The sequence below is a fragment of the Poeciliopsis prolifica genome, unplaced genomic scaffold (assembly GCF_027474105.1).
Source record: "Poeciliopsis prolifica strain line A6 unplaced genomic scaffold, Auburn_PproV2 SCAFFOLD010, whole genome shotgun sequence".
In the NCBI taxonomy this organism is placed as follows: Eukaryota; Metazoa; Chordata; class Actinopteri; order Cyprinodontiformes; family Poeciliidae; genus Poeciliopsis; species Poeciliopsis prolifica.
Window position 1 is genome coordinate 1,059,017 of NW_026562385.1, and position 282,423 is coordinate 1,341,439.

Here is a 282,423-nt window from a genome sequence, read left to right on the forward strand (position 1 = left end):
GACATTTTATGTTGCCACATTGAGCTAAACTTTAGAAGAAAAGCCCTAAAAGCCTCAGAAGACTTAATCACTCTTCAGGTGATCACATAATTACGATGACGCCTCGGGGTGAAATTCCCCCATCCAAAGCATGAATAATACTCCAGGTCAACTGTCTGTGAAGATCTAACGAATGTGTTTGAGGGGGAATTTTTTTTTTTGTCAGAGATAAGCAGGCTGTGAAATGAAGAGTCCGATTCATTTCCAATAAGAGGGGCCCTTCATTTCCAAATGCCAACAGATGAGTCAAAGTTCAGCAACTGCTGTCAGCAAACAGGACAAAGACAGGGATGAATCAAACAGATGGCAGACTGTAGAGCTAATCATATTAATTATTACCAATTGTATGTTATGGTATGGTGATTTGAAGGCTGTCACTTCAGCATGCAAAGAATTTGCAACTTCACGAGAAGAGATCGCACTGTGCATCCAAAGCTGCTAAGCTTCACAACTCTCAAACAAGTCAAGAAAAACACACTTTAATGCACTTTACTAGATCCAATAGAGATCTAGTAAAGTAAACTTTAACTGGAGTTCACTGATGCTCACTCAAAGAGTTTTTTCCTACTGCAAAGATCCTAAATATATCCAGTCACATTCATGAAATGGGAATACTCATCAAACAGGCTTGATTTTCAGATTAAAAATCTGAAAATCAAACTTTGTGCTTTGAAAAGCACAAAGTTTAAGCAGATACTCTAATTATATTAGTTAATCTCACATTTGCATATTAAAAATATTGTTTCATAGGTCTGATATAATATTCTAATTCTAAATGCCATGTTTTCATTAGCTGTAAGTGGAAAATATTTATAATTGATATAAATAAAGGCCTGAAAACATCACTCAGACTGCAACTGTTCTGCATAATGTGTGAATAGGATTACTAGAATAAATAAACTTTCGAGTGATATACGGGCCTATATTTCAAAATCAAATCAGATCAAAAGTTTGGAAGTATGGCCAGTACTAACCAAGAAAAACCAAAATATCCGGAAAAATTGGTTTTCTGATAGGTCATTCTATAAATAGTAATTTTATTTTTAGTGCCACATATGATATGATTAATTACAGTCAACACAGTGATGTCAGTGTGTTTAATATCACAATTGCAAATGACTGATTCGACGCATTATTTGCGGGGCTGTAGAAGTCCACCTGCCATAATTACCATCCACTCTGGCTACAAATAATAGACGTGTCTTAGAGATCGCAACCTGAAGCTTCAGGAGGAGAGATGGGGACATCGTGGTGATGGAAAACAAAGACAGAACAGAGAAAAATATGGGGTAATCATAAATACATAAATACAACATTCACCAATTATGTCGCAAAGCTATGTTTTCCTACATTTGATTTTGCTTCCAAACAATTGAATCAAATCTGGTGAAATTGTTTCTCTTTTTCAGTAATAAAGGTAAAATAATAAATCTAAATGTGTTGTTCAAACTGTTTCTATCACGTTTACATGCAAGTTATTTTAACTAATACAAATAGAGAAGATTTGTTCACTTCACGTTTATTTTTATATGGACACAAAATCCTTCATGTCTACATACTAGTGAATCTGTCAAACTATGGTTTGTGATTACACATTCCTGTGCTCTACATTTAGATTAAGGTACATGTGTTGTTAAATTTTGTTGTTGCAAAGTTTACTACTCTGGTCTCTCTCCAAACAAATGACAGATTTTACACTCTAAAACTAATCCTAGCCCATGAAGAAAATGTATTCCTCCCAAAGGAAGGCTACAGCAAAGCAGTAGGTTTGAAGTCTGTGCAGCATTTCATTTTTCCAGCAAGTCCAAGTATGGATCTGGGACTTATGCTGCATACAATTTATGCTGCAATTTTTCTGCAGCAAGTTGCTGTCTACCAGACATCAATATGAGGCTCTGATGCATGCATCTCAATCCAAATTTTTTAAGGATAAAAGAGTTCAAGGAAAGAATCTCTGTGAGAATGAAAGACGCATGGTCAATTGGAGTTTTAGTAGGACTGACCTTTTCTCTACTCAGTGACAATGACAGGTGTCCAACCGCTTTTGGAACCAACAACCATAGCTGTTAAGATGTGTGCTAAGTGAAAAGCTAATTGCATACCTTTAGGGTTAAGAATTGTGTGTCACTGAATCTAAGAGCCTCACAAAGCAGTTTTGTTTGTCTCTTTATTTCTTACACTTCAACTGCCAACGAGCAGACCCGTTCGTCTGCCTTGACGGGTTCTACCTCTCCCGTGTTTGCTGGTTAAACGAATCAGCACTTACTCACACATCAGTTCTCTGTTCCCTGTGTTTGTCACAAAGAAATGCATAAATCAATCTCCCCTTTCAATCTTTAGAATTACCAAATAGCACTGACTACCAACCAGTCCAAGGTTAAGTTTCAACACAGAGCCAATACCTTTTGAACCAATAGACACAAAGTTTTAAACCAGCTTGAAATGCATCCTCAAAACTTTTACTCATGTTCTTGTAACCGTATTTCTTAGTAATACGAATAGTAACTGAATGAAATATTTCATCAAGATTTATCAAAGGAATGAAATTTGTTTAACAAACTTACTCTAAGTTTGATGCTGCATTCTCACATTACTATTTGCTTAATGTCCTTTCAGCAAATGTTTGAAAAGTTTGGTTCAGTCTAAGTACAGCAATAATAGTTCTGATTATGTGGCTTTTAAGACTGTTACAACAGCCTCATCACCTGTGCTCTTCCAGCCAAACAAAACAGCACTGAATCTTGATCCTATCAAAAGAAAAATCCTAAATAAACACATCTGTTTGTACACGTAGATCGGTATTACAACTATGACTGCTTACATTTGTTATTTTGTCAGAACACGAAGTAGGCAATGGTTTCTGTTTGGAGACAAGACAGGTATGTGCGAACATTAGTAAGGAAAATCATTGTTTGTTGTTATTTGCTTCATAGGTAAGGCTATTATTGTTTGACATCCACATTTCATAATAGCTCATTTCTACTGTTCCAGTATCATAATTAAGCCCTGGCAGAGGCTCCCCAATTATTACATTGGTATTAAGAATTCTTTTTGTGCTTTTGCCAGCTAATTTATCACATAATAAGCCTACAAAATTTTTCAGCTGTGCATGGTAAATTACTTGGGGATAACGTTCAGTAATCCTGCAGTGAGACAGGCTAAAGAGCTCTGCGAGGAGGGGTAATTTTCAGCACGAGAACAGAAGCACGAGGCATGTTTTCATCCCAGTTCCCACGTTCTTGTCCCGGGAACTTTGTGGGGTTGCCATGGGAACAGATGAATTCTCGGGACAGCTCTGCTGCTGCCAAAAGCCCCCCCCCCCCCCCCCCTCCCGCCCCTTACCCCTGCCTGCGCCCTACCGCCCTCCCTCTTTCTCCCCCACGTGAGTTTTCTTCCTCTTGGAACATTTTCCACGTCTGGAACTTCTGGAAAACACTTTTGCAGCTGTGTTAACTTTACCAAATTTCCATTTGATGTTGCTTTTCTTCCTCCCTGAAAAGCAACAGTATTCCTGACATGCATGTGAGAATGTTGAAAAGAGAGAAAGTTGATCATCAGTTTTATGTCTTAGAACGAAAGCAGTGACTTCTTTAGGCTTGTGAGTTAAGACTTGAATAAACTGCTTACCAACACACAGACATATAACATCCAAACCGACAAGCATCTTCCGCTTGGTACAAAACGAGCCCTGGTCTTCGGGCTGGGTGAGGAAATGTATCCCTGCGCCGTTCTCCCTCCCTTCCCCGGAGCCTCCGCTGTCAGCCAACCGCAGCTGCAGTTCCGCGTCCCGGGGCAGCGTGCTGCAGTGCGTCCCGCTTGAGTTGAACTTCTGCATGTCTGGTAAAGTTTTTTTTTTCTTTATACACGTAGGTGTAACTTTTAAAAAAAGTTGAAGACAAAAGTGATTGCAGTCAGTTCGTCCTGTCCCAACTAGTCGGCGAGTGAAGTAAATTTCCCAAACTGTTCAGTGCGTCCGTCGGTGCAACAGATCCATGTCAGCTGAAGTTTGACAGCAGCAGACCTCGGTCACCAACTGATCGACCGCTCCCCTCGAGGCAGAGTTTGTCATCAATAAGACGTACAGGATGTGGGTAAAAGAAGCTGAGGAGTCAAGCAGAGACCTGGAGGGAACAGTGCTCTCTAGATTAAGTTCACAACACATTTCTGAGTGGAAGCATGTTGTTCTGCTCTGTCCCTTGAATCTTAACGAGTTGAAGTTCTCACAGTGCTCCTCCCCTTTTATTTTGTTGGGCTCAAAACCCAATTACTGCTCATACCTGTTTTCTGTGAATTGTTGCAGCTCTGGGTCTGAAATCGAAAGGGGCTCTGTCTGCAGACCCTGAAAATCGATGTGTATTGATCAGACTGCAACCCACATGTTACCCCCGCCCCTGACCTCCCTGTTGTTTGTCTGCTTCCATCCACTCAGATATTTCCTGAGGCGTTAAACTGTCCCACCCAGGTCAGGACGTGCCCCACTTACAGCTCCTGTTCTGTTCCACTAACAAACTCATAAAAGGACACTTTGTTTACAGCACATCGTTCAACTATGCTGTTCCTAATATCATAGTGACTGCTGAGCTATGCTGTTCTGGACCGCAGTTAAGGAAAGAAACCACGTTTTACTGTAAAAAATTTATGTCTTTTCACAGATGTCTCCAATAAATAGAGTAAATACAAAAAGCTATTCTGAAATAGTGGTTCCATTTATTGAGGGGAAAATAAACAAGCCAACTTGGTCCTATGTGGAATTTTTTTTTCCCCACTTTGTTGAATCATTAATTAATTATAATTTGCATTTTTGTTTTGTTTCACTTTGCCCAGCCACACCCAGGCCCGATCACTGCCTGACTTGTGTAATCGTGAAACCCCCCTTAGCAGAAACAACAAGATTAACCCACATCAGTCTGGAAGGAGCACAACTCTATTTCAGAGACTTTTGAGAGTTTAGGGAAGCAAAGTGAGAGTGCTTATTGTCAAATAAGTATTGAGCTACCCAAAATTACTCCATGGCGCATTGACAACCCGTTCCAGGAGTTCCGTTCCTTTCAATGAAACAACATTGAAAGGATTGCAGCTCAAAATTAAAACTCACACTTGGCATAATTGGCATCCAGGGAACAGTTACTTGGAAAATCTACCACTGACTAAAAAAGCAACAGCGATCGGTCTTAACATTTATTTTGCATATGAATATATCTTTATGATGCCTAGGAACTTTGACATCATCAACACTCAGCAGGTCATAATTTTTGAAGTTTTGTCCCTAATATACATATGTCATCAAACTAACATGACATTTTCTTTTTTTAAAAAAAAAGTACATAGCAGAAAAAGCTAAACATGTCTTTTGCAACATAATGGCCTGGGCTTTGCTGCTTCAGGAATTGATGGGAACCAAAAGTAGGATTTTTTTTTTAGATTGACATAGTCCAAGTCTGATGTGAAATCTGATTAAGATGTTGTGGCATGACCTTAATTAAGTCATCCATTCTCTAAAACCCTACAAAGAGACTGAATGAAAACAATTCTACAAGAAGAGTGGGCCAAAAATCCTCCCTGAAACTTGACTTCTCAAGACCAGTATCCTAAAACTTTTAATGTCTCTGATTCAGCATAAGAAATCAAATAAGAAAACCATTATGAAGACTCTGTAGAACCTCATTGCATATTCTGGAGTAAGGTTAATGGCTGATGTTTCTACCAAGAGGAGTACAACCAGGTACGCATAGGACCACATTAGTTCAAATGTAAATTTTCGACTTTCTTAACTCGCTTGTTCCTTGAAGAATTGAGAGAGTCATGAGCTCATCTAGTGGTCAGTAGCTGAGAGGCAGAGTACACCTTGAACAGATTGACAGGTCATCACAGGAAAACAGGGACAAGCATTCACGCTCATACATCTTGACAATTAAGAGGTGACAGCAAGCCTTACTTTCATATTTTCAGAATGTGAGAGGAAGCCAGCATACTCAGAAAGAAGAAAGTTGCCTGGTTAGGATGTGAGCCTAAGACCTTCCTGCCAAATAACCGTTCAGCAAGAACTAAAAAGATCTGAAACTTAACTGTGTCCGCATACAGGAAAATACACGATTTCATTTGATTTCTATAATTATTTATCAATGACAAATTTATTTTCACTTTTTGGGTTATCCTGCCACCTGCTGAAAGCTCTCTGAAGGAGCAGGGAAAGAAAGTCAAGAAGACGTGATGATTGCTGTTACGGTTTGTGACAAAGGAATGCAAACAGCCTAAGGTTGTGAAACATGATGATAAATTTCATGCTGTGACTTTCTTTTTCCACCTTTCCTTTTTTCATTGACACATCATTGTAACGTAGAAAAATTACAAATAAAATGAATAAAATGGCTCACAAAAACTATGCTTCCTCTAACAGAAACAAATAAAGCTTCATTTTCAATTAGATTGTTTTCAAATTATGTAATTTTTCATGCAATTAGATCAATCTGTGATGTCTTTGCAGAAGACTGCTATTAAAATTTTACGAACAATTTAATTTGTAGAACCACTTCTGCCTGCAGTTGCATCCTTTGTGATTTTTCTCACAACTAAATAATGACATTATTCTTTGCAAATTGGCTCAAACGGAAACAGATTGAACATTGAGCATCAATCGATATCTGTTTTGAAAATGTTGATTATTTATTGGATTGAGGTCTGTGCTTTGACTAGGCCGTTGAAACTGGAGTGAATCCCCAGTGCAGAAATGCAGAAGAAGAGACCGCTTTCCTCCTGGAGGTCACAGTGCTGAGACCCAGTATTCACAAGAAACAGAGAAAAGAGAGAATCCACAGGGTCAGAGGTCATCCTGCCCGCTGCTTTGTGGAGACATTACGGTGTAATTTCTGGAGACTTCGTCCATGCTATGATGATTCAGATGTTTCAGTCCCGCCTGGCACAAGAAGCAGACGCCAAAGGGAGTTGAAAGAGACCATCTGTTTGGGGGAGTATAATCGCAAAAAGAGTGGAAGTGAGAGCAAAAAGGAAGTCCATGCAGACTCTTTCCCTTTTATATTTTATTTTCTCCCTGCAATGTTACTCATGTTCATCTGCTCCTGCATATAAACTTCGAGAATCACCTTGAGACGAGTTACTTGGGGCATTTTGAAGCAGACAAACTTGTCACTGTCTTTTGTTTTTTCATTAAAAATAAAATAATTCTTTAATTTTTATCAAAAAAGACCTCACTTCTGGGAGTTTTGGTTTGTTTAGTGTTTGTCACTTTTGAATATAAGATTCAGGTCATGGGTGCCCAGCTTCAGTCCTCGTTTGAATCAAGTCCTCTGACTCAAATGGCCCAACTACCTTCTCAACATGACAATGTTCTGCTGAACCTTGCTAATGAATCCTCATTTGATTCAGACGCATCGGAGCAGGGAACAAACTAAAAGACTCACTTTGGACTCCACTGTGTTAGTGATTTTAGGTGAATACATTTGCTGCTTCCCATGGATTTATCAGTGAAATGGAAGATCTCTTGTAATAATCCAAGCCTGCTGTCTGTGACCTGTTTCATATGTTCCATGGTCTTATTGTATTCTGTTGTTCTCCAACAAACATCAGAAATGTTTATTGAACAGCTGGTTTTATATCACAATGAAATTACATACAGGATTCTTTTGAAAAGCAATCCATTGCACAATTTTTATTTAAAAGCAACAAAGTAAAGGAAATGTAAAAACAATGTGTCACAAGCTTTTTAGATTTTTATTTGTAAAAGATTTTGAAATCTGTTTATTCTTTTCTTCCACTATGTGCTACTTTGTCTCAGTAAATCACAACGAAATACGTTGAAATATCTTGTTTGACAAGTTTGGACTTTTTCAAGTAGGGGTACATTTATTTTATTGTTTTGTATAATTGAATTTCTTTAAACATGAAATAGTTGCTTTAAAACCTGCAGTAAATATTTCAGCAGGGAAAAAAGTAGTTTTGAAATAATAATAAACTGAAAAAAAGTATAAAATTTTCTAGTAGAAATATTGTATGTAGTAAAATCATATATTTAACAACTAACAAGTTTATTGCTCTTTTTTATGGGATTTCCACTTGTAACTAATGTTTGAAGAAAATCTACAACTAATGAATTATCAGTCATTCTGAAAGAATAATTTTATTTTATTTCATTTTATTTTCTACATTGAAAAAGACATCTTAAGCAAAGAAACAGAAGCATTGCCTATTACTGACTACTAATTTTACTATTTGTCATAAACCTTTGTGCATTTCTGACTGTCATCCTCTAGATGGCTGTAATTCATCATACTCTAGAGAAAAGCGTAGAGGAAGTAGCTCACCAGTGTCGCTCACATAAATAAAAGTTGATCAAATATGGATTGAGTCTTGTTTTACTGGTGAGATTATTTCCCATGCAGTGTCTATTTCATGACATCAGTGCTACCATATGTAGGTCGGCGTCAACATTTTCAATTTTCTGTGTTTGTTCACTAGATTTTCCAGAAACTGACAGCATCACCCTGATGTTGTTTCCCACGAAATACAACATGACTCCTTGTTTCCAACATGAATTTATCACGTCTCAGGTGTCCATCCTCACCCACTCTGACTTTGGCTCACAAGTTATTGTAAAACATCTGCAGTATGGTGCTTCCTCTGTTTTTCTCTAGTGAAACTATGATTCATTCAGCTTAATGGCATTTGATTTTGACTTTTGTTTGGAAAGAATTACATCATCTGAAAATGCAGAAGTAAGCAAAGCCAATCTACTCACACTTTGCTGAGATAGGTCTATTTCCTTCCTCATTTGCATTTGGTTTTTCATAAACACAAGCGAGGCCTTTTGACACGACGCGACTTTGACGTGCACAGCTGCAGCTGACGTCAAGCAGATTGATTGTTTATTTATTTATTTGTTCTAATTAAACAAAAATCTTTAATCAGGGTTTCAGGTACTGCAAAGGATAGTTGGTACCTATTCCATGTTATACTGCTTCTGGATTCCTAGTTAAAAATGATAAAAGCACCTCACCTCAATCATCCCGTTGTATTTTGGTCCTTCTTAAGGTTTGATGACACATACCTGAACCAGAGCCCATCCTGTTTTTCTGCCATAAAACTTTCCACGAGCACAGAACAAACGGAGAAAGTGAAACCACAAGCACTGACCTCAACTAGAAATTTTTTTGCAGGTGGGAAATTTTGCAAGGTGCAAATAGTAAACAGAGTGTTGTGACATTTTGTTAGCTGCTCACTTTATTTCTGTGACATTTAGATTGCTATCCTACACCACACCATGTAGATTAAGAGATAAGGTAGAGATTGCACCATTTTTTGACTTTGGGATCATATGTAAATAGGAGATAAGAAAACCAGAACTGATAGAATAGAATATTGTGTTTTTATTATAGTGGTGATTTTTACATAATCTTCTATCGGGTACTTTATTCACTTCTGGTGTGTGTCCTTTCAGTTTTAAAAAAAAATGACAAAATAATTTATTTATAATGATAATAATTCTTAACATTATTATTATTATTATTATTATTAGTATTAGTATTATTGTTGTTGTTGTTGTTGTTGTTGTTATCTGATGTTGCCTCCTTTATTGTCATTCAGATTTGCTTCATTTGGTTAAACCTGGACATACATTTGGGGAAAATACTTCATAAATGACATTAAAGGTCACAGTGTTGGATTGTATACATAAAGAAGGAAGTTAAATAATTCACATATGTTAATGTCAGTAGTTCTCTCCTCTTCTTGTTCTCCCTGGTAAACTTGTTCCTTATTTCGGCTTGACTTGTGGTGAGTAGGAAGGAAAGGGCCAGCCCCCAGATGCAGACACTATCTGGGCCTACTGTGTCTGCCTTCACTAGCACAAAAGGGAAAGTACCACTTGGATCTCTTTTTGTTCTGCAGATAGATAGAGCCGACCATAAAACATCCTCAACATATTACGCTCTGAGCTCAGGAAGCAACCTCACTCTGCTTGGGTGCACACCAGAGGAAACTCAGGACTTGTACAGCCGTCACTTCTCAACATCTGTCTTCCTGTGTTCCCCGGGCTCAGACAACTCTGAACACAGCCATCGGACAGATCATGCCACAGAGGAGCCAGCATCCCCTGATCTACATCCTCCTGATTTGGATCAGTATTCTCACCGTAGCCCAGCTTATCTTCATCCCGTTTTTCTTCACACGGGGACAGGTGAGCTTTTATATACAAGTTCCTTATTTAAGCGTAGAGAGTAAAAATGTAGGATCAACAATAATGATACTAAATCTACAAGCAGTTATGTCAAATTTGAATGAATTAAAATGACAATGTTCTTACTGGCGTACATGAATACCTCAGCAGCGCTTCTATTCTTTTATGTGGTTTAGACAGAAGCTCAGCTGGTGAGAAACACACCTGTGCCTGTGGCAGTCAGCTGCGTACAATCCCCCACTAGTCCCAAGTAGTCACAGCTTCTTCTCAGAGTTCAGGCAGAAAATGTCTGACAAAAAAAAAATAAAAATCATGCTCTTTGCTGAGACAATACAAAACTACTTTCTCTATAAATCTTTAGCGGTCTGAGATCAGTCACGTCATACACAACCATCGTTCTGAAAGCACGTTGATGCCAGATTCACTGTGCCATTCAGGGAACCTGAAGGAAGTTTTTGCTGGTGTAGAAAGGAACTATCCATTTCCAGACACTATTTTGTAACTTCCTCTGGTGCCATGTATCATGGGTGTGTTTTGTGCTTTTGTTTCCTTTTCCAGCCTGCGAACATTAGCAATCCAATCTCATCCCCATTACCGGTACAAAGTATATCGGTAAGATGACTACATTTTCCATCTCTTGCTCCCATTGAACTCACCATATTCAATTGTTTAGTCTCATTATGTCAAAAAACAATCTCATGGTGATCAAACTTCCATAATTTGTATTTGTTGAGTATTACATTTGCTTCTAACATTTGCAGTCTAGGTATTTAAGAAACCCAAATCCTGGAGAGCAAGCAGATTAATCTCGAATGACTTCCACTTCTTTCTGAGTTACTTGTTGCAGTAACTTGTTTGTCGAACCGCTCTCCTCATGTCTTGGAGGAAGCTCTGTGACGTCACTGACACATTCGGGGAAATGCCACTAAACTAAACAGATGTCTCTTCATTTTCCTCTTTAAGATCTATTCTGTTCTCTCTCTCAGGCGTAGGTGGTGGCCTAATCACCACATGAAATAAATCTTAAGTTTTATGTTTGTGACATGGAGAAATGCAGCTTTCGAGACTAACTCCTGTTGTATTCTTTTTGACAGAATCCCATTGAAATAGTCAACTTCCAAGCACAAGGTAAACATTTTTGTTTGCATGAAAAAATATGTGACTGCAGTTATCACTACTGTTATAGTGAAGGTGCAGTTTCAGTCATTTTATACACAACTCAAAAAACTTCCAGCTAACAGGAGTGTTTGTTTCATTCACAGGCACAGGCTCCCGCGAGAAAACCATTAGATGGGTCCCACAAACACCTTCAGACTTGATTGGAAATGAATCAAATACGCCTATCCAGTTAATGAAGGAGGGACACTATATCCTGAATCTTCAGGTAACGCTGTCGTCTGACAAACCCAGAACAAAAGAGCACTCTGTCACCCTCAAGGTGAACAAGAAATCCAGGTTGATCGGATTGATCAATGAAAAATCAAACAGCACAGGCTTGCTCAGCAAGGTTTTATTTCTGCCAGCGGGGGCTGAGGTTAACATAACTATTGAACCTGAGGCCTATATTGAATACGATATTACAATGACTCATCTGGACATCCTTTGGCTGAAGAAACTACAGTGCTAGCTCCAATGAAACTTTACAAATGGACCCTTCCTCCGTAAAAATCTAGCTCTCAATAGAAGATTGTTTCTATTGAGAGCTAGAATGTAGAGTTTGTTTGAAACCGATCTAAAAAGAAAGGGCATGCATTTCATAGAGTGTGGATTAAACAGATAAATTTAACTTTGAGGATTTCTTTAAGAAAATGGGGTAAAAACTTTTCTTCACAATTTCCAGCTTGACCATTTATCCTCAAGCAAAACCTGTCAGAAAAAGTTTTTGTATTGTTATGAGTCTCAGGGGTTGAAATCATCACTACAAATTGATTTTTTTCTTTTTTATGCCTCACAGCTATTTTTTAAATTACTATCTATACATACATATCCAGTAGAATTACCAGAAAGTATGCTGTAACTCTAAGAAGGGAGGACAAATAAGTTTTTACTCATCTCTAATCTTAGCTCTCTGATATGGCCTTACTAAATTGTTTAGATGTTATTTCTTGGTTGTAGTTATTTTACATAACAATGTGATTATCAATCTTCAAGAATGTTTTATAGAGAAGTGCCAAAAATATTGGCAAATAAACATTTTCTTTTCTTGAAACTGTATTTTATTTTCACCAGTTCTTTCTAAATCCTTATATATTGACTTTATTTGCCATGCGCTATAAATTTATATATTTATGTTGAAGCTATTTATTATTCTGTCTGGACTTATTTACATCATGGGTATTGTAAATATTACATTTCCACCGATGTTCAATGAATGTATAATCTTATGTGTTACTGTGTTTTTCTGTGCCACACATATTTGTTTGTTTTTTCTGTCGGGATTCACTGGAATACACTTATTTTCAATATGCCTGTCCACTTGACAGTTTTCAAACTGGAAAATGTGGTTTCCTTTAGTTGCTTTGAGGTGTTTTTTTGGTATACTAGATTATTTTTATACTCAATCATATTTTATTTTTAAATTACACCACCTACACAACTGAGTTGATGTTTTATAGAATTATTTTTAAAGTGAAGTTTCTCTTACAAGCTAAAATAAGTCATTGCTCATTTTACTCATTCTGGTACAAAGAAATCTGTTTTTAGTTTTTTTTTTCTATTGTTAATGCAGGTTTTGTTCTGATGTTAATATGTACTAAATAAAATATTGGTTTTAGTACTTTATTTTCAGTTTGTTTTAATTTGGAAGTGTTGGAAGAAGTTTCTTGGGCTTTTATAATCTGGTGTTAAAATTTAGTCATTCAAGATAGCTTTGAAAATTGTGCCGGACTCCGTTTAATTGGATGTATTAGCTGCAGTGTTGCGCTAAATCAAGTCACAACAATGACTTGACTTAGTAATTTTTGAGACCCCAAATGAAGTGAAAGTGAGAGGTTAAAAGTTAATCATCCTGCATAGTCACTAAAAGAAAGTTATGCTGGGACCCTCCCTGTTGCTTTCGAAGAACGTGCCCTCCAGACAAAACATTGTACAGATCCGCTGTTTGAAAAGTGTACATCATGACATCTATTGACCTAAATTTAAATGATTACCATCTGCTACAGAAAAGGTCACCGGAACTTGTCATTAGTCATCACAGCCAGGAAAGATATTTTCCAAGTTGGTGAAAGTTTTTCTTTTCCAAACCTCAGCAACAGTCATACTTCTCAGGCTGCTCTTAACTGCTGCCTCCAAAGGTTTCGATTAAACCAAAACGATATCCAGGGAGCTACAATAAAATACAGATAGCAGAAATACTCAGCTACGCCCTCCCACTCTGTCTCATTTATTACAGTCATTTGCACAATTTGATTTGCCCCTACATACTTTCCACACCGCCGAGGCAGTGGCTGGTGAAATATTTCTTGACTTTCTTTACATTTTTTACATTATTTCCTCCAAAATATCACAGGGGAAGCTCAGATGCAGCCATCATAAGAGTTCTTAAAAATGTCCAAACGTCAACGGTTTTGTGGGACACAGAAAAAATTATAATAATACTATAATTCATTATTATTACCATTCTAAATTTAATATATATACATACACCATGTAAATATATAAATATATATACCATAAACATATAATTCAATATAAATAATACAGATCATTTTCATTAGAAACATTTTTAATGTGGGCCAATAAAGACTTTTTTTAATACCTGCTCAACATTATTTTCAAAAAGGGAGTTTTAATCAGAGTGCAAACTCAACATGGCAGCATACCTGAGTCTGGTACTTTGTTGAGGATAGATTATGGCTCATCCTTCTTTGAAGAATTGTTTCAATTCTTCAAAGAAGGAGAATTGAAACATGAAATTGAAACTTTCATGCCTCTTTGGAAGGCATGACAATTCTATTGACCAAATCTTAATTAACAGAACTTGTCATCACAGAAGTAGAGATTTGGACCAGACTGCTCCAAAACCTGCTAGTGTTCTCCGAATTATTGTCCTGCTCCACAATCCAAGTGAACATGATTTTCATGTTCATTTGAAAATCATCTTCACTTTGTGACTTTGCCATCAGTTTTGCCAAAGTCACAAACTGATAGTAAGACATTAGGAACCTGAATTAATGGTCTCAATTATTACAAGTTGCCCAATTCCTAATGAAGTAAAGCAGATGATCATCTACATGCTCCATGTGGTAGAATGCATTCCCAAAATATTCCTCCTTTTTTTTCAAATTTAGAAAATATTCACAAAGGTTCTAAGAAAACCTTGTAATAATCTTGTAATCCTTCTCAGGCAGATAGATGTCAGAGATTTCACTTTCATTGTGCATTACTTTTCCCAATTTTTGGTCTTGGTTTGTTGTAGGACTGGTTCAAATTGAGTCATTTCTTGATTTCACAAGTGCGGCAGCAATCAGATGCGGTTGAGGCCAAAAAACTGAATTTAAAAAAAAATCATAATCACGGTTCAGATTTAACAAGGTCAGCTATTGGGATGTGATCTGACTTAACATTTGGTTAAAATAACTTAGTTACCCTTTAAAAGCACTTAAGTTAACAGTTTAAAAATTTTTGATAACTTGAAACATCTAAGTGTAATGAAAAGGGGAAAAAAAATGGAATACATGTATTCAGGGAAAATACAGTACAGCAGCCAATTTAGAAGAAAATTACTGTCAGCTTAAATATTGTATACAGTGATTCCAGTGAATACAAACCATGCAGTGGCAAAAATGAAATTTATTTATCATAAAAAAGTAGACATAGCAAACACTAGCTCACAGATTTTTGCATTACTTCAGATTTCTTTAATTTCTGCCCAGATTCATTTTGCATGTTCTCTCTCAGGAATACGTGTCTCACATGGAACATCCCTGAAGCGAACTGCAGATCAGCAGAGTTTTATGTAAATCACTGTTTGACACAAAATGGAAGAGCAGAGTAAAGATTCCACCCTATTTTAGTTCATCCCAGCTGTGGTATGTAAACATTACTACAAACTGAATGGAAGATGTTGATAACAACTCATAACAACTATATAAATATCCACTTAAAAAAATATAAAAATCCCAGCTATAGTGGATTTTTTGAATGGATGACGTTTGGATGAAAGTGGAAGCGTTCAGCTCCGATCAAACACCTGTTATATGTTTCCCCTTCAAGAGCTCGACACAAGGGGACAGCATTTAGCCGTAGACCATGAGAGGTGCGACACAGCCAACACTTTCACTTGTGCTTTCAATGAGAAAAACACTTTACAACGCCACATGTTTGACCTTGCGTCAATGTAGTGTGTAGAAATAAGCATTTCATCAGAGTATTTGTGTCTGATTTCACAATTTGGCTTCATTGATGGAAAAACAAGATGGTTTCATCGATTCAGAAAATAACTGCAGACAGAGAAAGCTCATCCCACACAAATTCTCTGTAAAAGTCAGATCTGGTTTAGAGTTTAATGATGATATGGCATGAATCCAAACCGCACAGCACTTCACCGCCTCCTTTGAGACAACAGAGCTGCACACCTCACAGGACAGTCAGCGCTGGAACATGATGACTCATTCTTGAACATTCAAGACGACAGTGCAGAAGCATCATAAGGGCCAACACACACACGTACACGCACACATGAGTTGTTAACTGATCGGATTGGGTTTGGCACCTTTTCTCCAGTCAGGGTCTGGAAGGGAAGTGATGGGAAGTCATTTCATGATTTCAATGAAAATAAATCCACACAAAGCGGCTGAGGGGAAATTAATTTGAGGCATACGCCCACCATCCTTCTCTCATGTAGACATACACACACACAGAGTCTGTGACGGTGCGTCTTTATCAGCCACTGTGCTCCAGGTCTGGGGTTGGAAAGTGAGTCAGGCATTCTGCTACTGACAACCCCCCTCCGCGCTGCTCCCCTCCCCAGCGGCCCCCACCACCACTTCCTCCTCAGTTTACAAATACACAAGTCAGTGGGTGCTTTCATAAGGCTTCTGCGAACCGTCACAAATGAAGGGAAAGAGTAAGAGTGACTGTGACAGAAATGAAAAGCGAAAAAATGCACTTCAAAGAGTGATGGGGCTTTTTTTGTACAATCAAGTAAGCGAATTTGTCATCAAGTCATGAATTGAAATTGATCATTTGGAAGTTTACAGTCAACAAGAAAACATCCAGTTTTTGAGCAAAGAACATAAACGGGACGCAGTCTCTCTCCCCAAAAACTTGGATCAAAGCTAATTTGTTTTTCAAATTTTACTTCTGCACTTTTCACGTTTCAACCAGAAGATGTTCAGCTGCTGATGGCATTTCAGGTTAACGTGTTGGAGCGGTAATAAATGTACATTTTGTGGTTGGAGAGAGTGGGTGACACATTTTCTTTTGCTGAGACCATTCTGCCTTTAGCTCAGCCTCGCCTGATATGACAGGAAATGAAGTCAACTGGCTCACAAGACTGCAACTGCAGAAAGAAAAACTTTTATTTGTTCAAAACAGACTTTATTGCATATTTTTTTGCATAAACACAGCACTGATAATACATGAAAGGAATAAATAAATAACAGTTATAATTTTTTGAAGCAGTAAAATTGAAAAAAAGTGCACCATCCTTTTTTATGTTAGTAAATAATATTTTGCAACACAAAAGTTAAATGTTTAATCAGCTCTTGAAGTTTTGATTTGAAGTAGAAACACATCTTCAACACTTTTCCTTTTACGATGCCTTTTGATCGGGTATAAAAAGGCAACTAAAAATGTCCCTGAGAAGAGTTGTAAACTTATTTTAAATCTCCTGTCGGTATGATATCTATATCATATAGGCACCAAACACATTCTCATAAGATTTGTGTCGGATAATCTGTTTTGTGTTGCTAACGTTTACATAGATAGCATCATTTTGGGACAGGTAAAACACCCCAGCTAGGAAACTGTTGGAAAAACTCATGGCTTCTTTGTCTTTCTTTGACGAATACTCTCTGGCCTCCAGTAGGGAGATGCCTTTTCCGGCATACATTTTAGTTTGCATCATCACAGAATGGTAAAAAGCACCACCTTTTGAGAAATAGACCTTGGAATAGATGTAGTAGTATCCCTCTTTCTGGATGATGAGGTGGCTGTCTTTGTATGTCATTTCATAGAGGAGAGGCTCAGCGATCTCGCTCCATGCCAGGACGTGTGTGTCGTGTGTGTCGTGTTTGACGTCTTGGCCATCTAATCAACAAAACACAAGCAACGGTGTCAGTGATGTTTCGAAAAATGTTTTTATCTTGGTTAGAAAAATTTTACATTTTATTAGAAGAAGTTGCAAAATTTCACCTGTGAGATGTGCAACCGGTTTGGATGGAAGAAGACGACCATCTGTGTCTGTATCTGGAGGAGGGCTTCCTGTGTGACGGTAAGACACATTGTTTCCCGGTCAGAAGAATAGGCCTCAAGACCTTTTATTATGCAAAATAGAAAATGCTGAGACATACCGCTGATTTGCTTTGAGATAAAACCTGAGGGGGCCTGCAACGGTAAATGAAAAAGGACATTCAGGTGGTTTAGCTTTGATCTGCGTGCATGCATGCTTTCTTGGCAAGCATTCAAACACAGTTGCATGACCGCTGGTGCACATGAGGCTGCATTAGGATGTGGAAGGTCTTAAATCTAAGGCAGTAAAATGAATCATGCCCTGATTGATTTTTTAGCATATGCGAAAAAATACCCTGATTTTTTAGCATATGCTAGCATTTGTTTTGTGTTAACCAATCATTGTAAGGGTTTTGGGTAAGGTTTGTTATGCAATGCTTCTAAGGTAGATCATAATCATAACACAGGAAATGGACCATTTCCTTATCTATGCTGGCTCTAATTTTTGCAGAATGCATGATCTGCAGACCCACAGAAAGTGAATCAATATTTTTCCAAAATCTGTGACTGCTGCCCTCAGACAGCAGAGGGATGTCATAGGAAGCCAAACACAGAAGCTTCACTGTCTGCAATATCAGGGCAAAGAGTGTCTGTGTGTCCAACTCCAAAAGACGTCAGAAGAGTTCAGTATAAACCACCGGATTTCTCCATCTGTGGTCCACGTTGTTCCTCTTTACCATGAAATAAATGCCAGCTCAGCACTTATTGGAGTGGGATGAGGGGGGGACTTTCGTGCACATGATCTGAGCAAATGTGAGTGTGGTTTCTGTCACAACAGACCTTTTTTACTCACGCCTCTGTCTCAAGAGCCCCATATATGAAGGGAGACGTTAAGAAAAGGAAAATCTCATGGAAAGCAGAAGACTGAAGTTTCCACGTTGGAAATCCAATTAGACGGAAAAGCAGATGAATTTTCTCTCAGTTAACAATTGGCTCTTATTAACATGTGCATTAAAAAACTTTTAATTATAACCACATTTTTTGATTATGCTTTGAATTTTAACCCACATTTACACCAAGTCTGTTATGTAGATTTATCAGTCCACCTCACTGAGTCCTTTTCTTCACAGAATCAATATATTCAGTTTATTTCCAGTATTTATAGTAAGTATAATTTAACAAGTTTAAATATAGAATTGTGATGTACTCATGATTCATGGAAAGCTGAATATATCCATTTAAAAAAAAAGTAAAGTAGCTGAGACAATGAAAAAAGTGGGAGAAAACACTTCGAACATAAAAATAATACTGAAAGCGAGAATTGATAGTAGAGATAATTAAATTCCTATCATGAAAGTGAGATTCTGAGGTGAAAAGGTAAAGGTAATGGAACAGAAAATGTACAATGAAACACACACACACACACAAATCACAGACTGATATTACACAACTCTTTACATGATACTCACATATTCAGATTGGTAGAGGCGATAGATGAGGACAGCTTCAAAGAACACGCCGAACAGAGCCAGGGTCACCAGGATGAACAGCAGAGTCTGCGCGACCCCACTTTGCTTCTTCTGTTTGCCCAGTCGAGGTGGTACAGCTGGTCGGGTGGCATGGGTGTCCACCACAAACACCGAGGGCACAGAGGGAGCCCTGTGCCCCACGCCACTTTTGAAATTGAAAAACATTTCAGATGGAAATGATCCTCCAGCGGTCAAAGCTGCTTTTGCCGAGGGGCTGAAGAGACCAACTACAGTGGAGAGGCAGCGGGGTGCAATAAGATTGCAAAAATGGGTGGGCTCACTTCTGGTTGGTTCAAGTGGAGATGTCTCATGAGAAGTCAGAAACAGCCGGCGATGTGAATCTTGAGATTTATCACCACAGCACCTGTGAAGGCTGGCAAAATATCCAATTTTCCTGTACTCATCAAATTGAAACTATATATAAAGATTGCTTCTAAGTTTAGAATGTAAAGGCTGCTGAAGAAGAGACCATAGAAGTGAAGGGGAGATCAAACAATGTGCATTTTAACCTTATTTCACACCCTCCCACTTCACTGCAAGAGCTATGTCGTTCACACTTCCTCTCATCTGAACTCTCTCTTTGCGGCTTGTCTACACGTTTAAGCAACATTTGTACCCAGAGTCAAACTTACAATCCCAATCTTTTAATCTTCTCATTCTCATCATTGTTTAGAGTAAATAAAGTCTGGTCACATAGTTTTGGTATAACCACTAAAACATTTCTGTCTGTTTTGAAAGCCACAATATTCTATTCACGGGGAAACTGTCTTGTTTATACTTCCTAAAGCCTTTATCTTTTAGAAGGCTTTAAAAGCCTTTTAAAAGTGTTTCTTTGGCAGGTTTTGTTCCACTGTTCATAGGGAATGACTAAGTCCAGTTTAACAATTTGTCAAAACAAAAAGCAAGATCAAAATGTTTTGTTTTAAAGGTAAAACAATCAGTGACTAAGCCTATGTGAAAGGTTTGATATAATATAGTTAATAATTGTCAAACTAAACTTACAACTGAACATTTTCTCTTGTTTAGTGGATTTTGTGACCTTCCAGTCCAGTTGAATAGCTTTTACTGATCATGTTGAACAACTCGCTGCATAATGGTTGTTTTTTCTGACCTCAAATTGTTCCTGAATGGTCTGCAGCGTAGAACGTGTCTTTTTAACTTCTGCTTGAGTTTCCTGTCTTCTGTGTGGGCTTCCTTGTTCTCCTCATCAAGTTTATGTGAGGTAGGGTTAAAAGTTTATTGGCACTTTTCATTTTTATTATATTATTTCTGCAATATAGACCCTCATTTCTCATGGTTAGAAATTTTCATCTTGACTCCTTCAAATAGACTTCTTTTCAGTGTGGCCAAAATACTGCATTAAAGTATTAGATGAGTTATCTTTATGAGGTTGAAGTCTTTAGAGAAGTCAGATCCAGGGGCGTGCTTATGGAAATATTTGTACATTTCACCAACAGGACATTTATGAGGTCAAACACTGATGTTGGACTAGAGGGCTAAATCTATCCCAAAGGTTTTATAGCACCATGCAGACCAGTGACATTCATATTTTCAATTGGTTATCTCTTTTACATCACAGACACGTCCACATTTTCTTTGAGCTTCTCTTTAGTTGCTGACCACTTCCTCATAAAATAATGACACGTTAAAATGCTTTGCGCAGATTTCCTTATCTTTGCAAAGGTTTTTCTTTTTAGAGATTTGTTTTCTTTTTTTGAGGGGGGAGACACATCCTTTTCTGTAAAAATGAATAAATAAATATCATTTAAAATTTATTTGTTTGCTAAAAGAAATCCCCCCAAAATACACGGATGTTTATTTGGCATGGTAAAATGTGTCTTTGATGTAGAACCTTTTTCAAGGGCATAGACCAGCAGACTGATCACCAGTTTTGACTCCTTTGTGGCGATGCACCCTGCATATTTAAGAGAGAGCACTTCTCAACTAACTTAGACACAGTAAAGTCTGCTCACCACATGTGGCTTTAGGAAAAGGTCTGCAGGTGCAATCTGATATTCACTTCCTCCAAAACAAGCTGATTCATAACAGCTCGTGAATACTGCTGAAACTAAATACTTACATCAAGTAAAAAGACTCATACATATTTTCTTTCCCAAATTATTCCTATTTCTAAATGTCACAAATCTTTTGAGATTTTTTTTAAAATAACATTTTGTAAATTCAGAAATGTACATACATTTTCTTAGTAAAACCTTTTAGGTTTCCTTTCACGAACTTCTCACTGGAATAGATTTCCAGTAAACTACTGGAATACAGTAAACAGTGTGTAGTATTTCTATTTTTATTGTGGCGCCTCAGCTGAGACACCAGGAGAACTGTGGATGTTTGCAAGTCTGATTCATCTTTGGGATACAATTTCCACAAGGCTGAAGGAGACCCATTCATGTGTTATATATATAACAGTCTCCTTCCTTACCACTTAGGAAGGAGAGCGGTTTTCAGAGTTTAACCTGTTTTGGTGAGAAATCCGACAAACAAAACAAAAAGCTAAAAGCTTAAGGAGATTTTTGGCTGAGGCTAGTAAAAACTGTTATCCAAAGTGAAACAAGTCTGAGGCTGAAAGGCCACCCAGGGAGGAAGAAGTCAAAACTTCAAAAGCAACATAAAAAGCCAGATTTCAGTTTCCAAAAGCACTCAGTGGCAAAGACTTTGTATTGACATCACATTTAATGAAGCTTATCAGACCTAAACATGCCTCGGTTAAACCAGTTGTACTGAAAAACTATTTCCCAAAATAACTAACTACCCAAAACAGAAATTGCAGGTACATAGGTTAGCACTAATGAAATGTATGGCAAGTTTAGAATTTTATGAAAACTTCTGTTTTTCTTTCTCATTTACTAAACACAAATTATTTTAAAAATCCAGAATTAAAATCAGACATCAAGAAAATAGATGTCCTTTTACACAGTATCGATAAATACTTGGTTCCACTTTCACTTTTCTCATCAAAACTCGTGAAGAGTTTATTTAATTTATGAGTTTATGTTCATTTGTTTGGGTTGTGTGCTGAAAGAAACATGTGGGCCATTAAGATTCAGATGTTCAGAACGAACAGCGCCTCCTAGAGTCAGAGGACATGACTTGAGCTGCTCTTCAGTTAAAAATGAAGATAAAAGTTGTTTTAACAGTCATGGAAAATTGTGGGGCATAAAAAACATGTTTGACTTGCAATTTGTTTGAAATATATTTGAAATATGAACTTATAAATCGCTATGCTGTTAGGTTGCTTTTAAAAATCCCATAGAGAATTGGCCCAACCCCCTAATTAACATGAATAAAACTCATAAAGTTCTATTTTACTTATTTATTTATTTTGTGGTTTTTTTATTTGGTGCACAAACCCAGAGCTATGCATTACTCCCACATAACCCGTTATAAAACTTTCTGAAGTGGCCTCTGTTTTCTAAAACGCAAATGAGAACACTGAAAAAAAAATAAAATAATTAAATTACAGATTCCTTATATACCGTAAATATTGATTCATTAATAAATGTGTCATCACAGCTAAAAGCCTGGGTTTAACCCTGTCGACACACAGCAACCTCTCAGCATCTGTTTACCTCTGACCTTGTTCGGTCAGGTCATGTCATAATGATCCCCCCTGAAACTTGTGTACTATTCCACACAGTTTTCCATCTCTGCCGCAAAATGAAACTGAAATAAATAATAACCAAAGTCAACATGCTGTTTTCATGGCTGTTATTAGACTGCAGGTGCACAGGTCGTTTGAGTGTGAAGTCCAGACCGCAGAGCGCTTCAGATAGTGGCTCCACTGACTCAGCTTTGACTCAGGACGCAAGCTCTGTCTGACAGACTATTGTTCAACCACCGGAGTATGACAGGAAGTAATTACACGCATTCAGTGCGCTTGGCTTATTGTGCACAGGAGAAATTACCCAGGTTCTGGTGGAAGTGGAGCCACTTTCTTTATTGGACCCTTCAATGATGACTTCGCCTGCACAGCTCTATCTGATGGGATATCTGAGTCTGACTGTGGGGCTGGCTTTGGATATGGGGCCACATCAAAACACGGAGTTTACATTTATGCTACCCACAGGCGGCACAGAGTGTTTTTACCAAACTACCACAACAGGTGACACCATGGAGATAGAATACCAGGTAAAAACAATATGAAGAGGAACCTCGGTGCACCTTTTGCTGCTATTTAACTATTTTGTTTGGAATATCTTTTAGTTAGTTGTTTTAAAGGTTTGCAAGCAACCGAGTGAGCAGTTTGGACTTTGGGCTTGTTATCAGAGAGATAAGAAAACCGCTGAAAGTTTTAAAGGCACATGCACAATAATGGGGCAGGACAGAAACCTTTTTTTTAAGATTCCTAGCCTGCTACTAAACAGGAATCAGTAAAACATTAGGATCTCTGGCAATGTGGCTATTCAATCTAGTCTAATGTCTACCTAAGAATCCTTAATGTACAACCAAACTCAGAGAAGAAGCCCAACAGATCTATTTCTATTCACAAAATCAGGCCAACCTAAATTACGTATATCTATGGACGCTATTCTCTGATGAAGAGAGAAAGACAGAGTTTGACTGTTTAACCCTGAATAATTTCTTGATCAAAAACAGATAAAAAAATGACACCACTGTCAGCATATTGATGCTGCAGACTGTCTGGAACCTCCTAGTAATGCGTCATCATTGGAAACTAATGTGACCATTGGTTTTTGTCAGACTGAAACCTGACACTTTATAACCTGAGAAAGCTTTGGCTGCTTTGTGTTGTTTAGTTTGCTATCATGCCATTCATTTGAATTTCAGGTAGCAGTTCCAAAGATACCATGAGGCAAACTTGAGCAGCTGCATGTGTTAAAATGTGAGGATGACTCTGAATATGTGACTTGTTGTTTGAAGGTTATCGCAGGATCCGGTCTGGATGTTGGGTTTGCCTTGATTTCACCCAGTGGTCACCGGGTGGTCTCTGAGTTCAGGACATCTGACGGCATCCATATGTGGGTATTCCTAATGCTTTCCTGCTGATCTGAAACTAAAGCCATGGTTACTAATAATGTCTCGTTGTTACTACACATTGTGTTTTTTCTGTCAGGGTGGATCATACAGAATTTGGAGATTACCGGTTATGCTTTGACAACAGCTTCAGTAAGATGTTTGAGAAGATGGTGTTTTTCAAAGTCATAATTAGCAGTCAAAGCAACACATCTGGAGGCCAAGAGGAGTGGATCGACTTCACAGTGACTGAAAGCGTGGCGGACGACAGAATAGAAGAAATCAGGGTGAGAAGGGGAAACTTCCTGTATCTTGCAAGTTGCTGCCTCCCACTGATGCTGCCTGTCTCTTAATCTTTCTGTTTCAGAGAACAATGGATTCAGTGTACCGGCACCTGGAGAAGACCCGTCAGGTCCAGAGTGTGCTGCGGGCCTTTGAGGCCAGGGACCGCTACTTGTTAGAGGACAACCTGTGGCGAGTGTCCTTCTGGTCCTGTCTGAACCTGATGGTGATGCTTGGTGTGGCCGTCACTCAGATCTACACCCTGAGACGTCTCTTTGATAATAACAAGCGGGTCTGCACTTGACGACAGAACGGGCGCATTCATTTTATCCCTCACAGGACAACAAAGATAACTTTTTTTTACTTTATATTTTGTATTGATATTCCATTGCATCATATTTATCTACAGATCCATGATTCAGAGACGCTTTCGAGAAATTTGGTCACCAAAATGAAACTCATGTTTTAGGAAGGTCTGTGATGCATTTTGAGCAGGTAATATCTGCTCATTTGGTTACTGTGGCTCACAGGTAATGACCAATCACACAGGATTGATAAAATACAGAAAGAGCAAATCTGACCACTTCATAGAGCTCAGACTGAATGCTTCGTTGAGGTTCTTTTTCGTGAGTCACTGCCATGTTGCGTGGAAGTGATCAGCCTGTATCCTCCAAGGATTTTGTGGAGGTTTTTTCAGGCCAGTTTCCAATGGAGCTAAAATGGTGCCAGTTTTTTTTACTAACGTTTAATTTTTCAAGGTTTGATTTCACAGCGTTTTATTTTTTAATGCGAAATCTCTTACCTATCTTCATTTTAGTTGGCCCGTTTTAGCTTGCAGGCCAATAAAACATGATACTTAAACAGGTGTCGAGCCTTGCAAGAAAATCAAATAAGTATCTACCTGGAGGTAGAAGCCGGGGAAAGAATGAACTGTTGTAAAAAGAAGTGACAGATTGCTGTGTGGACTTTGGAACCTGAGAAAACTCAGTGGACCATCACTTGACATCACATGACTTCACTTTCTAAATCATCAACTTTGAAAACGTCTCAATGGACTCAGACAGCTTTGATTCTCTCAAATTTTTCTCCACTCTGGGACCTTAATTTCCAGATGAAATGTGAAATCAAATGTGTATCATAACAGTACAGTTGTTTTTCACCTTATGCCTCTGACATCATCACTGGTTCAGAAGCAGCTAATAATGAAAGCGGAAAAGGCTGAAACTCATGTCCTAAATAAATCAGGATGTTGATACTTGAAGTTTCGACCTGCTGACTCTCCAGGTCATACAAATTCATAAATGTTTCTTTCAACCACACTTCTTCCTCCCACTCATTTTTCCATTAATAGGCCTGGATATGGCAACAACCACATGTGGAGTCATCAACCTTTCAAATAAGTGTGTGCGTTACACAGTCGCATTTGTATTTACTTTAAGTCATATTAACCACAGTAAAGAAAAAGTAAAACTTATCACTTTATGAATTTGAAGTGCTGAGATTAACTGATGATCAAATATACTTAGACAATTCAAACATAAAAGCCCTAACATATTAATATTTGTGAATATTGTCAAGTGAATCTAGAAAGCCAAAATTTGCTCCATTGTTATTTTATTAAATACAATTAACAGTCTTATTGATATTTCAAACCTTCAGAGAAATAATTTCCAAATATTACCCTCATTGGATCATAGTTTGGTAAAAAAAAAAAAAAAAAAATCTGTTTAACATCAAAAGCAAACACTGGGATTCTACAGAGGAAGTTAAATGTTCACAAAGATGGATGGCTGCCTTGTGTATTTACATCACTGCATTTTGTTCCATGTCCTTGTATTAATAAACCAGTCCTTACATTCAGATAATTATTTTCAAATGCAACAGCCAGTTTCTTGGACAAGATTGCTTTGGCTTTAGAAAAACAAATGGTATAAAAAAATGGCCTTTTGTCCACCTCGTGGTTTTTCCATTGTCTGATAATAAAGGTTCAATAAACAGATCTCAATTTTTTTATAAACATGATTATTTAATAGACATGTTTATTATTATAAACATGTCCAAAGTTTATATAATATTCAGGGCTACTCCCGACATGAAGTAAATGGTAAAATATTGTTGTTACAGATTATTACCCCTGAAGTAGCTTCAGCAGCTGAAAATGTCAAAACAAGATGTCTTGTGAAGTGGCTTTATGTCCTTTAGAAAAGGTAAAGGACATAAACATGCAGCTCCTCTGTGCCTCCATTGCCAAACTTCTTCAAGTTCAATGCCTGCTGGTTTTGGGTCACCAGTGTTTTCCACGGGGAGCCGGTGGAGGGCGCCTGTTCAGGAACAATCAGCGTACGTTAGTGTGTTGATCTAGTGAGATGCAGTAAAGAAAAGGTTTTGCAAAGAAACAAAACACCAACCTGATATTTACACAATAACTCAACGAGAACAGAGGGGTTCAGTTGGAAATTTCAGGGAACGTGAATCAAATGTTAAAACTTGCCCTAAAATTGGCCATGGATCACATTGAAATAATTTTTTGTTCCTTACATTCTGCTAAGCTTTCAACCACATGACAAAAAACAGATGAATAAGTGAAACTACATTGCTATATTGCAACAAACTTACTAGGAGGTGGCAAGATCCACTAGTCAGAACATGACTGCTGCATTATGGGTAACTAAATTAGTGATTAAAGGAGCGTGTTAAAAAAGGCAAAGTGGAGTTTAAATATTGAGGTCATTCTTTCTGGAAAAAAACCCCACAGATGTTTCTAATTTAAGGACAAAGGCAACATGTGCATGAAGATTGTAGCATTCCTCCACTGAAATCTGAGCAAAGTCATAATTACAAGTTTGATTGGAGGAGAAGACATTGAGAAAAGTCCAAAAACCAAACAGTCTTATTGAAAAAAGCCTGAAATGTTTTAAAACAGGAAGAGATATAGAGACAGGTTTTAAAAAAAGCCATTTTGGCTGTTTGTTGGTTTATACAAGGTTGTGCCATTAAAACATACCTACGTGAAGCAAGGATATTTGCAAGAATATCTAGAATGTTTTCCAAATACTACTGTGGAATTCAATGGGATTAATAATTTTTCAGTTTCTATAGAAAATGTTTGAGTTTGCAGAGAAAAGCAGATCGTTTGCCACCTAATCTTCCTTTATTTTCTTTCCTACAGTGATGCAGTTTTGCAGAGCATCAGCATGTAAGGAAACAAACCCAAATAAACAGTTGTACATGACCTAAAGGAACATTTAATTACTTTTATTGTGTTTATGCAAATATTTATTTTATGACAGGTTAAGTATGGAGGTAAAGATCACTAACTAGAAGGTTAGGTAGGTTAGTGATCTTTACCTCCATACTTGTAGGAACATAAGAAGAAACTGAAATGCAAAGTGTATCTATTAAGTTTAGGAAGCGGAGCAGAAAACTAATAAAGGTTCTCTACCCGTGACAGAAACAGCAGATCACACAGGACACAAGAAGACACCAACCACCAAAACCAGTCCCTTTATTGAACACACCTCTTTATTTACTTTTCTTTCTAAATCAGGTCATGATACTTATTAAAAATCCATTAATTGCTACAGAGGCACTTCATAAGGGTTCATAAAACAAAAAGAAAGATGTTTGAGGGATGGTTTCCAACCCCTTCCTGCAGATTCAGAGAGGGGAGGGAATGAGGATGGATGATACACACAGACAGTATTCCTACATGTTCATGTAGATTTTACAGTCTTCACATGGACAAGCTGGAGTGACAGGCATGTGGGAACTTAGTTATTTTTTTTTTTTTTTTTTTTTTTTTTTTGTTTTTTTTTTATCTATTATGGTAATTACTTTTAGAATTCAATGCTGATTTTGTTTTAGGTTTTCAGGCTCTGTCACTGAAAGCAAGACTAGGAGAAAAGAAAACAGGCACAAAGTACATATCCTGTCTTAAGACAGTAATTTGGGATTTATATAAATCATTTTCTTCAATCTTTTAGTGGTTGTGCAGTATTTTTTTCTCCTTGTCCGAGGCAGCTCCTCTGATGGAACCTGAGCTTATTCACCAAAATCCCCACCACCAACTCACCACCACAAATGATCAAAAAGAGAAGGAAATCTAAGTGGGCCAAACTTAAACCATTCCCCCAACACCCGAAGGTTAAAAAAAAAGCTTTAAATTATGTATATATATATAGATATAGGACTATATATCTATATCTATATATAAAGAACAAACCCTTAAAAAGCAATCAGACATTTCTCAGCATATAATCACAGCTGTGTTTGTACAGACCCAGTAACACTCCCAACAAATCCTGAAACCTGAGGCTGCAGCAGAATTGAAAAAAATGGAGCAAAAGTTAAGGAATTGGGTAACATGGAAACTGAATCAAGTTACTAGAAGTGCGTCCAAAAAAGAAAAAATGCCCAGGTTATAAATAATAGGAGATGAAAATTATTTTTAGAATACTGAGGTTAAAAAAAAAGTAAATGAATTGAAACTTAGTCCTTTTTTTTACTGTAAAGACTGATGTGGCTGTTTTACATTTCCTGGGATGATTAAGCCTAATATTTATTTATTTATATAAACCCCATGAGAAAATGAGACAATTCTGTAAAGGCCAGCTATTTACAATATACCTGACGCCTGGAAGCAGAACCGATAACTATAATAATAATAATTATAATAATAATATATTTTCCAAAGGAGAAATTAGACATCTTCCTGCTCTGTGACCCAGATCTCATCTTAACACCCTGCAGCTCAGAATCCAATCCTCTTTCACAGAAATCTTCTCTGTTTGAATCAGCTAATCTAGGAATTAGACTCAACCTCACCAAAATCTCAATGGGATTAAGAGGAAAAAAAGGATTATTAATCAAACTTTAACATTTCTGAAAGAGCAGACAGGCTTTAGTCTGTCTCCCTCTCCTGGAGGTGTGGGGGTGCTTAGTGTCCAGACTACAGCATCTGTGCTACAAGTGGTTTCTTGCAAGTGGCTAGAAATGCTTGGACTAAAGCAAAAATAATCTTTTCCATTTGGAAGAGCAATTAAAATAATCTTTTCTATATGAAGAAACGGAGACGGGACGATTATGGATATCTTGCGTCTCGTCTTGGTTTTTTTATGAGTCGACTGAACTTAATTTTAAAGGTACAATTATAATGCTCATCAGGAAAGAGTCACTCAAATGAAAACAACACAAGAACAAATTATTCATAACTGACACCACCGTAGACACCACTGTCATGTCAAGTAACTGTTTTCAGTATGAAATGAGTTGGGATGTGAAAAACCAGTAAAACATCGACAATAATGTATTCTATACACAGAGTATCTGGGGCTAAAAATGGAGGGAGTGGAGGAAAAGAGGAGGGGAGACACCGTGAAAATGATATTCTATGTAGCGTGTGGCTGACAACCATTTGAATAATAAAAAAAACATGTAAAAGAAAATCTGAAATGATTTTGAAATGTTTGCTAAAGGCTTTGATGGGCTTTAGTTTGGAAAACATGGCAGGGAAATGGAAAATTTAAGTGATAAGTTCTTTTTTTTTTTTTTTTTTTTTTTGCTTCATGTGCATGTAAATAGAAAGTATTAGCAGCTTATTAACATTGCTTGTAATGTACACGTCACTAAGTCATCCCCTCCCATTCACCCCCTCCATTCCAGGCCAACAGTGTGTAGGAACAAAAAAGCATGCTAGGGTGGGCTTGGCCACAGGTCTAGTCTAGCAGGGAAGGCTCTGCAGGACGAATAATGGTGGGCCGGTGAGACGGGGCACCAGGGGGTCTTCGGCTGCAACAGGGAGAGAAGATACAGACAAGGTGTGAGACACGCTCACAAAGAGACAGTGATGAAGCCAAAAAACCCAAAGAGAGAAGAAACAAGAGGCAGAGAGGAAGAGGAAACCAACAATAAAAAGACAAGAATGAGTTCAAAGAAATGCGATAAAGGTGGAGGAAAAGGATGGGGCTGGGGGGAAACGATACTAAATGTTTCCAACTTTAGAAAGACATTATCATTAGATGTTGGTGATAAAATGTTGTACATGAAGTGCAACAAGATTAGTGATTAATCTTTGATCAAAGTCTCACCTGGGAACACCGGGTGGGACACGGGCCGGCCGGGAGGGGATCTGTGGTGGTGCGCTGAACGGATCCTGGCTGCTGTTGAAGGCACCGGCGGGTGGAACAGGGCGAGATGGGATCGGAGGGGCACCAAACGCTGGGGAGGGATTAAAGGCTGGGGTGGGGTTCATGGGGGGCCCTGGAGTCGAGCCCCGAACAGCGGGAGGGCGGTTGGGGGGCTGGGACGATGAAGGAGGTGGTCTTCGCTGAGGGGTTGGGCTGCAACAGATACATATATTTAAATGTAGCCAACGCTAAAATAGCAAATCATTTGATGCTAAAATAAAAACTGTTTGATTAAACAACAACCTGGAATCCTGGAGCCAGTTGTCGTTTACTGGTGGTGGAACTGGCGTGGAGATGGTGTTGGCGGTGATGTCGCCGATTATGTGCAGCGCTTCCTTGAGGGCGTGATACATGCGCAGCATTTCATCCCTGCGCTGGGCCTGGTCAGCCGACTCCTCCATCAGGCTGTTCTGGTCCCCCGATGAGTAAAGATAAGCTAGAAGCTCAGAGTGGATGAAATCCTTCGCCTGGAAGGATCGTCACAATGACAAGAATTTACTTTCACAAGAGCAACACAAGCCAAAAGAGAAAATATTTATTGAATTTTCTGGAGTAAGAAACTAGAACTTGAAACTAGAACTTGAAACTGAATATGTTTAAGGAAGCAGTAATAGTGAGAAAAGCACTTATATTGTAGATGTGTTATAATAGGGACGACTATGATGTGACCATCAGGAATGGACAGAGAGTTTCCTTTTACTGCTTTCCTTTGCACTCTGAATCACAAAAACTAAACTTCTATGCCAATTTCTCAGAGTTGCAGTACATATGATTTTCCTTTTAGTTTGTGTGAATATTTTTCAATTAAATGGATCAAGATAAGAGTTTGTCTTTTGTCAACTGGCTGAACCACATATGAGACATAACGCCCTTCGCCTGCAAGTTCTGCTGGCTCCGCTCACATTGTTGATCATGAGGTGCATGATGGTTTTGGGGACAAGGTCTCTGATGGATTTGTTGATGATGCCGATGTACGAGTCCACCAGGTTGCGGATGGTTTCCACCTGCCGCTCCAACTGAGGATCCATGGAGAACGTGTCTGTGGGTGCCGTCTCTTCGTTCTCCACCTTAGCCAAAAGAAGCCATTAGAAAAAGAGAGTAGGGCTGGAATACTATATTTTACAGAATTATAAAGGCATCATTTGAATAGAAATGTCCAGTCTTAAAAACAAATTATTAGTCTTTTATTACCTTGTTTACGTAATATCAAATAAAAGTACCGAGTTGGAGTCCAAGAGTTACCAATGTTGGTAAATCATTAGTCATACCTGGTCTTTTTCAGGATAAACCCCAGCCCTGAGGAAGGACGCCTTCCAGCTGTCAACATCTTCCTGAGAATCACAGGCCAGCTCTATTTGTCGATGATCCTTGTAGACGTTTCTGTTCAGACAAACAAAAACGATAAAGTTTTCCTTTAGGCTATATCTAACATTACGCCATGCAAGAGAACCAAAATCAATAGGATAATATTGATGTGCATCCGCTGGGGTAAACTAATGTGCCGACCTCTGTTCAGTGTTGAAGATTGCAAAGATGTGCTTTGTGGACATAAAGCCTTTCTCCACGTCTCTGAGCTTCAGGTTGTCCAGAGGCAACATGTACTTCTTCTCTTTTTCCTTAAATAAGACGAAGAACAAATGTAAGAAAATACAATGCAAACTATAAAAACAACTTTACAGACACAGGTGCTGACATTTTGAGTTCATACATTCAAATATCTATGACTGCATCCGTTTAATCTTAATCTATTAAACAAAGTGATAAAATTTCACTTGTTGCAAATAAGTTAAAAACAGCCTTGGTAAATGGGGCAACATTTTGTTAATTTTTATATATCTTTTTTACTTCAATTATAAGGAAAACTGTTTAGACAGCATCTTCTTAATCATTTTGATTTCTATGCTATTCCATGAGGTTACCATGCAGTTGAAATTGGGTTCTGAAGAAAGGACAAAGCATTATTTTTAAAATTATTTCACTACTAAGATGTTTGGTATCTAAACTTTTACTTTTTATGGGTTATAGAAGAAGAATCTTTTCTGCCATTCTTAATCCACAGGGTTTGATATGTTGACCTAACCTTAGCAGCTTCAAATCATCTGGGAAGAAGGTTTTCCAAACGTTTTAGGAGTGTGTTCACGTGGATTTCTTTTAATCATTCTTCCAGAACCACATCTGAGTCTGGCTCACAGTCAATGCTTTAATTTATCCTAAAGGTATTAAAGTGTGCTGAAGTTATGAATCTATGAATGCCAGGCCATTTCTTCCACAAAATCACTCATCAAGGTCTTTATAGACATTTGATAATAATTAGGTCTTCGCAGAATCCAGTTCATGCCTATCCTACTTTGAATTAAATTAGATCATGATGCCAAAGTAATGGTTAGCAGATAAAATACGAGATGTATTTTGAATAAAAAATTCTCAGGTAATAAACATATCGGTTTGGAATCAAAAGCAAATCAAAACCAGATGCATCTGATCTCTAAAGTCATGTTTTCTTCTAATCACGCAATCTGTAGGAAGAAAGCAATTGCTGTAAAAGGTATTCATGCACAAGTTTCCATCATGTAATTACAAACACATGAATGCATTATTTATTCATCACACTTCACCATTTCCCTCCATCCTCCACTGGTCTCCTCAATGATCCCATAACTGTAGAAAGATATGTATGCCGGTAAATATGTGCTGGGCAGATGCACATATTTCCACAGCCACCTCATTATTGGTAACATAATATATCTAAAAGTGGAAATTACCATTCGTCATGTTTTTGTGCAATCTTATCTAAAAATTGTGTCCAAGTAGATATGACCTTCATATGTACTTGGATATGAAGGTCATGTGGGAAAAAGCATAGTTAACTGTATATGTTTTTTTTTATTTTTAATAAATTTATTTTTTTTAACCATGTTTATTTAATATGGCTTAACTATAGATTAAAAAACAATATATATTAAGAATATGTACTTCGCTTTCTTTTGATTTATTCCATTCGTCTTCTTATGATTATATACAAAAATAAACATTTAAATAACAAGGATGCATTTAAACCTTAACATATTCAATGTAAAAATATCATTTAAAAAAAGTAAACCAGCTTTACTACAGAGTAACCAATGAGCAAACATGAAAGAATGCATTTCCTGAGTGTGGACCACCCCCAGAGCCTGCGAGATGGAGAAATGCATGATGAAAATGAGGAGGAAGAAAAGGAGGAGTTTCTAGGGGGATAGGGTGGGGGTGCCAGCTTTCACTGCTGAGCAGAGACATCTGGAAGCATTTACATCTGCACTAACACAGAGTGGCGCAGGCCCAAAAGTTACATCACTCAAAGATCTGCACAATCCCCCTCCCTCACCACACATCCACACACATTGGAGTAAATCCTTAGTTTTATGTGCAGAAGGAACGAAATGCACATGTGGTGGAAAGAGCCGGACAAAGGCATAAAGTGAACACAGAGTGTGATCATGAAGACACTTGTAGAGTTAAGTCCGGCTTCCCAAACACCCAGCGGGAGTTGAGGACAAGCGCCTACACACTTGTACACACAATCACCCCCTCCCCTCCGGCCCCCGTAACCCAGTACGATTTCCTGCAAATTCCAAAGTCAGATCCCGGCTGGAACATTTCAGCTTGGCTGCCACGTCAGTTTGCCTACACCATCCTAGCCCGCTTATTACCCAAGCTTTTCCGCAAGAAAGCCAGTGAAAGGAAGAGTAAACGAAGACAAAGAGGCAGCTTTTTCACTTTTTAATTTGAATCAATTCTTTAATATTTTTTTAGATTGTGTTTTTGATGGAAGAAGACAACGAAGGCTTGAGAGAGAGCGAGTGGTGAGTAAGCAATAACAATGACAACTTTGAATTGAAGGCAAAATAGTTTTAAAATCTTTCTGTAATATTTCTTTGGATTCTTTACCGATTAATGCTCAAAATTGCTGCTGACTTAAGATTTTAAAAAGCAGTTTTCACTGATTTATATTGAAGCAGTGTCTCAATGTGTGTGCTCTACACTTTATTCTGTACAATAAACAGTTGTCATTTAAGTCATTTTATTCTGTCTGACTAGTAGATAATATTTAAGCTAGTTGTCCTCTGTCCTCTGTCCTTCAGTCCTCGTGTAGCCACCTACGGACGCAATGACCTCTGGGTCCTTCCTCTCAGTCCTTTTCACCCCCCACCCAGCCTGCCCAGTGTTCAGACTACCTGTTCCTACAGCTACAGCTGAACAGTAGTCTGCACATTGGTTAGGCCAGGCTGGGATGCACACAGCTCCTCACTTCTGATGACAACAAACCTACATAAGGATATATACGGTCTGTAACATTGTCACCATTTCCTGCAATTTAACCGATATGTACCCCTTTCTGTCACATTAAAGAAGGCGTTGAAGCAGCAGTTCGTCTCACCTCCTCATCTTTGTACCAGGATAGAGATTCGGCCGTCAGCACGAACCAGTATTCCTTGGAGCCTCCTTTCATGATGCTGATGTTGAGGGTTAGCCAGCCTTTCCTGATTACCTGCACAATGAAGGGATCGTGTGGAGGAGACAAGGATTGCAGGGAGATGGGGAAACAATAGAAACAGTTAAGCTTTTCCGAAAGTAAGATTTAAAATTGATGAATTATTGATTCAAACACAGACTTACCTGTGTGGTTAAACACTAGTTTTGTTTACTTTTTTAAATTAAATGTTATTTAAATATGATTTCAGGATTAGTTAGGACTTCCTATGACAGAAGTGCAAAAAGGATGGAATAATCAGAGGATAGTAAAATGTGCATCTTAGAATGGGAAGTTAGATGTTAAAAATATCCAGACTGATACTACTGAACAGAAATGAAAGCCTTGTTATGTTTTACTCAACAGAAAATGAATCAAACCAAGAAAATGAGATGCTTTCCAGGGCATGCCCGCCCCAATTTAGGGGCAAATACAAAAGGTCGACGGCGGCGTAAGAAATTAATCAGAGAGGATCAGAGGTGCTCGATTACACAGAGAAAATGTTAAACAGCTTTCCTTCAGAAGCATTCAGAACGAATGTGTTAGTTGAGTCGACAAATGCTGCATTTTCAGACGAACACAAATCTAAACAGCGGCTGGTTACATGTTGAGCGAAGGAGGACGAGACAGAAGCAGTTAACTGTAACAGGTTATTTTAGAAAAAACAGTTATTTAGTTTTAAAAGCTCTTCTAATAATCACATCTTTCTACATCGACTCCCATGCACTCCTACTACAATATCAGGAAGTATATTGTGGAAAAAAAAGCTGGGGGGTCTGGGGTAATGTCAAATCCTTCTTCAGGCGTCAGTTGTACAACTTCTCTCCATTCAGAAGAGAACTTCAGTAGGAGATGGTGGAGGCAGAGAGGGAGCTTATTTACTTGGTGTAAAACTGCCAATATCAATATGGGAGAGGAGGTAACAGAGTTCCTGGAGAGAAATGACTCAAGCTTTACAGAAATGAAAGAAAAAAAGAAAAAATTCTTCAAATCCAGTCAGTTGGAAATATTGTTTCCTGTGTTTTACAGTCAGCCTGTGTACGATAAATAGGGGAGTCATAGATGCTCTTGTTTCCTTTTACAAATGTTCGTTCTTCAAAAATGTTGCTGATTTATTGGTTAGTTAAAGCTGGCAGACTTTGGAAGACATGTGAGATCAACAACAAAAATGCTTCATAAGACATGTGCGGGGGACATAAAAGCTCCAAGTTCTATATTAAAAGTTTCTGAGATATGGAAAGAAATGGGACCACAATAAATCGTTTGGTTTTTTAATCACTTTCATTGTGATTTAAAACCTGCAAAATTGAAAAATACATCTTTTGTGAAGTAGTAAAATATTGTGTTTGCATAAGTGTGTACACCCTCATAACTTGATATATAGTCCTATATTGATATATATTCACTATATATCAATATACCAGCCATCATTTCAACAGCCTCTACTTAACCTGACATAAAGTTGAGCTGTAATCCCCCCTCAGTCCCCTTTCTTTCCCTAAAATTTCATCAGCAAGCCAACAATAAAACCCAGGGTCTGTAAAAATAGTTATGAGGAATCAGGGCAGCAGGGCACAAACAGCTTTCAAAGGCACATCTTAGAACAGTAAGACAGTCATCAGGTAGCAAGGCGGAAATCTTTTCTAACTGAGAAAAAGAATCCAAACCTGGCAGCTAAAATCTGTGAAAACAAGCCTTTGGTTTTCCGAAATCAAGTAGGAAAATGTGTTACTGGTCAGTTAAAACCTGTGTTTTATGAAAAAGTAAAAGTATTTTGGAGCAAAAACTGCCAAAAATGTATTATACACATAGTTGTGCATAATGCTCTGAGCCAGCCTTTTCATTAGGGAAGTAAAGGTATCTAATAAAGTATTTAAGGGTACACACACTTATGACACCACAGTATTATTATTCCCCCTAAAAGATTTTTTGTTTTCCAATTGAGTTTATCTGTTGCATTAAAGGTGGAAAAAAGTTCTAAAGTGATTTGCTAGTCTCATTTCCTTGCATTACAAAAACTTTGCATTTTTTTAGGGGTATGTGGACTTTTTGTATGTATTGTGCATAAACATGAGGTTTGCCTTGATAAAACTTTCGAAAATAAAACGAAGAAATGTCAACGATGATTTATTTTGTATTATCCATTAGCATACAGCCCAAAGCCATGACAAGTCATCAGATTGATTAAAAAACAGATTTGATGAGATAAAAAATTATCATCAGAGATTTGATTTTGTTAGTAAAAATGTTAGAACTTTTGGATAAAATTAAAGAAAGAATTTTTTGTTTTTCAAATGAAAAAAATTAACTTTTTAGGTATGTTGTTGATTTGATTGGTCCCATTATTCCCCCACTGAGCTTCAGGACGGTTCTCACAAGGCAAACATTTGGATCACCATGCATGAGGCAGCAGCAGAGGTAATCGCCAAGTGACAGAGGAACTGACACCTCCACAAATACAGGCTGTAGGGTTCTCCATCCTCTCTCTTGTCCTCAGTAGAGAGAACGTAGGATTGTAGTATACTACAACAATAAATTAAGAGCCTTTTCAAAATTTACACTTGAACATCGTTAGTAGAATTACTGGCAATTACTGCTTTCTAAAAGAAAAACATTTTAAGTTTAAATAAATAAAGTGTTAGTCCAAATTACTGGTAGCTGTGCACCACAGTTGGAATTACAACTGGTGACACTTTTGTAAGTCTGGAGACTCTACCTTCTCTTCCTGGGCCTCGCCTAAACCGGCAAGCTGCAGAAGGGTAAAACATTTCATTAAAGTGACGGCGTCACCTTTTATTTACACAGAAGCCAACGTTCATTCAGGTATCTCTTAGGAGTTTGTGTTTGACGCTAACTGAACTGGCTGACCTTTACTGACACGGCCTCAGTTCTTCTGCATGGCCTACCCCTGCTGCCCCTGGCAGGGTGTGGTTTAATGCGGGGTACTTACCAGAATCTCACCCTGCAGTAATAGGAAGGGAAGTGGGGTTAAAGCAGAGGGGTAGTGTAAAAATCAAAGCCAAAAACAAATTGGAAATCAGTAGATAGGTAGAAGAAGTGAGGAATAAAGAGGTGAAAGTGAATGAAAAGTAAGAATAGTAGAAGAGAGGAAAAAGGAACAAGAAAACAGGAAATCCAAGAGGCAGCCAGAGAAAAGAATGAAAAAAGGACAGAGAAAGGGAGAGAAAGAGAGACAGAGCAAAAGAATTACATGCAATTAAAATTACTTCAAGATATATCACAATTTGGTTATGACATAATTGTTCAGATGATTGTTGTGATATCCATGCACATCTTGAATTTTAATGAGCACAAAGATGCTTGGAAGTTAATGGGAAGGCAAAACAAACACCATTCTGTTATTAATGATCATTGTGCTAATGTAACATGCCCGGATCACATGCAGAAAATCTATGTTGATCCTGAAGAGATAAGCTTGTGTCAGAAAGCAGGGTGTGGGGTCTTCCTCATACTAAATAACACTGCTCTCCCTTTAAACCATCATCATTAAAAAGGTGCCTTCAAAAAGATCAACAAGTTGATATAAAACCATTAAATAATAGACAAATATCGGCTTTAAAATGTTAAATAGATAAACATAAGGACTACAAAAGGCTGGGTGGTAATATTACCAGAGGAAGAAATTGATTATTGGCTGTGGGTTGTTGACAATTTGATTAATTAGGTTATGTAAAACAATGTATCTGTGAAAAGATGGGATTTGAGAAAAGGACAAATCAAAGTATCAAAACATACCTGGTTGGGTACTGCCCTCTTTTTGTTTGCAGCAATGTTCCTCTGCTGAGCGCTGTTGCACACAAAGAAAACACACAACAATGATGGAAACATTTGCACAGTTCCTATACAATGCATTTTTAAATAACACTACAGTTACTTTCTGTTTTTATTCTTCTGGCTTTCTATCATGAAAGAAAATCAACTGTCAGATTTTAAAGAAGTCTGAATTGTTTATTTCACAACAAAAACACAAAGTTAGACAGAATTTTAAAAAGCTTTAAATATTTGTGCACTCTGAGATGCACAGGTGCATTTTAATAAATTACAATATTAAGAAGTTCACCTATACCAATTATTCAAAAGTGAAACTCATGTATTTGCTAAACCCGGAGTAACATTTCTGAAATTTGTTTTCATTAATTATGATTATTGCTTTCACTTAAGGAAAACTTTTGATGTTATGAAACATTTTTCAATATATTTTGGTAGTCAAAATCAAGATAAAGACCACTGACAAGCAAACCAGCCTGACCAATGTCAACAAAGAGAACCTATGAAGTATTGTCAAGAGAAAGATAAAACACGCAAAACAATTCAATCAGAAGCAATCGGGGATTCCTGAGCATAACCACATTCTGATCGCCTCCACTCCACGTTGCATTTATCTAGTAATTATACTGTGCCATAAGAAGATGTAGACAATACCATAAAACATTTCTGTATAATATATATATATATATATATATATATATATATATATATATATATATATATATATAATATATATATCACACAATATCAAATATTGTTGCTCTTGAATGTTTTAACATTCTTTGTGAGATGTCTTTAATATTATGCAGTGAAATAAATTAATTTTTAATTTATATTTATTTCAATGCACTTGTGTTACAAACAAAACCTTGAATCTTTCCCGTATGCCCACCTGTTGTTGCTGTACCCTGGGGAGCTACCATCATCCAGCCTTCTGTAGTCAAGACTGAAAGTGATGTCATGAAAACCATTAAACTGCTCTTGCTGACCTTTGATGCAATGCGTCAATTCCCTTGCCATGCAGAGGCAAAACATAAACCCTGACACATGCTCCCAAAGGGACTTTTCTGTTACATTGTCAGAAAAAAAAATCCACACTGCAGAGGAGCTTCACTCAACTATAAATTACTGTTACTGCTGCACGAGGAAGCACATGAAACCACCCGCAAACTCTAGATTGCTTTGAGATACACCACAAAAAACATGAAAGCTATGCCGTGTGCAAATTAGTTTCCAGACAAAGCAGGAACAGATAAAAATTGCGAGCGCCGCTCTTTCGTTGAGTTCAACAAGCATGCTTTTTTAACAACAACATGATGCAAATAGGAACTTTTTTTTCCAAGAAAAGTTTGACTTTTGGGGAAGGATGGGATTGTTTCATGCAAAGGGGAAAGGAACTCACAAATAAAGGAACTTTGATCAGCGGGGCAATTTTTTGATTATTGTGGCATCCACCTCCCTCCTCAGGGAGACACAATGTGTGTATAACTACTGGTGACATTTAGATTCATTACTCATTCTGATGAGGAGAGGATAATCATAGAAGTACAGGGGCTGGGTTCAAGACACTAAGCAGTAAGATAAACTAAAAGGAAGGATGATTACATACTTGGCAAAGCCTATGAAGTCTTCATGGTTGGTGTTGATGTAAGACAGCTCAATGTCAATCAGCAGAAGAACCTTTAACAGAAAGAAATTAGATTAGGAGGGAGATGACTTTAACATACTACGGCAAGCCTCAAATTAGAAAGTGAAGAGTCTCACATCTGATGTTTCAAGCTTGCTCAAATAAGACAAACCAACTGAAATCCATCAGGTAAAAGTGATATCATGGCTGCGTACTCCAGCACTGAGGTTGAGTTGAGAAAACAGTATTACTCAAAGGTTTCAGTTTATAAATCTTCCAATTTGCCAAGATCCTGACCAGAAGTTTTGCTACTCACTTTTTGTAATCACTGTTTGAGACATTGTTACTGTCATGTTTACTGAAATCACTCATGTTTTATTTGTTTTTAGAATGAATTAAATAAGAACGAAATTGTCTCAAATTGTGTAAGAAAAGTTGCCTTCTCTCATTTTACATACTGAAAAGGCAACCAAATAAAAGACACGTTTTCTGTCTTTGCTGCACAGCTGATTACTCAAATATTTTGTTTTTAACGAATGAACAGATAAGAATCTCACAAAATTAATATTTTTAAACTCATGTTGGAACTTGCATAAAAACTGAAAGGAGGAATAACCCAAATATTGCCAAACATATTTAATTCCTGATTTTGAATTGGGCACAAACAGTGCTCTTGAGTACACGTCCTGTGATAAAATACATATAATATTCAATTTGCACTTAGTAGAACCCATTTCATCTTTCAAATGTTCCCTGCTGGGCTGTTGCAAACGGAATAGAAAGTGGAGTAATTATAATTATTATTTGTAGATAACTGCAGGCGGACACAACCTCATCTGTCTCTGGCCCTAAGAGGGAACAGCTACAGAGTTTTTAATGCCATCTACTGATGAATGCAAGATGGAACATAAGTGGAGTTAAAAAGGTTCACAGTAGAGTTTTTTCCATTCACACTGCCACTGGAAGATCAGCAAATTGAGAAACTGATGACTCATAGCAGCGAACAAGCAATGTGGATGTCAGTTACTGATTTTACCTTAAATTTCATTTTATCATCCTTCATATGCTGAACTACCACATTTAAAGTCAAAGTTAAAATCCATGTCAGCTGTTTCTACATACTTCTTTTTAAAGGAGATAAACATAAACCATTTATTTTAACCACAGGGAGCCTTTACCAGTAAACAAGGTTTTAATGTGGGGGCTCATTTGAGCACCACAGCTCTTAATGCACTGTTTCCACAACCAACATAAGTAAGATGAATCACTGAGTCTAAATTGTTGTATTAATTCATGCATTTACACCTAAAACCAGATTAAGCAGAAGATAAATGAGAAATATTTTTATTTACAATTGAAATAAAGTGTTTCCTATACAATTTTTCTTTTAAAATTTCAACATTTTTCCCGAGTCAAATTTTCAGATCTGTTATTTTACTGAACAAATATTTACTGTGTATTTATAATGTAAGCTTGAAAAGTGGTCTGAGTTTTATTTTCTGTATTTTCTGCAAAATTTTATTTATTTCACAAAGTTAAACTACACTGTCATTCAAATCGGAAATTTATCCTCTGTTGGAATATTAATTCCCATCATTTCACAGAGAAGGGTACGAGACCTTTTTCACAGTTTATCCAAGAATGGATCATTCTGTGTTTGTCTGTTTATTCAACAGCAGCTTAGTTGACTCTCTCGTGATTCTGTGACACAGTCTTTAGTGATCAGCCAGAATCATCTTACTACTATGAGTTCTGACTAATTTCAGACTGATGCAACAAACCAATGTTGCCATCTACAAGTTGCTAACATTCAAACGGAGTTTGTTTATTACTTCACTGCTGCCAATATAGACTTTATGAATCTTTTTAAATCCTTCTCAAAACATCAAAATGCGTCACTCATCCACTGGTGTTACGCAGCACAGTTAGTATCAGAGTTTCTCCAAGCAACTCCTTTGATTTCCAATTAAAGTTGCTCTTCTACAAACATTGTTTTCCTAGCTGTTAGTATATAAACTCTGCTGTAGTTTTTGCGCTCTTACTCTTAAAGATCCCCAATTTCCTCACAAAACCTTTTAAAACATGTTTTTAAAGCTTTGCTTCAGAAGCCCAATGGTAACAATGGAGAATAATGCCAGGACCTGTAACGTCTCAAGTTGCCCTTGGGCAACACAATGAACTGATCAAGATGATCAATGAGGCACTGGATCATTGGATTAAAAGCCTAGCAACACACCTGATCCTTGGTCTTCCCTTCTCTTTCTCTTACGTGGGTGGTGACAATCCGCTCCGTCTCCTCTCTCAGTCTGGGGTAGGAGTTGAGCTGCAAGGAAACGCATCATGTAACTGCAGCATTTAACACAAAAATACAGACATATACACACTCACGCACACACGCACACACTTACATTTAAGCTTTACCTTAGTAGGACTTACCAACAAGAATCAGAGAAAAACAGGAGTGAGAAGTGAAAATAAGTAGGAAACAAAGAAAAGAGTAAAAACATTGTCAAGTGACATTTCAGTGTCACACAAATGCAGGCAACCACAATCCAACACAAACACACCACATATTGTAAAGACCTGGTGGTTATTGGTGTTAGAGGCTATATACCATCAGTCAAAGATGACCTTAAACATGATTAGTTATGCTAATCAAGAAACATTTAGTCTAAACCATACATTGGTAGCAATTCACTGATAAGTATGAACTTTAGACATGCCAATAAATGTTTAAACTGTCATCTGTGACTGGTAGTACAAGTTTGAATAAACAAATGTTAGCAAAGACCAGATGATAGAGGACAGTCTGGGCTGAGGCAGAGGAAACCCAAAAGGCAGGGAAGAGGTAATTTTGGCTAACTATTCATCATATGGCATTTCTTACTGTGTCGGGCCCTCAACTGTCCACAAGATGGCAGTGATGCACTGTTACAAATGAAGTGCTTTTGTCCAAGAAGCCACAGAGGGTATGTTTTGGAAGTAATACTCCTTTTAACCCCTCTTATCAGTTCAATTTCTTTCCAGTTCAGGTGACAGCAGAATGGCAGTCATTTTGCTGTGTGGGTCAACAAGCGTGCAACACAGAACCGAGGCGGTCGGCTCTTAAACAGCAACGGCAAAAAGGAAGCAGAGTGGGAGTGGGGAAAAAAATACACCTGAAAAGCTGATGCAAAGGTACAGAAAAATGTACACAATGAGTCGGATGGGAGACAATTTGCACAAAAATATTTATATTCAACGGTACTGCAACATCAATAGAGAGGAAAAACGGGGCGATGCAGACTTTCAAAGCAATGATCAGCAGTGAATGAAAACTGGACTTCAATGGCAGTCATAGACAAAAAAAAATATTTCTTCTCCCATCATGGCATTATAATGTGATATTCATCCCTGGTTACCTTTTTGGCACACTTCATGATGAGAGCAGTGAGTTCAGTCACCACAAGATCCACACATTTGAGGCTTGGCTCTTTGAGTTTGCGGATCTGCTTTTTGACAATCGTCTCGAAAGCCAGGTCTGGGGTGAAGAGCCCCGTTCTGAAAGGTCACAGGGTTAGTTTGGCAATTTGTTGTGAAGGTGATGGGAGGGGGTGGAAATAAAAAGAAAGAGGAACATTTGGAAAGACAGAGAGGAAGAAGACAGGAAGCATTTGTTCAGTTAGCCATTTTCTAGTTGATTAGAAAGAACTCAAACAGTGAAGGAGAAGCTGCAGGTAATTCACATTTTGTTCCCTAATGATCCACTTTCTTCTAAACTTCGGTGGTAAAGATAGACATTGTATTCTGCTGGTTACATGCACTGAGCTGTGAGACCTGCAGCTTGTCCAACAGAGATAGCAGAATCTCGGTCCTGAAAACATCTCTAAACCATCACAACACACCACCCGTCACAACACTCCACAACACGACAGCGCTGCCTGAACTCAGCTTTCAGGGCCGGGCTGGCAGAGGGCAAACTGCATGGGACGTTCCTCAATTAAAGCATAGAAACTAAATCTAGATACTGATCAGGCGTGCCGGCTCTGTGGTCGGCATGAAGTTGGACTCTCTGGTGACGGTGGCAGAGGCGAGGACACTGAACAAACTGCTGGACATCATGGACGATAGCAGCCACCCTCTACATGCCGTCATCAGCAGCCAGAGGAGCCTGTTCAGTGATAGACTGCTGCTTCCCAAGTGCCGGACCAATAGATTCAAGAACTCCTTTGTCCCCCACGCCTTCAGACTGTACAACTCCTCACTGGGGGTCGGAGGTGACACAGGACAGAGGGAAGAAGGAGTAGTTTTTCTACAAATGTGAACTCCATATTTATCAGGCCAAACCATACAGTGCAATACCATATCACTGGTCAATCTATCCACCAAATTGCTATAATTTCCTTTTGTGTTGTATTTATATTCTTTGTTTTGTATTTAATTTGTATTTTTTTGTATTCTTTAGTGTATGCTTACTGTGTGCCACATTTTTGCCTGTGAGCTGCTGGTAACTATAATTTCCTGAGGGAGTCTTCCAAGGGATCAATAAAGTCAAGTCTAAGTCTAAGTCTAAGTCAGCTAATGTTCTGTGAGAGCATGCCCTCTGCTATGCCCGTGGTTGTCCCTGCTCTGAGTCTTGGCTGGGTTGGGAGATGCTGGACTCTTGCAGTACCTTGCTGGTGCACTGCCTGACTGTGTTGATGAGTTCTTGAATGACCAGATCGATACATTTGAGACAGGGTGTTTTCAGCTTAACAATCTGCTTTTTCACGATGGCCTCAAACGCCAGGTCTGGAGTGAACAGCCCCGTTCTGAGGATGCACAGAGACAGAGGCACAGAGGCCGACACACATAACAGTTAACAGATATGTGGGCAAAAAAAAAAAAAACAGAAATAAAATGTATAATGGAACAAAATGACAAAGCAGGTGTTGAGGAAACATCTAAATTGACAGACAAACAGGTTTGACGCAGTGACAACCTAAATGGAGTGAATATATGAAGTGCCAATGCAAGGTTAACAATGACTGCAGCACATAAGATGGCTCATAATACAAAACACAACAGAGACCAACATTATTGAACACCTGATGAACTGAACACTCGAGTAGAGACAAACCGAAAATGAGTGGGTGGCATTTCTGAGAGGCAGTCACCAAGAAACAGCAGAATGGAAAACATAATTCATAGAACAGCTGACAGTTTCTGAATACATCACATTCGGCTGGTACTGCTAGTTTGTTTGAATTAAAGCTCTGACAAAAGAAGGACAACAGTATTCAGAGCCAAATATGTTTCAGAAGTGTTGTCTTGGGAATTTTTGAAGTTGGACTGTACTTGCCTGACACCATGGACGTTTTTGATTGCATGACTGATTTCCCTCCTCAGTTCTTTCTCATCAAATACAATCTGGAGAGCAAGTTATATTATAAAGACTTTTAATAAACCTTACAATTAAAGTACATTTGACAAGACACAAACTACAAAAAAGTCTTAAGAAGGAAATCCACACTATCGATCTTAACCTTGACTAGCTCGAAGGGGAAACGTTCATGGAAGAGTCGGTTGATCCTGGCACCACCTGACAGCTCGTTAGTGTCCACCTGGTCCCCAGATCCCTCGATGCATTTTTCAAAGTCCACACCAAACTGCTGGACCATCCTTTATTTATAACACAAATGACAGGAGGTCTGAGAATTATCTATTTTTTTATGCATCTGAGACATCATTCATTTAGAAGAGTTTGGATCTCTTTAAAGTCTAGCTGTGATTTTAGATTGTGAAACTTTACAATACCTTAACATTTCTTTATGTTTGAATTAAGCATAAAGAAATGTCAAGGATGCCTCAATAAGCTGCCTTAATGTGTCTTAATGTGGTTACTAAATTTGTGTACTGGGATAGTATAACCCAAAATCTTACTTTGGCATGTACAACTAAACACTTACTGTGCCCTATCTCTAGGTACTAAATGTCAATCATTAATTATTTTCTCTCTACAGAGAAATCAAAAGCTACACTCACTGCAACAATGCCTTTGTCTTGCGAGTTGGATCATCAGGACGAAAATTCTTGTACTCTTCCACCTCCTTCTCCAGAGACAGGAGTTGACTCTGCAGCTTACTGCGCAGCCCAGGCAGAGTGTCCCTTATGTGGTTGGTCAATTGCTGCAAATCCGTAGTCATAGTATTTTAGAAGATGATAACATGGAACACCAAGGAGATAATTTCAAAACAGAAACAGAATGACACAGACCTGGTTGAGAGTTTTTTGTAGATGCGGGGTGCCCATACGGTCTGCCATGTGTCGATAGGCGGGGTGGGACAGGAAGAACTTTCTCTCTGCAGCTAAAGCAGCGCGGATGTCTTTTTTACCGTCAATGTCTTTTTGACTTCGGTTGACCACACCAATGTAACCTGTACACACATTTTGAACAATTATATAGTCAGTCTGTACATGTTTCATGTAAATATATCTCTGGGTGCCATACGATACTGACCTCTCCTTAATGGAAGCAGTTTATTTTCGAGAACATCCTTTGCGTCTGTGCCTTCATCCATAAGGTCCAATTTTGTTATGACACCAATGGTGCGAAGACCTGAACATATTTATAAAGAGCAGCATGTTTTAGTCAAATATTTTTACCTTTCATCAAGGAAAGTCTACTAGAGCAAACAACTAACAACTGGTGGTGTAAATGGGAAATACAAAGTACCGGACTGCTAAGTGAATGCTATGTTGCAAGTCTGATGTTTCAGTGTTGAACTTTGTAAAAACTACATGCTTCACCTTGTGGGTCCACCTCTTTGGCAATCTTCAAAGCGTCTGAGTTCGCCAGGTCCATGTTAGCAGGGGTGACTGCCAGGATCAGACAGCTTTCCTTGGTGATAAACTGCATCAGCATGTCTCTGATTTGATGCTCAATGTCTACAGGCTGATCTCCGACAGCAACCTTGGTCATTCCCGGGAGGTCAATAAGAGTCAGGTTCAAAACTGTCACATGAGGGGAGGGAGGTAGGGGGAGGTGAGAGAGGGGGAAGAAACAAGGATATAATGTAAATTTACCATAACCTGACATGAAGTAAACGTTCATGTTTAATAATAAAGACTTTGCATAATAATTATAACAATTTTATTACCATTCGGAGAGTAGACCCTCAAGTTAATAGGGATAGGAGAAATGCCTTTATTGGATCCTGTAATCCTATCTGTTTCCGCCTCAATTTCTGCCCGCACTTCGTCAAAATCCACAAACTTCTTTCCTTTGCAGTGTAGGAATTCAGCATGTTCTGCACAGAAGAGTGGGGATGAGTTTGCAAGAGGTAGGCAGAAAAATAAGAAGCAGGGAGTAAAACAGAAAAAGCAGTGAGGAGAATGAGAAAATTAAATTCAAGACATGAAAGTAGCAAATAGGGTGCCTGGCTTGAGGCACAGTGAGAGAGGCCATGCAGGGCAGTGATGAAAGAAAATTGGGATTTTGTGTTGCCTCGGAAAGGCGTACTCACCTGCTATGTTATTGACCAGCTGCAAAATCAGAGGTCTGCGAGTAACAATGCCTGATCCGCGAGGAAGAAAGTCCCTGAGCAAAAAAGAGGCAGAAAAAATAAACAGCTGAAAGGTGAAGAACAAAAGCTCTAAAAATAAATACAAAGAAAATTCAATGCAGCAAACACAAAAAACAGAACAAAGCAATAACATTTAGTCATTCATTACAGTAGAGTCCAATTTGTATAATAGCTTTTGATAATTTGACAAGAAAAAAATAAAAAAATTCTCTAACTTGCTAAATGAAATGTGACTTTCATAATTTTATTAATGCTTTAGTGATCAATGCATTTGCTGAATTCCCTACTAAAATAAGGACATTTTACTCAAACACAAATTCTGCAATATTTTACACAGCTCTCTAATTATGTTCTAATTTTGATTGCAATTCTTATTAAATAAGTAAACAGAGGCATTAGCTAGGCTAACTACAAAGTCAGCCTAGCTGATTCTAGTTGTAACATTTTACTCGAACTCAAAACTCAAAGTTTAAATCTTTAAATGATTCTCATAGGATATGCCATCTTTCTGCTACAGAACAAAAACACAAATGTGATATTAATCGGTTGTTTTAAATTCCCATCAGGAGTCAATTTGGTCACCCTGTGATGGACACATTCAGGGTGCATCCCACCTCTCACCCAATCACCGCTGGAAACAGGCACCGGTCCCCACAGATAAGCAGATGTACACAAAGGATGAATGTTGAAGCAAAAATGAGTGAGAGGGAATAAACTGCAGCTCACACAGTGCTGATCATAATAAAAGGTATTTTATTTTGTTTACCTAGGCCTCTAATGTGCTATGCAGAGATAACTGTAAAACTGCAGATTACAGTGCAATTTAATGGCCTTTGACAACAACATTAATGTTAACAGCTGAACAAAAAGCAAGCAATCATCATTGTGCTTCAATTATGTGGTTAGATATCCTTGCTTCAAAGAATGGATTCAAAGTTTTGTTGACAATGATTAAGGTGACTGTTTTAAAGCCTTAACTGAGACTTTATGCTGATCTAGTCAAAAGGTTTTCAGTTCTAAATTGCTGAGGATTTTATTGCAACGCCATAACTTTAAGAGGTTTGCCTTTAAAGTTACAGTTTCATGCTTGATCAGCGTTTACGCTGCCAGCAGAAAAATATACAAATGAATAAATGTGGAACAAACTGACAAAGAATTACTGTACACAGACTTTTACAAAGGAAATTTACATTGTTTTTAATTTTTCTGAATGTGATTACAATTGACTGATTATGCTGACACTGTTCTGGTTTCGTGTCACTAAAATGCTTCATGAATATGAGTGCATTACTGACATGCTTATTTAAAACTGCTTCTCAACAGCTTTTTTTCATATCAGTCAAATAGGCGACTGATGGTGGCTTAAACCTTCAAGTTTTATTTTAGGAGTATTTGAATTGATTTGAATTCTATTAAATCAACTCTAAATTTAAAAAAAAATCTAAATAATTAAGCTAGGGAGAAACTAAATGCTGACTGTCTCTTAGCAGCGGAACCACTTCTGTTTTTAGCTACAACTGCAAGAAGTGTGACAACAGAGCGCGGTGCCCTGATGAAGCATTTTAAATAGTAGCACAATAACAAGTAAGTTTAAAGTATAAATAACTGAATTATCAAAATGATTATCACATATCTCGCTTACAAGGTTTTGCCATATGACCTTATTCTTTTTTTTGTCACTTAAAATTATAAAGGTACATTGGTTTTACATCTGTCGCAGCTTACAGACTGCGACTGTGGTTTCTGACAGGGAGAGATGTGTCAATGAACCATACATGCACCACCCTCAGACTTGAGACATTGTGTTGGCATGTGATGATTACTGTTGGCTACTTTTTTGCAAAAGGCTAATTGCAAAATACAACCTGCAAAGCAGTGCGCAACACAATAGTTTAGTCACAAACTAACCACAACAAATACTACAGGTGAAAAAAATGAAACACTGAAACACAGGCAGGCAGGAAGAAAGAGTTCAGTCATTTGCACAAAACATGGCTGACATGAGAGGAACTATCAAGTTTAAGCACATTAGCACTTAGCATAACAATAAATATAAAATTTTAAAATGATCATAAACTGAAAGTGAAGCAAAATTATAAAAAAAAGTTGCAATTTTTTAACTGCTTATTTCCAGACGTTGCGAATTGTGAAATAAAGGTTTTTCCAATAGTTCAGAGAGAAGCAACTCTTCAGCTGCAGCTAAAACTTTGGTTCAGTTTTGCTCTTTCAGCTCAAAGTAAAAAAAGAAAAGCTGGAGATGCAATGATCTATTTCAAACCATGGAAAATGTATGTTTGTGCCTAGTTAGTCATTTACTGTCTTTAATACTCATCCAATAAGCTCAGAGGAAGATTCTACACACCACAGGTATGGTTATATTAGCTTCTTCTCTGCCAAAGTAACAACTTTTAAACTTAAGTGAACATTGAGGGTACATAACCATCTATAAATAACAAGATCAAAACAAGTCTGAGCTACATTACCAACCAAAAACCAAAGAACTGGTGAAGTAACTTAAACAACAATACAGCTGAAACTCCATGTTTTCTCAGCATCTTATATGGTAGCAAACTAAACCTTTCCTAGTTTGAGGTAGGAAATATTCAGTCAGCTACTCAAAATATTCAACCCAAGTAATACAGTTTAAACTACCAAGGAAAAATATGTGAACTCATACATTTAAGAAAAGTAAAACATTCTCTTAAAGTGACATTCTTCCTTATTTTGGTATTTTGTAAATATAAATATTTAAATCCTAGTCGATCTGAAAGAGGAAAGGTTTAGGCTAATTTAAAGCAGCAAAATAAATAAAGTCAAATTATCAAAACCTCACAGGGCTGCCTGCTTTGATGCAATATTACTGAGGTAGTAATATTTCAACAGTCAGGCATTTCTAGGATGAGTATCCCCCATATATTTTACTCTATCTGCCTATAATTTATATTTTTAGTGACTAAGCATTATGTAAGTGAAGAAAGAAGAGTCAGAAAAATTGAGGATTTATTGAAATCGATATTCTCTTTGCAATGTTCAGCTTTATGACCAGAATTATATACAGTACATAGGCTTCTAGTCTGATCTGAAATCAGATTATGTTTCTATTTATTCAGTTTATTTCAATTTCTGGTTCCAACTGCCAGCCAATGATGATACTTATTCCTCCTCTCTGCCTCACGGTTCCTTTTGCTGCGGTAAGAAACATCCATCTGGTGGAAATTACTCAATCTGAATGATTATAGCAGCGCTAGGCATGGCACCTACCCACATGATTCTTTCTTTATTTTCATAGTAGAGCCAGACCTACATAACTGAAGAGAATGAGGCAATGTTCATCCAGCCATCTGATTTCAGATTAGATACTATGTGTCTGCCACCAGGCAAGAGTTGCCACGGTATTCTCCCAGACTGTGGTCACACAGAGTAGAACCTTCTGGATGGTACCCAGAACAAAAACGCACTAGTCAGCAAAAAGCCACACATCTGTGGTTTAGCACTGGTGTTGTGTCATGGACAAAGTGTGAAGCACGTAGACTGTGTCCGTGTTTGGCAGTATAGGACGCTCAGTGTGAAGCTTGTAAGCAAGCAAGGGAGAAGGAGAGAAAGTATAAAATCAATTCCAGCCGAGGGAAAAAGACAAAGACGCACAACTGTCAGAATATTCCAACATTTCTGCTTTCTGAGCACAACAGTGATCTCTCTAAAAACATTGGCAGCTCAAAAGAGAAGATTATTCCTAATTTTCTAAATCCTTTGAGCGTATTGACAATCAAGGTTACTTCATTGTTTTGTTTTTTAACAGTTAAACCTTCCAGGCTAAACAGGAACTTTGGGTGAAACTTTTATAATGAAAAAGTAAAGCTCCATTACTTTTAAACTTGTAAACACAAAAAAGGAATTATTCTTTAAGTTGTTCTCTCATGTCTTCTCAGTGGAAATGACACACAAAGGCAGAAGTGAGCCATTCGGTTTTTGTAGAGAGAATTGGATAAATGGCAGTGGCATAATAAAAAGAAGCAAGCGGTCAGGATTCCATTATTGATGGCCTTTAAATGATAGAGGAGGCTCAGCAGATTGTGTATCATTTCATCAATCATTTATAGTCAAGCTAAGAGCATCAGTCTGTGTGCCTCCCTCTAAGAAAGCAGAAATCAGAGGAGAGGAGGGCAGCCTCCCTAATCAGCTACAGCTCAGAGCTGAAAGTTTCTTTATTTCAGCACACACTTGGCTCACAATGACACGCTTCCAAAAGACCAGTGTGAGAAACTTTGAGGTTAAACTAAACTCTCAAGAGAGCATGGTTGCACAGAAATTTGTTTGTGGTTTGATCGAGCTCTTTCAATGGGCCATCAGAGTGGCAAAGAACACATAATCATGGCTACCCGCATTCCCACATCCTTCAGTCACTGTGAGAACCAAAAGACAACCCCATGCACCCAAGGCTCCTCAGACACGACTAAAATCCAACTGCTTACTGGAAAATCCCTTCAATCACTATTTGTATGTCTTTGTTATCCCACAAGCTTCAGGGATGATAGATTTATGTTTTCAGCTGAGAAGGTTTGCTGTACCAAACACAGATGACATAATGCCCACTTTTGAAGACATTTATTTAAACTAGGTGCCTATTTACTTAATTTTTGAAAATTGAATGGTTCTTACGTATGAAACCGATCTTACTCCACGAAGGTCTGAAAATCTGCCTATGTCTGCTTTTGCTCCGCAGTGAGAGAGGATGACTGACAGACCCGCCCAGAAAGTCACTGCACAGTCCTGGGGTGACAATAGTCACATCATCATTGGTAAATTTGTTGCTAGATTTAACAAGTTCTTGGTGCCCTCTGGGAGCATCAGTTATAAAAGAAGAAAAAATAATTGATATCATCAAGTCAGGGTTTTTAAAGATCGGTGAGCGACCAGAAAACTGCAATTGGTGCACCTCCAATTTTCAAAGGCAGCGTTTTTAGTTAACAGGGCAAAGCACCAAAGTTCAACTGCTGGATGGCTCACCCACAAACAGCAGCCTACAGCTATACAAACAATTTGCCTAAACCTATGCAAATTGTTTCAGGGCTTGTTTGCCATGGTTTATGTCACAAATCTGATAACTTTTTACCCAGACCATTCCACAATGCCAGATATGATATCTAAACTACCAAGTATGATGACTTCGCAACACAAAAATGGATAATTTAAAATACAGCTAAGGGTGTGGGTTATTTGCATTGTGGCTGTGCCAGGAAGGTACCATTTCTAAGATGAACTGCTATGTTACTGCTATTGTTGTTTGTTTATAAGTCTGAAGAGGAAATAAACAACAGAAATACTTGTTACTGCAAACTCAAAACAGAGAATGAGTTTGTATTACATGCTTTACTTTATATTCTGGTTCACAACAAAACCAAACATGGCAGTGAATATGTCACGCAAAAAAAAAAAACAACTTCCCCTGTATGATGACACCTAACTCCAGGTCATTCTACACATCAGACAAATTCAACTTTTGAGAACGTTTAAAAACCTGAATAACTCAGCTCATCAGACAGTTAAACAGACAATTCTCTAAATAGAGCTAAAAGGATGAAGATAGTAGTTAAATTTTTGTGAGAAAATAAAATAAAAATCTAACTATTATGTGTGGACAGACTAATATATTCAATGATATATGTATGTGAACTAGTTGCGGCATCGTTAATTAGGGCTGTGAAGATGACTTGACTCTAAATAGCAACATTGGTGCAATGATGGGAAATAATTGCAAACAGCACAAAGATGTGACATCTGAAAATTAATGTTTCTTTTTTAACTGGAACAGCAGAAACATGGCAGTGAATGTGTTATGCAAAACACCACGTTTTGACAGGAAGTGGGTCCAAAACATTAACAAAAACTTGTTTAATTGTGAGGCTTCAACAAAACTGCAAATGTTGTGAACACAGAGGCCAGTGTTTGAAACCAATCTATGAAACCTGGAAAACATTGGTTATTAAACTGATTTTACAACCTACATTAGCTGTTTTCACTCCAAGCAAACCTCTGCACCTCTAAGCAACAACATGTTTGACTGATGAACCAAGAAATAATCAGACACCACTGATGTAGATCAGAAAAAGAGAATTACCAAAGCAGCAGCCAGATCAAAAACTAGAAATCTAGGAACTGGTTCCTTCCTTAAAATAGTGGCTGCAAAATGGCTAAAAGGCTCTTAATAAACAAATCAAACCTAAATTACTTCAAGAAGATGGATTACCAAGACTTTAGTCATGGCTACATCCATGGATGAAAAATGGGACTAATACTAGAAATGACAGCAAAGGAGTCTTCTGGTCAAACTGTCATTTTTCTAATGAAATCAAATAAATCTGAGCAGCACCAAAAATACTGGTGCAAGACATTTGTTCTTGAAATGAGTACATCTGTAGGTCAAGACAGCTTCTAAATATACCAACTCAAAGTCAGCAAAAGGTTCAAGCTGGCGAAACAAAAAGAGGAAGTAGTTTCTCTGTCAAGATCAGATTAGTTGTCTGAAATGCATGTCATGACATGCTATGTTTAAATTTCAATTGTAGAAAATAAATGGGGGCTTTTTTCTTGGACAAATATTTTTATCTTACTATACAAAACGATAAAAAAAATTGTCAAAGTGTGAACAATAGGTCAACAGTAACAAAGTTATGCACTTGAAGCATCCAATTAAACAATAGCTTTTGGCATAAGAAACACTACCTCAACACATGACAAAGCATTTATGTCATTGACTCCGCCTGGGCTCAAACACACCCTAACATCAACAGTGACTCATGAGCCTGCTTGTTGTTATAGTGATGTGGAGCACCACCCGAGTACTTCCATATTGTAGTAAGGCTCCACCTTAAACAGATGGCTTTGATTTGTACAACTCACCTTGCCTGCTCTCAAAGTCACATGCACACCACTTCCAGTACACCACGGGTTGAGTATTAACTGAGTACTTGTGTTATAATGTTTGGTGCTGTAAAGTGCTCTTTACTGCATAAAAGGAAAAATAACAAAGGGCATTTTAAACCCAGCTGAACTGAACAAAAACAACTCTAAACACTGCAGAGACAGTGGAAAGAAATCAAAAATGGAAATGACAGAAAAAAGATTTCAAAAGTAAGAGCCCTCTGAAATACAGTTATTATGTACTGAATGATATTACATCAAGTAATTTGAATTAATGTGCAACAAGTAGGAATACATTAGTCTGCAAAGTTACCCTTGCCTAAGAGAAACGTTCTGTTTCGAATAAGCTTTTATCCGACAGTGTGCATGTCATTTTATCACCCATGTATTTTCTCTCCAGTGCAGGATAGACCGTGCACCACTGTGAATGTAACACTGAATGGGTCGGAAACCTGCTAAACAAGTTCCTTTAAAAGTACTTGTTTGAATTTTTACCCTCATTGCCTGCTTATGGGGGAAGAGGACAAACGGCTGAACTTGTTGGAAGATGAGGAAGCCAAGCTGAAGGGAAGCAATGTCACTTAAAGCCTCCAAACAACAAAGACAGGTCTTTCCCATTTTCTTCATTACTAAACACTAACCATAAACAGAATCAAAAGAGGAAGACAGTGTAGGAAGTTGTGTCTGTTACAGTTGTGGGGCCATGGGGAAAAATGTTGACATTTGAAAAAGAGTGACTGTAGGCTTTAATTTTATGCTAAAAACAGTCAAGATAAAAATCAGCAGGCCAAAAAAAAAGTTGTGACATTATAGAGAAGTGTTCTCCATCTGCACTACCTGAAAGAAAGAAAAAACTACAGGAAAGAGCTTTTACAGTTGACAGATGTAACAACTACTGATTACTGTGAATCCTGTCAAAATTTCAGGGTGTGGCACTAAATATGCAAAGGGGGGAAAAGAATCACAGGAAAACGATTCTGACAACCTGATTAGTGAGAAAGGTTGGTGAAGCCACTTTACAAGAAAGGCTGGTTTACAGCATGCCCTAAGTCATTACATTGAACATGTACTAGGACGCGTAACTAGGTTAGTTTAACTTTTTGATAAATACCTTGCCGAAATACTCTTATTACAACCAAGCATGCATTTTTAGAATGCACCAACACAAACAAGAGGAAAGAGAAAGCTCTTTGCAACAGATCTCTAACCTAACCATTCTCGCTTACCTGCCAACAAAATTTTCCAGGACAGAGCTTTTCCCTGCGCTCTGTCCGCCTACCACAGCAATCTGAGGAAGGTCTAAATTGACACTCTGACCAATTGAACTGAAGGCGTCTTGCAGCTTGTTGATTAGGGGAATCAGGTCTTCCATGCCCCGGTTCCCCATGGCTTCGTTAGCTCAGAGAGCCCTTCAACACACCTCAGACCGGAGGCTAATGTTAGCTTAGCAGCGAGCTGCTCTCGGGTTACTCTGAAAGTGTTCAGCACCGTCGCTTCAAGCAGCTCGCTTCTTGTAATCTCACTCTGAAAACCGGTGCGTCTGTCTGATAAGAATAATTCAGATAAACATAACTTTGTATTCTTTAACGCGCATTAATTAGCACCTCGGCGAGTCGAAACGGACGGAAAACTCGCAAAACAAAAAACTTCCTCTACACAAACGCTATCCGGTTTGAGGAGATGACGTCAGATCGAAACCGGTGAGAATAGACCCACCTACTTTTTTTTTTTTTTTTTTTTTACAAAACCGAGACGTCTATTGGATAATCCAGAAGACTCGCCTCAGAACTATATTTTCATTGGGTGTTCTAAAGGTGTGCTCGTCAAACTTGGCAAGAAACGCGTTTCTAATTGGTCAAACCAACTGTCGGTCGTTTCCACTTCATGTCAACGCTCGGAGGAATATGGCTGCCACCATAACCTCTGAAGCAGATGGAAATATCAAAGAAAACAGCATGTTTTTGAAGAAAACTTTATCCGCCGTCCCGCCTCTTACTCTGAGGATTGTTGCAGAATGTCCTGTGACGAAAGCAAGAGCTTGTGATCTGATTCTGCCTCACTCCAGCGTCAGCACGCCGGTTTTTATGCCTGTTGGGACCCAGGGAACCCTGAAGGGGATCACCGCGGATCAGCTGGAGGGTCTCGGTTGTCAGATTTGCTTGGGAAACACCTACCACCTGGGCATGAGGCCGGTAGGTAGATTAAAGTATCGACGTTTGCATTTTATTTATACATTTGCTTAGAACTCAAAAGTGTTAATTTCACCTTGCCTTCTAGTGCTTTTAGAAGGGGTGTGTAAATTTGTATTTTCTTACTTCACTATCTCCAGGGACCTGAGTTGATAGAGAAAGCCAACGGTTTACATGGGTTCATGAACTGGAAGAGAAATCTTCTAACTGTAAGTGTACATTGAACTTTTTGAAAAAAATTTAGGGAGCTAAGTTTTGGCTTTAAGACAATATTCTCATGCAGTTTTGACAAATATGTTGGAAACATGTTGTCATCTCAAAATCAATATCGCGGTCTGTTTGGAATATAGTATTTTCCAGCCATTCAATCAAAATGTCAGGAAATGACAAATTTCCTGGCGTTAATGTTTCTAACTGAAGCCTTACTGCAGTAGTTACTCCAATGTAGAGGGTCGCAAAGAGAGTGGAAGTTATGACACGAAAAAATGATTGTCATTACAATACTTAAAAGTAATGTCCCAAATTGTAGAGTTTTCCAATACTGTACTGCCCTGTATTAAATATCGAGGGGATATGGAATAAGATTTATGTGAAAAACTTTATTTTTTCCTCTTTTTCTTTCAGGACAGTGGAGGATTTCAGATGGTGTCTCTTGTTGAACTCTCAGAGGTCACAGAGGAAGGGGTCAAATTCAAGTCCCCATATGATGGCAAAGAGATCTTGTTGAGTCCTGAGAAGTCCATTAGCATACAGAACAGTCTGGGTGAGCTGAATGTAAAGTATTATAAGTTAGTTTTAGAGCATTTTAATTGTTAATGCTTTTCAGTGCTTTTCATTATGTCTGACTCTTTTGCAGGGTCAGACATAATGATGCAGCTGGATGATGTGGTCAGCAGCACTGTGAAGGGACCGCGTGTGGAGGAAGCCATGCATAGATCCATTCGTTGGCTGGATCGCTGTATAGCAGCAAATAAGCATCCAGACAAGCAGAACCTTTTTGCCATTATCCAGGGAGGACTAGATGCAGAGCTGCGCAAGGCCTGTCTGGATGGTAAAAAAAAAGAAAATGTATAAAGTTAACCCCCCCATATTGAAAATTTTAAAAACTCATTGTTCTTGGAAGTTTACAATACTTAGATTCCTTCTCTCATTGTTTGTCTTCATGCAGAAATGACTAAACGTGATGTTCCGGGTTTTGCCATTGGTGGCCTGAGTGGAGGAGAGGAGAAGGATGATTTCTGGCGGATGGTCACACTGAGCACTGACCATCTGCCACAAGAAAAGCCTCGCTACCTGATGGGTGTTGGGTGTGTTCTTATGCACACGACTCAAGAACTGTGCTGTTTATTTGCTATTGAGCCATTAATCAAGAACCTGTGTATCCCTCATGTGGGGCAGGTATGCTGTGGACTTGGTGGTGTGTGTCGCTTTGGGATGCGATATGTTTGACTGCGTCTTCCCAACCCGTACTGCAGTAAGCGCCCTTCACCTCACCTGCTAAAGAAAATCTGGAATGTTTTATTTAAGGTGATTGATCCACATTGACAAGTGATTCTAAGTTTGTCTGTGACCATGATTGCTGTCTTTCCTCAGAGGTTTGGTTCTGCCTTGGTACCTTGGGGGTCTCTTCAGGTGAAGCAGAAGCAGTATGCCAAAGACTTTCAGCCTATAGACCCTGACTGCCAGTGTCCCACTTGCAAAAGGCAAGTGAATGAAAAGCCATTTACATTTCAAGCTGGAATAGCTAAAGTATAATTTTACTTTTTAATTTCTGATTATTTTACATTGAAACTTTAATAATGTATGTCTGTCAGTGGTGACATATTGTCAGCAGAAAATTTTTGAAATGTATTTAATTCACAAACGTCTTTTTTTTCCAACGTTATTATTTATTTCAGACATAGTCGGGCCTATCTGCATGCTTTGTTTAAGAGTGACACTGCCGCCATGCATCACATCACCATTCACAACATTGCCTACCAGGTCAGTATTAGAAAAACCCTACAAGCTGAATGTAACTTTAGAATTGTTAGTATCATCAGATAACTCGTTTTAAAGCACATTTCTTTGCTGAATGCATTATTTAAATGTTAGCATTTCTATTTTTTTAGATATGATCAATGTATTAAATTACATGAAAAAAGGGTCAGCTGGAGTCTAGATAGTTTCAAAAATATTTATACTTATCCTTCTCTTGAATTTCTGACCTTTTTGTGTTTTCAAGCAACACAAACTGTCCTGTTTTTTAACTGTAATCCACTCAATGGAAAGCCTCACAGTTACATAAACAACGAGGAGCTGTTGGAAAAATGTAATAGTGTTGTTATTATACTGTGTTTCAGACAAAATGCAGTTGCTTTGCCAAATGATAGTTTTGCCAAAGAATAAAGCTGCTCATTCTGGTTTCACAGTGGCTCCTTTTATCACCAGAATAGCTATAAAAGTCACTTTGTTATCTAAGTTCCATAAAAGCTTACTTTAAGAGTTCAGAAGAAGAATGGGAGGAATATTGGCAGCATCATTAGATTGCTTTATGAGAAATGGAGACTTTTTTAATCTAAGAATCTTGGCAGTCACAAGCTGTAATAGTTTTGGCTCATCACTGAAGCTCAATTTTGTTTTTACTTTGCTCATGTCTTCCAAATAAGCATTAAACATGTTTAAAATACAATATCAATGGGATGGATTTACTCTGTCCAATGCTGACCTTTTGTCACAGTGATGTATTGTGTACCTGCTTATTATTGTAACAGTTTCAAAGAGAAAATCAAATTCTATAAATAGATTTTTCTGTCAAACTCAAAGCATTAGTAAGGAATTAGAAATGACTGAATATCACATGGTAGATATTGATGAATTGCTCACATAGATGTTACTCTCACATGTGCTGCATACAGCAGGGAGATGGGGAAGATTTAAGACAAAAGTAGTAAGATTGAATTTTGTCATCAACAAATTCTTAGTTTAAGGGTGCGCTCATGTGTGCACCCAGGTTGTAACATATATTTGTCTTTTTTGACATTTCTGACACTAACAGATTGGTTTCATTTCAGCTGAAATTTACAGAATGTCCTATTTAAAAAAACACATACATTGGAAATTATTTACCATGATTTTTACTTTTTAAGTCCTAAAACACTTGAAACACTGTTAGGTTTCAAAACGTTATTTAGAAATCCCCTTCCCTGCAGGACAATGACATGTTTGTATCAAAGCCCCTCAGAGGTTTTTATTGTTTGTTTGGTTTTGTTTTTTTGTTTTTTACCAATGGCTTAAAGAACAAAACAAACAATCAGAAATGTTCAAACACGTTCTAAAAGCTTTAGATAATAATCTACTTGTGCCTGATGTTATCCGTGGGAGGCAATGGCAGTTTGCAGAATCCCTACCTTTCAGTCTGCAAAGCACAAAAGGCCTATTAAAAAAATCCAGAATATCCCCAGAGGATATTTATCCAAACCGAGTTATTCAGGATATGTTGGAGGCGAAAGTGAGACCTTCTTATTTGATATTATTGCTTTCTCACAGTGAAGCCCGAGATGTCACCAACTGTTATTTACTGCACCTTTTATTCAGTGTTGTGTCTTTAGCACTCCATTTTCCTTAATCTGTTTTAATGATTTATTAGAATTCAACAGACTTCAGTAATAGCGTAAATAAATATCCTGCTGCCGCTGTATAAAACTCAGACTACTCAGAATATCTTGACCTGAAGTTGACCTTTTTTTTTCTCAGAAGATCCAGAGTTATGGATTTCTAGAAGTTTACAGTAATCAAATGATCCTTTCCTCTGTTTATCAATGTTTTTTTTTTTTTTTCTATGCAGCTCACCCTGATGCGTTCTGTGAGGCAGAGCATCGTGGAAGGCCACTTTCCTGAGTTCATACGGACATTCATGAAGCGAATGTTCCCATCGCCGGATCAGTATCCCGGCTGGGCGGTGGAGGCTTTGGCTTCTGTCAATGTGACTTTGGAATAGAATTTTGAAGCTGGACTCTGAATGGAGGAAACCATCAAATAGACTGATTTTTAAAAAAATCTTAAATAACTTTTTTTTTTACATAAGATTGTTTTTTACTCTTTGCATTTTTAAGAAATTTACAAATACCTCATTTCACAATCAGCCACTGACGGAGGAAATTGGCTTTAAATTAGGTTTGAAACACATGACTGTTTCCTCAGAAATACGCTGTTTTGGTTACCATGGATACAAAAGAAATCCTTCTTGATTTCTTTTTTACTTTTCTGTCAATCCTTTTATAAACTTAATATAGTCAAAGAGTGATTTATTTTCACCACTGTACAGTGCTATTCTGAGCTTATCTCTATTAAGGTTTTTTTTAAAAAAAAACTCGCATCTCAACACATCCTGCGAGAGCTGATTAAATTTGGCTGCCTGCAGATTGTATGTTTGCTCCTCGATGACCACTAGAGGGAGAAATAGACGCATCTTCCTGATCTTCTGCTTCCAAAATGAGTATAAAACAAAAGTTAATAAATCAAATAAAGATAGATTAAAAATTTGGTGCGCACAAACACAGCAGTATCAAATTGCACATACCCCAAGCTCTTTATCTAATGAAATGCATGTTCCTTATTGGATAAACAGCTGAGCTCACGTAAGTGTTGATTTGCCAGGGCCAGGTTGAGGCAGATTAATATTAATTAATGGAGGTTAATTTGAATAACATCTGTTGTCAGCCCTCCTAAGTACCCCATTTGAATTTCATTACTTTTTCTCCTATGACCAGAAGATCGGTGCCGCTTCATCCTCCAAGTTGGAGATAAACTAAAATGTTGCACGAAGTCGGGTGTTGCATGAAAGAAAAAAAAGTTAACTTATTGCAAAATTACATATGTTGGCTGTTGAAATTATATTTGAAAAAAAAGTATAGAAATAACATGTTCTTCCTGATGAAAATGTTTATTTTCTTCATCTTCTGCTTCCACTGAGTATTCTAATTAAATTTAGTTTATGAATAAAAGAACAGCTCTCTGCTTACTTGGCAAGCCACCCAGAATCGCGTTAAATGTCGTCAAATAAATATGCACCATCTACAAATCAACTCATTTCCGTTGTATATTTCAGTTGTGCTGTTCCAAACTTAATTAGCTATAGCTTACTGCATCCACCTTGAAGTGACTATTCAGTCAGCAGTGGAATTGAGGTGAAAAAATAAAAGAGAAAGCGCGGATAATCCCACGCCTCCGAGCCTCTCCTGAGTGTGTTTGGCATTTCTGGGGGGGTCAAGGGTGAACGTGGGACAGATCGCAGAGCAGTAAATGCTGTCACGGTTCAGTGTGGATTCTGTGAAGATCGCTCTTTGCTAATTGCTATTTTTATGTTGTTCTGAGCCGTGATTTCATAATTGCATTCGCAAGCTGCCCCCTTTCTGTGCGCGCCTGCCCCTCAGTGCGTCCATGTGGAGCCCAGGCGGGGAGGAGAGGATGCTGCTGTCGGGAGAGACAACCAGTTGCGCTCAGCCTGAGAGTGGAGTCTCCCCTCCCTCCAAGCACCGAGGGATGAGCTTCCTCGACCTGTAGCCTCTTTTCGACTTGCAGTAAAGCTGCTCTTTTTTTGTTGTTGCGAAGACTGGAAAGGAAGAAGTGGATTTTTCTCTAAAGGGGGGAGGCTGAGGACAGTGCCATGAGACGGACCAATGTATTCGTCTTTCATTTACGTTCTGAATAGCAGAAGGAAGAGTAGCGGAGTTGTTGGTTCCGGGAGCCACCTTCTCGGTCCGGAGGTGCGGTTTGCGGTGCTATTTCTCTCCAGCTCCGTTTTTTGAGGGAGGTGAATCATGGTTGAACTGGAAAAGGAGGTGCTCCCGTTGCCCCCTCGGTACCGGTTCCGAGACCTGTTGCTCGGGGACTGGCAGACTGATGACAGGTAAGATAACAGCTTGTCTCTCCTTGTAGCGCTTTACGCACGGCGCGCTGCATCTGTTGCGCATCTCTGAAACGGAGAGAGCATCACTTCAGTTTGGGATGAGAAGAAGTGGCCCGCAAAGACATAATGTGCCCATTTTGTCAAAGCTCAGTGCTTCAGGTGTATGAAGCAGCCACGCTGTCGACCTGTTGGATGTTGCAACAAGTTCCTCTTTTCCTTGTGTGCGCAAAAGCGAGTGTTACAAATCGTAACTGGAAACTATACACACCCCAGTATTCAAATGAATACATTTAAAAGCCAAAAATGAGAGCAGGAGGCCAGCAGTCAAAACATACAATGCTTTATTACATACATCTTTGAAAAAATGTGCAAATGAGGGGATTTGGAACAAGTCATTCAGCAAAATCTACCAACAAGAAGAGGCTTATTAAAAACATTCTCCTATTTGTATTCATCCCTCAATGCCACATTTTCTGAGATTAACAGAACATCTGCCACCTTGACTGTCAACCTTGGATGCTCTAGATAACTGGCCATTAACCTTTGCCTACAGTCCACTCTGCAGGGCAGCGGATTTGAGGTGCTGTATGAAATTTGTTGCTTTAACAAGCTCATTTCAATATGCTGTTAAATGGAAAAATGTACCCCCTTTCCCAAACCCAATGTGTCTTGTTGCTAGGTGGAAACGAGGACCAGAGGACTTGTTTGTGGAGTTGAGTGGGTGTTTTTAAAATCTGATAATTGGGTGAACGCACCAGTCCAAGTTTAAACATTTCCAGCTTACCAAATAGGAGAACTATCGTTATGGCCATGTGATAATAGAGATTTGCTTCTTTCTTTTTTTTCTTTTTCTCTTAGTACAGTCTATTGTTTCTGTTTTTGCAGCTTAATGAAGGAAAATAATATCATGCAGTTCATCTCCTCCCTGACCCGTGGGTCACTAGTTGCTCAGCAGAAGCCTGAACCCGTTTGCTCTTTCTGACTGTGGCTCCTCTGGCCTTCTGTAATTTGTCGGCTATTGCCCAGGGACTGATGTTCTAGTGAAGAGTGACCTCAGAGACCCGATTACAGAGGTTTTGTTGGCTTTTATTTTTTCTAAGTCAGCGAGACAAGAAGGGATTCTCTCTGTCAGTGCAGTTACATCATCCTCCTGAAACAGAGCGAAAAGGAATACACACTGTTAAATTGGCCAAACCTTCAACTCGGCTAGTACTGTGGTCATGGTGTGAGTTGATGCTTCACTGCTTCCCCAGATGTTCATTCTTTTAAAACCAATAAGATTCCAGGCTAATTTCTCCTCAAAGTAAATCTATAAGGCGAATAGTATAGACCAAACAGAGGTCAAAGGTCACATCTTAAAAAATAAATTTTCTATTCCACCACCTAGTGTCAGGGTTGTGTAATATTACATCGTTGTCACTTTGGGATATGTCAGAAATATGTTTATGTAACAGTAACCTATGCCAATAAAAAGATTCTGATGTTTAGAAATTGCATATTTATTTTAAATATTAATGAAAGACTAATTGTACAGTCTCACTGTTTGGTGTCTTGCAGATTTTGCTGTTTTGGTCACATTTAAACGTATCAGATCAGTAAGCAAATGTCAGTATTGTACCAAAAACATAATTACTTGTGGCCCTTTGTGAAAATCATGTGTGAACTATGATTAACCATATTATATATACACACTCAGATTTTATATTATACACACACACACACACACACACACACACATATATATATATATATATATATATATATATATATATATATATATATATATATATATATATATATATATATATATATATATATATATATATATATATATACACTCCTCCATTATATATATAATGGAGGAGTGTGAAACTTTTCCACAAATGGTCAAAATTAAGAACTGATGACCTCAATCTTCTATGCTAGAGTTAGTGCTGATTTTATACAGGGTAAAATTGTATCCATGTGAGAGATTGATGGCAAAGAACCTGTACTGACCAAAAAATTTAATAACACAAAGGCCTATCTCACATTTGTAAACAAACATTCTGAAGATCTCTGAGAAGTTTGATGGGAAAAACTACAAAACTAACAGTGTTTCAGGTAAGACCATCACACTGACCATAAAATGGAGGTGTTGGGTGGATGCATGTCCCTTAAACTTAAAAGCTAAGTGGATAAGGGACTGTCTGTGCCTCTAAAGCTAACTTCATGTTGTTGATTCCAAACATCAACAACACACTTTGCTTTACTGTAACAAAGAGACAATTTGTGCTACCTGAAAACATGAGAAAAAATAAGTACAATCTTGTAGGAATGTTGACTCTTTTCCACTTAGATAAACGAGCATTCACTCTACATTCTTCAAAGCTGTGCTTGCAAGTAATGGAAGTTAATCCAAATACCTTGACAAAATATTTTTGTTCTCAATTTCACAAAACTGTAAACAGAAATAAGAAAATATTAAATAATATTTTCTCAGTTTTTATGAAGAGAACTTGACATTAGGGAGATATGTCAAAAATATCTAATTTAATTCCAGCAAGAGAATTTCAGCCCAAGAGCAAACCAGCCGATCCAGGAAATACAAAAACAAAACCAAACATAATACTAGCTCCAGTAATGCATATGCTGAGAACAGGAACTGATGGTGCAGATCTGACCTTCATTAGAGCAAAACTATAGTTTGCCAGAAGACAAGGGCCCTAGTTGTTGCTGTAAACAAGTGCAGTCCAGAACTGAAGACATATTTTCAGCAGAAGATTGTTGTACCAGCTGGGGTTGTTTTCTGCCTCGGGGACCTGGTGGCTTACTGTCTCCGATTTCAACTGTCAATTCTGCGTCATTGCAGCGATTTCTTTTACAAAATGAGAAGCCATCTGTCTGAAAAACTGAGGCAAACTGATCACAGTCGGTACACTAACAAATTTGCTAGACATACCGTGAAGGCAATTTTAAAGCCTATGGAATCCCACTTTAGTGAGGTTTAGCAGAACGTGTTGCACATGCAAAACATATCACTGACACTTCTCGCACTGGAGGACAAATTTTATAAGTTGACGGCTGATGTCTGAAGAAAGAAAATGATGATACAAAAACAAAACCAGCCAACATAATGTAACTTCTTTTATCCACAGTAAATTGTCTATTGTATTGTTTTTGCTGAAAAAAGGATTTAAAATCCCATAGCAGTGTACAAAGGAGAATGTTTTATGCTCAGATGTTGAAATAATCATTTCCACTTGATGCTTTTAATTTTCTGCATCCATTTTGCATTTTAATTTAAAGTCTTTGCAACAAGGATACCGTTATCTGAAAATCTACCTCTTTGAATTTCTCCACACCTGTCACTCTTTTCGGCTCCTTTAGACTTGTGCCATCAGCATGCATGGATGCTGCTTTAATCCACCAATATTTGTGCAGTTGTGGCAGTGCAGAGTGCTCAGGCAGAGGCACAGTGTGTTGATGTTAGCGCCTGGGGAGTAATCGCGGCTATGAAATGGACTGATTAGAGGGAAATTGAGAGCTGTGATTGATAGTGACAGAAACTTAATTACAGTTGAATCACAGAGAGTTTATCCGCCCTGGTCCATAAATCTAATATTTTTCATTTCTAGCATCCTTCATTTGCTGCCGGTGCTCAGATTGCTTTTATCCAGTAGGACCACATCCAACCTCAAACATCAGAATCTCAGTATGTTTACACAAAACTTATCTCCCTGACACACATGGCTGCACTGCTTAAAAAAAAAAAGGTCTTACATCATTGAACATAGTAATACCTTTTCTGTTACCCTCGGTGGGCCCAGTCTATTCCTCTCTCCTTTCTTTTTCATCCCTCTGCTTGTGTGTGTATGTGTGTGTCTCATGTGTCACCCTTATTTAATGTTCAGCCCCCCTCTGTCCCTCTTTTCTGTATCTTGCATCTGATTGAAGTGGCTCCAAATCTTCTTTTTTTCCTTTCTCTCTCTATTCAAAACTGTTCCTAAAGCCCAGTGGGATGTGATTTAGTTGTCGAACAAGATTGCAGTTGAGACTTTTGGAGAATAAATTTGATTTAATGATTAATTTCACACATGGGAATCTTCTGCTCTTTTCTCTGAAAAATGTCTCCATTCATTGCATAAACCAATATTTTTCACCTGTGCTGTTTCTTTAATTTCATTACACTTTAAGAGAGACAGAGAAAATACTACATTTCATGAATTTTATGTTCATACTTTTGACAAATGACAAAGACACAGTTACAGCTGGATCTCAGTAAATTACATGCAAGTTACTTGCATTTACCTAGGGAGTCACTTAAATTCAAAAAGTGAATTTGAAACCGAAATACATATTTCAAAGTTCAGGGCTCCTAGAATGTTAGATTGATTTGACTGTTCTTCATTATTCTGAGGAGTGAGTGTGTATGTGTATGTGTGCACATATGGTGGTTTGTACTCTGTGTCGATGTTTTGCCCTGTGACAGACTGTCGTCGTGTTCAGGGTGAATCCCACTTCTAACCCGATTACAGCTGGAGACAGGCACCAGCCCTACCATGACCTTATCAGAAAGCATGATAACAAACAACAAATGGGCATAACTAACTTGTCTGCAGTAAATTTAGTTTTTTAATTTGTAAAAATTCCAGAAATAAACCCTGGAATCTCAGTTTTATTGTTTGAATTGAATTCGTTCGATAACTTTTTTAAAATAGCAATAAGTAAGTAGCTATTGAGCTGCACCTGAAAAGTTGCCTCTGCAGACTGAAATAAAAGTTAAGTTTGGTTTCTGCAGCATTCCTACCGTTCTGTATTTCTGCACTGTAAGTGAGCAGCATGCAAATATTCGTCCTTTTGTTGGAGAAGTTTCTAGGAAAACTAAACTGGGAACATTCTGGTGCGTGTTCTGATCAAACCAACATTTATATTTTTTGCCAGTGAGTCAGAGGCTTCTGTTTGGAGGAAATGCCAGATGACTAAACAGTCAAGTACAAATCTTCTTCAGACTGTTGAGGACTTTGCCAGTCAAACAAACCTAAACCATGTCTGATTGTCCAGAAATGACAATGTTTTTCTTGTCTGGTTCTGAGCTTAATATTTGCCAACCTGGCACCAGAAGTTGTATTATTTTACCAAAATCCTATTGTGTCTTGATCTTGGGGGATATCAAAGAAGGTCAGTTTGCGCTTTAATGCAGAAATGTTACTCCTATCTGAGTTTAACTCATATAGCCAACAAAATCTCCTCAGCTGTAATCAAACCACTGTCATACAAATCACAGGCTTTTGATCTTAAAACAATTTCTTACTTGACTCAGCTTCACTCAGTATCCTTCTCAACTGGCGCTGCTCCAATCATTTTTTTGCTTCCCTCTTAATTTTTTAAATCAAACCCTAATCTAGTGACACCAGTGTAGAACATGATCTCTCAATAATGCCAATGTTCATGACTGTTAGCGTAACAGTGTGTGAGCGAGTTTTACACAAAGGATTTGTATTCTGCTCATGTAGGACCTCAAATTGCCGTGAGCTATCTCTGTCCAGAAATTTGGGAATAAAAATTGTTTTGTGCATAATTTTTTATATCCCAAAGCCTTGCCTTTGGCACATAAATCTAATTATTATGTAAGATACTTCTAAGCTTTAATTTGAATAGAAGCAAGTCTTTCATGTATTACCTCAGAAAAAGTTCATGCGTGTTTATAGCAAATACACCGTATATAGGAAAACAAGACACCAACATGGTTGATTAGAAGATTTTGGCTTCAATTGTCTGTGAAGACCAAAACGTTTTTTGAAAAATATTCTAATAAAGGACTTTTAATCAGCCCCCAAAAGTCACCAGTTAATCACGAGGCAACATTAAGACACAGGACAAACAACCATGTGCACATTCTCCTACCTGAGGCTAATTAGAGAGACTAATCAGAAGAAAGTACAGAAGAAAAGTAATGTATTTGTTCTGAAAATATGACATTTTGTGTACTCTTTAGCTTTTTCTTTTAACTGATTGTCAGATTGAAATCAGGATTCTAAGACATAGATTTTACTTCCAATCAGAATAAACATATTGATCAAATTAGATACACTCTGTGTTTGGCTTTAATTGGTTGCACCCTGTCTCTTTTAATTGCATGACAACAACAGCCAAAGGTAGTATTGACAACAGATAGTAAACAGATTGCCTGTCATGATCTTCAAGGCTCTAAGACTTTATTTTTAGGCTATCCTTGACTGGAAATATGCCTTAATGAGGTAGTTATCGAATTCCTCTGACAAACCTTGAAGTTTATCACGTCAGTGTTTTCATTGCCGTGGGGCAAGCCAGCAAATATCTGACTGTTTGGCGGGGCCTTGCTGTTGTAAATTTGATGTAACTATAAGACCCAAATCCACAGTGTGGCAAACTGTTGGGTGCTATAGCCTCAAACACAAAAAGAATTACATTTCAAATCCAAAGCAGCCCAATGACACAAAGGACAGAAAAACAGAAAGTTCTTCTTTCATGCTTCAGTCATTTTGCATCGGTCATTATTCTCAAAGAGATTTTTTGAAGCCTAGTGTGGAAAAAAGGCCCACATCTCCCATTAATCTAATCAAACATGCAATGCCTGTGCACAAGTGGAGCTAATGTAGTCTCCAGAGATAGAAAGATAGGATTTCATTGAAGCACTTTTAATAGAGTTGAGCACCAAGTCAAGCCATATATTATTTCATGATTAGAATAACTAATGCAGGGCTATTTGCTGTCTTTTTGTTCTGTCACTCATTGACTTTAAAATTGAACTGAAGCTGCATTTCTCAGCATCAGTTTTCATGCCTGTGGAAAACTAAGAAAGTGTATCCTAAAGACAGAAGCCAGAGAGCAGTGGATGCATTTTGAAATGAACGCTAAAGTTTTTATCTTTTATCAGATGTATGTTTGCGTTTATAAATGAACAGAATAACACTCTTTAAATGCTTGTCATAATTATGCTCTTATGAAAGTGCTTGCTGCACTGGAGTGTTAAAATCAATTCGGTAGCAACAGCAAAGGGTATTAAAAAAAATGCTCTTCATTTCGTTTGACTCCTCCGTTAACATGAATCCCTGAATTGTAAGTCATAAAATGCAGAAATGTGCCTAGGAAATTGATTTTCATCGTACAGTGATGTGTCCACACAGCCTCATTCTTTTCCACCTGCCGTCTTTGCTCTTTTATGTGGGTGATGGTTGTGTATCTGGGTCAGGGACAAGCTGTTCTCCTGCCCTTTGCTTGGTTGAAGTACAGTGCACCTTGTCTCTCTTTTAGATGTTAGAGCCAGGTCATGTCATTCATTCGCCTCATTTAGTGTAATTGAACTCATCTGCCCTTGTTAATTATCTGTTTTAATGTGATCGAGAAGGATTTCTTTCAGGAACTTCGTTTTTTAAGAAACCAAGAGAGCTTCTATGAACTCATCTAAAAACACAGGAAAACTCACCTTTACCTCATAGGCTAAATGAACTGCACATAAAACTGAAGACAAAAATCTCTACTAATGAGCAACTGATGTCAATTGTGATTAGTTTCCAGCAAAGCATTCCATAAAAGGAACTCCTTCCCTTTGTAGAGGTTCCAGTCTATGAGCTGTCATTGCCTTAAAAAGGATTTGAGACACAGAAATACTGGAAATGAATATTTTATATAGGGCTATGTAAATGTATCCAATTACTTTTGAACCTTTAGGAAAGAGAGAGCTAATTATGGAAGACTTTTTTTTATGTCTTAGCTTTTCCTTCCTCTAGGGTGCAAATAACACAAATTTAAAACTGATGATGTGCACTTCAGGGTTATAGTTGTAATTTATGAAGAAGAAATCAGATCATTCAACTATGTCAGATATAAAACACTACTACATCCTTTATTTAAACTGAAAGTTGTGTACCTCTTGAACCTATTAGTCTTCCAGCTCAAAACTTTAAAATTATATTGACTTGTTTGAAATTTCAGTCTGTAAAATTGTAAATCAAGTATATTCATTATTAAAGGTGAAATTTTACATCAGCCATCATAAAGATGTGGCTTTTGAACATTTCAAGTTAGTTACAATTACTGTAAGTAAATAAGTGTTTGTAACTTACATTTGGTGATGTAGTTCCAAGCTTCTGTGGTAAAAGAAAAGGAATAACAATTGAATTATTTGTTGTTTTAGTTGTGTCTAAACTTTCACAATTGTGCCATGGCCATGAAAACTTGTGTTGTATTTTTTTTTTTTTTTTATTGAAACTTAACATAAAATTACCAAAATATTCTAATTCCCCTAGAAATTTGGTGTGTAAGGCATACAATTTGCAAGGTTTTGGTTATCAATTTTCAATTTATACAAGTGTAGAATTTTTTTTTAGGTACGTAAAGATGTAGAAATTGAAGGTATCTGAATACATTTAGGTAAATGTAACTTCTGCATCTGCTAAGGGACATAATTAAACTATCCAAATAAAAGGTCTGCAAATTGTTTCATCCCTTTCATTGAGTAAATTCTACCAGTTAGTTTTATCAGTGTGCTGGGAATGAGAGACATGTTGATGAAGTCATCCAGATTAACAATGGCAGCCTCTTAAATGAGGGGAACATAATGTGCTAATGAGAAATGAGATACTGGAGGAAATATATTCATAGAGGAGAGTAGTTTCTGATTTAAACTGAATTATTGGAATGTAAATCTAACGAGAGAAATAGCAGAAGGATGTACAATACAAGAATACTTTAAAGTCTAACATTTGAACTAAGAAAGAAATGACTTGAAATCTGTGTTCCCTTGTGTGCTATTACCGCTGCACACTCACCACGTACTACCACGAACCTGTGGAAAGAGAGAGCGAGGAAAGGTCAAGGGCATTCATCATTACCCCTATCATCTGGGAATGCATTCCAGGCATCGGCGATTTTTAACACGAGAGCTGATGACCTGCAATAAAAAGCTGGAGCCACAGATGCTCCAGGCATCCAGGCTATTCCACAGACATAAGTTCTTATGTTTCGAAAGACAACAAAGTTTAGGTAGAGAGAAAGGTTTTAGGTGTAATCCCTTCTATGGCGTTGGTGAATGACATAAAAATGATTGGAAAAATGACTACGCGCTTCAGTCCACAGCATTCTGCACTAAAAGATGGATTTCACAGGGGCGACAAAGCAGAAACGACATGCTTCATGTTGGAAAACAAACACTGGTGATATTCACAGATCTCAGCTTCCTCATGTGCCATGCCAAGCTTAGGAGTGGAAATAAGTTTATATTTAAGATATTTTTTTATGTCTCCCACATCCAATCTGTTATGGAGACTTTTTTCACAGCCTGGTAGCTATCAGTTCGATTCCACTTGTGAATTGAGATCGCCTCATTCAGCCATTAAACTAAATAACTCCTAATAAGAAAGAAGGCTTCTTTAGTTATTTTTTATTCGCTCAATCACTGCTTTTAAATTTAAACCTGGAGCCAGCACACTGTTGTTGTGTCCATGCATACATTTAGGCTTCTGTAGTTTCTTTTACTGTGTCATTAGTTGGCCGACTGCTGTGTCATTACAGAGTGAAGGCATGGGTGGAAAAAGCAGAACAAGGCTCGGCAATCTTTCTCTCCCTCTCTAAGATCCGCCTCTGCATGTCTCCTTCTGTCTGTCTGTCCGTCTAACTGTGTCTGCTAATTTTGGCCCACACTTGTGCATGCCAAGAGAGATTTACTCCACATTACAAAATGACGCGCAGTCATCCTCTTCAAAGCATGCTTTCTTTGTTAAAACTGAGCAACAGCTTCAGATCTTTTATAAAAAAAATTAGATTTCAATTATGTTTTTGTTCAATTCATATTTTTAAGAAGTCAAAGGTCTTTCTTAAATTTGATACACTGAATTGTTATTCCTTAATCCACAGATTTATTTAATTTTTTGGAAAACAAACATTTTCTAAAGGAATTTAGTAAATATTAGCTTTTCTGTACATTCGTGTGTGTGTAGATAGTGGTCATTTCTATGTATTATTTTCTTAATTAAAGATCCCAACCCAACAACATGGAATATTACTGTGCTTCAAAGTGCCTTCCAAGAGTTTTACGATCCTTTGAACTTTTTCACACATTAATCAGAGAAGCAGCAGAGAGGCCCATGGCGACACTGGAGGAGTCCCAGAGTTCCACAGCTCAGGTGGAAGAAACTCTCAACAGGACAACTGTAGCGCGCTCCACAAATCTGAGCCTTAAGATAATTATTGTTTAGATTAAGATAATTATGGCAAAAAACCTGTTAGAGTATGTAGAAGACTTGAGACAGGGGAAGAAGTTCACCTTTCTTCAGGAAAACGACCCTAAACATACAACCACATACATAAGGAATGACTTAGATCAAGTTATATTAATTGGCTAGAAGGACCCAGTCAAAGTCCAGGCCTAAATCCAATGACGGAACTGAGGCAAGATTTGAAAACTGCTGTCAACATCCAATATGTCGGGGCACATGTGCAAAATTGGTAAAAGAAAATCCAAAAAGGTCTGCAGCTGTCATTCCATTAAAAGGTCATTACTATAAACCACTTCCATTTTGATAATTATGTATCACTATGTTGGTTTAGCTAGCACATAAAATCCCAATAAGTGCTTTGAAATGTCTTATAATGTCACAAAAGTAAAACATGAAAATAATACTTCCGCAAGATACTGTTGTCTTTACTTTCAGCCATCAACTCTGCTTCAAAAACATTCATATTAGATGCAACTGTAGCTTTAAGACATAAAGTTTGAATATGCTTCAAGAAAGAAATTTGATTTTCAAAGAAAATTGTGTTTATTTGAATTTAAGGACATAAGTCACCTAAAATGTCCTGGGGAAATAATGAAATCGGTGGGAAAAACAAACTGAAGACGTTGGATATGATAGAAAAACACTGTCAGCGTGAGATGAAAACGTGCTGTTTCTGATGGATGCTGCTGTAAAAGAACACATTACCTCGGAAGAAAGAAATCATAAAAGCATATGCAGAATTTTTATGAGAATAATAAACAAGAACCTGACACAGCAAAGCTTTTCAGAAGAAATGGAGGACGGTAACAGACTTGCAGCTGTGGGAGGCTACAGCATCATTCTGGAAGTACTTACAGCACACAGGCTGTCGATTGCTTGAGTGGTTGAGTTTGCATTTTAAAGAGTATCTAGGAATTAAAAACAAACACAAAGAAAGCCAGATTGGATTTAAAAAATTAAAAAAAAAGATTTGCTAAGTGTATACACTTAGTCCTTAATTATTATCTTAATATTGTCAAAATGCGTTGTCGTCCGCTTGCATGTCAAAACATTACCACAAGTACTAATGTTTTTTTGTCAACCATCTTGTTCTTATGGAAGGTGAAAGCTTAAGTAAAACCTTTTACTATGGAGCTATGCAGATCTGTGTTCTGTTTTGGGTTGGTTTCAATCCCCATTAAGTGTGCAAAGGCATCGCTGTCGCCAATCTGCTCGGAGAGAAGGGGGGGCCGTCGACAAGTTGCAGCGGGGCCTTCAACTCTGATGGCTGAACACGATCCACGGGAACATGTTTGCACACATCTGCTCCTGTGAGACTGAGGGAAGCGAACAAAAACGGCGTTCCCATAGAAACAAAAAGAAAGTTCCCCCCTCTCCCAAATCTTCCCTGAGAGGTGTGCTGCTCTGGTGTGTGTCAGACCAATGTGGACCGGGTGGTAAAGCGAGCCTTCCGGAACCCAGAGAGGACCCCCTACCGACGCTGCCACCTCTTCCTGCATTCAGGAGAACAGACACCGGTTGTTCTGCTCCTCTTTTATCCTCCCATGTTGTATAAGGAGACCACCAGAGTGCGGGGCCAGACTTATTTCACGTCCAGCCTGAGTCATCCACTGCTCTGTTCATGGAATCAAAGCAGAGCTGCAGAGCATTTCCCCCCCTGAGGTGGTCAGACAGGAAATGCAGTCACCTTACAGCATGTCTGATAACGTGACTCCACACATGGAGCCGTTTCTTTACCATTTCCGCCACATGAAAATCCACAGCAGCTGGGCAGAAAATTGGTCCGATATTACTAATACCCAGGTAGCAGGTGTGTGTTTTGTTGCGTTTGTATGTGCATATGTCTGTGTGTGTGTGTGAGTGTGTGTGTGTGTGTGTCCCTCTTAACAGGGGGGTGCCGGACTGGGGAGGCAGAAAAGCAGTAATTATGGCCTCCCATGTTCAGCAGAAACATCAGAGGGAAGTAATTTGTTGCTCTATATTTAATCAGTGGAGATAACGAGAGCGAGTGCGGCTGTCTGGGCCGATGGGCAGGCGCACAAGCAGGAACACCATTTCCTCCCAAAGCCATTAGTCTTTAATGTAGCCAGCCGCACTGTCATAGTTTCATACTTTCCTGCTCAAATAATCATTATCTCCTTTTCCATCTCCAATTGACTCAAGTGTACGCTTTCTTTTCCTCACCTTTGTTCATTTTTTGCTGTTTACCTCTCAGCTCTCGCTCCTCTCGGCTCCTGTTTCTTGACACAATGAAAGAAGCGTTTTCTCCCCTCAGCCACCCGAAGCACCTCCTTGTTTACCCGTTCCCTCATTACCCTCACCTCTCTCTTATGGGCTGCCCGTCTCTCCGTGCCTCCGTCTCTCACAGGGTGCAGGTGGAGTTCTATGTGAACGAGAACACTTTCAAGGAGCGTCTGAAGCTCTTCTTCATCAAAAACCAAAGATCCAGTAAGTCCTCGAATTTTGGAGCTCACTTCCAGCCATCTGGAAAGGAAATGTGAATATTGCTGTTTTTGCCGTCTTTGTTTCCACCCAGTTGTCTCCCACTTTTGGTGGAAAAGATGGGTTTCATCTTTGACCGTCGAGCTCTGTGGCTCTTGCTCTGTATTTCATCATGTTTCCTCAACTTGTCCTCTCTTTGAAACGGTCTCATCTGTATCTCTGGTTGTTAAGATTAAACATGCTTCATTCAGTCTTTTTTTCATTTTAATTTTTTTTAACTTTTTCCTGTTAGCCGTTTATACTCCACACTTATGGGCACTCAGAGTAGAAGGTAAACGCTTTAGCACAGATTCATCTTTTTATTCCCACACCAAGAACCTCATATTATGAATGTTTGACTGAAGATAATGACACATTTAGGCAAACAGTTATTTGCTTGTTGTGATTTTCTGATTGACAAACATCAACACACATTATGACTGAAATAAGTCATAAATAATGACTTATTTTTATAAATAAAAAAATAAGACATTTCCTATTTGTTTTTTTTAATTAGTAAATAAATGTAATCATTTTTAAAATGTTGTTTCTGCAATTTTCAGGGTGAAATTATGACTTAAAAGCATAACAAATTCACTTTAAGCCTTTTTATGCTTGTTTACTGGGAGTGCCAATATGTTTTGAAACGGTATGAACAGTAACTCATAGAATACGTTAATGTGTCTTTGTGTTTTTTGTGATTTAAAACATTCACTGTCTATTTCCTTTCGATTTGCATTACAGGTCTGCGAGTGCGAATGTTTAACTTTGCACTGAAGGTGCTGAGCTGCCTCCTCTACATTGTCAGAGTCCTGCTTGACAACCCACAAGAGGACAAGCAGGACTGGTGAGAGAACCGGCGATAACACGGGGGGATTAATGAGGCGAAACTCTGTGACTTTAAGGGCCTGATAACAGTCACAGGAACACCAGGTTTATATAAATGAGACGAGGGTGTGTGTCAAGCATCCTGCTAAAAGGATTCCATGTGAGACTTGCAGGAGAAAAAAAAAAGGGATTTTGAAGGTTTTGCTTAAACTTTGTAGATGTGGCAGAGAAAAATAATTATATTTGCATGATTTTTTTCCTTCTTCTTCATTGTTTTACCCCCTGCAGTGCCAACGGAGCCAACTGCACCAAGCAGAACACATCATCCCGTCCCTGGAGTGAGTTTGACTGGTAAGCATGCAAACCGCTGCGGCTATAATGAGGACCGATAGCCTCTACCTGCGGACACTGAGAACATAACCACACATCCCGGAGGACGAAAAACCCACGACCCCCGGCTCACCGGACGGAAACGCTGCATAACATAATCAATGCAGCTTCACAGAACCGGCGCAATCTGCAGTATTGATATTAAACAGGACCTCATTCATTTGTTACAATCCAGCTGTATTGAGTAGCTGTCGGCATAATATGTACGTAGTGGCTGCGCAGGCTAATCAACAACGATCTAGTGGAGATAAAGTATGTAATATACTAGAGCAGAGACAGAAGAGCTCTGGATGGTGTGCACAGACCTGAGGCTGTCTCATATTTCCTGTTCAGGGGACCTATTGATCTAATTGATGGCTAATGACACTGGCTTAGCTCTGGCTCCAAATGAATAAGGAGCCTGACATAGTGAGTTCAGGCCGCCTCCGTTTGCAGGCTGCATCGCATTCATGGCAAGCAGCCTACCCTACGCTCCAGCGCGCCTTGGAGGAAAAAGAAACACCCTTTCCATCACTGTAAGAATGTAAATGTGAATCTGCAAAAATGAATTTGCTTCTTCCATACCAGCCCTCTGTGTTTCAGCTGTAAACACCATAATTAACACAGCAACTTGAGTTGTGTTTGTAGACACAGTCGCAGTGTTTGGGGGAAAGAGAGTTGCCTGCTTTTGCATTTTAAAGCTATTTATAAAAACATTGTATTTACTCGACTAATCTCTGTCCTCCAATCCTCTTTTCTCTCCGTTGTCTCTATAGGAAACTAATCATCTGGGTTGACAGACCTCTACCGCTGTGGGCGCTGCAGGTCAGATATTTCTTATCACATGCCTTGTTAAACATTTTTCAACCTACAGTCATTCACAAATGCTCACAGAGTTCAGCTGCAATATTAAAATCAAGAATGTGATAATAATAAATGACGTGGAACTTAAGTAAGGTTTTGATATGTCACAATATAGCTTAGGCCTTTTGCTGATTGTTTATTCACTTCATTGAAGGCAGGGTGGATTTGTGTCCCTTCACTTCTGTGTTTTTCATTATAAAGAAGATGGACCTTATATTTTTATTTGTCTACTGTGCTATTGAAGTACCTAAACCTAATAGAACACAATTTATATGCATAGCAATGTCTCATTGCACCAAAATACATCAAGCTGCATTGGACCTGGGCACAGCAAATACATTTATATTGATTTTAGCTGTTTTGTCTTTAAGAACTGTAAATGACTGTTAACTTGGTAAATGATTAACTTGTTTACTTTCTCTATAAATGGAGCCTTGAGAAGCTTGTGAATGATCAATAATTATTTTTTAATGCAGTATATTTGTCAGTTTTATTTTAATTTCACCAAAATCTCAAAATAAAGTTACAGAAGTCACACTTCATGAAAGCTAGGATGGTTAGCATGGCTGGCATTAGAAAATAGATTAGTCGATATACTGGTATGTATTTCCTGCCATTAGTTTCCTGTTGGCTTTACTGTGACATTTCTAAGGGATTACTAAGATATTGCAGTCCATCATGATACACAACAGATAAAATTGGACTTCTTAAGTGGATAAAATGCAGCAAATCTGCTGCATTGTTCACTTTCCTTTTTTAGCCAAAGTGCCTCCGAAGAAAATGTCCTTTCAAAAAGTGACTTATGTCATTTTGCTTCCTGTGACTTTATCTCAGTGATGCTGAAAGAAACTTCAACAGAAGTCTATTTTTTTCCCCACAAGAACAACTTCCACACAACCTGACCTGTTAACACTTAGATATTGGAGGCTCACTGATCAGAAATAAATAATCTATCAATTCTAGTTGACAGTGATTACTTGGTGTGTCCTGTATATAATCCTTCCTAAACCTGTTGCAGAGCCTTTTAGTGATAAGAAATAAGAGTGTTTATCTAAACATGACCAGAGTCACCTATCATGTGTTTTCACTTTGTGCCATGCTCATGTATGCCTACTTGTCAACATTTGTTTTGTATTTTGTTTTGAATTTATGTCATGCTATTGCAGGGTTTTCACACATAGAGATGAAATTACTGTTGTTAAAAATGTGTTTACACGAGAAGAGTGATTACACACATACACATGTAAATATTTAAAAGAAAAAGATCAGACACATAAATGTCTGTTGGTTCATTTAAAGCTATTCCCTCTGAAGCAGAACCATCAGCCCTCCCAGTGATTCCTCCTACGCTCTTCATCTCTCTGCCTCCTAATTTCTCCCTGCTCTCGTCTCTCTCTCTCTTTCCCAGTCTGCTCTGCCTCTGTGTCTGTACAACCGTCTCTTACCTCCCGTCTCTCCCTCTCTTTTTGCAGGTGCTTGTGGCTTTCATCAGCTTTTCAGAAACTATGTTGCTCGTGTATCTCAGCTATAAGGTGAGCCACTCGTGGCCCTCGATGGCCACTCTGAAACCTTGTGTGAAGTCAGAGGCTCTGATGTCCACAGGCATCGTTGGAAACATTTGGATGGATTTGATATGCATGACTGTTTCTCCTTTTTTTTTTTTTTTGTCTTCATGTTTGCTCTTCCAGTTTGAGAGGCCTTCTAGCTTACTCGTATGATTCTGTAATATATCAGAGCAGCTTTAGGGGAACCCCCTGTGTCGAAGGAGCTGGGAGGGGGGAGAATCCATCCATGAGTTGCCCTGCTTTTGATGTATTTGACACTGCAAGCCTATGAAGAGCTCACTCCACAGATTCCTCTGGAGGACGGAGGTCTTAGCATTTAAAGCTGACTGATTCCTGTGGACTCAGCCTGTGACTGTCCACCTACACTAGTCGGATTCAGGTCAGCATGCAGGCAGCAGACACATAAAAACAGCCACGGCTGACATCTTAATTGAACAGCGTGGCTTAGAGCAAACTGAGTAATGCTGCTTCGCCTCGTAAACCTACACAGGGGAGTTTTATAACCTGTGTACATCCTGATGTGTTTTATGGTGGAGAAACTTCCCCCTCCAAGCGACATGAGTTAACTCCGAAAGTTGCAGCAACAGTGAAGATTCCTGACCTCTCTGTGTGTGGTTTCTGTTTCCAGGGAAACGTTTGGGAGCAAGTCCTACGTGTCCCTTTCATTCTGGAGATGATCAGCACCGTTCCCTTCATGATCACTGTGAGTGGGAAATATACGCTTTATGGGAATCTCTAAGTAGGGCGTTTCGTTTTGACCCCAGCTACAGTGATGTATTGAGGATGTAAAAAGAGGCTCTTCCTCACATAATCTCTTCTCTCACCAGAGACTTCAGGAGTGTGCAATGTGATGAAAAAGGTGATAACACAGAAACTCCACTGCTCTTTTTTTTCTCCTCACAGGTGATTTTGCCCTCTTTAAGAAATCTTTTCATCCCTGTATTTCTGAACTGCTGGTTGGCCAAACATGCGTTGGAGAACATGATAGTAAGTGAATCACTGAAGTTCTTAAGCTGCATTCACTCACCATAGGAGACAATCTCATGATTTTATGTTGAACTCCTATTAATTATCTATCTCAGCTGTTCTTTTCCAGCTGTGCCACAAAACACTTCATACTTTTAAATGCAAGAATTTGTTGCATAGGTTTGGATTTAATGTAGGTTTTTCTCTGAAATTGACATGGCCAGATTTGAACATAAAATAATATTTTCAGACTCCCATCTATGTTTGGGTAAATTTACGTTATGTTGTGCCTTCTGCAAACTACACTTTAAATTATTATTTTCTAAAGGGCTACAGCTATCCATATCAAACTGTCCTTTCTGGAATAAAACCACTCTTAATGTAATATCACAACTTAAATTAGCTCAGCTTTAATTTCATTTGACATAAACACATTTGATTACTAGATCTTCACAATCAAGAAATAATAGAAGAACCTGCTTATCTTCATTCTGACAGTAAACCATGCTTATGATACTGTGACGGCTTTGTTTGTTTTTTAGTTAAATTTAATTTCAAAGAATTTTATGCTGGACACAAAAACATAAAATACTCAAAGACTGTAAAGAAAACAAAATATAGCATATCTCCAGGCACAATGATAGAATAGAATGGAATTTAATTGAACCAGTTTTTTCCCCAATAAAATAATTGGAAACTGGTCTTTGTATTTAAAAAAAAAACAAAAACAAACAGACTTTGTAAGGGAGTGAAATCTTTATTTTACTCTTTCTGGATGAATTGTCAGCGTTTTTTTTGTTTGTTTTTTTTAACTGGTTGGTTTTCTGCTTTTGAACCAGGTTGTCATTGCTAAACTACTAGCAATGACAAGAATTCATTATTAAAATTCCCAATTTCATATGATATCCATATCCATGATGAGTGTACTGTATATACACATCTGCCATAACTACATATCTCAATTTAGTTTCTCATCTTTTTGTTTTATTGGTATGCACTTCTTCTTTCCATCAATAATCCATCCATGCTGCATCACATATTCCAAGGGTTACAGTTTCTCATCTCATTTTAATATTCCGTACATTTTTACACATTCTCTCCATCAGCTTGTGCCGTCTGTTTTCGAAATAAATATCCTTCTCTGCGTCCTCCTGCAGAATGATCTCCACAGGGCGATCCAGCGGACACACTCGGCCATGTTTAATCAGGTCGTGATTCTGATCAGCACACTCGTCTGTCTCATGTTTACATGGTGAGTACCACAACTTAACAAGGAGGGAGTGGCAACAGGTAAAGAAAAGCAAAGCTCGAAGTTGAGATGGAATGGAGAGGAGAGAAAAAAGATGAGACGAGGCAGCAATAGAAGGAAAAAAGGAAGACTTCTAGAGGGATTGGAAATTGCCGCTATCGGAGCTGAGAGAGAATGGCAGAAAGAAGAGAGGTAATTGGTTATTGCCCGAGTGAGAAGGTGCTCTTAAATGACAGCAGGTGATGGCTTCATTGAAGTGGAGGATGTGTCAGCTTGCCTCACACGTGGGCCAAAAGGCACAAGCAATTCAAGGAGATCCTATGCGCACAGCTTGAGTTAAGCTCTCTGACCACTTTGAGTTTGACATTTTCCCAGTTGACTCACATATCTGCTGAATATTACGATAACAGCCACAAAACATCTCCGTGCAGAAATTTCCAACAAAGGCGTTCAGGCATGCAGTCGCCCCCGTCTTTGCACATAAAAAGTCACAGATATTTGCACAGGTGTGAAAAACATTTCCGCCTGAATAATGGCTCCCATGAGCGCCTGTGCCTCTCGCAGCATGGGAAGTGTCTTTGATGCTCACTTTGCCGTTCTTTCCGTCTCTGTCTTTTCCCACCCTGCGAACCTGCATTAGCATCTGCGGCATCCAGCACCTGGAGCGAGCTGGAAACAACCTGACCCTCTTTGACTCGCTCTACTTCTGCGTGGTCACGTTCTCCACGGTGGGCTTTGGAGACGTCACGCCGCAGATATGGCCCTCGCAGCTTCTGGTGGTCATCATGATCTTCGTGGCACTCATCGTGCTTCCCATCCAGGTGACAAAACAGTGATCATATGTACAGTGTTTTGCATATGCATTTATACATTAGAACCACAGCATATGTTACAGGGTAGCGGTCATATCACTGATAGCAACACTTTTTATTTTAGTTTGATGTACCAGCACACTTCTGACCTTTTAGTGCTTTTGTGGTTTTTCCACTAAAATATTTGTGAAAACCTCAGGACAAAATTCCAACAGTGTTTCCAGGTGTCTGAAAATACATACAATACATGTGTGCATGTTTTCCTGCATAAACACTCTCTTTCTTTTTAGAGGGTTATGTGTGATGGTTACTGGGAATATCCAGGCAATTAAATTCAAGACAATCTCGGAAGAAAATCTGTTATGGTGCATTCACTTCAAATGCCTTCTGAGCATCTAGCGCAGCGCAATTTGAACTGTTAAGAGCATTTTGAGCGTTTGGACTCATCCAACGCTGCACAAAAACATAACACATGAACACATCCATCAAAGAACGCTAAATGGTGAAGCAAGGGGCATGTATGACCTATGGACGTATTTAAGTATTTTAAGTATTTCAATTGAGGATCTGTTGCATGACTTGCTATTATGTGGGAAAAATTGATTTCTTGTTGATTTATTGTACAGCATCCCAATATAAAGTTGTGATTTAACTGTGTAAATGTTGAAGATCAATTTTTTTTATGATGTTACATAAAAGAATATAGGCATTATTGAAGTCATGTTAACAAAAGCAATGTTTGCTTCCCTGAGGCAAGAATTCATTTTACTCTAATTTGTTTTATCAAACTGTGAAAGCTTAAGATAGAATTGTATTTCAGATATAATTCACACGTTTTTTCTGGCTAAACCAAGTACAGGCATATTTAATGCTCCTGGAGGAAAATATCACAAAGATTAATTTAGCAGTCACTTTGTCACTCTCAAAAGATTATTAGTTTTTTTAATATGCTCAAGAACATTAAAGTTCCTCCCCTTATCTCTAATAATCTTGTATCTCCCCTTCACACAATAATTGGATGACTCACAGCTTCCTACGTAGATTTACGACACTATTTTTATTCAGAGAGCAACAAGAGAGTCTTCCACACTCACTCGATTTCCTAAATACCATCCCTGTCTCTGAGCTGCTCCATAAAAGGAAAATTTATGAAGGAGACTCAGAAAAGCTGTTTACACACACACGGGGGCCGATAAAACACCTCGACAAATGCATTGGTTTGATGGTTTCCCAGCGGTTGTTCATCAGATTTGTGAAAACCAGAGATGGAAGCTGTGCCTGTATTTCTCCCAGTGCATGCAAAGGTGTTAATGGGATTCATTCCCACTGAGCAGATGTTTTCATATGTCTTATCTTCAGTCAGAGCAGCTCTCTCTGGATTGAGACCCTGTTTAGACACACGACTAATAAGTTATTGGATAATGATGAGCTTTGTTGGTACACTGGACTGTTTTGTTTTTTTCTGTCTTACTTTAATTTGCAATCACCTAAAACCAATTTTATCTCCTGACAGATTTAATAATCATTCAACTCAAAAAAAAATTTATTTTCAGCAAAAATGAGCAATTTTGTCTACCCACAGCAATACTTAAATCGACTTTCCCTGTTGAAATAACTCTCTTTACAAGTTGTGTGAGTTTGGATTTTAATTTCAAATATATACTGTCATATTAAAATCAGTCTTGCCTGTAAAACCATTCATATCAACTAATGCAACCCAAATGATGGTTCATTTTTGTGTTATTATTAATTTTATTTGAAGATTCAGGACTCCACAAAGATTGATTTTCCCTCACAAATTTCTTACACTTTTTCATTTTTTATTAAATCAAGCAAACCCATATAAAGTAAACTTTTTTCATTTTATTAAAGTAAAAACAAATCTAAATCCAGACACATTATGAAAATTTGTTTATACCACAAGCTTGTGAAACCCTGAATAAATTGACTAACCATATTTTTTTGGAAGGTTGGCATGTTTATAGCCAGACTCAAGAAATTACTTCAATAAAACTTACATAAAGTAGGCAAAAAATTATCTGAACAAAAAACAATTGTCTATTAACTGGCTGTTAATTATACGTCTGAGTTCGAACTATGTGAGGCTTTTACTTTTACATATCTGTGATAAATGTGGAAACAAGTAGCCAGGATGCAATAATACAATAAAAAAATAAAAAAAAACATTAAAAAATAAATCTAAACTTGCTAACTAAAATACAAAGGATTGTGACAATATTGAGACTAGAGCTGCTCAACATGTTGAACAGAAATCATACTGGCAGTATCAATATTTACTGCCAATATGACTGCTGTTGTTTGCAATATTACATTTAAAGTGTCAATAACTTTCTGCATACAGGTAATATATTTGGCCAGATGAATGTACTCCAACAGGTGTTTGACTTAAAAGCCTGAATTATTTGCCATTTATGATTCATATTTAAATGCTTCTAAATTACAGTACATTTATGAGCACAGTACTTCCCAATGCGTTAGAAGACTGTGTAATAATGTGACCTTGACTGTCAATTTTTCATTTCAAGTAATAAATTATCTAAAATGTAGTTAAATGTACTTGTGTTGATTTATTAAATCTTACAACTGCTTGCCATACATCTTTAACTGGGAGTGAATCCCACGCTAACGTGATCAAAAGCTCTCTGTATTCCAGCTGGACCAGGGTGATTGCACAAAGCCCTCATTACAACAAAAAAACTTCAGCTTCAGAACATGTTGCCAAACTTGGGTGAATAAATTTATGCAAAACGTTTCTTTAACTTTGATATCTCATGCTCTCCACTTCCCCTCCACATCTTTCATCCTCAAATACCCTGTGACATTTAGAAACTGGCCCCTGCTGGCCCCCATCCTGTGTGTGTGGTTGGGGGTGTTTGTGACTGGGTGTGCACCTCTGTCTGACCCTGACCATTGTCTGGGCTACAAACAGACACAGGTTTAGATTTACTGAGTTTTCTTTTTACTTCTGTTATCTTGGTTTTCTTGACAAATTGCCAGAGTTTTAAAGGTCAGGCCTCCAAGATTGTGATTCTGAGCAAAAATGAGCAGAAAGGTGAAATGTTCTTTATTACAACTCAGTTTCGTCACTTGAAACAAATCTTGATATTTTCCGTGTGAACCTGGTTACATCATTAATTTTAAAATGGCTGCATAAGTTGGGGCAAAATAAACTTATTTATTTATCCTAATGATGTACACTATACACACCCCTCATGAAACATCTGGTTTTTGTGATTTGAAAACTAAAACTGATAAATTATCTAAACTTTTTAAACGTAATCCACCTAAAGTATGACAATATACTGCAAAAGTCTACAACATAACAAATAGCTATGTCTGGAAAATAAAATAAACTAAAAGATACAATAATCTTGTTGCATTAAACTAATACTTTGTTGAAGCATCTTTTGGTTCAATTTCAGCATTCAGTCTTCTTCGGTTGGAGTTTATCAGCATCTCACAGTTTGACTGGACAATAAGTCAGCACTCTGCTTTGCGAAAGTTCACCACATCCCACCGCCATCTTCAGGTTACTTTACATATTTACTGTAAGATTCAAACTCCGGCTTTGGTGTCTAAAACTTTAATCATTCTGCTAAAATACAGCCATCATTCTGTTGTTTTTGAATGGATGCTTGGTCTCACTGTTGTGTTGAGAAGTAAAATCCATCATTATCTACAGTTTTTTCTTGGCAAACACCTGAAGGTTTTTCATCAAAATCGATTGGTGACTGAAAATGTGAACATATTTATTCACCTCAACAAAAACCCTGTAGTTTATCTGAGATGAAGCAAATCGTGACAATGCTATCACTCTGTTTTTGTGGGTAGGTGTTGTTTTGATAATTAATGTTGTTTGTCTGTATAACATACCTTTGTGAATTGTCAGTTTTATCGGACCGTGACTCATTCTCCCTCTAGTTAGATAAGAATAAACAAACAGAACTTGGCAGACATTTCTGCAGCTCTTTCATCATTGATGATGACCTTTAGGCAGCCTTCCTGAACTCTGTCCTTATTGACTTTTCATTCATTTTTTTCAATGCAGTGACTGTCAGTTTCTTAAATTATTGATAACTGCCTTTTCTCTGACATGAAACACATAAAACACACTGCAGAGTTATGAACTCAACACTGCTGAACGCTGAACATAAATCTGAACTTAAATGATAAAACGCTGTAAATTAAGGGTGTGGAAACCTTTCCGACCACTTGTTTACCCCACCACATTTTTCTCTTCTTTTCTGTTTTTTTTTTAACAAATTGTCCAACTGGTAAATATGTTTGTTTTTATTGACCCAAGTTGGTTTACATTTTCTATCCCCAAAATGTGGAGTTTTAAGTGGGGTGTGTACATTTGATAGAGCCATTGCATATATGGCTAACAATGTTTTATTTTATCTGAAGCACAATGAAAACTTGGAAGAAAAGAAACAGTTAATTACAAAGATATAAGATCCAATATTTTTATTATTTGTCATTCATTGCAACGATTGTTGCTCCAACAGAGGATTCACATCAGAGCAATCACCAGGGCTTCTGCCGACTCTGAGTCTGTGACCTTCACATTGAGTAGATTTGTGTGTGTCTGTGTGTGTGTGTGTGTGTCGGGTGTGTGTGTGTGTGTGTGTGTGTGTGTGTGTGTGTGTGTGTGTGTGTGTGTGTGTGTGTGTGTGTGTGTGTGTGTGTGTGTTTGTAAGACAACAAACTGCAGTGTGTAGAAAACTCATCATTCCTTCAGCACTTAATTTTCTCAGATTTAATACTTTCTACCATCAGTCGCTCCTCCTGTTGCACCAGATAACATCTGTGCTGTTTCGTCTCCGCCTCACTAATTTTTCCATTACGTGTTTCTCCTTGTTAATGTGCACTATCACATTCCACTCACCCACACTCCTGAAATCTCCACTTATCTTAATTTGCCCCTAAACACTTTCCCTGATCAAATGGAAACACCACACACTAGGCATCGTTTTTCTTTTCATATACCACCTGGGTCTTTGCTGTATTCCAGCTAACCTAATCCGCTTTCAATCTGTTGAATGTGATAAATGTCGTCCTCAATGCAGTTCGAGCAGCTGGCCTTTCTGTGGATGGAGCGGCAGAAATCCGGAGGCAACTACAGCCGCTACAGGGCGCAGACGGAGAAACACGTGGTGCTGTGTGTCAGCTGCCTCAAGATCGACCTCCTCATGGACTTCCTCAACGAGTTCTTCGCTCACCCTCGGCTTCAGGTCTGATTTGAAGGAGGACAAGAAGGTTTTCAGGGGTCCGTTGAATGTGTGAAAGTGTGTTTGTTGCCTATAATTAAACCTTTCCAGGAGCCAAAGCAGCAGAGGGCAAAGCAGGGGATTAATCCTGCAATAGCAAGGATCCAACTCTGACTTATTCATGCTGGAGCAGCAGTGAGTCTGTTTACTGGAAGGTGTGAATATTTACTTGTTTTTCTGGGGATCATCTTACTTTTTGTTGCTGAGAGCAGAATGTAGATGGAAGCTGAATATGACTTAGGCATTTTTTAAATTATTTGATATGTGAAATTTGGCAATAAATAACTAAGTTATTTTTACTTTTGGTGGCCTCTGCAAGCACCTTTGTGGTCAACATAAATGTCTAAAAGCCAAGCCTTTTGGGCTGTATTTTTCCTCCTGTGTGTGCAGGACTACTACGTGGTAATTCTTTGCCCCGCTGAGATGGACGTCCAGGTTAGGAGGGTCCTTCATGTTCCTCTTTGGGCTCTGAGAGTCATCTACCTGCAGGGATCTGCCCTCAAAGACCAAGACCTTATGAGGGCCAAGTGAGTAATCATGACTGGCTGTCTTTATTAAAAGCTTAATTACAAGAGTTTTATTTAACTGGGGAGATATGAAAAGCTCCGCAGTGGTCAATGATATTTAATACGCAGCTCAGAATTAATTCTTGAAGTGTCTGGAGGCCAAAAGTAACACCTGTAATTTCCACCTCCTGACTTCAGATACAATGTCTTGCAAAGTATTCATACCACATGGACCTTTTTATTACAGATAATGCAAAAACAACAGCTTTATTTATACTGAGAGTCATTTACACACACTTTGGCTCTATGCACTATTTAGGTAACTTCTTAGGGAATTTGGTAGCATTCTACTTTATTTTGGAGAATCAGAGTGGAGGGGACTGAAAATAGATGCAGGTTACATCTTTCAGATTTTTACTTGGTTATTTCTTCTCTACTTTATAATTCCATGCTTTGCATTTATCTTTCGCTTAAAATCTCAATAACATGCCATCGAAGTTTGTGATTGTGACAAGAATGTGAAAAAGTTCAAGGCATATGAATATGTTTTTGCAAGATACTGACTTGCAAATAAAACAAGTTATGCTAGTGTCACTGAAAAAGCCTCGTTATTCCCCTCGCCTCCCACTTGCTCGTCTTAAAATGGTGGGTGCAATAAAGTTACATTGGTACATTTATTGTTCTGTCATCCCACTTTTTTCCTCTTTTGTCCTCTCTGACAATAACATGACAACACACTTCTTCCTGTGTCTCACGGCCTCCCCCGATTCTCTCTTCCTCTTTCTCTCCCTCCCACTCCGTCTGCCTCTCTCGCTCCTGTGGCTGCTGGCTCTACTAACTACCTGCAGGATGGACGATGCTGAGGCCTGCTTTATCCTCAGTAACCGGTTTGAAGTGGACCGCATTGCTGCTGTACGTGCTTCAACATTTCCCTGTTTGATCCTGACTCTCTTCGGCATTAATCATGGCTAAAGTTTTTTTGCTCTTCCTGCAGGAATATTAAGCATAATTCTATTTTTATTTCACAGTCATTGTGAAATAAAATGCCTTACCATCCATCCAGATCTTTTGAGGGAAATGATCTGGATGATTTTTGGTTGATTATTAGTTTCTGGGTTGTTTGTGCTCCTCTGCTGAATTCAGATCAGATGATTTTGAAATGGGAAAAATGGCTTTCCCGAAGCCCAGACCTCAATCCTCTAGAAACCTGCTAAGTGTCCTTAAAAGCTAAGGCTGTATCAGAAAATCAACCAATTTAAATGAACTCTACCAATTCTTCTTAAAGGAGTGCTGAAATATTCAGTCAAGTCTATGGATGGTGAAGTTAGAACATTTCTGCAAATATGAAAGGCGCACCTGACAGATTCATTTTCAAAAGGTGTAACCAACAAAGTATTTTGATGAAGTATAGTTCAAGACATCACACATTTTGGTCAATGGATATTTAGAGACTTTCTTCCTCTTCAGATTAAAATAAATGCTAGCTGTAATTCTAAAGCCTCATGCCATTTTTACTTTCACACAATTTTTAAAAGTCATCTCATGACTCTCATTTCACAAGTAATTCTTCACCATCTTAACAAATCTGACAACAAGAAGTCCAAATTTCATTGCTCTGAACTTTCAGGACTACGTTGCACCACACCATCAGGCGGGTTAAAAGGAATGCTATAACAGTCTGATGCCTCTTATGATCTCTGTGTACCTTACAGTCTCTCTCTCTCTCTCTCCCTTCCACTTTCTGTGATCAATGCAACTCAACACACTGTTCTTTGATTTTTGGCAGGACCATCAAACCATCCTCCGAGCCTGGGCAGTCAAAGACTTTGCTCCAAACTGTCCCCTGTACGTCCAGATTCTGAAGCCGGAGAACAAGTTCCACGTCAAGTTTGCAGGTGGGCAGAGAGTGTGAAAACGAAGAGGCTGGCATCTTCGTTTTCACACGAAGATGCCAGCCTATTGTTTGAAATAATATTTCTTCCTAATCTTGTTTGGAAGCTTATTTCTTGCAGTTTGTGGTTCTTTTCCGCTTTAACAATGGAAACAGATTGCCCCCAGCTCTACCTGAACCTGTCTACTTGACTTTTTATCCTAAAGCATGTATTTTCCCTCAGAGTGCCCATGCAGCCCTATCTCTCCTCCCAGCTCAGAGGAAGTGTGGGACAGATTGGCACAGCTTGCCTGTAAGCCTTTTGCGAGATTCAAACATTGCTCTTTGGGGAGTCTCCATCTCCATCTTGCACAGTGGCAGACACCAGTCAGTCATGTGTGAGTGAACGACAAGGACCTGCGCTCTCTCACGTCCTTTCTTTCCTCTTGCACATCTCTCCGCTTGCAGCCCTAGACTATCTGAACCCCAATTCGATCCCAGCTGTCTCCGTCGATGATTAATGTTTTACTTTACCACTTTAGCAAAGAAAATCCCCCTCTTTTTGAAAAGTGCTGCAGTTGCGCTAACCTGGCAGACAAGCCCTCTCCACAGGGTAATCCTCCCACAGCACTGTTAAAACACTTCGCAGGCAGGCCGGGGCTCTTGTTATTAGCAGTGCAGGAATTGTTGTGCACAAAGACAGTTTCATGTTCATCCCTTATCACACCTTTTCTTCAAAACGTGATCAACACGGAGCGCCGCGGGAGGAATCTTCTGCTTAAAGTCTGAAAACTCTGCAGCATGTGTGTGAACAGCTTTGATGTTTTTCATTCTCAAATGAATGCACAAATATGTTCCTATTGTATTAATTTACTAAACAAATGACTCGCTCATTGTGCTTTGCCTAGTAACTAGTAGCTGCCCCCTTTTTGATGAAGCAGATCTTCAAAATGTACCAAATTCGTGGTTTCTTAATTCCTTAATTTACATTGCATTATTATGCTTCAATGAGGAAAATTTTTGAGAACAAATTCAGTTTATTTTGTTCTCCAAATTCCAAAATCACAATAGCTTGACTCAGAGAGAGCACAGTCACACGGACATTAGTGTGAGTACAGATGCCAAATTTTGACACCACTTAGAAAACACTCCTGAAGTGATGGTGTGGGAGGCATTAATGAGCAAGAGATACACAATTTAATTTGATCTGCAAACTCAGCCTAATGGGAGTTGGAACATTCATTAGAAAAGATCAGTCGCCGTGATGCAGTAGCAGACCCAGAAACGTCAAGGAACAATATGTATCCTAACCCGGCTCGTCTCTTGATTATTCATCCAATTTCTATTGAGCAAAAATATTCTCTTGCCCCCCAAGCGTGCTCTGCTTAAGTAGCTACACACTGTTATAAGCAGCCCACTTATCCACACAGTAACAAAGTTACTGATTTAATTAGCTAAGCTGGTGGACCTGTGGTCAGGTCCTAATTGCACTGTTTCAGATGGTGCAAACAGTCACATTTACACTTGCAATGAGTCATGCATTCATGCGGGCTTCGGTCTAGACGTTTCCTTCTGGGCTGAAGCAGAAAACGCAAAGAAAAGAGCAAAGGTCTTTAGAGCAAGAATGAAAGGGAAAAGGAAATGTGTGTTTATGTATGTGCGTGTGCGTTAGAACAAAGTCTTTGATTTAGTCCTGAGGTCTTAGTTCAGGAATGTGAAGGATGCACAGCCATGAGAGAAAGAGGAATAACCAGATCATGATCATAGACAAAGAAGGAAGGAAGCCACTGGAGGAAGAATAAAAAGATAGTGGCTTCTATCTCTGCATTCTTGAAATTTGAGGTATTCAGTGGAAATATGTGCATGGCTATAATACCAATGACTGCTCCATAGAAACTACTTCATTTATCTATTTTTGTCTTGTCCCCTGGAGCAGCAGCAGATGCCCATTTCTCTACACAGGCTTTAACTTTAAATTAGGAGACTATAGAACATTTTGTGTGTGTGTTGCATTATGATGTGCTGATCTGAGCCAAAGGAACATTGCTACTTAATCAGAAGAATCACAATCCCTTGTTTTTTTTTAATTGACATGTTTATCACCTAGCCACCTTCAGTCACACGTCTCATTAATTTTAACACAAGCTGCATTTCTATATTATATGAACATCTGCTTCTTAGATTAGAGCAATTCTCCATCTCGGGCTCTGATGCTCTGTCACCAATTATATCCTAATGTGGAGCACATTCTGTGCTTTTACTGCCCAGATCAACTGTATTGCTTAACAGGCAGCCTAATATGCCTGTGCACTGAACTGAAGACAGTGCAATCAAAGAATAAATATCCAGCACAGGAAATGGATTCTCCTTCGGCTCCTTTTCATTGGTTGACTCCACAAACATTAACCGGTCGATCAGATTTTCCTTTGAAAGAGGAGACTGAAAGGAAAGTGTGGTCTGTGTTTGCTCGGGTTGTGTGGTTGACCCACACAGCTCCATTAGGTGTTAGCTGATGAATGTGTCTGAATACTCTGACCCATTGCTCCAGCTTTCCATCTCCCTCCAAACTTTAACAGCGACTTGAGATTCTTCCTCTTAGTTGAACAAGCTGTGAGTGGATTTTTGATTGAGCTGTGAGTTCGATGCGCTCGGTTCTTCATGCTTTGTGGACGTAAACAGCAGGTCAGTGGCAAGTGCAGGAGATGCATGGCGAGTGTTTCGTGACTGATGTGGTGGCAGCATGTTGTTGCCACGGCACTTCAGTGAACCAGAACCTGAATCCAGCAGTTTTCTACTGACATCAGAACGCATCAGCTTGTAAGAGCGAACACCACTTTGTGTGTTCTCTTTAATCTGCCCTTAAACTTTTTCTCAATTTGCTATGTTAATTCATGGCCCGTTTTTACTTCACGTTAAAGTGATTCCACTTGGTCCAGAATATGGAGCAATAAAAATACCTCTTAAAATAGCAATACTGCCCACCACATACAAAGTTACATTATTGTGTTGCCAGTTGAGAATAGTCCACTATAACAATTTAGTTTGTCCAAAATACCCAAGAGTGAATGGATCAAAATTGATTTCAGGTGGAATTCATTGTTTTGGGAGAAATATATCATCTCAATGAGAACTAGCTGATTAAATACTTTCAAAACTTAAGAAATGTGAAGACCCTGTATCTTGAAGGACTGTATAACTATGACTTTATGAAAATTTGGTAATATTCTTCTCTGAATTTGAAACAGTCATTGTGTTTAATGTCAGTGAATTCATAAAAATGTATTTAATTTATTAGATCATATTTTCACTGTGACTTATTTAATAACTCTGGCACTCACGAAGAGCAATTGTTCTTCTTTACTGAAGCCTGTAAAAACCTTAGCTGATGTGTCCTTGTTGTATTTTTCTGTCTGCAGATCATGTGGTGTGTGAAGAGGAATTTAAGTACGCCATGCTGGCTTTAAACTGTGTGTGCCCTGGCACCTCGACTCTTATTACTCTCTTGATTCACTCCTCCAGAGGACAGTGAGTTTACCACCTTTCATTCATTTGATTTTGTCTGAATGTTGATATTCCCTTCACGACCAATAAACTAAACACTAGAGGGATAAACCAACAAAACAGAGCTGTCCTTACATCTCCCCACCCTCCATTTCTCAGAACTACACCCCAAGAGGCCTTCAAGCAACGTGCCGGAGCTTTTCAAGCCCTTAACAGGTAGAATACAATAAAATAAAAAAAGATATTTACTCTGGGTCGCATTCATGTATGATGTGAATCCAAAAGATTTTCTGTCATGTAGCACAGGAAGCAAATATTTAAATATTTAATTAGTAAATTTACCTCAGTTATCTGGAGGGCAAAACTAACAGAAAGTTGACTAATTTAAAATTTTTTACATTTTTTATAGAGAATAGGTAAACATGAGACTGTCAGTTTTCTAATGTCACATCGCGCTAAGAGCATCTGATTCTAAGCGTCTCGGGAAGAACTAAAAAAACTACAAAGAGTCATCAGAAAAGTTTACTGTACGTTTCTTTATACATTAACTATTATGACCATGTGTTTATTGTAGAAACATTTAGACTACCATCTGTTAAACCTGGGTCTAATATGGACACCAAGTTGCATGTTGTTAAAAGCAAATTGTTTACAATGTCCGGTTGCTTTTTACACCGACTTATTGAGTTTCTACAAAAGGTCTTGCTGCCAGTTAAACTTAACATGCTTTATTGTTCAATAAAAAAAAATTTCAATTGTTAAAAAGTTAGTGAAAGATGCCAAACCTCTTCATATACTCTTCAGAAAGTTGGTTTTCATTTTACTTACAATGTTCTGGTTAAAATTTCTGGAAATCCCTAGAACATTGTCATCAAAAGATCAGTATTTTTAGTGTGCACCTTTTGGTCTTTGTGTGTCCTGTTTCACTCAGACAGGGAAACTGGCAACTATTATGGGATTGGTCTAAATTTTTAAGTTTGTCTTAAAATTGAGTTGTTTTATTAAAAATATCAATCTTCTGTGTAAATAACACAGATCTGACTAGCAGTTAGGTTGACTTTAGTGTGAGAATCTCTCTCTGATGCTGAAAACTGACCGCTGTCTGCTGTCAGTAAGATACTGACTCCTAATTCTACAGGACCATTAAGGCTTAAAGCTACATACACATTTTAAGCAGAACTGGAGTTTTATTACATTTGTCAACTTGTAAGTTAATACATCAGGAACGATATATGAAAATGTAAGTTTGATTATTGGTATTATAATGCAATCAAAAATAATAATAATAATAAAAAAATATGATCAAAAAATACACACTTACTGTTTTGTAAGGCAACTTTACCTGAAATAAAGGCATTTTTATTGAAATTCAATTTGTTTCAAACTTATGTAAATGTTTATTTTTCAAAAGCGGGGAACAGAAGTGCAAACCTGTTTGTTAAATACTGCCCAGATCAACTTATATGTTAAATTGCCCTTTAAAGAATGTGTCGAGGTGTTTTCATCTATATCTGGACTTGTTGCCTTTATCGCCTGATGGTGACTAAAACTTGCCATCCTTCTGTCCTGCCCCACAGCCAGATCCTGCAAATTGAACATTTCTTAACACTCTATTTATATGGAGCTTTTTTTTTCTGCAGACAGTCCACAGTCACACTACCTCCACACTGTTGCTTCTTGTTGTCACCTCTTTAGCCCCCGCATGTAAAGCCGCATCCCCTCTGAGAGAGCTGGTGTGCTCTTAACAGTATGAATGACTAAGCCAGAGCTGCGAGACCTTGTCTCCCTCCACGCCCTGATTGCAGTATTGATTAGCAGCTAAGATAGAGATGTAAGATGTCGCCACTATAACCTTGATGGAATATCCTCTCATGTGACCCTGGGTGCCTCAAATAACACATTTTAAAAGGTCACACCTCAACAATTTCCACGTGTGTTTCGGTTCTGTCTCAGGGATGGCGGCACAGGTTCATCAGACCAGTGGCACCGAACGTACAGACGCTGCTCAGCCAACGAGGTGCATCACATTCGTCTGGAGGAAAGTAAATTCTTTGGAGAATACCAAGGAAAGAGTTTCACTTTTGCCTCCTTTCATGCACATAAAAAGTGAGTGAAAGCACCACTACGCGCTACACACTGAAATCTGTCGCTCAGAGCTGATCAGGCCTGCGTGGTTGCAGGTTTGGGGTCTGTTTGATTGCGGTGCGGAGAATGGACACCACAAACATCCTGCTGAATCCCGGACCGTGCCACATCATGGGGGCTTCTGACACATGCTTCTACATCAACATCTCCAAAGAGGAGAACTCTGCATTTGTCAGGGGTCAGAGGGAACCGTCCTGGGGAGGCACGGGAGGGAACTCAAGAGGAGTCCACCAAAGTATCTACCATGGACTCACCCGCCTGCCTGTGCACAGCATCATCGCCAGCATGGGTCAGAAAGAAAGAATGACTGCATGAAATCTATCTCAGTGTTTTCATCATTCAGAAATTTACATCGAAACTGTTTTCAAAACTGTCCTGCATTTTTATGAGCATCTCCATCCATTGTTATTAGAATATCAATGGAAAGGAAATGTATTTCTGGATTTGAAAATTAAAGGGTTAGGTTAAATGTTTTACAGATTTGCACTGTGGTGCCATCAGTAGCACTGCTGCCTTGCATCTAGAGAGTCCTAACGCTGAGTCCTTACTCAAGTAAAAGCAGAACTACTTCAACATTTTTTTACTCAAGTAAAAGTAAAAATGTATTTGGCACAAAGTCTACCCAAGTAACTGATCAAAATGTCAATCATTTAATTTTTAAAATTACATCATCAGATGGACCAAAATATAAAGGTAAGAGAAAATGTTGATATTTTGGTAATTTGGTGACAATAATTTATATAAGTAACAAAAATAATAAAATCAGGTAAGAGTGGCGTAATCAGTTTCTTTCAATAAAAAACTTAAACTTTAACAAAAGCTGCAGGTCTGTGTCTGGTGAATGTTTGGTTAAAACTTTTTTTTTTTTATTCAGTGGGTAGAGAATTCAGAAATTTTACTCAAGTAAGACTAGAAATGCATCACCATAAAATTACTAAAGTAAAAAGTACAGTGTAGTAAAAGTATTCCTTAAAAGTAATTTTTTTTTCTAAAAAATTACTCAAATAATTGTAATTGAGTATCTTCTACATATTTTCCTTCCACTAAACTTTCAATATACTTGAATACAGCCCTCTGAAAAGCAGCAGCCCTTGTGGAGGCTGTCACTGACTGCAGAGTGGCTGTGAAGGCCATAATACTGGCGTGGCAGAATGTTTCTAGTTATAAATCCTTTTTTATTGGGTCTTATCTGTTATGTTCTAGTCAAAATTAAAATCAATATCTCACTCTGTTCCTTCAATCTTGATACAAGTTTCACTTTTTAATTGTATTACTGAAACATATTGACTTTTAATATTACTCTAGAATTTAGAGTAATATTAAAAGTGAATATGTTTCAATATATTTAAAGTCTAAATCATTACACCTGTCTGTGGTCAGGTTCTGTTATTACACAAACCTGCCACCAAGTGGACAAAAATAAAACTCCCACTCAAATTGTCTGCCTTTACACTTCTGAACTGTTTTACATGTTTTAAATGGTCAATATTTACCTTATGGATATGTTTTCAGGCACCGTTGCCATCGACCTGCAGGACTCCAGTGACAGCAGCCCAGAGGGTCAGGACCCCGGAGGCACAAGCATCGGCAGAGGGAGCAGAAGCAGCTCAAGGGTAGAGATCGGGGGTGCAAACACCTTGGCTCTGCCCATCGTGGGAGATTCTGGGGACGAAAGACGGCACAGCATCGCGCCGGTCCTGGAGCTGGTGGACGGAGTCAACAACCCAACCTTTGACCTGCTGGGGGAGCAGTCGGAGGACGAAGGGGGAGAGGAAGGCAAGGATGACGGCGATAAAGATGAAAGCGCCCACTGGTGGGGTCGACACTGCGAGTGAGTAGAGCAAAGCGTATAGGAGGTTTTTTGAATAGATTCAAAGGTAAATGTGAGTTTTTGCCGCAGGTGGGTGAAGGGATACCCGCTGAACTCTCCATATATCGGCAGCTCACCTGCGCTTTGCCATCTTCTTCAAGAAAAAATGCCTTTCTGCTGCCTGCGCATGGATAAGGTTTGCAACCCAAATTGCTTCTTTATCTCTACTCATACCAAGAAGACAACCCCATAATCTCTCACACTTCTCCTCCAGCCTTGTCCCCACATCCCTTTTGAGGATGCACGTTCCTACGGCTTCAAAAACAAATTGATCATTGTTTCTGCGGAGAGCGCAGGAAATGGTCTGTACAACTTCATTGTGCCTCTTCGGGCTTACTACCGAACCAGGAAGGAGCTCAAACCCATCGTGCTGCTGCTGGAGAGCATGTAAGGCCTTTTTCTTTTCCTGGTTTTCCTTACATCCTGTGTACATTTGTAAAACCAGATTCAGACTCTAAACAGGTCACATCCTGGTGCCATAATCGCACCTTTTAATAATGACAGCGCCATTCGAAATCTAGGTTGTGGAGAATGGCAAAATTGGCCCCTCTTAAAAAAGCAAGTGGGGGAGAAAAACTGAGCCACTGACCGTGCCAGTAAACATGATCGGTGACATGCTGAATGCTTTCAGCACACGTCCTGTTTTTGTAGCAGCTACACGAACGCAGTTGGCCAAATGAGAGTGGAATCCAATAAAAAGGCAATAAAATGCTGAGTCACTGCTGTGTAGTGCCGTTATTTTCAGCTTTCTCAGAAGGCCTTTTGTCTCTTCAGTAAATTCAGCGCAGAGGGAGGGCAGACTGTAGCTGTGGGAACGTTTGCTCTTCTCTGTGGCGTGTAGGAATCACTCTGAAATCTGTTTCCCCCATTTGTTTAGACCTGAAGCTGATTTTCTGGAAGCCATCTGTTGGTTCCCAATGGTCTTCTACACAGTGGGCTCCATTGAAAAGTAAGACCAAATTTATATCTTTTTACATTTATATTAATGTATGCATGTTTCCTAGTTTCAGTGCTTTGCAACAGTATTGTATTTTTTACACATATTTTCATATTACATACAGAATCTGGAATGCAATGTATTGAAATCATAACATTAATGGAAGTAGACACATATGAGGCAAATATGTGGAAGAAGTCACTCAGTTAGATGTGACCAAAGTGAAGCCTTTAGGTCAGTGTGCAAACTATTTTTATAGGATAATTCTGCAAATCACCTTGAACACACCAGGGTGAAACATGGTGATGGCTGCATCATCCTGTGGGGACACTGATAACAGCTGAGAAAATAAATGGAGCCAAATACAATCCAAATATGAGAGAAAACTCATTACTGGCTGCAAAAGATTTCAGATAGAGGTCGAAGTTCACCTTCCAGCAACCCTGAGCTGAGGATTAGACCTGCAGTGGAGGGGCTTAGATTTCTGCTCTAGATGCAGCTGAGAATTTGTACCAAGATGTGGAAAATGCAGCTTACGTATACTCTCAATCCAATCTGACTGAGCTTGACATTTTTATTTCTGTTATTTGTGGAAAAATAATAATAAAGTCTCCTATACTGTTCATTCCACTTCACAGTTGTATTGGTGTATCCCATATAATGTTGTCTGTTTCGAACAAAAGATTAAAAAATTTTGGTTTTAGTGACAGACAATAAAAGTTTTTTTAAATTATATATTTCCTCTTGCACTGGAGTGACTTAGGGCGTACTGCAAGGTTGAGTACTTGGGCCCATTTTCTTCCACTTTGTAAAATTACTAGTGTAAATACTGATTATTCTGGAATGAAAAACAAAACTGATTCCCTTTTTACAGCCTGGACAGTCTTCTGCGCTGTGGAATCACTTTTGCGGACACGATGGTGGTGTTTGACAAAGAGAGCTCCATGATTGCAGAGGAGGACTACATGGCTGACGCCAAAACGATTGTTAACGTCCAGACACTGTTCAGGTCAGATACACACAAACGTTCATTTGCAATTTCACACACAAAAGTAATGCGTTCTTTTTCCTATATTATGATTCTTATTGCTCCTGTGCTTTTCAATCCCAGACTGTTTCCAGCTCTTAGTATCATCACGGAGCTCACACATCCTGCAAACATGCGGTTCATGCAGTTCAAAGTCAAAGATCACTATTCCCTTGCTTTGTCCAAACTGGAAAAGGTAAAATCCAAAGCCTTTCATCATGATGAGTCAAAAAATAATCAAAAAGGAAATGAGCATGACAAATGCTTCATTTTCATGAAAGTTTATTGTCTGAGTGGAACAGAAATGAATAAATAGGATGGTAGGATGAGCTTTTGCGCTAATATCTGGCAATTTGTTGTCATTGTTAACATTCTCAATGACAGGCAGTGAGTCTTGCTCGGGGCATTAATAGCATCCATTAACAAAGCAGTAAATTAGCCACAGTCTGACATCCTCTTATTGAATGTTTTTCACATTGGTCCGACGTCATTAGGAAAAGCATTGTCTCTCCCTCTTTCAGCAGTAAAAACATTTTATGTTTATCAGATTTCTTTCGCACACCGCATACAAATCAGCGACAGTTGAATTTGATCTTAAGACTGAATGCCACTCTGCCCATAATAAATCCTCAAAGTATTGTTTCGGCTTCGAGGAAGATCTGACACAGGAAGAGTTTGAAGACTCATCTGATCCGCTCAGAAAGCCCGTAAAATCTGACACCTAGCTGAGCGCCGCTGTGTTTGATCTGCAGAAGGAAAGAGAGAAGGGCTCCAACCTGGTCTTTATGTTCCGCCTGCCATTTGCCGCTGGAAAGGTGTTCAGCGTTAGCATGCTGGACACTCTCCTCTACCAGGTGTCAAACACACTCTCCCTTGAATAACAAGTATCTTTCTTCAGTTGGCTTCTGTCTCATTAATGACTTGTGTCACCTTGATTTGTTTGTTGTGATGCCCTGCCAGTCATTTGTGAAGGACTACATGATCTCCATCACCAGGCTGCTGCTGGGGTTAGACTCCATGCCTGGCTCAGGCTTCCTCTGCGCCGTGAGTAGCTAAAGCACAAACAAACAAGTGGCTGGATTTTAGTTTGGGTGGACAGAGGATCGCCTCAGAGACCGATTGTTGTTTTGTTTGGTTTCCAGATGAAGATCACAGAGGATGACCTGTGGATTCGCACCTACGGGAGGCTCTATCAGAAACTATGTTCCTCCACAGGAGACATTCCTATAGGCATCTACCGGACTGAAGCCCACAAGCTTCCAGTGTCGGAGGTCAGCCTTGTTTTCTTATTTAGGATTTTATTTGGAGCCCCTAAATAAAATATCCCTATAGGAATCTTCATACAGTGATCAAGTTTTACTGTTTGCATGATAGTTTTCTTTGTTAGTTTTACTTCCATTTGGTTTAAACTTTTTAATTAGTGCATTTATATGGGAAGTTTGAGTCCTTCACGCCGAAGGCTGGGATAGGAAAGGTGACCTTCGAGTTCTCGACCAGGTCCTCAATGTGCCGCTACAAATGAACTCCTTTTTTCCGAATAGCCAGGATAGTTTTTGCTCCAAATTTAGATCTGTTCTCCATGCATGCTGCACAGATTGATTGTCATCTGGTATATTATGATTAACGAGTGCAGGGGTAACAGCTCATAGCTACATTACTCAAATGTAGCTGTTATCAAGTCTCATTACTCAAATGAAACTTGTCATTATCCCGGAGCTCCAAGGGTTCATTTCAAACTCCAGTGGAAATTTCAGTGATAAAAATCTACCATGAATGTGTTGTTTCTGTGAGAATATAACGTCTCTCTAGCTCTACAATCAAACCAAATTGCTGCAGAAAAGTGTTATTTTTTTCAAATGTTTTTCAGTCCCAGGTATCCATCACTGTTGAAGACTACGAGGACACAAGAGAACCCAGAGAGCCTCTCCTGTCCCGCACCGGCGCTCACCGTAACTCCACCTCCTCAGAGCCCGTCTCCACCTCCTCCCACTCTTCGGACCACCCGCTGCTCCGGAGGAAGAGCATGCAGTGGGCGAGACGGCTGAGCAGGAAGGGGGGTCGGGGATCGAGTGGAGCCAAAGGTGGTCCGGGCAGCGCGGCGGAGCGGATCAGCCAGCAGAGGCTGAATCTGTTCAGGCGCTCAGAACGACAGGAGCTCAATTCACTGGTCCGAACGAGGATGAAACATTTGGGCCTTTCTCCAACTGGGTTTAGTAAGTTGCACTTTTTTTTTCCTTTTTTTTTTTTTTGCCCGTGCTTTTTTGAACGTCGCACTTCTACGGATGCAGCTCCTCCTGCTCTGTATCCTGTGCTGAGTTTATATCCTGCCTCTCTAACCTCTCTTCCTCTGGTGTCAGATGGGATGACAGACCAAGGCAACAGGCTGTCGTACATCCTCATCAACCCCTCTCCAGACACCAGGCTCGACCTGCACGACATTGTGTGAGTGGAAAAAGAAAAAACAGTTTAGAAGTGATGGCGCTGTAAAGTGAACCCAGCATGAAACCTACAATTAGAACTGAATTCAATTTGCGATTCCTGACTGTGCCCCATCTGCAGATACCTGATAAGACCAGACCCCCTCTCTCTGGTGCCCAATCAAGGAAGCAGCAGGAAGTGCAGTGCTGGACTATCAGAGAGCCACAGGTTTGATACCCAGGACAGCACCCACCTGTGAAGCAGAAAAGACTAAACTCGGAACACTGCCAGGAAGAAAGGGACCAGCATCGATACAGTCATGAAGGAGAAATCCACAGCGAAAAGAAAAGAGAGCTCTGTGTTTTCAGGATCAGAGTTTTCTGTGCTGGGCGCACATGGACCTTTTCTACACTGAATGGAAAATGTTATTTATGCACCTTCTTGTTTTTTGTTTTTTTTTTCAGCTGAGAGCTGCGGACACAGAAGTGCATTTAATGAAAAGCTACATGTATTTATATCTGTTGCTGTGCATGTTAGTACTGCATCATGTACTGTATCCACAGACAGTCTATACAGGCCCAATGGTTTTCACACCCCTTGAACTTTTTCTCAATCTGCCTCATTATGTCCACAAATATCAAAGCAGCTTACTGAGGAAATGCGTTTAGCAGCAGAGTTCAGATCACTTCATTCCGATACCCCAAAATAAATCAACATTTAAAAGTGTGTAATTCAGTCTCTGCATTAATACAGCAGCTGTGTAAAAGTCCCTTAGTTCATTTGGGAATCATCAGAGAATAAACAGCAATGTGACAACCAAGGATCACACCAGAAAGAAGATAAGATAGATTAAATTTTGGATAAGTTTGAAGGAGTTAGACTATTAAACAATACTCTAATTTTTATATCAGCACTGATCAGTCTTTGATCTCATAGTTGTGAGATCAAAGCAAATTGGTATTTGCAAAAAATCTTCCATTCTATGTACATCGTTCCTTTAAATTTACAATTATCACGTAAAATCTCAATAAAATAAGAAATTTGTGGTTGTAATCTGAGAAAGTCGGAAACCGTTTAAGGGTTGTGAATTCCTTTGCAAGGCACTGGGCATACAGTGGCATGCAAAATTTTGGGCACATATACTGTATTTAATGACTTAGTTTCTGCTAATTAAGTGACTCAAAAGTGAGTTTTGAGATCATCTGCTCTATTTTAGGAGCAGATGATGGAAATTTTAAATTGTTAAATTTTTCCTGGCCTTTAAAATTAAGATAAACAATTTCCGTGAAGCAGAAATGTCATTTGGATAGCATGAACTGTGGTACTCGGGTTGTTTTCCTCCCCTCAGCAAATTTCTAATTGAAGTGACCAGAATTGTGTGTGCCATATGTATAGTGTGTATGTGTTTAAGCATGTGAATGGATATGTACATGTAGTCACAAAGCCTGAGCGAGACACTGCCAATTTTATGTGGACTGCCAAAGGAATATGTTGCCAAATGAGCATCAAGGAAATGTTTGTGGTGTTCTTTTTGGCATTTTGTCATCTTTTGTATCTTTTAGCATTTTTTTTTTTATCAAAGCCAACACCCCTCTAATTCATATTTCTGTTTCTATTTCTCACAGAGGCTTTTTGAGACTCTTTTAAACATGCAGTTATTAAACGCTCACCAGCAGCGAAAGGATCCAAAGAGCTCTAGACAAGTTTATGGACACGGTTAGATGTCAAGCTTTACATCGTCAGTATTTCTTTGCAATAAGTCTGACCTGAAGTCATTTTATTTCTAATTTTATTCCCAAAATCTTCCACTTTCAAGCCGTCCTGCCACCAGCTTGTTTTTTTTTTTTATGTGTAATGAACGGACAAAACAGTTTGGACATAATACACTGTAATATAAAACCACTTATGCTGACAGCTCTGCAGTACACACCCCTCTTTGTAAAGCTTTTCATATCGGAGACCATTTCAAAGGATGTTTATCCAGCTTTCAGTTTAGAACGATGAATGAAAATAAAGTTTAAATGTATTATTGCTATATATTTCCACTTATATTAAATAATTTTTTATTTAGATTTTTTTTTAGATGTTAGAGATGGTTTTCAAACAAAAAGCGCTCATATTTCTCTAAAGAAAAAAGAAAAACTATTCACATCCATTAATTCATAGCCTGTCAGACCAAATCAATCTGTTTTATCAAAGTAAATCATTTGGAAAGCTGTTTTGTTATCAAAGGCGTTTGAGGAAAAGTCAAAATGAGACTATTCACACAGAAATGGAGGAACTCACACTGACATTGTCAAAACAACAACTGTAGATTCACTGCAATCATAGCAGAGAAAATATGTACATATTAAACTCACTTCTTACTTGTCCGTGGCTTATTAATGCTTGGTGTCAGATTGTGCAGCTGGGAGGGCAATTCACTCACAGGAAAAGGTTCACATCAACACATCATCTGATCTTTTCCGGATGGAGAGCATGATCTGATTTGGTTTCTCGTGCTGCTAAATGAGGCCAAATTTGGGTCATTCCTGCTTTGAAGCGTCAACAATCGGTGTGCTTCACACCCAGCATCCAGTGTGTTGTCTCCGAGGCATCACGCAGTGCTGCACCTTGTTAGTTAAAGCTTTCATCACAGTTTATGCCCATCGAGGTCAATAGGATTGGCATTTTCTTCGTGTTCAGAACCAAGAGGAACTTTGTTTCTCACAGCTTTGAAAAGCAAATTTTAATAACTTTCTGTCTGTACCTGGAATGTTCACACAATATCCTTTTTGCTTTTATTTGCCATCCTGATTGCCAATTAGTTTGCCTAGAAGTTTGCCTTTGTTTTATGACCAGACCTTATTAGTCATGTCAGAACATTTGTCAGGTCAAAGTAAAGCAAGAATATTTGTTAACCAAATACAAATAATTTGAAGTGGCGTCCAAGAAAAAGAGGTAAAAGAGATGAAGGTTAAACTATAACAAAAGGGTAAAAAAAAGATTAGGATTCACATAAAAAAGAAACAGTTAAATGCAAATTGAAAACAAAAAGTGATGCGATAATAAAAAATAAACTAATATTTAACCTGTAATAATCTACGTCATTTCAAACACAACTCCTTTGCAGTAATTTATATGTTGGTGTGATTATATGTGGTGTGTTTTTTTTTTTTTTTACAGAGAATATTATAATGTTACTGAAAACAAAAACCGTAAAGCTAATTTTGTCGTAGATTTAAATCCATAAGCATGCTCATTTTTAAGTTGACTAAGTCTAGTCGAGTACTGATCTTTAATATTCCTTGTTGGGCCCTAAATCAATGATTTCTGAAATGTATGCATAGGCAGAATTTCTTATTCATCCACTCTTGTGGTCATATGGTGACACAGAAATGTAAAGTTGTGTGCAAGCAGAGTCAAAGATACTGTAAAATATTCTAATAATAGTAGAAATTAAATGAAAGTGGTGTGTGAATGGAGCCTTGAGGAACCCCAGAGGGGATTATTTCTGAAAGGCAAAGACACAGAGAAGAAGAAGGACGCCAACGACCCTCTCCAATAAAATCAGTGAACAGATGAAACTGCAACTCAGGTGAGTCTTACCTTTATTTATTTTCTTACTTGCATTCAAACTCTTTAAATTCTGCTGGAAAATAAAATTACTGACTCGGGTTATTTTTGCCTGGTATTAAAACGTGCTTGATAATCTGAAACATTTGAGAGAGAAAAACCCCCCGCAGAAACAGAAGACATGTGTAGTAGAGGGAAGCACGTTTTCCTGTGTGATGTCCTTCTCTGCCTGCTGCTGATGCTCCCATCTCTGTCGGACAGGTTTGACCTTTGTAGCGTGAATAATTGCACCGCAGGAGGGCTCTCATGTGAGGACAGCCGGACTCAACCGCTGATAAACAATGCAGGCTTTCTAGATAAAAGGACTCACCATGATACCAGTCCTGATGACAAACAGGCAACAATGTCAATGGGGAGGCCATTAAAGGGCAGTGCGGTTCTAAAACACAGAACTTCAATGTGACATTAAAGGTTCTTATTTAATTTTCTTGCCAAGTGGCAGCTAAGAATTCACATATGTTAAATCATCTGTCCCTGCTGTTTTTCCTCTTTTTGTTTCTTATCTGATGTTTAAAGCGACAGCTCTACTCCCCTCCTGGCTCTACCCAGTGACATGGGTGGAGACGAGGTCAGTGGAGAACTTTGTTGTCCTGCGGAGTAAGTTTCTCCAAATAAGGACAAAATCAAACAATGTAGAGGAAGCAGTTCATTCACTGACAGTCATGCAGGAAATGTCAGGAGTTATGATTGTGCGCGAGTTCTTGTAAAAGAAAAGTTGCAAGTATCGTTCAGTCTCCATAGAATGAAAAAACTGCAGAAAAAAAAATTGGAAAAAATGAAGTAAAGAATAAAATTGTTAAATGTGTGTTTTTTACCACCAGGGGGAGAATGATGCTCTCTCTGCTGCGGCTCATTGAGAAACAGAAAGGTGATGAAAGGAGTTAGTATAAGAGTGTCTGGTGTTAATATCAAAAACAATAAAAATAGTACTTCCTTTATATCATGCTCTGTTCACACATGCTCAAAAACATCATCTCATCAATGCTTCCATATCACCAGGTCACGCTGTTCCACACAGCCACCTTGGCGGGGCAGATCTTCAGAGGTTTGGGGTTGCTCCCGTTAATGTTGACTCCGGGGCAGAAGAAGGGATACATCTTTTCAGTGAAAAAGTCAGTGAAGGTGTAGACGGGCTTCATGGTCACAGGGTTGGAGAAGATGACCTCTCCGGCCTCGTAGTCAAGCTGCACCCTGACCCGGGTCAAGTCGCCCTCCAGGTGGAGCGGAGTGCTGGGCCTCGTCATGGCTGAGTACTCGCCCTCAGAGAGAGAGATCATCCAGAAGCCGCCCTCTGGGCAACCTGAAATTTGCCCTTTCCTGTCAATGCTTTCCTTGACCACACCAAGCATCCAGTCCTCCTTACCGCCCACCTCCACCTCCCAGGCGTGGCGGCCTGAAGTGAAGCCCTCTGACCCCAGCACGAACACAAAGTGACCAAAACGCTCAGGATTGTCTGGGAGCTGCTTGAGGGATCCACTGTTGGCCACGCTGGTCAGGTCTGAGGAGAGCGACAGCCAGGAGTAGGCGGTGTTGGGATCCAGAGTGATGGGAGCTAAAATCAGAAGAAAAACAAATCACTAACCAAGAAATATGAGTTACATAAATCTTCCTTTGTGTTATTACACAGAGCAATCACTGTAAATATCACAAATTAAAAAGCAGAATATATATTTGCATTTTGAGCTTAATGTCACAACATCATAAGAATTACAGCCATGTTCATTTGGTGCTTTCAGTATTTTATTTAATATGATCGTTTTCAAGGATTGAATAGTCAGGTGAGTCTTTTATATACATATCAGCAGTAATCAAACATATCATCATGTTTTGATGCTGTAGATAAAATAGTAAAGAAATAAGGCAATCATGATCATAGTGCTAACCAAAATCAAAGGAGAAACCAAAGATTTTATAGCTTAACAAGACAAATATTGAGGTATTTGGTCCTAATTAGGAAGTAAAGATTTCAGAATAAGACTTTCAAATCTAACAGCAATGTACCAACTGTCAATGATTAAATATATCTTCGTTATTAAAAGTCCAAATGTAATGTGATATCCATCCTCATTTAAATATGTAATCTTCAGGCTTCCAGGAACATAATAATCAAAGCTCAGCTCAAAATAACAAAACTGATCTGGTTTAAAAAGTGTCTGCTGCACATAATCCACTCAAAGTGAAAAGATGTACTTACTGTACTTAACCAGTTCCACCATGTTTGCCCAAACGTGGTATTTCAGGGAGCTCACATGCTTGGCCACATTTATAAGGGCACCTGACACTTTTTCCGGACTTTTCTCGGGGAGCTGTGCTCTGTGATGTCACAGTAATCATTCAGTACTAAAAAGAATTAAACTGAAACTTAATATGATAGTGCAGGAAAAAAAAACTTTACCTTTTCTTTGTGGTGATGTAATTCTGAAAGGACACCACAGACAATTGGGATATTTTATGTTCAGCGAGGGGCAAAAGGAGAATTTTTTTTTGCCTGGAGGTAAATCTACTCACCTGAAGGAACTGAGCATCACTGGATGCAATCTCATTCTCAATGGCGATGACGGCGTGCGAGAAAGTGAGGATGTCTCTGGTTATGCTTTCAGACTTCTTCCTCACCAGCTCCTTTTTCTCCTCATCCTCCCTTTGCAGGGTGGCCAGTCTCTCTTTCTCCTCCCGCTCCAGAAACTCCCGAAGTTCCTCAAACTCCTGCCGTATCTGCTTCTCTGTGGCCTGCGTCTGGTTCTGCCATTCATAAAAATAAAAATCATTACTTCAAATATGCTGAATGTTCCTTTGCCTTAATTTAATAATAAAATTTAACTAATATTTGAAGTGGATGTAAGGACTAAAATAACTGCATAGTTTAGTTATTAAAAAATTGATTTTTTTTTCTCCATTTGACAATGGAAAGAAAGGGGAAATTACATGATTACCTTTCTAGTTGAAGGTGTCTGAAGCAGCTCCTTTTCCTCTACAGACACTAAGTGATGGACAGGAGTTTGCCCAACTAGCCTACCTGTTTAGTGGAAGGGACTCCAGGCCCTTTGACCAGTAGAGCAGGAGCATGTTGTCTACTTAATGAACCAAATTAGCCCAATGAGGCGTCCCTGAGTCAGAGACAACATTTCTCAGCCAGGAATGGCTAGTTTAATCAATCTAGTCTGTTGATGAATTGCTTCCTGGAAAGGAAGAGTTTAAGTGCTACTCAATATTTTCAATGGGATTGAAGTAGGAGGCTTTAGCTGGATTAGACATTGCTTTTGTGTTTTTTTTTAAACTCACTAAAGCAATGGACTTAATTAAAATTAAGTAATGCATTTTTGCAAAGCTGAAGAAAACAAAATATATTTTTTTTCCAATAAAAAATCTGAAAAGTCTGCCTAGCATTTGCAGTCACGCCCCTTCACTCGAATGCCTGCAAATTTGCAATTTTAGTTTCTAACTTTGCAAAGGCGGTAAAGACACAACATAAAAAGCCCAATGCTGTAAATGTAGAAGAAGGAAGTTATATTTACATACAATCAGTTGTACTGCATTTCTTTCACACTACTTTTATCAAAGTAAAGTTGAATTCAAAGTGTGAAATACTTTACAAATCTATGAAAAGCATGTGCAATTTTTCATCCACTCCACAGACATCACATTTTTTTGTCTTGAGATACCAAGACAAAAAAATGAAATATCAAATATCAAACATCTTGGTTGTAAAAAAAAATGTAAAAACCAGAAAGAAAATGCAAAAACCAGAGGTGATTTAATGATTTACAGCTGTAAAACATGCTGTAACGCACTGGTAGAAACTGAGACGATGATGAAAATACCTGTAAACTCTCATAACTGTTTAATTATTAGTTTCCAACTCCTGTCTGTGAATCTTTGATAGATTTATTTGAAACAGTTAATTATGGGCCTTCTGGGAACTCCAAAGCATCTAAGACTGTGCTTATTGGTGTTTACACACTAACAGTGCATGACTCAGCTTGCGTTAAAGTTACATCAGCAGCCATGCAGGTTGTCTAATGTTTCGTGGATCTGTTTATTGATACCTTGATGTGCACAGTTGTGTCATCACATTCCTGCTTGGCTTCATACAGGCACCGCAGATTCTTCTTCAAAGGGATCAGCTCCTTCTTCAGTTCTGACTGGGGGAAGAAAAACATCAGAAATCAGAGGCAGTCCAGCCAATATGTTTCCATCTGTAGCATCATTAAAGAATTTAAGGTTTTTAATGCTTCAGAGCATTAAAAAAAGGCATTTAAGCTGTACAATGATAGATTACTAAAGTTGAAGAGTTATTTTCACCTTCAGATCCTGGGCTCCTTCATCTAGAGGACACACTTTGTGTCCCTGGTGCTTCTTGGAAGTGTGGCACACACAGCACAAGACTTCAAAGTCATCCATACAAAAGAGTTTGATAACCTCCCCATGTGTCTCACACTTCTCCTCCAGCACCGCCGCTTTGTCCGCGGCCACGCAGGCCCCCGTCCCCGGCCCGGCCACAGCCGTCCTCCTCTTCTGCTCCCTCAGGAAGGTGTCGGCCACATTCTTCAGGGCCAGGCTGACCGTGGGCTCCGTCAGAGAGCACTTCCTCCTGCAGACGGGACACTCGCGCCGCGCCTTCTTCTTATTCCAGAAATGCTGCAGGCAGACCCTGCAGAAGCTGTGGCTGCACTTGAGCACGACTGGCTCCTTGAAGATCTCGCAGCAGATGGGACAAGACAGCTCGTCCTCAAGCATGGAGCCAGAGCAAGAGGAAACCGCTCGTGGACGAAGGGATGAGGTCACCTTGGTCATCAGAGGCAGGGAAAGTTTTCCTGGCTGGGAGGAAGCTCTGGGTCGCGAAGCCATGACCAGTCGCTCGTATAGCAGCTTTTGTTGTTCGTAGGAAGAGGAAGAGCTCCCAGGTGGGTCCAGAGAGTAATCTGGCCACACTTTAACAGCAACCTCAGTTATAGATCAACAAAGGCTTGCAAAACTGGTTTACTTCACTTCTAGTAAATAAGATAAAGGTCGCCACCCCTCATTTAGCAGCCACAACAATACATTTTTCCAATGAAAAGCGCTTTGAGTAGTCGAGGAAACAAGTTAATGTATTATTCTGTTTGACCCCGTGTGCATAAGAATCATTTGATCCGCTATCCATTTTTTTTTCTTCTTTCAATACTTTCATTTTATTATTGAGAGGCAGAAGCTGGTGTGAAAAGGTAAAAAAAAAAACTCTATTGAACTCTGTGTGAAATTAGAACTCTGCTAAAATGTTTTAAAAAGCAGAGTTCCAGATCCAACACATTTATTGTGCACAAATGTGACAGACTATTCAGACTGTTTATACCAGCGACTTCTGAGCTGAGTTTATGAGGTTTATAAAGTAAACATGCATTAACACCATGAAAAAGACCAAAGAGCACCGAAAGGACATCAGATCTCCACAATCCTGGATTTTGGTCTGTGATCTGTCAATGCTCAGAAAAGAGTAAACATAAAATTTATGGAACACTATCGATCATTGATTATTATTAATAAGGCTGCCCAATTTTAACTTCTCACTAACAGCAATTAACTGGATTATGTCACATCGGATGTTGTTCTTTTAAAATACAGCATATAAAATCTGGGATTATTGAAAATAGTTATGGAGTACCACAAGGGTCTTTTTTGGGAGCTTTGCTTTTCAGATTGATAATTAATGATTTACCAAATGACAAGGAACAAGCTGTTGTGAATGTCAATGATTGGATCCAAAGATCTTATTTGCATCTTAATTTATCTTAAACCAGATATGTATTCCTTAAAAAAATGCAAATACCACTTGTGATTCTAGTATTTTTTTTAATATTAAATAGTATTGCTTAAAACACAAAAAATAACAATTAGAACACCACATATTTAAGGGGTCATCTTGGATTCACTATTTTGTCAAGTGAAGCATATTGCAAAAAGAATTAAATTGAATCTAATTCTCAATTTACCTTTCAAACGCCTCAAGTTATACTTTGATGCCATGATTACATCTCATGTGACAAATTACAAACAAGTTGGTAATTGTTAATATAATAAAAACACAATTGTATCATCTAATTCTATTTGTCAGATACTTTAAAAACTGCTGTTGATAAAGCTACTTTTTCTTATTATAATTTTGATACTTGGAATACAATTCCCAGCAACATTTCTCAATTAACTAAAAAAACAATTTAAAAAAATCACAATATCATGTTCAGCTTGTTACTGGTACACTTGAATTTCCCCACTGTGGGACAATGAAGGATATTTCTGTTCTAGTATGAGCTTTTAGTTCCAGATTAATTTGCTAAAAGAGAAAATAAGCCAAAATTCAGCTTGATATATTTGTAAAACTGGTTACCAACACAAGAAAATGCTTGAAAACAAATGTTTCTCCTCCAAAATCCAATGCCTATTTTGCTGAAAGATTAAGTCTTTATTTCACTCAATTACATGCAAATAATTTTTAACTTTATGCTCCATGGATTTTTTTATTTTTCCTGGACTTCTATTCATTTTCCGAACAATGAGAGGAAACATTTTCCACGTTAGCGCTTTAATTTGCCAGCTTCCTGACAAAGGCCTGTAAGTGACCTCGATGAGCGCGTCTGTAGCTGTCAAGTGAGCCGAGGTCGATCTGATTTCACCAGCCGACAGCCGCTGACAGTGATTTCACCGTCTGAATAAACACCATGCATATTTCAGGAGGACAAAGGAGGGAGAAGAAACACAAACACCCTTCCAGGTGGCTTCTGTGAGCGGCCGTAAAAATTCAGACGCTAAAGTGGGCAAAAGACAAAAACATCACAAAGAAAGACCAAACAGAAAATGCTGCGTGGGTGTTGTTATTGCATTGTATTTGAACATGGACTGTGTAACACAAACCCATCAAAATAATTAGTAGTGTTAATTACATCACCCCTGTAGATTTATCATCAACTCTGAGGAATGAAACAAAACTACAAAATAGCTTCTTCACATTTGGATCATCTGAAAATGTTAGAACAACAAAAGGCTTTCTTTCTTTTTCTTAAATTAGGTGTCGTTGCACGATGGAAGCAGCATCTCATTCAGGGTCAACATCATGCATCTGAGAGTTAGGAAAAAAAAAATACCAACATATCTAAAATAAAAATAAAATAAATGAAATGCAGATTTTGTTTCTTGTACAGCTATTCCAAACCATTACTGTTTCTTTGTTACTACTGTCTTAGTAATAAAGATGCGACAACTTGGTGAAAATGTTCATCTTTTTACACAATTCTTAATCTTTTTTATTTTTTTTAAATATAGACATCACATCACCTCATATAAAAACACTAGCTATAAAAAAATAAGTCGACACAGTCCACAAACCAACCTCCTGCTTGACCTCGAGGAACAGGAAGTAAACACTGATTTCCTTTTAACACTGCACAGTCTCCTGTCTGCTTCACTAACAGTGAGCCGCTTAAGTTTTTAGTGTAAAGCTACGGTTTACCATCACCTCTTTGTAACAAGAGATTTTAGTTCTAACATAAGACCAGATGTTAGGAAGAAATGTAAAATCAGAAATGTAACAGCACATGCTTGTAAAACTGACCCATCACAGTAACATCAAGTGGTTCAGAACAGCGCTGTAGCTCAAGGGAGAAGTCACACAGTGCAATATCTAACCAGGTGAGGCGACGTGCGGCTCATCCTCACCTCTGCTGTTGGTTTGCAATGCAGAAAGACACGTAGTTTTAAACTCAAAGACCTTGTTTCTCCCACATCAGACAACAGAGTCGGCACTCGATCTGCTGCCGGCAACTACAACGTCAACATGCAGGGAGGTTTTCAGTTTGGGGGAGGGGGACGCGATGTGCTCAACGATGTCATTTCTGGAAAAACTCTGGAAGACACATTAAAGCACTTTAGAAAATCACGGCAGTCACCTTCCCCTTCATGTAACTGGACGGTCCACTCTGGCTCCCAAAAGGGTGGAAATGCACAAAAATAGAAGGAGTGTTGTACACTGGAATAAAAATAAACTCATGATGGTGGTGCTGTGTGTTCTGGTAGTGTTAACACCCACACAGGGCGCTCTGCTGTTAGCTCCTGCAGTTACACACGTCCAACCTTCGCGTCACCGATGGCGCCCCAGACGTCAAAAACAAACTCGTCGGGGAAGGCAAAGTCTCCCAGAGTCTCATCCAAAGCCTCAGCAAACTCGTCTGGATTCTTCTTGTCTTTGCCCAGCTCCACCATAGTGGCGGCTGAGGAGAGACAACAGGTCGTTTAATCAGTCAGAAACACAAAATAGGATCTGTGGCTACAGAAAACGATTCTTACCCAGTTCGCTGTCTCTGATGCCCATGTAGCTCTCTAGCAAATCATCCACCTTCTCAATCGCTTTTTCCTCAAATGCCGATGGCTGGCAAAACAAAATTGAATGTGCATGATCAGGTACCAGAGATTTAGTAAACAAGCAACCCAAAACCTCCTGTGGTCAGCTCACCAGCTCCTCCACTGTGGCGGGACCTTTAGAGCGCAGACGAAGGGTCCCTCTGCCCGTCCCGAGCTGGACTCCCGAGCCCGACCTGGAGCCTGACGACCTCTGACCGATCATATCTGTGTCAAAACAATTCATGTACCCCTCCAAATCAGTGAATGCACCATCCCTGAACACTAACAGGAACTCAATAAGATGTTAGTAAGGGAAACAGGTGCAAAGGTAGTTCATTATAGTAGCAAAGAGATGCTGGACAATTAAGAGAGAGGAATGATAAAAACTTTTGAGAAGCTAAAAGAAAGGAAACTGTTTCCTATGGATGACTAGTCATCCATAGAGTGCAGCACTACAAGTGAGATTTTTTATGTCTTTGAGTTTTCAAGATTTGACCATCATGGAGGATGCTGGATTTGGAAATGTTTGCAAGGAATTGGAAATCTCCCTGCTGGGCTAAGAGCAAACAGAGGCTGATTGTTTTTCAGTTAGAAATGCTAACCAAGCTAAGCTGCTAATGTAGCAATCCGAAGAAAGGTTAAAATCACGTTTTTGTTTTGAAATACTTGTGAAATCCTTGAAAATATCAAATTGTTCAACTTTTTAGTGTGGGACAAAATCACCAAATGCCCACTTGTGACAATTAGTTCAGCTTCAGTGTGGTTATTTATTTATTTGGTCTTTTCAAGTTATTTCATGAAGTTATTGCAGCTATTTTATTACTTTGGGATTTGGATGCTTTTTTTTTTGTAACAGGATGTTAAATAATGAAGCAAAGCCACAGAGGAAGCCAGTATCAGATGTAAAGTCTACACAGGATTATCTGCTGCAGTTGATATCTCAAAGTAAATTCAGTAGAGATCAAGAAATATAACAACGAGGCTCCCTAATTTAGATCACCATTCTCTCTGACCTACCAAAAGCTTTGAGGGGCTCCACAAGCTTGATGGTGAACATTTTCCCCTTAGGAAGCTCCTTCAGCATTTTGGCAACTTCGTAGTGACGACAGCCAATGAGGCGATGGCCGTTAATGGACTCGATCATGTCGCCAACGTTAATGACCTGGATTTGGTGGATGATGCTCCCCTCCCGGATCCTCTGCAAAGTACCAAAAGTTTAAACATTTTGGGTAAAAACAACCCAGCTCACAACATTTTGTCAATACTGTATGAATATTTACACAAAACAATCCAGGATCTGGGCCTTCTCTGTAGATTTTCAAACTTTTCCTCACCTTGATGAAAGCATAACCTGCGCCGTTGTCAGTGATTGTCAGTCCTAAAGCATCTTCTCCTTTGAAGATTTCTATTTCCTTCTTCTGACCTTTAATGTGGGCAAAAATGAAGTCCTCCAGCCCAATCTGTCCCCCTAAAAGTTTATCCATGTCCACCTTATGAGTGTTCAGTGTGCAAAACATAACCTGGGGAGAGAAACAGTCACATTTAATCTTCATCCCAATCAAAACATCTTATATTTTTTAAACTGCCACTGACCTCAGATGCTGGGATGCCAAAGGCCTCTCCAATTTTGGCATAGAGCTCTCGCACATTGCTAAAGCCCTCAATGCGGCCTGTGGGGCTGCCGTGAGCGAGTTGGGTGTGGAAAATCAGCCGGGGTCTCATGTTGTTTGGTGGGGGAGGAAGGCCATCAGACCCTGCAGCCTCCCCGGCGACTCCTCCATCGAAGCCCTCCATACCCGGCATGTTGAGACCACCACGGATGGGCTCCGCTTCCTCATTCTCCACCAATGGGGACGCCTTCTTCCTTCTTCCCAGACCCAGAGGCATTGTGGACGCCGCTCTAGGAAGTTACCCCACAAACCAGACCAACATAAACCTGGGATGCTGACTCAGCAGCAGATTTATTCGGTGTTTACGTCAAAGCCCTCCAGACCAGTTTGAAAGCTGCATCAGCCAGGCACTGAATGAATGTGGGAACACAACCATCAGAGCAGCTCACATTGCTGGGTCTGTAATCAGCTGGACAAGAGAAACAAAAACTCCAGTTATTGATATACATCAAACAGAGCCAGGGATAAACCCTGGTGCAATATAAAAGCTTTAGCATCATGAGCTGCTTCACAAATAGGCGGCAAGCACAGTGTTAAATTTAAACACTATATTTTTGCTGCATATACTGAAGTTACTTCTCATCTAACACCAGACTGCAGCCTGGGCAATCAATGCATGAGATAAGGCTAACACTAGCTGCTAGCTGGCTTCCAGTTAAAGCAAAACAAACAGTTGTCAGGTGCCCAGCTACAGAGCTAACATCAAGATAACACTAATTAAACAGGTGCCTGTGGCTCCTTGTCGCCATATGGCTACTAAGAAGTGTTGAGGTTAATTAGCACGATCGGTAAACATGAAGCGAGAAGCGAAAACATGGCAGGGCTCGACTTTTAGCTCTTCCTGGTAGCTGAGCAGCCCACTAACCCCATATCTGCAGGTAATATTCTTAAAATAACCTTATTTTACTGAAGTACGCTCTTCACGCTGCTCCGCTTGTAGCTGCGATGTTTAGTTATCCCGATCAGAAATTACAGCGTGTGTGTTAGTAGCGGTGTGTTGTTGTAGAATTAGCTTAGAGCCAGCCAAGCTGGGTGGAACAATGACGCCTTCATGTAACCTCGTAAAAAACAACTCCTCCCCCCAAGACCGAGTGAATAATCTAGAATGTGAAGATAAGGGGGGAGGTGAGATAAAATGCTTGTTTTTTTCATTGATTATGATTTGCATGGTCATTAAATGAGAGGGAGGGGGCAGAGATTTCAATAAATTAACGCTAAATAAGAAAATAATAATAAAAAGTAAAGGTTTATATAGTGGTGCTTGCGAATTCTGATTATTTCTACGGTATGATTTTAAAAAACACTTCCTGTTGGATTTCTCCTTTGTCTTTTCTGCCCTCTGCTGGTGAATATTTTTAATTGCCACAAGTCAGATTACCAAAACTACTTCTGCCATTTTTGCCCTTAGTTCAGCTAAATAAAGCAAATTTAAAGTCGCAAATATTACATTAACTTTCAAAAAATGACAGTTTTTAAGTTTTGATAATTGATATTTTTTAAAGAAGTGCAATTTTAGTACTATTTTTAGGTTTAAAGTTCAGAAAATTTGTATTAAACAGTTTTTTATCTAATGATAAAATATCTACATCTCATAAATGTTGATGTTATTTTTAGTATCATTGTGCAGTGCTATAACATAATAAATGTAGATTTATATTGGTCTTGTGTAACATTCAGATTTTAAGAGCAATTGACTTTGTAAAGCACTTCTCAAATTTCTGAACTCCTATTTAAGCTTCAGCTTGAGTTAATTACAAAAAGTAAATATTTTCAGTAACAGCTCTTAGGTTTTCTGCCCATATTTGCTATTGAGAAAGAATTTTAAACAGATCACTATTTGCTGAAACAAACATTCAGCTCTGTAGTTCTCATACAAGTAAAAAATTACTGAAATAAAACACTGTTAAAGGTGTGCTTTACATTTTCTTTAATGGCAAATCAAAAAGGATAAAAAATATCCAGTGATAAAATTATTCGTTACAAATAAAAGCATTTTGAACCCCCGAGCCACATACTGTAAAGCATAAACAATACATGAATGCTCTATCATTTCCCCCCTAAAGGAAGAAGAAAGTAAACAGGCTTTTTGCATACAAAAAACATCACAGAGATGACACATCTCTAAGTTTAAACCACCGGTCTGTGTCTGAAACCTACAGAAAAAACGCAGCTCTGACATATTTCCCAACTTTGTAACCTCAAGTCATTTTTTTTTCCCCACTCCAGCATCAAACAATATCCCAGTGATCAGTCTGAGCCGTGGAACTACTCGTTTCCAGGGAGCAAACAGCTTGGAATCAAAACGTAGGTCAATGTACAGAGCAGAAATTAAACAATAGTAATGATACTGAAGTTTCTTTCTGCCTGGCAAAAACAAAATCATGTATTAAATATGTGATTTTGGTAGAAAATAAATGTTTTGTGTAATCATCAATCAGGCAAGACAGCAGGATATATAATTTAATTACAGAGAGACGGCTGTTTGGCACAAAACAAACAACGTACATAAGGAGCAAAGCAACGTCTTAATGATCAGGCTCACTGATCTGATGAAGGTATTTTTTTTTTCTTCCCTTAAATTTTCATCCCAGGAACGAAAGGATTTGTTACTCCCCACCGTGTCACACCGCTCAGCAGTTTGTAATCAACTGGGATCGTTTGCATGCATCATAACTCCAAACACGCGACTCACATTTTAAGCCTTCAGAAGACTTTCGGTGGATTTTTTTTTTTCTTAACAAGATAGGAATTGAGTTGCCGTGAAATTTTCCCCACGACACAAAATAGGAAATATGCGTTTTAGTCAGAGTTGTCTTTGTTTGCGTACAGCTACGCTCTAGCTTACATCAATGCACCTGAGGTCCGGGTGAGTATCTGACTTCAAAACGTCTGCTGTGAAGCAAAATCAGCCGTGCAAAACTTTTTAAAAGACATTTGATTTTTCCTCCTTCACATCAAACCAGATTTGGTTCTGAAACCCAACGGGAATGAAATCCTGAATTATTTAGGCCAAACCTCGACACAGAATGCCAACGCCACCGTGGCTGGAAATGTTAGCTTGTTAAAAGTGTTGATGGAGATGTGTTGGTCACATGGGGAGGATCTGCTCTAGTGCGTCTCGCGTGTTTTCGCCCAGTTTCTCGGGAAATTTAACAGAGAAGTCCAAGATCATGTCGCCTCGTTTGTCGGGACACTTAGACAGAGGAAGCCCCTCTCCCGCGATGCGCTTCTTCATCCCGGGCTTCACAACTTCCCTGGAGTGAACAGTGATGGTGCGGCCGTCCAGAGTGGGCGCCTTGACTGTGCATCCACACAACGCCTGGAGGCAAACACAGGGAAAATAATAAAGAGTTTATGATAATTTTCTGAACTTTTACTCATAAATCAAAGAAAATGCATCAGATTATTTACCTCTCTGAGGGAGATTTTTGCAGGATAAACTATATCTGACCCGTCTCTCCTGAAGACAGAGTGGGGCTTGTCCTTGACGACAAAAACCACGTCAGCAGGAATGTTGGTCGGAGTCTCGTCGCCCTCCTTGGGGAAAGTGATTTTCGTCCCCTCTTTCCAACCGCGTTTGATATTAACCGTTAAAATCTTGTCTTCTTTGCGCACGGTGCAGCCGTCGGGGTTCACTCTCTTGCGGGAAATCTTCATCTTTTTGGTGCAGCCGGTGAAAACCTCCTCCAGGCTCACGTTCAACTCGTGCACCACGGGCGGGTCCTGCCTCTTATCGTGGGGCCTGTGCAGACCGCCGGGCTGGGTTTTGAAGGACCTGTGGAAGCCGCCCATTCCTCCCATGCCGAACGGGGAGAAAGGGTCGTCGATGTCGCCGTCAATGGACGACGAGAAGAAGTGATCGAAGGGGCTGCGGCCGCCGAAGAACTCCGCAAATATGGCGTGGGGATCTCCATTGAAGGTGTAGTTGAAGGTGGGGCCGCAGTGGTCTCTGCCGTCTCCTGGACCCTTTAACCCTGTTCAGGAGAAAGGCAACAAAGATCCGGTTAAAGCTTTTGCACGTTAATATCAATGGAAAGAAGACATGACAAAAAATAAATAAATAATATCTGCCTCGGAATGATTCAAAAATCTTCATTTAATTTCTTTACAATTTTGACAAATAAACTATCAAGAAAATAGAATCAAGTGATGGTTGAATCTACACTTACATAACACATATGCAGCTTCTCAGCTTAAAAATTATAGTTTTGCCAGGGCCTGAGCAAAGTTTCATGAGGCTTTGGGTAGAATTTGAGTAACCACAGCAACACAAATTCATATTTTCTATTATCCACACAACTTATCGTCTGACTTGTTCATTTTAAGCGTAATTCGGTTTGGATGGAGTCAGGAAGGTGTGGACGAGTCGAATTAGTTGTTTTTACAAGGAACTAATGTTAATTTGCAAACATTTGCTGTAATGTTTTTTTATTTTAGTTTTGGGTTCCAGGTTTTCTCTATTTTTGGATAATGTGGTTCCCTACAGAATCTTTAGTGATGTTAGTGACTTTGTTTCTCACTTGTACTTGATTGAGGCAATTTGTTACTTTTAGAGATCTTTCAGGACAGCTTATGCTTAAAAAGTAAAGTTCGTAACCAGGCCTGTTTGTGGCTACAGAACTCAGCTTGGTAAAAAAAAAAAAAAAAAAAAAAAAATGGTTGATCACAATTAAACCATTCACTCATTTTATGCACATAAGACCTTGTTGATTTAAATAATCTGAAATAAAATGTGAAAACTATATTTTGCTCAGTTTAACTTTGATATTTGTTTCAATTATGTAAATCAAAGTGACGAATTAGCATTTAGCTATGTGGTGCATGCTCATCGGTATGCACTGGCCTACTCAAAAAACACCAATTTAATTCAACAATGCCAAAAAAGCAGAAGCTGAAGGGGGTGCATACTTTTCCCACAGTTATTTAATTGACAACTGTTTATCTCACTATAGCTTTTAGAACAAGCTCTACTAGAGACATAGCGCCCTCTAGTGTCTCAATAGCCGAGGGTTACATAATCCTGGCCCTAAAGTCGCTTATACATCGGACCAGCTCCGGTTCCAAAAATCTAAGCATGTTCATCTGTGCACCAATACCACTAAAACAAAAACTAAGCATCAACATATAAACCTGTGTGTTTTCTACTTGCTAATCCAGAACTGTAATGTGAGACAGCAGAATGGGTGAAGGGAACAGAGCCTTTGGTTTCTAGCAGGTTCTCCAGCTGCATCCATTGTGCACGGACCTTTATATAGCGTGACAGCTGATGCAGAAAGATGCAGGAAATCTCACTCTATTGCAAATAACACACCGATTGCAAGTATGCATTAAAATATCCGAGGACGAAATTATGCTAGCATTAGGGTAAAGTGGTGAAAACTAGAAAGCAGCATGCAACTTGTGTGAGAGAGTTCAAGTACCTTCTTCTCCTAAACGATCGTAAATGTCTCTTTTCTTGGCGTCACTGAGGACATCATAAGCTTCAGCAACCTCCTTGAATTTGTCTTCGGCTCCGGGCGATTTGTTTTTGTCCGGATGGAAGCGCAGAGCCTTCTTTCTGTACGCCTTTTTGATCTCGTCGTCGGACGCACCTCTGGCTATTCCCAGCACATTGTAATAATCTTTACCCATCACACTGAACGGTCAGCTCCAGATTCCCCCACCTCCGTTATGAAAGCACAGCCATCGGGGACATCCAGGCGTTCATGTGTGCGGCTACTCAACTTGCTTTGCCCACGCCGCAGCTGGTGTCACCTCCGGCGGGCGAAAAACTCTCAGTGTGGCCGTGACAGTCCGAGGAAAACTTTCGGTTTTGCGCGGAAAAGCCGACGAAAAAGGTTCCGCTAATTTATCTTGCTTTTTTAATTAATGAAAAAAGTGAAGAACAAAGTGTACTTAGAGATGAGATGCCGCTGCGCTGAACAGAAGCCGGGCACAGAAACTTCTGGAAGAAGCTGACGAATGTAGGTCGAGAGGATTCCCTCCAAACAACTTCCGGTTTCACCTGACCTAGTTACAGGTGCGACGGTGGACTTTGTTGTTTTTAAACTGAACTAGGCAACCAACCGAACTCCCATGAATGAAACTAGTATGTTATGTTTTGAAATTTGGAAATGACCTTTTGTTTAATCCTTGTTGTCCATTAAGAACAGAGACGCGTCTGCTGACGAGGAGTTCCGCTTTCGTGCCTTTCAAAATAAATCAACGCTGTTTAGGAATACGTTATTAGATATTTAGACGTTCGTTCCTCAAGCGCAAAAAATGTAACTTATACGATTTCTTCTTCAAGGAATATCCAAGAAATTTTCACTAAAATTATATTTTTACAATATATCTGTCAAAATGTATTCTGAAGGTTTGTTTCAAATCCTCAAAAAAAGAGAAAGAAATCTGAGAATAGATAGAAAATGCATAATCAGAAAAAAATCCCTGACCTTGGTTACTGTCCATTGTTAAATCATTATTTGACAGTGATGACCAGGTTTTTGTTGTTGTTGTTGTTGTTGTTGTTGTTGTTGTTGTTGTTGTTGTTGTTGTTGTTGTTGTTGTTGTTGTTGTTGTTGTTGTTGTTGTTGTTGTTACAGTTTCTGAAAGCTGAAGCACTGAGGCACAGAAAATAATCCACCCCTCATGGAGAAAACATGGAACAGTGGTGAACTTTCCCAGGAGAGATTGGCTGACTACCACTGAGCACGCTGTTATTATTTCAAGAGCAGATCAAGGAATCATGCAGGATATCACAAAAGAACCCAGAACAGCATCTACAGCATCACAGCCCTCACTTGCCTCAGTGAAGGTGCTCTTAATGCAATAATAACAACAAAATAGGAAAAAACATTGTATCCATGAAAAAGTTCCAAAACAAGAAGACGTGAGACTTTTTTGTTTCTTCAGGTCGTCTGCAACTTGCCATGATTGATGGTATCTGAATTCTGCACACTGCAAGAAAATCCTGAAGGAGAGTGTCAGGCGATCAGTTTGTGACGACACCAGCCAGTCCACCTCTGAGTACCTCTAATGCAGTAGCGAAGTGACTGCATCAGAATGGACTAGACAAATACCACAGAGAGGCTGCGTCACGCCCTAAAACAGGCTATTCATGCTCAGACATTTTTTTACATGTCTAAAATAAAACAACTTTGTGAAGAACAACAGACCAAAATTCCTCCACAACAATGTTAAATGTCAATTGTTAGTTTTCAAAAACACTTGGAATCATCACAGGTGGAACAAGCCTTTATTGTGTTTAGTGGTCAGTTTTTTTGTTGTTGTTGTTTTCATAGATTCAGGTTGATTTGGATAGCTTTCCCATTCATGAAAAAATTCACCATTTGAAAACTTAAGTTGTCACTTGCTTAGGTTATCCAGATGATATGAAACATTTTTTGTCACATTTTAAGTGTGACAAAAAATATAATACGAGAGCAAAGATATTGTTTAGATGAAAAAGAAGGAGCTGAAACTGTAAGTAAAGAGAGAAAAAAAAAACACTAAAAGCTTTTCATAGAATTCAAGAGGGAAGAGTATCTGTCAAGCTGTCAACCAAATGCATTTCATGGATTGAATACCGGGAAGTCTGACCACCTCAAACGGGAGAGTTGGCAGCTTGACCGTCCAGAGCATCCAGCTGAGGTGCATGTTGCCACAATGCCAAGAACAGACGTCACCAATGACCTTACTGAAGCAATTGTTGCTGCCCGTCAATCTGGGAACCGTTGTCAGGCACTTTCCAAACAGTCAGGGATATTCTACAGTGATTATCCACAAGCTGAAAATATTTAAGACAGATGTTTGTCTTCCTGGGCGTAGATGCAATGCTTCAGGGAAAATGCAATATTTCTCAGAATTCAAACAGGCCTCTGAGTGATAAATGTAACTCTCTACAGACTTACTGAGAATGCAAAGATTTGGCAATTTATCATTATATTCTATTCTGTGTAATTAAGTCAAGCCCATGCTAAGATTGCAGTGCTATCCAGTGTGTCCTTTCATTTTATGCGTGCCAACTGTCCTGTAATACACAATTTTATACAAGTTTAACAGTCAACACTGTGACATGCAGAAAAATACCTCAAACTTTGGCCCCGTTTTCAAGGTGTGCATGTTGTAGTACTTGACAAGATCCTGTCAACCTTGTTAAAATTTAACATAAAAAAATGTATGGCTTGTGGTTCTTTGCAAATTCTGGATGTCTCTCTGCTTCAACACACCTGAATCAAACTATGAGGTCATAGCAGGAATGGAGAATGTGACTGAAGATGGAGGAAGTAATTTAGCCTTTTGATTCAGTCACACGTGTCACAGCAGAGACTCTTGTATGAACTTGCCAAGAGGGAACTTATTGTTGTGTACAATATGAACCTATTCAGAGTCTTACAACCCTGACATCACACTACCTTCGATTGTAATGTGTCACCATGACCTCTCCCCTTTAAAGTTTTCTTAAGCTGGGAAAATAACAAAATGTCTTGATTTTTAAAGAGGTGGTATTATGTATTTCTGTCAGGTTTAAACCCCTAACATTAGTAAAACACTACCTGGAAAGAAAGACAGAACACATCAGTTAAGTTTTACTCGCGAGGAGAGTGCCCCAGAGACGTACATCAGTTACAATCTCCAACACACTCTGAGTACGTCTTGGCTCTCAACGCCTGTTATTTCCTTAGGTCACCCTGGTTACACAAGGACACTGTAGCTCTAAAAAGGCGTTGGGTAAACAATTCATCACACAGCTACAGTGCCAGTTCTCAATTCCCAACTAAGTGTTAGATACAAATACAAATACAAATACAAAGACCAGGAGAATACAATGCCCCTGGGATCGATTTGTGTTTCTTTTATCTTTGAAGCGATGATTCTGTCACCTCGGATGGCCAGGGCAACATCCAGTCTGATAGGAAGAATGGGTCGTTTGCATACAACCCAAAGTCTCAGGAAATGAACTTTATGATCGCAGAGACAACAAACAAACTATAACCTCAGGAGATGCAAAGACAGTACTTTGATAATGTATATTGTGATTGCCTCTCCTTCTATGTAACACAATTATCTTGTAGGTGATAATCTTGTTCCAGACATCAAACAGAATAAGTAGTCAATCTTCACAGTAACAGTTTTACAGCATTCCAACATACATAGTAAGAAAAACAATACATGGGATAACTTACATACAATTATTCCAACAATTTCTCAGGAACACAATAAAGTAATGAGGTTCCCTTCAGGTATTATAAAAATGCTGTTTATGTCAAAGCTGACTTACTGTAAAGAAAGTTGACTTTGCATTTTGACGTCTTGATATTGGGCCTCCATCTCCACCGATGGCACTTCATCACAACAATGCCACTCCCTTTCACCACTGTATTTATGAGTTTAGGACTTAGACATACTTCTCAGCAGACACATAGTTCCACCAGGTGTTTGCTAACTTCTGCTGCTGCTAGTCTAGAGGAGCTGAGTGCGGTGGTTGCCACAAGAGAGTCAAGGATTCCTTAAAGGTGTGTAAAAGAATCAAAGCAACACTCCAGGTGGGTTTTTGGAGAGGAAATAACATTATAAAACGATATTAAGCCCAGAAAAGTCAATTTTACATAAGACCACAGATTTAGAAACCTTAAAGATCGTCACTCCATTGCACTCAGTGCGTGGCCAATTTAAGATTCATGTTTAAAGAGAATAATGAAAACCGCTTTTATTTAGCTTTTTTTCTCAGAAAGTGTTCAAGTTTCCTTTTGTTTAAAACAAACCTATAACCTATAACTCAAGCTTGTGTGCTTCACTACAGAAATCAAGAATAACAAAAAAAAAAAACAATTAAACCCCTTTAATTAGCACTCTGCATTTTCAACTTTCATTTACCAAGTCCACAAAAATGTATCATATTTATCCAGTTTTCAGAATTCTTGCTTCTTTTGGTCTTTGCCGACCATTAAGCGTGACACAGGAATGTTTTTAATCAGGGCCTCAACGAGAACGTCTGTTGTTTACTGCCTGGTTGTACAGCTCGAACCTGTTATAAATAGAGAGTAGAATACAGTTATGCAGCTGGCTATGTGAGCTGATGCGCTGACCCTGTGTGATGAAAGGTATCTCTGATCTCTTCCCAATCAGCATTTTCTTCCCTCTCCTCCCACCACAAAGCTTTCAGAGATGATTTAACACAGAGCTCCAGAGATGAACATGTTGTCTTTGTTCCAGAGTTTCAGAAGAAGAGATTGCCAGCTCCATGGGTGGTCTCAGGGTAGTGGGCTGGGGCACCATGTGTTGGCAGATGGAGATTTTGCAACCAAGTGTGCAGCAAAACAGACAGGATATGTGTTTTGTTTTACAAGTCTAATGAGGGCGTATTGCATGTGTCACTGAGTGGAGCTTCATACGGCTTCCTGAGGTTACCAAGCTGGTGCTGAGCGAATTGGGCGACTTATATTTAGCCTTGCAAATGGTGCGCTATGGATTATGTCTTGGGGCTCTCCAGTTTCGTCTTCGGTGCGTTTTGTTTCATGCAACGACTGTGGATGTCCATGAGGTTGCTGTTCAGGTACTGAGCAGGTCTGTCTCATAGTCTCAAACCAGCTCTTCTTTTTCATTTAAACTCCATCTCCTCTCTGAACCCTGGAAGAGGCTTTTTTTATGTCTTTTCTGAAATATCAGCAGTTTGGATCCTAAGATTTTGCAAGACAAACTGTAGGTGTATCCTGGGAACTTTTACTTTTAGTGTAACTAGGACATCACAGTTTACTTCACTGTATTTTATTTAATTTTTTTAAAGTTTTGGCTCAAACACCATCATATCATGGATATTCTAGCCTTAGAAGCAAAAAGCCAAAATGGAGCAGAAGCTGAAAAGAAGCCTACACCCAAGCCAAAGCCAAAAGCGCCCAAGAAGACTAAAAGGATTGTTTACTTTGAGGTGGAGATCTTGGATTTTAAGACTAAAGAGAAGTTGCTGTTGCTGGACAAGGTGAGTCTCATGTTCTGCGTTGTTAATAAGTTTAGGGATATTCTGATTCTCATCGCAGGTACAAATCTTTTCAGGTCAGATGTTTTGAATTAAATTGAAAAATATGAAGCACATGTGTCATTTTACAAATGAATCCCGAATAATCCACTCGTTACCTGACTTTGTCATTATCAGTTACGTGTCTATTGAGCAAGCGTTGCATTTAAGAGGTGAGAATTCCCTTTTCATCCCTGAAGAATGATCTATTCCAGCTACAACACATGCTTGTGCTGCATGTCATGAAGATAGACAGACATGATAAGCCGCTTGCATAAACATACTGTGGGGTACTGATAATGAAAAAAGCACACAGGTATAAAACAAGTGTTATTTATGTTGAATTTTAAAGGCACGGTGTGACAGTGATCATGCATGCATGTTCTTTATCTTCACACTCTAGGTGGAACCAACAGCCACAGTTTTGGATATTAAATCCTTGTTTCACAAATCATGTAAGTTCATCATTCAGAGTGCTGGTTTTCGGAAATTATGCTCATAACCAAATTGATGTACAAACATTTTAAAAAATACATATTTATTTAAATATTTAGAATACCAAGAGCGAAGCCCATACTGTGTTTTTTTATTTCTCAGATCCAAAGTGGTATCCAGCCAGACAGTCTCTGCGTTTGGATCCAAGTACATCTGCATGCTTTTCATCCTGCTCTCTCACGTATGCAGAGTCACTGGTTAGAGAGTATTTGGATAATATAATGATATATTGTCTGATTATCAATTATTTTAGAGGCCAAGTGTCTGAGGGACGAGGAAGTTCTCCAAACGCTACCTGTGGGAACCACAGCCAGCTTTTATTTCAGTGACCTGGGACCCCAGCTCACATGGGGAACAGTAAGGCCACACAAATACACTCAACGTTTTTGTCTATTTCATGGGGAAATGGTAATCAATCGTTATTTGGCTAAAAGTTTAAACTTGTTTTTACTTGACTAAAAGAGCTTTTCTTCACTTAATGTGGTAAATTAGATTTGTTTTTCAAGTGTGCGAGATCTTCTAATCTGTTTCTCAATAGCTTTTTTATTGACATGTGTGCCTATTGAAGTCTTGCACATAAATAAAAGGCAAAACCTAAAGAGAGAGATTTTCACCTCATTTTTCAAAGCGTTGAATCCGCTTCAGTAGTCCCCTAACATTCATGTGCTTTAAATATAAACCGACACCCTCAGTACCTCCTGTGCATAAATACCAGTCTGCAGTGACAGATAGAGGTGATTTGCTGTCGTTCACGCTCCCTCCCACCCGCTGCACTGCGTGTCCTCTCCAGCAGGACATATAATCTCATGGCCTCATTTCTGCCGAAGGTGTTTATCCCTCTGACCTCTCACTTGCCTTTTACTGTGCCTCATTATTCACCATTACCTACACTGTTCTTTCATCCGACTCAACCTCCGACACCTTCATAGGTGACGTTGTAGGTGGAGAATCACGACTTGCCCGAGCCGAAACCACCAGGTGCTACCGGTCAGGCAACTTGAGCTCAGGCTCCTCCTGGAGGTGCTGACACAGGAATCTGTTTTCACTGTCAGCTGAGACGCTCCGCTTGATCGTATAAGTGTTACAAGTTGTAAGATTTGCCTTATAGGTGTATTATTTTATATTAAATGTGACAGCTCGGAGAAAGTAGGGCAACTGCTTCTGCGCTGAGGTGTCACGGTAAAATGAGCTCCTGGAGAAGCCAAGGCCTTTACTGGTGTCAGTTACACCAGTTAGGTCTCCTTTTGGCAGATATTTTACACCGCCAACATTCCCTTCAGATATCCGGTATTTAAAGTTTCCTGGTGACTAAGTTTCATACAGTATGCTGTGCAGGTTTACTGTTAGAGTCATGGGAGTCAGATGGCTGTGAACAGAGGTGGAGTTTTGAATCTTTTCAACCATTTTGGTGTTAATTTGGTCGAATGTTTTTGATCGAAGAAAAAGATTCAGCAATTACCTATTTTCATTTTAGCAGTGCAGTTTGATTTAAAATGTTCTTATATTTTAAAGCAGTCACTATGTGATAGACTCTAACTATATTCCCACTTTGACCATATTTAAGGTCTTATACCATGCTTCAAACCTACCTGGAGGTTTATGTCTGAAAAGCATCTAACCCAAAAAAATTATGCCTGTTAAAATTTCTGTAGCTTTTAGCAAACTATATGTTTATGTTTGTGATAGTGCAGAAGAGGTTTTTTGAGGTTCCTCCCAGAAATCCTGGTTTTCTCCATTGATATTATCTAGTGGTTGTGATTCAGACACAGTGATCCCAAAATGCTACTTTGTACTACAGTGAACTTTGAATATTCTTTTCATATCCCTTATTATTGCCCTCACTGTGCCAGTTAGAAAGGTAAATATGGGTACTCATTCAGCCTAATGACCTGAAATAGACCTTGTTTAAACAGAAAGATATGAATTATTAATTAGCAGTTCCTGGAAATTATGAACAGCTTAAAAAGTCAAGTATATAAAAAAATAATAATAATTAAACTCTATTTAAATATTTTTAGAGGAACTATTTCCTAGCAGATGTTTTTTTTTCTACTGAATAACTGGGCTAAAACTTTTGTTCTGTGTTATGCTCCTGCAATAAAAATAAATATACACACATTTTCCCCCATTTGCACCAATAAATGTAGCCAGCACTATTTGTGTATAATAAACTGGTTGTAATTTCTCGTTTCAGGTGTTTTTAGCCGAATGCATTGGTCCGTTGATTCTTTACCTAATGTTCTACTTCCGCCTTCCCTTCATTTACTCTCCAAAGTATGATTTCACCAGCAGCAAGCACTGGGTTGTGCAGTAAGTTTCAATTAGTCAATTTTTTCCAGTGTCTTAATCTTTTGCTCAAACATGACTCAGGTGCCAGAATGATGTTTAGTCCTGATTTAAAAGTTTGAATCATGACCAAAATACACATGTGTTTATATGTATGTGTGTTCTGTTGCAGCTTGGCTTGCTTATGTCACTCCTTCCACTACATCAAGAGGGTTTTGGAGACTCTGTTTGTCCATCGTATCTCCCATGGGACCATGCCTCTCAGAAACATATTTAAGGTGAAGTTATTTGAAGCTATTTTAAGTGAGCTCACAGCTTAACTCAGACTGTTTTACTTCTTTTCTGTTTTCTCATGACCAGAGTTACATTTTCAATTTTATGACCTATGAAGGCCCTCAAGTTACTTTTATCTGCAATCTTGAAATTGCAGCTTATATTATATCAAGGATAATTGTCTTTTCAATTGGATGAGTTGGGTCAAACTTTCTGGGTTTTCTTCCACAAGCCTCTGACAGGCTAATTATTAACAGCCCCACCTTAAACACACTGCCATCTTGTTTGACACAAATGGAAAGTCAAAAGAAATCAGCCAAGATATCAGGAAGAAAATTGTGGAAATGCACGAGTCTGAACGGACCCGGGTTTAGATTGGGTGCTCACATGTCACTGACCTTTATGGTATTCACAGAAAGGTCTTCTCCTCATGCTGTTTACTTGAAGAGTCACAATAATTGCAATGTCTTTCTTTGAAAGCAAATTCAAAAGGTCCCTTGTTGTGGAGTCGTTTCAGCTTTACTCAGTTATTATATTTGGGTATATTTCATTCTCTTTCTTCTTGGCTTTATGGTCTGCATTTATTGTGTTATTAAAAAATGTCTTTTTATGAAATGGACTCTATAAATAAAGCTCTCTTTCTCTTCCAGAACTGTGGCTATTACTGGTGCTCTGCGGCTTGGATGGCATATTACATCAACCATCCACTCTACACTACACCCTGTAAGACCTCACCACTGCAATATTTGCTTTTCCACATCAAGCAGAGTTGATATCGTTGGTCTTTTCTCTTTAAAACGCTTCCAGATTATGGGCAGCAGCAGGTGAATGCTGGCCTTTACATTTTCCTGGTAAGTTTTGGTTTTGATACCCTGCAAATGTTAAATCAATTGAACTGGTGCTTTATTTTATTCTTATCATTTGATTTCTTTATGACTGAAGTTCTGCCAGGTAGGAAATTTTTCAATCCACATTGCACTGCGTAACCTCAAAGCTCAAGGTAATCACTTTTTTGTGTGTAAATATTTATCAATACCCCTTTCTTTATTCTGTTTATTTTGTTTTTTCTCAAACTAATCAGAAGTTTTCTCATTATTTCAGGTTCAAAAGTCAAGAAAATACCTTATCCAACAAAAAATCCCTTCACATGGATTTTTTGGCTAGTCTCTTGTCCCAACTACACATATGAGGTAAGGAGCAACATATACCAATATTTTTACGTTGTCACTTTAAGAAATATGCTTTATTTCAGAGAATTTACATTGAGTGGAAAATGTTTTTATAGGCAGTTGAATATTAAAGATGTGGGGAATAATCTTAAGAACAATTTATTTCACTTCAAGTGCTTTAAAATGAGCTAGTTAGTAAATTTTAACACAAAAGTGAATGAGATATTTCCATGTGCCTTAATCTGTGCAAACAATGTGTGCTACTGCTGCCACCTACTGGTAAAACGCACATTATGCTCTGTTGGTGCTGAACCATTTGTGTGTGTAAAACTCTCACTCACAGCTGGGATCCTGGATTGGCTTCACGGTGATGACCCAGTGCGTGCCCGTGGCGTTCTTCACCATCGTGGCCTTCGTCCAGATGACTGTGTGGGCGAAAGGAAAACATCGCAGCTATTTAAAGGAGTTTAGAGATTATCCCACCCTCCGCTCTTCCATACTGCCCTTCATCCTGTAATAGAGTCTGGGGAGGAGAACCGTCATTCCTGCGCACATCCATGAGGTTAGGGGTGAACAGGTGCATCTCCATAAAACAGAATACCACAAAAGAGCTTATGTGTTTCAGAAATCCAATCCAAACAGACAAATGTAAATTCATACAACTCTGACTGTGGACTTGAAAAAACTGTGGACCAATATCAGCAGATGAAGATACGGTTCTCCAAATCACTTAGTGTGAAAACTTCACATTGGACCTTGAATGGCTCAAGAGTGGCTTAACATAACTAATTCAGCAACTCTAACTCATGTTCATGAGAGGTCTGTGCGTGGCACTGACTCCAGCTGCAGTAAATCTCCCCTATGCCCTTAAACAGTCAAAAAAATTATTAATCAAAACTACCACTATCATTGTTTGTGCACATTTTTCCACCACACTTTTTCCTTTCGTTCAACTTTCCCACTATATGTTTGGATAGAGCACGTTGAATGGCCAGCTTCTTTTGCTTACCCTCCAGTGATCATCAATTCATTGTGTTTTAAATGGCTGAGGCAGTGAAGTTTGGGTTTTCATACAATATGAGTTAAAATAATACATACATTTATCTGTGACAAATTATGTATGACATTTAATTTTACTTTTTGAAAGCATTTGACAAACTACACCATGTTCCAAATTATTATGCAAATTGGATTTAAGTGTCATAAAGATGAAATTTTTTGTTGTGCTATTGAATTTATAAATGGTATTGTGTGTCAGGGCCACTGTATGAATCACTATAATTAATTTCAGAGAGCTGGGTTGATTGGTTTGTCTGGTCAGCTCAATTAAAGGAAATCTACCTAAGAAGGATGTTCCACATTATTAAGCAAGCCACAGTTTGTAAGCAATATGGGAAGGAGAAAGGATCGCTCTGCAAATGAAAATCATCAAATAGTGCAGTGCTGTATGACAAAATATGAAAACATTAGATATTTAACAAAAACTGAAGCGTTATCATACTGTGAAGAGATTTGTGGCTGATTCAGAACAAAGATGAGTTTGTACAGATAAAGGCTTAATGATGAAGGTTTCTGTAAGACAAATTCATCGGATTAAGAGAGCAGCTGTTAAAATGCCCTTACAAAGCAGCAAACAGTTATTTGAAGCTGCTGGTGCCTCTGAAACCTCAAGGTGGAGGATCCTCCAGAGGCTGGCGGTGCATTAACCTACTGTTCTGCCATCCCTAACCAGTGGTCACAAGCAGAAACGGTGGCAGTAGGCCACGCTGTGCAGGAAGATTAATTTTCAAACAGACTTGTTCACTGATGACTGCTGTATAACCCTGGACAGTCCAGATGGACGCAGTAGTGGATTAGTGGTGGATGGCCACTACATCTCAACATGGCTGTGACATCAGCAAGGAGGTGGTGGTGTCATTCTTTTGGGCTGAAATTATGGACAGAGAGCTGGTCGGCCCCTTCAGAGTCCCTGAAGGCGTGAAAATGACCTCAGCAAAGTATATGGACTTTCTGACTGATCACTTTCTTTCAAGTAGCAAAATCATCTTCATGCATGACAATGCACCATCCCATGCTGCAATGAATACCACTGTGTCATTGGCTGCTTTGGGCATAAAAGGGGAAAAACTCATGGTGTGGTCACCATCCTCCTTTGACCTCAACCCTAACCCCACCCCTGACCTTTGGAATATCCTCAAGCAGAAGATCTGAGGGTGGAATGCAGTTCATATCAAAACAGCAGCTCTGGGAAGTTATTCTGCAAAGAAATTCAAGCAGAAACTATCCACAAACTCACAAGTTCAATGATGCAAGAATTGTGCGGGTGATATCAAAGAAGGGGTCCGATGTCTACATGTAACTCAGCTGGTTAAAATGTTTTTGATTGAAATAACTTTTGATTTTAGTACATGTGATCACTTAATGCTGCACATTGAAAGAATGACCGTTTCCAGTTCTTTATAATCCATAAAATGTTCAGAAAATCTGCTGTGCAAAATAATTTGGAACAGTGCATTTTGAGTGTTTTTTATTTTTGAAAAAAATACTGTTCTCATGGGGAGCTTTGTTCAGTAAAATTTGATCTACACTGTAATAGTTCATGACTTGAAAATTATACTGACCATTTGCATTGACCTTTTAAGAAAATCTGAGAAAATATCACTTGCATAATAATTTGGAACACGGTGTAAACTTTTTAATGGCGTTCTAATTCAAGGAGATGCACTGTAAATGGATTTTGTTCTTTTTTTTTTTTTTTTTTTTATCCGGCTGTTGGACTTTTATGGGCAAATAAAAGGCAGCAAATTGCAGTAAAGTCTTATCATAAAGTGTGTAATTTAGTGAAATGTCTCATTTTGTATTTTGCTACTTTAAGTTTTAAGACACCCATTACAAATTGCTCCAAATATATTTATGTTTATACAAAGAGAGAGATGTGTGGAAAACAGTGACCCCTTCTTGATTTTAAATTTTGAGTGTTTATTACACTGTTTCATGTTCTGAAAACACTGAGCATCAAAAAGGAAAGACAGGACGGAGGCAAGCACTTTTTCATATTACTGCATAAATAAATAAATTAAAAAAAACATTGGACACTTATCCTTAAGATAGGAAAAGAAGTGGCTAATTGTGTTAGTTTAACTGCTGGCAGCCTGGAGCTGCTATCACGACAAAATGTTAGACTGATACTCCCGTGATGCAAACTTTACAAGATTTTTCAGAAAAAAAAATTAGCCGAAATTTGTTTCAGCTAAATGTTTTCAAAGTTTGGAATATTTTCCTCATTCATGCAATGAAACTGCTTGTTTTCCCCAGAGAGGTTCTAAGTGAATAAACAATCAAAAAATCAACCAACTGAGAGAGATGAGCTTTATTTTCCAACTCTGGAAGAATTGTTTCATATTACAGATAAAAAGGGGAGAGGCTACACTTGAGATGAAGACTACATAATATGGAATGTCACACAGTTCAACTGGCCATCAAAACACAACGCCAGGACAGACCAATTGTAAACAAACAACATAAAATATTGCATTTCTTAAAGTTATCCGTAAACAGTCCCTTAGCAGCTCTATTGAATTTCAAACTACATAACCAGCAAGAGCAGCGTTTCTTGCAACATTATTACTTTGTTTTGCTTGAATGTGAGAGCACATTATATTGGGCTGCATATTTTATGGTCACTTACACCTGGTATTATTTCCCCCAAGTCAATCTGTATCGTTAGACCACAATCATTTATAACTAAGACTGAACAGATAGTAAAACACATTAAGGGTTATATCTCAGTGGGGCAGACACTGAAGCAATAATCCACTGCAGCAGCTACTGGTGGAATGGGAACTCAGGAATGAGACTTAACTTTTAACGCAGACACGTCGACTTTGATGCTTAGATCTCATCACATAGCAACAGCTGGTGTGCTTAATGTTCTTTGTGACCTTCAGTTTTAAATCTTACAGAAAGTTGATGGGGAGACACCCCAACCTGTGGCAGCAACTCAGCCATTTCTATGGTGGTCCACCTGGTGCAGCTCTGTTTACCATCTGCTACCCAAAGTTTCGCTCTTGCAGAAAGGTCAGCGCTGCTCCGCTTAAACAGATTTTGCCTGCAGATGTCTTTTGTCTCCAAAGGGGCCACAGGGGTGAAAAGAAAACCATTTGAAAAACCAAAGACCACAATGAGAGGTAGGATGACTGTCTTTCAGTTTCTGGTCGTTCTCACAGTGAAGCCGAATTCCACCGCCGCCTGTCCCACTCCATGCACCTTCTACTAATATATATGAAGGTAGGCAGTGGGGTCCAGATGGTAGAGGGACTGCATGCATGTCTTAGACCATACAGCATCGTCTGTCATGCCGATCATCCCTTCAGATGTCGTCGCATTCCAGGAAGTGGGTCCTCTGCAGCACTTTGACATGGCGCTCATAGATTTTGAGGGCCGGGCCGAGTCGGATGGACAAGCCCGTCAGGACGTCGCTGCGCTGCATCAGGAGGAGAGACTTCCCGTCGATTTCCTGTTGAGGGAAAATCAAAACGCATGAAAAACATTCTACCTCAGTGTTACCAGATGAAGGGAAGTTATGGTCTTTTTGCGCCCTGAACTGAACTAACCTGTGTACGGAAAGCAACAGCCTGCTCTGGAAAGCCTGCCGCTGAAAAGTAACTGGCCACATCTGCCACAGTCCACTGCAGCAAGTTCTGGTTCATCTTCTCCATTTTCACCGAGCTGCAGAAAGATAGAACACAAAGAGTTACAAACGACTTCAAAACTAATCTGATGTACCACTTTGAGTAGGTTTTCAAGCTTTTCTTATGGTTGTTTGTGCAAATGACAAGTTTATGAGTTTGTTTTTATAAATGATCAGGTGGACAAAAGGCTTGTTTCTCATTAACACAAAGCTGCTGTGTGAGGTGATGTCAGTGGGCATAACAGTGCTTTAATGAAAGACACCTTAACACATGAAAGAGGATGTTTAGAGAACTGTGTCTCCATTAGAGGAAAACTAGCTTTACATCTTGAAGACAGCCGCCTCTTATCCATCAACTCTGGATAAGCTTGAGTTTTCAAGGTCTACAGGTGGTATCTGAAACACCGAGATGTTGAACACAAAAGCTTCAAACCCAAAGCTCGGTATGTTAGATAAAGCAAGACGTGAAATAATGGTGACTTTGATTTTAAATACAGAGCGCAGCACAAGGATTCATACTTCTTAAATTAGCCCCACATTTAGTCACAACACAGCCACAAACTTCAACGCTAATAACCATGTGTGTTGGAAAACTAGCACTTCTCCAAACATGCTGTCCTATGGCGGTGTCAGCATCATGCGATCGAGATGGTCAGAGTTGATGGAAAGATAAATGAGATGCATACAAGGCAATTGCAAAGGAAAATCTGTTAGATTCTGCAAAAAACATATACCCAAAATAGTGACTGACACATTGAGTTGAAATCGTGGTCAAGTCCATACCTAAATCTAATAGAATCGGTGGCGAGTCTTGGAAAAATAAAAAGATGTTTTCTATCTTTTTAGAATTGAGCTGCAGCTATTTCGCAAACAAGAGAAAGACAAATTTTCTCTCTCAAGATGCACAAATCTGGTAGACACACCCTAGAAGACTTGCAGCTGTAATTGCAGGGAAAGGAAGCGTTACAAAGCACCCACTCGGGGCGCCAAATAAGAATACATGCCACAATTATGACTTATACTGGTGAAAAACGTGAAACATAAATCATTTTTCTTCCAATTAACAACTACGCTTTTCTGTTTGTTGGTCTGTCATAAAAACCCGTTGATATTTTGGTTGTGACAATGCACTGTATGGTACAGCTGAAATCTATTAAGTGTTTGATAAACTTATTTTTAAAAATGTAAGTTTATCTGTGAAATGCCAGAACATATAGTAGTGCAACACACAAGTCTTTGTGTATTCTGAAATGCATTTTCCCTACTTGTTAAAACATGGGAAATACTCAACTTTTATAGGAAGTTAGCTTATCATGAGTGACTGAATAATGTATCTATAGATTCAAAATAATAGCAGGATACTCACACTTCACCACCTGTACCACCATTGATGAGACCGCCTTCAGCCGCTGTGAAGGGCGACTCGATCTTCTTAAGCGTACCTGTAGACAAAAACAAGCTTCATTATTCTATGAAACTATAACTTGGTTGCTATTGTTTTTATTTATATATGTGCCAGTTTGGTCATGTGAAGACAAAACACTTTTATTTGGTATAAATATTTCCAGGAGAACAAATCTATTCAACAATATGCAATGGCATTCATTTGTGAGACGAAACGTTAACTAGGAAAGATGTTTCTTGTTTTTTCTTGCATCTAGTTTTCTGTACAGAAGCCTGTGCTGTCGTGGTATGATGTGTTTTTCTATTAGAGACGGTTCACGCTTCAGTACAGAGGGCTTGGTGAATGATGCAGCTCCTAACTGGGCCTGTCTATTTGAACAACACCGACGATGGGCTTCTTGCTGCTTGGCATGCATGAAACACATGACAGAGATCTATAAGCATCTTTCAGTGGGATGTTCTTACTGGGCAAACAACAGAAGCATAACATATAGAGGCGTGGTGTCTGTGGTGGTAAAAATGAGTGCCATATGTCCATTTCTAATATGTCCTTTGTCCACAAATATCCCAATTAAAAACTAGTAAGAAAACTCACTTCCCGGGTTTCAAATGATAAAACAGAACTTCCTTTACCAAAAATTACCATCTGTTAGGAAACAAACAGCATATCAGTAGCAAAGAAGAGAAAAAATGACTTGGTCTAAACAAAGACCATCTGGATGGAAGGTAGCAAGACAAGTTTGCAAAGAACTCAAAAAATCCTGCGCAAGCCCTCAGGCAAAGAAAAGCCAAATGACAACCAGAGATAGATTTTAAACACAGACTTTTATCAGAGTTGACAGTTTATCATGAAATCACTTTCCAAGTTAGTGAGCAGCACAGAAAAAAAGAATATTTATGTGAAAGAAACCCACATGAAACAAAAGATTAACTAGTAAACCAACACTCACCGTTTTCAGGGGACGGAGACACCATCTGTAATCTTCCATCAGAGACATTCCTGACTTCATCCTGTTGGCCGAAATGAATGAATTCAAAATGAAAACGTCATGTAAGAATGCAGTTGCTGTTTGACACAATAAGCGGATGGCAGGTCAGTTACCGGGCGTGCTGTGGAGTCGGGTACCAACTGGTCAGATGAGAGGCTGCTGCTGTCCTCCCTGCTTTCTGCTTCTTTCTTTCCGTTGGTTAAAGCGCTGGGGATCATTGTTCCAGAGTGGTCTGCTGGCTTCAGTTCTACTGCAAACACAGAATTAGAAAACAGCTGATCGCCCATCCAACACAATCCTATAAGGACCAACTTTACCCTAAAGGTGACCTGTAGCAAAAAGCAATGCTACCAAAAGAGCGGATTAAATGAATCCTAAATAACTAGTGAGAAAACTTAACCTGCATCACGATCTCACAAAAGCATCAGTTCCTCCCACAGCTCTGCATCTGGCTTTACTGCATTTCTGCTGTAAATATCCAATAATTAATCATAGCTGCTTGAAAGTTCCCATCACAGCTTGGAATCTACTGCAAAGCTTAATGTAAGCCCACACATAAAACAATATCAGCGTGCCCAAAAAAACACGCCGGCAACCCACATCATCCCAGTGGATACCTTTGTCCTTCTGCATTCCTGGATGCTGGTGCTCCACTGGGCTGACAGCAGAATCATAAGCCCATTCATTGTGTGTTAGGACCGCGGGGCTGGAGGGGGGCAAGGAGTTGGGCCTCTCGCCTGGCTTCTGGGACGCAGCACAGTCCAGAGCAGAGCCAGCGCTGCAGTTGGGGCCAGAGCCCGGCCGGGAGCCAGAGGGGGAGCAGGGAGCAGAGGCTGCCCGTACCGGGGCACACTGCACTGAGGCTCCTTCACGCTGGGGGCTGGGAGAAGGTCGGTCCTGCCCATCACGGCTTTCCTCTGCCCCCTCCTCATCAGGATTACTGTCTGTGTCCATCACCATAGAGGTGTCACCCTGCCAGACACAATCATGTAAGATTTCAAAAATTTATTCATTTAGAAACCTCAGTCATTCACCATTCAAACCTTTTGGAGACTTAAACACTTTAAAAAGTGCAAAGACAGTTGAGCGGGACTGACTGCATGTAGGTGTCACATCATAAAACACACACATACACACACACACACACAAAAAAAATCAACAACATGCTCATACTGATGTTGCAATTTGGTAAATGATTGCCTCTGAGTGCCTCTAGTCTGCGTGTCCTGCCATTACAAACGGGTTACTGTCCGTGAAAACGTGATTACAACGCAGTCTGGTGGACAATAACTAGTTTTACTATCTGTGCTCATCACTTGTACTCGGGCAAAGAGAAGGGTTTTTTTTTTTTTTTTTTTTCTTTCTTTTTTTTTTTCCCCTCGACGGCGCCCTGGGAGGAAAAAAAAAAATTACCTTGTGTGCGACTGCGTGTCCTATACCCAGCAGTCGTGCACAAGAGCGCATTAAAGCCCGCCCCGCTCCGGTGGAAAGAGTCGCTTCTTGGAATTCACCCCACAGGATGGCATTTTGCATAACTTTCACTAAAAAGCGCTGTCAAAAGCATCGCGATGTCGGGATCCGAACCAGGACGTCTCACACAAATCAGCCGCCTCGCTCGGCGTGCCCCTCGCTTTGTTTTAGAGGCCTTGTTGAGCGGTAAAATTAATAACACACGGGGAGCACGGAAAGGGCCGACGGGAGGCGTTTTATCCTGTCTCAAATTTCCTCCAAAGTGCGCATGGAGTTGGGAGCCGCGGCAAATACCTCGCCATTGTGTCTGAGGGCTTTCCCCCCAGTCGCGGCTCAAAACATCCGCACAGTAGAAATACACGCGAGGTTTTCAGCGAAGCTCTCCGATCGGCGTCAGCAGACGGCTCGATCACGAGCCTACTTTGACTTTGCAGCGGGTCAACAGTTTAGTGTAAAAACGAGCCAGCGCAAAGAAATGAATCCGTTATCGGACACCTAGGCGCCTACATCCGCAAGCCCCGCATTGCAAAATTGTCAAACAGCAGCCTTCTGGTCGCACTGACCAGCCGCATTCGTTTTTTTTTTTTTTAAGCGACGCACACATCTTTCGGAGAACAAAGTCAATTTTGATCTCGGCTTAACCCAAATCGGATGGGCGCATCCGCCATCTAGCGCAAGGAAAACAGTTTGCGATCGCTTTTAGTTTACAGCCGCCGGTTCCTGCGCGACAAACGACTTTGCTTTGATTTGACTCAAGCGTCATACTGCAAGGAGTTGTCGGGAGATTTTAAAAAGAAGGTGGAAAAAACATATTGTGCACAGGACGGAAGGAACCACAGCGACAGTCAACGCACGTCTTGAACGTGACCGGGTTTGGGAGGCTGTCCGAAAATGGATCTAGGGGTTCGACTTTATGCACTGTGTAGAAATCCCACCATCCCATTACTGGAAATAAAAATACAACCAAACTACAGAATGGTGATTTGTCATAGCGTTTATTCTGTTGGTCACTTTTTGCGTATAGTTATGGATTTAATCGTTTTGTAAACACAAGCCCTGGCGACAGACCGCGAAAATATGTTTGGCCGCATGGTACAATCCACCAACGGTAGTGTTTCAATTGGTTTCCAGACATTACGAAAAAAAAAAAATCAACGATCAAACGTCCCGTCGTCCCTGATCAGGCTCCTACATCCGCGGTGTTCGACACTTTTTCCCCCACCTTTACCCACTCCCATATGGTAAGCGTGAGGCAACAACAACAAGCAAATCCAGCCCAAATAATTCAAAAATAAAAGTCTATTTAAATAGAGACTATTTGAAAGCTATTATTTTGAAGGCTGAATCAGTCCACTTCCGGTCTAACTGTAAACCGTTTCTCCCCCTTTCGCTCAACGCCGAGTTTGTGGCTTGAAAAGCGCTTTTGCCCCCCCCCCCCCCCCCTCTCCTCCTCGCCTGCTGTAAATGGAGGCTGGGATTGTTGCGGGCGGACCAAATAGGAGAACTTTATGATTGTTGACCGTTTTCAAACCGTCTGCGCAGTTGTTTTAACGTGCTTCTTTAACAACCGGCGCAGCGTGAAATGTGGCACGCTCGCACAAGCTACACGCGCACCTTCTTTTCTTCTCCACCTCGGCAGCGCTCGAGCGAGCTCCAACCGCCGCTCCCCGTCTGCGGCACTTTTTGGGTGCACTTGCAAATCACTCCCATCACCACTCCCCTTCTACTAACAAAAAGAGGAGCTTTTCCACCATTTTTTTCACCCCCCAACTGCACAATGTCTGTTTTAACTTCCACCTGTACGTTTTGCGTGATGTGACATGACAATGACATGTAAACACGTTAACCGCGGCTTTCTCCGCTGCATCGGGTCTGCATTACCTCCAAATCCTCCTCGTCCTGGTCCACGGCACCGAAAGCGCTATCCCCGTTGCTCAGGTCGGAATGACTGGCTTCTTCCATCGCGCTCCGTCTCGCAGCGGTGGCTAACGAAACATCGTCTTTCTTTCTGCTCCGCCGCTGAACCTTGGCGGCGTTCCGGTAGGAGATGGAGCCCTTGTAGTTAACTTTGAGCACGGTTTGCTCCTGGATCAGTTTCTCCAGTTCCGCGCAGGTTCGGTCAGGCTCGGACCCGTGTCGCCTCCGGACCATTCGGCAAATCCTCTCCAAGTCCGGCCGGGCTTTTCGAGACCGCAGCGAGTCGATAGTATCCAAAATCCACTCGCGGTACTTGGATTCGGACATCTTTTTTTCCTCGCTTTTTTCCCTCCCCTTCTACCTAAAAGTGCGTCAAGCTTGTACGTTTCACACGGCGATTTTTCGTGAGTCGCGGTCCGAGCCCCACTGAGAAGCGGAAACCTCGCTCTACGCCTCCTGCGTTTGCGTGTGCGCTTAAGGTGGACTGACTGAGTTGGAGCGAAAAGTTTCACTCTAGAGGCCGCTTTTAAGGTGGAATTTGCTGTCCTGGAAGGGAGCGAGCGCCCGCGCCAGGTTTCTCTCGGCCCTTTTGTGAGTGCATCAGGAGACATTTTGTGTACAACTTTCCTTAAGTAAGGAGAGGTAGTCACTGAAGAAGCCGCATTGTTTGGGTAACCTAATATTAAACAACCAAGAGAGAAAATATATATGTATAACTAAGTCTACGGGAACTCAAACTAAATTTATGGGGACAATAGTGGGGAAATATGTGTCAATTGCTCTGTTTATTGATGAGTTTGCATTTACTTTGTTCATGGCCAGAACAAGCAATAAAAATGATGAAACACCTCAGGTTATGGCTGCTAACATACCTACCAAGATATAGTTTTCTATATGAATACTACTTGCAGTTCTGTATTTCAGGTCATTTTAATGCTTATTATATTTCATGCTAAATTCTCCAAAAAATGAATGTAAAGACATTTTAATTTTTGAGTTGTTTGTGTTTTTCTTTTTAAACCTGTGCCGGCCTCGAAGTCCTAAGCAGAAGTTTAATTCCCATTTTTCTTAGAGCAGCACTATGAACAAAATCTGAAAATCCAATGAGGCTCCAGATGAGAACACAATGATGAAACTGCCTATTTATTACTGTCTTTTATATTTTAGAGGATGTGATAACTGCAGCTTTCACAAAGGCAATGTTTGGTGGCTGCCTTAGTTTTATATCTATATTCACATTCAGTTCCCCTTAGTCATATTTGCCACATATAAATAAATACATTTCTATTCTTTCCCATTTTTCATTTGCATCTTTATTACCTTTAGTAAATGGTCCAAACTTACCAAACCACTACTTCATAGCTTAACAGATGAAAAAAATACGCTGTAAAAGTAATTCCTCCCCAGCCCCTTACACATTTTTTGTTTTGTCAAAGTTAAATGTTTCAGATAACCAGTGACTCACAATGCTGCAAAGAGTCATGGAATTTCATGGGCAAAATACTCAGTTCAGCACATTGTCCACTTTATTTCTTTTGACTTGTTTCTGAATCGGACTCCTCTTTCTGTGGTACAGGACGTTGTGATGTCACTTAAGATCCACTCCTAGTAATCCGTCTATCCAAACAACGTCACAGCCGTTTTAATGAATTCATCCATAAAAATGTTGCATTGCTTAGTTTAGTTGTTCCAAATTATGTTTTAAAAATTTTAAAATTTTCTAATTGTGGCAACACTCACCGGTAATAAGAGACCATTGTTGACCATTCTGGAGCTTACCATTGGATGAATCCTTGTTGGCACACGCTGATTTACTTGATTAGTAGACTTAAGAAGAAAGAAGCTATTTCACCCAGACTGTCACAGTCCTCTACATTTGCTGCTCTCGTCCTTAAATAAACTTTTGAACGCATTTTATACATAATAAATGACTCTACATATTGAATCCCAGTGTATTATTTGGGACATGCCACTTTCCATTAATAATTCTACACCTCCTGCAATAGAATATAATTCCTACCAAAAACCAGAGCTGGAGATGCTCAGCTTGAAGAAAGTTGTGGATGTGAGCATATGGGCAGTTTCCCCAGGTGATACTAGAAAGGGGCAACAGCAAAAAATAAAATCTAATTCATGTTAGTTGTGGACCGAGCAAGTTTTCTACTGCTTTTATGGATGTGCAGAGAAGTAGAGATACCCTGCTTTTATACTGAGAATAAGGAAGCTCAATTATGTGCGTTGCTCCCCCCTCCAGAGCAATTCATTCATGAACCAATACTGGTTGAACTGGTATCATTTTGAACACAACTGTAAGTGTAGCTAACCAAAGGACTTAAGATTTATGTGGAAAAAGTGAAATCCGTACCATCTATTTATAAAATTACATGCTGCATAAAGTGAAAGATTACTACGAGCCACACATTTTAGTCTTAACAAGTAAAACTTTATTGGAATGATACATTTTGCAAAATATTACTTTGTTTATATTTTTTTAAACATACTCATTGTGTTCTAAGGGTATCTCTCAAGTTCTCCAGAGGGTAAGATAGTTAAGACTGTCAAAGGCAAAGATATACAGTATTGTTTCCCAAAAAGGTACAATAGACTACACAAGCACTGTACCCAGGTCATGAGGAAAAAAAGGTTGATGTTTTGTTTTTGCTTTTTTTCCTTGTTTTTCTGAAAATACAATTAGAAAATATGAACGCAAAACAGCTCAGATGTAAAAAGTGTTATGCTTGAATAAAGTGTGTGGAAATAGAAGGCAAACAGGAGACAAACTTAATGTAGCACATATCAGTCGATAGTGTCTAGCTGGTAAAAAAAGAATGACAGCTGACAAAGTTTGTGTGAGAAAAAGTGTAACAAAAAGAAGTTTAATGTCTTTAGTGTCTGGAGTGGATCAAGTCGATTCGTCTTCTATATCTCAAACTCTGATTTAGCTGTTTGTCAGAAAAAGGATGAGAAACTATTACATGTGCTTTCTTTAAAATACAAAGGTATACAGAGTAAGCACTAATTATTGAAACTGATTAGAAAATGCGTGGCAAGTGCTTCATTATTCAGACAAATCATGTCAATTTAGTGTAATGTCCAAGAAAAAAAAAAAAAAAAGATTATACAGACTGTTAGCTCCAGAAACAATGATTTTTCTCAGAGACGTCTCAGGTCCAGAGGTCTTTCCATTATTCTGCTGTACAACATGCAAGAAAACCAAGCTCACCAAAGAAACACGTTATAAAAAAAAATAAAATAAAATACACATCAGGTTTCCAAACAGCACTGAAACATCTCCTTACCAAGACATTCAAAAAGTATCCTGTGGTTGATCTCAATTACATTAAGACACTGCCAAACAATTACTCTTGCCTACTGAAATCATGTAGTCACAAACATTCTAAAGATGTCATGTTACAAGACTCTGACAAATAGATTGATGTACATCAAACAATTCACAGAAGCTTCTGCAGTGAAATGGACAAAGTCTAGCACCTCGGGCCAATGAGGGGTAGGTTGGTGAGAGCCTACATCCTTCAAAACAAAACAATGGGTTCAGTCAACAAACCAGCACTAAGATTTGGTCTGTGATTGTCTTGCATCCACAGAAATAAACTTGGCAAAAAGGGGACAGCTCCAGATCAGCTTCCTTAGTTGAATTTGAAACAAAGGAAGCCGGTAACCAAACGACCTCAAAACAAGCCCCCCAAATTTGGCTGGGCAGTAAAACCATGCGACAGTGTTCAAGGAAAAAGGGGGTGAAAAAAAAAGAAGTAAAAGCAAGAATATCAACATCGGTGACAGTAATCTGCAAAGTGAAAGCTGAGCGAGGCCCAGTAAGGCTGACGCATTTCACTGGGTCTTCTTCCATGTTCAATAAATCATTACACGTCATTTTAATATTAAACATCTTATCCATAATCTCAGGTACCTTAGTTCAGATAAATCCTCTAGTTTTCTCTCTTGGAAAGTGATATTGTACAAAAATGCCATGCACGGCGTGTTAAAAAGTTTTGCTACTGTTTTTGCGTATTTATATCCCCCATCAGTTACATTTAGACAACCGCAATCTACAGTTGACAAAATTATATCTCCGCTGTACAGCCGAGAGACAATGTTGAAAAGATGGATTTTCCTATGTTTGGTTATGAAATATGAAAATTAATCAAACGAATAATCATCAGGAGTGTGACCACGTTAGCAGCTGCTAAACCACGGCTTATTAACCCACCCTAGAGCACTAAGTAACACACAAGCACAGAGATTGACATAAAAAGGACAAAATGATCACCAATAGTAGTTGTAAAATGCTCTAATAAATTCATCTAAGAGAAAGACAGACTTAAATGCAGACCTCACATGTACTTCCCTCAGGTCCCCCAAAGGTTTAAGACCTAGATGAAGTTTACTGTGATAAATAATTTTCACTCTGATCGAACAGGTCCCAACTGCTTCGAATGCAAGCAGTTAAGTGCATCATCCACCCATTAATCATGCCACATTGAGCAGACGAAGGCAGGTGCAGACAAGTTTCAAGCTTTCAATCAAATGGCCACGAGGGTCGACATAGCCATAGCCAAAACTCTGCACCGACTAGACACAGTTTCTCCAACTAGTTGGCATTATGATAGGCACATCTGTTGGACTTGGTATTGCTTGGACAGATTCAGGTTGGAGAAATGGAGGGAAACAGGATGACAGGATACAACAATCACTCTACAGTTGTTAAAAGCTTGTAGAGTGGGCCCATTCAAAAAGGAACCGACCAAACTCAGTACCGTCACAGAAAAAAAAAAATGTGTGCCTCCGCCTTTAAAAAGACTGCGAATGTGTCATTATGCCTCCCAGAAAGATACAATAGTAGCTGAACTATGCTTGTCCTTGTCCTGGCCATCACAAACACAGGAGGGAGAAATAAATGAATAGCAAAGAGTTGAGAAACAATCAGAAAAGGCAACACTGCTGGTTCTGTAGAGCTTTCTTCACTTTGCCTGTCTTACCAATTTGGGGGGGGGGGTGAAGTAGGGAAGCTGGGGTAGAGGATGATTTTACATTGTCTTCCTCATTACAAATGAGCAAGTTGTCAGTCCAACCTAGTGTTTCCTGTATTCGGATCCCCGTTCACGTTCTAAATCTCTGTCCCTCACTCTGCTACTCGTGGTTGGAGTCTAAAACTCTGCAAACTCCTTTGCACACTTCTCTGTGATGGAAACCCGGATTTCCTCCTCTTCATAGTCATCGAAGTTGCTCGTATCACCAGGACCTTTGCACTTTGGGATAAAAGGAGCTTCCACCTGCAAACAGACAAGGTGGTAAATGAAACGACATAGTGAGTCATACAAGAAATCAATCCGCCCTACAAATGGATCAAACATGGTAATTAATCACAGGCTATATTCAGAAATTTCAGTGAGATCTACTGGGATTTCTGTGACAGACAATCACAAGTGAATGTTCAGTGATGAAGCAGAAGGAAAAGGACATTGTATTAGAAAGGAATTACAAAAAAATAAAAAAAAATAAAAATGTGTGGCCTGCATTTATACTCTGCTCAGAATAAAGACTTTCTCGTAGCTGCAAGTATTTCTCTACTAGCTGTGGACATAGAAACTAAATTTTCTCCCAGTTTTTTTTCTTTTTACATAAAGTTCAGGGTGCGAGAGAGGGTGTGTGTGTGTGTGGGGGGGGGGGAGTGTCAACATGCTAGTAGTCTACTGGGGTTTGTGACCATTTTTTTTTCCAAATCATGTCACAAATTCTTAACAAGTTTGGATAAAACACATGAAAGGTAACAAGGATTAGATCTGGACTTTAACTAGCCCATCTTTCCCCACTCATCCATGTTTTTAATCACTTTTTTTTCCACACAGGAACATGTGGGTTTGGATTTTTAGCTCTCTTAGTAAAAAACACCTTCATTGTAAAACTGCATTGTCTGTACTTGCGTTGAAGATTTATATTTAAATATTCACTGCTACATATGACAGATGTGCAGAAAAAAAGAAAAACATAAATCAGAAAAGGGGGAAACATTTTTACACAAGAAAAATAATACACAGTTTTCAACTCTTTCTTTAAAAGTAAAGTCTGAAAACAGTTGGCTTAAAACGTAATTATAGAACCACTTTTTCTTGCAACTACAGGTTTAAAACCTTTGGTGTGTGTATGGATCGAAGCTTAAGCTTCTTCAGATTTGCTGTTACACACTCCGCTAAAAGATCTCTCCTGCTAACTGCCTTCACTATCTACAATAACTTGTTGAAGAGTTGAGTTAATATGACGTATAACAGCATTTAATTTTCCTTTGAGATCAAGAAAGTATTTTTGAATTTAAATTCTAACAGATTTATCTACCAAAAATAGGTGACTTATTTTTCTTAGGATTAGAAAAGAGGGGGCTGAATATGCATGTTTCTTTGCAAAAAGTTTAGAAAGAAGTTGTTTTTTTCTCATATTACGCTTTCAATTTGTACTTATTGTGCAAGAGTGGTAATAATAAGTTCTCTGATATTAAGTGTAATTTCTTCATGGTTTAGCAGTTTGAAATTCACAAAAATCCTCTCAGAAACACAGCCAGAACTATTTCCACTTGTCAAAGTTTAATTTAAACTCCATCTTCTTTTGTTTAATGGCTTTTCTCTGCCTTTGTAACGCAACACCCTCTCCACACAATGCGAGAATAAAGAAATGCCAGCCCCACCTTTCTCTGGTAGATGGCAATCCAATCTGTGGTAGCAAACCACTTGTGACCCTTGATATCGGTGACTCCATTCCTGAGGTTGCCGAAGCGTTTGGTCAGGTCCACCTGCAGCAAATTTCTCAACAGATCCTTCAGGTCTGAGCTGAAGTGGGACGGGAAACGAACCTGCAAACAGTAAACGCGGCATTCATGACGAAAGCGTCCCCAAACTCAGAACTGTCAGCGTGAGCAGTTTTGTTTTGTAATATGTAAATACAAAAATTATTTTTTAAAATGTTTATTTACATGACAATGATAGATTTTACTTAAAGAAATGTCAGGTTAGTTGCAGGTCCTGTGTGCAAGTTACCACTGAAATAAGAAAAGTTTTTCACTTCCAAAAGATAAGTAATAAAGATGAGGACATGAACCACAGTAGAGAAAAAAAACACTTTACAGGAATTAACATAAAGCCATTGTGACTAAAATGGAAGAGTAATTCAGCAAAAATTTTATTTTGGGGAATTTTGTACAATTTCAGTGATTTATTTTCTCCCACATTTTTCCTGATGGAGAAAAAGTTAACTGATTTCAGGAACAAGATTTGACAAAATTATCCAGCTAAAATTGACAACATATGGGTTTCTTGACAACAACAAAAAAAGGCTGAAATTAAATATAAAAACAACTGAGTCAGCTTTAGACCTCCCAACACAACATGTAAAATGAATTTCATGAGGAATGCAGTTGAAACACTGTCACTTAAACCAGTGGGAATTTTGATAGCAATGGGAAATGAACTTTCACTGTCAAAAACAAGACGGCGTGATTAATGTGACTTTCCCTGAACTCACCTTCCCCGATACAATCTTTTCATAAATCTGAATGGGCTGGTCCGCGAAGAAGGGAGGATAACCAGCAGCCATCTCATATATCAGAACCCCCAGAGCCCACCAGTCCACTGCCTTATTGTAACCCTGAAAACAGAAAAACAGAGCATATTTAACAAAACCCAATATGACAGAGGAACATGCTACTAAATTTCCTGCAGGACTATGATCTGCTTCAAATGCACTGAGCTCAACACTTACTTTACTGAGGATGATCTCTGGCGCCAGATACTCTGGAGTCCCACAAAGCGTCCAGGTTCGGCCTTTCACTCTTTTTGCAAATCCGAAATCTGTTACCTAAAGAGAGTGGCAGAGAAGGCAGGTCAAATTTCTGACCACATGCTTTATACGGACAGGATAGAAATTGGTATCGATTGGATGGGGGGCGGAGGGAATAAAAATAATTGAGAAAATCTCTATGTACCTGTATGTAGCCTTGCTGATCAATCAGGAGGTTCTCTGGCTTCAGATCTCGGTAGATGAGATCCAGGGAGTGAAGGTATTCAAAGGTCAATACAATCTGGGCTGCGTAGAAGCGGGCGTGTGGTTCACTGCAACACATACAAGCCTCAATATTTACAGTCAAACACAAAGTGGACTTAAACGATGTGGCCTGAGCCGATTCAAAAAGCAAACTCACCTAAATCTACCAATCCTCCTTAAATGTGAGAACATTTCCCCCCCAGGCACATACTCCATCACCATATACAGATTACTGTTATCCTACAGCGAGACAGCAAAACTGTTACACTGGTGGGTGCACACACTTTAACAAATGTACAGGTACACATTTCGAGGCGCACCTTAAACGAGTGTTCCAGCCGCACCAGGAAGGGAAAATTGACAGCTTGCAGGATACGTTTCTCGTTCAGTGTGTGTTCTATCTGCTTCAGTTTCACTACCTGAGAAACAAATCACGGAAGAAGACTTAATCACACATCCTGTTTTGGATGTATAATTAAATTAAAAAGGTTCTTTTCAAATCAGTCTTTTAACAGACATTTACTATATATTAGTGCTGTCATCCATCTAGTTTATAATACTAGGACAAGCATAATCACAATTTTAAGAGTCAGAATATGAACATGGTCAGTCAAGCCGTCACTTTATTTACAGCTATTTTCTGACTTGGAAGTTGTGCATCAAGCTTAATCTACCTTTTGTTTGTCAAGTATCTTCATGGCAAAATGCTGTCCTGTCTCTTTGTGTTTAACCAACATGACGCGACCAAATGAGCCAGTGCCTAAGGTCTTCAAACGCTCAAAGTGATCCAATGCTGCAGTTTGCTGGAAGGACAGAACAAAATATCAGTAAAAAAACTAAACTACACACAGAAAACAAAATATATTAAAATGAATCATTATTAAAATAAATGAACTGTGACATTGTGCATCTATGGCTTAGTAATTGATGTGTAATTTTTCAAATGTCCAACAGAGGGTGTCCTGGTCTTGTGTAATAAAAAAGCCAGCTAATGACCAATAGCTGGCCAACAGCAAAAGCTGAAGAAAAGCTTAAACCAGGATCAAATCATAATTAAGTAAAAAAGAACAAATACATATGAAAAATGTAATTTTCTGTGTAGCATATTTGCATTATCTTCACTATCGAAGAGAGAACAGCATAGACAACAACAAGAAATGGACTCATCATTTCCTCACTAACCTGAGCTGGATTCTCCCATTTTTTCAGGAAATCTTCTTTGGCTTTGGCAAGAAACTCCTTCACTGCAAACAGAAAAATGTACAACAAAAATGAATCAGAAAATACCCAGAGATGGACACTCGTTTGGGTCAAAGAGGCAGTGCAGAAACTGAGGTGAAAACATAAAAAAACCCCAAAATAAAAATAAATGATATACAGAATTTAACATAACCTGTGACTTAAAGTAAACTCCAGAAAACTAGAAGACAAAAATAGGTAAAAAAAAAAAAAGAAAGAGTCAAGCTGCAGATTATGAGCTGAATTAGAAAGTGTAGTTAGGGCTGTCGGCACAACAACTTTTACCAGACAATAAATTGACCCAATTATGGTGGAATTTCAAATTAGATATTGAAATTGATATTGGCATGATAATGCAAGTTCACACTCTCAAAATCAATCTTTTTTACTTTGTAAAAACCACTTTACAGTTGATCTTATCCAAAATAAAACAAAAAACAGAAACAATAAAACAAAAAGCAGAAACAAAAACACCTATGTACAACCAAAATCATCAATAAAATGGATTATGGTGTCTATAAACAAAAGTGACATAAAAAAAGAAGCATTGAATGGAAATTACCGAGCCCATTTTAATTCTCCATGCAATTAATTGATTAATTGCTTATTGTGACAGGCTTAACAGTAGTTCCCACTTTCACCCGTGGGCTGGTTATTTACGGCTCCACATGACCAGAGTAATTTTTGTGTCCAAATACTGCTGTGTGATGTATAATGGCCCATTTTTCTGAGGACGTTGGCTTTTTCAGTAACACTAGTGAAAAGAAAATCTTAAGCTTGACTCCTGAGATCACATTATTTTCGTGTTGAAAAACATACAACAAACAACTACATGAGGGTTAAACATGAGCCGTTTCAGCAGGACGACGACTCAATTCCTGCTTGAATTTGTAGATCGGTGGAAAGTAAACAAACATACGTACTGTTAGCTTAAAGACATGTACAACCATGGACAGATTAATTACAACTTGGCACACATGTTGTCATATGGAGAAGTTCAGTTGTGCCCCTTATCTTTATGGGGCTTCTCACAGCACTCTGTGGGAACATGCAGATAACTAGCCCTTCCTCATTCCTCCCCACCATGTGAGCACTGGCCACAGTAACCGAGGGAATAGTGCTATTTCTACTGTCAGCCTTGGACAGACAACGACGGAACCTAGAAACAAAGAGCTGCTGTTAGATAAAGGACTATAAGCTGCTAAATTACTTGGGTGAAGTAAGATTAACAATTGCAATACTTGTAATTGCAATTGTGTTTAATGTAACACAGTTGGGAAAAAAAAACAAAAAAACATCCACAATGGAAAAGAATATTTAGCATCATAAAACTACTTCATATTGACAATCAAAAAAAAAAAAACAGCAGAATGATAACTTGAGTTAAGCCTTTCATGATTATGTAAATTTTCTATCTAGCTAATCAATACCTAACAGCTGCCTGGGGCACGTTAGATAAAGTCGACCAGTGGTCAATAAAGTGTAAGTGAATTGTAATTCATTTATCAGTTTAAGGCTGTAAATGTTGACGAATGATAATCTCGCATTGGGTTTGAATGGGAAAAATGAAATTGCAACCAAACTCCTCCTGAATTAGAAATGAAAGCCTCACAGCAACCAAACACAAAACCTCCATCTTTGCTTAGGTGGTCCGATTTCCTGCAAACCCTCTAAAGGCTTTCAGCTCTAACAATAGGATGGGAGAAAGCCAGCAAAAATGGCAAAGACTAAAGTTCACGTAAACATGTCAGGAGCGCTGTGGCTCCCACAGAGAGCAAATGAAAGCAGAGCCGGTCACCAGGGAGAAAACATTTCCCGAGAAAGTTGCTCAACTTCCACTTCTAAGGAGAAAGAGCCAAAAATGGAGCAATTACTGGACTGTGCTGGAGCATGCAGAGGAAAAACAAGGATGTAGCGGCTGGAGGATCGGTAGCTGTCCTGAAGGATGCTGGGCTTCATCTAGTTGGCTTTTCTGTAGATGTCAGAATTACTTTGGAGCTGCAAGTGAACGACACGAGAAAAGAAAAACGCTTCCCGCTGTACCCCGAAACTCCTTACCATCTGGGAGGACTATGGGTACCTCTGGTGCCTCTGCTGAGCGCGACCCAGATTCGCTTGAGCGCGAGGATGACTCCCTCTTGCTTGCATGCCTTCTGGAGCTCTTCCTGTCACACATTAGCCTTGCAAAGTCTCCCCTGTACTTCTTCCTCACAGCTTGTGACTCATGACCTGTCCTCCCCCACGGAGAGCTATCAGACTAGATCAGCAACCAAAACCTTGACGAAAACCAGTTGGGTGTCCTTGCTAAGCAGTCAAGCGTTCAGGCTTTTCCAAAGACTGTCACTTTGCCAGAGACCAGGTTTAAAAAAGTAGCATCCACCTCCACCAAGCAGCAGCGCTCGCGTTAACACTCATTCAGATCAATTGGACCCTTGCTTGGTTTGTATCAATATTTATTCTGTACACAAAGTGCTCTCTGCTGTTCCCTCTCATGTTGAAACACACGCAAACACACATGCACACACACATGCAGAGGCTATATATTGATCTAAACAGGGGCATAATCACCAGGGGAGGGGCATGAAACACTAGCTGGTATATTAAACCGGCACCGAGATGAAGTCCTATGGAAAACTAGGCCCAAGTAGAGGCCCCAGAGATGCAGCAGACACCAATAGATGCAAGTCAAACTTTCCCTAATTAGCAGAACCAATCAGATTTCACATCTTTGATGACAAACCTTTAGAGATGATTTGGGTGCTTTTCAAGAAACATAAAAAAAAAGTAGCACTCTCAGGAGGGAAGCAAAACAGAAAACGGTCTGCCACACAAACTTTTTTCTCTCAGCCCAAATGCACCAGAGCCTACATAGTGCCAGTGCTGAATTGATCCTCCAAAAATCAATTTGACATCTCTCCCCTGGGCCTCACTGGCCCACTCTGACGCAGAAGCAGAAGGGTTATATTGGGGCAGGCCGACTGACATTTACACCATAAGAGTGTGAAAAATCAGGTCTAAGTTAACAGTCAGTCTTGGCCAGATGGAAATAAGGACAATGTGGCGCAGAATAAAATGGTTAAAACGACAAACAGAGTGCTATTTAGGCTAGAAATGTGTTTGCCAGTCTGCAAAGTTGAAAAATCAATTTCTGACATCAGCTGCATATAACCAGGGGGCCATTACTCAAAAACTCACCAATGGAAAGTTGTTTTATAATCTTAATGTCCTGAAACACAGTGACCAGAAAAATTACTAACAGATCAGAAACACAGTAGCTCGTAAATTTCTCATTGGTATTCTGCTAGTTTCATCTTATTTTAACTTTAATTCAGCCATGTGAGGACAGCCAGAGTCTCAGTTCATACAAATACAATATAATCATAAAGGGGCATTGCTAACTTTTAAAACAGTTAGATTTTGCTGTTGGTATATTCAGTCTTTTGCTGATACAAAGTTTTTGTTACTACTCAGCTTTGTGGTCACTACACTGTGCCACAGATTGGATGAGGATCGAACATTCTTTGGCTTCTCCCTTTTGCCTGCTGCAAAAGTAGAAATACACCCAAGCACCACATTTGCCTTATCTTTTCAACTAACGACATAGTTGTCGTGCTAAAGTACTTTCAGAGAGTGATTTCACATGTGATAGTCCAATAGACTTTTGGGGACCAAAATTGCAACACTTATTACATTTCTACCTGGTGAGGTTCACTTTCATACTGCACTGTGTCAAAAGAACCGAACCACTTGGAAAACCTGTTTATGTCCGACGAAGACTTGGAGTGGCATCAAATTTTAGTAGTTGTAGACTTGTAGGGTGGTGTGAATGCACTCCGAGTACCAGAACCAGTTAGAATATTTACATACTGTTCATTTTGACAACCTTAAACACAAGTCAACTTGTCCATTTTAAATAAAAGGTCAGGTAGAAACACAGTTTTCCATTGAAGTTTCATTCATGACTAATCCAAGACCAAATATTCCCAGGTGGGTTGTTCCAACAAAACAAAAAAACATGGTCACACATAAGCATGATCTAATAATAAATTTCTGGTTACTAATTTGATCACTTTAGGGGTGTGGGTAAGATGAAGCTTAAGTTAACACATGATTTGTAAAGACCAACATTCCTGCTTTTTAGGAAACTGGACAAACTTTCTTAATCTCATAGCAACATTTAATTAAATAAATCACAAATTTTTCAGACTCTATGGTCCAATAACTCTTCAATGTTGCTTTAAACAAGTAATAGTTTCCAATAGCTGATATTTGATCAGCAACATCTTAAGAAAAGAACATTTTGAATTGTTAACAGCATCTCCTCATAGTGAACAACATGTCAAAAATCGAGATTATGGAATCAAATCAGTGTTTATGTAATTCATATGACATGTAATATCAAAAACAAAGAATGTGAAAATCAGTGACATGTGAGTTGTTCTTTCTTCTGGTCCATCTCAAACTTACTGAGATAGCACAAGAAAGCCCCCTTTAGTCTGTACAGAAGTGAAAGTGAATACCTGATTCACATATTTCTGGTTATTGTGCTCCGTTTCTGATTAATGGGCTAGCTCCATTTTCCTACAAATAAAACAGAAAAGTCAGTCTCTGTAAAGATTCTCCTAGTGAATTTTAAATATAGAAGTTGAACAACTGCAATGACTATAGTTAACCACACCACAAACCTCTGTCCACAAACAGCATCACCACTAGTTACGCCTTCTAAAAATATACAATATTCAGATTGCAGTGTCAAGTGCAATTATTTAGCTTTAGCATTACACACACAAAAAAAGAAAAACAAACAATAGGCCATGGTAAAAACAGTCTGAATTTTATCTTAGCCATTTGCTGGCTTTCCTTATTCGGCTGAAACCTGCATGAGTCTGACAAAAATCATTGGTGACAGGAATTCTAAATTCACAGCAACTTCTAAATAAGTGTGTAAATACAGATGCACATTGCCTTAAACGGTTTCATTTTAAGATGCCAATGTAGTTGAGTCAAACTGTCAAAATCAGTTCAAATTGTCGCAGCTATGTGACGAAAACCACATCATTTTGCTCTCAGCCCTTTCTTGTCACAACCCCTCTGGGGAACTTTTTGTTCCACTCTCTATTGAGAAACTGTTGATTGGTTTGAATTTTGTGTATGTTATTAATGTGGAAAACAACCTCAACCACTCAACTTCCAGAGGCCGGTTTTCCAGCTTAAGAGGAGGATGGATCATTTTGAGGAGCCGATGCCATGAACAAGTACGTTGTGAAACATTAACTCCCCCCGCTCGGTTCTGGTCTAATTCAAGAGAAAGTTTCACCAATGCCTTCTGTTCTTATCATGGAAAATTAAACAAGATTTTCCAGTTTGTCAATCATTATTTCCTCCTCTTCTGAACTCATAATAGTGCCATGAAATCTGCGTTTACTGCACTCTTGTAAAGTATGTATATGGCTAAACACCATAACCTACACTGCAGGGAGAAGGTTTTACATGAGCTCGGCTCAGTGGGTCTTATCGACCGTGAAAGATCTGTGCAAAAACTGAACATCCAAAAACCATGTGACTGGTTGCCGACAGCTTGACTTCGGCCCGACCTTGTTGCACCTTAAGTCTGCACTCCAGTTTATCTTTGATGCTAGAAAACGGCGGTCCTGTGTCTGATAGTGAGAGACAGGCAGTTTATTTAAAAATGCCTCTTCCAGCAAAAGATCCGATGTTTGCGGTTGTCCAGCTTCAAAATGGTCGAGGGTTAAAATTTTGTAGAAAATACAAAGTCACAGCTGGCTGAAAGATTCCTAAACATTCCCCTTGTTGAGAAGATTGACAATTCATAAAGGTTTTATGAATATTTCCAATAAGGGAAAGAAAAAAAAAGTATACTGATTGTAAGCAATTAAAGAACCACCACTCATGGGGGCCAAATAAAACTAAACGTAGGTTGTACCTGAGCAGCTAGCCCAACTACAATCATCTAATATTAGCACATTATAATCTCCGCTAGGTATTCAAAATAGATGGCTCCCCACTAAGCCACCTGTTGGGTTTAGTCTTTAGGTTCTGTAGAGCCTAAAGATCTTAGTGAGTGCTTTCAAAAACAAGGAAGGAGGAGAATTTGATGATCTTTCTATCACACCGATGAAAAATATATGCATCACATGTATTTTATTGCCCAACCTTAGTTCAGGTGTTCCTATGAAAAGAGGCAGAAAACCAAAAAGGCAGAAATTTGTTCTAATCTATGTCACGATCAATAATAAAAGGTTTTATGAAGCACTGTTACAACCACAATAACCAACATTTTATGTCATTTCAGCAGCACTGTGAATAATTGCTGCTTTTCTGTATTAAATCATCTCACACTGACCCGTGTGTAATCATTTGTCAGAGGAAGCTCCATGTGTACCACTATGATAAATGTATTAATAGGTACAAGTGTAAAATTACTGACCTCTGCACCATCTCATCTCTGCCACCTAGAGCTCGGAAAGTACGAATCAGAATAAAACTAGTACCTCTATTGATGCGGGTTAGCTACAGGCAAAGCAAAACAGGTCACTCGCACCAGAATGCAACTGAATCTGACAAACACCACATAAGGTTTTCTGGTACATTTCCACAGTTTTACTTTGAATGTTCCTGGGTTAACTAAATAGGAGTGCAGTAATTAGCTTCACAGGAGTGCTTTACAGGCTCCAGAAAGCATACAGAAAATAGATGGATGTGGCATGTTTTAGCTGTAGGTCAGCGCCAGAAGTTGCCATTTCTGCTCTCCAAGATGCCCGAAGCAGCTGATTGGCATATCAACGGCATGGTCTGCTGCTAATCAGCGTAGGCTTATAACAAAGCCCCTTTATGTAGAGACAGGAAGTGATGAGAGTGATCCAAACACGAACCTGGCTGCTACACAAACCAGCTGTGTGCAGAGAGGAGGAAGGACGTGAACAATGCAGATATTTATAGAAAGAAAGTTGCACTTTGACAGAGCACCACCATTCTGCACGATAAAACTCTGAAAACATGATTTAATGTATGACACAACTAAAACCAATGATGTTCAAAGTACATATCACATAGTTTTAACTTGTCCTGATGTTACTAGAGGGTGGAAGTACAACTACGTCTTAATAGTAGTCATAAATTATGGAGTACGAAGACACAGAAATGAAAAATATGTGAAAACATAAATTTCACACTGCTTTCCAAAGTATGCACAAACTTGTAGAAACTTGTCATAAATAATAAATCAAGAGCAACTAATGTTTCCCAGAAAGAAAGGTCACTCCAAAGCCACTAAATACCTAACACTCAAATTAATGGATTTAGTAGCAAATCTTATTAAGAGAAAAAAAAATACACAGAGGTTTTGTTTCAGACAACTGCTTTTCTGTTGTGACTGGCTACATAAGTGGGACACGGCATGAAAAACAGCTCCACCCATAACCCCGTGCTCTGTCAAGTTCCAGAAAGACAACTCACTGGAGTGGCAGGCCTCTAGCTCCTCCTGTGGTCGGTGATGTGCGCCTTCTCCACCGCTCATGTCCCCCAGACACTGTCCGCCTCGATGAAACAACCTTCCTGCCAGCTTGTGAATAACAGACATCCTGCAAGGCCACAGAAGGCGCACGAACAGCCTCGAGACTAGCTTTCGAGACTCTGCAGTATGCCCGGACCTTTTCACAAACCGGGAAGTCCACAACAACTTAAAACCAGGTACAAACTTTCGATTAGCCTGTGTGTAGTCTACAGAACAGCAGAGGAGACGGCCGACTGTGCGAAGCCGGGGCTGGACCTTCCTCGCTCCTTCACTTCCTGCTGCAGCTCACAGTTTTGTCCGCCCTGCTTCTTCCTGTGGGCCAGAAATTAGCCCTTTATATCAGCGCGGCAGCTCACTAATTCTGTTCCCTAGTCCGCAACATCCTATGGCGACAGAGGGTGCGCACCTGAAGCAACCCTCGACGCGCATGTTCCTTTTTCCGCTGGAACCAAAATGTCCTGCCATGTTGTGCCTAATCTCTGGCTGCTCAGTGGAAAAAAGTGACACCTCTGAGAGTGGGGCTCTAAAATCCCTTGTCTGCACCTGTCTCTGGAAATCAGGGTGGACCAACAGCGATCAGGCCGAGACATGAGACATGGACCTGAATATAGCTCCTCCCCTGTACCTCAAAAAAAAATAAAAAATAAAATTAAAGCATGAAAATCTACTTTTTAAATCAACGGTGGGTTACTATTACAGAGGCTGGAGTTCACACTTACTCTCTGCCAGTAACAAGGAACTGATTATTATTTCACAGCTCTACATTTAGACTTTGCACACTTGGACATTATTTATGGTGTTATAAGTAAATACACAAAGCAGTACCCTCCTGAGTATTCTGTAAGGCTGGTGAGATTGACTGAAAAATGAAAGCTAAGAAACTGTCAAAAAATTATGAAATGTAAATATTTTGGATCACTCAGTTAAGAAACTCATCTGGATGTTTTTTGCAGTTTCTTGATAACTTGTAGTCTATTGTGGTAAAACGTTGCTTCAGTTATACGTTTGAGCAGAAGTTGCAGAGAGCAACGGCATAAAACAATTTCCCTACATCAGAAACAATGTGTGCTCACAAAAACTTTGCGACACATACAAGTGCCTTTGTTGGAGTTGTTGCTCATCACATGCTGTTCAAGAGACTCTTCAGCTCCCAAGTTTCTGCCTGGAGAAGATCACCCTGGTGCATCATATGACTCCACCCTGGTATCTTTATTTCTTTTGCTGATAACAATCCCAACCCCTCATTTTCTTTGAGATGCAACTCATTAAATGCAAACTAAACAACTGTATCTCCATTACAGTTTTTATAGCTTTACAATCTGTGAATACCAAGAATGTTTTCCCATATGCAAAACTGTGAAGTTGGGGGGAGGGACAGAAACCACAAGAAAACCTATTGCTGTTTTAAAAGACCTTGCTATTGTAACCACTGGTACTTCTGAATTTAACCCGGGGCTTAGGATCACAAGCTCTCCTACAGGATGAGACTGTGTAACAGTTTCTGCACTCCAACAATTTGGCTCAACTTTTTGTGTGTGTAAGTGAATGGAAATTTCTCAAGCTTTTGAGATCTGAAACGCTGCATTTCACGAAGGATGTTTGGCTCTTGAAACTCTGGAGAGGTGATAAATTGCTGCCACAGTGAGAACGTACTGCAGTAAATGGTTACACCCAAAATAATCTACACTTACATGAAGTTAGATATAGCGCTGCTGTTTGTGTGTGCGTGTGTTTTATTTATGAAACATACCTGTGCATACTTCCTCAAGCAAGCAAAAGTAATTCTACCTTGGCCATCCCAGTGAAAACAAATTCAAAATGTGTATTACAGTTTTTTATCATCAGCAAAATTATGTAATTTTGAGTAAGTTTTTTTTCACGTTGCATTTCAAGGTTAGGGGCTTCTGTCAATACGGGGTACTCACCACTTTCCATTTCATTGCCCTTCTTCGCGGTGGGCGTGTTGCCCATGATTGCAGCCTGATGGTGGGGTCTCTTGGCTCCGAATGACTTTTTCTTAGAAGTCGCCTAGTTAACGTGCTCCGCTAACGAAGTCGTAGGACTCAATGAAGTTGACAGCTGGCTACTAGCTGACAGCTATCATTATTAGAAAACCCAGGTGATGAAAATTTTCCTCCAGCAGTTTTTTGTTGTTGTTGTTGAATTGTGAGTTCGGAAAAAGTCCAGTTGAGAGAGAGCGTCTCCGAGTCTGCAGCGAAAACTAACTGCTGATGTTAGCTAAGCTAGCGCGTTAGCTCGCGGAGATAGCCAGCGGATATCAGCTTACTGACGTTAGCATACAAATTTCCAACAGAGCCCTGACGAATCCTGCTGCTGTCACTCGGTTTCTTCTTTATCCCAGAAGCCGTGTAATTTTCTCCAATGTCCGGTCCCGATGCAAATCGTCGAAAGATGCTTTTTTTGTTTTTAACTAGCAAGTTAACGTTAGCATTTTGGATCCTGGCCTTAATAAACCAGGTGCTGTCTCAGGCCTTGTCAGTTGATATTTAGGTGAGAGAATTTATATCCGGTTGACTCGTTTTTCCTGCAGTCGGCTATTTAAATTGATATGGTTCCATTTGTTTCTTGATCAGTCGTGAGGTGCAACAAAATCCTAGGACCGACCACCTGATAGTCGATTCTTTAGATCAACAGACCTCTTCCATTAATCTTCAGACCGCAAGGGAAACTCCAGTCATCCATCCACCCGGTCCCGCCTCTTCTCGTATCTGATTGGCCTCGTACCGAAATACTTGCGCGATATGTGTCACACAAGAACCTCCAATTGGTTGAGTAGAAAATATCCAAATAATGGATTGATGCGATTCGCCTGTTGAAGGTTAGATCCCGCCTTCCACACTTGTTAGTAACCAATACACATGAAAGTGTATTTTCTGGCTTTATATTGTTAAAGGTTGGTATTTACAGTATTTATTTTAGCAAAGCACGTACATTTTACAGTCTTCATCTCATTTGGTGAACAAAATTTTTTCAGTTACGCACACAGCTCACCTCGTTTACCCCGCCAATGTGTGACTGGGCGTGACGTTAACGTGGGTTATTTTTAGTAAAATGTGAAAATACAAAGGGAAACACAGCTGGCACTTAAGCTTAAATTGGTGGGAACTGGTTACTGTAAATAAGATATTATAAATTAAATAAGTGAATTTGTCTTCCAAATTACAATGACAACACTGGTAACGCAGAAAACTATAACAACCTTTCTTTATTTGTAACACAAAACTTCACTCATAAAAGAAACAAACAAAACAGGAAGTGATACAGTTCTTACGAAGCCTTTCTGAAAAAAATAATCAAGTTAAGTAGAAGTTTAAGTGCAATTTCACACAAATATTATTAGATTACCAAACTTCTTCACACATATTGCTGTTTATGTTGAATACTTCGGTGCTGTAATGTCAAAGCAGATACAAATTCACTCTGCAACCAAAGAATGTGGCCAAGTCATAGAGCAGCATATAGTTAAATTTAGTTTAGCTGCGTCATTTCCATTTATTTTTAACACTTCAATGTAGCTTTCGATAATCACAAGAACGGCACCTTCAAAAGAACAATGATTCCATTAAGATGTTCATAATCTCATAGGAATAAACACCGGAAGTGAGGACTGAGGATGTTTCAGAAAAAACTGAAGTAGTATGACTGAGAGATCTGAATGTCATTTCACCCTCACGAGAATGTCCACAGGCATCCTTTAAAAACAAGGTAACTTGCCATCTGTCATCACCTTTTGGGTATCTCTATAAGCAATCCATAGAGTTATCTGGTAGTATGCCCACTGGTGGGACCTTGCCTGGCAGACAGGACGGGGGAAGCATGGAGTTTGATGTAGGATCCACGTTTTCAGAGTCTTCCATTTTCTCGGCACAGCCTTCCCAGTTTATGTGAAATCTTGTAACACGTGGGTTTGATGCTAGGATATTTCTCTGGAGCTGAAAAAAATAAAAAATACAAAGAAAAACAGAATGAGTTACCATGGTAGAACAGTAAGATTTATGATATAAATAAATATGGTGTCTGGTAATACTTAAGCGTTTTTTAGACTGCCATTAACTACTGAGGTAAAGTTAAAACTGTAGAAAAATAATACCAGAAACTTACAGTTTCTTCAGTCAAAGAAAAAACAGCTTAGTGAAAATTTTGATCTTATAACCTTTTACTCAAGACATTTTTATTATGAAATGAGGAAGTACATTAAGTGATCACTTTGCAGTTTTAACCCATCTTTTTTGTGCCTGTAAGTGAACTTTTATTCCACATGTGAGATGACTAAAAAATGTGACACCTACAGTCAAAATCCTTTCTCATTATGGCAAATCTCACAACAACTTACGATCGAAGCGAATATCTGAATGAGTCATTGCTTGCAAAATGGCAGAAAATCTCTGTAAATTGCATAATCAGGAATGGGCTAATTAGCTATTCACAGTACTTTGGAGGGCCATAAAAGCATGCTTGATGGTGTGAATGTTTTTTTTTCTCTTTTCATATTTTAAATTTGAAAGCACAAAAACGTAGGCAAACACAGACAATGTCTTTTGCTTTTAAAGAAATATGTTGTTAATGTTTATCTGTGATATTTTTTAATAAAGTTTTCTGTAGAAAAACCTCAAACCCTGAAATGGCTTCAAATGGTAAAAGTTCCTTAGAATGGATCTATCAATATGTTCTACAGATTTCACCTATCAGATTTCCTGTTTTTGCATTATTGATTCAGTTATTCTAGATTCTCAAAGGTTAATATTAGACAAAAATAGCTTGAATAAAAACAAAATGCTGTTTTCAAATAGTGATAGTAAAGAGAAAGGTTTTCAAACAATCCTATGGCCTTTATAACCCTGTAGTGTAATTTTGCCCCAGTCCTCTGAAGAATGGGTTTAATTCAGTCCCAGGAGTGTTTTCAGTCATGAAGAGACCACAGCAACTCCATCATATTCAAATTTGGATTTCTAAGCTCCAATAGTACCAACTTTAAACTTATTTTTTTGCGATATCGAGAAGTGAACTTGCTGGTGTTCTTTGGCCCATTTCTATTGTTGCATAACCCATATGAGCCTTAGCTTAAGGTCACAAAGTGATGGCCCAGAAATTCTGGATGTTCTGGTAGAAAACAGAAATCCTGGTTCAATAATTATAGACTTGAATGAGCAAAGCAGTTCCAAGCCATCACAATACATTCAACATGTTTGGCTCTCGGTATGTTTTTTTGTTCCAAAATGCTGTTATTTTTACACCAGATGTAACAGGATGCACGTCTTCCAGAAAGATGTCTTTATCTTGTCAACCCACAGAATACTATATCTAAACTCTAGGTTAGTCTTATAGTTGCCTTTGTGAGGTTTGGTGGTTTTTCAATCTGAAACTCTTCTTTGGTGCCATTTTGGCCCAATTTCCTTCTTATAACTGAATCATGAGCACTGACCTTTAAGAAAGGAGAGTAAAACCTGCACTGCTTTAGATATTTGATCTTCTCTTTTGTGACTTCAGAGATAAATCATCAATCCACTCTGGAACAAATTTTGGCAGATAGATAATGGCATCTCAATTTCTTAGAAATGGCTTTATGACCCTTTCCAGAGGGAAAAGGGTAAATTATGTTTTTTTTTAACCCAGTGTCTTTGGATCCTGGGATGGTGTGTTGCTTTTTAAGATCCCTGAGTATTTTGGAATATCTGTAAATTATTTCTTGACTGCACAGGTTTGTCATAGAGAAAGTATCAGTAAGGATAGTGAAATTGAATTTTGGTTTATCACAGTTAAAGCATAAATTACTAAGAGGGGACAGTGTTTTTCCTTTTATAAATGAAGTGAATTTGAAAACTACACTTTATTTTTCCTCATATAATTTAGTAAAATTCTTGCCATTTTATAAAATTGTAAATAAGTCACTATTCATTTTACCTTCCATTTCTTTCATTTTGTTTATCTAATCCCCCCCTCCCCCAAAAAATAGAATTTTACTACCCAGTGACACATAAAGTCAATGTTTAATTTTTCTTTCATGTGTATAAACTTTATTTTAAACATTGAGACATTTATGTTAGCAAAAGCCATGTTACCATGGCATAAATCAACCAGTCTGACCTGTGTGTAGTCTGGCTTGATTGGAGGATTTTCACGAAGCTCTGGGTCTGTGTATTCATTGTTCACATAGTAACCAATTCGAATAAACTCCTGGCCACGATAAGTGCATGTAATTAGAACTACGGTTACGCCAACAGCATCACTTTCAGGAATCAAACCAGTATTTGGAGCGTCAGCCTGACAAAAGAAAAAACAAAAGCATTAAAACTTCAAATGGAGTATGTGTTACATAAGACACATGTACAGTTAAACAGTCACCTTTCTAGTATTCTTTTTCTTTTTACATTTTCTGAAGACAAACATACCTGAAAAACAAACATATGTCTCCCAGCAGGTACAGGCCCAACCAAAACAGAGTCCAGGATTTGGTCATACTCCTCACTTTCTGCTGAACCGACATAGATGATCTTCCATTCTAGGTCTAAAAAAAATATACTATAGTTACACATTAAAAAGGAGTTAACTACAATGCATAAACGTGAAGCAAGTTTTAGGTTGTCTCATTTGTTCAAATTTAGTGATTCCAGCATTAGGAGTCCCAAAAAAGGATATCAACAGACTGATTGTGGGAGCATGAAGCAGAATTTCCACCCACACATGGATTGGCCACCAGACACCAGACCTCATGGAGATTCTTTTAGGTGCTGAAGAACATTCAATTATGCCACCAGAAGACTTTCTGTATTCAATAGAGAATACAGAATATTGCCAAAACATCATTTAGAACTCTGTACTTGTTAGAAATCCCTGCAGCTTTTTCAGTGTTGCAGTCAACCTGTTGGCAGTAGCAATCAGATTCAGCTTAATCTTTTCACTGGTTGTTGATGACTTTCCAATTATCTGCAACATGTGGCTCTGGGGCTGCAAGTGGCTCTTAGGAGCTTTCAGGTTGGCTCTTATCATTGAGTATAAATGTTATGGAGGTACATTTGCCAAATATAGATGTTTCAACAAATGCCGGTTTGAGCAGCTTTTTCTGCATTTCTACAACAGCAATACACTAAAAGTACCTGTAAAATATTTTGGGATCCAGTTTTATTAACATTAGTTTGGAAACTACTGTGCTTTAATTTATAAAATTTTCCATAAATATGAACAGAGGAAAATGTGCCATATCCGTCTTCATTTTGCAAACCTTTTATTCTGAACCTAAACATATAAACAAAGTGAAAGCTCAGATTCATTATAACTGATGAAAGGTGTGAACTCAATAAACCTCGATGCTTAAACTAAATGCAAGGTCATTGTTGCTGTTTAATTTTTAAATCTTTGTTTAGTTTGTAAATCAGCTAGTTTTCCCCTTTAACTGTATTTCACAAATGTCATATCATGTGTTGAATAGAATGATTGAATTTGCCCATTAGTGTTTAATTTTAGTTGCGTAGCAAAAACTGTCATTTTATATTTGTGCTACACTTTTAAACTGCAACAAATTGAACTTGCTGTCTCTCCTTTTTCTCTGAAAGTCAAATCGAGAAGGCTACATTTAAACAAAACTGTACTATGCGAATATTCTCAGTGTCTATCGCGAGGAATATTCAAGCCAAGCTGTATCAAAAGTTTTTTTCTGTACAGCTCGCTGTTAACTCTAACCGAAGTAAACCGTTAGATAGCCGTTAGCCTCCACCAAGGAGTCTGTTTTTAGCGTCACACAAGCAGTTATATGGAGGTTTTTCTGCGATGGTACTCACCTTCAGGAAGGTCTTCCATACATTCAAAGGTGATTTCAAACTGAAAAGGGTTTCCAAAAGGACTCGGGTTGTCTAACACGGCTACATTCAGCACTTGTACCTTTGCCATTGTTGCTGGGGAGCTAAACTCGGGGCTAATAAAAACAAACGTCCAGATTCCAAGAAGAGCTTTAACAGCGGCACTACCACGTGAGTATTAGTAATAGATCTACCCGAGACACACCTCCGTGTTTACCGGTTCAACCACACGGAAAATACTTTACTTGACACGATGTCAATGTTAAACTAGGTAATGTGTCTTAGTATTTAACAATAAATTGCCGCCCTCCCGCCGTTTTGACTGTCCTACCCAGATGTCACTGCGAGTATGGCAAGCCGTAAGTACGTGGAGGACGTGCAGTGCGCTTGCTTGAAAACAGAGATGGACTGCCTTTACTGCCCCCTAGTGGTAAAATCACACAACATCAGCTGTAAACGTTTTTTTTTTTACTTTCTAAATTATCTGAGATAGTCCAAACAAAAAAAAATCTATCACTGTACATAACAAGAGTACAGGCATAGTCGGAAAATACTGACCATGTCCTTGATACACAGTATCAAGAGCAAAACATATGATGTTTGTGCATTTGCAAAAATGCACTCTGGTTTTGACTGTTTTTCAAGAAGATTTAAAAACATTGCATGAATAAAAAATAGGTTCTTATTTTTGGTCGCAACAGACACCATAGATATCTTGTTTAGGTTTTGATTGACAAGAAAGTGCATTCATTTTGTGTGCCAAAATTTATGTCAGTAGCACATGGTGCAAAAGATACGGGTGTTATAAATTTCCTACAATTATTTATTAAATAGATTTTATATATATATATATATATATGTACTGACATATTTCAGTCACTCTTTTTTTATCATTTAGAAAAACCTTTTCCTTTGCAAGCAAAGGAATAGAAACCAAAAAGTAAAATTAAAAATAAAATGATAATAAAAACATTTGCATTACAATGGCACAAAAAAGACAGATTGTTGGTTTAAAAGGCAAACGAAATTGTTGAAAAAATGTTGTAAACATTTCAAATTCTTCTCAAAATAAACACTTTTCTCACATTTTATGCCCTAAGGATCAAAACAGCCGAAGTTATGCAAAAATAACATTTAAAAGAATGTGTACAGCATCCAGAAGGCTAAGAAATGTGTTTTCCAGTCTGCAGACATTGCTTTTATATATATTATGTTTGTCTGCTATACTGCAGACAAACACTTATTCATAGCCTTTTAATAAACAAAGAAGATGATTTTATGTAACACACGCACATCCCCTACACTTAGACATATCTGAAAATTGACTTTAACTTTTTTTTCCTTCTCATTTTTTTACCTATAGTATTATCAACGACTGATAATAAGACATAGTAAAAACACAAACCAATGCACTGATGTAGTTTTAAACAGGAGCGCAACAAAACACACCTCAGTGCCCTTTTAATGATCTTAAGAAATTCAGATCTGCAGAGATTAGACTTGAGGTAGGCAACTTTTTCCTTTCACTCCAACCTCGAGTCTGAGAAGTGGAGATTACTGGAGGATTAGAGTCCATTGGACCAGCTGGCCTCCCAAATTCATCCTTAAAATATCTCAGGAATGCTGATACCCCCCTCTCATGATGGGAACCGTTGAACCTGATGGAGGCGCTGTTCTGTGCCACCTCCATGAGCAGGTTGCCAGGTGAGAGCTGGACAGGACAGGGAGAGCAGTTGAACTCACATTGTCCTTGTGCAGTTTGGGACAAGTGACAGAAACCAGGCTTATTCATATCACAAAAAGGTTTGATACATATTTAACATTGAGGAAACAGGCAATCAAACGGATTTGGAGATGTTTTATTCTTTCCCTCAAGGGCTTCATGGGGAGGGAGCTGTTCTGCTTCACTAAACTTCAGCTTTCTTCGACTTTGATACAAAGGAGGATCTGTCCGCCCCGCTGCAGGTAGATAACTGCACAGGTAGTGTAACACGAAACTGAATCATGTGACCAATGGGAATCTTTGAAAAAAAAAAAAACCCTGCTTTGCATAAAATATCTACTGAAAGAGCAACCTTGGATGCAGTCCGGTGGTAAAAACACTTTGAATCGATTTTAGGACTATTTCAGTACTTTACGTTACTTTTTTTGGGATCTATTTCGTTTTATCCGGATGATTATTTATGCGCAGAAGTGAGGCGGAAGCTGCTCGTGCGAGAGGAAACAACCTGTTCGATGTTTTCCCGATTTGCTTCGACCGTCCGGATCAAAGCAGGTAGCTGTGTGCCGTCTTATCGAACTGAATCAACAAATCGTATGAGAACAAGAACTGAAAGTCGACATTTCTGTTTCAAAGTTATATTCGGGTTGTGACACATTATATATTTATAGGGGGGGATTATTATTATTTTCAAGCAGTCTGAGCAGGTTGATGGTGATTCAGCAGCAGAATGAATGTGACTCAGTGGTTGTGGTATCAGCTGCCTGACTCAGCCACACAACACAGAGTGTCTCAATGAACTCAGAAGAACACAAGCCTCCTCTTTAATAATAATGATGATAATAGGACTGTGCTTGTAGCAGTCAAAAGGAGGCGTTAAGTTCCCCGAGCGAGTCGTGGAAGCAGTGAAATGGACCCAAGCTGATGCCCAGTGACCCCAGCCTGCCCCCCCCCGCAGAGATGGCAGCCTGTCCAGAGGTGCTGCCCTCACCTAAAGCCCTGGTTGGGAGCGTTTTACTGCTGGTGCTGAGCAGTAATCCCTTATGGGGTGAGTAAGCGACTATTCTCCACACTCCTACACAAATGAGCTAAGCATCCGACCACACCTACACACACACAATCACACTTTTAAATCTTTTCATAAACAAATCTTCAGAGACAAAATCGGACACATGTAAAGGCTTGTTAGTGTTTCCTAAGAGCATTACATTTAAAGAGACCGATGTATTTTCAAGAGAGAAGGCTGTCTGAAGGGTACACAATCCTGCTTCAATCTTGAATTTAGACAAAACGTTTTGCAGTGTCCCTTCTCTGACCCTCGGTTGTTATCAAATTGTACTTTCGTCCATGAAAATCTCACTCTTTGCCATTTGGTGAATGATTGACTCAGGATACCTTAGTCACAGGTTTCGGTTTTCAGAACAAGACTTTCTCTTTAACACGACTCTTAGGATGCCTAACACAAGCAAACTGGGCATATTTGAGTTTTTTCCCCTTCTTCAAACCTGCTTGAAACTTTGACTCTGCATTCCTATGTTTCTCATCTTGCTGCTTATTTGCTCTGCTGGTGAAGGAGTTACAATGAAACTTCATGAGAGAGCGGGCACATGGCTGGACAAGGATCAAATGGCTGATAAGCAGCGGCTGGAGGAGTATCTGCTGCTGCTTGCTCCAAAGTGGTCAACAAATAATTTGCTGAGCTGCAGATTTAGTTTTTTTTGTCTTGATCTGTTGCAAAAAAGATCATAAAAAGAATAGGGAGTAATGCAATGCTGCTGGTGTTAGTAATTTGACTTTATTTTTCTTGGGTTTTCATTTTACATACATTGTGAGAAAAATATCATTTAACATGGACTTCTTGTTCAGGTCCCATGCATTTTGTCAATTTGCTAATCCTAACTAAGTCTTTTCTCCAATTAATGGGCTGCTACATCTCAGTTATGATTTGTAAACCAATTTTGTTACTATGTTTAGCCAATGTTGAAATCAACATTATGAGATTAGAGCTGCTAATCTCGTGATATAGACACTCAGGCCTTTTTACCTTGCAAGTACTGCATTTGACTCCCTTTTGAACTCCCTTAATTCTTTCCAAAAAAATATTTTACAAGGTTATACTATGGAGAGTTTGTCCATGCTGACATAATAGCATGACACATTTCTACTGGTTTGTCTGCTGCACGTCCCTGATGTGACGAGCCCTTCCTCCTCGTCCAGAAGTGCTCTGTTTAATTGAGATCTGGTGACAGAGGAGGTCACCACAGTGCCATGTGAAGCAGTATAGAAATTCAGCAAGACTGACGTTTTTTAAATAATATAAAGACTCAGGGTTGTCTGTGTGAATTGGAGCTAACATTTATTTTTCTTAGCTGAAAGGAATGATACATAAAAGAGTCTTCTGCTGATGTAGCCCTTCTTCTTTAAGATTTCACATGTTTCGGGCAATCAGAGTATTCTAAATATCTTTGCTGTAGCAAATAGTTTCTGGATCTGCTGATGCCTTTCTGTTATCTCCAAGAAGTCTGTCTGTTCTCTTTCCGTTCATTGGATATTTTCTTTCTTTTCGACCATTCTCTGGGAAACTGGTGTTAGTGAATATCCTTGCAGATTAACAGTTTCCAAAAATACACAAGTCAGCATGTCTGCCACATTTGGCACCAACGGCCATGCCCAAAATATTCTTCCTTCTTCTCTGTGATGCTCGGTTTGAACTTGAACGAGTCATCTTAACTGCATTTAAATTCCTGAATGCTTTGAGATGATGCCATGTCTTTGCCCCAGTTACACTTTGTGTCAACAAACATGTGAACAGGCATACATAAAAGAGAAGCTACTGACTGTAGGTGGATATTTTTCAAAAACTTGTTTTCTTCAAAAGTGGACCTGGAAATAAAACAAACATTGAAGCTAAGCTAAAAATGTTTAACTTTGTAACTTTTACACTTTACTTCACTATTCACAATGTGTAACTCACTAAGTATATTGTAGAAAATGGTCTTATAAAAATAATTTTTGTACTTAGGACAAACTGTGCCTTTAATCACAAGCTGTTTAATAAATATGGGCGTCTTTGTTTGTTTTTGTCAGGTTTGTTTTGATTTGTGTCCTGTGGTCAGTCAAAAATTGTATGTGTGGCACAGAAAACATATCTCCAACAATGATTTTATAATCAGTTTCACTGGGACCAAAGTGATGTTTAGATTTGTATTTTCTTATACAGGAAATTCCACTTCTACGACCGCCAGTCCTACTAACAACACAGTAAGTGGGATTATTTTGTAATGTTCTCTATAAAATAATGTAATTCAAGATAAAGATATGTAAAAATTATATAAATTAATTCATTGTTCTATTGCAGGACATTTTTAAGCAGAAATAATTTGCAAAATTCAAAATGTAATTGAAAAAAAACCCTGATATGTGAGGATATAAAGTTAAATTAAGAAGTGATCATTTTCAACAACACATCTGGGGTCACCACCAGAGTTAGCACAAAAATGCAACTGAAGCATTTGCTACTTTCTTTTATGAAGTGGCAAGGCAATCTGTGAACTTGTGAATTAACTATTTAATTCCTTCAGGGACCAAACATTGCAGCTATCGTGGCCCCGACAGTCACCCTGAGTGTTCTGGCCATAGTTCTGGGCGTTCTTGGCTGGCTGTTCTTTGTGGTGAAGAAGAAAAGACAAACTGAAGGAACCTACAGGCCCAGCGCTGAGGAAAATTCTGGCCCTCGCAGCGTTACCGCACCAGACGCCTTACAGCTGCCAAAGGAGGAGAGACTCATTTGAGATTTGTGCAAAATACCAAAATGGACAAAAAGTTGCAAACACTCGGTGTTGCTAAGTGACATAGGTTCAAGCTGATAAACTGAGGAGGAACTTCAGGTTTAAGAGAGGACGGGGAGTGAGTTTTTAAACTCCACAGCATGATGCATAAACCCACTGCTTCCTTTTTAAACCAGAACTGAATAGTTTCTGCTTGGCACACAGCAGAGGAGCGCTTGATGATCTTATGGAGGGAATCAAGAACAATTAAACACTTCAATCAACTCTGAATGTCAAATAAGCACATTTGATACTGCAGTATTTCATAGGCATTACTAATTGTAGCTATTATATGTTTTTTTTTTTTGGGGGGGGGGGGGGAGTAGTATTCATATGACAATGTAACCCATCACTTGATAAAGCCCATTACAAAGTCACTTGTGAATCTATGCTGATCTATAATGTCAGATTTTTTTAAGCTAATTTCATTTGAAATGAACATGGAAGTCTCTTTTTACTTGATGAATTATATAAAATCTGATTTTATTTTAACCTAAACCTGTTGTGTAAATAGAAAACAGTTTTGATTTTCTCCAGGCAAAAGCAAAAAGCTATCAAATGTTTACACTTTGAACTATTCTTGAAGCAGTCCTTATTTACAGTGGCATAAATAATGCCATACATTTCATCAGATCAATTCCACATGCATTTATTTATGCTTTTACCAATTAAATAGTGAAATATTGGTTTGATGTTTGTGTTATTGAACGTGTCGGTCAAGTATGAAGATGATGGACAAAATGTGGTTGGGGAAACAGATGTCTAAACTAATAAGTATCAACATGTACAGTTTCTGATCTTACGAAAATGTTCTCAGGATGAGAAACCTTATCACTGCATTTGTACAAAAAGTCTCAGAATGATAAAACAACTTTTCAGATAAGCCTTTCCGGTAACAAGAATGTGAGAAGAGTAAAAGCAGAGTCACGGTTGGGTTATTTTTTGAAAAACTAGCAGAGGGAAAGCACTTGACTGTACCATCTGATAACAGAAACATTTCATTGTCCCAGGCTTCAGTTCACACCAGGGACTTACTGTATGTTACAAACTGATGATTCATAATGAAAGGCTATCACCGATGGCTCCAAATAACTTTGCTATCACTATCTTACAAGATTGGATTGTAAAAATATAAACAATGTTGGTTGGCTGTAAGTCTACAAATCTTTAATGGAGGTATAGATTATGAATGTCTTTTTCTCTATGGTACTGAAAAGACTTTCTTGTATTTTTGAATACAATGTGAGACTACCTTAGTAACTAATAATGCCACACAAAGACTTTTGACCTTTTTGGGAGAAATTGATAGATTCACTCGGTCTATAGATGTCGAGGGTAGAGCTTTCTGTAATATCTAATGGATTTAATCTAAATTGCATCAAAATTTACCTGCCTTCTGGTTCTGCTAAATCCTGGTTTTTGCTCCCCTTTATTACATTGAGCTTGTAAAAGAGGCAGTTTTTCTTTGATGGTTTGGTTAATTAAGGATAGACAATCCAAATAAACTTGGCCCTTTCTAAAGAAGCAGTTATCAACTTTGTTAAATCATTAACTAACGGTGATTAACCATATTCCTTTGCTTTAGTTTCAATAGACACACTCAGGTCTGACCTGGAGAATCACTATATCACCAGAATAGACAACGTGAAGCTCACCAAGATTTAAGGAAATTCAAGGAAAGATGAATAGTCATTTTCACCAGAATTGTTTACAGAAAACTTCCCATGGTTTTTGATCTCCATTGAACAGCAACAATGAGAAAATTTATCCAAAAATAGAGAAGGCATTGAAGAGTGATGAATCTTTCCTGGAAAAACCAGTCAGTGACGACTCCTCCTGCAGGTCTGGGTAAAACAATCTGGTGGAAAATTGCAAGGCCAAAACTACCATTGATCAAACATTAAAGAAAGGACAGTTTCACATTTCCTAAAACATTTTCTTGATGATCCCCAAGACCTTGGAGAGAATGTGCTGTCGATTAATAATAATAATAATAAAAATGAACGCTTTGTAAGGTTGGATTCTGTTTCATTTAACATGAAACTAGTACAGTCATAAAGGTAACAATGTGATAATCTGGGCTGTTTCACTGCATGCTTGCTTGATTTGTCTGTGCAATAGACATGAATTATGAATCGCAGACCACTTGGATTGGATACCACAGAAACTGTTGCTGGATTAAAAACTACTCTGCAGACAAGAGAGGGTCAGAATTCTGCCACAGGGATTTAAGGGACTTATGCTCGTTATTTCAAATGATTGATGGTATCAATGTGGACACAACCAGTTGAGTAAAACTTTCTAATGGCCCTAGATTTTATTTAAAGTTTTCAGTGTAGCAAAAGTGAAATCTGTAAGAGGTCAAATGCTATGTTTCATTGGACTCTGTGTAAAGCAGTACATAAATATCCAGTCTTTAAATCTGACTGATTAGTTTCAATTGTTATTCCAGTAATCTTAAACATATTTCAAACATTAAAGATGATTTACAAATTTATTAAACAAGTCCTTATCAGTGTCAGTTTTAACTGTGCTTTATCTTTTAAGGTTTTTGGGTTAAGCACAGAAAGGCAAGTTTAAACCAAGCAAACTGTTTGTTCTCAAGGACAGAAATAAATGAGAGCCAAGATTGGAGGACTTGTTATTTAAGATGGTAAAATTAGACTGGAAATGCAGACAATGGAGTTGGCTGGATAAATATTCTTATGCTAGTAATAACTGCTTATGTAGAATATTACTGTCTAGAAAAGCTTCATCAGGTTTTGCATAGATCTCTCTCTAGATGAATCAACACTTATATAAACATTTTTGCCCAATTTTTATTCTTTTGTTCTATATTTGAAGAAAAATATAAAATGACTGCAAGTGGATTTTAAATCGTATTCCTTCAATTTATCAGCCTAAATTATAGTCTGTGATCAGACAGTCTTAATATTTATCAAACAGATCGTTTCTAATTTTCTCTTTTGTTTTCAAAAGGTTTGAATTTAGGTTAAGTATCATGAAATATCTAAATACAACTAAAAATACCACAAATAGATCTTCAGGATTGTCTTAAACAAAACAGCACTGATGGTTATGCAGATGTTTGAGATTACACCAAATGAACTCAGAGGCATGAGACAGGCCTTTCAATGTGATTTTATTCAATTCTTCACTTTCAAGGCTTCACAGTTAAAATGACTTGCTTTTGGACGTGGCAAGGCAATGACAGGACAAATGTATGGAGCTCAAAGATCCAGTGCTTTCACAACATACACAACTTTGTAAACCAATCACATCACTAGTACCAGTTAATATCAACGTCAAACACTAAAGCAACACCAATCTAGTTTGCTCAATATGGAGAACTTTTCCATTTCAGATGGAAAGAGTGGAGAGAAAAAAAGGGCTGGGAGATGTGTGATGTAAAATGAGGTATGGCAGCTGTGTGAGAGGAGATTATTTTATGCGACTTCCTCCTCTCCCTCCTCTTCAAATTCGCCCTCCTCCGCGGTGGCGTCTTGGTACTGCTGGTATTCGGACACCAGGTCGTTCATGTTGCTCTCGGCCTCAGTAAACTCCATTTCATCCATACCCTCGCCTGTGTACCAGTGGAGGAAGGCCTTGCGGCGGAACATAGCGGTGAACTGCTCGGAGATGCGCTTGAATAGCTCCTGGATGGCCGTGCTGTTGCCGATGAAAGTGGCGGCCATTTTGAGGCCACGTGGCGGGATGTCGCAGACAGCGGTCTTCACGTTGTTGGGGATCCACTCCACGAAGTAGCTGCTGTTCTTGTTCTGCACATTCAGCATCTGCTCATCCACCTCCTTCATGGACATGCGGCCCCTGAAGACGGCAGCGACGGTGAGGTAGCGGCCATGGCGCGGGTCGCAGGCAGCCATCATGTTCTTGGCGTCGAACATCTGCTGGGTGAGCTCAGGCACTGAGAGGGAGCGGTACTGCTGGCTACCTCTGCTGGTGAGGGGGGCGAACCCTGGCATGAAGAAGTGTAGGCGGGGGAATGGCACCATGTTTACTGCTAGTTTACGGAGATCGGCGTTGAGCTGGCCGGGGAAACGCAGGCAGGTGGTGACCCCGCTCATGGTGGCCGACACCAAGTGGTTGAGATCTCCGTAGGTGGGAGTGGTGAGTTTCAGTGTCCGGAAGCAGATGTCGTAGAGGGCTTCATTGTCAATGCAGTACGTCTCGTCTGTGTTCTCTACCAGCTGGTGGACGGAGAGGGTGGCGTTGTAGGGCTCCACCACGGTGTCGGACACTTTGGGAGAAGGCACCACGCTGAAGGTGTTCATGATGCGGTCAGGGTATTCCTCACGGATCTTGCTGATGAGCAGGGTGCCCATCCCAGAGCCGGTACCTCCACCCAGCGAGTGAGTTAGCTGGAAACCCTGGAGGCAATCACAGCTTTCGGCCTCTTTCCGAACCACATCCAGGACAGAATCCACCAGCTCCGCTCCTTCTGTGTAGTGACCCTTAGCCCAGTTGTTTCCAGCTCCACTCTGACCTGTAGGTAAAAAAAATTCCACTTTATTTATGATTCACAGAGACAATGAAAAACAATGGATTCACTTTAAATTTGCCAAACATACCAAAAACGAAGTTGTCAGGTCTGAAGATTTGCCCGAATGGACCAGATCTGACTGAATCCATTGTACCAGGTTCCAGGTCCACTAGGATGGCACGAGGCACATATTTCCCACCTGAAAATATTGAGAAATGATTAAAACCATGAAATCTTATCATTGTTTAGCACTGCTAATGCTGGATGGGCAGCCTACCTGTGGCCTCATTGTAGTAGACACTGATCCTGTCGAGCTGCAGGTCGCTGTCTCCATGGTAGGTACCAGTGGGATCAATGCCGTGCTCGTCGCTGATCACCTCCCAGAACTGTGAGAAAAAAAAACAGCCGTGGTGGTGAGTGAAGTAAACAAGAAGTTAACTTTACTTCATATTTTTGCCTACTGGTATGAAAACATATCACAAATTTGAATTTGCAGAAATATAGGGTTTATGAAAAGCAAACTAAATAGTGAAAAACATATCTAAAGAGCAAAGCAACAGTCTGAAACACTTTCTGATCTGACAAATATCTCTTTGCATATTATATATATAAAAAATAAATGCAATCTAATATTCACCCGGAGAAAAGTGTGGTTATTATTGGTCAAGCAGAAAAGATTGAAAGTGGTTTGATGAAAATAGGTCAGAAAAAAAGGGGGAGGGGAGGCTGCTCCTCCACCGAGAGTAAGGACGCACAATACACGATCTTATTACCGTAAAAATTTAATGCTGCAGTCAGAAAAGATATAGCCTATTTATAAAAATATAATTTTATATGCATTTCTATAGCTAAAGCATGCACTGCAGAAAACTTCACGCGGTTAATTGATGATAATTAATGTTTTGACGCGTTTTGCATATTCAAAGCGCTGCAACGATTTCTGATTCGCTGCACGGAGTTCCTTCTGGAGAATTCCGAGAGGATGGACTAGCGGCGGCCGACAGCGGTGCGTCTGCGTGAGAATCTGCACAAATCTTTCTACGATGCAGAGGTCTGCACATATAAAACATGAACTACCTTTGCTCCGATCTGGTTTCCGCACTGGCCGGCCTGCAGGTGCACAATCTCGCGCATTTTGGGCAGAGAGACGGGAGGATGGTCGAGTAGGAGCTGCGAATCTGAGCGCCGGAGATACACGGGATGATGGCTCCCTGCTGCAGTCGATTGTGCAGGATTTGTTGCGCCGCCTTTAAGATCCTCTCTACTGGTCTGAAACGGTGGTGCAACCTGACGTCATCGCCATGGCAACCAAAGACCGGAGGAGCCAAAACCCCGTGGAAATGGTGGATAGGATGCGAGCGGCTGCATCACTCCTCTAGATTCTCTCACGAACCGACTGACCCGCTGCAAAGCACAAGACACGCACACACTGGGCATGCGCAGAGGCTGTGGGAGGCAGTTTGATCAGCTGCTCATGTTCGGCATGAAATGAGATCAAATCCATTTTATTTAGAATTTCATTGTGTTTAAAAATACAATGATACAAAATGCAAAATACTTTTTTAGGTGCCATGCTGGAACTTTGGCATGTTGGTGGGAACCAAAAAGGACCCAAGAATCAGTTTATATTGATGCAAAAACATTTCCCTCGCTGGTTCCCTTCAGTCTTATCAAAATGGCACTTTTAATTGCTGTTAATTGTCTCTCTAACTTTGCAACCTGGCATCAGGTTACAAAGAAAATAAAATTTGATGCATGACTTATTCTGCCCGACTAATAATACAGAGAAAAAAAAAAAAAAAAGAAATGTTGCAAAACAAGTTGTCAATGTATTCAGCATTCATCGGCTGCATGGTGTTTAAAGGCAACACCAGGTACTGAATTTAAATAATTAAGCATTTTGTATTTATGAAAAAGCACAACTATTTAAATGATATAATTATCAACTGTCTAACATTCTAAAATAATATGTTCACAGTGTAAAAATGGTCACCAGAACCTAAAAATACATCCTCTCTTCCAGCAGACACTTTTAATTTGAATGCTCTCCATCTGTAATCTATTTGTATCTTCCACTCAGTTACAGGAGAGTGAAAAAGACTAAAGCAGGATAACAAAGAAAGAATGCGGTACAGCAGCACTGAGATTTTAGCAAATATTATTAAAATATTATCTGAAATACAGTTGTTTTCAAAAACACATACCCCCGTTCAAACTTTATTGGACAGGGGTATAAATAAGATCAAGATGAAGCTTTTTCCACATTTGATCTGACATGTGTCCTTTACAATTTAATTAAAAATATAGCGAATGTATTCAATGTAAAATATGTGCACAAAAATCCTTTAACATAGCTGCATAAATTTACACACTTTTAGACATCTTGAACTGTTATAACTTAATTTATTTTCATTTCAGTTTCTGTATTGATAACTTTCTTATCTTCATTTATTTGCTTAGCTCTTGCCATTTTAGTGTGTCCTTTCTGTTAGTTAATGTGCTTTACATGAGTGTTTCTTTTTATTTACTACTTGTGTTTGTTTCTGTGTTTTCCGTAAGTTCTCTCTGCTTCATTTTTCTTCCACTTCTCCGTTAGTCTCACATTTTGATCCAAAACTAAAATCTTTTTAATCAGGATTTCAAGCCAATTAATTTCCAAATTCACTTGCCAACATAGTGAGGCCACAGTTTGAACCTAAGTGATAATTTGACAGCGAAACTGCAGGTTCTAAATTCACTCATACACAAAAAATAGTTGAACTATTTCAACTAAAGTTGAACTATTTATATCTCACTCTCCTCTGATCTGATGGCCATTTGCCAGAGAAAATTGTTTAGAGCTCCTATTGTTGAAAGCAGCTTGTTGTTGTGTTGCTTTGAGCCGTCAACACAGATGTCACAACCGAAACATTTGAATTTATGTCTTGAAAGATCACATTCCAGCCTTGTAAAAAGTTACCAACCAGTTTTTAGTTCCTTCTCGACTGGCCAATGAGGCTTTATTTCCTGTTTGCCAGCCATGCTACATTCGGGGCTTTCTCACACTGCTGCATGACTGATGTTACACCCACAGAGGACAAGCACAGGAAAACCAGGAACATTTTCCTCTTCTCGTCAAGAACAATAGAACAGCTTGCAGTTAGCACAAACTGAGATTTTAGGACGGCGTGTGTTGGAACCAACGCGAAAGAGCTTTCTTTTTTAATACTGAGCGTTTGACATTCGCAAGGTAAGGATCATGTCTCTTCCAGAGGAGGATCTGACATGTCCAGTGTGCTGTGACATCTTCAGGGACCCTGTTCTGCTGTCGTGCAGCCACAGCTTCTGCAGGAGCTGTCTGAAGAAATGTTGGGACACAAAGACAGGGGAATGTCCAGTTTGCAGAAGGAAAGGGTCCAAATGCCCTCCTCTGTCCAATTTAGCCCTGAAGAATGTCTGTGAAGCTCTTCAGCAGCTGAGGAGGCAAAACTCTCTGGAGGAGCAGGGGAGGTGCAGCTTACACGGGGAGAAGTTGAAGCTGTTTTGTCTGGCTGACGAACAGCCCATCTGTGTGGTGTGCCACGCTTCCAAACTTCATAAAAATCACGACTGTTCCCCGGTTGAAGAGGCACTTCTGGACTGCAAGGTAAGGGAAATAAACTGCCTTTTTAAGAGCTGTTGACAGAATGCGGTTCTACTAGTCCATCCTGATTGTCAACCGTTGTGTCAGAGAAAGAGACAAGAGCAAAAACACCCGATATGATGTCTGCTGTTTGGATATGTTTGGCTTCCAGGAAAAACTGGAGTTCACACTGAACAGATTGGAAAGCAAACTGGAACACCTCCAAAGAAAACACAGGACCTCTGCTGACATGCTGGCATACATTAAGGTAATGCATGGTTAAACAGAAGCAACAATTATTGCCATAAAAAAGACAGAAAACATTATAACGTGTTTCTGATAATATTCCTGACAGTATCAGACGCTAACAACTCAAAAAAAGATAAAAAACCAGTTTGAGCAGCTACATCAAGCCCTTTGTGATGAAGAGTCGGTCCGTAGAGAAGCTGTGAAGCGTGAGGAAGAGGAGAAGACAGCATCGATCAAAGAAAAAATGAACGAACTTTCAGCAGAAATGCTTTCTGTCGCTGCGACTATGTCTGCCATCAAAACACAGCTCAGAGAAGATGATATGATTATGTTAAAGGTACGAGCCACACAACGCAGCAGTACTGTTGAGGATTAAAAACACAGTTATCCTTAATGCTGTTTTGTTTCTTTCAGAATTTTAGAGTCACTCAGGAAAGGTAGGTTGATAATATTTCAAAACATTAATGTTATAAAATACACATATGTTGTAATTATTACTCTGCTTTTATCATAGGGATAAAGATATGGAGGATGATTTAGATAACTTGTCCGGTTTACTGTTAGATGCAACAAAATACCTCTCTAACCTAAAATACAGTGTCTGGGAAAAAATACTGGACAAGATTGACTACAGTAAGTATATTTAAACAATTATATAACAGAAGAATTATCCACCACAAACCTGATTTGTAGGTGGTCAATACTCTGGCTAATTTTCTGCTTTGTAGCCTCTGTAACTCTAGACCCAAACACAGCACACCCATGCCTCGTCCTATCCGAAGACCTCACTTCCCTTCACTACTCACAGCAGCCCACTTGTTTTCCTGACAACCCTGAGCGCTTCCACGTGAGTGCAGAAGTAGTAGGAACGACCTCGCTCGGCTCAGGAAGCCACCACTGGGTTGTGGAAACAGGAAGTAATCAGGACTGGCTCCTGGGCGTGGCCTCATTGTCTGCGCCTAGGAACGCCGAGGTCGCAGCTCGGCCTGAAAATGGCTTTTGGACTTTGTGCTTCCGGGACGGAGAGCTCAGAGCAATGAGCTCGCCACCCACCCTGCTGACTGTTACAACTAAGCCCGAACAGGTCAAAGTTCAACTGGATTACAACAAGGGAACAGTGTCATTTTTTGACCCTGTGGACAATTCGCTCCTGTATGCTTTCACACAGACATTCACAGAGCCTTTACTGCCATATTTTTATACACAGAGTAGTCACCCTCTGAGAATAATGCCAGAGAAGGTGCTTATCACAGTGCTGCACCAGTAAGTAGGTTTTCTTTCTTTCTTTTTCTTTTTTTAGCTTTCCTGTTCTCCCAAAACAATGTTCCTAAAGGTCTCCCTTCATTTTATAAAGTTCTGGACACAAATCTTCATGTTTAAGCACAGACACTTTCAGCTTTTACTTCAAACCAACTCCATCCTCTCAAATCCAACTAATCTTATTGAAACACTAAACTTTGCTTGTAGGCATTACATAAAAGACTCCCTTCCCCAAATAGAAAACAAGTACAAGCAGCGTTTGTAAAAGTATTCATAATTCTTCAGCTTTTTACATATAAGGCAAACATTATAGTATTTTATTGGGATTTTAAGTGTTGCATAATTGTGAAGTGGAAGGAAAAAGAGACGGCAGTTTAATAAAAACTGAAGTGTGGCATGCTTTTATATTAAGTTGTAAAACCACGTTTTGCTGCAGTAACAGGTGCTAGAAGTCAAACGTTCATGGCATATGTTCGGTTTTCTAACCAGATGCTTTATCCCCACTAGAAAAACATCCCACAGCATGATGCTGCCCCCTTGTTTTACTACCAAGACTGTTTGTTCAGGGGATTGTGGTATTTTTCTGCCAGATGTAACCAGACCATGTTCTTCCACAAGTTTGTTATGTCACAAGTGGAGATGGATTTGGACAATTGTTTGTGTGAAAATATCAGAGTAAAGGAAACTGAAGATAAATCTTCATTGCACTTTTCTTCGATTTTATTTATTTATTATTTTAAATAAATAATTTTATACAAGGACTGAATGTTTTTATAATTGTCAGAGATTGTTAAACAAAACTAAATTGAGTTTTAGATATTTCACAACATTTGGACTAGAGCTAGGTTTTTTTTGTCTTAGCTTGCTAAATAAGTGTTGTTCATTATTCAGATTTTTTCTCTTTAAATAAAACAATCTGTACAAATTTCCTTCTTCTAAAACTTGATGCTAAGTTTTTTGAAGGTCCATGAAACATTGAGCTGCCCCAAGATCAAAAATTGTTATTTGGGTTGTAAGGTTTCAGGATCTTAATTTAGTTCTAGGAACACAAGCTGAGCCAAATATTAAAATATGTAAACAGTGTCATTATATTTGATATGTTATTTCGGAGATTGGCTGGTGGTTTATTTATTTTGATTTTTTTGCTCATAGGACAGTAATAGAAAATACTGTGGTGTATTTTCACCGTCTGTGTAATTTTGTCGCTGCCTTGTGTTTGTCACGAGTAGTAAAGATTCTTTGTGAAGATCTTGGCTGATTTGTCCTATTTTTTGTTGTGAGATGTACATGTTTGGAATCAGCTCAGTGAATTTGATAAAAATACAGCCAAATTCACATTAGAAAAAAAAAACAAACAAAAAAAAAAGCAGTGTTCTTTTTTATAGTTTATTTTTAGACACAAGAGGGCGCCAAACCCAAACAATTGACTTGTGAGTAAAAGTTATTACATGCCAATAGATTTCATGTCGCAATAAGGTTGTTACAATATCAAGCTGAGATGGACAAACTTACATTATTATATCATTACACGTTTTCTCAAAACTGCTTTTATTTACGTGGTATGGAAATAACATTAGATCTAAACACATTTCTAGAGGAAAAAAATTCCTTCAGTCTATTTCATCACAGTATATTTTGTTTTCATCATGTAGTCTTACAAATCTAAGCTGATGGTCTTTGTGTGGACATATTTTTATTTTTTTCTGTGGTGATGCAGGAAGTGAACTTCTTAATGCAAGCATCTGGAAGGAAAGGAACCTTCTCCAGACGGGACAAGTAGACAAGTGGTTGGATAGTGCTGCTAATGTTTAGAAAAGCGAAGCCAATGGGCTGCACATAGCAACGAAACACATCAGGGGTGTAATGATCTTCAAATGGAAACAGTGCAACAAGGGGCAAATAGTTGAAAATAATGATACGGAGGATGGAGAGCACCATGTTGAAAGCCTTCTTCTTCATGGGATGCATGTCGTCTTTCCCGGCGCCACGAGATTTCTTCAGGGCCCATAAAATGCAAACATTACAGACCACCATCCAGGTAAAAGTTGCAAGGACCTCGCCAGTGAACACCTTCTCGAAATTGGGAAAACCGCCCACCATCTTGGCTGTAGAGTAGGCAAAGGTGAGACAGAGTACCAGCAGTGTGAGGCTCAATCTGTATTTGATGGGTTTCAGCTGCCCAAACGTGATCGGAAAGAGCACGGCCACAAATCGATCCAGGCAGATGCAAGAAAGAAACAGTGGGCCGCTGGTGTCTTTAACACCGAAGGAAAACTTAACCGCTGACCAGACCTCTTTGCTATGCCAGATGTAAAGATTTAAAAAGTTTAGAGGGGTCATGGTGCCAAAGTAGGCATCCATGAAGGCCAAGCAACCCAGGAACAGGTCTGAAGTGGACGGTTCTTTGCGATTGTGAATAAGAATTGCAATGACAAGAACGTTGGCAGGTATTCCCACAATTACATTGATGATTTGTAAAGCAAGATCAAACAGAACTCCCTCAAAGTACTTCTCACAGCCATCAAACACGCTAAAATGTTTAACAGTGGCGTTGACATTAACTGTGGTGTTGTGAGGGACTTGTGCAGAAACAGAGGTTGAGTTAAGTTGCAAGATGTATCTGTCCATGTTGACCAGCGAACGGAAGAACTCTGAAAGAGAGAATGGAACAAAAGTTGTGGTTGTTATCCAACTAATACAACAACAGCGAGAAAGGATTTTTCCATTAAAGCCCAGAGTTATCTTGATGATTTATTTCATTTATTTCATAGCCTTTTCCCAACTGAACAAAACTCCAAACTGTCACATCAGACATGCTGTTCTTTATTAGTCCCCTTGGGTTGTGATCTCTGAGCAGTCGAATCTCAGCAGGAACAAAGTGGCTGCAGAGGCAGCTGTCAGACAGTAAAAACACGTTACAAACACCAACAGGACCTCTCCTCAGGCTGTTATTTTGTTATTGGGTCTGTGTGGGCTCCCCTCCGGGAAACGCGACTCCCTGAACAACAATATGTCTAAGACACTTCAGAGACACCTTCCAACATCCTTTCATAAGAGAATAAAAGAGCATCAGCTCTCGGTTTTAAACAACAAAGGTCATACTTTGCATGCCGACAATAAATGATCGTAGATGTTCTAGAGCTTTTTAAAGGTCAGTCACTACATGCGATTGTTTCGCAAGCTATTTCTGAACAAAGAATGCTAAAACGGAAAATCAATTTGATACATTTGAATGATGAAAAGATGTTTTAATATATGAGGGTCACTTATGTGTTGGCTGCAATCTCTGTATATTTTCCTGGAAGTAGGAACTCAGTCTCTGCAGATTGTACTTAAAGCTGGAAAACTGTTTGCTACAGCTCTGATTATTGCTCTGCACACAATCTCAAACTTAAACACTCTCTTAAAGTCATTACACCTGAGCTGCCTCCAGCTATGGACTACTGAGACCAGCCTGTGATTATTCCTTGCCATCAAGGGGACTGATTTGCTTCATTGTAGACCGTTTTTAGCCTCAGCCCCCCTGCGAATGGTGTTTCCAACCTCCCTCTGCTACAGGCCTCACCTCAGGCCAGTCACACTCCTGTGGGATTAATCACACCTGCAGACGACTGGAGTTTTTAACCAATAAGCTTTTCCTTCGAGATTACAAACAAAGTCAATTGTTTTTTTTTCTCCTTCAAGCACATCTTTTGACAGTGAAATAAACAACGAACAATCTAAAACGTTGGCTGTCTGTTCATCTACAGCATGACTAAATTTGCAATTTTGAAGTTGTTGAAAAAATGACTTGAGCCATTTGCATATAATTGAATTATTTGTGTGCCTGTCTTGTAAAGGGTTAAGTTTGTTCTATCAAGTTATGAAAGTAAACTTTTCAAAAACTTTTTTTAATGTTTGCGACTGAAAAGTTTTCTGTCATAAAAAATATTTTAAATAACCATCTATTGTCTATACCTATGGGTGAGAAGAAGGGTTCGCCCTGAATAGGTTGCTGGTCAGTTACAGGCAAACAATTTAAAATAATATTCGTTAATTGTACAGTAATAAGTATTTGAACATGCTTTATCTTCATTGTCATATGCTAAATTGGTCATGTTGCCTTTGTGCCTTTAAAATATGCTGAAAATCACAAGAACCATCAACTTTACAGACACTTTGACTTGATACTGAAACTTACAGTCCTTTATATAGAAGGTGAGCAAAAGTTGAAATTCACATGAAAGTAAAAAAAAAAAAGCAATAGTTGCCTTTTGTAAGTTAGGCCTACAAACTTTAGTTGTCTTCCCTTTTTCCAGCAAATAATGAAAATAAAATACTTTACTGATCCCAAAGGAAAATTTAATCAAACTTACTTGTTCTCATAAATTTTAGTAAATAAAGTCAACCTTTATCAGCTAGGATAAATTGATTCTTAAAGTCAGTTTTAGTGTTCTTGTTCTGACACATTTTATGACACAACCATCAAAAAATATGTATGTAATTGTTAGACTTCAGAATTTATACTCACCGTTTGGTATGTTCTTCTATCTTGATTCCTACGATTGATGCAGGGTGTCGTCCAACGGCGCTCATATATCTGTTGTCTGGTGTGTCATCTGTTTGACGCCAACCAGTGAGGGAGGAACATTTAGATATCAAGAGATAATATGGACCTCTTCAGTTGAGTGCTTTCGATTTTTTTTTAATGTGGGAAGGTTCTTTGTGTGTCAAATGATGGCTATTGTTTTACACTCGTGTGACAAATTTATCTACAGGGCAGATGTTGCAGTGTCTCTGTCTTGATTTAGATTTTCAAACATTTTGTGCTAATTTTATCAAGGCGTTTGCTGTGCAACACATGCTTCTGCATCCTCCCTTCCTATTTGGATATTTAGCATATGGACTCTGAAAAGATCAGCCCTCCAGATTTCACAAAGAAGAATCTGTTGCTTTTTATCCATATTACTAGAGACATTTAGCTCAAAGGCACAGATGTTTGAGAACATTTCCACGTCCCGGTCATGCATCCAAAAGAGGATACGGAGCCTTAAAAAACAGGTCACGAAGGCCGTCTCTGCAGTGTCAATTAAAGAGACGGAAAAAAAGGAACTGGAGATTTGTGTGTCAGCGGGTATTAGAAGTGATCGTTTCTGAGAGTGGCTAATTGCATTTGAGGCACTGTGTAGGTAAGCAGGACTCAATGTTCTGTTCCCTTGTGAGGAGATGAGACAAAACCCACGATGATTGTTGCACTAATGTGTAAATCACACCTCAGAGATGTACAGAAACCAGTGTGAATTGGTTGCACCAACTCTGTTGTGCCTGAGGGGGCAGTAGTGTACTGTATTTCACATGGATTTTAGAATCACTTCTAAAAGAACACTTTTACAATTTTTAATGTGATACATGATGCATATAATCTACAAATGGTCTTGGATTTAGAATCTGTGATTTGGCTCCTCCTTGTCCATGAAAAAAATAAGAGAAACAAAGAAAGCATGTTGTCAAACAAGCCACAATGTTTTTTTTTTTTGTCAAATCTTGTCAAATTATACACCCTGTCTTCATTCTGTCCTCTTGTTTTTATTATACAATAAGTGCATTCTAAAACAATGTCCTTCAGTTTCCTTCTGCTTTTTGTTTGTATCCGTCTATCTCTCTCCAATTTAAATGTTTACCCCATATGCTTCTGGCCTCCCCCTCCACATAAAAGCTGCCTAGCTGGAACCAATAACACGTTGAAGTCATGTAAATATTAAATGAAAACCTTAAAATGTTAAGAAAATGTGAGGAAGTTCATCTGATCAAATCAGAAAATCTATTTCTTTTAGATGTCAATAAAAATAAACTGTTATTAAGGGTGGCACAGCACTCTGCAAGCTGAGCCATATCTTATACAAATAAAAAGTCACATGTTTATTTCACCCTTGTCTCAGATGCATAAATGTTTTCATTAATTCTGCAAGGCAACATTACGTGGTATAAAACAGAATCAAACTTTTGTATGTATTTCTCTTCAGGTGGTCCAGATGCCGATGCCAAAATTATATTACATGTTGTTAGTGACAGCGCGTAGAAACCTCCCACACACAGCGGAAAGCCACACAGAAAGTTCTTTGGTTCAGAATGAGAAAATATAGGTGAATTGAATCTATTATAATGTGTCTAAAGCTGCACACAAGTTCAAAATGTGTAAGCTGAGCATTTCAATTACATTCCAGTTGACTGATTGAATACCAGTTTGCTGTGGACATGGACGGGCAAAAACACTTGAGACAGTTTGCAGCAGAGATTAGCTTCCAGCCCTGTCAGGATGAAAGACACACAGCTTCACCCACCCACTTATGTGTTTGCATTCACATGTGATGTTAACACTCATGGCAAAACAGGAGAACAAGGTGCCTTAGCACAAAACTTGGAATTAGGATAAAAATGTTTGTCTTTCTTGTACGATGTTTTTAGTGCTTTGTTAATAAAACCGATTTGCTTTTTCTCTACCAGTAAGTTGTCTGGTAAGGATCCTGCCAACTGCTTTTCTGCTCATCTCTGGAGCCTCCATGTGTGTTGACAAATGTTTATTGAGATCACATGGTGAGAGAAATTAAAAGCAGATGGACATAAACAGAGCGGTATAAGTTAAATAATCTCATACTGCTGTAAACACATTTCTGTGAGGAATTCTCCAGCAGTTTTCGACGTTGGAGCTTGGCAGATATTTGCCTCCGAAGGAAAGCCTACGTGCAAAAAGGAAGGTTGACAGAAAGGCAGCAAATATTAGAAAAGGAAAGGTGCAAACCTCTCTAACATCTGGTTTCACCATTATCAGATCAAATAATCCTGCCAATGCAGAAAAGCACAAAGCACATGAAGAAGGAGAGAATGAGATGGGGGGGGGAAATGACATTAGTCTGTGTTTTGCTCATGACATTTGATGACACATAATAGCTTGGGGGAAATACTTATCAATTTGTATTTGCATCACATTTTTTTCCAATAACTTTGCAGAATTTGTTTATGTTCTGTCTTTAATGCAAAGGTCATTATTTAAAGAATACACTTTGTAAGATGTGCAACAATAACAGTTGAAACTAAGCTAATGCTTTGTTGTAAAAACAAACAAAAAAAATGGGACATGGGGTTGAGCTCCCGCTTCACTAATTATTACAATTATGCCATTTTAAGTGTGCGGTAATCACCATAATTATGGCTTGCCTGTCTTCAGGCGATTAAACAAACAAGTTTCATTTTGCATTTGCTTCTTAATGAAGTTAATTATGCAATGAAGCAACATGATGTCATAAAACATTTGCGTGTTTTTCAATGCATGCAAGCCACAGTGACGGGATGAGTCTCTTTATTTGATTCAGTATCAGAATGAATACTGAGTGTTTGAAAGTGATAAAAAAAAAAAAAAAAAATCAGACTGCCTGAATTTTGACAGTGACGTATGAAGAGGCACAACTTTCATAAAAATAATAATGCAAGCATCTCTGCCTCGGCAGTATTTGATTTGTGCTGTCTGTAATGTGCAGGAAATATACAAGTTCAGCAGGCAAATCAGGTTTCTGCCAATTCTCTGTTTCAACTCAAGTTAGAAAAATTGGATATTTAACTCAAAATTTACCGACTTCGGTTATTCCTGAATGACAGCACTGACTTTACCAATCAGTGCTGTTTGTTAAAAAAAAATCTTGTGAATTAAAGTTTAAAATGGCTTTTAAAATGTTTGGTTTTTTTCCGCTTTTCACCTTCCCAGTCACCAGTTGAATTAAGGTAGCTTTAATGGAAAAATCATTATCAAAAGGGGACAATTTTCAGACACCAATAAATTAGTTTTGCATTCTTCCAACTAAAACTATCTTTATTCAGCACCAGTCATTTTTAGGCAATGTTATTAAGAATGGTTTTCAATCAGGTTATAAAGCACGTCTCTGTACTGAAACATTTTCAATTATCTGTGGCCTTTTTATTCCGGCAAATTTTTCTATGTTACTGCGTTTAGACGTCAGAGATGCTTTTGACATAGAAGCTTACAGCTTTCTTCTGTCAAGTCTATAGTTGGGATTTATCAATATGCACTGTAATGTTTTAGATCTTATTTGGGATTCAGAACTTTGACGGTGATCAATTTCCTTTTAATGATCGTTTTAATACAAATTTCTCATACTTTTTACATCTATTTGAATTATGTGTTCATCATCACTATCAGCCAAAAGCCCAAAACAAAACCAATTTGAATGTTAATACTTCTTACTGCTAATATTTCAACATTGCAATACATTTTCAGTACGCTTGTATCTATTTTTAGTTGTTAATTTGGGATCCCAGATAAAAAGCTGAACATATCTTGAACATATAAAACTGTATTTGAAGATTTTCTGAACAAATTCCCAAAACTAACAAACGCCAACAAATATGCAAGTGGTGGATATTTGACAGTTTTTGGCATGTACAGTAGTGCTGTGCAAGTTTATAGTGTTTCCTTTCTGCCTCACACCTGACTTGAATAAGAGTGTGATCAACAGGCCTTTTCAGCACTTGATGGCATGTAGAGAAGGCCATGCATTCATTTGAATCAGGTGTGCTGGAACAGAAACACATCTAAAATATGCAGGGCCTGAATTGAGAAACACTGGTCTGTAGAAAGCAAGCACTTTAGACTCCTGTTGATATTTTGCTACCTATCTGTGGCTTGCTTTGTCAAAGTGAAGTGAGAAAAAACTAATTTGAAACAAAACTCCTCCTGCTTGTTTCCCTAACTTGACCGAAATCCAAGTCTAAATAAGCATATTAGTCATCAAATACACTAGAAATCATATCTCCTTGGAACTAGCTGGGGCGCATGGAGCTTTTCTACTTTTGAAAGCAAATATGAGTTCGATTTGAACTTATCACTGCTCTTCCATAGCAACAGAGATTTTAATTATGAACACTGCTGGGTGGGCAGGACATTTGGCGTGGCTTCAGTGGGAGTTAAAGAGAGTGCCAATAGTTGTGGGAATGAAGAGATAACACTGTGGGTCAGATGGCTATTTTTACACTCAGGGCCAGGGTCCAACTCTGTGACACAAGCTTCTGGGGTCTATTGTGCCTCTGCAGTTCACAGGAATAAACACCTGCTGCTGTTCTCAGAATAATTATACACACTGCGAGAGCTTCCAAAGAGCGTGCAGAACGCCAAACACCAAGAAAATGCCTTATAGATAATAGGGTGCTTATTTACATGTGTAACAGCTGTGAAGAAAATTTTCTTTTTCCTGCATAATAATAATTATAGCAATAAATAAAGCCTCAATGTGACAAAATGAGCAAACAAGGTGACGTCAAACTGCGTTTTCAACCAGATTTCTCAAGAAGCCCCCATGCAGTAACAAGAATAGGATTACTGAGAATTCAACAGATAATGACCCGGAATCTAGAAGATCGATCACCACTTATCAATATTTAAAATGAGGGCAAAGATTTGAAGCCAGCAGAGCTTAATGTTTTCCTTGAACCAACGTTGAAAACAAATCAGACTGTAACCTTTAATTAAGAAACAATTTTATAGTCAGCAACAAAAAACCCATGTTAAAAACATTGAGCTTTGTTTTTGCATTTATTGATCCCATTAGCAACATTTTTAAACTATAAAGCAAAACAAATGAAAGCATTTTAATCGAATGCTTGCAGCTAAATGAACAGGAAAGTTGTTTACCAGAGACAAAACCAGTCTTCCTCCATTTTCTTCAGACCTAAATCATACAGAAAACAAGAATCTCTGAACACGAGGTTGTTTCCCCACTTAATAAATCCACTCAAATTTACACTATTTTTCAAAACATTCAGTGTAAGCTAATGTAAATAGGTTAGATTAAAAATGTTTTTTTGAGCAGCTTTTACAGCCAGTGTTTAAAAAATGTGGCCAATATAAAAAAAGTATCTGCTTCATCATATTTTAATAAAAAGATTTTCTCTCAAACATAAAACATTTCAAATATAATAATATTTGAACATTATGTATAGCATTACATTAATTGACTTATGATACAATTACCATTTGAGAGGTGAAACAAGAATGCAGACGACATCCCATTGTTTTATAAATTGCTCATGTTGCCACGAAACATTTGCATTAAGCCTCTCCATCAACCATGAAAGCTATTTCACATTTCCAACATGCGGGTTTTAATTTGACCTCACGGTGGGAAACTTGACTTGTGATAACATTATTCCACGAAGACGCCTCTCCAGGGAGAATCGCTCTCCTGCCAGCCGGCTGTCAGGGGCGGCAAGGCGAGAAGCACAGCTGATAGCTCGTCAACATGACCGTACATCTATCTGCTCCTTTCTGATACACCCTGACAGCGTCACTGACGGGATTTGGCCAGAGAACTCTCAAAGAGGAGTGGGGAATCACATGAGAGTGCAGAAATGCTTCAATGGAAACACACTGGTGTTTGTGCTCCACGTCGCCTTGTTAGGGGATTCAACCCTCGCTGCTAAGAAAGAAACACATCTGTTTTCTGGCTCCATCTCAGAAGCTTTTATTTCACTCCTGAAGTCAGTCTGGGTAAAACTGTTTAAAGATGCATGCAGGAGATTTTCCCTTAGACAGCTTCTGAATGAGGTATTTACACTGAGTGACAAGCAAATCTGACACACTCAAACCCAATCACCTACAAAAACAAGACGTTTTGCTTTTACTGTAACACTCAGTAAAATATCACTCAAATATCTAAACACAGAGAACCTCAAAACGGTTCTCTGTGTTTACGGTAAAATCAGCATGTGAGAAATGCAAATGTGACCCACAACTAAAACCAACATCTTTTGAAAGCCTCTAATTCCCTTCCAAGCTATGAGAAAACATTTATGTGTTGCAGCGCCATGAACTCATGTTACCAGGGGGAAAATACGGCCTGATCAAATGCCAGTGCCATTGCCAGACTCAAAGAGCACGTTCAGAATCGGGGGGTGGGAGGGAACACAGACCTTTTTCTGAGGGGACTGGCAAACCTGAGGCCAGAACACATCTAACCCTGACACACACAAAGCACTCTCATCTGTCCATTTGTTCTTCCAGTTTCTCTTTCTTTCTGGATGCTTTCTTACCTCATCGTTGACTAAAATTTTCCCAACTCTGTGGATGAAGTAATCAACTGGCTGCGAGAGCATCTGAACATAAATTTGTCTTGACAGCGGTGGAGAAATTTGAATGAGATGCAAGCAAACACTGTGAATTTATTTTTGTTTTCAAGTGGTGATGTGAAGTGTGGCGTCTGAGATCTGCCTGAACTACAGGCAGATCTCAGTTGCTACTTGAAACCATGAAGACGACCGACTAAACATGGTAATACTTTTACAGAAGGGAAATCTCTCGCTTTAAATGTCCATTTTGGAAACATTTACAGTAACTGTATTAGATGCAGGGTAAATTTAGACAACATCCCAGTGTGACCAATGGGATTAGAGAAAGAAAAGGTTGGAAGTGAGGATAACTTTATTTATAGTCTATGATATATTTGTCTAAATGTTACCAGTTAACTATTCTAACCAGTAAATAAATTCCTAAACCAGTTGTTGCACAAGCACATCTCAGTTAATTTGAATATCACTGAAAAGTTCAATAAGACTAATTCAGCTCAAAAGGGTGAAACTTATACCACCTAGATTAATTATATCTCAAGTATTTATTCCTTGAGATAAATTTGATAATTGTGAAAAACCTTTGTACTTCAGAAATTTCAAATATTCCATATGAGCAACAACAACAAAAAAAACCCACACTGAAATAGCACTGTGCTGTAAAGTTCGACATGTATCGGCCTAATACTTATTCACAGCTCCTTTTGCTGAAATGACTTCATCAGTGCAGTGCTGATGAAGTAATTGGTACGCCACAGGCTGATGAAGAGGATCATCCTGTGGCTCTGTGGTGTTTTTGAAGCAGGTTGCGTTAAGAGAAGCTTTCAGCTCGTCTGGATTGTTTTGTCCGACGTCTCTCATCTCCTTCTTGGGAATCATCCTGACATTTTTTATGGAGCATAAGTTAGGATAGATTTCACACAGTGATATCATGTCATTAAACCAGGTGTTGGTACTTTTGGTGGTCTGAAGGGTTGCCAAGTCCTGCTGGATTTACATAAAGCTTTCTTGCGAGACAGCTGTGCTGACTTTGGACTTGATAAAACACGATGGACCAACATCAGCAGTCATAGCCATGAAAATCATTACAGACAGTGAAAGCTGTAACTTTGATTTTGTACCTCCTGATTCCTAAACTTTTAAAATAAAATAAACTAAGAATTTATTTTGACTTAAAAGCAGTTCAGCCTTTTTTTTTATTTTAAATTCACCAGAATGTAGTGGATAATCTACACATGCAAGATATGATCAGAAAAGTGAGACGCTTTGGTACGCAAAGTCATGCAGCTTTTATAAAAGGTTCAATCTGCTGCTGAAAACCTCACATACTCTGCCTCAGGGTGGCGAGAGGATGAGATGTGGAGGAGGGGCTGCACCTGACGAAAATGCGTTTCAGCATTTCCGTGTGGAAGTAAGGATGCCTGACTATTAGACCGTAGTATTGTGTGTGACCATGGTCCACAGGAGGTTGGAGTGGTTCTTGCATCACCGTTCAGTCACGAGTTCTCCTTTGTTTCAAATGGATAGGGCAAAAGTCACATACAGGAGCTGCTGCTGGCCGGTTTGCAACCCGGCTCAAAGCTCAGCATCTTCGGCTGCAGCATCTGCTGCAGCGCGCGACTGATAAAAATTTCAGTACGTGGAGGTATTTGACCTGTTGACCCCGTTTGCTGCCACTGGTTCCTTCATCAACAGCACTGTAAGCAAAAATGAATGACTATTACACATTTGAAAAGAGAAGAGGATATGTATGATTATAAAAACAATTTGTATTTAACAGGAAAGGAAAGATTACTACATAACAAAATAGTTTAAAACGTGTTGCGTTTCAGTATATTTTTCACAGAGAATCCATACAAGTTGTATGCAGCTTATTGACACAGAAGGTCCTTGAACTCTGTTTATGGGCAAAGTTCACAGTATGTAGTTTGTTCAATAGTGTGTTTGGCAAGAAAAAGCTGTTTTTGCTCAAACAGTCCCCACCACTATCAGAAGAAGTCTGCTGCTAGGACGTGATTTCTCCACAAAAAGATATGATGACCGGTGATGAAGGCGATTGATTGAAGTTGATAAAATGCAAGAGAAACACCTTTGTTGTCTAATGTTGTTGAACAAGATTTTCCCAAGGATTTAAAACAACACTGACAGCGTGAGGTGTGTGGTGCTTCTGGAAAGCATTTATCTCTGCAGGCTCTGCAAAACTGTCAACCAGGTGATTGATTAGCTGCCCAAAAAGATCCAGTGTGAGAGGAAGAATCCTCAAAGTAAACACATATCATTTCATCTTGGCTTCTTCACGGTGATCACATCAGATTTAGGTTTTATTTAGAGTAAAGAGACCGCCAGACACACACAAGAAATAACAGGCTCAGGTCTGCTCAGCAAGCCAATTTATATTGCTTTGTCTCAGAGAAAAAGAATTCACATATTTTTAGAGAAATTACAGCTGTTTCTGATATTTCATTTCTGTATTATTTCAGATTTTTTCTCTTTTAAATCACTTTTTGTGATATATATATATATATATATATATATATATATATATATATATATATATATATATATATATATATATATATATACTATATATATATATATATATATATATATATATATATATATATATATATATATATATATATATATATATATATATATATATATATATATATATATATATATGTGAAAGGAATTATATAAATAAAACTTCTTATTTAACTGTTTAGTCTTTCAGCAGCAAACAAAATTCAGTATGAGAATTTTTTAATTAGTGCTTTCCAGGCAAACCATTTTCTTATGAACAGTATAGTAATATTACTAACATATTGCAGTTTAATTTACTTTATTATAATGTAATAAAATTAAACTCTGTGATGGTGCATCTTGTTTCTCTTTATAACCTGCAACTCCTGAGCCTCTACTGCAGTTACAAAAAAAAAGAAAAAGAAAAAAAAGTAGTTTCCCATAATTGCTTAAATTTAAACGAAAGGTTGATTTATTTATGGAGAATGAGGATATTATCAGACCTAATTTGATTGGTTTTAGTTTATATATATCTCAACTAAGTGTGCAAAAAAAAAAAAAACGTTATAGTGTGACCTTTCTTTGGTTTGAACTTTGGTTTGTACATAAACACATCTCAGCAAACGATAATCAATTTTAGCTGATTGCTTTAAGCTCCGCCCTCTTTCCCAGATTCCACCGCATCTCCTGCCGTAAAGGTGAGAATCTTATAAAGAAAGAAGTGAACACATGACTCTGATGTCTTAAGCTGCACTTATAAAGCCACTGAAAAATACAGTCAATTATTAAAATATTGTTTTCAAAGTTGAACATATTTTGCCAGGTGAATACTAAAAACAAGACATCAATAAGAGCAAGTCCTGTGAGCACTTTCTAAACACTTTTAACATATATAATTGGTCAGAAGCGCTTTGCATCCATCTTTCGTCTCAACGAGACCAAGGCGACACGCGCACCCTCCTCCCCCCAGGCGTCCAGTTGCGTCACGCGGCTACGAGGAGCGGAGCGGCTCGGCCAGAACACGCACTCACTCACACGCACACGCGGAAACCCGCACAGAACGGCCACAAGCGCCCACCGCACACAGAGTGTTTCTACTCCTTTCACTCCTTCTTCAGGAGTTTCGTTTGAAGCCGCAGACCGCCGGTGCTCGCGGTGTCGCCGACAGGTCGGAGAGCTGAACTTCTTCCTCCAGAATCTCTGCTGAAAGTTGGATTACAGCGCAGCGACCCGACCTGAGAGAGAGGGAATAAAGCTGCTCAGAGGATGAGCGTTTGGGATATCAGCGGAGCTCAGTGCTGTCAACGGTAATTTGTTCCATTTTTATTATTATTATTAATGCTGTTGTGACAATTATTATTATTATTCGTAGTAGTGGCAGTAGTAGTCATAATAGTATTTGTTATATTTTCTTTTGCTGGTTGGGGTCAAGTTTACATCTCGATTTTCTTTTCTTTAATTGCAGCAAATGCACTTGGTGTCTTTTATCGCTCTATTATCAGCGCATTTCCATCAACACCATCCTTTCATCTGCAGCATTGTAAACCAATCCCAGGTGCAGAGAAGGAATTAGTGCATTTTGTCTGCAGACTGGTTTAATCTAAATTGCTCCAAATGAACACGACTCATTTAAGTTCTTCTTTGAATTATATTTCTCAATTTAACTTAAAATGAGAGTGTAACAGATCACATGAATGTGTTAATCCTGCCTTTATTATGCTAAACCAAGTGAAACATAAAGTGTATTTATATTTTTCAAGCCATGTTATTAATGTTAATTTCCACTATTTAATTTTTACAGATTAGAAAGGAAATATCTTAGCTTTTTCTATATGAACAAAACCATGAGTGCTAAAGTTCTGCCCTCTTTGTTTCCATAATTGCATGCCAAACACATAATTATACGTATTAAAGGCCTACCAAGTCCAGGACATGTAAATGTGATTACACACCAGGCAAATAGTAATTCTTAATACACAGTTTAACAGTGAATAAATCTGAGTTTGATTGTTACGTGAGTTAATTGCCCAGGAACCATTCTGTTGTTAATTAGACTCACTTGAGCGGCATCATGCAAACCAATAAAAACACATGGGTCCTCTTGCATCTTACTGAACTTTGTGTTTGTGAAAAAACATGGCGCATTTTCTGATAAACACTTACCACCCACAAGTAAACAAAGCATATTCATTAGCAGCACATCTGTTGCAGTAATGCTACAAAGCAGCACAAACACCACCTTGGTGAGGAATCAGAGTCATGCTCTCAGGTGCACCGCATGGCTGAGGGAGCTTTGGCTGCATACAGCCTTTAAGGGTGATTTGCAAGCATTAGTGGGTGGTGAAGGTGTTTCAATGAATACTGGAAGTAAATTAGTGAAGTTTTGCAACGCATAAAGTGACCCTCGGCTCCGGGAGAGCCGATGCACGCCGAAGGACAAGATTTGTAAGGCTCAGAGTTCAACTGTTTTTTTGGTTGAAAACATGGGATCTTAATTTTGGGCGAGTGTTTGCGCTTGGCCATTTATTTGAAGAGGTGATATGATAGAAACTCTGGAAATAAGGAGCACTTTGTGGTGTTTTCTTGGTTCAGTGTGGACCTATGAAATACATCTTTAATTTTTGTTAAGCGTTTTTTATATATATATTTGGGAAACGAATGTTGTGAGGGACGGCTTGTAAACAGTAGGAGAGATGAAGCAAATAGGTTGAATATAGGTTTAAATTTGATGTGCGTCATTATGAAATAACTCATTGAATTGCCTATAAATGCAGAACAAGTCACTGACATTATATGGTTAAAAATACTTCTGTAAATTAAAGTACCTTAAACATGATTAAATCATCTTTATATTGTTATGAATTCAAATAGTTTTCCCTATATTTGTCTTGTGATTGTAGAATATGATTTTATTTGTATTTTTTTTACCTCTCTATTCTTATTAGAAAGAAAATGAAAAAAGTTAAATTTAAAGCATTTAGTCATCTCGTGAAGGTATATGACAGCCTATCTGAGCAAGAAATCAAGACCTGTGAGACGGCGGCTAAATAAGGGTGAGCAGTGTGAGACTTAGACGACCTTGAAAGCTTTAGCCTTTTAGTTTGATAAGTATGAGGGTTAGTGAAATTGATCGGTGGGAACAGAGAATAAAAAAGAGCTTGTTTCTTGTATCCATCATTGCCTGTAATCGTAAGTAAAAAAATACTCTTCTTCTTTTTGAAGAAGAGAAATGAAATTTTGATTTGAGCGAGACAAACCATGAGTAAAGAGAGGAGACATGACTAAAGGAAGTTAAAAGAAGAACCTAAGCTTGATCTTCTCTGTAGGAGATGAGTGAGAGGAAGAGTGTTGGTGTGAGCCCAGCTCAAGTGATCATGAGCATCATGTGGGGCACTCCGGGTTCTGATTCAGCTGGACCCGCACAATGACCCCAGTAAGGCTAATAATATATTCCACTACAATGAACCCAGATTGTGACATAACTCTGATAAGAGTCTGTCTAGATTAGAATGCCTCTGTTCTCGTAACACCTTGTAAAAAATACACAGTTTGTCAGATCCTGAGGGAAATTTGTTGAATTGTCTCGCCACCAGGGATCATATTGGAATTTTAGAGAATCTTATAGGGCAGTTTTAATGTTAGAGTAAATCCAAAAGGACACTAAGTTGTAAGGATGAATTATTTCATAGATATTTTGTTGCTCTCCCCATGACTTTTGATTTAATAAAGATAGCTTTGTATTGTTTCTGCCTCAGTTCACTGTATGTTTTGATGATTTACCACTTTGGAATCAGGTTGGATACAGATTAATAAAATTTTCTTGAAGAATGTTACATATGTGATGTTGGACTAACACCACAGGACAAAAGTAAGACAACATTAAAATGGTACAATAATATTATATTAGCAAAATTAGACAAAGGTAGCAAAATGTACAATTCAACCAGATAAGGCCACCCTCTAACCAGATTAAGCAACACTTCTTCTGGGCTCATCCGTTTCATCAGTTCCTGTGTCGCTTCTGTTTGCTTCCTGCAGAGGAGCCTCTATAAGAGCTGAGTTAGAATAGTTAGAATCATGGCAAAAAATAGACAAATAAGATTATTCACTTATATTGCTGAATTGGACACTTGTCAGTGTCATAAAACATTCATAGTTTGGAAATTCTGGGATGATATGCATGGAAGAACAGGTACAAGATTTAGAGAAAATGATTTGCTTTGTACTAATCAGTAATACACAGTGATGCTTTTTGCCCTTTGCCATTATCCTCTAACCACTGACTCTTAAGAGTCATCTGAGAAAAATGAATTTTCCTCACATTTTTGTAATCTAAAACCAAGCAAAGCAGAAATGTTTCATTAGACTGCTCAAAAGCAGTAGTAAAGAGAGTTGTCCCTTTCAAAGTAACAACTACCGACAGGTTTGATTTTTTTATTTGAGAGATTGGCTTGACTATTTTGCTAACTGTGTTGTCTTTAAGGGAGTTTTGTTCCTGACCTCTAACACTATACTAAGAGTACAGTTTGATCTGATCTGTACAGTTTGTTTCCAGGCTGACCCAGACTTTCTAAAATCTCAACTTCTGTTGGATACTTAGATGTATTTATCTAAACCAGAGTTCAAGCTGAGATGCCAAAACACTGGCAAAATAATGGCACAGGAGGAAAGACAAGGCATGGTCTGAAAAACCACATGTCTTAGCAAATTTTTGGTGCTGTGCACACAATCCTCATTCAGAGGTCGTTCTTGTGCTGCCAGACCCGTGTGGTTACAGATTTGGAAAGCTTTGTTCATAAGTGAGTGTAAATCTAGACGTACGATTGGAGACTCCAGGAAATCAAATTTGAAATTTCTGATAAACAATAACATGGCAATTTATTTCCTCGACGTCCTCTTTAGGACAGCTCCACAACATTAAATTGCATAATATGCTTAATTTTGTTTTATTTATTTATTGCTTCTCTTCCAAACTGGAAACTTACAAAATAATTCCAGTATGAATGCATTCTTTAGAGAAATCAATCAACATGTGAGCCAACTGGTATTTGCAGGAGATTATATTTTGTGGTTATATCAAACTTTTTTGAATGGAGTTCTTTCATGGGGTCAACTTAACTTCTGTGTTTGAACTCAGTTGGATAACAATCTCAGCTTGTCATTGGCTGAAACAAACAATTTCACCTGGAGCTTAGTTGAATGTCCCTGTGGTTGGTTGTTCTGGATCATTAACAAACTGATTTCATCCACCTCAATGGACAAATTAAACTTGTAAATGCTTTGTGGAGTAAAAGCATAAAGGAATTTGGTTGTGTTGACCTCTTTGAAAACAGAATCACTTTAAATTTCACCTCTGCAGAGACCACTGAGGGGAAAAAAACACTCTACAACAGATTTTTTTTTTCTAACATCGTAATACATTTAGATTTTTAATATAAATTTTTGCCAGGGAAATATCTTTTAAATTCTTTCAGGTGAGGAATAATTAGGACACCTCCAAGTTTACTTTAGCTTGAAATAGTCACACAGTGGTGCGTCACTTTTGGTTACACATGATAAGAAAACCATTGGTCAGCATGTTTAAATTAGGTTTGCCCTGTTTAAACCTCCTCACAGCTAAAGTGAGACTGATCACCAAGGCAAGAAGCTAAGAGCTAAAACATTACCTGAGAGAAAACAAAGGCCAAAACGTCTCGAATAATGTTCTCTGAACAAATGAGTCTGATACAGAATGATTTTGGGCACCAGAAAAGATGACATATTTGTTATAAAATAAGTGCAGCATTGAAAGAAAAGAATCTCATGGCAGCTTTGAAGCATGGAGCTGGAAATGTGATGGTTTAGAGATCCTCTGCTGGATCATCTGCTGGATCCCTAAACCATGGCAATAAATACAAGGATTGGTTGAGAACTAATAATGGAAAGTCTCATATCAATGATGCTGCAAACTTTACTTAGATGATGTCAGAGGCTGACATCTGCATTAAGTTATTTCTTCTAAAACAAGGGTATTTGCAGGGGGAGGATGTCCTAACTTGTTAATAGTTTTTTTTTTCATTACTGGAACAAGTTTAATTATTTAGGTCCATTTAAATCACTTTATTTTACAGAGTAAAAATAAAGGTTGACATGTGAAGGTTTCACAATTTGGGTGACCTGATTTTTTTTTCTAATTGCTAATCCTTATTGTTTAAAATCCCAATTGAACTTGAGAAATCAGGACCAGTAATGAACTTTGTGGAGCAGCAAACAACCAGTTCTTATGAAGTATCCATTGACCATTGCTTCAAGCCACAGTCTAATGTATGATAGTGCTGAAGTTTTAAGCACCTGATTGCTTAAACCAATAAGACCTAAGTACACTCTAATAGTGTGTTAATAGCTGAATAAATTTCAGTTCCTGTAATGAAACCTCTTTAAATCAAGCTAAACTCAACCTCTTAGTCTTATTTATCGAGTAGATGCCTGTTCGACTGGTAGAGAAGTTAACGTCTTTGTGTTTTTTCCCATACAGACCAGCCACTAAGAGAATTACGGGCTTGTTTCTTTGCAGACATGTGCACACCTAATGTCTTGGCTGGAAACCATTTAGCCGTCTGCCCATTTTCAGCCATATTTTTCTGGTCTCTGGTTGGTGTTTGAGCCCATTTCCTTCCCGTTTCTCTTGTTCAGTACAGAAACTAGGATCAGATATTTGGCGCAGCACATTCCACCATTTACCCATGGTTTGAATAGCTGCCAGCTGCTTGTTACCTTCTTGACATAGGATACAATTCAAGAAAGTATTTTGATGTTGTTTCCCTCTTGAGCTGGAAATCAAAATAACTATTGTGACATAAAAAAGAGCCTCAAATTTATCTGATTTACTTCAGATTTGTTTAAGCTCTTCATTTTTTGTTCACTCAGTCAGAAACTGTTACGTCATCCCATGTTTTTCTATTTCTCACACAGTGAACATAAGAAACCTATTATCATCTGTAACAGGCATCATTCTTGGTTCTGAAAGAGCTTTGCGATGTCAGCTTCAGAGCACGAAGACTCTCCACCACATTCATGTTGGACATCGGCCAGACTCTGAAAGACTTAAATCACAGTCTTTCTGTCTTCACTCAGTCGTTTGACGAAACTCTCACAAGTCAGGGGATCATCGATTCCTTTGAGGTTCAAATGAGATGTTTGGAAATTAATGTTTAGTTTTAACTTCACATCTACTCACTGTTAATATCAGTACCTTTTGGAGCAAATCAAACCTCTTTTGAGGCATTCTTTGCCATATAGATTTGAAGCTGGTTATCTCTGTGACTTTTTAACCGCCTTGCCCTTGGCTTCACATTTTTTCATAGAAATAGTGGAAACTTTAAATATAGGTTTAAACGTCCAAAACTGAAAGCCAATTTGCAGAGCTTGCTTTCTAATTTGTACAAATTTCCCCTGGTTGTTACTGTTATTTCAACACATTCAGAGTGACTTGGAGCTCCTGCACAATGTCAGTTGTCTCTGTTTAATGGGTCTCATTATGCCAATGACCAGGCTGCTGAAACTCAAAGGAGCAGGTTGTCCAATAATAATAAAATGCTGTAATGCAAATGAAGAACTCTTAAATTAGATAATTTACCAAAGGTAAAAATGTTAAATTTTGTTCTATTTCCCCGCAAAAGGCTGCAAATAAAATCCTAGCCTTAAATATCGTTTTAACCCTAAGGAGACTGAGAGAAGCTTTACTAAAAGTTAGACATAGTGTGACTGTGATTAACATGGATTTCTGCCTTTGTGAAAGGAGTCCAATCTGTAAATAGTTTTTTGGTGGAGGACCCTTTCCATCACTTCTAGTGACAAACTGGTGCTAGTGCTTGCTTATCACCAGTTCCTTGTGTTTCCAGCATCACAAACACCGGCACTGATAAGGGCCAGATTAGCACTAGAACAAAATGAACTCATTATCCCTAATCTTTCCTGTGCATATTTTGATATCACCTCTCAGATAATAATTTAATTAATTATTTTTAATAAAAATGCTAAGAGTTCAGTTGGTTCCACCTTTTGTGCAATACCCTATAGTCGAACAATACTTTTTGCAGTTATTTAAAACAGTTGAACAGAGTCTTAAACATTGTAATTTGCACACAATATTAATGATACAAAATGCTCATAGTGTCTCTAGCTCTGTTTTGTTTGAACTAGCATTAATAAAATGGGCTGGTGATATCACAACATTTGCTTGCAGGGATAGAGAGAAAAACAACTTGACACAAGTGGCAGCATGAACTGCGTAAGAACTGCTTAAGTGGAAAGACTAAGTAGGTAGCAGTAGGTTTAATCTTTTATCTGTTTAAGAATCATGTGAGTTCATTTTACAAACAGGGTAAGATGATGACAACTCATAGTAATACCACAGGACCGCATTTCAGTAAATGACAAAATTTTCTTTAAGTGACAAAATCATCTAGAAGTGTAGCAGTAGTACAAGTGGCAGATCTAAATGAATTGAACAAAATATATTTTTAAATGAAATATTAAAAAGTTGAGTCTTTCAACTGAAAGAAAAAAAACATAATTAGCTTCAGTGTTTTCTTAAAAAATAAAGTCATTTTCCCTATTGATGCCCTTAGGCTCCACTGTCTAATAACATGCAAAGCAAACCCATGTGAGAAGTCACAAATGATGTAAGTCAGATGCACAGATAATGAAATTTTGAATGAATAATTGTCTTAGGAGACATTTCCATGGCATTATGACTAAAATTATATTTTTTTCCTGATTTAAAAAAAATCACTTTTCAGATTGATATCAATCAATGATGTTTCTGTGCCTGGCTGCATGTAATGACGCATATGAAAAGCATCTTTTATTCTTTGGTCTCAACTTTCTCTTTGTGACCAGTTTTAAGTAAGCAAAAAAAAAAAAAAATCACATGTGTTTGAGTCATATAAATCTATCAAACTGTCTCCAACTTTGATTATATAAGTGGAATAACAGGGAGAGAAGCCAAAAAAGTCTGTTATTTAAGCAAAACACATGCAGGCCAGCAATATTTCAGTGTTGTCTTTCATATGTTAATACTTATTCTAACCTCTTTATGTCTCTGGTAAGTAGCCATCTGCAGAAAATCAGTATCTCCATTAAACTCAATCAGAGCCCAAAGATGAACTGAGACGTGCCTCATCATGCTGCAGAGGTCATGACTGGATGAATCTGAGGACTCATAAGTTATGCCTTGCTGAGAGGAGTCAGTGGGTTGTGATGATGGAAACACACTGCTTGTGCTGTCTTTCTCTAAGATGAATTACACAATCAGGCTCAGCGTGGCCGATATGATTACCCCAGTAATGATCAACCTACACGCTACTGTGCTGACTGAACAGGGGCCAAAGGTGCATGGCTCATCTGGGGTCACTCTTGGTATCTGATTTGTGAGTTTTTAATGGTGGCACTTAAGAGATTGTGAGGCTCAAATCTCACCCGTTTGGGGGGGGGGGATAAAACATGCCTGGACCCTCTTCCTCACAGAGAGAGATTTCGGCACAATGAAAAAACGCCTGGTTTATTATACAAAAGAATCAATACCTGCAGAAGGATTTGAAAAGATCAAAGAACATGAAAAAGCCTTCATTTTCGTTTGAACTGCTTTGTAAACCCTGGAGGGTGTAAAACCACCGAGCCGTTTTCTGTTTGCTCAAATCTTCATCACTGATGCGCTAAAAATACCCCTCTCTTCCCTCGTAATCTGTGGGGGTCCAGGGTCAAGTGTAGTTCGTTTTTGTGTTTTTTCGCTGCCCAGTGCCCAAACTACAGTTTCTGCATCTCATTGGCTGCTCAGCTGGAAACTGTCGCAAACCCTCTCTTTGCCATGGGCTTTGGGTCACACACATGACAACATGACATTTCTCCATCAGCAAACAAGTTGTCTTTAGATTCAGGTCCACTGACCACTTCAAAGTTTTGTTCTTTTTTTAAGGCTCTTATCTTGAGCTCTTTGTTGTTGCTGTTTATTTTCTGAGTGAAACAGTTTGCAACAAAAAGATAGGGAAATGCATTTTTTTTTTTTTGAAGCTAAATAACTCAGTCAGAGCCAAAGCACCAATGCGATGGATTCCTATTGTTATTGAATGTAGTGCTCAGCTGGAAAGTGTGCCCATCTTCACTGAGAAAGAAGCAAACCACAGTGGAAATCTCAGCTTTCTTTTCCTGGAGGATGATTTCACAAGAAGATATGAGCTGTGAAAAGGGGAAGCGAATTTAGACACATGATGCATTTTTTTTCCCCACTGAATGGGTTTTAGTCATTATGAGTTAGTGTAGCATATGGAGCCCAAAGGAGTCCAGTCTATTTCCACAGCTGTGAGTGAAAACACTTTTACATCATCTGGAGTAAATACGCTGATATTTTTGAAAATATGTTGAATAAATAACAACAACAAAAAAAAAATAATAATAATGAGAACACAGTTTCTCATAAACATGTCTACTTCAAGGGAATCAACATTATTTTTTTATCTTTATACATTTTTTATTTTCTTGCAACAACACCATGTCAAAGAACTGAGGTGGAAGATTATGCAGAGCTTCACAAAACAAGGCACAAGCCAATGAGCTCCCCCACCCCCCTGGGAAAGAGCATCAGAATCAGCCTGTAATTACAAATATTGAATGTTGCTTATACAATGACTGATGAGCAACACAGGCTCCTCTGCAAAATCCAAACGAGACTAGGTACATTAAATCTGTCCTTGTTTGTTCACAAAGTGAAAATTTACGAGCGCCCCGAAGAAGCAGTTCATCTGCAGTAGCGGCTTACTGTGGTGGCTTCAGTTCTCTGTTGAGGGTGCTTTCAAACTGAATAAATAATCTACCGCTTTCTCCACAAGCTCCATGACCATCTGCAGCATCTTCTTGCTATGATCCGACCACATATGGACTCAATCACATTACACTGCAGGACACAAACTTGCAGAATACAACTAAGTGTTGCAAGATCCTGTCCTGCTGTTGCAGTGCAAAGGCCATTATGGGGTTGTTGCTCAGATATTAGGTGAGCATGTGCAGTGGAAGTCTGGTCTGTTCTGTGTAGTAGTGACTGCATTCACAATCCACCATAGAAAACATTGCAATGATCCTGAGTTTTGAATTTTTAGAGGGATGGATATCTCCCTCAACCTCAAAAGTTGAAGAATCTTGAAGTCCGTCTTTTTCAAGAGTGATAGCAGCGTAGAGGAGGAGATGAACACAAGGACTGGCATTTTGTCTGCAGACATGTGTCTTGATTAGTCCATTTCTGTGCTGCTCCACTGTAATAAAGCAAGTTGGTTGAGATTCTTCACTAGGGGGGTTTAAAGATGAGCTAGTCACCTCTGCTAGGATGTTTTCCAGGAATATGCTATGAGAAAGATATCTCAGGGGCAACCAAAAACGAGCTGGAGGCCATAACTTTTAATAAACTAATTAAGAAAAATACGAGATCCAAAGTAAAGCCATTCCCAAGCAGCTCATGCTTTCAAAATATTGTATCTGAAAATTGAATGAAACTTAAGGTTATCGGAAAATAAAATATTAATATTAGAGTTAATACCAGTTGACATAGCTTTTCCTTTATTGTTGTAGCACTAAAGTATTTGTTAAAGTAATACATTGTAACACTTTGCTCAAATTTTCCCCAAATGGGGCAGAACGCTCTATTTTCTCACGCATTTGGCAACACGAGTTATAAAAACACAGCCAAATATCCTTGAGCAGTTGCTGCTGTGGTCAGCAGACTTGCTCTCTGCTGTTTGTTGTTTGTTCTGCTAGAAGTAAATAGTTGGGAATTAAGACCGTTTGCAAACGGACGGGATCCAAATTGCAGACGGTGTCAGGATATCTTCCAGCAACATGTTTTTGTCTGCGTTACCTTTGGATGAATAAAGTCTTTCTGTCTCAGAGGCTTGGATTGTCAGCTGGAGTTGAAAAACAACATGTGGTCCCGCGTCACCGAGGAGCCTGCTGATGTCAGTATGTTAGTGATCCGAGGGGCGGGATGTGGAACTCTAAAATGCTGCAGATAATTCAGGAGACATTGACCTCTTTGCACATTAGTACAATATTTTATTGTGCAGGGTCTATTTTAGGAAAATAGAAATCTCCAGTATTTTTAATAGTGAAACGCACCTACTTTACATTTTCGCTGTCTATGAGCTTGCAGAATTGGTAAAGTTTTAATTGGAGGCCATTTATTTTTCTGTCATGACTTCATCATCTTTAGCTGTTTGACATGTTGACTTTTTCTCGCTCCAACATGATTCACACCTCTGTCGAGCAGCTCTCTCCTGTCACACACCATCTTCTTTAAAGAGTTGCCATTTAGTTTGCTTACGCCTCTTCTCTGAGACAAGATGTCTTTGACTAAACACATCAAATATTCATAGACAGCTAACATCCTGATGGCATAGAGAGCTGTTTATATTCTCCAAATTAGTCTGTGCATTGCTTAAGGTCTGACTGTTCAGGACACTCTGACAGTTTGCATCAATGTGTTGTTTCTTCTGACTTTCTGATTCAATCAGCTCTGGAAAAAAATTAAGGGATGGTTAAAATGATCAGTTTCTCTGTTTTTACGTATTATAGGCATATATATCAATAAAATGAACATTGTTCTTTTTTTCTATGAACTACTGAATATAATATAATATAATATAATATAATATAATATAATATAATATAATATAATATAATATAATATAATATAATAGAATAGAATAGAATAGAATAGAATATAATTTAATAGAATAGAATAGAATTAAACTTTATTGTCATTGCACTGTCACATGTACAAAGCAATGTAGTTTGCATCTATCCAGAAGTTCTATACAGGATAAATATTTATAAACAGGTGTACAAAGAACTGACATCATGTCTCTAAAATTCCAAGCAAAAGTTTAGTATTTATTTGCAGAAAATGAGAAATGGTCAAAATAACGGAAAAGAGTTCACATTCATTTAGAAACAATAATATTACAGTTTTAACTCAGGAAGAGTTCAGAAATTAATATTTGGTGGAATAACCATGAGGTTTTCAATGGGGTTCAGTGTATTCGTCTCTTATTGTTTTCCAGAGCTACAGTATATAGTATAGAAATATATATATATAAGACATGGGCATTTTATCTGTACCAGTGACAAATGAAATAGAATGTCTTACAAATTATTAATCCATCCTCCCCATGTTAAACCCTCAGTGACAATACAGCAGTTTTAGGACTATTACTAACTATAGTTTTATCATCTATCCCTATAGACTTTATGAAGTGGGACAAACGTCCCATTGAAGAATTACAAAAATGACATGCCACTCAAAAAAGCCTGATAGCACAGTGTTGAGTGTTAGAAGAACAATAAACTTGTTTTTTTAAGAGACTAATTTGGTCTCAAAATCATCTAGGAAGTAGAAAAATCCCAAAGCGATCAGCATCATCAGTGGTCAGTAAGGCATATACAACATGCATCAAAGTAGCTTTGATGTTTACATGCAAATGACCTGAAAACCATATGACTCATTTTAATGTGTGTTGGCATCACCTCGGCATAGAAGCCTTAAATGCACCTGGCTTATGAAACCAGGATGTTTTATAATTTATGGCTCTAACACTCTGAACTTTTTTTGTCACATAAAATGCAACCTGATGATAATTGCATCACAAATATTAATGGTAAAAAAATCTAGAGAGAGTTACAGTAAGAGCTTTAAAAATAAGCATTGAAATCACCCCAAACTCCAGCAGAGAGGCAGTGAGGTAAGGAGAGATCCGGTGTGTTATGATGAGCTCCTCTGAGAGTTTCAGAAAAAACAGGAGGAAAGAGAAGAGAATCGACCGACAAAAATATCAAAAAAGAGAGTAGATAAAAACATAAATAATGTTTTAGCAAATTTGTGGATTAAAGAAGAGCTTATGTTTGACTTTAATATACTGTAAAGACTCATTTCTTACATTAATGGAAGCTCTGCTGACCTAGATACAGTAAATTTTTGAGACCTTCTAACCAGTGTTGATCAGTAATGTAAAAGTAAAATTTTTACATTAACATTTGCTACTGTAAATCTCAACAAGTACAAATATCATTGTAAAATGAATTTATGCATTTTACCAAAATGTGACATTTCTATAATAGATAAATATGATACTAAAACTTGGGACCTGTGTGAAATGTATGTTGCTGCTCAGGTGGTAATTAGTTCATCATCGGCGAGCCAAACTAATGCTTAGTGATTTTCAAACCGAAAGTAAAGTAAGGGTTTTCAGTTCTTTGCAACTCGAACAAAAATACTGTCAGATCTGTGGAAACTTGCAGTTCATTGCACCACACACACGCACACACAAATATTGTACAACTGTACATCTGGGGCTGAATGAGTCATCACAGTGGCCTGGAGGCCTGGATGAAACCAGCTGGGAAAAGCTTTGAGAGTGAACCCTCCCGGATCACTCCTGGGAATTCACTGCTGTTTGCTGAAAATAAAGATCAGGAGGGGCTAATTGTATTTCTTGTTGTCAATAATAATTACATTAATAAAGTGTCATTAAATGATTCGACGATTCTCATAATTTACTCCATCTGAAATTGGTAACAGCAAAGCAGCAACATTTCCAGCACTTAAAATAATCAATTATTTTATAAAATCTAATATATAAAATAATCAGTCAATTTATACTTAGTGCATCTTGTTGAAGCATCTGCATGTAAAAAGAGAGTTAGTTTTTAATATATTGAAAGATTTTCAAGCATGAAATATCAAAACATCTTCTAATAGTGCTTTGTGTTGAATGTACAGTTTTGTTATAAATCTGTCAACATGTAACTTTTTACTGGGCTTAAAAAGGTTTTTGCACATTTGGACGTCAAACTTTCCAGACTGCAAAGTGGCCTAGTTGTTCTTAGTTGTGTTTTCAGACCACATGGAGTTTGCATGTTCCTCCTGTGAATGTGTGGGTTCTTTTATAGTCCAAAAACAGTCACTTTAGGTCAAGTGGATTTTGAAAATTGCCCTAATGACCACTGGAGATGGGCATCACTCACAGGACAGGTGTCACTGTGTGGATGGAAGTGAAACTTTTTTCCATTTTTAGGTCCAAAAAAATTACCCTGAACGTCCAAAGTCCAAATTGTGAGTTGAGAAGTCAGGATGTTTGACATCAAGATCTTGCCAAACCTGAAGTCAAAATTCCTTATGAAATGTCCTGTTGGGAGTAGGGAAATGTTTTTCACCCCAGATGCCCTTCCTGAAGCAAACCCTCCCTGATCACTCCTGGGAATGAAATGGTCTGAACGTACACAGCACAAAGCATTTTACACAAGAACCACATTCACTGATACACAGATAACTTGGGGCTAAGTGCCTTGCCCATCAACATGTGACAGAAGGAAGCTGGAATCAAACCAATAACCTTCTGTTATAAATCATATGCACCCCAATGAACCAGCTGAACACATTGAAAAGGTGGAAAAGACTGCCACAAACCTAATGACTAATGACAAAAGGAAATGACATGATCCACATTCCTAAGGGTAGCAAGGTCCTAAATTAGTCATTGAATAATTTGCATAACTCCTGTAATTTCTCATTTGTTTTGAGATTTATTCATTTTGACTTGTTTGTTTTGCTTAGTGCAAAATGTTGAGCTTGAGATGGTGTCAAAGATTAACACATTTCTACTTTAAAAAACATTTTTTTGGTTAAATTCCTCCGTTGGTGGTTTCTCAGTACTATGAATTCAAGCTGTCAAATATTTAATTTGGAAAGCAGTTGAGTGTTTTTTTTTTATTTGCTTTATTTGTTATTCTAAATTAATGAATTATGAATATATATGTCCTAAACTGAGAGAACATAACTCCATCAGCTAGAGTTGAGTTGTTACAGGAAATTTCTGCCAGCTGGATAAATTCAATATTGGTTCAGTGTCTTTAGGGTATTTGTAGCATGAAGAATGCCAGCCTTGTTCTCTCTGTTACTGTAGTGATTCAATTAGCATACTTTGCAAAAGACTTGCTCAAAGCTTCTCTTGGGAATCTACAGTATCCCGGAGCTCTAATTTTTGTACAACTCGCGATCTGTTTTGATAAAAGTGAAAAGACAGAAGAAGCATGAGTTTATTCTGCTGCACAGTCGTTTTCCTCCCTACCTTCTGGTTTAACTTGGTTTCCTCATCGGACAGCTTTCACTGAGACATGAACCCAGAGTTTAACTGAGCCCTTGTTGGGGCTGTACATGCTGCAGAACAGCCACTCCTCAGACATTGCAACCTAACCTCGGCGGTTCTGCTTTGCATCCTTATAATGAACAGCATGGCCTTTCGGAGCAGCAACTTTTCCTTCATAAGTGATGGATGTTCTTCCTATTTTAAGTCGAACAGCCTGACTAAATACGGTTTCAGATATTCGGTGGATCTACGTCCGGGGTCGGAAATGTTCCACGACTCTACCACCTTATAAGACGTACCTCCGTAAAGTGTGATAAAATCCAGGCTGATGGCAGAGTGACAGAGCAGCACAGAAGAGCTCAGGGGATTACTGAGCATAAACACTTGCTGCCAGCATCCATAGGAGAGCAACATACAACAGATGTTCGTGGGAATAGAGTAGCAAATGGATGTTTTCATATCTCAACTACTTATCCCATAAATAGCTCATAGACCATGAGAAATTTATATTTTTTGAGCTAGACGCTGATTAAATATCATGCAACTCAAATCACTTCCAATAAGATGTTTTTTTTTTAAAAATCTTTTGTGTCTTTTCTGTTATGATCACATATAGTGCATTTTGCCCCTTTGTCTCCTTTCAACTTTATACTTATTGTTGATTTCTTTCCAATCCTCGTCGATTATAAAGTACTCGTATGGTGTAGTTTGAGCTGCTTTCTTGTATTAAGGATGAGGCCAAATTTATGACCAAATGTTTATTGATCATAATCAGGAAGTAAAGTACTTTGCAGATCTGCTTTGTGACTCTGCCAGGTCTATATTTACTCTTCCTTCTCAACAAAAGCTATTTTTGTTTCCCATTTGGAATATCTACATCAAGCTTGCATGGTTAATTCTTAAAGTTTGGCACTTGTTTATTCCTCTTGCCCCTAAATAAGTAGATTTCCCACTGGACTTAATTAGGCAGTTTGATCTGAACAGCGAAGTTATATACAGCATTCCTTTACACAGTTGAGCAACAAAACAAATATATATTTCCACTGCTAATTTTGTCTTTCGCATCAGCATATAAAATTATCAGTGTGTTAAGTTTGCCAGTCTTTAGAATAAAATCTGTTCCACAACACTAATATTCTCACTGTTCCATTTTGGCAGAGATAAGGTTTTCAGTAAATGTCACCGTCAAGATGTTTTGTATTCACAGACGGCACAAAGTTTGGCTCGTCCCTCTGACTTCCCGGTGTTGACAGGTGACATTGCAGAGCTCGCTTTCGGCTCGCTCATTTGTTTATGCCAAATCTAAATTCAACTGGTGCAAATGTCACTGAGTGAGTTATTACTGCGATAAGTCCAATTTATTCCCATGAGACAAATATGAAATGGTAGATTAATTTTGCAGCATAAGGTGCAATTTCTTTTTGGCTGACATAGCTCGTTGGCTGGCATAGACACCCTGGATTAATTCATTCAGCGACTTTTGAGTTGCTGGAAACTGAATTTAATCAAGCAGTATCATGTATTTCTATTCCCTGAATATGCCATTTGAGAGCATTTTTTCATATCCTGTCAATATTCTTTAGTTTAAAGAAAGAAAACCAAACATTCCTCAGACTCAAACTTTACTGTAAGCGATGTATAGTAAGTCTGAGTTTAAAACTCGGCAGAAAAACTACTTGCATAAATATTGTAGGTTTAGTAGTATAAATGTCAAGGTTCAAGTATAAATCAAAACTATTATCGAAAGAGTTTAATTTAAAATAATTTAAAAAGTTTTGGGGGTTTTTGGGACGGGAGATGATAAAACTATAATCCTTCTGATTCTATTTTCATTTAAGAATGGCATACCAGAAATTACTTACAGCCCTCAAGAATCAGTGGAAACATTTTTATCAGCATTACAACAACCAAACCCTTCCTATAATTGCTGACAAGCATTTTTTTCCCACTGGGATTTTGCATGTTTCCACTGGAATTATGAGGATTCGTCTGTGCTGATGAGCTCCAAGTCTTCTGTGGTTGGAAGAAAAAAAAAAACAATAGAAAGACAAAATGATTTGTTTAGCTTGACTATTTTCTTGATTCCAACAAATTCATTGTGCTCCCTCCCTCAGACTTGTGATTTTGTAAGCGCTGCAGAGGATTTTCTGAACATGGCACGCTTTAAACAGGAGTTTGAAAACAAGGTTAATTTCTTGATTAAACTGTCAAATGATTCTGGAAAAAAATCCTTTGAGAGCGATTGCAACTCATTCTTCAACAAAGTAGAAAAATACCCAGCTGTCAAACAACACTCACTGTTAACAAACAAGATTATGGGTTTGATTAGTCATCCCCAGATAAACCATGGGCTCAAATGTAATCGCCATGACCGATTATGTAAACCGTTCGGTTACGGCACTAAAACTTCTGTCAGCGTTTGGGTTCAGCCGCTGCTCTGGTCATTTGCAAAAACACAGGAAACCATGAAGGACGATGAACTTGGTACCCTGTGATTGGAGGTTTCCAATGAGGGCTGTTGTTTGCAAAAAAATTTTGGGTCCAAGTGTAAGAATGAAAGCAGCAACAAAAGCCCTTCCTACACAAAGTCCCACACAAAAAAGCCTCATACTCACAGCACATGGAGAATTCAAGTGCGAATATGTCCATTTGTCATTGTTTTCCACCTATTGTCATCAGATGTGACCTCTGAATGGGAAACGTTTGACACTAAACTCGAGTAATCAGGGGCTACGGCGGCTGTGCGTGTATCATCAAAGATGTGTCACAACACAAACTGTGCTCCCACATTGTAACAGGGTCAGTGACAAACTGAGATGTTCAGAGCTTTAGCTCAGCAGCCGTAATCAGAGCCCTGTTTTTTTCAAATTTCTTTCGAGCGCAACAATACCTCCTCTTCTCACCATTTTCCTCATACTGTACTGCACAATAGAGTCCTGTTATGTCATTCTTTTGTAAATATGGGACATTTGAAAGAATGGATTAGCAGCTCACGGGGAAAACAAAATGTAAAATGTGGAGTTTGTTTAAATGTCTGTGTGAGAGGTGCAAGCCGAGCCAAACCTTGACACATTTTCCAAACACAGATGTCAGAGAGCGAGCGGCCGGGCGGCATCGTATCATCGAACACATCCAACAAGCCGAAAGCAAGTTTACAGACGGATCAAGCATGGCTCTGAACATGTGAAGTATAGTGACTTGTAGTACAAAGTGTTATTTTAAAAACTGCCTTGAAAAGATGTATGACTTTCAAATATCTGGATTCTGTCAGTCACAGGCTGGAGATTAAAAAAAATGTCATTCTCTCAATTAAACATTTATTTTCTTTTGTTTAATATAGCTCTACAGTAATGTTTTAAAATTTGTCTTCTTGTGTTACCTTTGTTTTTTAGCCGTACCTTTGAAGATGAGGTGAAAACATTTTTAACATTACATCACAACTATATTAGATTGAAGCTTGGGAAAAAAATATTAAAATAGCAAGACCTGAGGTATTTTAGCACACAAGGTGACAATAACCAAAGCTTTAAGGTATCAGAGATTCATATTACAAGAACAGTGTCTTTAGTGGAACTGTTTTAATTTTTCTTTTAAGCCCCACCTACTTACGCAAGATAAAAATGCATAATTAATATGCATAGAGGACATTTTGGTGTGAAATAGTTGAAAGATTAATACAAACACAAATCATGCTGTGTCCCTGTTGAAGGACTTGTTGTTTGTTTTTTATTCCATTTTTAAAAAGTCTTAAGTATTGCTACCGTTTTAAAAAGATGTTGGCACATGTACTTTGAAAACATGTACGCTGCCACTCTATTGCATGTCTCCAGCATTACTTTTCTATGAATTTCGCAGTGCAATATTCACAAATGGATCACAGCTATTCATCTCTCACACACCATTTATACCACACATATGCACAGCTGCTGCAGTGGTAATATCATTACATAATCTCATGCAACACAGTAAAAATGCGCTGTCTGTGTTAATATTGATGAACCTTCCTCTGCAAACGCAAAGTTCCATCTGGCCAGTTAAAATTATTCAAATAGTTTTGTTTGTTTTAATGTGACCTGAGTTTGTATTTCTCCAACGTAATTTTCCATCTTTCACCCTTTTATCAGATATCTGGGCCTTTTTGTTGTGTATTATTTTATTTATTTATTTATTTTTCTTGTATAAAATAAAGATGGACAAAACAACAACTGTTGTTTCAGGTTGTCAAACGATACTGTGGATAAACAGCTATGAGTTGGTTTGGTTCCAAAGAATAACATCTTAAGTTTTCATGAGATTTGAATATGTTTTATGCAAACACTGGCATGCACAGTCTTTGGTTATGTAAAGACATAATCACAGACTGATGTTTACCTTCTAGTGACTGCACAGTAGTCCATGAAGGCATACTTCTTGATTTATTTTTAGACATTTCAATGCGACAGGTTGCTCTCCGTGTGCACTCAGCTGCAGCATTTTAGTCTTGTGCTGCAGTTTAATGAATATTTGACAGTACATGGTTCAGTGAAGTAGGGCAGGAAAGCTGCTTGTCAGGACGTATTTGTTGACTCACAGTGATCTAAACTGTAACTTTGCCATCAATGACCTTCTGGAGATGCATCTAACGTTCCTCTGCGAAAGTCTTTGACACTCCAGTTGGCGCTACGCCTGCTCACTCAATATGCAGTTGTCGGTTTGCTGTGTTGAGTTTTTTTAGGCATATGTGCAAAATCCGTACAGATGAAAGGTAGAGAGTTAACAGAATTTCAAATGTGCCTCCAGATGAGCAATGCTTGTGTAATCATGGTAAAGGTTGAATGGATAGAACACTAGATGGGTAAGTTTATTGTATGATTTGTTGCTGCTGGCCTAAAAAAATCCTAGGTAGTCAGAGTTTGTTTGCCTCTTTGTGTTGGTAGAGGCAAACAAACTCTGTTTTGTTTTCTGGCCCTGCCAAAAAATGTGCGACTGTCTTCAAGACTTTCCCAATTCAGTTGGCGAAAGTGTGCTTGAGTGAGAAACTTAACACTTTTCTTCACTTTAACATGCACATTGAACATTGAAGGGCAAAAAAATAGTTTTAGCGTAAAATTAAGATCCAAGACATCTAGATTTCAGCCTGAAGTCCTTTAAGTTGAATTTTGTTGTTTTCTGATGCAACACAAAAGCGTCTGATTTTATGTGCAACGTCAAACAATCAAAACGTTCATAGCTGCTCAGTTTTCATGCAGTCATAAAAGATTGCCACAAGTTGTAAGAACATATTTCAGCATGATGCCTTGTTCATTCTGAACTCTGCTTCACCCTCCTATGCATTTCACCATCTGCTTCCCTGAGGTATGAGGCCTACCAGGCTTCGCCCCGGGTCATAACTTCATGAACTGAATTGTGCTGCAGTTTTCAGAATCATCGGCGCTATTTTCTTTTACGGTAATTTAAAATGACTTTCAACTATTTCAGAGTGTGAACCAAAGCCCTGGAAGATGAAAAGTGCAGGATGTTTCTGCATCGAGTCTTGTACCTTGTTTTGAAACGTGGATGGTAGATTGAAGATCACAGGCACATCTCCAGGCTGGGTGGTTGTTGTTTTTTTCAAAGAGGTTTGTTTTTAGTCCTTGCTTCTCCCCTCTGCACAACATTCAATCATGCATACTCTCCTTTTGTAATGTTATTTGCTAGACAGCACAATGAAAGGCAAGTACTCTCCAGCAAACAACAGTAATTGTTAGTGGCCATTGTATTAAGCCATTCAACATCCACTTGAGCACAGAGTGAGTTAAAAAAAAAAATAAATAAATAAAAAAACACTTTATTAGATAGTTGGAGCATGTGCGTCATCCTAGCCTAATTTTAAGCGTATTTTCCCAAGAAATGTAAATAAATTTGCACAGAAGTGTAATTTAGACAAGGAGTGGGGTACGGTTTTTGCTTAGCAGACAAAAGCGGGGAATAAGATGATATGGGTACATGTTTTTGGCTGAAATAGCCTCAAGGAAACTCACCCGAACGACTCCAAGAGGTCAGCTCTGCCTCTGCCTTCACAGCCCCTCAGCTGTCCTCCAACCTGAAATCAAGATGTGCAGAAGCAACAGAAAAAGCTCGGGGATATTTGCTGTAACCTAGAGTTAGTGATGCTAAACAACATGTTTCCTGATGGACCTGGAAATATCTTTGGCTGGCAGACCATAGCAGCAGCAGCAGCAGCAGCTCTACCATGTCATTAAAACAGCCAGATTTATAAGCCTTATTAGCCTCACACCTTGGCGCTCATTAGTCCTACCTCAGCTCTCACTACATGTGCCATGTGGGCCTAATTATCCTGCAGTGACGACACCCAAATACATCCAATCTTCTGGATAACAGAAACAGTTTGTCTTAAAAAATTTTTTTTTGCAACTTTAGCAATATTGTCTATTACAAGCAACACTGTTTTTACCTTTGGCTTCACATATGAGCCAGTATGAGATCTTTCAATTATGATTTTAACATATTTTGTCATTGGTAGTACTGTATTCAAATGAACATAAACACATTCATGTCTTATTGCTTTTGCTTTAAAGGAAATCAACAATTAGTCATTTTGCTGTCAAAATAATATGGCTGTCATAGTAATATGGCAGTTGTAATATTATTAGCTTGTGTCATTCTTTTGATTTTGATATTTAAAGTATAGGATAATATTTTGTGGTGTGTGATTGTATGTTTCATGCAGCCAGAGGAAACTCCAGTCTCTCCAGCATGTTTTCAGGAATCATCTCCCTGAAAGGATATTAAACCGAGAAATGGCCTGACAGAAGATTGCTATGGTTTTCGAAACATAACTTCTTAAAACCTCAGTGTATCGTGAAACAGGCCCAAGCATAATCAGCTGTGGTGGGAATGATGCAGACATAAAGCAAATCAAAGCCGTAAATGATCAGATTTGTAGTAAAATCCTTGTAGAGATTTTCTCCTGAGACAGAGACTGTAAATTTTAAATAATATTCTATATCACAGTCATTACTCCTGCTCAACTTTTTTAAAAGCTGCCTGTGAACATAGTAATGTGGTCAGAGGCCAGGTTGGGACAGTTTCTGTTTTTTTTCCACTCCCCCACACTTTGCCAAAACCCGATCTCTCTGTTTCCCTTCCTTTCGTAATCTCTCCTGTGGGGATCACTTTCGTTAATCATTGTGTGTCTTTAGTACTAAGTTGCACAATGTGGTGCGAGATGGGTGGCTGGGGAAAATTTGCCTCCGAATGTGTTACCTTCTGGGGGAGAGAGAGTGTCTTTTTGTGTGTGTGTGTGTGTGTGTGTGTGTGTGTGTGGGGGGGGGGGGGGGGGGGGGGGGGGTGTGGGGGGGGGGGTTGTGTGTGTGTGTGTGTGTGTGTGTGTGTGTGTGTGTGGTGTGTGTGTGTGTGTGTGGGGGGGGGTAGGTGTGTGTGTGGTGTGTGTGTGTGTGTCTATGGGTGGGTATGTGTGTGTGTGTGTGTGTGTGTGTGTGTGTGTGTGTGTGTGTGTGTGTGTGTGTGTGAAGAAGGAAAAATTAGAAATCATTCTATGTAGTTATTCAACAGGATGATCTCTGATTTACATCTCTTCTGGGGCTGAATCGATTAATCGTAATTATTGTGATGAATCGATTATTGAAATAGTTGTCAGCTAATTCAGTAATAAATTAATTGTTATCTGGAGTAGACATACTTAAAAGAAAGGCCAAAGAACAACATGCAGTAATTAAGCCAAAAAATAAATACATTTAATTTATTTGGAAAAAGCTAAATCTTCTAGTAAGCACCTTTTGCTCTCCAATTTTTAATTGGTAGTACGTCAGTAATGAAGTAGTAAATTGTATTGAAGTTAAATCACAGTGAAAGAGTTGAGCTTTTCACATTTAGGTGTTTACAGTATTTTTACCTTCTGGTGCAACTTTTTCTATATATTGTACACTAAAGTATACTTTAGGCAATAAAATGTGTATTTTCTCATTTCAAAAATGAATTTAATTATCTGTTTATTACGTAAAAACACTTTAGTAAAATGAAAAATCCGCACAATGTGCCACTTTTTTTTATCCAATTGATCAATTAATTGTCAGAAAAAATGATGAAATAATTTTTAAAATAATTGTGATGAAACCCAAATTACATCTGGCTAATCTCTTGTAAAACACAATATTTCACAAAATGTAGAGCTTTCAGATGCAGTCGCTCAGAGCACAGAGTGTGGCTCATAATAAGTTGTTTTCATAATATTGGCTTTTGCTCAACCTCAAATTGTTGCAGAAACATTTCATAAACAAAGGTCGCTGACCACATTATATCTGATTGTATGAAAATGTGCAAGGCTCTTCGTTCTTATATCAGCGGTACCGATCCTGACCCGATGTCAAGCCAGACAACAGTAGCTCCGCCGCTTTGAGAAAATACTACAATCCTTCTGTGCTGCTGCTAATGCATCCAGCAGTTATTACACTGCACAACCCATTTAGGAAGTTGGTTTTTTTGGTTCATATTTAATCGTATTTGACTTCCAGAAGTGCAGCAAAAGGTGGCTAGAACATTCCAGCTGCAGTTTGAGTCAATATTTCAGAGTCTTGTTGTTGACAGCTTAGACTGCACAGTGACAGTGTTGAATATGGCTTTCTGGATTCCATGCATCACAACTTGTCCATCTGTCATGACACACTGCTCTTATCTGTTGCACAAATACCTGCCAGTAAGCTAAACACATCAGCATGATGTCCTCTAATGTGCCACAGAACTGGAACAGAATGGAATTTGAAACGTTTTAGCCAAAAATGTTTCTATGGTCAAGGTGTTTTTTGCAGAAACGTTTCAGATTTCGTTCCGTTCTCCGGCTTCGCTCGAGTCCGCTGGGAGCTGGAGGTGATCGATGGCCAGGTGAGTGACCTCTGGCACACACTGAGACACACTCAACCAAACACTGATCGGTTTTAACGAGAAAGTGCAGCCAACTGCGAGTCACTGAGTGAGTGGAGCTCCTCCCTGCTGTAACCGTCTCTCTCTCTGATAGAAGTAGTTCCTGGAGGCTTTTGACCTTGTACTTAATGTCCCCAACAACTTGGTGCTTTATTCAGTTGCCAAGCTTTGCTTTTTAAAACAAAGACTGAATTAGGACTTATCATGCTCTCAGTGGATGCCCTTTCTGCTCCAAATTAGCCTATTTAGATAAACTTAGATTTCATTTATGTGTGTTTTTTTTTATTTGCCTGCTTTCTCAATCTGGAAAAATTGCACTGGTGTAGACACAGCCCAACCTTTTCCTGTTTTGATCATCTTGTTAAGTAGGGCTAATATGAGTCAAGTTAATGTGTTTTCAATGAGCTTTGATGGATTGTGTGTCTCTGTGTCCCTCAGGCTGTGTGGCGTGTGTAGATAAGCCCCTTATGAGGTGAAAAGCTCTTCCCATCCTGCAGTATCCCCTCCCAGCACCACCAGCAGGAATAAGGGATGTCACGGCTGTTCCTCTTTTTGGCAGTCCTCATTGTCTCGTGCAGCATCCAGGTGGGTCACAGAAGTAGCTCTTTGGTATAAACCAGTGCTTCTCAAACTTCTTCAGGGTGAGGACCACTTAACCCATTTAACATGGACCACCTCACTTAAAATTTACCCGCAATGACACATCTAAACATGTACAACCATACATGCAAATATTAGCCTCTTAAAGTACTTATTGTCGTTTTCTTTGTTCATACATGCTGTATTTGGTAAATGTGAAGAGCTATGACAAAACCACAAATTGTTTCAGAATTACAGATCCTGAAAGTCTGGATCCTAAGCTGTCCAATGATGGTAAACACATGGAAATACAAAACATGAGTTGTTCTTTACTTCCAAGTGTTGTGTGCATTGATAACATTTAGGGCTATTTGTGATTTAGAAGCTCAATTAAAGAAAAAAGACTTGGGCATTTCCAGAAACAAAAATCCTATTCTACACCTTTAATTGTAAAATTATCCACCTATTTCTATTCTATAGGACAATGTACAAAGTGGATAGAGATAAATAATATTGTAATTTACATTTAAACAAAAATAGATTTCATACTTTTTTTAAAAGCACTGTAAGGTTTTTAAGCACTTCTCCTTTCATCTTTAGCAACAAGCTTCAAATCTTTGATGGTGGAAGGCCTCTGTGCCATCATCCTTATATTTAGATGAAGTATTTTTGCGACAGCTGCCTTTTCAACCAGTAAATAAATATTTCACACAAGCCTAACATGTAAAAAACACAGTAACAGAACACTCAAGCTCTTACTTTTGACATTGTGCCACATGGATCTGTATCTAAAGAGTAATTGTTTACATATTAAACTTTATCTCCAGTCAGATTAATATATTACAATTTACTAACAAGTTTTTGTCGGAAGTGTTTTTTAACAGTTTAATTGAACTGTTTACTTGGTCTGATCACAGCATCCACAGGTAGCAGATCTTTAGGACATCACTGCACCTTTTATTGAATTTCCTCCTGTGTGTGTCTAATCAGATGTCTCCTGCTGCTACCCTGGATAAACTGAAGGACGACTGGAAACGGTATAGGACAGAATGTGAATACAACAACAGTCAATACCAGCCCAGCAGTGGTGAGCTTTAGATATTAGATCTATTTTTTTTTTTTTTTTTTTTTTTTTTTTTTCATTCCTGGCTTATTGTTACTGCTGAACTTTCAGAGAAAAAAATTGTAGTGAAGTCAGTTTTCACCTTGTGTCACCAACAATTAAGAGTAGGTTTGCACCAGTTCCACCTTTGGAAGTTAAAGATGACATGAATCACATAATGTTGAATCAAGAAATTTGTGAAATACCAGGTGTGGATGAGTTATGATCCCTAAAAACATGGAAACAGAGAATGAACGCAACATTTACCTCTCCACTTAATCATCATGATGTTTATTTTGTTATTTTTACTGCTTTGCTTTATTTGAGTCAAACACTATCAGTTTGACCAAAGTTGTGTGATCTAGTGATTCAGTTAAGATTCAAAAGTACTTGAAACTAACCTTTTATGTAACAGAGCAAAACAAACAAAAAATAAAGATAGTAGGATTAAAGAACAGCCAGTGAAATAGCTCTCTAACTGCATGTGAACTCTGGGTGAGAAGTAAAAAGAAGAAGTAAGAATGTATTCAACAATTAGGTGAATTTAGCTCTTCAGGTGCATTACTCCCCATTAGAAAGTTTTGCCTCATCTTTTAAAACAAACTGCTTCCCACACTTTATACAAAATTGTACCTCTCAGCTCTCCAACACGGCAGCTCTCATATAACATCCCTGCTGTTCCATTAGTGTGAGAGCAGCTAAGCAGCTATACAGAACAAAGGATACATTACTTTGTCCCCCAGACCTTCCAGCTGTCTATACTCTCACAATCCTGACTGATGTCCACTGATGAGAGACATAATGACACGTGGAAAGGGTGATTTTGAGAGGAAAAACCAGAATGTTCCAGATAATAACTTCCAGCAGACATTACTTCAAAGACCGTTTTGAAACTTAAACAGTCAAAAACGAGCATCCAAGGACGGTATTAATGTTGTTTTTACTTTGCCTTATTGTTTTCACCCTCAGGTCTTGTGTGCAACAGGACGTTTGACGACTATGCCTGCTGGCCTGATGGATTCCCCAACACCACCGTCGGTGTGGCGTGCCCGTGGTATTTGCCGTGGTACCATGAAGGTCAGCGTTTTAAATATGTTGACTGAAAGAAACTGATGATAACTATCATAAACAGACAACTGTCTGTGATAATAATATTTTCTGTTTGAAAGTCTGTGTTTGTGTGTGTTTTTGCACATAGTTCAAAACGGCATGGTATATCAGGACTGTGATGCCAGCGGCCAGTGGGTGACTAAGTACAATACCACTCAGTGTGAAAGCAATAATACAGACCAGGTGAGAAAAATATGTAAACATAATTATTTTAAGAGACACAAGGATGATGCAAATATTTTAGAAACAATAACAATTTTACTGACACATTAAATATATTTTTAGTGTGCTAATTGTTAAGTGAAAGGTGGCTTAAATACTAAGAACTCTTGAATATCAAAGGACTGCAAAGATTAAATTAAAAAATATATTGAAAATAGTACTTACAAAATCCCAAAATAAGAAAGTAGGGTATTGCAACACTGTGTTTAACTCTCATAAATGTATTTATCCATTGTTTTGCAGATTTGTTATAGATGTATCCGGATCATGTACACAGTGGGTTATTCCTTGTCCTTGGTGGCGCTGGTACTGGCTCTTGGTATTCTTATATTTTTCAGGTACTATTTATCATCAGAAGAAATTTAGTGTCATTTTTCTTTTACAATAAAGATTAAGCACTAAAAAGAAAATCAGTCAACATTAAAGCTGACTGATTTTTTGAAGTGCAACGTTGTCATCGGTATCTCACCTGCCAGGGACGGTAATATTACATGACTGTTTACTTGGGGGGGAAAAAAACAACAACAAATAGTTTGACAGCAATCTACTGCAGGTAAGATACTGACTGCTGATGCAAATTTCAGGAAAGAATCACAGCTTAACAAAAACCAAACTGTTTTTCTAAGTTGAAGCGAGGATTTTTGAGAAATCCAAAGCCGGTCAGTCTTTACGCCTGTTTTGTTTGTTTTGTTTTTGTCAGGAAACTTCACTGCATGAGGAACAACATCCACATGAACCTGTTTGCTTCCTTCATCCTGCGAGCCCTTTCGGTCCTAATCAAAGATGCTCTGCTGGAGGCCAACTTCACATCGCAAAAGATCAGCGGAGACAGGGAGCCGGAGTTCCCCAGTGAATCGATACCCCCAGGGGAGCTGCTGGTAAGTATGGAAGAGTACTTCGAAGAAAACCATTCCATAGTTCAAAGTTCAGGATTCATAAAAACACAGACAATCTTTTCCGGAGGTTAATTATGTAATTTTCTGAATTATTTCTCCCATATTTGCTTTTGTATCTCTTTATAACTTCAATTCTGTGCAATGGACTTATTCTCTGTCTACCTTAGTAAGATATTTAGTCATCTGACAATGCACCGGTGAAGATTTTTACTGGAATAAAAGAGAAGTGGGGCAAATTACTGGGTTTTTGCTGAGAAGGAGCAGACACCCAGAAAACAAAAACCACATAAAAGGTGAAAAACTGAGAAATAGGTGAAGTAGCAAAAACAGAAAGTAAATGGAATGCTGCACACAAAAAAGAACCAGACAAACCAGGCAAATTAAAACGTGAACTGAGATCTACAAAGAAACAATATTACACAAAAATACATAACAATATGTAGAAGATCAAAAACTCACAGAGAAATATGTAAAAGAAGTCCAAAGAAAGTAATCAATAATAAGTCAGATTGTAGCAAAATAAAACGTTTTGCTGATGTTACAAGAACGTATGATGAGAGGTGATGCAGCAGCAGCCTTAAAGACCAGCTGAGTCCTACTTGGTTCACCAGGAGGAAGCTTTAATCTGAGATTCTGCCTGACAATCAAAACAAATGCTCTCACTTTAAATGGACACCTGCAGTGTTAACGTAAAATTTCCTGACCTCATTCAGCCATAAGTGAGTCAAAAGTTAGTTAGTTGCCTTTGTTATTCTGCTGAAGATGTGCAACTTCATCACAGATATCTTGACAGGTCATGTCAAAAGTCAATAGCTTTAAGATAGTAATACAAGCTAATTATTTACAAAAGAAAGACTATGCTTTCCATTGTGTGCTGAGCAGTGACACAGCTGGCTGTTAAAGTCGCCGCTTTTGTGGAATCCGATCGCCTTCGGCACAACGCCTGAATCCCGCTGCCAGAAGGAGATCCCATCTGCAGCGGCTCTGTTCTGACCACGTTCAGCTGAAAATGCATGTGTAGTTTTGTGAAACTTCCCTCTGCTCTCTTACAGACCACAATAAGCTGTCGCACTGCCTTGGTGATGATGCAATACAGCATCATGGCCAACAGCTACTGGCTGCTGGTGGAAGGCATCTACCTCCACAACCTGCTGGTCATTACTGTGTTCACGGAGAGGAACTACTTCAAAATCTACCTGTGCATTGGTTGGGGTGAGCTGGCCTATTCTGGATATGAGGATGTGTGTCTGCAAGTTCAGCATATAATCTGTTTTTTGTTATTTGGGGTTTTCTTTTTCCAGGAACACCATTAATATTCCTTGTTCCCTGGGCAGTCTCTAAATATTTATATGAAAATAAAGAGTAAGTGTTTCTTCTTTTACTTTTAATTTTAAAAGCAATATTTTTATGTGATCATGTTACGATGTTTTCAAAGGATGGTTTGATGAACTCTAAATGTGTGATGAAAATTTACTGCAGCTTGTTGTTGCTCTGAGGCGAAATTAAATTATCTCATGGTGAGGAGTTAAAACATTAAAATGTCAGACATATTTTATGTTCATCGTCAAGCCCCTCTTGTGCTGCTTAGCGGTAAACGGAGGGACAGGAATTTCAAAGCCACACTTTCTAAATGCTGAGAAAACGTCTCATCAGCCAACATGAGACTCAGCTGCAAATCTCAGAACAAAGAAGCTATAAATTACAGAGCAAATGTCAAAGAAGCATGTAGGAAATGTCCTGTCGTTGCTTCAGTTTCCTTCAAAGTGTTTCTGTTTTCAGGTGCTGGGAGCAAAACACAGACATGAATATCTGGTGGATAATTCGAGCACCGATACTGCTTGGCGTTGTGGTAATTTTCTGCAACATCCTTCTTTTTTTTTTGTTCATATTCAGCACAAATGTAATCCCAAGAAAAGTCCAAATGCACAACTAAACTCTTGCATTTCCACTTGACTGCATAGTGGTTTTGTCAAATTGTATCCCATGCAATATTAAAAGCAGCTCATTTATTTATGAAGTGAGAAAGGTTGGCTGTGCTTCAGATATAACGTCTGGGAAGCATGTTAGGCCTTCTAGGATTCCGGGTTAAACAAATACAATTATCATGCATTTTATTCAGCGACACATATCGTGTGCTTTTTGAGGGTCCGTTCAGAGCATTTATGTTGCTCCAATCGGTCATGCTGCCAGACATCCTGGCATTTTCCATGCATTAATCGTCCTGCTAAGTGGCCTGTATCCCGCAGGAATTCCTGTGTCGGAGTTGTTTGTAGGAATGGCGGGGCTGGTCCTCATTCCAGAGTTTCCCTCATTATTCTGATCCCACCGTTTTTGTGTTTCTTGTTTTCTTGTTTCCAGAGTTGGCAAACTATTAACAAAACATGTTCAACTTACTTACTTATCCAAAAATTTATCCTAAAAATCTATTACCTATTACTAATGTTTTTGAATAAACATTTTAGCTTCCATATTGCTCTAAACAGTTAGAGATTAGAGTCATGTGTCCAAATTAAGTCCAGAATACTTCCCTAATTTAATCCTCGCAAAATGAACATGTTAAAGGTCACATTCAAATGCATGTTCATCAGAAAAGTGGCGACTGTTTCTTTAAAAAAATGCCAGCTGACGTGGAAGAGCCGAAATATGTTCCAGTGATTAATTGTTTTGCATCTAATCTGCATGTGTTGCTCAGAGACACAGATTCAGTTTGACAAGAAACTTCAGTTTTTTTATGTAGTTGTTATATAGATGAGCTGCAGTTGCTGCTTGCATACTAACCAGATAATCTCTTCTTTAATGTCAGAGCATTTGAAGCCAAATCCTTTTTCTTAGAGCCATTTATTAGGAACTAAGAATCTGTGATTGTTTTGAACATGATTGTTTAATTAAATGTTCCCATTTGTCCTGCATAAAGTAAGCTAGGTAAAACAATAAGAACTGTGTTTACGCAGAAAGGACAGAAGCTTTAAAGTATCTGGACCAGATTGTTAGAAGTTAGATAAGAAGCTGTTGTTTACTTGCAGTGGATAAATAACCCTTAAGATTTAAATATGTTGTCCTTTATAACTGGACTAATTTCAGAAAATGCAAAGCCCACCTGTAGTGTTTTTTTCCTTGGTTGTTTTCTTTTCAAGTTTAATTAACTAAACCAATCTTTACAACATTGTCATAAGCAGAAATAAAATAATAATTATGATTAATATTTTGGTGAAAATGATTCACTGGCAATAATCACCAGTCACCAGGCGACTGGAATCAATCACTCATCAGAGCGGTTCTTTTCTCTTTTGAAAACTTTTGCAGAGTCATTACCACAACTTCTTGTTTCAAAGTTGTTATTTAAGTATAAATCCAGCTGTTCTCCCTAGAGGTTTTCTTAATAACATTAGGGAACAAAAATGCATCACAAAAATGCTGGGATAACAGCAGAGAGATCGGGAATGAAATGATGGAAAAGTTTAATCTTTAGAAATCTTTGTGGGCAATGTTCAATCCATCATCTGAAAATGAAAAAGGAATGGTTCGGCCACAAACCTGCCACGACTTGGTTGCTCATCTAAACTAAATAGCCTCGCAAGGAGCACATTAATTAGAGAAATGGCTAGAAGTACAATGTGTCTCTGGAGGAGCTCCAGAGATTCACAGTGCAGGTAGGAGAATCTGCTGACTGGGCAACTATCAGTCTTGTGTTCATCTTTCTGGAAGAGTGTCGAGGTGAGAGCAGGATGAATATACAACCACTGCACACTTTTCAGATTGTCTGTTTTTTATTACACCAATAAAAAACACTGAAGTGCGTGTGATAGTAACATGAAAAATATGGAAAGATTTAAAGTTTGTGAAGTGTTTCACAAAGCACTTGTTAAGCCCTAGCCGTCACTCTGCCTCTAGAGATATATGCAGTGATGATGCATCCCTCAGATTAGAGTGAATCAAGATTTTTTTCTTCCCTTCACATTGTCTCACAGGCAGTAGAGTTCCAACAAAGTTGTGTAATATATTGTTTTAATCTGGAGGATTTATTCCCGATGCTTATGTATGTTTTGACTTTTCAGGGGAAACTTAAGCATTTGCTCTTGAGAAATCTTCTATCTGTATTTATCATCAAATGTTCCTTCAGCAGAGCTTTTCACTCGGTTGGATGTTGCATAATGACTTTCCTAGCTTACAACAGACATCTTTGGGTTTTCCACAAATGTTAACGTCAATGGAAGCCCAAGTCTTCTCATTTTGCTAACTACAATATTTACATTTATTCATCACTGCGCAACAGAAAATTGGATAACAACATTAGGGGCCTCTTGAATCAGAAAGACTAAGATTTTACTTTTACCACCAAGCAGGGTCTTTCTCTGCTGGGGTCAGTGGCAAGACGATTTTGATTAAACACTTCTAAAGTTTGTAAGATTAGTTGAGCTCATGGAAACTTGTAAGTTATGAAAAATAATGCAGGGTCATGTTATCATTTAACAACCAAAAAAAGGTCCCTGAAAAAGAAGAAAAGGTCCAACAATTTTACAATATTTCCAGGGAGCAAAGCAATTTCAGGAAGCAACAGATGCGTTGCAACTTTCTTTTTAAGCATTTCATTATGTTTTTAATCAATTTTTGCAGTTTTTGACAATCACTATCTTTTCACAGATCAACTTTATTATCTTTATACATATCATCAAAATTCTCATCTCAAAACTTCGAGCACACCAAATGAGATACACAGATTATAAAGTCAGGTAAGTTTAGATAATTAAATTGATCCTTTTAATTATTGTTACTTATTTGCAACTTAGTTTATGTTCTTTTTCTACATCTCAGGTTGGCGAAATCAACTTTAACACTGATTCCTCTTCTGGGTATCCATCAGATTATCTTCATCTTCCTGCCTGAGGAGACCACCAACAAGAGCTTGCATTTGCATCTCACTAAGCTCTTCATTGACCTCTTTTTCTCCTCCTTCCAGGTTGGAGCATGTTTTTAAGAACAAACACATTCATTTACACGTCTTAGTCAAATCAGTTATGAAGCGTTAGCAGTAAGAATAAAGAGTTTTTAAGACTTTATATGGCTCTAGTTTAAACTCTTCTTCACCTTTAAACTTCCACACCTGTCCTGTAAAAATAAACCACATAGGACGGAAGATTGTGTAAAAGAGAATCTTCTGAGTTAAAAAAAACAAAACAAAGGTGCACCTTTTCTCAAACTACAGATGTCTCTCAAATGCATGCAGTCATTGCCGCTCATCGATTATTACTAACCTGATTAAAAAACTTAATATCCATTTTGTTGTTATTTTATATTTCTTATGCATTCATATCCGTTGTCTTCTCAGGGTCTCCTGGTGGCGATCTTGTACTGTTTTGTCAACAAAGAAGTGAGTTTTCTGAGCTACGTTAAATGTTGCCAACCTCTGATTTTTATATTGTCGCATTTCTTAACATGTCCTTAAACTGTTGTGATTTCCATAGGTGCAATCTGAGATCCTGAAGAAGTGGAAGCGCTGGAAGCTAGGGAGGAACATCGAGGAGGAATATCGCCACACCTACAGCAATTCCAACAACACTAAGACGGGCAGCCTGCTGAACCACATCCCTCGGCTTCCCCACCTCCCAGACATCGCCAAATCTTCTGGCCCGGTCTGCAGTCCCGAAGAGCAAACGTGGCTCGTGGCTCGCTGCCACAACGGGATGGACAACGGCAAGGAGACGGAAAACTCCAGCTCGCAGCAGAACGAAGGAACCAGCAACTGCACCCTTATGGAGGACATCAGCCAGAGAGAGAACGCTGAGAGCCACCTTTGAAAGAAACAAGGAGAAAGGACTTTAGGAAGGAAGCTCTGACTGAAAGCCCTCGTTGGGTTTTGAAGCGGTGTGCCGACTGATTCACTCGTGGGAGCAGTCATCAGGCATCAGTGTCACTGGGAGACGCAGCGGCTCTCAGCCCTGTAATATGACAGCAGTATGGCAGGCATCCAGACCAGGATGCTCAGTGTGCTGTGAGTCTTGTGAATGGATTGTTCTCGATGTTTTGTCATTTTAATATATGAAGCTGCTGCCTGTTGAACAATTTTACAAACAATATCAAGAATACACAAACAACTACAATAGAAGAAATACAAGAAAAACAAACAAAAAACAACACACCGGCGTGAGTCTCTGCTTCAGTGTTTGCCGTCTGACAAATGTGTGTTTTGTGGTACAACAAACTGGACATCGGACTGCGCACACAATAAACAAGACCAAATGACACAGAACAAGAAGGACAGGAGGGATTGCTTTTTGTACTCTATATGCTCTGCTCTGGTGCGTGTATGTTGCTATCTTGTTCATACTGATTTTAATGAAACTGTACAGAGAAAGGAAGGAAAAAAACATTCTGGTGACTTTACAGTGAGGTAACCACAGAGTTATTGTGGATGGGAAAAGGCAGCTGCTCACCCCAGGTCCTACCTGGCACTTTTGGTTTTTGCTGAGTGTTAGTTTTATATTGGTCACAATTGTGAACGCATTAATACCCCTTTTCACATTTTGTTGCATTAGAAAAACACAAATTTCAACGTATTTTGTTGAAATTTTATGTAAAAGACTAACAGAAAGAAGCACATTATTGGCAAACTGAGGGCAGAATATTTAAGGTTTTTATTCTAATTTTTAAAAATATTTCTCTGAAAAGAGTGGCACACATTTATAGCCATGCCACTGTCATAATATTTTAGCTACTTTAAGATTTTCTCCTATCATTGCCCTTTCGAAATATTCCTTTAGATGCTCTGCTTTGCTGTAACAATCAAATCTGACTTGCTTCAGTGTTTCTCTGAAAGAAAAACATCCCAACAGCATAAAGCTACTCCCACCATTTGGAAGGTCTGTTTGGGATATTAAGTGTGAGTTTTCAGGTACATAGTTACATCAAGAGCATTGATGTCACTGTGATTTAATGGATTTAAATTCATTAAATCACCTAAGGATTTATTGGATTTATTGATATGTTTTTAAGTCATCGTCATGTTGCCGGATCCAGTTCTTGTTGAGCTATAATTTGTTCAAGAACTATTTGACAGACGGTTGAATTCATGATGGGTGAGCACAGTAAATTCAGTATAAGATTCATAAGATCCTACGATATTCACTTTAAAGGTTACAGCTCTTTAGATCCAACCATGGTGTTCAGCTCTCAGCTCAGTGATGGAAAGCACACCGAGCTAAATGTTTAAAAAATGCAAACCACTTTCAAAACGTTGGCTTACTACGATAAGATATGTGTACATTTTAAAGCGAGAATTTATGGGGGGTGTCCAAATTTATTTCTCAATACATTGCTGATTGTTATTAACATCTTACAGAAAAAATTCGATATGACGAATAAATTTCAGATGTTTTTATTCGCAAATTAAAAGACAACATGCATCAACATTTGGTTGATTTGCCAAAATTAAAGACAACAGTCTCAAGCTGATAAAATATCAATAAACAGACGGAAGTTTGTGCTTTTAATATGACAAAATGTAAAATAAATAGTCAAAGGGGTAAAACTTTTTGCAAGGCACCTTCAACTGTGTGTAGAAAAAGTGCCAACCATGTGCCGCTATAATCAATGCAAAAACAAACCAAATGAAGCCACATTTCCATTACTTCATAATGGATCAGCATTACTCAGTGGGACCCAGCACCTTCAAAGCAGTGTGTTTTTGCAGTATTACACTGACAGTTTAGCAGATATGTAGAGCTATAACTACCTACTTATGAGAATCATTCACAAAGTATTAACCTATGCCATAAGGTGACATCAAATACCGTACAAATGTGAGTTAGAAGGTGGTAGTGATTATAGGCGCCATATTTCTCCATGGACAGTGTTTACCATGTAACCACATCCTGAAAGTAGAACAAAGCTTCTCCAGTTAGCTTTTAGACGCTAATGTTAGCGGTACAGTTGCTTGTAGATAAAAAGCGATGACCACCTACAGAGCATTAATCGAGCTTTGAGTTCCTAGCGGATCTGCGTGAGCTACTTAACATGATTTTTGTATGAATTACTTTTTGAACAGCGTTCATTTATAACAGCTAAATGTTATATGCACATCTGTGTTTATATGCATAATTTAGCCTTCTTCTGAATGTGTGCTTATACAGGATATGAATACTTTTGATGTTATTATTTCAGATATGTGGATGTATTACACTAAGAGGAAATACATCAGCAGCCAAAAGGCTGCTGAAGAAAAACAGAGGAGCACAGAGGTTAAAGGCCGGCACAAATCAGTCCCACTCTGGCATTAAGCAGAACAGAACCACAGGACATTCCCAGAATTCATGCCAATATAGTTCGTAAAGAAGAAAGAGCTCTGTCCTTTATTTCAAAGCCTCGGTGGACCTCAGAGCAAATTCGAGCACTACAGCAGCATTTTTGTTGTGTCAGATAATTGTTCTGCCCCCAGCCAGTTTCTACCGTTGAGTGGGTAGTAAAAAAAAAAATGCAGGCAGAAGCTATTTTCCATCAGCATCTGCCGAGGGTTGTCACAGAGCAAGTAGACATCCAATAATTGAGCTGGGAGCACGGCGCTCATACGGGTCCTGCAGAAGTGGAAGGGAATGCTTGCACACTCAAAACAAATGAGTAATGGCTGGTTTCGGCAGAACTGATGTATATTGCAATTTTCATTTCAAAGTAAAATCTGTCTTTTAACAAACTCTGACTTGTAAAGATAGGTTTGGGTCATTCCTCCTCTTGGTCTGAATGTATTCTTGGAAAGGCTCAAATTAATATGTTTCTTTACTCTTCTATTCACGGTGGTTATGTAAAGTATGAACAGGTCAGTGGAAGCTGATCACATTCAGGTGTAAACAGTCTGTCATATATTGTATTATATTTGTGCAAGTGGTCAAAGAATAAAATTTTATGTATGTGAAATATGAATTTACCTCACTAAGTATTTTGTATCATTAAACGCTCAAGACATTATAGAGAAGCGAAAGCATACGCTGATTAAATAGAGAAGTTCTTTGGTTACAGAGTGTTTTGACTGATGAAGAAGGAGACCTTGCTAAAAGATTAAGTATTGATTCGTCGTTTGGTCCAGCTCCCAGTTTAAAAGCCACATCAATTAATAATTCTGTGATTAACTCTTTTTTTTTTTTTTTTAACTAGAGGTTGACTAAAGACTGCCAAATAAACTTGACCAACATATGTATGGAGACTTTAGCATCACAGTACATATCATGACCAGACAACAGTATCCCAAACTATCATTTTAAAACCAACACTGATTATGTAAAAGTATATAATATGCTTGTGCAGCTATGAAGTTACAATTTAAAACTTCTCAATCTACTTTGTTTTCAGTCAGTTAATATTACTGGCGTGAGACAGACAAGAAAAAACTAGAGGTAGGAAGGTGTCCACCTAAAATGGAGGTTTACACAGACAAGATTTACAAGTCAATATATTAAGGTCTGGTGAAAGATAATTCAGAAAAATAGTTTGGAAACCTATCAAACAGGTACCAGAACCAGGGATTTAATGGCTTTCTATTCCCATTTTCCCTATAATTTGCTGGTGGTGAACGACAATCTTAAACAAAAAATTGTAATTCATACAACTGTAATTCTTAATGTAGATTTTTGTTGTTGTTGTTGTTGCTCTAGTCCTGACCAGAAGAGTTATTGTGCATGCAACAGCACTCCTTTTCCCCTAAATGTTTGACAGAATGTTTTAAATTGCTTTGGAGAGTTTCTGCAAAACAGCAGAAGCATCTAAAACGTTCATGTTTGCGTGAGCAGTAAGTCCTTTTTATACTCAGCACATGTATGATTCACAGCAATGGGAGCAATAAGTTGACTGAACAACCAGTCAAATTCATAGGTTGTATCATTTGTTTTAAGTTTTAGTTGTTATGTGAGATAGCTTGTAGGTGATGAGAAATTAAGTTTTGTTTTTGGACGATTTCTAATTAGCGAATGCTTTGGTAAACAACATGGGTTTCCTCAGCAGCGGCATTTGCAAGATGCTGCTAAACTTCACTCTTTATGACAATCAATTAAGTATTAATAGTCAGAGAATTATGATCAAATTTATTTTTCTATTAGCTGCTGAACAAAGTGGAGATAAACAATCTACTGTAACCCAGTGTTTATCCTGGGCCTGTGGAGCACAGCACTGTTTCTTCCTGCTATTGTTACTTAAGGTCTCTTCGTGTCTTTCTACTTAATGCTGTTCTGAGGATAACAGGATGGATTGTTTACACCTGCAAGCATGCTTGCATTGTGTTTATCTGCTGAGCATAGATTTCTGTCAGATCTCTGAGTGAAAACAAGATCAATGCTGAAAGCGGTGTTGCTTTGCCGTCAGAAGACAGCTTACACTATGTTGTTAGTGTTCTCATAAAATCAAGACCACAATATCTTGGCATAGAAAGACCAAGCAAACAAAAATTATGTTATGGTGAATTTTATTTTAAGGAATATATATTTATTTTAAGTATAAGTAATCACATCAAATCAGCAAAGCAGGAATTTAAACATAAAACATTTTCCATATATGGTAGTAAAGAGTGTTTTTAACATTAATAGTACAACTTAAAAAGTGGTTAAAAGAGGTGGTAAAATGAATTTATTCGCCAGTATTGCAGTTGTCTTGACTCCAGCTGTTACAGCCTAATTAATCCTTATGTCTGTCCACTGTTTAGTTTTTTTCACAAGATTTCAAGTTGCCCCAAATGTTGCTTCAAACTAATGCTGCACATTTTTTGGCAGAAAGGGAATGTAAATTTCTGACACACACAATTTCTGATATTCACTTGGCTCAGGCACTGAGAAAAAAAATGACTCACTGCTACGGCTAATTTTCATGGGTAAAAATCTTGCAGAAAGAATTTGGAGGAAATTTTACATTTAATTAGTCAATCTATGGATATCAGCAGGCACATGTTTGGGTGTAATGGCTGTTCATGTGGCGTATTTGTCCTTTAAATGTTTTACTCAAAGTTAAGCTTACCAGATAATTTGTCTCAGTCAGTTTTGTACAACTGAACCAAACAGTTGTGGTGTTTTTTCTGACTTTCTTCCCAGATCCCTCTACTGAAGCGGCTTCCTGCCTGGTTGTTTGTGATGAATGTAGGAGAGGAAGATTACACACTCTGATGAAATGTGGTTTGCCATTGGTCTGCATAATGGTTTCAAAATATCAAGAGCACACAGAAGACGCATATCCAATAATAACCTGCCAAATTTCTGACAAGAAAACCCACCCTGCAAGGGCATTATATCATTATATGAACTGAAAGTAACACTTCTTTTTTCATTAAAGGTGAGCTGTTTACATTATAGAATAATAGGAGGAATAATAAGAAGAAAATGTGGCTCAAACTCCCTTTATCTGTATACAACATGCTCAAAAGGTAAATGTATGTATTACGGAGAAAGGTCAATATTTTCTCCTTCAGGGCTGGGAACTGAGCCTGCAGTGTCCTGATGTGGACAAACTGATTGTGTGTGATTGAGTCATAAAGCCAGTGAGTTATTTTCCACCTTCATGTCTCCGACAGGCCTTCGTGGCTCTCATGCTGTCATCGCCTCCCAGAATCTTCATCGTGGCACAGCTGCAGAGACATAGCGTATCGTGAATGAATATTAAACATCTACATATTTTACAAGGTGTGAGTGTGTAAGAGTGGCATGTGCTTTTCGTTCTGTTCAGTGTGAAAACAGCGTTCATGTTTCATATCCGAGGAAGGGATTGTGTCATTGGTTTGAGTTTGTTTCCCGTCAGCTAAATGAATGAAGACAGAGAGCTGTAGTACAAAATCCTTTCAGAACAGGCTTTCATTTTACTGTTCAGTGACTCCAAAAATGAAAAAAAAAAAAAACCTGTAAGGTATCACATTATTAACATAAACACAAAGACTTCTCTGTCAGAGTTAGAGTTTTATCTGTTCTGGTCTGTTCTTCTCATTCTTTCTGTCTCAAATTTTAGCTTTGTAAATGTTTAAAAGTAAATACATTTTCGAACGACGCATTTCACAACTTGTGTTGTTGTGAATATGCTCTATCAAACCCTTAGCTAAGCTAAAGATAAGATCAGGCAGACATTTTTTTAGATATTTGTTTTTTGGCTAAATGAGTTTGTAGGGCATTTAAACCATTCATGCATCACACACAAAAAAATATTTTCTGTGCAATAGTGTAACTGAAGAACTGTAGATGCATGCACATGACTCATTTTTTGGACAGTTTATGTTTATTTATTCCATATTCCTCAGGTTTCAAGGCTTGCATTCTGCTCTGCTAAATTAGCATCAATTACCCTCATCCTCACAAGGCATAGGAGTAGAATATGATCATCATCATTTGTTTGGTTAATGCCTTCACGTCATCGGCGCAGGCATCGGTTGCAAAAAAACTCATTTGCTGTATTTGAGAAGTCCTCTTATCGTGTCCCTAAAGCAACGCAGAGTCCCTTGAGCAGACGCAATCTGGGTCAAAGCCAATTTACCAAAGCCACAACATCCCCATGTAATACGAAGAAGACTCAGTTGGACTCACACACAACTGAAAGATGCCCCTCGCCATGGCCTAATAGTCTATCAACACCCCCCCCGCTGTCTGATCACAAGTGTGACAAATTAAATCAACATAATATGGGATCAGATTGTAGCAGTAAAACGTGGAATAGGTTGAACAAATTCAATCTCTCAGACATGCGGTGTTTTATAGCGGAAGCACTAAAGCAGAGTGACTGACATGGCTCTGGCTAAATTTATGGATCGGGAGTCAGATAACCAAGCTTTCCTCAGATCAGAAGTAGAGTTGTGTATAAAAAATAGTTGCATGTGATTAGATGACTGACAGAACTCATATCACTTCATGCAGGTATGTGTACATAGTACTGGATAATTTCTATACAGAAAATTAACTATTTTACTCAAAACTAAAAAGGTATCTGATGCCAAACCAGGTCTGAATAATATAACTTTATTTTCATAGACAGGGAATATAAATCGATGGCATGGATGAAATCTGATTTTATGTGTTCAGCCATAACTCTTCTCATAACTCTGTGACTGCACTTAAAGAGTGTGTAAGTATGGCTACCTCACTGCAAGACTTCCTGATGTTTGGCAATAATCCACGGACTTTAACTAGCAACCAATTTAGAACAAAAAATAGTTAAATAATACATGTAAAATAACTAAATTTATTATTTTTAGTTCAGATAATCAACCACTAAAATTACGCATGATGTCCAATACAAACACTGCTTCTGAAAGATCCAGATATGTTTTTGTTTGTAATTTTGTGCCTGGTAAATGTAGCTGATACAAACTAATTACAGTCTGCTACCTCAGTCAGGAGTATTTGTGAAGCAAAACTGGTACAATACAGTAACCTGGAAACATTACTGTCATGTTTGGTTGGTTTGAGATAGAAATTGGGATCATGAATTCATTTTTAATTGATAACAAATCTGACTGGCAACGAAACAACTGCGACAACAGGACTAGTCTTAGAAATGAAGTCTTTCTTGGGCTTAACTCCTCATCTAGTAGGAGTTCACTATTAATAGTTTGCCACCTGGTGGAGAGCTGGAGTTGATGAAGAGAGAAGCGATCAGTTGATCCATAAGAATAAAGCTAAACTGGGAGAGTGTGGTGGAGTCCCTGGTTCATGCAAACTCCCATGACATGAGTCATGTTATGACTAAAATGCTTTTGAAATAACCTAAAAACCTCAGGCATTAACTGAAAGGCAATTTCTATCTACCCAAATTGGTTGCTGCAATTGTTTTCATATTGCTATAATTTAATAGACAATATATCACAACTATGAGTTGCATCATTTTGTAGATTGGTTGGCTAGTATAGCTGATAATCCATTGGTAATTGGTGTTTATTTTTTAACACGTTTCACTTTGATAGATGAGCTAAATTAGCAGCAAAGGTCATGGATCTGTAAAATAAATACAATGCTAGCCAAATCCATGTTAATGTGGTGATTTGATACTGTGGCAGGGATGGGTAATGTGCCTTAGAGCACTAACAGTGGATGTGTTTTAGTGAGAGGAAATCAATTCTGACAAGCTGCAGAACCAGAAAGTTTATTTGTATCAGCCTGAGGAGCTTTATGAAGCTTACTCTTTTTTTTTTTTTGACAGATGGATCTGTGCTGCTAAGTGGAAATAAAACTGGCATTCAGAAAACACCTGAAGCACATGCTTTGAAAAATTAAAAAGGCAACAGCAGAAATGTTTGTGGACAGGTAGAAAAATCCCAAATGCTGCTTCTGAAACATAGAAAAAGTTGAAAAGTTCAACCTGATGATGAAGATTCTTGTGATTGTAATGACGTCGCTCCCTGATGTCCCCACACATCTCTGTCCAAAACCTGCTTTCTGTCACTTCCTCTAAGGAAATATAACACCATTTGTCTATTTTCAAAGGACCCTCCAAAACCTGACCCGTCTAGGAATGTGACTGATTTTAATCTTGCATTAGAAACCTTAAAGCATCTCTTTTCCTGGTCTCTGGCCAGAACAGCAAGAATGAGCTAATCAGGACCATGGTCATGACTCACCATGCTGCCAAGCTGTTGCTGCCTGTTATATTTCAAACATTTCTCTTTTGCGTTTTCTGCACTCCCAGCTATGGCTGTTCAACAACAAACAGATGAACATAGAAACCTGTTTCCATTTTGTCTTATTTCTAAAACTCCAACAGAAGAGCCGTATTGGCACAACTTTACATGCTGTGTTGATTTGAAAGAGTAACATTTTAAGCAGAAACATCGTTCCCATGTGAATAGTTTGCAAGAATTGAATAGCATCACCAAACCTCCTCCTGCCCCCCCAAAACAGATGACATTCAAAGCAAGTGAGATCAAACCGGGGAAGAGATGACATGTCTGATATCGAAGGAAACGTCCTGCCAACAATTTTCACATTCAAATAAAGGGGAAATGTGGACATTCAAAAATGTATACTTCAAATAAATATGGCTTCTTTTTATCTAGATAATTATTTAAGGACTTAACAATGTGTGGCAAAGATATTCACAATCTTTGATCCTTGTGAATTACAATCACAAACTCGAGTGGGTTTATTGGGATTTTATTCAACATACAATGTAATGTCACATGCAAGGAAGAATGACACACCAATTTTTACAACAAAAATAAATAAAACTGCAGTCTGGTGTGCATTTGTAAGGATAGCAGCACATTAACGCTTGGATCAGAGCAGGTCCGCCAAAATGGACAGGCGAAAGTCTAGACTTAAAACAAATAGTGAAAAAATAGTTCAAAGGTGCTTTCTATTCAGTCTGACTCAGCTTGAACAGTTGAAAAAATAAAGAATGAGCTAAATTTTACTAAAATGTAGAAACATGTTTCCTCAAACAAAGGCTCCTGGTGTTGAGCCATTTGAAAGCTTTCAGATGAACAGAAAGGTTATAAAGTCAGTGTTGTCCAAACAGAAATAGGGGTTTTAATTCATGTTAAAAAAGGACTTTCTGGTTTGCCTTAGTAATAGAAAGTGAATTTATTAAATTTTAGGATCAACTGTCAAACAGTATGGCTGCACAGTTGCTCTGCAGCAAGAAGGTTAAAATCCCATCGTCGAGTCTTTCTGCATGGAAATGGCGTGTTCTCCCGGTGCTACTTCCTAGTATTTTGGCTTCCTTGCATTGTCTAAAAACATGACTGACATTTGATCACTCAAAATTGCATTCATTGATGAGTGTGGGTGATGGACTAGGAATTCGTCCAGGGCGCAAAGCACTTCAAGATAAACAAAAATCACCTCGACTTCCATCAGATTTCAAAAAGGTAAAATATCTTATATTTCAACATACTTTGGAGTGAATTACATTCAGCTCAGTGATTATGGTGTGTGGAAAACCTCATGTTGGGTTTAGGATGCCAAACAGATGCCACTATTTATCAGTGGTTTCTCTGAGAAATTGTAGAAGCCAAAAAAAAAAAAAAATCTACACAAGATTTATTAGGAAATAAATTCAAACCTCCAGGCCCTGCTGCTTTAATAATACTGCTCAGAGGTGGTTTTTGAAACTGAATCCAACCCCATTCATAGAAATTTGTTGAAGCCATTGTTGAAAAATAAAGAACAGCTGAAATATCCTGACAGAAATCTGTTAGTTAGATTATCTTTCCATTATAGCTTCCTTTGTTCATATAAATATTTCAAGATTTCACAGGAGACATATAAGCAAGTTAGAAATACTACTCTAATGATTGGCAGTGAGAAAATTGAAAATGCAATTTAATAAAATAAATTAGTAAAATGGCAATGTTACTGATAAAACTTTACAGACTATATAATTTTTACAAATGTCACAGTAAATTTCAGTGATGTATAATTTGAAATACCTTTATGTTTTACTGGTTGTGCTTTTAATTCAACATAAAAGAATCAACTTGCTCATAGTTTGGAAATAAGACTCTATGTGAGGGAAAGGAACCCATTAACCTATATTATACTGACATGTGGAGGGAAAGACTGGGAACTGTGTGAGGAGTTAATGGGATTACATCATTAAAAGCTCAGTATTAGATATGGAAGGACAAATCATTATGAGATAACGCCCCAGTCTGAGCAAGAACAGCCCGAAATGGCTCCAATAGATTTCCCTGACCTCTGAAATCAATAAGACTTTGGACCAGAAGCAGACGGCTTGACATCTGTGTGACCTTCCTAATTGAACTCTCTGACCAGACTATGACCTTCTTCTTCCGACACAGTTTGCCTGAAGGACCAAATGTAACTTCCTGCTCAGTGTTTCATGACCAAAGTGATGAGCTCAATAAGAAGTTAGCATGTCTTTTTCGCCTGGCCTCGTTGCACCTGGTAAAGCTCTCCACCTCCAACCCTTTGGCTTCATGGTGATCCATCTGCTGCCGCTGCTTTCTTCAGAAGAAGAATCGGCTCCAGTGAACAGAAGCTGCCAGGAGATTAAAGCCGCCTACCAAAGCCTCTCTGCATTCATTAACTCAACAGACCAGCAACAGAATGCAGATGCACTACATGACAATGAACCCCCTGGGTGGGAGATGCAAACAGGCAAACTGACAAGTGAATGATTACCTTTTGGATTGTGTCTATCTGTCAGTACAAAACGGAGCTTGTTTGTGCACAAGTCATAAATTTAATCTGCCTTGAATTTATTCTCGTTCATTAATTCTCACCGCATGTGCTCCGTCTCATGAATGCACTAAATCCTTGCTGGCAGTTTCTCCACCTGGACGGAGGAGTGCTGCAGGCGGTTGAAGCCTAACTGCAACACTTTACAGGTCACTTGTTTTGTTTCAGTTCAAACATGATCTATTTACTGATCCCCTGGGTGTCATTCACACATGAGGTGACCCAGAAAGGACACCAGAAAGACCTGCACTCTAGAATCTAGAAAAAAATAAATAAATAAATAAAATTAAAAGATCAATTTTCTCCTGAGTAAACAGTCAACAATATCAGATTGACACAATCAAACAAGAAAACTGCATGGTTTCATCTAATCAAGCCTTTTCCATTTCCTATTCCAAATATTATCTACTTAGAAAACCAGACCCATTAGCCTTTACATGCAGAGAGCATAAATTTCCTTGATGCATGCATAGCTTTAAATGTTTTACTCAGCAAGGAGAGATGTGAGGTTCCCGGCTATCCATCTGAAAAAAATAATTAACTCCAGATACATTTATTACAATCTCTTCTGTAACCAAGGACTGTTGGAAACCTGATTATAAAGTAAAACACAAAGCCACATCCCAGGACCAAAGACCCCACTCTGTCAGTGGCACCTCAGCACCTCTGAAGTCAACATCCTATGATAGCTTGGAGGCATCTGATATGAATGGATCAGGAACTGATAACATGCACAACTGATTTACTTCAGATCCCACCTGGATTGGGAGTCAGACATGATGTGTCTATTATCTTCCATGCAATGTTTCTCTTAAGATCAACTCTGCAAACGTGTGTTGACACAGATGCCTGCTAAGTGAACATGACGGTCTTTCTTTCTGTTCCAGTGATGTCAAACATTTTGTAGCAATGCCTTTTCAAAACTTTTAACCTTTTCTCTGTTGAGCTTTGGAGCTTTGGAGCTCAACAGAGAAGAATCCTGGAAGAAATGCTACTTGAGGTTGCAAACACCATAAAACTTGGGCTTTGCCAAAATAACTCACTAAGCTTGAGGTATTTTGCAGAAGATAATGAATTATGTCCCTAAATGAGTTTCTTGTTGAGCTGCAAGAGTCATACCTAAAAAAGATCAGATACAAATACTTTATCAGGGTGCTTTAACTTTTATCCTCTGTGTGTGTGTGTTCATGCAATGAAGAGCTTAAAAACAAATTAAACATGGTTTTGTTTGACACAGGTTGGCACAGCTTGTGGATTAATTAAAGATGACAGCATCTTTGCAAGTGATGGATGTGGGAGTCTAAAGCAGCTGTGATACTTTTACAACAGTACCTGGGCTCAGCACATTTCTTGTCGATTAAAAGCCTCTTCAGTAGAGTAGCATCTGTCTCACTCCTTTCCCCTTTTGTTGTTCTCATGGAGACTGAGATGCAGAGATACTGGCGAGAAGTAAAACTAGCATTTAAGAAGCAGACAGAAACTATATTTGGTGGAGGAAAAAAATGTGCAGTGTCTGCTGAGTGGGTTTAGTGGTTTTTGCCCTTTGAGTAAGAGGGACATCAAGTCTGTGCTTACACAGGGACCTCGTTAATTACGCCATCCATCCTCAACAAGCACCTACTTATTTACTTGGCACAGGTCTTGCAGTGCCAGTGAGTTGTTGTGACGGCTTTAAACGCGACTGGTTATCCTCATGGATAAGAATGCTCTGGCACCTTGGCGATAAACCAACGAAGAGCACTAACACAGTAGGCTCAGCGTAATTTGTTACTATTTTACAGCATAAACCAGAAACGTGGTTTTTATTCAAACTTAAAAACTCAATATTTGTCCACTGAAACTTTACACACAACTTTAAAGAGTTATTTGTTTCTGATTTGTTTCAGAAACAAATTTCAGATTTGTTTCTGAAATTACTCAGCCAAAATACATGCTGAGAGTGAAACTCCTTCCTAAAGGTTAATATTTATTTTTAAAAAAAGAAGAAGAAAATGGGAGGCCATGGCTAATATAGGAAGTAGCGCCCCCTTTACTTCCGGAGTGCAATGGTCCCGTTTTCAAATAAGGTACGAGACTCACAGCGGTCCGTCCCGCCCCTTTCTGTTTGCTTCAACGAGATCCTTCTCACTTAGCTGCCATCATGGTTGACCCAGTTACATTGGGTGCCTGTGTCCCTCTACTCCCTCCCCATGTTTAACACATCATGCATGCTTTAAACCATGAATATTGTCCTGAATCAGGATTGCTCTCACACAGATTTGACGAAGCCTAAATATTTTAGTCCGTTTAAAAATGCACAGGTATTCTTGCAATTTCATTTGTTGTTTTTTTTTTGTTTTTTGTTTACAAAATTCAACCCAAATGCTTCTTTCATTTGGGTTGCCAACTTTTGAGGAAGGAAATCTCAGGAGAGAAAGGAACCATTTAAAAAATGGAAGGGCTGGGGATGGACCACTGTCAGTCTCATACATTATTTGGAAATGGAGCCATTTCCAAATAATGAAACGAAAATATCAAGAAAATCAAACATCAAAAGTAAAACTTAATATCTAGGGCTCTTAATAATGAAGCAATTCCAGCAACAACTATATAGCAATCTTTAAGACTTCACGCTGCAACATGTCAACTTACTAGGTTGATGTTAAGCATTTCACCAAACGACTTCAGGGACTCTTGCTGTTTAACGCGCTAGACGCAACATTAAAACCCAGTGAGAACATTAACTGTCATGCCCTATGAGTGGGTATCATTAGCAATTATTACTGTTCAAACATTGTGATTCCTATTCTCTGCAAAACAAGTAATTTCATTTTAATGTAGCATGAATGGAAGGACTATTGCGAGACGTAACTGAAATTAAGGAAAATTGTTTGTGTTTGAGGACAATGAGGCTATGATCAAATGTGGGTGTTTGTTTAGGAGAACAGTGATGGTGGGCTGTTTTCTTTATGTGAACAGGATGGAAATAATGGGAAATGATGCCATTTTTTAATTCATCTTCAGTGTTAACAATAAAACCATTCTGAACAAAGTGAAATTACATTTATTTAAGCTGAATTTCTGCTTTAATAGTTATTACTAACAGATGGTTAAGTGTTCCTTCTTTACTCAGAAACAATACAACTCTTTTTTTTATGTGTCTTTAAGGATATTGTTTCTTTAATGAGTATCATCTATGTTATTGCATGTGAGGGCGTTTTAATTTCACACACAATACTATGTTTCATTAAGGAAAGAAAAGCATTTGTAGGAACTTTTGTGTTGCAAATACTTGAAAATGCATTTTAGTAGTGCATGTCTAGTTTTATATGTTAATGAGGCATAAAAATTTACAAAAAATTGACATTTTCTTTGCTTGTTTTCTGTTAGACAGGGACACCTTGTTGCTTTGAAATAAAATTTCTAATTTCTTCTAACCTCGATTCCATCTGACACAAGAACGATTCACAGCCATGACATTGTGACTTTAAACTAGAACTCTTATTAGTGCCAGACAAGACGTTATATTTTTAAAAAGCCAGTTATCTTTGGAAGACAGATTTCAATAAGCCAGCTCTGGCACAGGAAATGGTGCAGTTCACACCTCACTGCAAAACAAGTGGAAATAGTTGGGCTTACAAGACATGTGGATTGGAGAAGGTGGAGCGGGATAATGTACGGCAGCTGGTCAAACACTATGAGTGAGATGGGAGAATTTAACAAAATCAGTTTCCATCATAGTAAAGCCTAAAGATCTCCTCATATGAGCACTAAAACATGAACAAGTGGGGTTCTGTGTGTGTTTCTGTTGTTTTTTTTAACAGTGGCATCTAAATTCACACCAAATTATGGGAATTCCCATATATTTGAATGCGAAATTTGATGGATGACACTTACATTAACTGAAGGTCGCAGTAAGGTTTGAGGATTATGATTTAGGTAATGAGTTATGCAGAAAATCCCCTCAAACTAAATAGATATCAACACGGTTCTCTTTGCATCGTGTTTAACTCTTTCCTTACCTTTTTTTTTCTGTTCTAACAATGGGCCTTGTTTTCATGGACTTTGGTAATTATATATGAAGAATGTTCCACAGCTTGTGCTGGTGGAGGTGCTGCATGGCCATCTGGTAAGTCATCTGTAAGTCTGGTTACTAGTCTGAATGCTTGAAAAAAACATGGGATGTTGTGTGCTTAGTAAAGTGGTTATGCATCAGACCCTTTAGCTTTTGCTGCTAATAGCCTGAGTACCATTTTAGAGGATTGACAGTTACTATATGCAGCATGTAGACTCTGTCACTGTGCTTTTGTATTCTGACCATTTCCATAGTAACTTTTCGGATTAAAATAGTAAAGAGTTACCACCACTACCTGATGGAGCTCTTGCTTCATTCATTGATTCATGTAAGGCTGGTGGAGTGATGTTATTTCTGACCAAAGAGTCAGTCTGTCTGCATAGATTTTTTCTATCAAAAGGTCATTAACAATTTCCAAATGTTTTTGGCCACTGCGTTTATGGTACATCTGCTAATTTATAGGCGGTGTGGTTGGTCACACAAATTGACACCAACACATTTAACTCCTCAGCAAGTGCAAGGGTAAATGTCTTTTGTATTTGGGTCTCACATGGTGAACTCAGCTGAAGATCGCCCCTGATCAGCTCTTAGTCACTTTGCATTATATCCAGAAATGAATTTAGCACAACGAGATGCCCCGGGCTAATCTGCTGCAGCCAGTCTGCACTGGACGCTGAGAAAGAACAAAGATCAAGATGGGTGGAATAAATCACTGTACAATAGGGTTTTTTTGTTTTGTTTTTTGTCTTTTTCTAAATTGAATATTTGTTTTAGAATTCAATTAAAAGAAATGTTATCCTTATGCCTATTTTAAAATTTAACAGGGATAAACTATCGTTTTAAAACCTTAGACAATAACATCTTGAAGCATTGTAACAAATTTTTCTTGTTTACTATGGCAAATTAACAAGTAAGACTAGAAAAATTTACATACTTTGCAAACAGTTTCGTATTATTTAAGCAGCATGCAGAAGACATTTATTGCAATTTATTTAGAGAACTGGTGTGAAATACTTGCATAAAAATCTGAAATGTACATAATTTTACTAAGTCAGACATTGCTATCAAGAGCATTCCACTGAAATATTATAGAGACAAAAAAAAAAAACGAACAGGTGGCCTTTTATTTATTTATTCATTAATTTTTTGCTGCAAGACAATCTGAAAATCACCACTTTGGGGTTTAAGAAAAATTCTCAAGCTATAGATCCTGGGTCTGCTTTCTCGTACACGCCCCACCGCTAGTCTCAGCATAACTCCAGCATTAATTATGTAAGTTTTCACTTTGTTATCATTCAACACCATGCATGCTAACAGGCTTGGAGGGGGAAAGCAGAGGTGAGAGAGGTGCGGCTGTCGTGTAATTAATCTTTCAGCCATGCTGCAGTTATTGTTCTGACTGGCTGTGCTCAGGGCACATTAAAGACAACAGGGGCAGACTAAAGACAGTGATGAAAATAGCAACCTGGGGAATGAGTGGAATGATTATTGGCAAGTAGATGGGTTTTTCCCTGTTGCTGCAAATGCTAATGGAATAATTAAAAGTGTCTTTGATGGATGTGTTTCATTAATAGCAATACATTTGTCTTATAGAAAAAGATTCGGTGATCTGTAATGTAGAAGGCAAAAAGAAAAAAAAAATACTGCGCAAGTGAAATGCTTAAATTCAGTACGTCTAACGCTCGCTGCAAATGGATGTAATGTTGATGGAGTGGGTGACTTTTAAGAGGTGTATTTACTGGTTTTCTTAAAGTGGCATTGGAAAATCAATGCCTTTACAAAATCTGTCCGAAATAAAAAGGAACCATTCTAATGCAGCAGCTTTGAGCTAGTCTACTAATTCCAATTTATGTCAATTATGAGCACTATATTGCATTTTGTTGTATTATGAAAGCTCCTTTTCATTTTAACTTTCTTTAAGATTTTTTTTTTGAGTCATTCACCTTTGGATTTGCTGTAAGGGAAGGCATTTTTCTAAAAGAGGTTCCAGTTTTCTTTTGTCAGTTTCGCAAAAAGCTGTGGGAGTGATTATCCCGTGAGGAAACTGGAAACATTTTAAACCCCCTTCACAGTCTTTGTTGATAGATTTACTTTGAGTTTGGAAGGATATTAGGAAGAAGTGTCCCATTCAAGCATAAGCCGCTAACAAGAGGAATCAGAGATGTTTATGTTTTAATGTTTTTCTCCCAGTGCTGTTTGAGTGATCTTTGTGAATTTTAGCAGGCATAATTAATCAATTACAGATGTAAGAGGTTTGTTGTGCTCTCCTGCCAGGGATTAATAGGCTCATTGATGTGATGGCAAGGCAGCAATTTCACCAGAGGCTCTAAAACTGTGTTAGAAGCGGCCTTCAGGCAAAACCGAGATGAGATTGCATCCAGGTGGCAGTGTTTAAATTACCTTGTTAGACTGCCAGTCGGTAGTAATCATGTTCCACTGGCTGTACCTGATAAGCACCAGCAGTATTCCCATTCAGGCTCTGTCATATCTCACAAGTGTCATTTCTGTGCATCATTTACCCGCTCTGTTCTCCCCCTCCCGAGACACTTTCATCCGAGAACCAGCAGCCATAAAGACGAGCGATCCTCCTGACGACAGGGACTGTCGCATGTCTCCTCCATTCCAGCCACCCCTGTATCTGGATTACTGTCATCAGCCGCAAACGGAAGGAAACATGCACAGAGAGGAGCACATTCCTTCACCTTTTTTGGCCACAAAAAGTTGCAATAGGAAAGAAAAGTTGCAATAGTTTATTAGTTAAACTATCAAACCCCAGCTTATCACATTCACAAATTATCCACTCAATCAGATAAATAAATGTAAATGAATAAATACTTTGTCTCTTGGATTGTAAGTGATTATTGGTTTGTAATTTTCCTCCCCTTTCCTGCACAAAACTGATGAAAGAGCTGATTTGATCCAGTAGATTTAACTGTTTTGTCTTCTATGAAGCTACTATTAGCTCTGTACTTGTTTTAAACGGAACGAACTTCTGGACCAGCACTTTTGTGTCAACTCTGTCTTCTCAAACCCACAATCTCTTTTTTGATGACCCAAAAGCAAGAAACAGTGACGAGCAATTTACGTTTAAAAGATCAGTTATAGAAATATTAATTAATGTATTTTCACAGGTTGGTATGAAGATATCTGGGTTAAAAAAACAGCAGAATGTTTAGAGGAAGTCTTATAATGGTGATGGATTGTAACAGGAAGAACAGTGCTGAAGGTAAGTATGAAATTCTGTTCCTGAGTGAAGGTGTGAATGTTTCAAAGAGCAAAAGTGGGTAAGTTCAGGTAATGATGAGGACGTGGAAACGAAGGCAGAAGGTGGGCAGCTGGATAAAAGCAGGAAGAATAATCCGAGGGAAAAGCCTGTACCAATTAACATAAGTGAACAAACTTTTTCATTTTTTTTAACATAAACCACTGACATTAACATTAAAATGCAAGAGAATTTTACCATCTAACCATTTCTTTTCTGATCCTCTGAAAGAAGTGCGGTGAGGTAAAACCAGGTCATTGCGAAATGTAAAATACCAAAATAGCAATCTGGTTGCTTTTAGGCGCCTCTATGACTCAACAAACCAGGTCATTTATTTGGACTTATTTTGGTTAAAGCTACCCAACAGTATTAAGTCAGTATTTTGGTGAAATATATAACCAAGCAGTTTTTTAGAGTGTGATCTAAAAAACGCATTCTATACTCAATCCCAACTTTTCCATGATACTTTGCTATAGACCATAGTTCAATCCAGTTCTTGCTTCCTTATGTTAATTTTTTCAGCTAAATATAATATAACAACTCAAAAAATAAAAAAATCAATTTACTATATTTGCTAATCTGCATTCACCATTGTTATTCCATAAGATTAATATGAAGTCAGTAGATTCTTTACAGCTACACCAGATCCATGTCTTCTGGGAAGGCTTCTCTATAACGCTTTAGGAGAGTATTGATTGGGATAATTTGGGAAATTTTCTTCAAGAGACAGATTTGTGAGACTAAAAACTGATGTTGGGTGAAAAAGCTTGGGTCACTGGACCTGAGGAGCCACAGCTTCTTACAAACAACACAAAGCATCACAAGCAACATAATGCAGACACAAAAATCAACACATCTTTGGAAATGCAACTAACATCTGGCTATGGAGTAATTATAAGAGAGGAAATTTCATGATTTAACTTATTGCACAAGTAACATCTATGAATTTACCATCTGGCATTCACCGAGAGCAACCTATTCTTTCACTAATGTGTGTGGAAGCCGTCCGTATGTCTTTCACTGAAATGAACCTATAGCTGATGAAGGGATGAGAAAAATAGTAAGCTCTGGGTGGATGAATGAGTGAGTTAGTGTATATATGTATATTAAAAACGAGCTGGAACATGCTGTCCATATGATGGCTGAAAAGAAAGTTAAACCTGATGAGTTGTTATGGATTCTGTCGCAGCCACTCTATGAAAATAAATATGGATAACGCTCCATTTGTATAACCTGTCGTAGGAAACGGCTTATTGAACAGGTCAGTATACCAACTGACCTCTTGACCTGCCTCATTTCAGGGGGAAACGACTCAATCATCGCCCGATGGCACCCTGCTCCACTAACAACGAACATCCGCCTCCCTTAAGGTTGTTCTTTATCAGGAGTCCAAGGGGGCGTGCAAAACAGCTTCCCTCTGACCCTGTTCTTCCGCTCTCTAATAGAAAAGGTATATTAGGTTCATAATGACATGCGCCCAAAAGAACATTTCAGCTATAATGTCAGGTGTTTCTATTATCTTAGATTTGCATTTAGGCTAAATCTGTTGTTTGTTTTAAATCGTGTCAATTTGACCACGGGGCTCAAATATAAATGCTAAGGAAATGAAAGCAATTGTTTTGTAATACATGGACAAAACAATATTCGACTGTTCTTAGGCGTTAATAGATACATGACGATTCAAAGTGCATTCATGCAAAACATAAATCACATTTAGAGCCCGTCGAAGACTGGGGGAAGTGACTTTATTTTAGAAATCTGTTAGGGCTAAATATCCACCAAATTTACCATAAATGAGGCTTAAATGAAGGAAAACATTGCTTTGTGGATTTTCATTTCACTCAGCGTGTCCTGCAGGATCCATTAGGGGTTTACAGGAAACTGGAGACGAGTTCTCATAAAAACAAACAAAAAAATCACGTTAAAATGACATTTATCTCTGTCGGAAACCTAGCAGAGTTTCGTAGTTCTGGTTTGTGGAGGCAGATGTTAAACTTTTCATGCTTCAGGACATAAAAGGAGAATCTGGGGGTGACTTAATCAAGTTTATTTGAATTATTTATAATGGTTTGAGATGTAACTTTGACTACATTAGGCTTTTGAGCTTTTTGAGTTGACTAGACATGACTGATTGCATTATTGTCCGTACATATAAGCTCCAAATATTTTGGAATAAGGACTTTGTTTTGACTAGGCCTAAAGCTGGCATATTATAAATTAACATACTTCATGTTACTTAGAGGTTTTTGAAATCGTGCCTTTGTTTTATTTGTTTAAAATTTTTTATTTTTTATCTTTTTTATTTCTGGAACTAAAAAGCAACTGAAGCGCAACTTTAAACCACTGCATCAACCTTGCTAATCCTTTTCCTCACTTCACTTCTCTTGAAATAATTGGATGACTGAGAGGAAGATGTTTGTAAAATTAAATCTGCTAAATTAAAACAGTTATAAATTTCAGAAAAAAAATAAATAAGAAACTGAAAATGTTCCTTCTGAATCTTTGTTAGCTGTAAAATATAATCATGAACATTAGCAGAAGTAAGAACACATAAGATATGCAGGAAATTAATCTTTGTGAGCTTTTCTTTTGAAGTAATATTAAAATAAATTAACTTTAATATTTCAATTTAGTGGGATATATCTGCATGATTCACTTTTTGTTTGATGGCATTAAGCAGCTGCAGTTGTATTTTTTGCTGGATTTCTCTATTAAGTCAATCCTGCCTTGTTTACAATCTTTTTTTGAAAAAACACTTTGTGTCCCAGAGTCATTTTTTGTCACATCTCACATATCAAAACTTGTGGCCACAAACCTCCAAAGCCATTGAAGGCAGAAGCCTCCCTCACAGCAGATGGTTTGAGCTCCACCCTCACACAACCCTGAGGAAAAACCAGGCGTAGCTAAAGGAATGGATGAAAATGCTTTCTATGATGGAACACCTGTCAGATCTCTATTCTGACTAATGTTCTTTTCTCTTGGCTCGCCCTGCCAAGAGAAAACCCGCTGTCTGAAAACGAGGAACCCATCTGCCTAAGAATCTATAGGGTTGTTTGGAAAGCGGTTCACAGGCGGGTTCAAAGTCTCGTCTTCAAAGAAAAAGAACTCTTTGCCCTTCTGATTGTTATCAGGACAAGGATAGATTTTCCATTCAAATAAACCCACTTTCATGTTCATGTCAAACTCAGCATTGTGTGTATTTTATCAGCCAGGAGAAACAAGAATGTTCTAATGTTTTGTGAAGGTGGTGAAAAATAAGTATCTCTTTGGAAGGAAGAACCGCTGCGACCACACCAGCACCGCAGGAGCAGAGGGTTGCCAGAGTGCACAGAGTTAAGAGCTGAAGCTTCTGCTGTTCATAAAGAAACCAGACACAGGAACCAAGCTGGAAGCCTCAAACACTCCAGCAAAGAGATTAATGATCATGGAAAGAGCTCCAAGTTCAACAGCCCTTTATTTGGAAATGCTTCCTGTATTAGTAGCGATTAAGTGATGGGATTAAAAGCCATTTGGTCAAGTGCACAATCTTTTCGCTGCGCTGCAGTCCTTGCACAGAAAGCTGGATGCTGTCGTGAGACATCTGCAAGATATTTATGTATGCAAACATGTAGCGGGGAAGTTGTGTGGTCCAGTTACCATCATTTTACACTTTCCTGAGAGATGAAGTACCAGCTGATGTATTTTTCTTTCACAGATTTAAAAACAAGAAAATGCAGGACCATTAACCGCAGCGTTGATCCGGTTTATTTTTTCTGCCTCTCTCTTTAGGCGTTGCCATGTTCCCTTTGTGAATGGGTTCACTGTCACTTTGCGCTGCTGTTCTGTGTTAGGTTAGAAAGCAAAAATGATTTCTTTTCACCATTATTAGCTCCTGTTCATCCAGTGCTGTTTTTAGCACTAAAATAAATTCTGACTTCAGGGTCTGAGACATAATTTTGGCTCATTTATAACAGGCTCCATGATCCAAAGATAAAGCAATGCCTAAATTGCTCTGACAGGAATTTATTTAAAAAAAAAAAATCTGCCTTGAAAATTTGGACATAACACAACATAGCCTCTCCAGGTCTGCTGTTGCTTCAGATCGGAGAGTTTCTTGTCTGTGGAGCAGAGTGGTTCAAAACCAAAGCTTCCATTTAAAAACATAAAAATATGAGAATAAAATCACGCAAAACAAATTGAAATGTGAAAATCTGAGAGGAATGTGATCAGATTGATACTGAGTTTCACAATTATGAGCAGATGCAGTAATGAGAAGCAGCCTCTAGTGTGGGCTACAAAGGTAAATTCAGGCAGCTTCACAATCAAATGCCCAACATATCATGGATTCATGGCAATTAAAGGAGGACAGATCATTTAGACTTAGACTTAGACTTAGACTTAGACTTGACTTTATTGATCCCTTGGGAAGACTCCCTCAGGAAATTATAGTTACCAGCAGCTCACAGGCAAAAATGTGGCACACAGTAAGCATACACAAAATACAAAAAAATACAAATTAAATACAAAACAAAGAATATAAATACAACACAAAAGGAAATTATAGCAATTTGGTGGATAGATTGACCAGTGATATGGTATTGCACTGTATGGTTTGGCCTGATAAATATGGAGTTCACATTTGTAGAAAAACTACTCCTTCTTCCCTCTGTCCTGTGTCACCTCCGACCCCCCAGTGAGGAGTTGTACAGTCTGAAGGCGTGGGGGACAAAGGAGTTCTTGAATCTATTGGTCCGGCACTTGGGAAGCAGCAGTCTGTCACTGAACAGGCTCCTCTGGCTGCTGATGACGGCGTGTAGAGGGTGGCTGCTATCGTCCATGATGAAATTTTGTTGTGTTTTTACTTATTCCACTTTAAATGTGGGGGACAGCATGGATTCTGTTCAAAAGCATCAATCTTTTTGAGTTTTGTTGCACTCGTCCATCTGGACCAAAAGGTGATTCAAACCTGATGTTCTGGTTTGCCTGTCGAGACTCATTATCACCCTTATGTAAGACTTTTGTGACGTTGTCCCTCTTGGTCTGTTTATGTGAAGATCAGAGCTCTGGCTGGCTGCAGAGGGTCGCAGCGGACCCGAGTGGAGAGTGGGAAGGCACGTAGGCTTCGATCCACAGTCAGACCTCAAGAGAAGAAAAAGAAAAAAAAAATCTTTGGCCCCACTCTCCATCCCTCAAACTTTTCCATAATGTAAAACCATCGCTCATTCTTTCAGCTCTGTCATCTGTCCAAACCAAGGACATCAACGCTGTTACCACGCGGTGAAATACTGGCAGCTACGTTCACAGTTAGCAAAAAGCCTGGGATCTGCAAAACTGGGTTTTCTTAGTAGGATATGATTTCTCAGATTTATGGCGGCTTTGTTGCACGCGGTGGTGTCTACAGGGTAATCTGAATTGCGTTGTAAAAGCGGCTTTGCAGCACTTTAATATTTCACCACTTTTCAGGGCAGGTCCAGGGTGATGAAATGATTAGGTCCTCTAAAAAAAAAAAAAAAAAGAGGCAGAAATCCAACAGTCATGGAGAGTGTGTTAATGTGATAAGTTCCTGAAAGAAACCCAGCAGGTTCTGTCGTATGATTTTTGTTTAAAGCTCTTAGTTTTACCCTCAAGTACTTTCAGCTTTCAAAATCAACCGTCTCATTTCTGTGGCATGTCTAGCACAGAAAGCTACAGTTGGCAAGCATAAAGTAGGATTCTTTTTAATAATCTTAGAATATCCAGTCCACACAGATAATCCACTAAATTAAGAAAAAAACAAATCTCCCATCTAAAAAGCATTTTTATAAATGACATTTTGTTTGCATGAAAACATAAAGTGCAAAAAGAGTCCACCATCTCTGCTTTGTAAAATACCCAAGTTATTAGTCGTCTTAAAAAAAAAAAAAAATGTGAAACAGGAATTTCACCAGGAACCATAACTAGTCCCATCTGTTTTGTCCTCCAGATGAGTGTTCTCATATTAGATTATGCTGATGATCCAGTTGCTCATGTTGCTGGTGAAATCCGTGACACTGTTGCACAAAAGCAAAATTCACATGTAGGAGGCTTAGTGCTTAATCCAAAGTACAAAAAAACAAATAATAATAATAAAAAACATTTTAATACCACTGAATAGATACTGAAAGAGATGTTCATCATACCTTCTCATCCACATTTTAGAAAATCCATTTTAATTATCCTAAATGTCACTGCACACTTCTTTTTCAAAGTGTGTAGTGAGCACAAATACACAGATCTGCCCGTCTCGATTTCACCGACAAGAACTGTTTTCACCAAATCCTTTCAAAATGTCACTTCATCCTAAACATAAGTGTTACGTTCAAAAAGGAGTGTTGTCCAAATGTTTAATAATATGAGCATGTAAGTAGCCTTAATATGCTGACTTAGATTTTTTTAAATCTTTCTTGAGTCACAAAATAAAATGATTTCTAAATGTTTCAAAAATTTTAAAAAGAAAAAGAAGCTGTTTGTGGTTTTCATGTTTCCACCCTGTGTGCAAGAGTTTTCTCTGGTTTTGCAAGCGGTGTGAATTTGGGACTGTAAATGTTCCTTCGACGTGTGTTTGTAGGCGCGTGTGTGTGCGTGGGTGTGTGTGTGTGTTTTGTGTCCAGCACGATACCAGTGAAACAGAAGCTTTGAAGCTTTATTCTGCCTAAACAAAGATAAACAAATTACAAAGTTAAAAAGTTGTTTGTAACTGCAAGCAATCTAATTACTCTGTTGCAATGTGGCGATCTCACCGTCTGTTAAAATATGGACCTGAAAATCTGTTACAGCAATCAACGTCTCAGTTTCAGTCTTCATTTCCAACATCAATGTGAATAAGTTCATGTGTTTCTGAGCTTCAGAGTCGAGTTTGGAGACGTTTTCCTGCCTATGAACAGAAAGTGGCTGAACAAGTGTGAAAATTTATGTCTACTCTTTAAGAGTTAAAAACAATAACTTTATTAATAGAGCATTTTATTCATAATCCAAGAGTAACATGGTGATTTGCAGAAAATTGCAACCAAAAGAAACAAATGAATAAATACATCTTACTTCTGGTAACTTGTAAAGCATGCACTTTCACATCTAAAATCCAAAATGATGTCAATTTAACAAATAACAGCACTTGCCAAGATCATTGATAGCTTCAACAATAAAAAAGAAAATTGCATAATATGTTTATAGCTAAAATAAAATAATAAAGAGGTAATAAATACTCTTTAACTTTAATTTAAATTTAAACTGAATAGATTTTGCTTCTTAAAAAAACTAAAAAATAAAAAAAACATCCAAAGTCGCTAACTGGTTCTCTTGTGGATGTTTTTTTTTTTAGCCATGCAGTCTGTCTGTGGCGGCAGGAGTATCTGATAAAGAGGAAAAAACTAAATCAGGATGTAGACTAGAAAACGTCCGAGCCAGATCTAGATGTCCAGTACTTATAGTGCATTATCTGTCATTACCAACCTGCATCAAGCTCTTTCCACAAGCTCCATTAGAAGCACGGATAACTGCATTCATAGACAACTGTTTTTGCACATTTAACAAGGTTATATAATGTCTAAAACATCAATTAAAAAAAAACTTCAAAATCCTAAACTTTTGACTAAAAGTTCACATGATATTAAAGATAATTTATTGATATTGTTATGCTTAAATATTTGTTTCTGTGGTCTAATTGTTATTTTATTTCAAAAAGAAAACATCAAACATGACTTTAATGTCTCCCCTGCTGTAGCTATTACAGAAAAGGGAACTAGTGTTTCTTGAGCATGATGGATTGCACATCATTCTATAAACGAAAACCTGGGAAAATAATACCTGAAGCCTTTTTAAATATGTGGCCACAAACCCACATCCAGCTGCAGAACTGGGACATGCAACTCCTTTAAATTCCTGCTAATGCTCCTTCCCTGAAGCTCTCCGGTCTATACCAGTTAACCCAGCTAGGTTACAATTTGAGCTTAAACAAAAGACGATTGGACAGGACGTCTCATAATGTCCAACCAAAACTGACTGAGGTAGGAATTATAAACACAGCTGCGTATTATTTTTCTGTGTAACAGTGTTCCCCAGAGGGCAAAGAGGGGCCTTGTCTAAAAAGGTAGGCATAATTTCTCATTGAATATTACTTTAAGAGACTGCTTCCATTTTAGTTCATTAACCCGACCCTTGTGTCACATTTATTGCTGGTCTGTTTTTTAATAAAGGCCTCGGTGAATATAAATAATTCATCTGCCTTTGTAACAAAGAAAAAAAATATACATCACGTTTAATTGTATCCTGTGTAACTGAGAATATATTTGAATAAAAATCACTTTCACTTTGCATTAAATTTGAGGAACATCTAGCACATCCAGGATGGCATTTTCTCTTGGCTCCTTTTGACCTTGATTAAGAGCTCTCTGTCAGAACGAACTGTCCAACATGGACAGTCTGTGACAGCTAAAGTGTCCAAGGCAAGTCAAGCATGATCGTCCTTTGGCGTTCTTAAGCGACGACCTTCTCACCAATATGTTGCTTCAGCTGCCTGAGGATCACAAAAGTCAGGACTCTGACAAGGCGGCTAGTTTCAGGGACGAGACCTCAGGCGCAAATCAAATCCTTACCGGAGAGTCCAGTTTGAGATTGAAGATAGATCTTATAAATAAAACAGTGAGAGTGACATGTATTCTAGAGTTCCTGATGCTTAAGCTTTGCTGTTTCACTCAGACAGTGAAACATGCTGCAGGAAGGACTCAAGATCACGGAGCCGAGTCACTCACCCTGCAGCGCATGAATAAAAAATACAGGTCAGAGCGATGACATTGATTCAGTTAATCCCAATTAAACCACACAGAACCCAAAATATAGCTGCAGTCATAAACTGATGCACTTATGATGTGACTGAGTTTCACTATTTTTTTATGTTTATAATAATTATCCAGCAAATATTTTAAGAGATGTGTAAAAATCTTTAATCAGATAATATTTTGTTCATGTTTGCAAAATCAAAGAAACAAAACTGTATCTTGCCTCCTTTTGTGTTTTTTGTTTTGTTTTGTTTTTGCCTATAATTTCATACTTGAATATTTTAGATCTTAAACGATGTTTTAATGTCAAAGATAACCTGAGTAAATACAAAATGTCATATTTATAATTATAATTTATTTAAAGTGAAAAAAGCTTGCAACATAAGAAGTGTTTCCTTCTTCCACTCTTTGTTCAATCATTAAACAAACCTTGATCGACAAGACTAAAAGCTTGTTGAAAACTTGAAGACAAAGTAAAATAAATTAGGACATTTTTTAAGCAATTGCACATAACATGACTTGTTGTGATGGACAACAGTCCTAATTAAGCTAAGACAGAAAATTTTAATATTTGTTATTTTTCATTCAGTAAACTTGAGTTATGCGTTAAGCGTACCACAAATGGGAATATCATGTCAGCTAAGTGTGAAAGAAGCCTTTAAATCTCTAATTACAGTTTCTCTAATCTGCAAAAAAAAAGTTCAGCACAAAATTCCTTTTGTTTTGCAAGCCCCCTGTTATGCAATCACCCAAAAGAAAAAAGATAACAAAGCCATTAAAATGAAAGTAATTAAAGGTCCAGGATTCCCATAACATTCCTGTCTATGAATAGTGTGAACTTTCAACATGAACCGTTAACAGAATAACAGATGAAAGTGTTTCCTGTACGAAACACCCGTCCCACGTTACAATTTTGTGTTCATTAATCTTGTTTTGACAACATGAAGGGCTTGGCACAGGGCTGTGGTGTGGCCACCATGTGCAAAGCGGAAAACAAGGAGCCTTATTTCATAAAATATTGTGAAATCTTTTAGAGTGTGGCCAACTTGAATCGCTCGCTCTCCAGTAATTGACTGAGGATGTTATCGTCTCCCAGAGCCAGCTGTTTGGACCGGACAGAACAGATAAATTACACACAGTGCTGTAGCGTTTTGTATTTTTCTACTGGTCATTTTTTAACATCTGCATCACTGATGACATGCAAGAAAAAAAAATGATTTGCAGAAAAGCGCAGCTAAAAGACAGGTTGCACCTTAGAGTCAGTAAATAAAGTTCATTCCAACAAACTAGTTTAACATTTCTGTTATTAAGTCTAAACTGGCCATAAAGTTTCAGAAATGTTCAGAAAAAATTATCCGAACTAAGTTATTAGAAGTCAGCAAAGTGACTATTTTTCCTTTTTACAATAGATCTTTCTCCATTCAACAGAACATACAAAAGGAAACAATTTCACCTTTTATTGTTCAAGACTCCACAGTCCATCCAACGCCTAAGTGTAGCTGAGACATGTAAGAAATCTCAGAATGTAAGTCCTTACGAGAAAAATAACTGATAATCACTAGCAATTATGCATGAAGGAGAGCGTGCTTCTATTTGATCATATTCTTCATTTCTTTGAACCCCCGACTACAGCGTTGCACCGTTCTTCATAATTTGAGGTATAAAAGATTGAAAAGGTCATCGTCACCACAGTGAATAAATTTCCTCTAAATAAATTTTAAATCCGACTTTCAGACTATCAGAAATACGTGCATAAATATTCTTAACTGCGTCTGTCGTGTCAAAAACCTTTTGTCGTAAAATTCAAACTCGCTGAACTTTCATGAGGTCATTTTGGGGTCACAGTTTAAACCCCCTATACAACAAGGTAAAGAAAATAAACCGTCAAATACACGATTTGAACAAATTCAAGATGATCCTGACAGAGTCATTTTTAGAGACTCTGATTTTTTAATCACCTCCAAATGCACTGCAAATGATTTTCTGATTACTTCTTTCAGTTAATCCTCGCTGAGTCTCATGACTGGCAAAATGTGCAAGAAAATATTATTATTTGAAAAAAGGAATATTTAGTAAAAATGCTACATGTATTGTAAAGAATAAGCACTTGTTAGTTTGCATTTTGTACTTTGAGTCCCCTTGAGAGAGACACATAACCTCCTTTTCTCATCTCGATCTTTTTCACCTTCACCTCCTGCTGATTTGTAAGAGTATCTGGAAATGAAGCCCAGAGAGTCGGTCACACCCGTCCTGAGAGCCGCAGCAGGTTAACAGGTGACCAGTCTTGTGTGATGCTGATGCTGACAGGATGTTGTTCGTGCCACGTACAAATGGAAAACAAAACAAAACAAACAAACAAACAAAAAAGACATCTTTCTGGTGTTAAACTAATTTCTGGACATTTTGAAAATCCACATAGTTGAAGTCAGGCACTTGTGCAAGAATGAACCCTTCAGCCTTTTTGTGCCAAGAAAAGGAGTGCAGCTGGTTTGTGGGAGGGAGAGTATGTAACTCAAATAAAAATAGTTTGATTGGTGTTGCAGTTTCATTAATATAGACTGCTAACATCCTGGGATTCAGGTTTGAAGACTTTGCTTCCAAAATCTTGCACATTGCATTAAGGAAATCATCATTAAGCTACCATCCAGCTCTGTTAAGGTTTAATGCAATCCAAGTTTTGCTAAAGTACGAATGGGAATCGGACAGAAGAGGGAGAGTTTATTCAGGGGAGAAGAACAGTATCCTGTCAGCAAGCTTCTCAAATACCAACTAACGTTATACTGTAAGAGCCATTCAATGTATTCAGAAATTATTCTGTGCTCCATGCATCTCATTGGCTTGCTTAATAAAATCAAGCTGCCTTTTTGCTGAAGCTAATGTCATCTGACAACAAAATAAATCTTAAATAAATCTTCCCTTGAGAAGAAGCTTTAGCAAATATTATGAGCAATGTTAAGTAGGAGGCCTGTTTCTGACTAAACTGCTTAATATCAGCTAAGAGATATTGTATCTTCTACAACTGTTTGGATTTGGGGCAAACACCGGTGTGTATTTATGAATAGTTAGGAGTCAGACAAAAATGAGTTCATCTTTTCATTAATAGACCTAACACTTACATGAAAATTGGAAATACGAAAGTTTTCATCAAACTCTTTCTTTTTTCTTTCTTTTCACCTCTGCACTCCCCACACTCGTGTCATTCTTGCGATGCCACAAAACAGTGATGATGCTTTCAGCAGTGTGAAAGTATCATCACTGACTCGGTGGGGTGTTAGTGCTTCCTCCAGCAAAGCAATTTTCTGACTCCCACTGGGACGGATATCCACAGACTTTTCTCAGTCAGAGTAAACTTTATTATAGTAAAACCTCTCTCGAGGTTATGACTGGTTGAGATGCTTAATTACAAATATTCCATTGATCAGTGTTTTGTTTTTTGTTTTTTTAAGGCAAACGAATGAAACTTTTTTTTCTAAAATCTTTGTTATGGAGCAGTTGGCATAGCCAAAAATCCCTAACATGCACTTGCCCAATTGTCAAAACTCTATATACAATTAGAACAACACTGATCTGTTGTGGCATTTATAAAGACATAGCAACAACCACAGTTATAGACGGGGGGTTTTTCCATCATTGTCTTGTACACAGAACAGCAGGATAGAAAACTCAAACCGATATGGAAGAAAATAATTTATTTCAGCAATGAGAAGCATTAAACAATTATTTTCGGGGGGATTTTTGATGGCGTTTTCTGTTGGAACAGAAGACAGGTGAAGACAAATCAGGAAGAGGAAGAGCCTGGATGACAGAACTTAGTGACAGGAGCAGGTGGAAAGAAGAGTTTGGCCACAGAGAGCGAGAGCTGTGCCCAGAGGAGGATCTGGAGAAGAATGAGTGGTGATGGTACTTGGAGTGCCACAAACATTAGTAAATGCCTAAGTAAGTGCCACTATCATCATAAAACATGTGATAAACAATGGTTTGCAATTAAGAGAAGACAGCGAGGCTGCAGATCTTCCCTCATTTTCTGCATCATCGACCAAGCCAGCAGTTAACTAAAGCATTTTTCACAGGGCGCTTCTGCTTTCACTTTCCATGTCTCACAATAAGCCAACCAATAATGATGATAATCCAAATGTTGCATTTTTAAATTAACACAAAGGCTTTGCAACGCTTCCAGAGATTTTTATGAGCAAGTTTTTTTTAAAACATCATGAAAATATTATAAAGCTTCATTTTGTGGGAGTTCAGAAAACTTTCCGTTCTTCTGATCCCCAGGTGGCTGTTTTGTGTCTTTCGTTTTATTGTCCAGTTTTGAATGTTTTTGCTTCTTCTACATAGGTAAAATTCGTCTTGCTCATTTTTAAAGGCTTTTTCTAATCCTCCACTGAGAGCTTTATGGCCCACTGTTTGATCCACAGACAACATGGTTGTCTAATCAGTATTTAATCACTTTAATCTGCTTAAAATCAATCCCTAACTAAACAGAAGGACAGTTAATATTAAGATTATAAAGCGGTTAGTGAAAGATGAATCAGATTTCAAAGACTTTTGTCCAGGTGAATCTGTTCTTTCGGATCCGTTCGCTCTTTTTAGAAAACGTAGACAACCTACGCCACCTGGTGGCAAACAGTGAGCGGTGACGATTTTAAAGCTTCTGGCTGTTAGAGGTTCTGTCCTCCCACCTTGCTCTTAAAATAAATAATGACACTTTTCTTTTACAATGTCCAGGGGGAAAGGAAAATGTCTTTGATTTTTGTACTTCACTGGGACAAAATCCATTTGCAAACAGTCAAAAACATTTTCCTTTAGGTTCATTGACTTTCTGTTTTGAAAATTGCATTTCTTTTTAATGCCTCTCCATAGTTGTAACATATTTCCGCTCAAAGCATTCACACACAGTCTATGTTGATTACAGTGCATTTAGATAAAATTTAAAGATTGTGGATTACCTCCAGTCATGATTAGGTGCATGGCCATCTCAATAAATATTAAGAAGTATTTTTATGTGAGCACTATAATTTGAAAATTGAAAACTCATTCATTCCACAGAATCACATACATTTTTATAATTGTGGTGTAAAGCAACAAAATTCAGTTTCTCATGAAAATCATGACAAACAGAAACAAATACATTTTAAAAAGGACATTTAATACATAAGATACTGTGTTGCATATGCATTCAATACTTGATTCTTTTATATGAATTACTGATGCAGCAAAGCATTTAGATGAGTTTGTGGGAATGACCTGTGTCAGATGGCTTTACTGCCCAATCAATGACTTTTTCACTTAAAGCTTCTTTAAGCACTGACTCAACCCATTTAGGAAATATTTATGAATGTTTCAAAACATTCAGTTTGACACAAAAACAGGACCAAGAAGCAAGTGAAATAAGAATATTTCAACTTTAATGACATTATTAAGAACTTTAATGGACTCGGCGTTGACATCCACTGCACTGGATACATTGGTGTTCCTTCACATTTGTAACCATTCTCCTGCAGCTCAAACCTTTATCTGTGAACAGCTGAACATCAACACAGAGTAATGCACCGATCCATTTTGGCATCCAGGCCAGCATTTCTGTAGCTTTCAAGCTACGCAATACGTGAGCGGCGCATAACCAACGAGCGCAGCAGTCATTTGTGGAGGCTGATTCTCTGGAAAGTTCACTCCAAGTTGCACCATCTCACCTGGCAATGCTAAAGGACGAGAGCATTGGAAAATGTGTTTTCTTTCCATTTCTCTTGAGATCCTCTTTTTTTCTTTTTGAGTAAAAATTAAAAAAAAAAAAAAAAAAACAAATATAGATGACGGATGAACAACAAAACTCCAGAGTAAACAGGGCGAGTGGTTCCACGGCTTTACTCCAGCACCACAGTGCCACCTGCTGCTTCCAGAGCCGCTTTGAGTTTTTCTGCTTCGTCCTTGGACACATTCGCTCGGATTTCCTGGGGAAGGGACTCCACCAGTTTCTTAGCCTGATTAAAGGTGAGAGACAGAGAGGGAAAAAAAATAAAAATAAAAAGATTTGACTGAGGCAATCTGCAACACTGATCTGGTAGAATACAAATATTGCACATTTTGTAGCTCTTCATGCAGTTCTCAAGATTTAGAATATAAAGAAACTAATAATATAAAAAGCTGCAAATTATATTAACTGAACAGCATCAGGTCACGTTAATACATAGAAAATCTGTAGTTGTAATAAACTGAGAGGTGCACATGTTGATTTAGATATTAGACAAGCATCAGCACTGAAAATGACTAAATTTTCCTGCAATTTTTTATTTTCTTTAACATTAAACCACTCTTGGTTCAGTCGTAGTGATTACATGGCTGCTTAAAAGGGGAAAACAACCAGGAGTCTGCCACTCACTTCTTATTTAATTAAGGAGCATAAACAGATTCAATTACACATGTACTGTTCATGTATGACACTCCACTGACAGATTAAATAATACAACTATCATGTTACGTATGCATTACTTTTCCAACAAAACAAATATTTGTAGCAGTCCCAACAGCCCCTTTCAAAAAAATCTGGCAATAGTTTTACTGTTCAAAAACCAATATTATCACATATCTCACCTAACTAAATATCCTAGTTCTACATATTGTTCATGCAAGCCTGCAAAATGCAACTACATCTGCGCTGTGGTCATCTACAAGAAGTTTGCTCATTTTTTACACCCAACCAAACACCAAATAATCTTTTACACGGAAATATGCAAGTGAAAACCTTCAAACAATAAAATAAAATAAACAGACATTAATTACTCTTACCTGCACCAGATTCAAGCCTTGGATGCAGTTCTTCACTTCCTTTATAAGCTTTACTTTGTCAGCTGCTTTTAACTCTGTCAGTTTTACTGTGAATTGAGTCTTTTCTTTCTTTACTGGCACCTCCTCTTCTTCTGTGGCCTGGTTTCACAAGAAGGAAAACGCACATGCAATGTCAGCCAAAATTACAACCCATATGTTAGGATTTTAAATCATCAGATCATGTTTTATGGCAACCAGAGTCAAGAGTTTGTACCTGAGCTGCAGGGACAGCAGATGCAGCCATTGCCCCCATTGGCATCATTCCAACATCTTGAATATTCAGAGTTTTCTGTAAGCGAGAATGAAAAGATCAACCCCCAAAAATGTGAGTTGGACCAAAGACTCCAGTTATCCAGGTTCAGCATAAAAAAAGGGACTTTTTCCACAAACCTTGAGGAGCTCGTTGAGGTCTGACACCTCTATCAAGGTGAGGCTGGCGATGTCACTGACCAGCTGTTGGATTTTCGGTGAGTACTCTTTGGGCGCTCCGTCGAGAGGGGGCGTGGCTAAGGCTTCGGAAAAGGCGGTCGAACTGGTTTTCAGAAGCCGGACAGAACACAGAGTCGGTGCCTGCTGCTGAAGGTGGTGCCTGAAAAACACATGACTGCATCTGGTCATTATCTGGAGACACGACACAGATCGCTGTTCACGTGGACGAAAAATAACAAGGATTCTGCAGGAGTTTAGCTTTGGGAATATCTGCCCCAAAAGTAATTCTCATTCATTTGACCAGTTGGAAATTAGATTCTAAAGGTGCTAAAATGTTGCAAGAAATAAAAAATAACAAATACATAAAAATACATGAGTCTATCACTTTTATATTTAAGGTATCATTTGAGTTACACATTTATTTCAGTATTATTATTAGAAGCTGAATCTTATGAGAATCACAAATTGATCAGAAGGCAGAAACTCAATCTTTCAGCAGATACAAAAAAACAACAAAGACAACTTCATTCTTTTTCCACAAACTTCAATGTTTGTGGAAAAAGGATCATTTCTGCACATTGAAGGTTTCTTTTTTTCAGTTTTTATATTTTCTCATTCCACTAACATAAGTTGTCTCTTAAACGTGTCCAACCAAGTCAATGAGTTAAGTCCACAATGTTTTAAAGCCAACATAAAAGCGTAATCACAATTTGTAAAGAGTGGTTCAAATCTAAAAACAAAAATACCCAAATCTCCACATAAGTCTCAATTTTTGGTTTCCTTTTGATTCAAACGGAACATTTTACTTTAGTCAAACTACTTTCATTGCTTTTTTAATTTCCCATTCATTAATTTGATCACATATTTCTGAATATACATTATTAATTTGACCTGGAATTCACATTCTTGATATACTATTTCTCTTACATTTCATTGAAACAATAATAAAAAAAAAAAAAAAAAAAAGTATATATATTTAAATGAATGAAACATTATTTAAGCATCTTTATCAAACCTACTTTTGACACCTTCATTTTAGTAATACTTACTTTTGAAATTACAATATTTTATAAAATATAAAAGGTAATTGTCATATATTCTGGATACTTTCAAATATTACCTTCATATGGTAAATAATATAAGTATCTGTGGCTCCAGATGTTGTTTTGTTGTTTTTTTTGCTTTTTTTTAAAACTTATAAATCTGAAAATATCTGGCAACCAAATTAGCAATAAATAAACTCCATAGTTGCAGTCACTGGAACTATCAGTAAATTCAACCTAATGAAGACAGAAAACGGCCCATGCATCCATGCAGGGCGGATTTTAAAGTCTGGCTGTGTTTTTACAACATCAGTAAAACAGTAACATGATGCTGCAGCTGCAGCCCAACAGAAGACACTAATCACCGGCTAACTCATCTAAAACACCTCCGCGTAACACGAAACTGCGTTTAAACCGCAGCCTAACACAGCGCGCAGTGTTTCCACGATTTTAACTAAGATAAACGCAAAATAATATGGGGTAAAAGCGGCACCAGAGACTGGCTGTCTGCCCTTGAAGAAACCCCCAGGAAGACGCAGAGATGAGCGGCGGTTCCAGGGTTACGTACCGGTGAATGTCCGCGGCGGCCCGCAAGGCGGTCCGGAGGCAGCGTCTGGTGCAGTACATGCTGGCGTTAACCGGAGCTGTGGAGCCCAAAGTCCCACTGAAACACAACAAATCGAGATGAGCACAGACAGGTCCAATTCCAGAGCCTCAACAGCACATGGCGTCCTCCCTGTGCCTGACCTACCCACAATGCATTGGATGAACTCGAACTGTTAGAAAACCTACGGGAGCCGATAAGGGACAATGCGCGCCAAGGTAATTATGGTTCTCCACACAAAATGATCAAGATTGGTATTTTAGAAGAGATGTCAGAAAGACAATATTGAGAATTCATAAGTACAAACTGGAACAAGAAGCCAGTAGCAAATGCTCTTGTTCACTTGTCCAATGAAAAAAACAAGAAAGAAACATTTTTTCAGTGTCAAAATAAAGTGGAGATCTAAGAATTTGCACTCCAGACTAGAATTTATTTATGCTCCAGTGATTATTAGTCAAAGACAACTCTTAACAAATGGGGTTCAACCTTGATTTAAAGAAATTCAGCGTCTCTACGTTTTTGCTGTTTTTTTTTTTTTTTTAAGTTTGTTCCAGATTAGAGAAGCATAATAACTGAGTACAGCTTCTCCATGTTTGGATCCGGTGCTATGGATGCAGAGAAGACCTAAGTGGTTCATAAACTCTGAGTTACAGAGGGCCAGTATAGTTGATTGACTGACTCTTTAGACAGACTTGTGAACACCGTCCCAGTAAACGCAAAGGTGAGTTTCTTTATATCTTGCAGGGTCATTAGTCCTTAAATCCTGGAAATACTTTTCAGCGTATAGAAGGCTGACTTTGTAATTGTTCAGTGAGCCCATCACTACCACTAGATTTTGGATTTTACTTTAATTTGATGGTGAATTGACATAAGTTTTTTTTTCACTAACAATTGTGATGTTATAAAATGCACTTGGGTTGTTAGAAAAAAAACTATTTTAACAACTGTCCTTTTATTAATATTTGATACAGTGTAAAAAAAAATCACAACATTTAATTTGTGGCTGAAAAAAATAACTTGAGCCAAATCAGTAATTTAAATATTTAATGTGAAACATTAAACATTGTTTTCACTTAATTAGTTGTATCACGCTCCTCAAACGCATCTTTGTATTTATATTATTTTTTGTCCTCAATTTACGCTTGTGTCCTCGCCTAACTACCATGGGGTGGAGCACAGAGTGAATCCTCTTAACCAGGTAATCTGTCAACCCATCTGCTGTCATAGCCACCCAACCACTCTCCACCAATATGTCACTTCTTAGAAAAACTCTGTAAACCACCACAAGAGAGGGTAAGATGTAACCTTTGGTATAAGAGATTAATACGTTTGAGATAAAGATTCGACCCGTTGTTCTATCTTTCTTCCAGATCATGCTGCTGTCTCCCCAGGCAGAGAGGAACTGGGAGGGTATCTGTGAGGTGCTTGAAGACGTGCTGGACGGTCAGTCTCACAAGCAGTTATTTGCTCTAGAGATCGGCTCCGGAACAGGACAGCATGTCATACGGTTTGCACTGAAGCTGCCTTTCGTTACCTGGCAGCCATCGGACATCAAAGAGGAGTGCCGAGACAGGTTTGTCTCTCACAAAAGTGTAAGTTAGTTGTTTTTTTTCCCAACAAGTCATGTAAAAAGTGAAGGGATGTGTATTCATTTTCAGCATAAAGGCATATATAGCTGCAACCCATGTGAAAACTGTGCTGCAGCCAGTCCTGCTGGATGCAAGTGAGCCCTGGGACAAATGGGCGGGTGTTTCTTGTAACTCCTGTGATGTTATTATCGCCGTTAACCTACTGCAGTACAGCTCCTTCAAAACAGCACAGGTCAGCGTCTGAAAGACCAGCTGGAAATCTGCCACTCTTGAGAAGCTCAGACATTTATAACCAATGTCCCTTTTGCATCTAATATTTTTCCAAGGGTGTAATCAGTGGAGCAGGACAGATCCTCAAACCAAATGGCCTTTTGATAACATATGGGGTATGTTGTGAACAACTTGCTATGTTACACACTTCACATCATCATCAAGTTGAACATACAGTTAAAGTCAGCTCATGATATTCAGTCATCATGGCTATAAATGTCGCAGTCATTTGGATATTTTAATGAGCCATTTGAACGGCTTCTCATCCACACAGATTGAGTAAATTTTTAAAGGGAACATCTTGTGCACAAATGTGAATTTACTTTAATCCACAGAGAGCAAAAATATGTGTTCATGTATTAATGGAAGAAAAAGACACATTTTTAATGTTTGTGTCAGTCAGAATTACCACAATAGAATAATGAGGAGCTTTATTATAGATTAATATGACTTTCTTTAAAATCAGAGGTTTATATTCACTAAGATTACAGTGCCTTGAAACAATTTGAAACATCTCAGATGGTTCACACTATAAGTACAATAAATCTAGACTAACTTAAAAATTGCTAAATTAATCCTCATTTCTTTTATTCATATATCAAAAGCTGCTTATCATCCACTGATACGACATTTATGGTTATGGTCACAATGTACAAAAACATGATCCTACAACAGGCTTTAAAAACTGACACCTTACTAAATATTTTTCAGGTCTATGCCGTTAATGGCATCATTACACCAAGCTGTAATGAAGTTCTGGATGAAGAACTGAGGAAATTGTGAGTAAAAACTGTTTCTGTTGTTTAGATGTACATGATGGAGCTGCTCAAAATGTTCAGAAACATTGTTGGAAATATGTTGGGACGTTAGATGACTTCTTTGCTATTTTATTGTGTATTTTAAGATCTTTTTGAAAGTGTGAGGAATTTACTTTTTAATTAAGGCAGAAATATCAAGCTAATTTTTATTTTGGACCAAATTAGTCTTGAATGTTCTCAAAGGTACTGTGTTCCAAAAAGTATTTATAAAACCCATTAACAAGCTGCTGAAATATTAATAAACAGCTGCCTCTACATTCGATACGTACTTCTTAAAGTTAACTGATATTGAACATCTTTACACGTTGACATGATTTAGCGGAAGGCGGATAAAAACAGATTTGATTGGTAAAAATAATATTTAAACACACAACTGTTTAAATAACAGCTGGAATAAAGCTTCATTCTGTTGGACAGGAATCCAGAGTGGGGTCTTCCAGACCTGGATGTCCTCAGACAGCAGGCTTACGGAAACGGGTTGCGTTTGGAGAGAATGGTGAGAAATAACGTGCTAAAAACTCTCAATGTGTTTCCTGTACAAACACCAAGATATATTTGGTAATACTTTATTTTATAGGGTGTGCATAAGGCTGACATGACACTGTCATAAACATGACATAAAGCCTGTCATGAAAATGATTAAGTCTTTATAAATGTCTATGACTGTTGTCATGAAGTGTTATTTGGTAAATAATGACACTTTTAAAGCAAAGCTGCTTTAAAAGAATCATGCAAAATTGGCTCCTTTAATGGACTTTTAATCCAACATTTAAAGCAACTTTGCTTTAAAAGTGTCATTATTTACCGGATGACACTCCATGAGAACAGTCAGACATTCATAGACTCCTTCATGTTCATGACAAATGTTATGTCATGTTTATAATAATGTCATGTCAGTTTTATGCAAACTCCGTCAAAAAAAGTGTCATATAGTTTATGCATGTGAAATTTTACTTTCAGGTTGAGATGGAAGACTACTACAAATGCCTCATCTTTAGGAAACTCTGAAGATTATCCCTGAAGGCAGACATTATTTAACAAATCCACCCGACAGAGGAGCACTAAAAGATCACAACCATACACTTCAGCAAATTTTGGATGGAATATTATTGTGGAAATGGTTACTTACATATAATGTTAGAAATCTGAGAACATTTTATACAGTTTAGTTTGTTTGGATGTACGTAATCTACCAACATGTAATTTCCTCCTTCAGGTCTCCGCTTCTGTTTTGTTTGCCACACCTTTATTTTATTTTTTTTGTGTTTTTTCCTTTGTTCATTCTAAATATTGTAAATAACTGAAAAAAAGTTTTTTGTATTGTCACAGGTATTTATAAAATATTAAATGCACTCTTCACATCTCATCTCTGTACCACAACTTCCTTATTTAAAATCCTTTAATTTGCATTTATTTGGATGAATCCAGATGGGAAATAAGACAAAAATCAAAGCAAGTTGACAGTAAGAATCTGAAGTTTATTAAATATACTTTTAAAATTACTTTAAAGTCAGATCAGAACAATGGAATTAAAGAAGTTCACACATGGAAACTGAAGAGATACAGAAAGTGTGATACATACATGCAGCACATTTTCATACTATGAGCATTTCCATATTTCTAAAAAAAACAAAAAAAAACCAACAAAGTACACTTGAGAAAGAGTGTGCACCTGAACTTTCTTCGCAGATCAACTACTACACCAGAATGACCATGAATTAAATCTACACTTATTTCAGCCATGTGATGTTTTACTTGGCAACAGCTGACATTTTATTTTAAAAAAGGTTGCATGTCGTGGTTAAGGTTTCCAGGCTGATTTTAGTATTTGTTGGTAGCCAACAGTAAAATGCAGTTATTGAACTATTCAACAAGGGTTAGACAACATTTCTATAGAATCCCTTTAATGCATTTAAATATAGATTTTAGAAACTATATTCAGACACTCCACTGTCCAAACTGCGCACAACAAATAAATCCCAAAATAGAAGGAACCAAATTTGTGTCCATGAGGGACACCTGGAAAACCAGATGATGGCCAGCTTTCACAACTCAAGCCCTCACTTGATCCACAGCTTCTTCATCACCAGACAGATGTTTCCTCAGTTGCTGACAAAACAGGTTGTAATATTCCACTTCCATTCCAGAAAATCTCAAGTCAACGTGCTAATGATTCATTTTAGAAAAATATGAAACAAAAGAGGCTCGTCTTGTTTTTGTCTTCTAAATATTATCATATTTTCTTATTCATGTAATCTTGAACATGACTGATTACTATTTTTGCGCTTCAGTTATTCGTTTAATAAAGAAATACTACATACACGTCAGCCGGAAGATGACAGAAAATGGGGGTTGTGGGGTTCGGGGCTCTCCGAAGCAGCTTTACCCCCATATTCCCTCACTTCATGGGGGAAGAGGCAAGGAGAGCAACAGTTCTGCAACATCATCACAACATTTCACTTTGCCACAACATCACAGCAAGGTGGAAGGTGGGAATTTAGTTTATATTTCCAAATGGAAACCTCTGAGTCCAGGAAAGGGGTGTTAAAGGAAGAGATAAGAGATGTAGTGTGTGAAACTCTGCAGAGTGGGAGCTTTCAGTCGAAGGAGATGAGCTGTGCCTCTGCACTGCCGGGAACCGCTTGAGGCACCTGCTGTTGTGCCTGGGGTTGCTGTTGCTGCTGCGGCGGGCCACCAGGAGGAGCAACCTATCAAGACGTAAACACAAAGGTAAAACAACAAAGATTAATGAAAAGACATCGTAAAACAACATGGAATTTCTGAATAGAAGTCGCAGGAGTGAGCTTTGCTAATATACCAGTCTGCAGGAATCACATATGCGATGTTAAAATGTCCTGAGAGTCCTAGGGAGAAATTACTCTACCTAAAAAGTGCACAAGTGACCTGACCAGCAGCAATCAATAGTTTTCACAAAACACTTTGACAAATCAGTTTTGGATTAGCTACAAGCATTCCATCATAAATCCAGTACTTTTCATAAAATTTTTCATAAGTGTGAAGTGGATTAATATCATAATTGGTTTTTAACATTATTTATTGGTAAAAATCCAAGTGAGTGATTAGCAACCGCATCCAAAGCTCTTTGTTCTGATGACCTCAAATAAAATCCAGTGGAATCAAATCCATGAAAAAAATAACAGACAAAAAATAAGTAAACAAATCAGGAACTTTCTACTATGAAAAGAAGAATGGCAAAAAGCCTATTTCCAAATCAGCAAAGCTGGAAGACATACCACTAAATATATGCTGCTACAATTTCAGCAAAAGGTGTTTTACAAATCAATGACACAGTTCAAACAAACTCACTTCAGAGTTTTACCTGTATAACATATCCTTTTCTTTTCATTTCTCTACTAGGCACAGCTTCAAATAAAATGCACCTCCACCCCCCAAGAAACTATAGCGTCAACATGACAAAACATTAATACTTTTGCAAAGCACAGTATAACTCTGGGCACTGCTCTGACACTTCTCTACCAGCAGATGGCGTCTCGGTAGGCTGCTCTGTCTGATCTTATCTGATCCTCTCACACAGGGAAGTGGCCATCCCAACCACTGGGACTAACCCACCATTTGTCACGAAGAAGGAACTTCCTGGTTTAAACGTTTAACAGCTTGGGTACTGTCACAGCTCTCACTCTAAACTGTGGCTCTCTAATGCTGAGTCTTTTATCCACAACATTAACATGACACCATCATGATGGACTCCATTAATATAAAACCACTTCCTCAGCAATACTGACTTCTGAAAGCACTTTAGCCGAATTAGGACTATGCGCTGGCTACATAATAAAAGAAAACTAGAAAAAAGAGAAAAATGCTATGTTTAAAAATAAAATGTAATTAATGAACATTTAGTAAAGAATACACTAATATTTAACCGACCTGCTGGTACATGGGTTGCTGTCCCGGCATGTAGGGCTGTTGTGGGGCCATGTTGGGGTCCTGCCCTGGCAACGCTGAGATCATGTTCTGCATGTTGTACGGCTGGTAACTCATGTAGGCCATCCCGTTGGTAGGAGCCGCCTGCGACATGGGGGGCATGCTTTGGGCTTGGGACACAACATTCTGCACACAACATAGAACAGAAAATCGTCATCACTTAAAACGGACCGGTTTTAGTTTTAAGTGATCAAACATTCGAATAGAGGCATTCACACCTGGTAGGCCTGAGTGGGCGTAGGCTGATAGTTGGAGTAGGGTGGGCTGGTTGTGGGCGGGGCCTGGCCTGGAGGAGGCTGTCCGTTGGTGCCTGCAGGCTGGTACATATATGCACTTACCATGTTGGGATCTGTCAAAAAGAGAAAAAAAAAAAAGGTCACACACATTAAAATGTTACAACTTCGGTGGGTTTGATTATTGACCTTAAAACACCATCATTTTCATCAAGAAATATATGCATAACAGCACTGCTGGGCTCAGAGGTCGAGATGTTCTGTGCAGCTGGTGTCAGTAGACAATTTACTGTGGTGTAATTTCAAAGAATCATGTTTTTATGAGTTAACTGGGAACAAACTGTAAACATAAGTTTTCTGGTGAAACTAGAGACCTGTGGGAGCAGGGGGCATGGCCTGGTACTGTCCCGGTGCAGCCTGCCCCGCCTGATTCATGTACATGTTGTGCATAGGCGAGCCCTCCACAGAACCAGCGGGGCTGAAGGTGCCAGGGTAGCTGGGTGGACCGCCTGACTGGTATACCACCCCTCCAGCAACATTAGGAGGCAAAGACTGCATCTGCATAACAGAATAAAAAATATTTTACAAAAAGAGGTTGTATTTGTTTGTTGGGAGAAGTGTTCTTTTATTGGACTGAAGCAATGAGTACCTGGGCGTAGGGCAGAGAGAAAGCAGGCATCTGGGCTCTCATCTGGATGGTGTGCTTCTGCTGCTCCAAACGCATCTGCCTCTCCTTCTCCTGCTCCTGGAGGCGCTGAATGGCCAGCTGTCTCTGCATCTCCAGGTACTCCTGAAGGTCAAAGAAAAGCGTTAAAATGGTAATGAATATTACAATAACACATCTGTTATTAGAGGACAAAAACGTTACCTGCTTTTTCTGCCTCATAATCTCCAACTTCTGTGCCAGCTGAATCTGTCTTTGCCTCTCTGCCTCCTCTGCAGCTCGGCGCAGCTTCTCCCTGTGTTCGTCACGGAGCGCGTTGAGGGCGGCCCGGGCGTCACGCACCTGTGCCAACTTGTCCTGCAGCCCCTCATAGTACACTGGCGACATTCAGAACATCACAGTTCAAGGACTGGACATTAGACAGAAAGACATTCACAAAGCAGAAACTCACATCGCTTTTCGTCCAGCTGGTTCAGGATGTCCAGCAGCTGAGGATGCATGTTGTTGATGGACTGGAAGAGGGACAGCACTGCGCTGTCATTGGTAATGCTGCGTCCACGCATGTGGTTGCTCTTCATGCGGTTGAGGAACGTAGTGACAGCGTTCTGCAGAGCCTTGAGAAACTGCTCGTGGTTCTCCTCTGACTCACCGTTCTGATATGGTTGCTGAGGAAGCAGCAACAGAGAAGGCATGAGCAGGGAGCTGATGCTTCAATAGAGCCAGGTCAGTTTAACGTGTGTCTGGACGTCCGTGTAAAACTTGGACATACCTCGACTATGCTGACGGGTTGGACGGGGACGTGACTTTCGACAGGTTGGCTGATTGGTGGAAGGGGCTCAGCCAGTGACACGGGGGCAGGAGCCGAGGGGGTGGGACTCTTCCGAGCGTCTTCCTGCTTCTTTTCCCAGTATGTTCTATTCAGGTAGCGCGCCAACTAGAATTAAAAAGACAATTAAAAATGAAAAAGTGGGGTAACATTCTGTGGGTTGTGAATAAGACTGTCATGACACTGTCATAAACATGACATAACTGTCATGAACATGAGTAAGTCTTCATGAATATTTATGACTGTTGTCATTAAGTGTCATTCGGTAAATCACGAGACTTTTAATGCAAAGCTGACATTATTGATAACGTCTTTGTTATTATAACTTGTCATTAGCCAAGGAATCATAATCTGACATAAATTTGTTATAAAAGTATTACTGATTAAACTTTAAAAATGATGTAGCTGTATGTTATTAAAGCTAAAGTTTAATCAGTAATACTTTCATAACACATTTATGTCGGATTATGACTTCTTGGTCAATGTCAAGTTGTCACAACGAAGACATTTTGAATAATGTCAACTTTTAATATAAAGTGTCATGATTTATCAAATGACACTTAATGACAACAGTCAAATATTCATGAAAACTCATTACATGCTCATGACAGGTGTTATGTCATGTTTATGATGGTGTCATAAGTCTTATTCACAACCCGTCAAATAAAGTGTTACCAAAAGTGGCAACTACTTCAGTGATTATATAAAAAATTTATTCAAATTCGAGGCATTGTGCTGAACATACCTCAGGGTCTACTTCTTCAGCAGACGGAGCAGAGGAGTTCTGCAACACACAAATTTTTAGAAGTGATCCATAAGTAAACATTTATAAAGTACCTGATGAGCAGTCATATGTTTTATGAATATGACAGAAATGTTTGTTATTACCACTGGAGAAGTGTAAAGGGTGCTGACTGGAGGTGCTGAGGAGGTCACTGGGGTAGGATCAGCTTTGGGATACATCGAGTACGAGTTCTTATGTTTCTGCAAGTGACCAAATGAGTTAGTTTTTTTTTTTGCCCCATCTGACAAACTGGCATTGAATTATCTAGTCACTAAGTCATGCAACTCCAACCCACCATTCTCTCCTTCTCTTCTGCCTCGCTTTGGGAAAGAGCAATGGCCAGCTGCAGCTCCTCCTCCTCCTGTAGAGCCGCTTCATCTCTCTTTGGAGGCATCTGGTCAGAAACAAAGGCAAGAAAAGCATCCAAAGATTAGAGACTCAACACTCCAAGGATGAAGGAAAAAATATGGTCACACAATTTGTCTACAAGGCAAGTAAAAGCATGTAAAAAAAACCCCCAAAAAACTAGCATAACTTCACAATTTCAAAAAATCCAGCCTTGATTTCAAGTACATGATTTGAAATACTAGATTCAAATCAATTATATGAATAATAATTGTACACCAGTCATTTCGTTAATAAATATTTATTAAGATGTGTTTATTTCTCCATTGAACAAATCTATTCAAATTAGAAGTTGGACATATTTCACAGTCTAAAGTAAGTAAATACCTGAGACTGTTGGGACAGTGGACTGGTCAAATACTCTGGAGGCAGGTCAGTTGAGCTTGATGAGGAGGAGGAGGGGGCTTTACCTTCGGCTTTCCTAAGTGGAGGAGAGAGGGAGGGGTGGCTGGTAAGGAAAGGGGGTTCAGGGAGGACAAACAACCTTGTGAATCAGAGAAGAGCATGCTGATGCAAACACGTGTGACTCTTCAGACACAAAACAAACAACAACAACCACTAGCAGGACATATTTATGTAATTATTAAATTACTAGTTAAAAGACAACTACAGATTACAGTTCACTTCAAAACATGATTATCTGTGCATTACTGAATTCAGAAACAGTACATTGTCAACATTTGCATGTGGTGTTGTTGGAGTTACTGACACAAAAATCTGAGGAAAAGCCTCAAAATGGATTTTTAAAAAGTGGGGAAAAAAATGTTTTTATTCATAAAACAACAAAAAATCAGTGACATTCACACAGCTACAAAATATTACCAGAAGCTCAGAAACATGGCAGGTTGTTTACTGCTTACATTGAAACATTGCTGTCATCATACTCTGAAGCTGCAAATAATATTTGCCTACATTTTCATATCTCATTTTAGAGATTAATGTGCTTTTTGTATCTGGGTGGTGGTGGGAACAAAATGGTTTTTACATGTTCGTAACATCGCTGCCTGACGACACACACTTCAGTTTCATATTCAAAGACACTACTGCACTTTGGTCAGGGAAACTCACTTGTTTAACTGCTCAAAGCAGGGCTCACACACACGCACTTCTTTCTCGATGCCAAACTTTGGAATGGTGGAGTACTTAGATGAACATTTCCCACAGAAAATCTGCCCACAGGCTCGACAATGGTGCTGGAAAAGCAAGGAGCAAAAATCCAAGTAAATCCTGAACTGCAACTTTAAGCAGTCAACCGGACCAACCGCTTTGATATAAGGAAGAAAAACCATAAAATCTTCATATGGCCCAGTTAGGAAGAAGCCCAGCCCACCTTTCTGGTCATTACTCCAAACTGAACTCTGCACCTGTGACACTCCTCAGCGTCAACCCAGTCAGGGGCCTGCAGAAGGTGAATATGAGGTATTAGATAAGGTGAAACATACATATATATTTTTTATCTCAATCCAGCAATAAGAATGTATTTTTATTGTTTTAAAAAAGAAAGCACTAAACTAAGTCATTAAAAAAGGATAAAAATCTCACTCTCTCAGCTGCAAACATGGCATCACTCTCCTTAAACTCAGGAAATACATGACCTACGTATGAGAAAAAGCAGTTTATAGTACAAAATGTATGCAATTTACAAAAGGTTTCATTTCCAGTGAGATAAGTCATACAAGTATTTATATAATTATAAAGCTTCTGAACACTTACCTTCCACTTTTAAGATCTGATAGGTGTCTTGCACCACCTTGTATTTGGGTTCGTTTCGGAAAGCATGAGCCCAGGCTTGGATCAAGTAAAGAATCTTGTTTCTGACATTTGGTTCTGTCTGTTTCTGATAGAAATGAACAAATCACAGTCAACAAGGAGCCTCAACACATTTGAAGTGAACCTTTTTCTTTTCTTTTTTAAATAAAAACAACTTTTGTTGTCATAACAAGCCAAATCAATTCAACAGCGTTTAGTGAGACCATAAGTAGTAAGGGAGAAATTCCCCTGCTGGTTTTGTGATGTGAAAACACTCATGTCACAAGACAATTACCTCAGCAGGAAGTCGTAAGAAGAATGCGCTTAAAAATCTAGAGTCACATGATGCCGTATGAACCAATCAGATATTGCTGGCTCATGCTGCAACACATGCAGCAGCAGGAGAGCAATGGGCACTGATTGAGTCAGATAAAAGGGGGAGAAAGGGACGAAACAATAATGAGAAATCAAAATTGCTCTTTCCCAATTTCTCAAAAATGTTTTATTTAAATATGGAGAGTAGAGAACTAATGTAAAGTTGCACAGAAATATTTTAGTCGAAAGGTCAAATATGTATTTCTTCCAGATACTAATGATTAATAATTTCCCCTTGGGGATTAATAAAGTATATTCCATTCTATTCTATATGAGAATTATATAGCAACGCCGAGCTTGACTCCAGGAAAATGTCTATTAAAGCAATAAACTCTTCAAAATAGAATACAGTCATGAAGAAACAAATATGTGTCAAACTGCATAATTTAAGTTAAATAAGAGATTAAAGTTGAGTGAAAATTTCAAAACAAGTGAAATGGGACAGAACAGATTTAAATTGTTTTAAAATTCAGAAGAAGACCACCTTAAATAAATCCTTCAGCTCTTCCATGGTTTGTTTGCTTGCAACCTCATCGTGGACCGTCTGACCGCAGTTCTTCACCACCGACTCCAGAACCTGGAGAGAGACGACCGTTTTCCTAAATGTAATTCTTCACGCTGTTAATCCCAAAATGTGATCAATGCAACATAATGGCATATACCGTATAGCCTCACATTCTCATATTTATTATTTCAATTCCCCAAAAATTCTGTTTGTGTTTTTTATAGCAACTGATGAACACCTGAAGGCTTTCTGTCACTATGTTTAAAATAGTTGTAAAAACTACAAACAAAAAGTACACAATTGTAGTAGCATTGTCATCTTTACAAGACAATGTAAAGATGACATCTTTACAAGACAATGTAAAGATGACATCTTTACAAAACAATGTAAAGATGACATCTTTACAAATTTATATTTGTAAAGATGACAAATATGGATTTGTCAACACATAAAAGGAAAACACGAAGTGTGCTTTTTATGGTTGATTAAAATGAATAACATGGGGATCTTAAAAACTTTATAAAGTTCCCCTCATGAGCAAAGTTCTAATTTTCCCCCTTATAGCATCTTACCTCAAGTGCATAGAGCGCCACATGGGGATTTTTGTCGTTCAGTTTCTTCTTAATGGCAGCAATAGCATATTTGGCTCTTCAGGGAGACAAAACGTTTACTGTTACATTTAAAAGTCAAATAATACTAAAGATATGATAGTTAAGGATATCAGACTAACGGACTCACTGTGTGTCTCCTTGCCGAATGAGATCACAGATCTGAAGAATAGACTCCCAGTCAGTCTCCAGAAGCAGCTGACTGGTTGCTTTGTCTGCAAACAGCAAAATTTATTCACTATTTAGTGATTCAAAAGATTTGGAAATCACAGTTTAACAATTACAATATTTTGCCATTTATCATTCAGATATCAACTTTTATCCATCTGTCACTAAAAAACCTTTGCATTTTAAAACCTTGTGTGATCCTGATTGGTGAGATTTCAAAATAACTGGTGGTCAGAATAGTCTGGAGGAAATTTTAGCCTGTTTCTGTTGCAAACAGAAAGTTGTTTTCTTTCCTCAAATGGACAGCTTTCTTTTTAACACTGACCCACACTTGGATTGGTTTCAGATTACCTTCTTGTACAGAATTATAATTGTTGCTTCTTTATTGTTGCTTTTTGACCCACATTATTTAAAATATTGAGTTGACAGGTGTAATCTAACTTTCCTTTAGAATCCAAACTTCAACACCTTTTTACTTCTGGCTCCCAAATTAATTCAGGACTTTCTTTATTGCAAGACTTCTGAAACTTCATTTGCAAGTGTGAGAGCCTCCAGTACAGCAGAAGGTACCCTGGGTATCTTTATGATCACGCTGACAACTACAGACTCTGTGCTTCAGGTGACATACTTTCACCTGAAGTATGTCAGGTGAAAATATAACCTTGGAATTTCTTTTATTTGTAAACAACTTAGTTAAATATTCTTCACCATTTTAGAGATGCTTTTATACATTATTCAGTTTAGTGACTTTTGGTGGATGAAAAAAAGCTGTTCACAACAGGACCATTTGCAGGGACCATATTTCACACCCACTTATGATCTACACTCTGTCAACAGGAAATGTGGTTATATGACTTTAAATATCATCTGCCTCCAGAAGATTGCAAAGTCATTTTTGACCAAGGATCATAATATGTCATACTTAACAAGAAACTAAATCAGAATATAAGCCACAATTAATGAAAATAGTGAGGATTATGCAGAAAATAATGTATAACTGAATTAAATTGTGATTATTTATCCACAGAATTCACTGAAATACAAAAGCAGCAAAAAATAATTAAACTGACAGAGAAATAATTTCTTGAAAAAGAAATGCTATTTCCCCAGCAGTAGACTCAAAACTTTTTAAGACAAGATTTTCATCAGTTACAAATCACCAAGTTGCTCAGGATGTCTGCAGTAATAGAGATAAAAACCTTTTTACAAACTTAATTCCAATGTATTTTGATATACTGCTATTAAACAAATACAATCTTTAATACCTTCACCAGTATCCTTTGAAATTTAGCAGGGTTGCCAACCTTCACATTCGACTAGTAAGGTTTTGTTACTTGCTGTGTTTTGAATTTGGGGATAGGTATGGCAAAAGAAAAGCAGCAGGTCGAACTGGATGAACCAGCAATAACATGGTGGTTAAAAAATTACATTTGTTTATTTCTTTTGGGGTGATGGGTATGTCAGAGCCTGGTGAAAAGGAACTTGGGAGTTTTCCCGTCACTAAAAAATAGGAATTTGTACCCGTATCATTTTAATTTCTCCAACTGACTTAATCCAAGAAAATCATTTTTATTTTATGACTTTTTGATCATTTCAAATGAATGGATGTAGAATTAGCATGTTACCGTCACTAACCTACTACATTGAGAAGAGAGTCTATAAATACTGTTTACACATTCGTTTCTAATTATGTCACGCTAGCAGCTACTTACTGGACTTGTTGTAATCTATAAAAAGAATACACTTTAAGCAGTTACATAAATGACAACCTTACAATTTGATATTTTCCCCCTCTATTTTGACATGTAAAGAACTACATAGTAGGTATCAGCAATGATTTAACTGTTAGCTTCCATACTTTTGTTCAGGAGACAAACACATCTGAATTCAACCGACAGTCGGATTTACCTTAACCGCAGTTTCCGCGACTCGAGAACATCGCGTTTGAATAGACAGCATAAATTGTATCTCCAACCTTATCCAATTGTTTTAATAAATTAAGCGAGTCTGTCAGGGCCTCCGAACAATAGCAAGCTAAAAGAAGCTAGCTGGCCTTAGAGCCACGGCCCCTGTCAAAACAATATGCTGTAAAACATCGCACTTTCTGACTCACGGTTGAATAAAAGCTGATAACTATTAAAGGAATATGTGTGAACTCACCTAGAAGCCTCTCAAAAGTGCCTCCACCTTTACCCATTGTCAATTCAGTTTCTAAAAGTGTCCGACGAGGTGCTTCGTTTGACCAGCGGATCCTGATATTTTCACCCACCGCTGCGGTTAGCCTGTTAGCTTATCTGTTAGCCACGGCGTACAGCTGTGTTTTAGTCACAACTCTTCCTGCTTCTGACGGCGACGGCCATTGGGCGTCTCCCCCTAGCGACGAAACGATGAAATCACAAGAGCAGTACATTTGTAGTGGAATAGGTGATCAACATTTTATTACTTCACTTTAAAACAAAATACAAAACTGTTACAAAACAGCAATAACTCCCCAATAAAAGAAAAAAAATGCTGTTTTGTCAGCAGTTTAAATGACTAATTAAGACTGTTTCACATTTTGCTTTAACTATTTTAACTGGTTTAATTTTTTGAATGGTTCCTCAATTTTTCCCAAGTCAGATTTTTGTGTACTACACAGATTACTACAGTTTCTAGCTAAAACATTCATACTTCTTGGATTTTCATTTACATAGTAGATTTAAAGCAACAGCTAATATGGATAAAATTAGAAACTTTAGTAAGAACTATTACACAAGAATGGACACATCTCATTATGTTTAAAAGCTAGGGAATAAAACGGAATTTTCAAATGGTTTTCAAAAATGTCTAATGTTGGGCAGGAACTGAGGTGAAGATACAGTCTGGTACACAATTTAGGAGCAAAGGCCCTTACTACTCTCTGCTTTAATTTGGACCTCCGGATAGCTCATAGCAGATCTTAAAGATCTAGAGGAGAAGTCTTCAAATCCAGGTCTCTAGGTCAGGTGTCTTGCAACTTTTAGATGTGTCCCTGCTTCAACACACCTGAGTCAAATAACTGAACCTCCTCACCAAGCAAGCAAGTTCTCAAGAGTCCTTCTACTGATCTCATTATTTGACTCAGGTGTGTTGAAGCACAGATATATCTAAAAGTTGCAAGACATCTACAGTTACTCAGTCTGGGATCAATAAAGAGTTGTTGTGTCCTAAAGACCTTACTGAAATGACATTGTTTAAACTTTACCGCTGAATAATTACTGTAATATAGCTGATATCTTCTCACTGTAAATTGTCATCAAATCTTAAAGTGATTTTAAAATTGGATCAAGTGTTTAACATATAAATTATGTTCCTTGTTCCTCTCTGCCGCTTTACAGTTAGTCTTTAAAATAATGCAGACTTACAGTATTCACAGCCTTACTCCGCAATCACTGGTACAGGCGTACTTAGGTCACGTATGAGTCACCACCTGGCACTCAGAACACTGGCCACTGTTGTTACGTTGTTGGAATAACGGTTCTATAATGTGGCATTGTGTTGCTCGCTCCTCTGCTGTTACAAAGAGAAAGGAGACAATCTGATGGG

The 282,423-nt window shown here is 38.5% G+C and overlaps 21 protein-coding genes across 39 annotated transcripts in view; 8 read left to right on the forward strand and 13 right to left on the reverse strand.

Annotated features, from left to right (window-relative positions):
* Positions 1–4,432, reverse strand: part of ppap2d (phosphatidic acid phosphatase type 2D) — an 18,186-nt gene extending 13,754 nt beyond the window's left edge. The window contains exon 1 of the mRNA XM_055035706.1: positions 3,667–4,432. Coding sequence (XP_054891681.1) covers positions 3,667–3,874 — 208 coding nt within the window. The 5' untranslated portion in view covers positions 3,875–4,432. The remainder of the gene's footprint in view (positions 1–3,666) is intronic.
* A 12,293-nt stretch (positions 4,433–16,725) lies between these two features.
* Positions 16,726–19,582, reverse strand: tnfsf14 (TNF superfamily member 14). Its single transcript, XM_055035102.1, has 4 exons — positions 19,090–19,582; positions 17,743–17,776; positions 17,585–17,653; positions 16,726–17,479 (listed from the first exon to the last, which is right to left on the reverse strand). Exons 1-4 carry the CDS (start codon positions 19,312–19,314, stop codon positions 17,076–17,078), a joined length of 732 nt encoding a protein of 243 aa, XP_054891077.1. The 5' UTR covers positions 19,315–19,582; the 3' UTR covers positions 16,726–17,075.
* Positions 19,583–22,936: 3,354 nt separating this feature from the next.
* Positions 22,937–26,175, forward strand: tmed1a (transmembrane p24 trafficking protein 1a). The gene is made up of 4 exons (XM_055035103.1): positions 22,937–23,292; positions 24,046–24,143; positions 24,239–24,425; positions 24,506–26,175. Exons 1-4 carry the CDS (start codon positions 23,116–23,118, stop codon positions 24,722–24,724), a joined length of 681 nt encoding a protein of 226 aa, XP_054891078.1. The 5' UTR covers positions 22,937–23,115; the 3' UTR covers positions 24,725–26,175.
* Positions 26,018–56,655, reverse strand: dnm2a (dynamin 2a). Of its 6 annotated transcripts, none has more exons than XM_055035100.1 (21): positions 56,223–56,655; positions 48,016–48,089; positions 47,650–47,799; positions 47,300–47,503; positions 47,010–47,108; positions 46,766–46,926; positions 46,535–46,677; positions 46,036–46,171; positions 45,852–45,919; positions 45,183–45,321; positions 42,768–42,854; positions 40,514–40,584; positions 38,872–38,923; positions 38,066–38,077; positions 35,023–35,133; positions 32,112–32,221; positions 31,874–31,985; positions 31,508–31,672; positions 30,849–31,072; positions 30,507–30,758; positions 26,018–26,741 (listed from the first exon to the last, which is right to left on the reverse strand). In XM_055035100.1, the coding sequence occupies exons 1-21, from the start codon at positions 56,381–56,383 to the stop codon at positions 26,705–26,707; spliced, it is 2,568 nt and encodes an 855-aa protein (XP_054891075.1). In that variant the 5' UTR covers positions 56,384–56,655; the 3' UTR covers positions 26,018–26,704. The 6 variants fall into 6 exon arrangements, with proteins under 6 accessions (XP_054891075.1, XP_054891073.1, XP_054891072.1 ...); XM_055035098.1 differs by lacking the exons at positions 26,018–26,741; positions 45,183–45,321 and adding exons at positions 27,921–30,207; positions 43,933–44,071; XM_055035097.1 differs by lacking the exons at positions 26,018–26,741; positions 38,066–38,077 and adding exons at positions 27,921–30,207; positions 37,832–37,864.
* Positions 56,656–56,822: 167 nt separating this feature from the next.
* Positions 56,823–62,330, forward strand: qtrt1 (queuine tRNA-ribosyltransferase 1). Its single transcript, XM_055035808.1, has 9 exons — positions 56,823–57,188; positions 57,326–57,394; positions 57,810–57,948; positions 58,042–58,236; positions 58,354–58,492; positions 58,584–58,659; positions 58,779–58,888; positions 59,084–59,168; positions 61,012–62,330. The coding sequence occupies exons 1-9, from the start codon at positions 56,901–56,903 to the stop codon at positions 61,162–61,164; spliced, it is 1,254 nt and encodes a 417-aa protein (XP_054891783.1). The 5' UTR covers positions 56,823–56,900; the 3' UTR covers positions 61,165–62,330.
* A 328-nt stretch (positions 62,331–62,658) lies between these two features.
* On the forward strand, positions 62,659–104,384 carry LOC129363159 (potassium channel subfamily T member 2). The gene is made up of 30 exons (XM_055035056.1): positions 62,659–63,075; positions 75,682–75,761; positions 76,539–76,641; positions 76,911–76,973; positions 77,768–77,816; positions 79,328–79,387; positions 80,049–80,123; positions 80,324–80,407; positions 81,544–81,638; positions 82,276–82,456; positions 87,538–87,702; positions 88,129–88,265; positions 89,093–89,156; positions 90,031–90,139; positions 93,531–93,639; positions 93,775–93,831; positions 95,569–95,721; positions 95,796–96,049; positions 97,273–97,591; positions 97,661–97,766; positions 97,845–98,017; positions 98,508–98,579; positions 99,442–99,576; positions 99,679–99,790; positions 100,347–100,448; positions 100,555–100,638; positions 100,737–100,865; positions 101,462–101,807; positions 101,952–102,036; positions 102,154–104,384. Exons 1-30 carry the CDS (start codon positions 62,987–62,989, stop codon positions 102,269–102,271), a joined length of 3,708 nt encoding a protein of 1,235 aa, XP_054891031.1. The 5' UTR covers positions 62,659–62,986; the 3' UTR covers positions 102,272–104,384.
* A 1,195-nt stretch (positions 104,385–105,579) lies between these two features.
* On the reverse strand, positions 105,580–110,522 carry trim35-12 (tripartite motif containing 35-12). Its single transcript, XM_055035061.1, has 6 exons — positions 109,927–110,522; positions 109,671–109,766; positions 108,136–108,366; positions 108,023–108,045; positions 107,822–107,940; positions 105,580–107,179 (listed from the first exon to the last, which is right to left on the reverse strand). The coding sequence occupies exons 1-6, from the start codon at positions 110,470–110,472 to the stop codon at positions 106,620–106,622; spliced, it is 1,575 nt and encodes a 524-aa protein (XP_054891036.1). The 5' UTR covers positions 110,473–110,522; the 3' UTR covers positions 105,580–106,619.
* A 1,945-nt stretch (positions 110,523–112,467) lies between these two features.
* On the reverse strand, positions 112,468–116,710 carry gipc1 (GIPC PDZ domain containing family, member 1). The gene is made up of 7 exons (XM_055035079.1): positions 116,562–116,710; positions 115,588–116,073; positions 115,329–115,514; positions 115,012–115,192; positions 114,107–114,219; positions 113,941–114,022; positions 112,468–113,864 (listed from the first exon to the last, which is right to left on the reverse strand). Exons 2-7 carry the CDS (start codon positions 115,879–115,881, stop codon positions 113,713–113,715), a joined length of 1,008 nt encoding a protein of 335 aa, XP_054891054.1. The 5' UTR covers positions 115,882–116,073; positions 116,562–116,710; the 3' UTR covers positions 112,468–113,712.
* An 864-nt stretch (positions 116,711–117,574) lies between these two features.
* dnajb1a (DnaJ heat shock protein family (Hsp40) member B1a) lies at positions 117,575–121,925 on the reverse strand. The gene is made up of 3 exons (XM_055035080.1): positions 121,085–121,925; positions 119,076–119,638; positions 117,575–118,983 (listed from the first exon to the last, which is right to left on the reverse strand). Exons 1-3 carry the CDS (start codon positions 121,293–121,295, stop codon positions 118,753–118,755), a joined length of 1,005 nt encoding a protein of 334 aa, XP_054891055.1. The 5' UTR covers positions 121,296–121,925; the 3' UTR covers positions 117,575–118,752.
* Positions 121,926–125,889: 3,964 nt separating this feature from the next.
* Positions 125,890–134,233, forward strand: tecra (trans-2,3-enoyl-CoA reductase a). Its single transcript, XM_055035078.1, has 11 exons — positions 125,890–126,624; positions 127,064–127,115; positions 127,258–127,302; positions 127,409–127,512; positions 129,350–129,465; positions 129,614–129,719; positions 130,365–130,437; positions 130,522–130,565; positions 130,657–130,714; positions 130,816–130,904; positions 131,227–134,233. The coding sequence occupies exons 1-11, from the start codon at positions 126,457–126,459 to the stop codon at positions 131,398–131,400; spliced, it is 1,029 nt and encodes a 342-aa protein (XP_054891053.1). The 5' UTR covers positions 125,890–126,456; the 3' UTR covers positions 131,401–134,233.
* A 5-nt stretch (positions 134,234–134,238) lies between these two features.
* On the reverse strand, positions 134,239–141,825 carry samd1a (sterile alpha motif domain containing 1a). 3 transcript variants are annotated; one of them, XM_055035072.1, is made up of 7 exons: positions 141,318–141,825; positions 138,584–138,938; positions 138,080–138,213; positions 137,928–137,988; positions 136,940–137,015; positions 135,497–135,611; positions 134,239–135,399 (listed from the first exon to the last, which is right to left on the reverse strand). In XM_055035072.1, exons 1-7 carry the CDS (start codon positions 141,678–141,680, stop codon positions 135,253–135,255), a joined length of 1,251 nt encoding a protein of 416 aa, XP_054891047.1. In that variant the 5' UTR covers positions 141,681–141,825; the 3' UTR covers positions 134,239–135,252. The 3 variants fall into 3 exon arrangements, with proteins under 3 accessions (XP_054891047.1, XP_054891046.1, XP_054891048.1); XM_055035071.1 differs by having other exon boundaries at positions 138,080–138,216; positions 141,318–141,824; XM_055035073.1 differs by lacking the exon at positions 141,318–141,825 and adding an exon at positions 139,380–140,631 and having other exon boundaries at positions 138,080–138,216.
* Positions 141,826–143,774: 1,949 nt separating this feature from the next.
* Positions 143,775–160,887, reverse strand: prkacaa (protein kinase, cAMP-dependent, catalytic, alpha, genome duplicate a). Of its 3 annotated transcripts, none has more exons than XM_055035077.1 (10): positions 160,101–160,887; positions 150,585–150,646; positions 150,077–150,205; positions 149,723–149,821; positions 149,560–149,642; positions 149,344–149,470; positions 149,121–149,216; positions 148,884–149,006; positions 148,051–148,215; positions 143,775–146,644 (listed from the first exon to the last, which is right to left on the reverse strand). In XM_055035077.1, the coding sequence occupies exons 1-10, from the start codon at positions 160,144–160,146 to the stop codon at positions 146,519–146,521; spliced, it is 1,056 nt and encodes a 351-aa protein (XP_054891052.1). In that variant the 5' UTR covers positions 160,147–160,887; the 3' UTR covers positions 143,775–146,518. The 3 variants fall into 3 exon arrangements, with proteins under 3 accessions (XP_054891052.1, XP_054891050.1, XP_054891051.1); XM_055035075.1 differs by lacking the exon at positions 160,101–160,887 and adding an exon at positions 158,118–158,518; XM_055035076.1 differs by lacking the exon at positions 160,101–160,887 and adding an exon at positions 152,700–153,073.
* Positions 160,888–161,383: 496 nt separating this feature from the next.
* On the reverse strand, positions 161,384–166,337 carry asf1ba (anti-silencing function 1Ba histone chaperone). The gene is made up of 4 exons (XM_055035087.1): positions 165,972–166,337; positions 164,586–164,701; positions 164,281–164,457; positions 161,384–162,128 (listed from the first exon to the last, which is right to left on the reverse strand). The coding sequence occupies exons 1-4, from the start codon at positions 166,078–166,080 to the stop codon at positions 161,937–161,939; spliced, it is 594 nt and encodes a 197-aa protein (XP_054891062.1). The 5' UTR covers positions 166,081–166,337; the 3' UTR covers positions 161,384–161,936.
* Positions 166,338–167,687: 1,350 nt separating this feature from the next.
* Positions 167,688–171,849, forward strand: crb3a (crumbs homolog 3a). Of its 6 annotated transcripts, XM_055035090.1 has the most exons (6): positions 167,688–167,792; positions 167,866–168,082; positions 168,181–168,264; positions 168,570–168,757; positions 170,930–170,970; positions 171,291–171,849. In XM_055035090.1, exons 4-6 carry the CDS (start codon positions 168,634–168,636, stop codon positions 171,498–171,500), a joined length of 375 nt encoding a protein of 124 aa, XP_054891065.1. In that variant the 5' UTR covers positions 167,688–167,792; positions 167,866–168,082; positions 168,181–168,264; positions 168,570–168,633; the 3' UTR covers positions 171,501–171,849. The 6 variants fall into 6 exon arrangements, with proteins under 6 accessions (XP_054891065.1, XP_054891067.1, XP_054891063.1 ...); XM_055035092.1 differs by having other exon boundaries at positions 167,866–168,264; positions 168,556–168,757; XM_055035088.1 differs by having other exon boundaries at positions 167,866–168,264.
* Positions 171,850–174,661: 2,812 nt separating this feature from the next.
* tubb4bl (tubulin, beta 4B class IVb-like) lies at positions 174,662–177,423 on the reverse strand. The gene is made up of 4 exons (XM_055035068.1): positions 177,115–177,423; positions 176,315–176,423; positions 176,126–176,236; positions 174,662–176,040 (listed from the first exon to the last, which is right to left on the reverse strand). Exons 1-4 carry the CDS (start codon positions 177,169–177,171, stop codon positions 174,983–174,985), a joined length of 1,335 nt encoding a protein of 444 aa, XP_054891043.1. The 5' UTR covers positions 177,172–177,423; the 3' UTR covers positions 174,662–174,982.
* Positions 177,424–178,982: 1,559 nt separating this feature from the next.
* LOC129363164 (zinc-binding protein A33) lies at positions 178,983–182,395 on the forward strand. The gene is made up of 6 exons (XM_055035067.1): positions 178,983–179,662; positions 179,811–179,906; positions 179,994–180,224; positions 180,302–180,324; positions 180,402–180,520; positions 180,616–182,395. The coding sequence occupies exons 1-6, from the start codon at positions 179,276–179,278 to the stop codon at positions 181,152–181,154; spliced, it is 1,395 nt and encodes a 464-aa protein (XP_054891042.1). The 5' UTR covers positions 178,983–179,275; the 3' UTR covers positions 181,155–182,395.
* Positions 182,396–182,809: 414 nt separating this feature from the next.
* Positions 182,810–183,775, reverse strand: LOC129363172 (G-protein coupled receptor 183-like). The gene has a single exon (XM_055035081.1). It carries the CDS (start codon positions 183,773–183,775, stop codon positions 182,810–182,812), a length of 966 nt encoding a protein of 321 aa, XP_054891056.1.
* A 12,054-nt stretch (positions 183,776–195,829) lies between these two features.
* gcgra (glucagon receptor a) lies at positions 195,830–231,119 on the forward strand. 2 transcript variants are annotated; one of them, XM_055035062.1, is made up of 14 exons: positions 195,830–196,086; positions 220,303–220,449; positions 221,434–221,530; positions 222,515–222,622; positions 222,744–222,838; positions 223,121–223,215; positions 223,578–223,755; positions 224,826–224,985; positions 225,075–225,135; positions 225,553–225,622; positions 228,415–228,503; positions 228,586–228,730; positions 229,100–229,141; positions 229,236–231,119. In XM_055035062.1, exons 2-14 carry the CDS (start codon positions 220,396–220,398, stop codon positions 229,566–229,568), a joined length of 1,527 nt encoding a protein of 508 aa, XP_054891037.1. In that variant the 5' UTR covers positions 195,830–196,086; positions 220,303–220,395; the 3' UTR covers positions 229,569–231,119. The 2 variants fall into 2 exon arrangements, with proteins under 2 accessions (XP_054891037.1, XP_054891038.1); XM_055035063.1 differs by lacking the exon at positions 195,830–196,086 and adding an exon at positions 219,788–219,825.
* Positions 231,120–262,387: 31,268 nt separating this feature from the next.
* Positions 262,388–266,050, reverse strand: mrpl12 (mitochondrial ribosomal protein L12). Of its 2 annotated transcripts, none has more exons than XM_055035086.1 (5): positions 265,867–266,050; positions 264,217–264,415; positions 264,041–264,115; positions 263,788–263,925; positions 262,388–262,982 (listed from the first exon to the last, which is right to left on the reverse strand). In XM_055035086.1, exons 1-5 carry the CDS (start codon positions 265,923–265,925, stop codon positions 262,866–262,868), a joined length of 588 nt encoding a protein of 195 aa, XP_054891061.1. In that variant the 5' UTR covers positions 265,926–266,050; the 3' UTR covers positions 262,388–262,865. The 2 variants fall into 2 exon arrangements, with proteins under 2 accessions (XP_054891061.1, XP_054891060.1); XM_055035085.1 differs by having other exon boundaries at positions 264,217–264,430.
* A 1,049-nt stretch (positions 266,051–267,099) lies between these two features.
* zgc:103625 (methyltransferase-like 26 B) lies at positions 267,100–269,945 on the forward strand. Its single transcript, XM_055035084.1, has 7 exons — positions 267,100–267,195; positions 267,273–267,475; positions 267,561–267,723; positions 267,818–267,877; positions 268,473–268,540; positions 268,997–269,075; positions 269,540–269,945. Exons 2-7 carry the CDS (start codon positions 267,276–267,278, stop codon positions 269,585–269,587), a joined length of 618 nt encoding a protein of 205 aa, XP_054891059.1. The 5' UTR covers positions 267,100–267,195; positions 267,273–267,275; the 3' UTR covers positions 269,588–269,945.
* Positions 269,946–270,036: 91 nt separating this feature from the next.
* Positions 270,037–281,210, reverse strand: hgs (hepatocyte growth factor-regulated tyrosine kinase substrate). 3 transcript variants are annotated; one of them, XM_055035059.1, is made up of 20 exons: positions 281,020–281,210; positions 278,822–278,906; positions 278,656–278,731; positions 278,063–278,155; positions 277,168–277,285; positions 276,997–277,049; positions 276,785–276,853; positions 276,523–276,647; positions 275,782–275,902; positions 275,345–275,443; positions 275,154–275,249; positions 275,011–275,049; positions 274,209–274,373; positions 273,891–274,104; positions 273,644–273,816; positions 273,425–273,565; positions 273,150–273,333; positions 272,761–272,891; positions 272,486–272,668; positions 270,037–271,287 (listed from the first exon to the last, which is right to left on the reverse strand). In XM_055035059.1, the coding sequence occupies exons 1-20, from the start codon at positions 281,054–281,056 to the stop codon at positions 271,177–271,179; spliced, it is 2,313 nt and encodes a 770-aa protein (XP_054891034.1). In that variant the 5' UTR covers positions 281,057–281,210; the 3' UTR covers positions 270,037–271,176. The 3 variants fall into 3 exon arrangements, with proteins under 3 accessions (XP_054891034.1, XP_054891035.1, XP_054891033.1); XM_055035060.1 differs by having other exon boundaries at positions 275,782–275,875; positions 277,168–277,291; positions 281,020–281,209; XM_055035058.1 differs by having other exon boundaries at positions 277,168–277,291; positions 281,020–281,209.
* Between the last annotated feature and the right edge of the window lie 1,213 nt (positions 281,211–282,423).

Excerpts from the sequence above, each read along its gene's own strand:
- tnfsf14 (XM_055035102.1), bottom strand. The coding sequence starts at position 19,314 with ATGTTTTTCAATTTCAAAAGTGGCGTGGGGCACAGGGCTCCCTCTGTG. Across the intron at positions 17,654-17,742 it reads TATCTCAAAGCAAATCAGCG|GAAGCCCTCCTCCAGATACA; the intron begins GTATGTCTCAGC and ends ACCGTCACACAG. Across the intron at positions 17,480-17,584 it reads ACCGGTTGCACATCTCACAG|ATGGCCAAGACGTCAAACAC; the intron begins GTGAAATTTTGC and ends TTTGTTGATTAG.
- LOC129363164 (XM_055035067.1), top strand. The coding sequence starts at position 179,276 with ATGTCTCTTCCAGAGGAGGATCTGACATGTCCAGTGTGCTGTGACATC. Across the intron at positions 179,663-179,810 it reads AGGCACTTCTGGACTGCAAG|GAAAAACTGGAGTTCACACT; the intron begins GTAAGGGAAATA and ends TTTGGCTTCCAG. Across the intron at positions 180,521-180,615 it reads ACTGGACAAGATTGACTACA|CCTCTGTAACTCTAGACCCA; the intron begins GTAAGTATATTT and ends TCTGCTTTGTAG.
- prkacaa (XM_055035075.1), bottom strand. The coding sequence starts at position 158,241 with ATGTCTGTTATTCACAAGCTGGCAGGAAGGTTGTTTCATCGAGGCGGA. Across the intron at positions 150,647-158,117 it reads GCTAGAGGCCTGCCACTCCA|TGAAGGAGTTTCTTGCCAAA; the intron begins GTGAGTTGTCTT and ends TTCTGTTTGCAG. Across the intron at positions 149,217-149,343 it reads ATCAGCAAGGCTACATACAG|GTAACAGATTTCGGATTTGC; the intron begins GTACATAGAGAT and ends CACTCTCTTTAG.
- gipc1 (XM_055035079.1), bottom strand. The coding sequence starts at position 115,881 with ATGCCTCTGGGTCTGGGAAGAAGGAAGAAGGCGTCCCCATTGGTGGAG. Across the intron at positions 114,023-114,106 it reads CCGCCACAGTGGAGGAGCTG|CCATCGGCATTTGAGGAAAA; the intron begins GTGAGCTGACCA and ends TTGTTTTGCCAG. Across the intron at positions 113,865-113,940 it reads CATCAGAGACAGCGAACTGG|CCGCCACTATGGTGGAGCTG; the intron begins GTAAGAATCGTT and ends GTCTCTCCTCAG.
- LOC129363159 (XM_055035056.1), top strand. The coding sequence starts at position 62,987 with ATGGTTGAACTGGAAAAGGAGGTGCTCCCGTTGCCCCCTCGGTACCGG. Across the intron at positions 63,076-75,681 it reads GACTGGCAGACTGATGACAG|GGTGCAGGTGGAGTTCTATG; the intron begins GTAAGATAACAG and ends CGTCTCTCACAG. Across the intron at positions 75,762-76,538 it reads CATCAAAAACCAAAGATCCA|GTCTGCGAGTGCGAATGTTT; the intron begins GTAAGTCCTCGA and ends TTTGCATTACAG.
- tmed1a (XM_055035103.1), top strand. The coding sequence starts at position 23,116 with ATGATGACTTCGCCTGCACAGCTCTATCTGATGGGATATCTGAGTCTG. Across the intron at positions 24,144-24,238 it reads ACATCTGACGGCATCCATAT|GGTGGATCATACAGAATTTG; the intron begins GTGGGTATTCCT and ends TTTTTCTGTCAG. Across the intron at positions 24,426-24,505 it reads ACAGAATAGAAGAAATCAGG|AGAACAATGGATTCAGTGTA; the intron begins GTGAGAAGGGGA and ends TTTCTGTTTCAG.
- gcgra (XM_055035062.1), top strand. The coding sequence starts at position 220,396 with ATGTCACGGCTGTTCCTCTTTTTGGCAGTCCTCATTGTCTCGTGCAGC. Across the intron at positions 221,531-222,514 it reads TCAATACCAGCCCAGCAGTG|GTCTTGTGTGCAACAGGACG; the intron begins GTGAGCTTTAGA and ends TTTCACCCTCAG. Across the intron at positions 228,504-228,585 it reads TACACAGATTATAAAGTCAG|GTTGGCGAAATCAACTTTAA; the intron begins GTAAGTTTAGAT and ends TCTACATCTCAG.
- crb3a (XM_055035089.1), top strand. The coding sequence starts at position 168,634 with ATGCCCAGTGACCCCAGCCTGCCCCCCCCCGCAGAGATGGCAGCCTGT. Across the intron at positions 168,758-170,929 it reads GAGCAGTAATCCCTTATGGG|GAAATTCCACTTCTACGACC; the intron begins GTGAGTAAGCGA and ends TTTCTTATACAG. Across the intron at positions 170,971-171,290 it reads CCAGTCCTACTAACAACACA|GGACCAAACATTGCAGCTAT; the intron begins GTAAGTGGGATT and ends TAATTCCTTCAG.
- hgs (XM_055035058.1), bottom strand. The coding sequence starts at position 281,056 with ATGGGTAAAGGTGGAGGCACTTTTGAGAGGCTTCTAG. Across the intron at positions 278,732-278,821 it reads ATTCGGCAAGGAGACACACA|AGCCAAATATGCTATTGCTG; the intron begins GTGAGTCCGTTA and ends GTCTCCCTGAAG. Across the intron at positions 275,050-275,153 it reads CCCTTTACACTTCTCCAGTG|AACTCCTCTGCTCCGTCTGC; the intron begins GTAATAACAAAC and ends TGTGTGTTGCAG.
- tecra (XM_055035078.1), top strand. The coding sequence starts at position 126,457 with ATGGATATTCTAGCCTTAGAAGCAAAAAGCCAAAATGGAGCAGAAGCT. Across the intron at positions 129,466-129,613 it reads AGCAAGCACTGGGTTGTGCA|CTTGGCTTGCTTATGTCACT; the intron begins GTAAGTTTCAAT and ends GTTCTGTTGCAG. Across the intron at positions 130,566-130,656 it reads CTGGCCTTTACATTTTCCTG|TTCTGCCAGGTAGGAAATTT; the intron begins GTAAGTTTTGGT and ends TTATGACTGAAG.
- asf1ba (XM_055035087.1), bottom strand. The coding sequence starts at position 166,080 with ATGGCAAAGGTACAAGTGCTGAATGTAGCCGTGTTAGACAACCCGAGT. Across the intron at positions 164,458-164,585 it reads GACATATGTTTGTTTTTCAG|GCTGACGCTCCAAATACTGG; the intron begins GTATGTTTGTCT and ends TTCTTTTGTCAG. Across the intron at positions 162,129-164,280 it reads TCAAGCCAGACTACACACAG|CTCCAGAGAAATATCCTAGC; the intron begins GTCAGACTGGTT and ends TATTTTTTTCAG.
- dnajb1a (XM_055035080.1), bottom strand. The coding sequence starts at position 121,295 with ATGGGTAAAGATTATTACAATGTGCTGGGAATAGCCAGAGGTGCGTCC. Across the intron at positions 119,639-121,084 it reads CGATCGTTTAGGAGAAGAAG|GGTTAAAGGGTCCAGGAGAC; the intron begins GTACTTGAACTC and ends TCTCCTGAACAG. Across the intron at positions 118,984-119,075 it reads CAAAAATCTCCCTCAGAGAG|GCGTTGTGTGGATGCACAGT; the intron begins GTAAATAATCTG and ends GTTTGCCTCCAG.
- LOC129363172 (XM_055035081.1), bottom strand. The coding sequence starts at position 183,775 with ATGGACAGATACATCTTGCAACTTAACTCAACCTCTGTTTCTGCACAA.
- dnm2a (XM_055035097.1), bottom strand. The coding sequence starts at position 56,383 with ATGGGGAACCGGGGCATGGAAGACCTGATTCCCCTAATCAACAAGCTG. Across the intron at positions 31,673-31,873 it reads TTTATCCTGAAAAAGACCAG|GTGGAGAACGAAGAGACGGC; the intron begins GTATGACTAATG and ends CTTTTGGCTAAG. Across the intron at positions 30,759-30,848 it reads AACTGGCTCCAGGATTCCAG|CCCAACCCCTCAGCGAAGAC; the intron begins GTTGTTGTTTAA and ends TATCTGTTGCAG.
- mrpl12 (XM_055035085.1), bottom strand. The coding sequence starts at position 265,925 with ATGTACTGCACCAGACGCTGCCTCCGGACCGCCTTGCGGGCCGCCGCG. Across the intron at positions 264,431-265,866 it reads GCCGCCGCGGACATTCACCG|TCATGTGTTTTTCAGGCACC; the intron begins GTACGTAACCCT and ends GACCAGATGCAG. Across the intron at positions 263,926-264,040 it reads CTGCTGTCCCTGCAGCTCAG|GCCACAGAAGAAGAGGAGGT; the intron begins GTACAAACTCTT and ends TTGTGAAACCAG.
- samd1a (XM_055035071.1), bottom strand. The coding sequence starts at position 141,680 with ATGTCCGAATCCAAGTACCGCGAGTGGATTTTGGATACTATCGACTCG. Across the intron at positions 138,939-141,317 it reads AGGACGAGGAGGATTTGGAG|GGTGACACCTCTATGGTGAT; the intron begins GTAATGCAGACC and ends TGTGTCTGGCAG. Across the intron at positions 137,016-137,927 it reads GTCTCCGTCCCCTGAAAACG|GTACGCTTAAGAAGATCGAG; the intron begins GTGAGTGTTGGT and ends TTTTGTCTACAG.
- zgc:103625 (XM_055035084.1), top strand. The coding sequence starts at position 267,276 with ATGCTGCTGTCTCCCCAGGCAGAGAGGAACTGGGAGGGTATCTGTGAG. Across the intron at positions 267,476-267,560 it reads AAAGAGGAGTGCCGAGACAG|CATAAAGGCATATATAGCTG; the intron begins GTTTGTCTCTCA and ends ATTCATTTTCAG. Across the intron at positions 269,076-269,539 it reads GGTTGCGTTTGGAGAGAATG|GTTGAGATGGAAGACTACTA; the intron begins GTGAGAAATAAC and ends TTTTACTTTCAG.
- qtrt1 (XM_055035808.1), top strand. The coding sequence starts at position 56,901 with ATGGCTGCCACCATAACCTCTGAAGCAGATGGAAATATCAAAGAAAAC. Across the intron at positions 58,237-58,353 it reads GCGCAAGGCCTGTCTGGATG|AAATGACTAAACGTGATGTT; the intron begins GTAAAAAAAAAG and ends GTCTTCATGCAG. Across the intron at positions 58,493-58,583 it reads CGCTACCTGATGGGTGTTGG|GTATGCTGTGGACTTGGTGG; the intron begins GTGTGTTCTTAT and ends CATGTGGGGCAG.
- trim35-12 (XM_055035061.1), bottom strand. The coding sequence starts at position 110,472 with ATGGCTTCGCGACCCAGAGCTTCCTCCCAGCCAGGAAAACTTTCCCTG. Across the intron at positions 107,941-108,022 it reads TACATCACCACAAAGAAAAG|AGCACAGCTCCCCGAGAAAA; the intron begins GTAAAGTTTTTT and ends GTGACATCACAG. Across the intron at positions 107,180-107,821 it reads GGTGGAACTGGTTAAGTACA|CTCCCATCACTCTGGATCCC; the intron begins GTAAGTACATCT and ends TTCTGATTTTAG.
- tubb4bl (XM_055035068.1), bottom strand. The coding sequence starts at position 177,171 with ATGCGCGAGATTGTGCACCTGCAGGCCGGCCAGTGCGGAAACCAGATC. Across the intron at positions 176,237-176,314 it reads CTACTACAATGAGGCCACAG|GTGGGAAATATGTGCCTCGT; the intron begins GTAGGCTGCCCA and ends CAATATTTTCAG. Across the intron at positions 176,041-176,125 it reads ACCTGACAACTTCGTTTTTG|GTCAGAGTGGAGCTGGAAAC; the intron begins GTATGTTTGGCA and ends TTTTACCTACAG.